Here is a 244311-nt window from a genome sequence, read left to right on the forward strand (position 1 = left end):
GTCAACAGCACCCAGCTCTTCTACGAGGCGCCAAGGGATTTTGAAACAATTTGCAGAAAAGATGGGGAACTGAGGCACAGGGAAACAAAGTGAACTGTTCACTGTCACTTTGCACACCAAGCCCCTTCCTCCCGTACAACCTGACAAGATAAAGCACTGTAACTTCACCTAAACCCCGATCTGTTAAACTACGGAACTGCCTGCGTTACAACTTCTTTGCTCAATACAGTATTTCCGTGAACATCCAAGACCATGCACAGATATAGCAAGTAGTTTTCTGTGAAAGAAAAGGGGAAAAAAAAAATAAAATTAAAAAAAAAAAGACTGCCACATGACACCTAGAAGCGTTTATTTTATGCAACAAACTTAAATATGATCGTGTGTACATAAAAGTGTACACTGTATCTATGCTGAACAATGCCAGGAAACATAATATTGATGCAACAATCTTCTAAAATAAACATTAAAAAATGAGCCTGGACAGGAAGACAAAATGCAAAACAGACTTACTTCCAATCAGCACAATGCTTAAAATTGAGAGCAATCCTAAACATTTCCAACTCTCCTTACAAAGCTGCCAAAGTCCAACTATTTTTAAAAATTGATTTTTTTTTTCTTTACATCAATAATAAAAATCTGGTGACAAACATTATAAAATCAAATGCTGGACTGTCTTTACTCCTTTAAAATTTAGAATATTCCAACAGAACCGCAGGAGTAAAAACACTTAAAAGTGATATATGTTTTTATAAAACAAACATCAATATGTACATTTATTGCAAATTATATTAAACTAAAATGGAGGGAAAATTAAAAAAAATGAAATGTCTACTTGCGAATTAATAATAATTTTAAGTGATTACTTTCCCACTCTGATAAAAATCAGAAAGCAACATTTATAAAATTGCCACCACATGACTTTTCATAGCAGGGAACTGAAATCTGTACATCTTATTTTTGCAGAAAAGTAGGCAGGCAGAAAGAATTATACATAAAACAGTCTCCAAAAGTAAAGCAAAAAAATTTTTTTGTTATTTTTTTTCTCCTCTAGTCTTGTTTAAAATCCATTCAGTAGACTTCTACTTTTTCTGTGAAACATGGGAATACCTGGCTCTAGGATCATGAATTTTCAGTGTCAGTGTAAGGACCTCCTCTGACTTTCTTTAAAAAAAAAAAATGCAGCATGAAAATTAATGGTGTAAATACACTTTTAAACTCCAGAATGCAGGAACTGGAACCAAGTGTTAAGCAATTTGCTTAATTATTGACTTTTCATAAAAAAAGTCTCTGGGGAAATAAGTACAGATGCTTTTAGCCTCTTTCTCAAGAGTTTCTGCTTTACATTTCCATTGAGAAGGATTAATTTCATGTGAAAGGGAAGCATAGTTTTCCTTCTGGTTTCAGAGCTGAAAGCTGTGTGTTTTGAAGTAATTTCAGTTCCTGTACAGGAAATTTCTGAATCCTAGTTTTTGCAGAAGCTTGGAGCATGCCTTTATTTGGCCTTCATTTCCTCCCTTTTCGAGCGAGTTTTCTTTTTACCTTTTCGGGGGGAGAAAAGGAAATAAAAGTTAATCATAAGGACATGGAAATTACAATTGATTCTGAATCAAAATCCAACCTATATCATTTACATTTTAGCTTTTACACTCTTTATACTGTGATACTTGTGATACTTCCAACTCCATCTTGTATCTTCTCTATGATTACATAACTAATTGAATATAACGGAACTCCTTATTGTATAGCACAACTTCCTGATAAACTTGGAAATACACAAGTTGAACAATAATAGTTCCATAACTGGGTAATGTTTTTTCAGCATAAAGAGAAATACATTTATCCATAGCTTTCACTGGAAGCAGAGAATAAGAATGGTGACTTGTTCTAATTAACTGTATTTAATTACCCAGGTTTATAAAAATAGCCTGTCTTACTTAAGAACAAGCACTACTTCAAGCGTTTTTCAAATATTTACAGTAACTTGTACATGTCTACTTAAAAGCAAAAAAACCCCACCAAACCTATCAGACACAGCTATTTTTACATACATTTTTCTAGAAGACAGACAAATTTCTTTGATTCCTTACTGTATAAGCTACAATAAAAAACACAGAGTTGTCCTATATAAGATGCCTGCTACACCTTAAGGAAGCCTCCCTCTGCTATCTCTGTATCCTCAGTATCTTCCTGGCTGCTCCCACAGGCCTTAAAAAGATCCATTGCATTTTGGGAATATTCTGGACTCGAGTCTATCTCCAACAGTGAATCTCCATCACTTCCAAGCACCTGGCTTCTGAAAAATGTTAACAATGTTTTGGTATTTTTTCCAAGAAACATTGAGGTATTACATATTTTAAAGAAGCTGATACAGGTGGCTTAGTAAAGGCTATGGATAGTGCAATTTGTTATGAAGACTAAAGAAATTTGACGTCTAAAGCAAGCATTGCAAGGCAGTACACAAATATTACGAAAGACTGAAATATTTCCTAGTGTATGAACCTCGCTGTAAGAGTAATTCTTTTTGATCGAGGTTCTCTGCAAGATCTTCAATTAACAAAATCTCTAGAAAGAAACCATTCCAATGATTCTTCCTTTAGATTAATTTGTGATTTCTTCCAGCACACTGGTTTGCTGACATTATCTTATTGCTCTACAACTTTAGACAGTTTTGCATTAAAGTTATTACTGTATCAGATTTGGCTAAAAAAATTTCTCAGTGTTTATGTGCATTTGTGGTTTGTTTATATTGAAAAATCAAATCAACATACTTAAACACTAGAGCACAGAAAAATAATTCATCATCCAAGAGCTGTTTTGTAGTTTACACAGTTCAAAATTCTGCTTTTGATTCACTCAAAATAAATACTAAATATTGTTAATATTAAACAAGCCCAAAATATCAGAAAAGCATTACAGTCAGAATAACAATTTGTTGTGTTCATTAAAGATGGTCAGTTTTCAAGCCTTTGTTACCAGTGAAGTAGAACAGAGCACTTCAATTCCTGCGTACCTGGCATTAACGAATGCACTGAAACACCCTCAACCCTTGGGTCTTTTACATAGCAATGCTAGTAAGGGGAACCAGGATGCAACAGACAAAAAATACAATTTGGTGAAAACAGGTTAGATTCTCCTGTTCTAACCAAACAAATTCATTTCTCCAATTCCAGCTGCCCTGGTACATACTTTGAAAAATAGAACACAACACAATGCATGTTGGATCATGGTGTTTATAAGTCATTGTGGTTTAGTGTGCCCTTTAACTATGCTAGATCTGTTTTATAATTGTAAAGTCAGGGTCTATCTTGAGACAGGAAAGGACCACCCCACCCATGTATTTTATTGTTTGTTTGGGTTTGGTTTTTTTTACCTTTGTAGATCAATTTGTCTCTGTGCTGCTGCTGGCTTTTTTGCTGTGTCTTGCTGTTTTGGTGCTTTGGCATTACCTGCCTCTAAATTCCCTGGACTTTCTTGACTGACGGCTGCCCTTTTCCTTCCCCTGACAGGTGGTTTATTTGTTTCCTCATTTTTTGCAGTGGTACCCTGAGGTTCAGGTTTGGGTGGATGCCCTCTCCTGGTTTTTGCTGCGAGTGATGGTCCTGTTTCATCTACATTTTTTTCTTCTGGTTTTTGATGAATATTCTCAGTTCCAGATGCTGTTGCTGTTCTTTTTTTCCCACGTTCAGTACTGTTTCCTTGTGTAGCCTGATCAGAATTAATTTCCTAGAAAATAAAAATCATAAATATGAAGACAAAAAGATTCCCAAAGGCAAACTCAAATTGTTACCTCCCTCTGACAGAAACATGAGTTTATAAAACAGAAAGTAAGTTTTCTTATAAAAACACATAACATGGGCTTAGACTGAGTTAGAAGTTTTACTAAATGGGGTTTCAGACATTAACCTTGCAATAAGATTTTCTACACTGTGTGTAATGTTAATATCTGCGAGCAACGTGCTTGAAAGTGAGATTAGAGTAAGACTAATAACCTCAGCTCCTCCCATAATGGTTTGTCTGGATAAGCTCCTCTTACTGCCTCTTTGCCAACTGACAGGAGGACTGAGGAGCAAGAGTAATGATTCAGTACAGCAAATGATATTTACCTCAATATATGGAAATTTTGAGACCAACCTTTAGCAGAGGTGCAGATTACTAAAACCGTAAATACAAGTAAAAGGAAAAAAAACCAAGGCTTGCTGGGAATAAGAGGGAGCAAGACCCAGCCACAAAAGAAAATTGCTTTGTTGTTCTCTGTCGTGTCTGAATAGGTATGGCCTACATGCATGGTTTTTCTCATTACACTGAGCAAAGTAATGGAAGTGATTATATTTCATGAAGCAGTGTCTGCGTATGTGAAACAGAAAGGGTGGTAGCAATGTTGGTCTCTACACAGAAAAGTATTCATATGGAAACAAAGAGGAAGCAACTGGATGATGGCTCTTCATTTGAACACGGGCTTCCGAAACAGGAAGGAAGGCAGAGAAGTATGGCTGGGATGACTTAGCATTTCAGACACACCAATTAAGGCCACTCTCTATTTTAAGTGCTGTGTCTGAACCAAAGGACTTTTCTGTTCAATATTCTACCATTATTTCTTAAATGTTTAAGTCAGGCAGTCTCCGTAATCTTTTATTACTGTTCCAGCAGCTTCACAGCAGACATTTACAACTCCTGTTTGTAAGAACTTTACGGATAACCACTCTTTGAAAATTTCAACCAAAGTCAGGTTTCAAGAACCTGAAAGCAGGGTCTCAGGGGTTATCCAGGGCCCTTGACAAGCCAAGCCATGAACAGCGACTTTCCACCACTTTTCTGAGCAACCTATTCCAGTGTTTAATTTTCCTTGCAATGTAGATTGTTCTTTTTTTTTTTTTTGCTTCCATCCAGATGGAATTTCCCCTGAAGCAACTTCTGCCTGTAGTCTTTTGTCCTGTCACCAGGCAGTCTTGAGAAGAGAGTACTTCCATCTTCTCCATAAATACCTATTAGACATCAGATCTCCCCCAAGGCTTCTCTTCTCTAGGCTGAACAAACCCAACACTTTCAACCTTTCTTCATATTACAACTTCTCCAAGCCTTTATCATCTTGGTGGCCCTGTGCAAAGCTCTCTCCAGTTTTTCAGTCTTTGTGTTGAACTGGGGAGAACACAGTATTCCAGGTGTGGCCTAATGAACACCAAACAGGGTGGAATAATCCATCACATCCCTCAATCTGTTGACTATACTCTTGCTGATGCAGGCCAGGACCCAGCTTGCCCTCACTGCTGCCAAAGCACACTGCTGACTCATGCTCTGCTGGCTGTCCACTGGGATGGTCCCCCAGGTCCTTCTCAGCCAACCTACACCCCAGTCAGGCAGATCCCAGCACACTGTACTGCTGCTTGAGTTTAATCTATCCCAGATACAAGACTTCACATCTACCTTTGTTAAACTTCATGCAACTGTATGTTTTGTAAGCTAAAAAAATCATTACAATTGTGTTGGTTTTGGCTGGGATAGAGTTAATTTTTGTCATAGTAGCTAGTATGAGGCTGTTTTGGATTTGTGCTGAAAATAGTGTTGATAACACAGGGATGTTTTTGTTACTGCTGAGCAGTGCTTACACAGAGTCAAGGCCTTTTCTGCTTCTCACACAACCCCACCAGCAAGTAGGCTGGGGGTGCTCAAGAAGTTGGGAGGGGACACAGCCAGGACAGCTGACCCCAACTGACCAAAGGGATATTCCATACCATATGACATTATGCTCAGCATATAAAGCTGGGGGAAGAAGAAGGAAGGGGAGGGACATGTGACCAGCAGGTCAAGGGAGGTGATCCTGCCCCTCTACTCCGCTCTTGTGAGACCCCACCTGGAGTACTGCGTCCAGCTCTGGGGGCCCCACTACAGGAGAGACATGGAGCTGTTGGAGGGAGTCCAGAGGAGGGCCACAAAGCTGATCCGAGGGCTGGAGCACCTCTCCTGTGAGGACAGGCTGAGAGAGTTGGGATTGTTCAGCCTGGAGAAGAGAAGGCTCCGGGGAGATCTAATTGCGGCTTACCAGTACCTGAAGGGGCCTACAGGAAAGATGGTGAGGGACTGTTTATCAGGGAGAGTAGTGACAGGACAAGGGGTAATGGGTTTAAGCTGAAGGAGGGTCGATTTAGATTAGGTATTAGGAAGAAATTCTTTACTGTTAGAGTGGTGAGGCACTGGAACAGGTTGCCCAGAGAGGCTGTGGAGGCCCCATCCCTGGAAGTGTTTAAGACCAGGTTGGATGGGGCTTTGGGCAATGTGGTCTAGTGGAGGGTGTCCCTGCCCATGGCAGGGGGGTTGGAACTAGATGATCTTTGAGGTCCCTTCCAACCCAAACCATTCTATGATTCTATGTTTGGAGTAATGGTGTTTGTCTTCCCAAGTAACTGTTATATGTGATAAAGCCCTGCTTTCCTGGAGATGGGTGAACACGTGCCTGCCCATGGGAAGTGGTGAATGAATTTCCTGATCTGCTTTGCTTGCGTGTGTGACTTTTGCTTTATCTATTAAACTGTCTTTATCTCAACCCATGAGTTTTCTCACTTTCACTCTTCTGATTCTCTGCCCCATCCCACCAGGGGGGCGAGGGGGAAGTGAGCGAGCGGCTGTGGTGCTTAGCTGCTGGCTGGGGTTAAACTACAACAATGATTTAAGCATGTTGTTCTCTCTCTAATGGAAGGGAAAAAAAGCATTAAAATCCTCAAAGATTAAATAATATTTTAGTTGTGAGACAATCCAAAAGTTAGATGTTTATTTCATGCTAGAGGACCGCTTGAAATTTTCCTGGCGATATCTTCAGTTAAAGTTACAGTTGTCAACCTGCACTCTGAATCACAGCCTTGCTGTTATTTATACTGGAAAACATAGAACAAAGGTAGGTTAGAAAAAAGAAGGAAGTCCCTTCCATTTGCCTGTGCTATTTTTGAGCACATGAGCTCTATTAATTACTCTTGATAAAATAAATGGTAGTTTTGAAAAAAAGAGGTCTTTTATTGGGCTAGGAAAGTGAATAAACTACATGGAATGAAATCAGACATTACCAGTTCCTCAGAGACCACCTGCAGTGATGTGTACTGAATAAACCTCCAATGCCAAGCTTATTATAGAGATACAGTTCATAAAATCCCCAGACATACCTTGTTTTTCACAGGTTCTGTCTTTGCTGGTGTGACTGAAATAATCCTCACGGGATTTTCATCATTTTCACTGACCCCAGTTTCTGATATATCCGAACTTTGTTCCCTGATAGCATAATTGAAAACAAAATAAAACCAAAATATACAAAACAAAAGAAGAAAAAAGTTTGCAATTATTTTTTAAAATAAAGTAATAAGACAGGCTATTTTAAAGAAAAACAAAACAAAACAAAAAACCACTAGAGTTGAATTTGCTTGAGTCCATGCCTACTTTTTCTTTCCCATAACTGGGAAAGGTCTGAAAGGAATTGGCTAGTCACTGAGCCAAATCCCTTATCGCAGACACAATGCCATATAATTCTTTTTGCAAACTTAAGACCAATGCTCTAAACGAGGCCATATTCTTTTTTCAGATAGAAAAAGCCAATACTGGCAAAGGTAGTCAAGAAAAATAAAGACCAGCAATGCTCAAACTTCAAGTCAATTTACACAAGCATACAATAGTTTTAAAAACAAAATAGTTTAAAAAAGATAAAATCAGGATTATTACAGCATATATCACGCACACTTATAGAACAAATTCTGAACTGACTTTTACTTCCCTTTGGCCTACCTCTGACTTTATATTTACTTTCTTTAACCCTTTATCTTAGCCAGTTAATAAATTCCAAAACAAATTAAACAATCTTAAAATTTGAAAAAGTGTAAACTCTTTCTCCAGATTTATGACATATTTAAAAACTCTGGATCCACAGAAAAATAACAATTACTAGAAGAAAGACTGAATATTACAATCATATGTTGCATCTTTCCACTGACATCCCGGTCCTCTTCAGCAAGCTCTTTTTAATTGTTCTTAATCTTAAATAGGTCAGAATATTTCATCTACATCAAAAATGTTTCTTGTTACCAATCAGGATTAATCCTAATCTATACATCAAAAATGTGTGAGTTGCCAAATCTGGTTTGTATTAATTATTGCTGGTCTCTTCAATTAATATATTTTCTGAACCACCAAAATTTCAGACAGTATAGTGTTGCTTCTGTTCTATTATATGTAATTACAGACAGGCCACACCTAAACACTGTACTGAATTTCTGTCTACTAAAAAAACCCCCAAAACAAAAAGCAGAGATGGGGATTTTACCTGTAGAGATTATATTTTTTTTAAACTGGATAAAATAAAGACACTCTTCAAACACATAGGCACACACCCCAAATCATCTCCTGTTCTAAAACATGCAAGCGCACTGGAGAACATGAAGTAAAAACAGTTAATGAAAGAAGTTTCAAACTCCCGTACCTTGATCTGTTTCCTGCAGGAGAGCTCAGCTCAGAGTTTACACTGATATTGCTTCCAGTCTCTGATCCTGTAGTTCTGATATACGGTCTCCTTCCAGTTGCAGATAATGGTTTGTTTACTGTACCTAATACACCAGTTGGTTTTGGCTAAAAGAAAATTTTTAATCTTAAAAATAGGGACTTTAGATACATATTTAATTTTTAAAATATTTTGAGTATTTTAAAATACTTTTTTCTGGATTAACAGTCTCAATCATGATGCCATCAGTATAGAGCTACAGACCTCATCTTCACTTAAAAAACACTGTCTGTCCTACGTCTATTTCTCATCGTTTAACAGTGCATCAATTTGCCTTGCTTTCTCTCGCACTTTGATAAGATAGCAGGAAGAGGAGTGTCAACAAAGCCCAGAATGTTAGATAATATTAGGGGACTGAAAAGGTGTGTCAACATCCTATATCTGCAAAGCAAAGCACCTCTGGGAAAGGCTTTCCAAAATGTAATGCAGAATTAGGTTCACTACAACAGCAGAAAATGTATACAATTACTATACAGAAAGCCAGTGTAAAAACATTTAACACCACCTATCTATTCTGGTGTTCTCTGATACAGTGATGGTATTTTAGATCTTGTTACAGCTGTTGACTGATTTGGTCAGGCCAGGTAGGCAGTAGAAGGTTTTTATTTTGTGTCTGGAGAAAAGTCAAGGAAGTTTTCCTAACTGGCATGTCACATTCTTCAAGTAATTTTACATTTCCTCAGAGACAAAGTTAATTTATTAAGACATTCTCAGAAGAAAAAATAATTCCTATGTGTTGAGGGAGAAGGCAGAAGAGAGATACCATAGATGCTGGAAAACATTTGGCCAGCAAAAGAGACAACAATCTCTGTAAAAATGGCCTGTGACTGAGCACATGTTCAGTAGATGCACCATCCTAGTGCTAATACTGCACAACATTTACTTATATATGTTATTCTTATAATGTTTTATTTACTCCATTTACTGAGTATTTTATAAAAAGTAGGAAGCATTTGGTGCAACTAATAGGAGAGAGAAAATCTTGAAGGGAGAAAAGAATATGCTTCTGCACAACCAGCAGGTTGCAAATTTCTGACGCTTACTGCCACAAGAGACTGAAGGCAGAGCATCAGGAGGTTCAAAATCAGAACAGACAAATTAGTGAACAAGTCCATAAGCAGACATCAAAACTAATGGGCAGATGCAGAGTCTAGCACCCCATTATAGATATCATGAACACTGGGGGAGTATGAGGTGGGATGTACTGCAGAAAGTGGCTAGACTTGTATGCTCTCCCAAATCATGTTGTTTTGGTCCCTCTGGAAGAACACCACTAGGCCAAAAAAGGACCGTTGGTCTGAGTCAGTGGGATATCCTTATACATTTGTATTTTCCAAAATGGAAGTAGACAGAAGAAGCAGCAAGTGCTTGCACATTCTATTAGAGCATGAAATAAATGTCCATTTTCCCAGAACACAGAAAATTATCTAAACAATACTAGCTGGATACTGGACATTCCCCCCTCCTATATTTTAACAGAATGCATGAGAAAAGGCTGTCTTAAATAAGCAAGATTTTTTAGTTAAGACATAGCTTTTCTCTAAATTGCTGTATGCCTTATCAAAAGAGAGCTGTAGTAAGTTTATACAACCAACTAAACTTGCTTCAAAAGTTACAAATGCTTCACTGATTATATGTGAATGTTATCAAAGGTGAAATGATTACACTCTTCTGAGGATACTTAAAGCACTAGTCTGGTACTGGCTGCTGCTAAAGGACGTGGTCTTCTGCCTGCCTCCTCCCTTCCTCACACAATGCCAACCCAGCTCACTGAGTAGCATCCAGGCTGATGTCACAGAATGAACATGAAGGAAGGAGAGGCAGGATTCTGCCAACTGAGCAAACCTCACCCACATGAACTGCTCTGATAGCAGAAACTTTTTGTATAAATGAGAAAATCAGTGTGAGACAAAGCAATTTTAAATAATAATGGCTATTTACAGAGGGATCATTTGTCTCTACCCTTACAATGAACAATTATCACAATGTTCTGCTCTGAGGACTTTAGAAACTAATTAACTGTTAATTAACTAAAAACTGCTTAACATCTTTGTTGGTGACATAGACAGTGGGACTGAGTGCACCCTCAGCAAGTTTGCCCATGACACCAAGCTGTGTGGTGGTTGGTGGTCGACACGCTGGAGGGAAGTGAGGCCATCCAGACGGACCTTGACAGACTTGAGAGGTGGGCCCATGTGAACAAGGCCAAGTGCAAGGTCCTGAACATGGGTCGGGGAAATCATATCCTGAGCTGCATCAAAAGAATCATGACATGCTGATAAAGGAAGGTGGTTCTCCCCCTCTACTCTACTCTTGTGAGACCTCAGCTGGAGTACTGCGTCCAGCTCTAGGGCCCCTAATATAAGAAGGACATGGAGCTGTTGGAGAGTCCAGAGAAGGGCCACGAAGCTGATCAGAGGGCTGGAGCCCCTCTCCTATGAGGACAGGCTGAGAGAGTTGGGATTGTTCAGCCTGGAGAAGAGAAGGCTCCGGGGAGACCTTATTGCAGCCTTCCAGTACCTGAAGGGGCCTACAAGAAAGCTGCAGAGGGACTGTTTACAAGGGCATGGAGTGATAGGACAAGGGGTAATGGCCTTAAGCTGAAGGAGAGTAGATTTAGATTAGGTATTAGGAAGAAATTCTTTACTGTTAGAGTGGTGAGGCACTGGAACAGGTTGCCCAGAGAGGTTGTGGAGGCCCCATCCCTGCAAGTGTTCAAGGCCAGGTTGGAGGGGACTTTGGGCAATGTGGTCTAGTGGAGGGTGTCCCTGCCCATGGCAGGGGGGTTGGAACTAGGTGATCTTTAAGGTCCCTTCCAACCCAAACCATTCCGTGATTCTAATGCAATAACAGTTCATGGGACACAGAACGTGAAATTAATAAATGCACATGAAATTTATATTAAAAACGTGATTTATACTGTTCTCAGGATTTTTATATTTTATGGGTCAGCCAACATTCTTTCACTAATCTCAAGAAGAAAAAAAAACCCTGCTGATGTTTTGAGCTACACTAAAAAGCATTCCAATATAATTTAACCAGAACCTAGGAACGAGTTTCAGAATCCCAAGAAAGGACAGCTGATGGGGAAAAAGGTATAAAAATAGGTTTTGGCTTTTATGTTTTTTTTGGGTTTTTTTGGCTGTTTTTGTTTGTTTTGTCCCCCACTCCTCTAGTATTTTCTCTCCCCTGTGAAGGTATTAGCCAAATTATGTCTGAAATAAAATGAGATGGTCAAAAGGGTGTAGACATTTGCAGTTAAATTTAACAGCATTAACAGCTATATTAAAAAATATTAAGATTGAAAATTTAAGACCTCCAGTGCTAGTGGTGTCGCAATTAAGTACCTGCATCATAACTTCACACCATGTTTATTTGAATAAAGGAAAAACCTGTAGTTATGTGAAAAACTGTAGTTAATCAAGAACCTATGCCTTGGTGCACAGGTAACAATCTTGGTGTTGTATACTCACCAGGTAGTATGTTAAAGGCATTAATTACACCATCAAATAAAAGAATCCCAGATTATTGTACACAAACTCTTAACATAATTTTAAACTACAGCAGTCCAGGACATTTAAAAAAATTACAAGTAATATTCAAAGAATTGTAACTTGTCAAAATACAATACCTTTCCTGTCAAAAGAAGAACCCTTGTCTCTTCTGAAATGTAATTCCTGTCATTGCAGAAATCCTGTATAAAAAAGAAAATAAAAATCAGTTTGTGTTTGATCTCTCAATCTTGCTGGTGTTTTTTTATATATATATTCATGACTGACTTCTCAAATATCAAGTGCTACAGATATTTCACACCATGCAACCTGCTGACAAATGAATCAATCTAATAAAGACAGGTCAAACTAGTGTCTTGAAGGAGATTTGTAAAAAGCATTACTGAATGACAGTAAGCCATACCTGAAGTTGGGATTAAAATTTTTTCTTCCTGAATGACATAAATCGTTTGAAGTGAAGCAAAACTGCCCTCCCTATTTTTTCACTTGCACCTTTTTAATGGGAAGCCCAAAGAGAGGAAAAGAGGCATCGTTTTCTCTAAACAAGTTGGAAGTTGCTACCTTTGTCACTCTTGAGTGCAGTTTACACAGACCAAAACTCTAACTCTGAATGAATGCAGGTAGCTATCACAGACATCAGCTCCCTGTCACCATGGCATCTGCCATTTCACAGTTAAATAAGCAAACTATTTTGCTTAAACAGGCTCAGGAAAGGCTAATTAACAGTCTAAGACACTGAAAAATGTGAAATGTATTCTTCTGTACAACCAAAACATCAGGTCTGGTCCAGAGAATGACTTTGGTTCCACTTGGTATGCCTCTTAAAGAACAGTAGTGCTATTGCTGAGGGTAGAGCTGTACTCACCAAGGCTATTACTAAGTAGTAAGAGAACCAACCCGCACAGCAAGCAAAATAGCTAAACAGCTACTGACAGATATAAACAGAGCACCGATAAGAAAAAATGCTCCCTTTTTCTTTTTTGTCTGCTTTGCATTCCAATTCAGATATACGGTCAGAATATACACATATTCTCACATATTCAGACAGACTTGTAAAACTGATCTAGCAGTACATGCTAACATATCAATATTTATTCTAATTAGCTCTCTCCTGGTTACAACCATTTCTAGCACATGCTCCTAAGACATAGATGGCATAGGATAGAGCTGATGTTAAAAAATTTAATTGCTGAGGATAAAGTATATGCATTTTTCCACTCATGACATTATGTTATGGAGATAACCAGCTCTCAGTTACAAAAATCAAAAAGTAATTCCCCTTATTACTTTGGAAATTAAATTAACAAATTTACCTTTTCAGGTTGTGTAAAAAATTTGGTTGGCAATACAGGGTCCTTGGGTGAATCTGCATTGCATGAAGCACTTTTGCTGTTGATTACACATAGTGCTACGTCACATACTGTGTAAAGTTTCTGAAGAAAAAAAGGAAAGTAAGCTTTAGAAATTACTTAATCTTTTTAAAGAACTACATTCTCTTTACACTGTAAAAATAGTAATCTATGCATTAATATAACCACCACTAATGACATATTTTGTAATTACATCATTAACCATACTGTTGGCTCTTCAAAAACACATACAGAAGTCCCATTTTTCATACGATACTATTTAATAAAAACTAGTAATACTTTACATGCCTATGCTGTACAATAGAAGCTCTTGCTCAAATCAAATCACCATAAGTGGTTTCTCATCTCTGCTAGAAACCAAAAGGTTTAACAGTAGCCATATAATACAGTATTTCCCCCAGCAGCAGAAGATACTTATGTCCGTAAACTAGGCAGTATGAGTTAAGATAGGGCAGGCAGACAGTAATAGGAATATTTGACAAATTTTGTTTATTAACTTTATTAGCTATTGTGTGCTGGATAAGGTCAGCAAGGTTCTGAAAGAATGAGATTGGCAATATACAGACAATGCTTGCAATTAACACTCTAAAAGACCGTAAAAATGCCTGAGCTAGTGTTTTCAGATTTCCTGCAAATCCTGTTCATCGACTGCTTGTGAAACCCTCAGCCCATCACCCAACACTTATCTGAATTGCATTTCTTACTTCATTGGCCTTTGGCTCATCAGGAGACTGAGCATCTCGGGTAAGCTTGATGTTTTCTGCCATCTTTTTCATGAAGGCATGGCTATTGTTCTCATTCTTTGTCATTAAAACTTCAAGCATGAACCACAGGCACCTAAAAAGCCATAAAACCAGACGCAATTACATTCCAGCTTTTATACTGCTGCTCCCACATATAGCAATGTCTTAAAACTTTTTGTCAGCTGTACTAGCTTTTTAAACCACAATCAATTTGAAGATACCATAAACAGATAACATCACAGAATCATTTACATTGGAAAAGACCTTTAAGATCATCAAGTCCAACCCTTAACATAACACTGCCAAGTCCACCACTAAACCCTAAGCACCACATCTACGTGTCTTTTAAATACCTCCAGGGATGGTGACTCAACCACTTCCCTGGGCAGCCTGTTCCAATGACTGACAACCCTTTTGGTGAAGAATTTTTTGTTAGTATCCAATCTAAACCTCCCCTGGCACAACTTGAGGCCATTTCCTCTTGTCCTGTCACTTGTCACTCAGGAGAGCAGACCGACCCCCACCTGGCTACAGCCTCCTTTCCGGTAGTTGTAGAGAGCAAGGAGGTCTCCCCTCAGCCCCCTTTTCTCCAGGCTGAACAACCCCAGTTCCCTCAGCTGCTCCTCATAAGACTTGTGCTCTAGACCCTTCACCAGCTTCCTTGCCCTTCTCTGGACACGCTCCAGTGCCTCAATGTCTGTCATGTAGTGAGGGGCCCGAAACTGAACACTCAAGGTGCGGCGTTACCAGTGCCAAGTACAGGGGGACATTCACTTCCCTAGTCCTGCTGGCCACACTATTTCTGATACAAGCCAGGATGCTGTTGGCCTTGTTGGCCACCAACACATCATCCGAAGGTGTAAACAGAGTCTAGACCATTCATACAGTCTTAATTGTACTCTTTGGAATAAATCTGACAAATTAGTGTGCTTCTCTGTTATATCTGTAAACACTGACCAACCAATCAGCTTTTTTCTCTTCCAAATCCAAATAGAAGCAAGAATTCTGGTGCTACCATCATCTGGATGAAATTCTGTAATTGCTACCTTGGGCTATATCTATGTTCCTATCAACAATGTACCACGACCACACTGAAAACAGGCTTAAACAAATCATACTGCTGCTAGACAGTTACCCACACTACATGGTTTAAAAATGGACCTGACACGGAAAAGGAGATCCAAAACCGAACAGGTCAGATTCTTGCTAATGCTCCATATGGGAGGAAAAGAAATCCTTACAGATAGACATAATCAAATTAGCTTTCCAAGTTTTCTTTATTTAAATTTGGTTTATTTATAGGGACAACCCATTATATTTTGACTAAAAGTTTGTTTTAAGAATTTTTCAATTATGGTATAAAGCATAGTCTGCCCACGCTATCATTTGCTATCAAGCTTCAGAGCTGCACGTGGGCTAGAGGGTCAACAACAGTCATAATATGATAAAATAATACTTAGCTGGGAAAGACATATGGGTGGGTCTGAGAAATGCAAACTTTGCCAGTAGCTAATTTAATTCTGAAGCTCTGGAAGAGAGATTACCTTGTCGAAAGAGGCTAATAAAAAACTAGAAAAACAGGATGACTAAACATTACAATTCCCTGTCCACAAAAGCCCCAAACTTCTTAACTGATACAAATTAAAGATCGTAATACAAGAGATGAGGGAACATTTCTCTCAGAAGTTCAAAGAGGGTTGTGCTCCATCAAAACACTTACCTGGTGTTCAAATAAAATAAGACATCTATATTCCAACTTGCACCCAAGAGCTACAAAGGCTACAAGTAAATCAATGTGTTAGATACCTTTACATCCATCTATACACTATTGTCAAAAACTTAAATGGGTTGAATACAGGACTGATAACATACCACACTGACCCAGCTTCTCTAAAACTCTCTATCGTCCAAAGATTACTACTGAGGACAAATTTTACCCTGGTAATTCCAGTTAATGCATGTCAACTTCAATAGCTTGATTTCCTCACTAAGTCAACAATAAATAAAACATTATCAACCCTGAACCAGACCCTTCCAGAACAACAGTGGGATTTCATGTAGAAAAATATGCACCCAGAAGAACACAGTCATTTAAAGCAAGTTCATTCTCTGTATCCATTTCAGTATTTTTGGAACACGAATTCAGGAGAAAAAGATACTGTCTCAAGATAAAAACCAAACTCAACTCCAAATATACCTCTGCAGGACAAGCTTAAAAAACTTCATAAGAATAAATATCACAAATTATGGTTAAGGAACTTGCTAAGCATGTATTTACTTTACGTGACTGTATTTAGGCCACGTAAAGTCAAGAAGAACTAGGCAGACAACTACAGAACACACTGCCAGTCTGCTTTTCCAAGTTTGCAAGCATCTATGTTAACACTATGACTCTCAGAACTCTTAAAAGAAACACTATATTACATTATATGAGAAAAATGTTTTGCATTTATCTCAGGAGACTCTTCAGAGAAGTATTCCTGCCAAAATTCCTATACAGAGTATTTCTTTGTTCAGAGCAGTATTCTCTGGCTAGTTCAGCCAGCCTGTGACAAACACGAGGGAGGAAACTTGACAACAAAGGAGAGCTATACAAGGGGTGTCCAAAAAAGCTCTGTGCACTAGAAAGCACTTCTCAGAGAAAGTATTAACTCAACAACTGCAAATCAGAACTTGTTCCATGCATTTTGGATAAAGCACGCACTGGAGAGTGCTTTCAGATGTTGCCAGGAACAGGGAGTCCTGGGACAAAATGTAGACTTGATGATTAGGTAAGAAATCTTCACTGACTCCAGGTTCCGACCAGGTATGAGTCAAGTAACTAATAAATCAGAACAAGTTAAGGTTTTTATTTAAAAGAAGAATTGGACTTGGACACTCACAGGTGAAGGTGCAAAAAGAATTAAGCTGTGAACTGGTCTATTTGTGCCAAGAATGAACTGCTTTTCTGATGAGGTATATTGCAATATGTGGTAATAAATGCCTTTGTAATACCAAAACAACATAGCTTACAGTTCCACCAAAAATAAATACAAGAAAACCCCCCAAAACACTGAAACTAAAGCTGGGGGTGGGGTGGGAAGAGATGCTTTAACAATTTTTTAAAAGTGTTAAAATTAAACTTTTTTTTTTAATTCATTACAAGACACAAAGGAATACAAAAGTTATACTTAGGTATGAAAGTTATTTGAGGAGTACAAGAAGGTCTCAAACTAGAAACAGTACAGAACAAGCTTCTGTATGACAGGCTTGTGTACAATAATCTGTGCTGAAAACTTTAAGAAGCACTAAGCCAGCACTGCAGACATCCAGTGCAAATAAGTCAGCAGCAAATTTAGCATGAATTCTAGTAGGTTTGCATGGAGGGGGGATGAGGGAGAGTTTCCAGTGAAGCAGGACTCTGACAAAGCATCAGTGGCATTACATTTTCAAGTCTTGGAGAAGCTCTGTATTTTATAAGTTCCAAAATATCTGAACTGACATAACCTGGCATCTCTTCAAGCGTGCTGAGAAATCCTACAGATATTGCTAGGCACAAATACAAGAATCTAAAATCATTCACTTTAAAAGAAGCCTGGACAACTCACTAATTTGGTATACTATGGTGCATATAGGCTACCTTTTGTGCTTTTGGTATATACTGCTAAGCAGTTGCTGATGCCTTCTTCCCTCAGTTAAAGTGTTACACATTTCCAAGATTACTGTTTTGCAAAATACTGGAGTTCCTCTTCCTAATCAGTTTTTTTCCAAGTACAGAAAAATTCTCAGCATAACAACTCTACAATCATTTGACACTTACTCTTTGACATCACGAAGCTGATCAACATCCTGAGGTTTTGTGAAATCTGGATCGTGTGCCAGCAAGTGAATCATATATGGTACCACATATTCAGGCAGCAAGGATAGCAATTTTTCTACAGTAACAAAAAAAATCATAAATAACTTCTGTATTACACACATATCACAAGAAACACTTTTTCAAAGTACTACTTTTTATAATACGGAATGTAAAATTTTGACTTCCATTTTCTCCCTACAAATTTTACTTTTAATGAATCATTAAAAAAAAAAAAGAACTAATTTTACTACTACAAAACTACTTGGTGTTACTTCAGGAAGGTCATAAAACCTGAAATATCTAAAAACAAAATTTTATTTTTTGAGCAAAACTACCACGATAACAGCATTGTATTTTACACGTGTAATTCTCAGCAATGTACAGAGAAGTATTTTATGGTTTATGCTAATGCTAAACCAAGTAAATTTATATTTGAATGTATCTAATGTAAAGATGAAGAAACAAATTAAACTTATCTAGTGTTTCTTTAGAAAAGCAATTTGCTTAAGTCTTAATGATTTCTCCTTCCAGTTTAGTATTTGACTATTGTATTCTTAACAATTTTAGTGAAATACTAACCGTTAGCCATAGGATTCTGCTTAATATATTCTCTTCGTATACTGATGTTTTTGAGCAAGCACTGTCTGGCATGTGCTCTTCTCTCTTTCACAGGGTCTTTGGCACACAAAGCAAAGATTGCCATATATTCCAAAGGGAGCAGTAATTTCACAAGTGCCTTATGCAGTTTCTGGGCAAATATCTGCCTCACTTGGTAGCACTCATCCTATAGCAACATAAAACATAAAAGCGCAACCATAAAAATCTTAGTCTTTAAAAAAAAAAAGCAGCATTCAAGGTGGAATTATGAAGAGACATTTTAAAAATGTGCAGCACAATAAACGTTTGATATTTCAGGAACTCTTCTGAAAACTGCAGTGAGGAATAGAAAATACTCAATGTAGCAGCAATAAAACCACAGATGTAAGGACTCTGAACTCAATTAATTACGAGTCACTTCAAATGCAGTTACTTACATTAATGACAAGTGCACAGAGCTGGAACTGTTCTGGGGTAATTATTTCATGGTAACAGGGTTCCTGTGCAAGCTTCATTATTGCACTACCAGCAGCTAATCGCAGTCGAGACATATCTGATTTGCTATACAAACATGAGAGAAAACACAAAAACAAAAAAATCTGAAACACGACTCACCACAACTGTCCTTAAGTTACTTGCATGTCACAATTTCTTCTTCTTACAAGATCAATGAGCAATTAAGGTTTTTCTCTGAGATCAGATCACAGTTCTATAGCAAGCTAAATTAACCCAACCAAATTTGTGAAAGTAAGGTGCTCTGCTTTCCCCACAAAAAACTTAATTCCAGTAAAATTGTGAAATAAGAGGAGTCAAGTTTCTTGTTTTCGTATTACTGTGCAAATGAAAGCAACACTTTTGCCACAGATTTTCTCTTTTCTTTCCTTCACCCTCAGAATGCAGATGAGGTGCAAAGTGACTTCACTGTTGGAATGAAGAAGCTCCACCCAAGCTCAGTCAAATCTTAAGTCTGTTAAACCTCATCACTTAATCGTTTTCAAAGACACTCCTGCAGGTCTTTTACTCTCTAGAATGTCTTTTACTATAAAGATATCTACAGGGTTCTGAGTTAGATTAGTAAATTACAAGAAAGACAGAGTATCAAGCATATTTCTATACTGTGATTCAACTCCTAATATCAAAACTCCAGAATCAAAGGCATTTTCTATCATCCTATTAGCCACCTTAAAATTCTAAGAGTGCTCCAAAGGAATTAATATCCTTTGAAATTCTACAACAAAATTGATGGAAGCTTAAAAGGAACAAAGTCTGACCTGATTCGCTTCTGTTCTGTCAAGTCTCCTTCACTGACGAGCATAGCTGATAATAACCGGAGTGTGGAATTTGCAGATTTCGACTGGTTGTTTTTCATACCCAACAGCCAGCGTACCAAAAGTTTAATTGCTTGCACCTATCCAACACAAACAAGTCAACAATGAACTTACTTCCTAAAGTTGATTAGGTACGAAAACCTACTCCTGTCAAACTGAAATTTCCATAGACTCCTATTTATTAGAGCTGATACATTTTTAAAGGAACAGAATGAAGCAGTAAATATTTACAGAGTGAAGAAGGAAGTAGCAGTCTTTGTGACATCAGGACATTTCAACTATGGTTCAGTGTCTTCTCACAAGTGCATCTAGAGGATGCAGGATACTTGCTATATCATTAAAAATAAGAGCAACTAGATAAACATTTCTAGAATTGGCCATAATTAGATTCACAGTAAACAGCCTATAAAGATGAATGAATGAAATTCATTAGGGTTTCAATTTATTTCAAATCTGTTTACACTCAGTAGGAAGGAAAGCTGAAACTTTTGAATCTCTTAATTTTCTCAACATTCAGCATAATTAGCATTGGTAAGTGAAGACACCAAAATGCATAGTTTCTACCAGTTCTATAACTGTGTATATAATCTACGAAGCTCTAGAACACTGGATATTCTAAGGAGACTAATACAAAAGTACTCAAAAGGATCTATTCTAATACTCTCCATTGCACAACTTGACAAAAAGGAAATTTTTTATCTCAAATATACACATTATTACTGACAGCAGATGATTCACCTTTGCTAGTACTTCTGGAGAAACTTCTTCATCTGGAGACCACAACTTTCCATTTTTCTCACCTGTTGACTACAGACATTCATGTAAGATTACGAACTGGTTCAACCCATACAGAAAATGCAGAAGTAAAAATGGAAAAAAGTAATGGATTAAGCTTTCTTTCACATAAAGTTCTTTTATGATGAAATTATCACTGTGGTAGCCATTTAAAGAAGGTTCTTTTATTGACTCATTTAACAAAAAAGCTCTATTCCCCACAGAGTTAATAATAGGCAAATAGAATAGTTAAGAACTTACCAAAAAAAGAAAATCTTACCCTGTCATTCATTAGGAGATCTTTCACAATGAAATTTGCAACAACAGATTTCATTGGAGAAGCAAACTGGTCTGGTGCCAACATGGAAATATGACCCAATGAGACTAATGGAGTTATAAGTTGTTCTGGTACATCAGCATTCAAACTTCTACTAAGAGGCTGAGGAAGAAAAAAAAAAAAAAGTAAGTTCAAAATTCAACTATAGATAAATAAGCTAGCATGCCTAAAAATTGTTTATTTTACTGCTGGATTGCTGATGAATTTCAGAGTTTTTCCATAAGAATTAATAAAAGTTAGCAAATTAAAATGGAGAAGGAATGTGATTTCCTAATTAACGGAGTAACCAAAAATTTCACATGAGATAAGGGCAAAACAAATTTTATATTCTCTTCCTGTTTTAATGGTGAAACACATTCAAACTTGGGAGACAGGGAAAACTCTGACTCAATTCTATTTAGGAGTTGTGAAAACCTGAATCATAACTGCAAATGGCAGAAAATAATGGCAGGTAAAAAAACCTTGGAAACCACCAGGGACATTTCTATTCAGCAATCAGTATTTCCCTTCCAGGTAACAGTCACCAGGATAATTCCATGCTGCTGTATCACCCAGCACCCTTACACTGTATTCTGGTATTAGGGAGGGAACATGCACTCTCTCACAGAAGTCTAAGCAGAGATCAAAATCTGTAAGCTTAATTTAAGCTTTTCACACTTCTGAATTATGCATAGGTTCAAAGACAGACAAGATTAAGAACCTAAGACGTTTTACAAGTGCAGATTAATAATGTTATTATTTAAGAGATTACAATGAAAAGTAATAACCTCTCTGCTCTGTATAAGGTAGATGACTTTTTGCTTTACAACTTGTCTAAGCAAGCAGTAAGTGAGCAGTAAGCTAATGTCTGAGCTTACAGTCAAGTAGTTATTCTGCACTAACTTCCTCAGTGAGAAGGTGCTGTATGTGCAGAGGCCTTGAAGCATGGCAATGTAATACAGTTTGAAAGGAGAGGATGTTATCTCTCATTTAGTATCTGCTAAATGTGTCCTCATGGGATTTAGTATGGATCGTTCCAGTGTATTTAGCTTATTTTCCCATGTAGAAAAAAAAGGAATACCTCATCTATCAGACATCAGAATATTACAAAATCATGACTGTAAGACACAAACATTAATAATTTGCTATTGTAAAATTAATGACTTATCTCAACTACCATGCATCTGTAGGCTTCCTGACCTCATAAATTGTTATATGTTAATAAGCAGTATGAATTAATGTTAATTACTAGTATCAATTAAGAATAACAGAAACAAATTTTAAAAACAAACCAGCAAGACATACCTCAAAGATCTGTGCAAGTTGCACTTCTTTATTTGAAAATATAGCATGTATACAGTGAACAGCTTGTTTTGCCTGATGAGGAGTGCCTCTTTTTGCTTTCTGATGCAAAATCGGAATTAGTGTTCTGTAAACATTAAACAAAATATTTCAAAATGCAATTTGCAATGTACAAAAAATAAAGCTCTTCACCTATACAAATCTATCCTCATAGCCTTATAAATCAAGCATTCCTTTGAAGTCTGTTCAGGAAAGATCATAACCATAAAGTGAAAAGCAGGATGGAATTGTATTTAGCAATACTTGTTGAACATCTGACTGTACACAGTTAAGCAGAAAAAAGCCCACAGAGAAAAAAAAAAAAAATCAAACATGAAAGAAAATAATGATCAAAACGAGGCTGTTCAGGAAGCCAAATACAAGGTGGGGGGAACCCGACAGGTTCAGCCAGGTTAAACTCCTGGACTTCTCATCCAAGCTTGGAAGTGACAGGGCTGAAGAAAATTTATGAAAGCTAGGAATAACGGTTAAACATCAGTGTGTTCACAGGCCTTTACTGCTTTAACTTTGGTCTTTAATCGCAATGTATACTCAAGTGAACAACTGCTTTGTTCTGAGCTTTTGCCTTTGAATCCCCTGAAATCTATCAGCTGGTCAGAGGCCACTGAAGGAAAGAGCAGGGCAGAAGCCACTGGAGACCAGGTCGAGGTTGGTCAGACTGTTCGGTTCCACTCCCAAGAGTGCGCTGGAAGGTAGGCCTGCCCCTTGCGAGGTCATCGCCTGAAGTTTGCCACACAACTCACCCAGCGACTGACACAAGAAAATAAAATTGCCTAGGAAGCATCTGACACAGAAACATCTAAAAAAAAGTCCTTGCTTTCTCGAAAGGCTCAGTAACAATACAGCATTCAGTACATGGATTATTTAGCACCCAGCCTTCACTGACACATTCTACATAATCAAAATCAGCAGCAAGAGGTGGAAGAAGAGCTTGCAGGGTTGAAAGAATGAAGTCTCAAAAACCACACAAAACCCCAAACCAAACAAAAGATCCCCTAGAAAAACGTTAACAATATCCTAAAGTAGGAGAATATCTCTTCTCAAACCTGCTAAGATTCCACAGGTTGGATTAAATAAGAACCAAAATAGCAAAGAATTCAGTAAAACCTATAGTTAAAATAAGCTTCAATACCTAACCTACAGTTTTCATAGTGTAAGTACGTGCATATTAAAGGGCCCTTGCCAAGTGTTGGTGCATCAGTTACAAACCCTATCTCATCACACCCCAACTGACATAAATCTGCAAAAGGTGAAGCCTGACCTGTTTACATGGACCTTTACATATTTACATCTACAAGTTCACACATAGTCCATAGGCTCTCTTCAAGCATGGCCAATGCTCCCAGACTCTAGAGTCATAGGGCAGTCCTTGTCCATACCCTGGTGCACAAACTTATTCATTTTCCATATGAGGAAGAACTTGGGCTACTGCTGGGGAACACTACTTCAATGGGCAGCAGGCAGCCTGCACACACAAGCAGTTTAAAAAACCAACCAAACAAAAAACCAGGTCACTTGAAACTAACTGTCTTGGTGATTATATAAAATCTTTTTTTTATGATAAAGATTTCTGAATACCTGAAATCTGGAACATCTACTTGTCCTCAGACTTCTGTTTATTTGTGTCAGTGTAAACACTGACCTGGTTTTGGCTTTCAGAATATTAACCTGACTTGCTTGCAAACCTTGCCAAGGGCTAGACCTCCATTTTGCAGTTATATTTTTAAGTTATTTGAGACTGCCCAGACTATACTTCAGCAATACCTGGCTAAGGCACGAAGCCACAAGAAATGTCAGCAATACCAGGTCCTTTGACAGAAGATGATATACCCCAGCAATGCATAGTCTTGACTAAACTCTACTAAGGAACTATAGACAATTTGGACTATACTGGAAGAATGGGGATTGCTAGGCTTTTCCTTCTCTCCACCCCTACAAAGGTGTCTCATATGTCAGCTTGTAACATCTTTCTTTTGCCCCAAATCTGATTCAAATCCATAAGAATCACTGAAGAATCACTGAGAACTTAAGGTATATGTTGCTATGCATTTTAGCCTGGTAATACCCGAAATGCTATTTCAATAGATGAGAACTTGAAAACTGTGCTTTATAATCTGGATTAGTTAGTAACTAACAGGCTAATTTTAAGGTTTTAGATGTTACCCACAAGGTTTTAAATAGTCTGTGAATACCTATTAGATTATGCAGCTTTAATCAGCAGTTAAAGCATGATTGCATAATGACGACTTATAGACAGCCAATTATTCTTTGTTAGAAATTCATGCCTGCTTTTGGATCTTGTTTCCCAACTTGTTTCATAACAAACAGAGCTGTTAACCACCAGAGATTATATTTTCGTTCCTTACAAAGATAGAAAAATTGTGTGAAGGATAGATACGAGTAGAAACCATGCCAAGGAATTACATCTTCGCCATATATTTACTGTTGCTTATTTTGTAACCTGGGAAACATGCTAAATGTTGGTTTTAATGTGTCTATTATAAGAAGATTTTTAAAAAAGCACCCAACATCTTCAATAAATACACAAAAATTGTGAGAATGCAGAATTTAAAAATTAAGAGACAGAGACAGTAAGGTAGTGAAGGAATACAAAATGATGGAAAAGAAGATGTTCATATTTACAAGACTATAAAGTAATTTTAAGGGCAACATATTAAATAAGCTATAAAGAGGCAGAATTCCACTTATGAAAAGCAGCATGTAAAGAAATACACTCACGATCTTATCTGTGGCAGGTCTGTTTCTATTTTGTGACCCGTGTTTCTGAAAATCTGTATGGCTGCCTCAGCTACCTTATCATCTTCCATCCTGAGGCACTGCAGCAGAGACTCATAGGTCTCCGCAGAGTGGAACGAGGTAGGATGTGTAAAGGACAGAACCTGTAGACACACATTAAAACAAAGGTATATTTATCCATGGTAAATGAATCAGCAGAAAAACAAAATTATGGCTGTTTATGAGCATTACCATCAACATAAATAACTATTACATGCTCATATGAGATTATTACATTCAATAACTGCATTTTGGAGAAGCTGATACAGGCATTTTCAAATAAATTAATCTATGCTTTGTTCTTCAGGTCCTCCTCTCCTCCAAATACTTCATAAGATATGACTTTATTTGAATATGTAAATAGATTAAAATGAACACTTATTCAAGAGTATTAATTTATATTCCAATCTACTTAAGAACACTTTTTTCAATTTAATTTAAATGAACTGAAATCTTAATTTCTCTAGAATCTATAGTCCCTGAGCAGAAAAGAAATCAAGAAGGTTAAGATATCTACAAAAAAACCCATAGATTACTGTCCTTTTAATCTACAGCTAATGAAATATAACACATTCTGTTAAATAGGAGAAATGTCAAATAAGAAACTAAGCATGCAGGGATTCAAGGCAGGACAAGAGAGTACAAAAAGTTATCCCAAAGCAAAACTATATTAAGTATAGTAAAGTTCAGATAACATAACATAAGGAGAACAATGAAAAGTTGCATGTATTTTGTGTATTCTTTGGATTTATCTTATCTTGGTTTCTTTGATTAGAGTTCCCTACTCGCATGAGTATCAAAGTGTGAAATAATATTCTCAAAGACATCCATGTCACAGCAACATCATCTTCAACCTTGGCAGATTTCTTTACTGAGCTACATTAAAAAACAGACAGTACTTCCTTGCATACTTCTGTATCAGTATTTCTACAATAGTTGCCATTAACAGATTTAGTGTGATGTCTCCACAAACTCCACCTCATTCATTCACACTTCTGAAAAGTCTCACTTCAATTATGTAACCTTCTTATCTGTTCCCTCCTATATTTTATACTGCCCTTTGTAACATGTTGAAAATAAAGTCTCATTAGTGAGCTGCCAAATCCATCACAGATGTTTTCCAAATACTTCAAATCCTTCTTTCTCCCCCAGCCATTTCTCATCACCACTGAGAGCACAAGTTCCTCCATCCCCTTTTTTCCCCTTTACATATACTTGGCTCTTGAGTTTATTGCTTGCTTTCCTTCCAGTATCACACAGGCCCCAAAGAACATGCCCCTCCCAATCTCCCTATTTCTCTTCCTCTCACTTTACCTCTGCACCTTCTTCTGTATGACTTCCCTAAGCAGAAACCAATTTCTACTTTAATGTGCATATTTCAACTCTTGGCACCCTTTTCAAAGCATACTTCTTCCAAAACCCCATCTCTCTCATTATTCTTTTCCCAAGTGAGTATTAATAACCAAACACTTTCATACATTAAAAAAGTAATTATCTAAATAATAAATATTAAAACCATGCTAATATTAATTCGTTACTCATACCATTTTTGTCCCTTCCATTACAAACTATAGCTGCATTAACGTAGATTACCTTGAGAAGTTCAAGTCCTGCACGAATAGCAGTATCAGGACTTACACCCTCCTCTTCATCATCAGCTGTCCCCTCTATGGATTTATTCATTAGTTTTACTAGTGCACTGAAATAAGAGATACAAAAAGAAAAAAGCAAATAAACATGACAATGTACAATGTTAAAGGCTGGAGATATCAGCAAGATTACTTGCTTTTGACAATAAATAAAGGGAAGGCAATAGTCCATTGAGGGAGGAGGTTTTGTGGTGTTTGGTTTTTGGTTTTTTTGTTTTGCTTTTTAAAATCAAGCTATTCCATTATTCCTTTTCTTTCTGACTTAGCTTTCTGCAAAATTAATTATTTAGGAAAAAAAGAAAAAAAAAATCAAAAAACCCCACCATGTTGGCGGCATTCAGATCAACACATAGCTGCATGAGTTTCAGAATGTAATTAGGTTGCCAGACGAGTCTCAAAAGAAATCCAAACATTCTCTTACACAATCCCACAAAAGCTAATTAATTCAACTGCTATATGGAAGACTGTGTTGCAGTTAACTATGTGAAAATAATGATCATCATTTTCACCCTAAGCCGCACAAACAGCAGTTTCACCAGGAACCACTACTATATTTTTAAAAATCATTTACAGATAGCGCTGCAAAGTAGCAGCAAAAACCAAAAAAAACCAAAACAAAATCAAATCACATTCTCTAGGCTGCTAGAAATGAAGAGATCTACGTAGCTGTTTTTTTTTTTAAAAAGCATGTTTACTGCTAGAATAGATTAATCTAAATTCCAAGAAAATCCCCCCCCCCCTTTTTTTGGTGTCATTTAAATCATGTTTATAATCATTCATGAATTAATATGATCTTTCAAACTTACCTAATGGCTTCTGAGTCAATATGTACAGGGGCAATTCTTTCCAAAAGAAATTTGACCATTTCCAGAAAAGGATTTGTTGGCTGCTTAGGATTTGCAAGTTTCCGGGCTATCTCTCTCTACAAGAAAGTTGGATACAAACAAGAATTATATTCATTTTACTTACTACTTAAGCATGTTGATAGGCTGAATATAGCCTTGTTTTAACCACAGAGGTTGTCTATATAATTAGTGAAATGTATTTTATGGGAGGCTGTTGTTATCTCCAAATCTTTCTTTATCACATTATACTGAAAGCAGACATAACTTTACCAAACTATTTAAATGTAAGATGTATTTAGGTTTCTAGTGAGGGTTCTTCAGATTTTCTTAAGGAATTACAGGCCAGATCCAAAATGGAATCAAAGGAGAGCAAGTGCAATGTAGAGAGAATTTGAATACCTATGTTGACAAGAGTAATCCATAAATCTGTAGGTAACCCTGTTGTATGTGTGAGATTTCATAAGCTCAACAAAAAAAAATTGCACTAAAAGCTACACTACTGCAGGTGTGCAGAAGCACTACATTACCTTGGCTACAACAGATGTTCAGACCCTATGCACTTGCCTATGAATGTTTTGAATCCAAAAATCTGTTTTTCCCCTCTGAATGCCCCAAATGTCAAGAACATGAAATTCAGCTGCGAACCCAGCAGAAGGTGGATAAGAAAACACTTTTCATTTTGAACAGAAGTCTAAAAATCTCTCAAAGAAATGACTTCTTGACTTTCCTTCTCCTAAAGGGTTGGATGCTGCAGATCCTAGAAACTAAGAAATTGTTTTGTTATGCTAAATTATCTTCATGAAGAGGGAGGAAACCTTCCTCTTGAAACTGCATCACTGCATTCCCAAAGTGCAAAATTTACTAGTTTGGAAGGAGATATCAAATGGCTAGGACATAATTCTGAAGGTCATTCTGTTCTCTTCCTTGACAGTTTCAGAGCCATTAGACAAAACCCAAGAAATCTATGTTTGTTTATTGATACTCTCTATTGTGATTTCTGTCAATGAAATTGCTTAATTTATTTTGGGACCATAATGAAAAAAAACAACCCTGTGATTATTAGCACAATCTGTAAATCTCTGGAAAAGTCCGATTTAATATTAAGGTGTGTATTTTCATCAAAGAGGTTAACTAGATGAGAGAGAGAGAGAAAGACTTATCTCAAAATAACCTTCTAGGAAGGAAAATAAATGAATAATATGCAGGTGGTATAATATTTGGCTTGCTGGTACTCAGAACAAGTTTCATCAGTGTCAGAAGACAGTTTAGGAACCTAACCATCAAAGAGACACTTGAGGTAAAATATTAAAAATAATCAAATTAGTCTTTTAGACTTTATGCTTGATGCTGATAATCCCAGGAAGGAATAAAGGAACAAATGTTTTCTTAGGATGCAAGATGATAATCATAAATTATATTTTCCATAGTCTCTATAGGTTAACCAAAAAAGTATTTTATGAAAATTGGAAATATATACAAATCATGTTAAGGTACCAAAAGACACCATTAACTTTGAATAACTGTTTTAAGCACAAATATTTAAAGTATAAAAGTTTGCTTTTCCATTTCCTTACCACACAGACATCTGCCTGTTTACAAGAACACGTAGGGCTAATTAACAGTTCAAGCTGGGACCGAAGTTTCTCATCGTCACCCAGAACCTGGTTGAATTTCTTCACAAAATCTTGTGCTTTTCCAGGATCTGGAAGGTTTTCTGTATGATTAAACACAATTTAACATAAGATAAATTTGCCACTTCAGTATGCCAAGTTTCACAGAAGTACAATTTCCAGAAACTCCGTAATAACAGTTTATAGAACTTATTAGCACTTACTTGCTATGGTCATCAGCTTTCCAAACATGGCAGCGCTGTTTGCTTCTGACTGAGGACAACAGCAAAAACAAACAAACAAATCAGTGATATCTCCTTTATAAAATATACCTTTAAGCTGATCTGTTAGTTCTTTTGCAGCACTTAAAAACATAAGATCCCAGAGTAGAATTAAGAATAAAGACTAGAATAGTATAACAGTATCATTAGCAGCTACTAGACACAGAAAAAGGGGGGAAAAAAATCTTCTTGCAATATCAAAGAACTGGAAAAATTCACTAATTCACACAGTATATCAAAACCAGTTGTTGCAAAAAGACCTCAAAAAGACCCCAAATAAACAATTCCCCTAAGCCCATTTTATGTTATAAAATGTGAAACAAAAAAGGTCTGTCAAAAGCAGACAAAAAACTTGGATTTATATTTTTTTTTACTTTTTCCAAAATTATTGACCAGTAATATAAAATAATGGTAAACATAAGGAGGCCATATACCTTTAAGCATTACTGGAAGCAGCTTTACTTAATGAGAATGTAACATTGTCTACATATGGAAATCAACAGAATAATAAAGTAACATTGAATAACTACTATAGTATTAAAAAAACCCAGTAAATTAGTCTAACAGGTCCACTGAATAAACTATTAATATTTTCAAAACCGTACAGTGGGCTGCTTATGCAAGTCTAGTAATTCTCGTACGTGACTCCTTAGCATGTTCTGACACTTCCACATCTCGTTCAGTGCTCTGCAAAAGTGCAAAACCAGAAAAGAAAAGCTTACCAATTTGTTCACGACGAGAACATGCTGGATGTATTAGTAAACAAGATTGTTCATTTATTTATCTTACAAATGCAACACCTGCTAGGTACAATCAAAACCTAACAAGTATTAAAAATAACCATTCCAAACAAGGTGGAACTGATTTTCTTTTTTTACAGAATATCACATCTCATTATTCTACTTGGAATAATTTCACATATGCAGGACAACCACAGTATGTCTTACAACCACCCAAATTATCTTGAAAAGAACTTTTTCAAAATAAGAAACGGGCCACTATCCACCAGCATTCAGTTATAGGGATCTTCATCATGGACCCTAATATAGGGCAAATCTAGAAGTCATTACTTGTGCATTTGTAACTCTGCATTGTTCTCACTGGATGAAAACAAATGGATAAAACCATTTTTCTCAAATATCAAGGTATCTTTCTGTCTACTGAACACATAGAGTTTGTATACAAAAAGGAAATGTTTGAAATACTACTTGCAAATAACGCTAAGTGTCAATTACTTATATTTTTATGTAAAACCTGATAATACAAGTAAGACAATACAGATGTTGGAAAAGCCTGAGAAAGCAAGTTTTTGCTGAATACAAGCTATACTCACTTGACAGCATTTGGATCCAAGCTAGCATACAAATAGTACAAGCACTTCATTCGCTCTTCTGTTTCCAAATTGTGTGGAACGAGATACTGAGCAAAGATTTTCTCTACCAGTAATCTGCAGGAAAAGAAGAGAGAAAAACTGTGCATTTCCAAAAGTGGTGATACCTTTCGGACAAGCTGAAAGAACATGAAATATCGGAAGTGACTGAAACTAGATTTTTCAACAGAGAAGAAAAAAAGTGGTGGTCTTTTTTTCTCATCTGTAAAGGTCCCTTCAACTGTTAATAGATTAGCAAGAACTGCTTCTTGAGAGCTTTTCCATGTTCTTTCAGTTTCACCTCTAAGAGGGAAAAATTGCTTTACTTGTCACCACCCAAATCCTCCTTTTTCTATAGGCTCTGAGAATTTCCCTTTGTTCACTCTCTTACATAAAAGAAAGGGATACAAACAGTAAAAAGCCCAAATAAAGGAGAAAGAACACAAGAATATAACTCAAGGGGAAGGAAAAGTAAAAATCTGAAGTCTCCTCAAGGGGAAGGTTAAGATAAAACTGTAGTATTTGAGAAAAAGAAAAACATTTGAAAATACTATTTTTTCTAATACAGAAGCTAAAAAGCAGCATTAAAAAGGTGGAGACAAAGGAACCCCAAAACATATACAAGAAAGGAGCAAAAGGGAAACCAAGCGAGAGCAAACCAAACCATCAAAACCATTCTCCAATTATCTTTTTTAAAAACAATAATATATATTTAAGGTTTTAGATAAAATACAAATTCGAACTACAAAATATGACTGTACAATTCATCTAATTATAGCCCCCCAAATGAAAGAACATTCAGACATTTAATCCATAGCAATAAGAGCTGTGCACAATGTTCAGCTATACAATTTGATGTTTATGAAAAAATATTTTGTGTGTTTGAAATTACAAACTTTTTTACTCCGATTCCTAGTAAGTACTGCAGGAATGCCTTGTAAAAAGAGCACAGAAGGCAGTGCACATCAAACACACCGTATTTCTGCTCAAAGAAAATTCCAAGAGGCATGATGGCAAGGCAGAGAAACAAAAGGATGATCATGAATATGAACACTACTATCTCAAAGCACCCTGTTAATATTAAAGAAAACCTGGCTGTCGCCCTTGAAATGTACATTTTACTACTGATGACTCCAAGAACTAAATTATTTGGGGAACAGGATCTTCAGATCTCAGGAGACTTCATCTCTGTTCAACATACTAGGAGACTGGAGGTTATCAGAGTTATCTTACTAATTTGTGAACATTGCTCTTAGTGCGTGTCTGTACAAATACATGTTCTAGAAGCTGTCATTACAAATGGTGAGACTGTATCACATCTGCCCAGGTCCATGTCAGTTAGGGCAAAGATTTACAAATAGGCACTAGGTCTGGGACATACTTTTCTCCTGTCAGGAAAGTCATTAGCTAGCACATCAAGAGCAGGTAGGAGGGCAGTGTTTAAGATGTGATCATTTTACTCCATTCCCTATACATCTGTTGTAAAGCAAAGAAGCTCAGAGTACATGGGTGATAAGCAGTTCTTAACAGTTAGTAGTTCTCAGTCTTGAGAAGACATGCACATCAACAGTCAAGTAACATCAAAAACATTATCAAGTGACTGCGTTAAGGATGTGTAGAGAAAATTTGTTCTATTCCACTTCACGCCTGAGTACTGTGTGATACTGTGCTATTATCTTTTCAAAGAACTAGCGTTATTCCATGCACACAATGGAAAATACTCCAAGGCTCAGACAGCTGTTCACTGTTAGTTTTTATCCTCCTCCCTCATTATGCAAGGAAAACAGGCAGAGTTGGCTAATTCTGACATATGTTTGTGTGTTGAAAGGATTGGATGGACTCTGTCAAAAGATTGTATCATTTCTACAGCTCTTCAGGTGCTAAAAGTACTAACTTTCTAATTCTGACAATGATAATATTGAAATGCATTTAATCCTCCACTATGAGATGGGGAAACCAACCCAATGGTATGACTGAGCAAGAACTTCATTGTCGGCCTTAAAAACTGGAATTGGGATTTAAATTCAGGGTACCAAACTGAACTAGAGGAACACTGAAAAATCAAACCACCGATCTTTCAGTGCGCATACCCAGAAAACAAACAGCATACAATCCATGCACACTCATGAAAAGACCAGTTTCAATGGCTTAATCAGACTTTCAGAAGAAATCACGTCAGAGAAACAAACTCAGCTTTGATGATACAGTCTTTCCTTAAAATTCCTTGCCTCATTTCCCTGACAGTGTTCTGCATTTCCCATGAGCAGGAATATTGAAAACATCTGTCCCATTCATTATGGAACTTTGATTCATTCCCTGCTCACTATCAAACCTGTGTATTGACAGCGAGACATTAACATGCCAGAAAAAACACAAACAAACCTCTCAATGCAAATTAAAGCATATTTGATGCATATATGTATGCAGAATTAGCTTTGTAACTATGTGGAGATTTCCTAATTTTTCACTAGTTGATCCTTCTATCTCAGCAGACTTTCAGTGCAATTTCTCTGTGTACAATCTCATAACCACATATTTCCCTGTGTTTTTTTTTTTAAAAAGGCGGCAACTGACCAAATTGTAACTCTGGCCCACTTATGACCAGCCAGATGAACAAAGTGAGAGCCTTCACCACTGCAGTGGTACGAGTTCACTATCATAACTGGCAACTGAAGGATGCTGTTAGCCCATTCAGACTAGCCACTAAGGGCACGAAATAGAGTGAGGTAGCAGACCGTATAAGCAAGATGCTGAGAAACTCTGCAAAGAAATGGCTGATTTCCAGGTCTGCTGTATTAAAAATCTAGGTTGAAATTGTATCTTTGTGTGATCTCATAGTTTGGCTTTCCTTGTGAAAGACAAGGAATTAATAGTGAGCGCTGAAAACTATCTTCCAAAACCTTGGCCAAAATACTTTTCTCTAAGCCAAAATCGTATTTCAAAAATCAAAGGGACTGAGTGACAAAACAGGGAAGACTAGTCAGCAGTGGAAGCATCCCTGATATTTCTTCAGCTTTTGTTCTACTTAAGGACTCTGTTTCTACATAGCATACCAAAAGGAGATATCTGCGCATGTACTGTGGTGCGTACATGTACGATGCTCACAGATCATGGATTTTAATATGCCAGCCCCCTAGAAAGTAGTAAGGCAAACAAGAACTGGGTATAGTAAATGCAAAATTTGACAATTTTTTTCTGGGCAGTGGTTAGTTAATGACAATCTACTATCATCACAGATCTAGTCCCATCAGTAAATAGAATGAATACATGAACAGATAATGCAACCATCCTCAATATCTTAGTACGTGCCTTAATGATTACTAATTAAATACATCATACTTAAACCCACAAATATAGAATGAGATATAACAGCTTTCTCAGGATAAGCACATATTTTCAGGGTATCTCTTATCACTATACAATTAAAATTAGGAAGGCTTAGGTTGACTCACTTGTCATCAATGCTATTTTGATAATATATGTGCAAAAGTTTATCCTTTATCCAGCTCACTTTCTCTGCAGCATCTTTTCCAGCCTCGGCATGAAGACAATACTTCTTGTATAGCTGGGCAAGACCCATCATAGCTTCTTTTCTTACTCGCCACTTGAGGGGAAAGAAATTAAAAGGAGGTCAGGAAGTGGTTTTGGTAAATAAATATCAAACATATACAAAATACAGTAAAGATGTAGAAGTGTGAAAGACAAAATGGCCACATTCTGACCTCCTACATTTAGACACTTCAAAAGCTGAAAAATGCTGTTTAGAGCCTCTAAATGAGAATCTGTAAAGCCTACATAAGGGGTTTCTTCTGTGTACTATGCAGATTAACTATTGTATGTACAGAGGAATCCAGTACTCCTCTGTGCTGAGCAAAGACAATCTAGAAGCTACTCAGTATAAAAAAAATAAAAAATTAAGTGCAGCTTAACACGTATGCCTGAATAAGTGCCTTCTTGAGCCAAGATTTCAAAGACTTCTCTGTTCGGAGACAAGTATGAATCAGAGGTGGTAGCCTTCTTTCCCCCCATAGTATTACACTGTCTTATAGCACACGTGTCTAGAAATGGGAGATCCAGGCCTAGCTAAACCTGCTATGGCTTGAACTCTTAGGCCACTTTCCAGGACAGTGGGAGAGGTCCTTTTTGCTGAAGCCTCAAAGTAATTGCTGCAAGACTCCAGCAATCCAGGAAAAGCCAGACTAAGTATCCACAGATGGAGTTCCTGGGTTCTCATCCTTGCTTTTGGTGGCCACTACTTTTATCCCCTCATGTAAACAGGAAATGTCCCATTGTTAAACACTTGAACAAACAAGAGCCATAAGCTCTCCTATGCTGCCTTGTGGAAGGATTAATACCAGAACAGACTGAGGATTAATTTAGAGAGAATAGTGTCTCCCACTGAATGATTTACAGGGAAAGCCTCAGAAGAAACTCGTTTTCCCTCACCATTTAAAAGAAATGCATGAAATTCAAACAGAAAGAGAGAATTTCTTGCAGAACACACTAGAGATCAATTCTGGCCTTGAACTCCAAGGACTAACAATGCTCAAACCATTTCACCCTATCAAGTATAAATGTAGACACTATCATTCACACTGTGCATAACTTCTTCAATCTTGTTAAACTGAGGGCTTGTTTTAATAACACTGAGATATTGCACATTTAATTTCTTAATAGTTTTACTGAGTGACTTGCTTTTCTTGAAGGGCAAATAAAAGAAAAATCTTGAAGATAATATGGCTTATGTCAGCACAACAGCCTTAGATACCACTAGCTGTCACCATAAGTTATATCAAGAAGATATAATGGGAAAAAATTGTATTTTGTTACATATTTCTTAAATATTAGAACCACAAGTAACAGGTCAAGGTAGTAATGACTTTGACAGTATATAGTATAATACTTTGATTTCACGAAAGAGAAAAATTTTAGATATAAATAGACATTATCATTTAACTTCTCTGCAGGAATTTGTTCACACCCATTGTGATCTAAAAACATTTTAAAGGAAATAAAGCTCTGAAAGAGAAACATTTTCAGAAAAGTATCAGTATTTTTCTGCATTCAAATAGACTCTTCCAATGCAAGTGATAGCTTCATCAGATCTCCTATATGAAACAGGAAAGACAGCAAAACTATTGTCAGAAAACAGCAGAGAAGGATTGCAAGAAATGATTCTAGAAAATTTAAGCCTCAAATGAAAGCAGAGTACTCAACAAGGGGTTATAAGGAAAGGAGGTTTGGATTGTCAATAGATCTTTGATCACTGAAATTACTGTAGAGAGTGCAAGTCAGAGCATGCAGAAAGGCAGTTTCAGGCAGAAGATGGGAGGCACTGGACAGAATTCCTTAGAGAATGCTTTGAGACAACATGGAAGCAAGACACTGAACAGGACATATGGGGGGGGTGGGGGGGGAAGGGGGGAAGAGTAAGATGCTACTGAGAGTTAAAGCTCAAACAGCATACAGTAGGGTAAAAGATGAAGGCAAGTGAAAATAACGGGTAACGTAATAATCAAAGGGAACAGATCAATGAACACAGCTAACAGAATCAGAATTACTACTCTGTCAAAATTCTTTTGAATTTTGAATCAGTCTTAGCTTCCTTGGTTAACCAGCATAATTAAACTCCTTCACTGAAGACTGCTGTGCTGAGTTAAGAAAAATCTGTTATTGAAAGTTCAAGACAATCCCTTACCTGTTGGAATAGCTAACCTATTGCTTCCATAGAGTTAAGAATATTAAAATCTTAAAATCTTTCTCCTTCATCTGGAAAAAGCCAAAATCTTTTTTAGTACACACAGAGAAGGAGTTAAAACTAACACATGCAGAAAAATGCATAAAGAGAAATAGAAAATGAGAGTGTGTTCCTATGGCTCCTCATTTTATAGCTTTTGACTTCAAGCTGATGATGCGGAAGTCTGTTCTCACAAAGCAACTAAGTCTCTAGACCACAAAGGCTGTTGGGAAAAATGGGAACAGAAGTCAGCTATGAAAACTCTAACTTTTCAGGTTCTTAAGGTTACTCCAGTATTAAGGAAAAGTACCTGAAGCTTTTTAAAAAAAATTTTTTTTTTTTTTAAAAATATCTCCTGAAACTAATGATTCTGAAAAGTGAAGACACTGGAAAGATCCTGGAGACAGTGCTGCAATGGAAAATTCCTTGGAACAATTCATACCAAAGACTGGATTCCAGTTTTTGGGAAGCATCTGTTCCCAGAATTACTTTTCCAACTGGACCAATAAAAATGGATTTGAAAACTATAGGTGGCGGTGGGGTTTGTTGGGGGGGGTATGTGGTTTGTTTTTTAATAGCTGTAATCCTTGGGCAAATGCTCATATAGATCAAGTTGGCTAAGGATATTTTTTTAAAAAATGAAGTGATGTCTTTTAGCCAAAAAACTTTGACCCTAAAAAAGTCATTAGGCTATCTTTACTAATACTGTACCAATTAGAATATGGTCAAGAGAAAAAACAGATCACATTAATGGCATAATAGTTAGCATGATTTAAATTTAAACTTTTCTAGATTCCACATTATTTCATAAAGAAAAAAAGGCAGAATTTAAATGACATATTAATGTGTTTAAACAATCAGCATTTTATGTCAGCCTACTGGACAAGTGTTCTTTTTATAGTAATATCTATACTCTTTTGATAGATGATTGCAAGCCTAAAAAGAATTAGATTAAGTCAAATTGATGAATGATCACTTAGGACTTTGCAATAGATTAGTCCAACAGAAACCTGGTTACAAGGGGTAAATGCAGTCAGCAGAAGATAATCAAGTTCTTTAAAGCAAAAGAATAATTAAAATAGGTATAATGCACTATGTCTGGAACTGAAAAAATCCTACATAGAAAATATAAAGACAGTTACAGGGACACGTCCCTCTCCTGAACTGGAGAAAAATGCTAAAAAAAATGCTGGAAGCTTACAAGTCCTTGATATTCACTTTATAATACTAATTATATTTACAAAGACATGCTACATTGTTAAGGTCTACTTCAAATGCTAAGTATTTGTTGTAATCATTTCTAGTCAATCTTCAATTTTGATTTCTCCTCAGGATGTATTTTCATTAAAGCTCTCTCCAGAGATTTTTACAAGAGAAACACCAGCTAGAGGTGAAGTTATTCTTCACTGATGAATGCCTGAAAAAGCAACTAACCTTGAAATGTAATATATCATCAAACCTATGACTTGTGTGAAATCACCGAGTCAAACATATTAGGAACATTAAGAAGGACCACATTGGGTTTAAGGCTATATGAACTGAAAATCCCTAGCTCTGTAGAAATGAGTAGTACAGCTGCACAACTGCCTGCCTCTTACCGACGGTGACACACTAAAGGAGAACAGAGACGCTATATATTAGACACAGTAACGATCATCCCATTCTGACTAGGTGGAAGCCCCAGTGGGAAGTGGTGGTTGCACTAAAAGTTTTTAGATCTCATAAATGAATTTTTGGGCATGTCTGTTTAATGTCTGAAAAAGAAGAAAGGTGGTCTTAATCACTCCTGAGAAATGTGCAAGGTCAAGCTGCAGGTACATCTAATTGAATGTATTAATATAATATAATGCTTTATTATAGTGAACATACTCAAAATCAGTATTTCTCTTTGTTACTATAATAGATTTTGAGAAAAGGCTATCATCTTGCACAATCTCATTTAAAAAGGGGAACAGAAAAAAGAGAAAATTATTTTAGAATTAAAGTAACCAGCTAGAATGACACCGGTTATGGAAAGGATGCCCCCTATCAAAAAGGAACAACAACAAAAAAATCAACAGGGCTACACAGCACAGTGAAGTCTGCTATTAAAACATCATCCTCCAAAGAGCATGGAGCCACGTCTGAAAGAGTATAAGCTCTGGCAAGTTGAAGGTAAATCCCTGACGAAGCATGGCAAAAGTTTCAGAAGCAAATTATTAAAAGCATATTAATTCAACATCTTCTCCAGAGCCTCCAGAAACAAGAAGCCTTCCAGACCCTTTTGTAGGGCTCAAAGACAAACAAAATTTATTCCAGGAGAGAGGTCTGAAGCGTCATTAGAAGTGTCATTCTTGAAGTGTCATTAGAAGACATTTTTAAACAAATTAATGATTTTGTTACTGCTCCTGTTATTAAGATCAGGTGGTATGCCATCCATGACTTCTACAGGAATTTAGAAACAATATACACTAACTATTCTGTTATTGCAATCTGTCAATGAACAGACTGAATACAGAAAATATGAAAGAAACAAAAGGGTCCCAAGAGGAACAGAGTGCCACTCACCAGAACATCTGATTTTGAACGGGCAAACAGGTTGAAACAAAACAGTAACAACAACAAAGAGCAGATACTGCTGAAAAATGAAGTTATGGGAAGGTGTCATTACACTTTACATAACGGGACATTTTGTCCAAGAAAAAATAGATTCTAGCAGACACACAAGTATATCAGTAAAATGCATAAGGATCCCAAAAAACTTCCAACAAAGTCTCACACCAGAGGATCTTAAAATAAAAACCCTGTTGTGAATTAATTATTAACTAAAACATAAGAGACAATGGGTGGAAATAAATGACTGGTTTTCACATAGAAGGGAAAGAAGGGAACCTATTGATGGTGTCAGAAGGGAATCTGTGACACTTTTCATATGAAAAAGTATTAGAAAATTAACTGAACAGCATGTATAAAATTTACTGAGGTAGTCAGATCTAACATTGTAAGGAAGAACTGCAGAAAAATGACATGCTACTGAATCATTACAATATGAAGTGAAAGAAATTCAGTTTAAGGCTAGGTTTTGCCATCTACATTAACTCTGCATGTATAGTATTGGGCAATGTATCATCTAAAATTATTCAGGAAAGATACTGAAGTCAACATGGATGTTTTCCGAAATTGTCAGCTCAGTGCTCAGAAATAGCATAAAAGACAAACAGAAGGTTAAAGACTAAGAAAAAAAAAATATCAGAAAGTATGTACACAACATGGTGCACACCTTGAATGCCACGGCCAAGTCTGGTCATCTTGGTTCCAATAGGATATAGAACAACCAGACAAGAATGATCAGAAGTATGCAATAATCAGTTTGTGTGGAAGTTAATGAGGTGATTCTTTAGCTTGGAAAGTAGAGAAGAAATGGTATACATATTTATTAATTTTAAGTGGGTTAAAGAATATTTATTATTTTACATAATGCAAGAACTACAAGATATCCAGCAAAATTAAAACAAAACAAGTGAAGTTACTTTTTCCACACATGCATTAAACTTGATGCAGATGCTATAGATGCTTATAGAGTACAAATAAGTTCAAGAAAGAATTTGATAAATTCATGGAATAAAGTTCCATTGAGAGCTATGATGAACATGACCAAGCAGATTTAAGAAATCCTTAAATCACAAATTGCTGGAAGCCAAAACTGACCACTGTGAGAATTAAACTGTGTTATAGGGACCTTTGGCCTAAACATATGTGGCAATTTTTATGTTCTTACAATATGATTGTGTTCCTCACAAGTTAATGATCTTATTTGCTTGACAACACTTGATTGGTGCCTCCATAACACGGAATCTCCATTAAGATGTTCTGGTAAGAAAATTATTTTTTCCCCACAGCATTCTAGTTGACAGTCAACTCTAAGTTTCTCTGTTTCTATGGCCTTGTTTTTTTTGTTTTACTTTTACCAAATTATATTAGAAGCAGATATTCCTGAAAATAAAATATTAACACTTACCCGTTTGTCTAACGTTCTTTCCCTTACGAAACCAAGCAGCTGGTCATTGACTAAAGAAAGATCTCTCTTGCCCGCAGTAATAATTGTAACAATAACATCATGTCGAATGGCTTCTTCTGGGTCATGTGATCTAACCTTCAAATATTCTGTTACAATCAGAAACAATCAATGAAAAGTTTGGCTTTTTTATGTAGATATGATGTATTCCGATGTATTAATAATGTTAAAACAATTAAATGTCAGTCACATATCACAACCATATAATCTATTAAACATATAACTGCCTACAGGAAACATCTGTTCCGTCATTTTCTATGTTAAATACAAAACAATTAGAGAACTGTAAATATCAGAAGAATATAAAAGCTTTTACAATAACCTCATTTGCAACAAGCAATGAAGTGAAATAAAGCTGATTAGAAAATATTGAAAATAAAGGGGGTAGGGGGTGAGAAGAAATAAAAAGAGCAGAGTCTTTCCTTCCCAAAGAGCTAAGAAGGTAAATAATAAATGAAAAATACTGACAATTGCTGAAGGTTAGCTTGCATCAAGAAAGGACAGTATTTTCAGTTAACCCTGAAATTCTGCTCATAGTTAAAACGGTGCTGAAGTGAAGTGAAGAAAGAAACTTCATCGTTTAGATCAGCACAATGGCATTTTTTAAACTCAGTGAAAGAGAGCACTGGGGAACACGCTGACTGTTTTTGAAAATAAATCAAGATGTTGCACCAGAATTTGCTTTGACTTGCCAAAAGTTTCATTAGAATCTGAAATTACTTTAAAACTCATTCTGCAATGGGTAGCTTCTTAAAGACTGACTCTGACAAAGTCCACACATTGTCACACATTCCTCTCTCTCTAATAACTAGCGCTTGCCTTCAGCAGGAAGCAATTACTCAGTAGTTAGCTCTTCCATCCAGCATCAAGCATTGGACTTGATACATTTTAGAACTATACTGCTATGTACAGAAATAATTACATTTTTCCTTGCTCATTTCTTAAATTATTCTAAACCCCTGTATGAGCATCTCACCAGTGAGGTCTTTTGCTAAGTCTGGATGGTTCATTAAACAATGACTGGCGAATTTCACACTCTCTAATCTCACAGGGACATGGATATCATTGAACCTAGAGGGACAGAAGATGATGAATGTTAATTTTTAATTAGCCTTGCAAATCAAGATTATTCTCTATGTAGCAACATGTGTTGATAGTTCCATTAACTATTAGAGTAATTTTATATGGCAAAATAATACAATAGAAATGTTTTGAATTTATCTCCATAATGTACCTCATACAAATTTTTATGTTATTTCTTGTGAAATTAAGTCAGGACTAAAACTAAAGGACGAATACACTACATGCAGATGAAATGCTGACCCAATGAATTTTGCCCATTGACTTTTGAACATAATTCTCCATACACGGTCAATTGTGTGTGTGTGTGTATATATGTATATTCATATATATATATGAAATTATAAAAATATAAATTGCCATATAACATGCACCATTTGAAAATGTTCACTTTTTCAAAAATGATAAATCTGTATATTTACTTAAAAGGAAATATTTCTTCACTCAAAAAGGTAAATGCCAAATAAAACATACAGCTGAACAGGATGAAATTTCAAACAATGCTGGCATATCTATCATGTAATTTCTGCTACACATGTAACGTGCTCTCTATTTAACCTATATTCCCAGACCTGACAGCAATATAGCAGTAGTCCTTCAAGCTTTTTCATTCTAAAATACAACTGTACGCAATTCTCTGCTTCAAAGATTTAACAAAAGAGCTTGTTCAAATACAAACAGTTAGATCCTCTAAAAACAGAATGAAAAATGTAATACTATTAGAAAATTCAAAAATTAAATGAATAGAAATTCAGAATTCTATCCCTGTTTCTCCTACCGCCCAAGAAAGCACTGCCAAAGAGGACGATTCTGTGTGGCCAGATCAGAATCTTTGGAGCCAAAGAGTTTAGCCAGAAGTCGAACAACAGCCAAACGTTCTTCTCCATCATTGCTCTAAAAAAACATGTAAAAGGAACTATAAATCATTATCCATAACATCTTAATAATAATTTCTGGCTTCCTTTTCCTTCCGCTTTTTTAAGTTAGATTAAAAAGTGAGTTTGAAATAATTTCTGATAATCCTCAGCCTCCCTAATTAGAGTATTAGATGAATATGAGTAAAAATATACAAATACCTATTAAGTTAACATATTACAGCCATTGAATAGGTGGCTGTGCTTTGAAAATTCCTTCTCTTTCAGGAATAAAAACCCACACACAGTAGTTTGGAAAAACACATGTCCCTAACAATTTCAACAATAAACATACTTTTAAAACATACTGGTTTAAAACATACTTTAAGACTATTTTATGTGTGTAGAAAAGATGCTAGAAGTAGATGTGCATTAATAAAAGATATATATAATTTCATAAAATACCTATTTCTTGGTTATTTTTGTTTGTTGCCACCATACCCTAATATGTACACATACAAGCATGAAATTATTTCTCTTGTCCACTTACCATCTTATGAAAGACAAATAACTTTTTATTAAAAAAACCTATACCCCCAATCAGGATAAATTAACTATTTCCAAGGATTCAAAAGAAGTCAGGTGACATATTAGCTGATTATGACAAATCAGAGAAAATATTTGGAAACATTTCCTCTGTTATTAAAACATTATTTCACAGAAGAAAATTCTGCAAATCAATACTGAAGCTGATACACTTGCATTTCATGAGATAAGCCAACCACAGCCTGCCTACTTAAAAAATTTCAGGTGAAATTCAAAGATTAAGTACACGTAACTTTTGCATTAGATAATATGAATATATCATTATCATGATTACATATTTTGTGTGCATAATACGTTTGCAAGCACAGAAAGCACACAATTGTATCAACTTTCCAGTGTCCTTCCTTTAATATTACATTTATCTTTAAGATAAAGTGATAAATATCAAATTTTTATCCCTCCAGTAGAACACTTATTAAATCTACAGCTCTGCAATCTTAATATCCACACAAATTTTATTACAATTTTATTACATTGTAACCTACCTTCAGCTTGAATTCAAGCTGCGGCATGACAGACAGCAGTAAGTGAGGATCTATGGCAAAAAGCTCTTGTATCAAGTCAAACACATGTTCTGATAAGTCACTTACTGAAGACTTTCCCAGTACCAGAACCTGGTTAAAAAACTAGAATACAAACAATATTATTTAGCAGATTTTCCTTCATTAATGCAAACACTTTTTCAAAATTATTTTAACGTAGTATCATTAATACTTTAATTCTAATGAAACACACTCAATGCACATTTTTTCATTACATCAAAGCATTTCACCCCGAGTTTTGGCTCAAACAATTCACAAACATCCTTCATAATTCAGTTCTATTACTTCTATCAGGACTGATTAATTCATGGTAATTTGATAATTTAAAATATCAATAACCATCTCCCCAGCAAAATTAACAGCTGATAAAAGAATTGTTAGTTTTAAATGCATATTCATCCAGTAGAAGTTGAGGAAAAAAATTAGTATCTTATTTTTAACTTTCTTATCATTTAAGCCCAATCCAAATTGAAGACCACCGAATGTTGAAAAAGAAACTTATCTACTTTTAATTAATTTTAAAGGATGTCAGATGACTTTATGATATGTCTTGTGATATTTGACAGTAATCTATCAAGGTTGTTAGTGATCTAACAGAAAAAAACAAAGTAGCCAAAACCATGAATGATTTCTTTTGGATTTGTTAAATTTTAATATGCTTGATATACTTCCTCTTAGATACTGTGAGTTAATATTATTTGAGCAGTGCAAATGCTACAAATCTATTACTTGAATAAGAAAGTAAGAAAAATAATATTAAAGCAACTCAAAAGGTCACTCTATGCACTATCCTGTTTCCAGCTACGACTAATTACAAAAGCTTAAAGAAACGGGAATTGGAAAGTGGTACTTGCTAGTGAGACTCCTTGAGCTTTTAAAATACTTACTGATTAATCTTTTATGAATTTAGCTAATTCCCTTTTTAAACTACGCTGACTTTTAGGAATTCTATTGGTTTCAGACCCAAGGAAAGGCAACAGAATGGACCAGACTAAATCCCCCACAAGACTGTAGTAACTCTTTTAATAGGTAGAACATATAACATTGACATTCAATGAAAGGAATTATAGTAGAAGAAAACCTTGTAGAAAACTCAGTTCTTTTAGTCTTCCTGACTAAAACAAATTCAGGATGGAAAAAAAGTTCTAGTAAAGAGCTGGTAGCTTGAAATGCTTCAAGGATTTTTTGGTGGTCACCTGTTTTCACAGCCTAGATTTAGCCTTAACTTTAGACTCAGATGGGTAAAAATTAATTTCCTCTTCACTTATTTGAAACATCTCACATACTTCTTTAACAACCAAGCTAATAATATCCTATTTGGAAAATGGTAATCTTGTACCTCCATTACAAAATGTGACTTTTGTAAACAGTATTTTTAAACAAACAAACAAATCTCCAATAAATCAAGACAGAAGGAAGAACACTTGTTACTTGTAGGTAACGTGGATTAATTAATTAATTTACATACATTGGCAATACACGGTTCAATGGTCTGGACGGTCCTTTTCAACAGGACTTTTGCAAGATCAAATGCTTGTCTATTAAGGTTCTGAAATAAAGAAAAAGTAATAATAAAATTTTAAAGAGACAAACTATTTCAGATTACTTTTTTCTCCCAACCTTGAAAGACCACGACTTTAGAGAGGTATGCTTTACTACCCATCTATTTGGGTAGTAAAAAGCCAAGTTCAGTTATGTTAATTCCACAACTACAGACTTAGAAAAAGCCTAAAACTAGTTTTTCCACACTTAAAAGAAATCTAACCCAAAACCATCATTTCCTGCACATTCTTCTAAGACTCTGTCACTCCAGTTGTTACCTTTAGCATTGCATTCATATCTATTAAGTTTTCACATGCACTCATATTAAAAATTTTGAAGAACTATTACCACACCTCCATACTTTGGTAATTAATGTGCACCAAATTTTGCCACTGAAAAATGAACCACTCTAACTTACTATTTAGATGTGGTTTTGTTCCCCCCCCCCCCACTCATTAAAGGTACACCCTGTAGCAAAGTTCAGCCTTGTCTGGAGGATAAAACTCTGCACTGACTTCTCCATGGGCTGTACTGTATGTTCTGAGACAGCCCACAGAAAGTAACTTGGGCAGAGTTAGCTGCAAACTTTCCAAGTAAACATTTGATTGCAACATAACAAATCTGAACATTGCTTTTATTACTCTCAAGAAGATAAGGAATGTAGCTGCACATCTGAAAAATGTGACTGTCCAAATCTGCACAAAATCCAATATGCAGTATCTCATCTCATCTAGGGATTAATGCAGCTGGGGGGGGTGGGGGGGAGGAAAAAAAAAAGAAAAAAGAAAAAAAAGAAAGAAAAGAAGAAAAAAAGAGAAAAAGGGAGAAGAAGGAAAAAAAGTGGATTAGCTGATTGCCCTGAAAATTACAAATGACTGAACAAAATACAGGTAAAGCCTAAGGATGACTGATTCGTGTAAAGACAGTATTTGTCAAGTCTACACTGAGAATGACTCCCTCATGTTCTTTTAGCTGATGAGATGACAAACCAAAAGACAGTTCATCAACATATAGTAAAGAGAAACAAATAGCCAAAGGCTCAAATATCTCCTCAGTCACCATAGCACTAAACTGATGTCTCATTATAGAAGACAGACAGATATGTATAAACTCTTCTCAAATTCAAAACAAAACAGTTTCTCTCCAAACCAGACCATAATTAATATCTTGTTGGCAGGTATGTCTGTATTAAACTAAAGGACTGCCAACTTCATGCAGAAAATATATTTTATTTGGATCTTCAATAAAGCTTCAAAGATTTCTTGCAATTAAGTTGTGTTGGGGTTTTTTTTCCCCCTAGACAGGCTAACCAGAGCTTAAAAAAATCCTCCCAAAACCACAAAACAAACAAAAATCAAACTAACAACAACTAAAACACAAAAAACCTCCCAAGGAACGAAACACCAGAACAGCCTATAAAAGAAATATATATTGATAAAATAAACGACTATTAATAAATAATAAATAAATAGACAAATAATCAGTCTGTTAGGAGGAGAAAAACAACCTTGAAGGTCTAGATTGGCCATTCTGCAGAGGATGTAGAAGAAAACAGTGATTTTAAATACATGAAATATATGTTTTAAAGGAATAACCTTGATAGTAAGAGTGTGAAGAAAAATATTCCCTAAATAGCACTGGTTTTAAAATTAATAAAAAGAACTACAGTTTGATATCATATGTCTGAGCAAAATGTGATACACCATACTACAACTGAAAACCTGGATTTACTAGAGGACAGCCACATTAGCACACACAGAGAGAACAATGTACAGTAAAGCACTTTACTGAAAATGGAGGTACAAATTAATATAATTTAGATGCTGAGGTAGACTCTACTTCATGTCTAGGTACTGGTATATTTCTCTTTTTTATTGCAGTATTGTCTTAGACAATGTAAGAGAGTTTTAAAAAACAACAAACAAAAAACCCAACAACAATAGAAAAAACCCACAAAAAGAAATAGAATACATAATCCAAAACACATTATTACATCATCTTTACAAAGACAAACTTCCATTAAGTGTAATAGTCTACTCATGCTGATACTTCTATTATGTCATGGCAGGGAATGACTAGTATTCAATTGCTTTGCATGGACATAAAAGTATTGTTATTTTATGTTCCCTAAGAGAAAATAAATTGTGCTTTTCAAGCTATGGTGCTTCTGATTTACATACCTAAGGACAAACAACTAATATAACAGCAGAATTTCCTAGGAAAGCTCTTCATGCAAGGAGAACATAATTACTGCAGTCAAACTCTGCTAGGCAGAGCAGACAAAAGAACTTTCTGGTTTGGTTTTTTTTTTTTTTTTAAAAAAAAACCAAACAAATCTATCATGGTAAAACAGTAGTTTAAGTTCTGTTGTTACAGGAAACAAATGAGTTAAAACAGACCAAAATACTGACCAAAGTATGATACTGAGCATTGACTACAGCATATTATTTGCTCAGTCATGATGGCCAAGAGCCAGTAAGGACTGGCCACCTGTCTAGAGGCCAGTATACTAAATATGTAGTACAACCCAGTATTTGCATCAAGTTTACCTCCCTCTTTATCAGAGCCTTGCTTGAGAATCTCCTTCATTAGGCAAAATTATATGATTAAGCTAACAGTGTTAATACTAAAGGATCATACTCTGACTTTGCCTACACCAAGTAGTCACAAGGTAAACCTTGTTCAGTTGTACAAGGTTTACCAGGTCTTTGCATCCTCAGAACAATATCCACCATTATTAATTACCCTCCTCTATCTCCACTCCTGATCTCTACTGCCTATAATTGATTAGAAACAACTTACAAAGAACAGTGTCTTTTCAAAAGGACTGTCTTTCTGCTGTTATGAATAAGAGGCCTCCCTTCCTGTTAGTAGTTTTAATAAGACATCATCTCGTTGCTGTCAATACAAATGAGTTGATAGAATGATATTCCCATCTCATGGTCACAAGAGAAGGAATGCAAACTGACCTCAGATGACAGATACTGTAAATGACAATGGCCACGTCTCAGTCACTTCTGTGCTATACATTTCTATTAATTCTCCCTCTTTAGGTAACCAAAGGAACAATCCCTGCTTTTATGTGCTAATTTAACTTTAATTATGTAGTCATGGATGGAGCTGCCTTAACTTTGTTCATTTATTAATTTAAATAATGACAAACAGAAACACATACTTGGTAATCAGAGTACAGTTCATTTACTGTAGCTTATAATTGAAACTTACTGTTCTCCATACAATTTTCAGTAAGAAGCACAAGTGTTTCAGCAAGGGAATTTTTTTGGTTAATGCAAGGCAACACCAGCCTGCATTTCAGTTTCCCTGATTTCATGGCTAAGGGAGTTGTGTTTATTCTCCTTTCAACCTTATTTAGCCATTGCGGTAAAGGTACTTGAAAAGCTCACCTACAGACCCAGTGACCAGATAGTAAGTCACACAACGAAACCAGAAGGACAGCATCAGTGACAGTTCATGAAGCTGACTGTAAAGGAGGAGTCTCTGAAAAAGCTGCCAAAGCAGCTGTGTAGATGGGCTAAGACATTGCTGCATGACAGCAGCAATCTGCTAGGAAGGGCTTGTGTAAGACTCCTCTAGGAAGAGAGGGGGGGAGGTGGTCACTTATAGTGAGTTAAAGGGATGCTGAACTCTGCAAGGGGCAGAAAGATTATGGAACTCAAAAGAATATGGAGCACTAAAAGCAACCAACTTAAAAAAAAAGTAATAATTAGGTTTTACTAAAACAACACAAAAGTTTAAGGGGGAAAGATGGGGGGGTGTGTGTATGTAAAAAATAAAAACAAACCAACTTGGGAGGCAGAGGGGAGTCTGACTGGCAAGCTGAGGCAAGCAGCAAGTCACCACAGAAGTCTTGGGGAAATCTTTCCCAACCATCCCACCCCCCCCTTCTATTTTTTTAAATTAAAAAAATATGTCACATCTTTTCAATTAAAAAAAACCCAACAAACCCAAAACAACCAACAACCCACAACCCTTAAGATATAATGTTTTCCTACTACGTATTGCATTTGCTTGAAAATACTTTATTTCTGTTTCACTACAGTGTTTCTGAGGTGGTAAGTAGGCAGAATCTCTTGATACTGAATAATCTAGACACAGCTAACGAACAGCACCAAATAATGCCCAAAGGAAATTTTCAATCCACTGTTACAATGCTGGGGGGAAAAAACACAGTCATGATAGCTAAAGTGTGTGGAGAAATAAACAAGCAAAAGGCAATAAAAATTATTGTTATAACAGTATACTACTATAATATTTTACTTTGCAGACCTTGTGTGCAGGAATGAGGTTAATCAAAATGGAGTCCAGCAGCTCCTGAGTTACTCCATCGCCTTCCATGATGATAGAACTCATCAAATCCAGCATATGCATTTGTACCTTCTGGTTGTGGCTATTACTAAGATGATAAAGAATATTATCAATATTAAATTTTTAGACCCTGACAAATATTAACAGTACTATTAGAAACAATGTCTAACACTGTCCAGCTTGCCCTCCCTTACACGCTAAGCATCTCAAAACTATTTTACGTGTCATTCCTCTCTTGTAGAAATCTTCAAAAATCTAGAACACCCTAGCTTTACTTTAAGAAGTGAAACAAAACAAAAAAGAAGAAAATAACCATGGAAATACAAACGTAGATAAATGAGTCAGAATGAAGCATACGGTTGTCACATGTCTACTTTTAGACACAGTCCCCTCCATATTGTCAGCAATTCACACTCATTTGCTTTCCCTGCATCTCCTCGTTTGGAGGAATAAAGATTTGTTCTATTCAGATACATTTATTTGTAGACTATGCAAGGATTCAGTCTATCCCCGAAATTGATGATGTTTTGACAGTTTAATATAATTGAAACAATTCAACTTACTTGATAACTGAAAAAAGAGTCCTAAAAAGCTGAATAAAAATTTCATTGCAATCTTCCAACTCAAAGCAGATGTTGTAAGATTTAACCCAAGCTAAATTCTAAAACAAAAATAGGATATTCAGGATATTACAACTTCACATTAAGTCACATAAATATAATCATGTTAGTTACATTTTTTCTATTTAAGGAAAAATACTATACAATAGATTGCAAACCCTTTGGGGAAAGGGACTGGATATTTGTTGCTTTTCATATAAAGAGCTCTTAATACCTATATATATCCAGAAAAAATTAAATATAGAATAATCTGATTTCTTATGTGTAAAAGCAGATTGACAGAAATTGTTAAATATAATAAATGCATGTTTCTAGACTTTTTTCTTCATGCTATGAAACACTACAGTTTTAAGCATCATTAAAAAGGTTTACAACAAGATACTGTTCCTAAATGCACACTGATAAACCCCCCATGCTTTTGTCAAGAGTAGGTTTTTCTAATGTTTTTAAACCAAAATCTTATATTCCTTCTCCCACAATCAATATAAGCAGATTTGCATTTTCATCAGCATTTGAAATTCTCTCGATTAAGTAATACAACCTTAAGGGTGCATGATATGAAAAACAATGTATGGAATTACAAGACAAAGGCTAAATGTTGATAAATACCAATTGTTTTAATGTGTCCTCAACTACAGGCTGCATGAACTTATTAAATGCAAACAGAATTATAACTGCTAAAAGAAGCAATTCATTGAACTTTAATGAGTCTGGTGTGATTTAAAGAATAAAAGAAATTTCCCAGGCATATTGGCACATCTGGAGAAAGACTTATTACATTTCTTTGGCTTACAGAGCAAATACCATCTACTGAAAGTTACAATTATTGTGTTACCTCTAACAAGTAAAAGTATCTGTTAAATTGAGGGCTCTTCGTGTCCTCCAAGCCTTTTAATTGTCTTGTAATAAACAAGAATATGTCCTGTCAAAAAATGATAAAGTGTTTACAAGCTTGATTCAGCAGAGAATAAAAATACAACCTTTAGTAGTGACATCTACCCACATTTACAAATAATGAGAACATTAAATTGCCCGTTTTAGGCACTGACAGAAAACTATCATCAACACAGATACTGGTTGTCTAGCATTCCTTTACACGTTTCTGGCCTTTAAAGTACTACACTGACTCACAGGACTAAAACAACATCTCTTTAATAAAACTGAACATCAATATAAATGCAAGTATAAATTTTTTCCATGTTTTTTTTTGTTTGGTTTTGTGGTGGTGTTGGGGTTGGTTTTTTTGTTTTGTGGGTTTTTTTGCAGGGCGGGCAGGGAGCGCTCAGTAAGAGAATGAGGTAGGAAGAAAACCTTTATTTTATAAAGCATTTTTACCTTAAGTTTGTCATGGGAAGTATATGGAGCTTCAGGAGCATAGATACGAAAGATATCAGCCAAGCAACATGCTACAAGGAGGCGCACATCTTTATTGGGATTCCTGAGGAAGAATTCAGATGCAAGGTGCAAGGCTAGTGGGAGATACTGCTGCTTCTCATCCTCTGAGTCCTGGTCCATATCCATGAAGGTTTTTACCACCATCTGAAAGAACACAGAAAAAAAACCCTTAGAGTGCTTTCTGCTTTTATTCCTAATTACTAAACAATACTTTCTAAAAGGATGCATTGCTATCAATACGCATTCCACTGCATAACCACAGTACTACAAGTTTTTTGTTAGGACAAACATCAGAAAAAGAGAAGTCTTACTCTGATACTTAAACACTTATTGAATTTGGTATTTAAAATTAAGACACTGAAAAATGCTTTGCGGCTCTGCTTATTTTGCGAATCTGAACCTGAGGTGCAGAACAGAAACTGCTGCTGCACACTGCTGAGGTTAGAGATGGCAGCACCTCTGCATCAAAGCAGTCCGAGACCACTTCAAAGTGAGGACTTGCCTCAACATGGACAGCATGAGGGGCTGCATGCCGTCTGGCCTAATGTATAGGCCACAGTATATTGCAGCTGCTTTAAGAGCTAGCCAAGACTTGAGAAAAACCCAAGATACCGGGTGTTAGGCTCTGCCTGTATCAAGGCACAGAGCTCGAGAACTATTTTACATATGCACAATCCTTTTATCTGGTTTAAATGAACTAGATACCAGATAAGAATTTAATCCCTCTTGAAAAAATATATCTAAAGCTGCAGATCTATTCTTTCTGCATACTCAAAACTACATCTACAGTCTTATATAGATAATGAAAAACAAAAATCAACTATGTGGTTTCCTTGTTTCTTCTTGCGCAGCTAAGAATTACTAACTCCTATGAAATGTCACCAAAATCATTTATTTTTAATTATTACACAACCTCAGTTAATTGAAATCTCAAGATAACAATTTGGCAAAACTGAAAGTGAAAATTTAGTTTGAAGAAATAAAAAGTTGCAGGCTTAACTTTTGGAATAGGATTTGTTAAAGATGAGGATGACTTCTAGGATGTCGGCACAGAACCAGGAGGTGTGCCACAGATGTATGACCTCAGTAAAATCAATCTTTATGTCCCATTCCTCCATGTCAAATTATGAAGGACAGCTGTACTGTCTATCAGTAGGATTTAGTAGACCCATTACACACACAGTATACACAGTACACACATCAAAGAGATGTAAGAGAAAACAAAGAATGAAAAATCTTAACGGGTCGAATTCGCCTCTAGAATATTAACAGTAAAACACCAGAGGAGATTGAGCTCACACAGCTAATAAAAACATCTCTTACTCTTACCACAATCATAGAATCACAGAATGTCCTGAGTTGGAAGGGACCCATAAGGATCATCGAGTCCAGCTCCTGGCTCCACACAGGACCAGCCGAATCAGAGCATATGACTGAGAGCGTTATCCAGACGCTTCTTGAACTCAGTCAAGCTCGGTGCTGCGACCACTGCCCAGGGGAGCCTCTTCCAGTGCCCGACCACCCTCTCGGTGAAGAACCTTTTCCTAATATCCAACCTAAACCTCCCCTGTTGCAGCTTCATTCTGTTCCCTTGGGTTCTATCACTGGTCACCAGAGGGAGGAGATCAGTGCCTGCCCCTTTGCTCCCCCTCATGAGGAAGCTGTAGGCCACGATGAGGTCTCCCCTCAGTCTCCTCTTCTCTAGGCTGAACAAACCAAGGGACTTCAGCCTCTCCTCATACATCCTCCCCTCTAATACTTTTGTTACCATGTCATTCAAATGATACTGAGGTTGTTCCTCTGTTAGTAAGCATGACCCTGCTTCCAACATGAAAACACTTCCAGCTTTACCTCTTCCCTGAGTTTTGGAATCCAGTAGATCTTATAAATTAAATGTTTGAGAGCAACCTTTCCTACAGTACGTTACTTAAAACGCCTCAATTTCTATAAATGTACAAGTACATTCCCTTGGGAAGCAACTTATAGCAAAACAAAAAAAAAAGTCAAGAAACAGAGAAGGGGGAGAAAAAAAAAAACCAACTATACAAACCCCACAACAGAATAAAAAAAAAAAACTTTACAGCCACAGCCCATAAAAATCCAAATTCTAACTGTATTGGCCTGTTTCCCTAAAAAATATTCTTAAGCTATATTTTGAAGCATTAGCTGAAAGGACAAAACCATCCTTCTATTGACAGTACAGGTCTGTCTGTTACAGTGTCACACATCACCTGTGCTTGCTAGATACCAGAAATAAAAAAAAAAGAATATAGAAAACTTAGTCTTCAAAACCTACCAGATTCTTTCAGTAAGGAAGGTTTTAAAAAATATATAAATAAATTACCCCACCACCACTCCAAAACCCAACATGATGCAAAATCCAAAAAAACCACACCATGCTCTCTCTGCTGGTGGCAGGACAAGGAACAATAGCCTTGACTTGCAGCATGGGATTCAAGTAACTATTACTGAAAGCTTTAAGAACAGGGTAGAGAGGACTGAAAGATCTGTGGATCCTGCCCTAGAGACTGATGATAAACTGTATCTGTACCATAGAAACTTGTCCCACTAAAGTTCCTTCCAGTCTTTTTACTAATTTTATAGATAACCTATATAAGCATATTTTGATCTTTCTCATAAGCTCTATCTCTGTTCTCCCTACGTGTATTGTAAGCTTCATAACCAGAATACCCTCCTAAATTCAGATATCTCTTTGGGTTCTCATATTCATATGACAATACGCAGAAATCTTGCATATATCCCTTCTCCAATATGTCAAAACCAGACAAGGTAAGGCAGTATGGTGCGGTGAAAACTCACACAACTTTCCCATTCGGTAACAACACGTTAGGATATTCTGGTATCAAAGTAGTGAGACTAGTCCTTGGCACTATCTTGCATGTTTGAAAACACACCAGCCTTACGTATTTTCCTATGTTGCTCTGGTATTCAGATGGAACTGCCAGCAAATATCCATAAAACCTCATTCTAGTTCCCTGCAAAGCACTCCTTGGTATTTCTTTTCTATTAGAAAACAACACTTGAGCAGTAATTGGGCCACCGGCAAGCTGCAACTGGTATTTAATGTACTGATCTATGTTTCCCCCATTGTTTCTTTATAGTCCCATATCTGCTTATATTTGTGTGTTGTCTTTTGGTTTATAATAAAGTCTTTGCTGCATGACATTCTGTTTACAGCATGCACAAAAAATGAACAGAATGCTATCTTGGTCTTTATCTAGGATCCCAGATACCAAAGCAATACAAATAATGTATGGGGTACACAAAATATATAGTATAATGCAAATAATGAAAGTAATATATAAACAAACTACAGAGGGCTATACCACAGTTAAAAGCATGATGTAAATTCTTGCTAGTGGCGGGACACTCGCAATGAAGTACAGTCCATAAATTTGTTGGACTCTGTCATTGTAGTTCAACAAAATAATTCTATACATTTCTGGAATATATGCAATTAACTATATCTAAAACCCTACAGCCTGGGAGTAGTCTCTGTAGCCAAGCAACTACTGGCACTGATTAAGGTATTACACAATAGAATTATTTCCAAATGTCTGCTAATCTACATTTGAGATAATTGTTAATGTAGAAGAAGAAGAAGAAAAAAAAAAGTCCAGACATTAAATACAATACATACTTGGCTCTTCGCACTTGCTAGAAAGCCAAGAATGCTCTCAAAATTTCACCTGTTACAGGACTGGTACTCTTGCCCTGTGGCACAACTGAAAAAGCAGTTATCAAGCAATAATCAAGAGAGCAACTTAAGTCTTTAAAAGTACAAGATATTGTATGTTTGATGAAATCGCTTATTTGTAATAGAACAACATATCCTCAAGTACAACAGACTGATCAACAGCTGTTCCATGATTTCCTAGTGTACTCCTGTCCTTCTCTCTGCAGCCATCCATTGTCTTGTTTCCTCTAAGACAGGAACTACCTTCCCTTCCTTCCCCCACGTTCATACTGCATCTAATGCAAAGTCTTGGTCTAGGACTATAGTTCAAATACATCCATAATACAAAGCAACGAAATGACAACCTACTGCAAGTTCTTTTCTGTGTTAAGGTCTGACAAAGCAAACTTACTTCTAATCACCAGGGATTGGTATTACATGGGATACACAGAATAAATAGAAATAGTAACATGTGTAGTTAAACATACTTATACAGTCCTAACCAAAAATTTTTCTTAATTTGTTACAGGAAATATAATGGAGTTATAGGAAATGTACAAGGAGTGGGAACTATGACTACAATACAATTTATGGGCTCTCTCGGAGGAATTTAAGGGGAAAAACAAAAAGCAGTATGCAAGTTGCATGATGACTAATAAATATTGATAGCATCTTATGAAGAACTGCTCATCATTGGTTCACAAATATTTTCATAATTAAAATTTTTAGCCATGCCACTGCAATACTGGTGTTAATTGTGACAGCTAGAAATCAACCTATGAAAAGTATCTGCTAATGAAACCGAAAACCTGAAATAAACTCTACATATACCAAAAACTAAAGGCCCAAATAATTTAAAGTTTTAAATTATTTCTAAACCCAAACTAGAAACCACTCATAACTAGTGATATACATAAGCACAACAATGAGGGACAAAGCAAGCAAGCCCAAAAAAATTTCAAGGCTGTGGTTAATATTTCACTGAACCAGAGGGAAGAAAATACCACTGCAGAGGAGACATGAATTGCTACTGCCAGACAGATTTTTAGTACAATTATTTTTTCCAAGAATCTGCATGTTAAGAAAATTTTCTTTACTAAAGTTATTTATATTATAGGTACTCTTTTAAAGCAAATTACATTCAAGATGTCACCTGATCCATCCTAACTACCCTTGTTCTAATTGCAAAACAAAAAAAAAGCCCAAACCAAACAAAAACTCCACTCCAATTCCTCTTTGTATTAAGGTTTTCATTTTAGATCTAAAAGGAGTCTCAATTTCCCAAAGTTTTGATTCAGTCATTACATAAATATTTCTCTAGCAGAATGAAGTAGTTATTTAAGAGTTAGGTATTAATTATTATCATGATAAGGCAGTTTTTATTCCAGGAAAAAGTTATTAAACCATAACAAGAACTCACTACTTTTTCAAGTTACAGTACTATTGTCTAACTGAAGTCTTGCTGTACAGTCGAAACAACCCTAGCTACAGCACTAATATTCATGTATATAAAACCCTACAGACTTAGTAGCTTCCACTACAGAAAATTCTTACTGTCCTCTGTGCAAAAACCAGGAGACAGAACAGTATTATTTAAACATGTTAACATAACATCATCCATTATTTTCCAAACAATTAAGGACTCAATTTAAACACTAATTGCTAGCAAATGTAAACAAAATACAACTATTCACATTTACAACTAAATTCATCCTGGATTGGTTTTGTTTTAATGCATCTCCATTAAGTTATCACATACTAACAGTTAAACAAAGACTGCTAAGTCACTCTTAGCACACTATGAACATATTGAAAATTGAAAAATTTAAAGCTTTCAGGGAGGTGTTCATCCAACTGCATAAAAACACGCACTGTGCACACCAGCCACTCTGGGCTACCCTTTCACTCATTGGAGAGAAATGCACAGACCACAACTGAATTCACACACAGATCTCTATGATGACATCTACAGACTCAACTCAGTTTTGCCCTGGAATTCTCTGCGCTATGAAAGCAGCTAGATGCCTGAAATGAGTTGAAATGAACTCTACCCTGCAGCTTCTTCCAAGACTGTCAGCCTTTCAATTGCATTGAAACATACACCAGAGGTTGCCAAAGTGGTGTTCACAGTCTGCCCACACCTCATATGCAGTTTACATGCGGCCTGTTTTCAAAGACAGTAAATCAGCATGGTAGCTTGCCCTTACGTGACTCAGCTGCATGCAGCTCTTGAGCAAGACCTATGTCTCATATGGGAATACTATCTTTTGCTGTTCAGATCTTGGTTTGTATTTATTGACCACGTAGATTTAGGTGCAGATTTTGTTGGATCAGGAAGCTCAGGTACTGCTGAAACATACTGAAGATTCCAGTATTATAGGGAGGACAGCTATATAAATAGAAGACAGGGTAATCTGAGAAAAGACTCAAAACAGTGCTTGCAGAGAGGAAGAAGCAGGCAGATCTAGGAAAGCCTTGCTGCAGTTGGCAGGACAAAGGCAAACCTCCAATCTAGTCACAGCATGGGGAAGGTGTGTGCAGCTTGCATTTGTTTTACTGTTCTTAGAACAGCTTATTCATAGTATTCCAAAGAAGTAACATTTAACCACCCTTGGCTTGAAAGAAAACAAACAAAACCCAACCACTAACCAGGGAAAGATACCCAGTATTTAAAAATTCACCTTGCAATCATCGAAAGAAGGAATTTAACAATCGAGAGAATTTGACACAATTTGTTGTTATGGGAATAATATTAGAAGTTAACTTCAGTATTAAGATTAAATACAAAAGATATTTGAAAGTAAAATTTCACCAAACTGATGTGAGCCCAAGCTGACTCTTCAAAAGCTTGGACAGCTCAGGGAGAGATGCCAAGAGAAGGCTGAAATCAAAGTACATCCAAATGCTGCAATTTTCAACTCCGCCATCAGAGTGTTTTTACTTTTTTCCCCCTCACGTGATTTAAGCAGTATTACGGGTGGCCTGTGCCATTAACTATTAACAATAAATGATGTTCTTTGACTAAGACTAATTGTAAAACATAGCAAAAATCCATAGACATGCGTATCTGGGAAAACAATACTTCTATATGATGCAGATTTACGACAAGATGATTGTTATTTCAGAATCTTTAAATACCTGACAAATGAAATCACAAACTTAGCAACACAGGTTTTGTTTGCTTTAAAAAAAAACCAAAACCAAACCCAAAACACACACACACCCCAACAACAACAAAAAATCAAAACTAACACAAACTAACACCCAAACAAGAAGGATATCAACTGGCCAGAAATTAGCAAATGTTAACCTAATAATCAAGAAAGATGATCCTGCCAACACATCCAACAGGCTGACATCAACAGAATTTTATAATACGAACCTAATTTGGAAAGGCTAAATAAACACAAGTTAAGAAAAACAGGGTAACACATAAAAAAGGAATTACTTTGCTAACCCGATAAACTTCCTTTGATAAGCTAATCAACTCTCTAGACAAGGAAGAACATGACAGGCAATTTGTCTGAGTGTCAAGAACAGCATCACGCTAAGCCATGTGGAAATTGAGAATGTTGGAAGAGATGAAGCTTAGCCCCAACACTGTCTCCTTAGCCCCTTCCTAAAGTGTTAAACTGAAAGGACCTTTTGGACCTGAATGAATTTATTGGTGGAGAATAGTGTTATAATTGACCCTATTTGCTATTTCCATAAACAATTGTGGTACAAGAAGTAGGAATGGAGCATAATGACAACAGTTAGGGACTGGCAGTAGAGGACAGGATATATTATGTGAGAAGAACAGAAATACAAAAAAAGAGTCGTTGCTAAATGGTCATGTGTTTAGTGCTTAAAACCAAGAACGTATGCTATTAAGAGCTTATCAGCTGGAAACAACAAGAGAGGAGAAAGATGGATGTTTATTAAGCAATTGTAAAGAGATTATGAGCCAACAACAGGCTATGTGCATGAAAACAATGAAAATGCAACTGCAGGATGTGACAGAAGAAGTATTTCCAGTCAAGGAAAGGAAAAACAGCAATATAACTCATGATATGCTAAAAATACTAAATGCTGATTTGAAACACATCACTTAGGTCTGATTACCCTCACTTATTTAAAAAAAAAAAAAAAAAAAAAAAAAACAAAAAACCCAACAAACCTCAAAATGGGAAAGTTACAGAAGGTGGCTACCAAAGGAGTCTCAAATGCCTTTTCTTGTAAGGAGACATTTATGAGACTGTGGTTTGCTTAATCTACCAAAACAACAGCCAAAGGCCTCTCTTTTAATGTGCCTTAAATACAGGAATGCCATTTATGCACTGGAAAAAGACTGCAAATAGAAGTGGGTAGAAATGGGCCAGCAGCATCTCCAGCCTGAGAACTGAGGCTGCCTTCTGACCGCAGAAGCATACGCTCTGGAGCATCGTCCTCTCGCGGGGTTTCACTTCATGGCAAACAATTCCTTTTCAGGGCCCACACTTACGAGAGTCATGGCTAGACAGAAGTAGATGCACAAACTAAGCAAGTGGCATATGTGAATCACAAAAAAAAAAAAAAATGAACTGGAAAGGAGCCAGTGCATTTTTGTGAAGTTTTGCTGTTGTCATTACTAAAATGAGAAGTAGCACTCTCTTCCTGGTACTGTTAGTGACCCTTGAAAAATAAATTTTATTGCTTGATTTTCACTACAAATTCTATCTTTAATCTATACTCTCTGACAAGACACTTAACTGGCTTGAATAACTTGCGGGGGGGGGGGGGGGGGGGGGATAAAGTTGAACAAAAGATTATACAAAACATATTGTATGCTCTTTGGGGCAAAGACTATTTGCTTCCTTCCTTATACCCTGCTCACCAAACAAAGCCAGGGTTTCTAGATTTGACTGCAGATGTATCAAAAGGAATGTAAAGCTTATGCAGGAACAGCAACGGTAGCCTGTACAGTAATACCCCCCTGACTAGGCAAACAGTTTAACTAGGTATCCTTCCACTGGGGACTAACCTACACCGAGCTTTTCTTTGGAGGTTTGGCCAACTGCCAGATCATGAGCAAAGAAGTCATAGACTTGTAATTCGCCACTGTCTTCACACTGGTAAAACAGCATACTCCGTATTATTTTACTTACATCGAGCAACTCTGAGAATATTTTTCCAGGAGCCCAGATGTTAAATTAATCTGACATATGAAAAAGCAGAAAGATTGACTAGTACTTGTAATAAAAACACGTGTATCAAGAAAGTTACTTCAAATAATTCATGAACTGCTCGGTATAAGTTTAAGTAACTACATAATGAATATAAATTTCGCACACAATACAGCATCATAATCAAAACAGGACGAGTATTGTTACCAGTTTGGGAGAGAGATATACAGTTACCCACATGTTCTATCTCCATAATTAACACACAGCAGAATTCCAGTTCTGCTGTAAATCTAGAAGATTCTTCAAGTAACATAAATGCAACAGATGGGGGAAAAGGCAAATAAAATGAGAAAAATCAGATGCGTTAATCCAAAATGTCTTTCACAGCACAAATTAGAACATGTTATTTAAGATTTAAGTAGTGGTGGAATGTTTTGCCCTGCAAAATCAGCCATGTAACACTAACATCTTGATTACAGTAACCTGCATGGACTGCTGCAAGGAAAGGTTGCAAAAAAGTATGCTTCCCGAGATTACAAGAGCAGAAAAGGAAGTAAAACAGTGTCCTTCCTGCCCAGAGGAAGATAATCCTAATAGTGTTAACCACTGTATGTGATAAACCTTGTACTCTTCGGTCATGAAGAAGCCCATGGGAAAAATCAGATTTATGATGTACAAAGAAAATACTACATGCCTTTCACTACAACTTTGACAAAATACATCTTGCTTAGCACTATTTTAGACAGTATCACTGACTTTAAATTTTTTTTTGTAGTAAGATTTGGAAGATTCAAAACAATTTTTATACAACCCCAGTTCCTTCACTACTATATGTAATGGTGAAGCACTTTTTCCTCCAAGCCAAATGATACTTTAAAGCCAAGTCTATTTCTTTTGTTTTTAAGCAGGTACTATTATGCTTCATATAAGAACATCCTGTAAGTTCATTTTTCATTCACTGTTGTAACAATAGGTGATCTTTTTTATCTCTCCTCTCTTTTGAAATGGGGACTATTTTAAGCTATTAAAATAGTTAAATAGCTGTTAAAATAATAGAAAAACCCACTCCATCAAAACAGGCTGTGCTTTTGTTTGTTCTGAAGATGTTAAAATTTGTTATTAAGGAGAAAGTAGATTACAATCTGCTTTAATGGCCTGGAATTTAACAGAACTTCCCTTGTAACTAACTGACTGGCTGGAGTATTATCTTTCTTAGAGTTCTGTACACACTTACAGGGTAAAAAATACTGGAGGAAGACAAAGCAGAGAGAGAAATTCAGGCCCGTTTGTCAACTGGGAGCCACAGCAGTACACAGTTCAAACCCCTCTCCCAGTAGTTATGGTTTTGGTTCCACGTGACATGGAGATCCAGTTTAACCACCTGCTGCCACCACCTCCTTCTCCCTTTCCCATTACTCAACCTGTCCTGCTTCTGGTCATGCAGTCCTACTGCGTATTTTGCACAGGCCCCAGTGCTTGTTGAATAACTCCATGAGACAATTTTAACTTATTAATCTGGCTGAAAACCTCCTCAGAAAAAGGCCCAGATAGTTTTTGGACAGGCACAATTAGATCACAGACAGATCTGATACATTCCACAGCCAGCAGAAGGGAAGGTATATAGAATTCAATGGCCACGAGGGAGGAAAGAAAAATTTAGCTTTCTGGTACATAAACTCTTAACCGCCAACCTAGTAGTGAGACAAATTCTTCACCTTATTAGTGGCAAGCACATGAAGCCTGAAATGGGCAGCTATATCCAAACCCTACTAGTCCCCCAGAAAATTTACCTTGACTTCTATTCATTAGAAACTGGCATAAGATGTGATCACCGATCATTTTAAAGTCAAGGTCTCAGAACCATTTGTTACAGTGATTTCCAAAACTTGTATCAATTGATTTATTAATTTTAATTTAATGATGTATTTCCTGGTTTTGTTACAAAACCTGGAACAGAAGAGGTTCCCCATTTACCTTTCTAGGGCATCATCCTTACTCAGCATTAAGTTCTATTAGATTTTTGGACAAAAGCTGTTGTTCAGTGAAAGATTTCACCAAGCGGCCTAGACTGATGCATCAGTCTTCCCTGACTTTGTCCTTTACAACTTCATAAAAGTCAGCAAATAATTTTGTTTTCTCCTCACTATTCCTCACCTTCCTTTTATTGACATTAAGCCTAAAAGCTTCCACTGGATTTACTCCGCTCACTGAAATTATTTGACTTAGTAAGAATTCTGTGAAATCCTCCCTGGTTGTGATCAACCAAACCAACTCACCTCATTGTGTTTCTTGTTTCCAAAACAGCAAAAAGGGTTTCAGGTGTGCAGGGTACTATCTAACCTTAGGTCACTGTATGGTTCCTCATCAACCAAAAAAATATTTTTTTAAATCTACTTTTTGTTTAGTCAGCTTTTGATGCATGACAATATTTGGATACTCAACCCAAGATCTTTTAAAGTAACCTTAATGTAAGAAATGTTGAGAAATATTGTCAGTTTGGCCTTACCATATTAAAATCCTTCAAGTATTTTGTTAACCTAGTTTTAAACTGGTTTCACACGTTTTTTCTATGACACAAACTATAACACTGTGGATCAAATCACATTTTTTAACAATGTACGTATATTCTCAAATAATGAGAAGCAAGAGGCAGTGCACATATTTTTCAGGACATTACTCACCGTCTCTTACACATCCACGATTTGAGTGTGGTGCCACAGCACCAATTTTTTTTTTTTTTTTTTTTTAATTTTTTTAAAGGCAATTCAGTCTTCGGCAGTAACTAGTCTTTATTACTGGAAAGATTTGTAATGGGATTCTTTCCAATTTTCCTGCCAAAGTCTAACAATTGTTTAAGTACTTTAAAGAAGATTCATAAATTAGAACACTGAAAGTCTTCTAAGTTCTCAGAAACTTTACTTCCACATATATAGATACATGACAAAAGAGTATTTGCAGAGGGACTAAAAAGAGCCTATTCTTTAAACATTCTAATGATAATTCAAGACATCATCAGTTAGAAGCATTTCATTAAATGGTCCCTTTCCCCTAGGTATACTAGCAAGTGTTATATATGGCTGGGGCAAAACAAAACAAAATAAATTCCTAAAAGCATATTCCCCATAGTGAAGGAGTTTCTATTTCCATATGAAGTTTTCCAACTACTTTGATAATAGCCTCCAGATGTGTGAGAGAGGATTGTTTATAACCAGCTCACTGCTGTATGATAATTCATTTCCTCTTCCAAAGAGAAGGTGGTGCTGGACAAGAAAAACAATGGCATTTTCATTTCTACTCTGAATTGACTGTAAGGATTCATTCTGAAGTGAATATTTAGGCTCAGTTCTCACAACAAAATCATGTGTTAGAGTTTCACATTAAAACACAAGTAGAGGGCTATGCTTCCAGCCATACGGATGTTTTAAAAACTATATCCATGTCTATTTCTACATTACAGTGCAGGTGCATCCCATGGTACATTATACAGTCTTCCTGACTCAGTCATCCAGAAGCAGGGGGTGTATAAAGCACATCATGCTCTCTTTTCTGCTTGTGTTCCAACACAACCAATAAATGAGACCAAAAAAAGAGTATTTTTTCCCTATTTCAGCAATCTTGTAAATTGTGGTGAGTTGAAAACTTGCTATACCTACTGAAGCAGAAAATTATGCAAAATATTTGCACCTTGATCTTTAGCTCTGATTGCACAGTCTGTGACAGGAAGAGAAGAAATAAGTGAAAATTTCTTTCATGGAACTCGTTCAATGACTGGCAATTACACATAATACCATCATACTTAGTAGCACAAGAAGGTATCAAGGTGAATGAGAAAATACTCTTCAGCCATGGCATTAATTTTCTGGTTTCTTTAGAAGACAGATACCACTGAGCCTTAGGAGGCAAATCATGTAAAACCCTAGCGTAAACACACATCTAGTGATAAAACTGCACTGAAGAATTTTGTCTATGTGCCTGTCATCCACTGGAGCTTTAATACAGGACTGTCCTATTAACAATGATTACCTAGAATGCAGATCATGTGGGCTTCCATTCCCATGTGACAGGCTAGACAAAAATCAGAACTGTAAAAAGTTTTGATATTTCACAATCAAAACTAATACTACCAACCAGCAACAACAAAAACCCCCTAACCAACAGCACATCAAACCAGAATCCGCTCCCCAGAAGGCACTGCCTGACAGGGACTTTCCCGTTCATCTCACTGCAGCAAACTTCAGCCAGCAGCTGGGGGTGTACCGCCTACTGTGCCTACCAAACCAGATACACTTCTGCAAAGAAATCCTATTCAGAAAAATTAGCTTTCTCCAATGAAGCAGTGTTTTACCAGAAAAATCTTACTACCTGTTGAGCACTATTATCCGTATTATTAACGCACAAAAAAAGTTTTCCCTTTAGGCAGCTACCAAGCTCAAAAATAGGGCACTCTAGAATGGACAAAGGCAAAATGCAGAAATTTGCTTACTTTGTATGTGGCTGGTGGTTTAATTTTATTTTTAAGTAGCTCCATTAAAAACAAATTTTTTAAAGCACAGGAAAAAATTGGTGTGTGAAAAATTGTACCCAAAACATATCTGGAGTGGTTTCCTGCCTATAAGTCTTATTTAATTCTTTAATAAGGAGGAAGAAAATTGTGTGCATGGAAAAAAAAAAAAATTAGTGCATGGAAAGTACTGTATTAGTAGAATTCATTTAATAAGTTTAAACTATTTTACTCTGAATAATGATAAGTATCCCTAGTAATAAAGACTGATTTCTAATATAAAGGAATAAAAAAATATTTTAAAGAAATTTACCATTTTAAACAGTTTCTTTAAAATGGGGTGGGAGACTAAAGGAAAAGTAAAAGATAACCAATATTGCCGATAAAAGGATATGAAAGTCAAATCCACAGTACTCAGCAACAGGATGATGTTAAAGATGTAACGATTCTGTGTCGGATATTCAGTTTCTGAGAAATAAGCCTGGAAAATGAGTATGACATGCCTATGTATTTTATTATAATGTAGGTAACAAAGAAGAATATGAAAAGTCTTCAATAAATTCAACTTCTAATATTACCATCATAATTGCCAATATTAAAGTGTGGAAATATTTTGAATTTAATATGTTATTTACAGAAAGCATTTTGGAGGACTTTACATGACAGTATTGAAAATACTATTTTTAGTGTTTTTAATGTTAATTTCATGATACAGTATTTCACACAAGAATGTAGACTTTTCCATTTTGGAAAAATGAGTAAGGTGCATTTGTATGTCCAAGGAAAAAATAAAAAAGAAAAGGGAAAAGGCAAAGGCAGGAGACTGAGGGGAAAAAAAAAAGGAAGACAGGAAAAAACCCAGAATTTCTTCCATTCATGTCTGTCTCTCACATGTGGATTTTTTGGGGGTTTTTTGTTGGATCTTGATGTTTACATGCAATCACCAGTCACAGGACTATGTTTTCACTTGGTTCTAACTTCGCTGAACATTTTAATAATATTTTCAAGCCACAGAGCTACATTGAGCTGATTGAAAATTATCCCCCATCCAAAATATGTATTCTATTTCCAAAACCAAGACCTTTTTTTGCCTAATTAAAGAAAGAAAAAAATCAAATGACTGCTTTTACAGAGCTCTACTATACCTTTCTGGATTAGCAATACTACTTTGGAGGGTAATGTGTCACCTCCCAGAGTTGTGGTGGCTTTGTTGACTTTCTCCAGTTATTTTAATGTCAACCTAATAAAGTCTTGTCTGGGAATTCTTCTCTAATATTTTGAGAACTTTAAGTAACTCCTGATTTCCTCCACAAGAGTTCTGCAATTATTTTGCCTATCAATTCCATCAAATTCTTACCCTGTGGATAGCTAGAATATGCCTGTAACTGCTGTACCTGTCCCTCCACATTCCTCATATGTAATCACACAGTTTTACGGCTACTGATTTTGCTAGGATAAGAAGCAGGCAATATATCAGATATTAAGTGTTAATGCAAAGCTTTTTTTTTCTTTTTTTTAAATGTTTTCAAAACATGTCTGACTTTTTTTTTTTTTTTAATAAGTTCCAATAAGGAATGTTCTTGTACTAAAACTTTCTTAGTGAGACATGTAAAGATCACCAATGTCCCAAAAATCATAGATACCACGGCAATCTCCTTTCTTTGCTACAGACTTCAGATGAAGACTTCATGGTATGACCGTTCCCACTATAGACATCAAGTACCCACCATTATACATAGATTCCGCAGGCCATTCTTGGGGAGTTTACTTGCATCATCTGCATTGTGCAACATTTTCCCATTTTAACTTCTACATTCACTTTTGCTTTATTTTGAAGCTCTCCAATTAGTATAACAATTTCATTACCTAAGAAAAAATATGAAATTTTCTGAAAAAAACCCCCATATAACTCAAGAACTCAAATCAGGCACACTTCTCAAAGTGAAAGGCTGAAAAGTCATTGTATACAATTTTTACTTAAAAATACACTATTTGTATATTTAATTTTTATATTTAAATACACTATTTAAATTCAGTCTCAGAATTAACCATACTGAATTTAGATGAAAATAACATTTCACTAGATTACATTGTTGAAATCAGCAACCTGCAAATACTAAATATCATTTAAATAGTTGCCAGCAACATTTTCATAAAGAATGCCTAAAACAGGAATCACAGAAAATTGTTAAAGGTCTGACATAATTAAAAAAAGCACTTGAGGCATAGTAGCTGTGTATTTGCAAAATGCTTTGTCACGTTCATCCAAAAAATCACTTATCCTCTCCATGACAAAATCTGAGAAATTTCAATCCCAGAAGTACAAAACAACACGAGTCAATCTACTTCTTGAGGTTATGCCCCTAAAATTACTTTAACACCTAGTTTAATACTTTATTAGAAATAAAGTATTTTATTATCCACTAAATTTTACAGTTTCTAAGAGTCTCATAGTACAGTTATTTAAACTTATTCAATAAATTCTATCGATACAACAGTACCACTGTCTCAAGACAGTGCATACACTGCAGCAGTGAGAAATAGCTGGAAGATGCAGCTGATTCACTTTATAGGATCAGACACCTGAAACCATACTAACCTGTACCCCAAGCATGAACATAAATTTGGTACCCATTGCCAGAGGATTTGGTCGTTTCACAAATAACTGCATCTGTGACAAAGAGACAGGGCCAAAGAGAAATCTGAGAAGCTCACAGAGAAGGCAACAAGCCTTGGCCTAAAAAATTATGACTGCTCAGAACACATAAGAAAGTGCACACTTCATCAAGTGTACTGCATTGAAGTGGCCTGAAGCCACAAGCAAAAATAACACCTTGTTGTTTACAATTATCTTTGGTTTTGTTTCTCTGACACAAAAATTGAACAGAGACTCAACTTCACTTGCTCAGCTGCAGCGACCTCAGAACAGTAGTCCACATGCATGTGCTGGAGATTTAAAAAGCAGCTAAAACATAAAAAAATATTATTAAAAAACATGATTGTGAAAACCAAAAAAAGGAGGAGAAATGGTACCTATAAAAGGGCACAACAGATCTCTCATGTACAAACTCTGCAGGAGAATGACAACTAGTTGACCAGGTGATTGTCAAAATAAACCACTTGATCTTTCTTAAGCATACATGAGACATTATGTAAGCACAAAATTTAACTTCTCTTATCTAAAAACATTCAGGACCTGAAGGCAATAACTACATAGTCTAGAACCTCATATAAATTTCTTATATTTTTCTTAAGCTTGCATATACAAGACTTAAAATACATGAAGTTTCATTGCTTTTACTCTTCAAAAGCCCAAACAGGATGAAAGTCAATTTCATTTATGTTCTGTAGGTTGTTTTTCTGGTTTTTGTGTATGTTTTGGTTTGGTGGGGTTTTTTTGTTTTTTGTTTTGGTGTTTGGTTCTTTTTAAATCACCCTCATGATCATAGCATGCAGGTCAGTAGCATACTGAAACGGTTTACAAAAAAACCTGGAATGTACCTTGCTACGTTTTTTTTCCCTCGCCTTTCCATACTAAAAAGAAAAATCTAACCGTGCAATATTTTATTCTGGTTGTATTTGTGTTGCTGATTTGGGGGGGGGGGGAAGTTGTTTGGGGGTTTGGTTTTTTTTGGTTGGTTTTGTGGGGGGTTTTTTTGGGTTGGTGGGTTTTGGGTTGGTTTGGGTTTTTTTTTTTTTTTTAATCAAAACATTCCACAATGGATCTTCATAGTGAGAAAGGAAGACTTCAGAAGTGCACTTTGGCCTGCAGATTGTGGAGCCTTGCAACAGCCTTCAATAGCTGCAGGAGTTCATCGAACATTCTAAAAATGCTGTTGGCTACGATTTATGATCAAGAAACAAAAGCTGTCAACCGTAATCTTTAGGGTCTAAAATTCAGGCATTAAGCTGAAGCCATTTAGCACCTTAAAGAAAAGGGCTGAGACCTAGCATTTGACTATGAATCGTATGGGAAATTAGTGTAGGAGGAGCCAACAAGAAGTTGCTGCCCAAGTAACTTATATTGAGGAAAATGCTTCAGCATTTATATTAGATAGTCCCAAAATTCTAATACATTCATGATGAGATTAATCACAGAATTATATTCCAGATGTTGAGAGTAAATAACCATCAATCTGGACCAGGCTAAAATTCCTAGCCAAGTAGAGAGCTAGAAGGTGTTACTCCCAGATGCTACTATTGGCAGTTTCCTCACTAGTGCTAAATACAGCCCTGTACTAAGGGCCAAAAAGAAGTAAGTATTAAAGGGAAACATCCAGCAAAGGAAACTGAAGGATGGAGAAAGATACTTCCTGCTGCCCACCTGAACTGCCTTGCTCAGCTTTAAGCATCTGCCTTTTGCCAGAGCTCCGACTGCTCACACACAGCATTATCTTGATAGTGGTAAAATCATGGGGTAACATACAAATCAGGTAGCGGCCACCTGCAGATGGTTGACACTGTGTCTACAACATTTGTTTTGAATTTGCTTAGGAGCTGCTTTCAGATGTCAGAAGGAGAACTTCAGAAGACAGTTGATTCTTGTGAGAATCAGGTTTTAAGAGGCCAAGTGGTAGAAAAGTAGTTTTCCATCACTCAATATATTGTTCCAACTTAAGCATTTTGTATCCTGTATGCTTATCACTTCTTTTGGGTGAGAAAGCAGTATCTCCTAGTCAGCAATCTCAGAGAAGCCCAGGAAAACCAGAACATCTTCCCTCCTCATTTTCAATATGACACTTCTGCATGCATTCTGGTCTGAATTAAGACAACGCAAAGTCAGTCTATAGTAAAATTGATACTAGCTTCCATCTAAGCTTCCCTTTGCAACATGATTATCTAGAATCAATGTACCCAAGTTTCTTTGTGTTGGTCAAGCCTCTAAACATTTGATCCATTGGTCACGAATGGTATCAGCTACAATTTTTTTTCATATACCATCAAAGATGTGAAAGGTAATTAGAGATTTTGGACCAAGACTCACTTAAGGTCTCCAGAATTTAATTACAAACAGAAAGACCCCCAGGAATCCCAATGTACTACTGACTGGTGAGAGCATATCCACACATTCATTTCTTAAGTATTATTTTGAAGCTTTCTGAATTGAAGACTACATATAAAGATTTGCTTTAACAATAATAGAAAATGAAATAATTAAAAACAACAAGCTACAAACCCACTCAATAACGTGAGATGAAATCAAATTATTTCAAAATGAGAATTTGTATAATCAAAATTATCCAGAAAACTTCATCCAACAGTTTCTGGCAACATTCCCACACAGCTATTTTCATAGAAGTTTCCATATACAAAGAAATTACTACTAGGAAAAACAGGCAAAATTCAGTTCTAAGGTTGGCTGAAGTTTGGCAACTACAGAATTTCAATGCATACACCACCACAAAAATGCAAGCTCCTTGTAAACACTGTCTCTTCAAAGAATAAACAAAATTATGTTCAAACACTTTTCAACAGCAGCCAGATTTCTGGCCTATCAAGGAGTCCTTAACAATATATTCTGCACAACTCGCAGGCTCTAAAGTGTAAGAAATATGAGTTAAATGACTAACAGTTAAAGAAGAAGGGTTTTCACTTTCTATGAATAATTCTGGAAGAGCTTCATGTGCAACAGTAAACTCGTGGTCTTTCCCTGATATGAGCCCTGGGGAGTGTTAATAGTGCTGGCTTTGGGATGACACAAAAAAAGATTCCACTGCTTGCAATTTACCAGTTAATGCTTGGGGGGGGGGGGGGGGGGGGGTTGGTGGGGTGTAGGAGGGCAGAGAAAGCTATTTATGGTACCTATCTGCTGGGTAGTACCATTTTTTTTGAAGGCATGATTATCTGGAAATAAAAGATTCATCTGTATATACATACGTATGCACACACATACTCCCCTACAGACAGATACACATCCTGTAAAGTAGTGCAAGTCTTTGTTTAAAGAACAATCAACTATAGCAGGCATTAGGAGAGGAAAAAAAAATAAGAATGAGAGCTGGCATGAAGACAAATCTGTTTGCAAGCACTGGCCTGTACCGCCTACTCTAGTTCAAGTCACAGCACAAGACTCAGTAGCTTGGATTGCAGAACAGGAAAAGACCAGTCTCAACATCAAAGACCACATCTCATAATCATAATACTGGTACAGAACTGTGAGCCATTGGGCTTAGGGAGGCCTGAAAAACACTGAAACCTCAAATGCTTTCTTTTGTACAAATGGGAAAGACAGTAAGGGGGAAAAAAGAAGAAATCAAACATCTGTAGAGAAAGGAAAAGTGTACATAAGTACCTTTCACTAAATATTACCATGCCGATTCTGAGTTCCAATACAAAACCTATTTATTTTGAAAGCCATTGTGTTAGGATGAATGGTATGATCTATTACAGCAGCCAGTCAGCTAAAACATTAGGAAATTCATCGTGGATTCCACAACATTCACCTTAGTTCAAAATTACTGGCACCAGCACAATCCACACATTTGTGTATAAAAGTGGCACTGATTTCAATTGTTTCTAACCAGAGACCATTCTCCTCTGTATCTTAGCTTCTTTTTCGGATGTGGAAGGATAGCACATCATTCACTGCACTTAGATTTGCAGGTCTCCTAAACATGGGACGCACTTCATTTTGTATATGGATACTGCCTCACCAAATTGAGGGGGTGGGGAATGTTTGTAGAATTTCTTAGGGTGCAGTTTTACAGCAGTGTGAGTCAACTCAAATCTGGCAGACCTGTCCCTCCATTACTCCAGCACGCATGCGACTGTTGAGTGACACTACTGAAAAATCCCTTTTTCTGGCTAGGTTACTTTTCAGATAGATATGCATCTTGAACCAGCTCACTACATGGCTGTAAGAAACGCACAGGGGAGGGTGGGACTACTTCAGCAGAATCTTAGGGTGTAGTTAATGAATCTTTAAGTTGATTTAATAAGGTCAAATCCAATGAACACAGTGTTCCAAATTAAGCTGTCACTGCAAGTAACAGTTTTGCCACCCCAAGATTGTCACACAGCTTCTGCCGGCACAAGGAGGGGGTAGTAGATGACTGCGTAAGTCACGTTGATCTAAATGAAAAATAACCTGGAAAAAAACTAAGTGTTTTCGAATAGGAGCACTTCCACAATGCAGTATCCTGCAGGCCACAGACACACCTGGGTTGGTGTGTAGAAAAGGATGGCCCACAAGCAAGAGTACTTCACTGGCTCAAAGTGCTGTGTAGCAACTCCATCCTTTCCAACTATACTACTTGCCTACAGTCACTATATGCTTCTATTTTTTACTCTTCAAACTTGATTTGTTTCTATGACTTTGAGAACGCTGCTGACTCAAATAAGGCAAATGATTTTGAATCATTATTCTCCCTGAACAGCAATGGCAACAACGGTGAAGATGAGTAACTGTTTCCTTCAGTAGCAACATCAACTTAAGGGTATTCAAGGTAGTCAGGTACAACAGTGTCAGCATGACAAGCTTTCAAAACACAATTCTAGCAGTCTGTAGAGAGGACTTGTTTGTTGTTTTTTTTTTAAATTATTTTTAGATAAACTAACTTGCTTTTGACTATGTTAAAATACCTGCTATGCAGGTCAGCTCAGATTACTAAGCTGACTAACAATACTCTGCAGAACTAACCTGTCATTATTTACCCCTCCAGATTTTCACCTTCGTCATGAAGTGATTTTTGCCCTTAGTTTTGTTTTCAAGCAGAAGGTTGATATCAACAAATCGTTTAAAAATGCTAGAAATTAATATTTTCCTCATTTATAAAATTTTGAGGTGATCAGCTAGTTTTAAAATTAATTTTATGGGGATGTTGCATGATACCAGGCCTTTAAGCAAAGTGTTGACAGACATTAAATCTGATAGCATATAGAAACTTAAACTTATCACAGCCCATATACAGACTGAAGTCAGAGTGACTCTGAAGAGTCTCAAGATAGTGTGAATTAGGGCACAGCTCCACAGTATGATTTCTCAGGAGGCAGAGACAGTGTGAGTGAGTCCCTGAAGATGTCTCAAACCAGCTTCACTGCTAGATAAAACGTAGCAGAGAACTCCATCCTCACAGATGTATATAGGTATTAGAAACCAATGTTAGCATCAGAAATGGTGTGGCACGTAGAGCTGCAACTCTAGGACAAGTATGCTTTCATCTACGTAACAACTCCAACTCAGACTAGAATGCTCCAATTTGCACAAGAACCTAAACTAAGAACAATAGGCAAAGATGTCAAAATTAAACAAAATTAAATGGCAGCCTTTTCACTTTGTAATCTGACTGAAAGTGTTTTAACCTTTAAAGGGAAATAAAGGCCAGGATTGAAAGAGTGTAACTTTGGAAAACATTACATGCCACTCCCACTTTCCCAACCAAAGTTTAGAAACACAGTCTAACTTGGTTTTCACTCCCAGTTCAAAGAGTTTTTATTTTTTAACAACTTACTAGGTTTTCTACTAACCTACTTCCAGTTGTACCAATGCATATATATTCTACAAAGATATAGGTTTAGTACTCAGTGGACCCTCCCATTTCCTAAAGCAAAATTCTCATGATTTTACAGCAGTCTAGACTACCAGTTCCAACTGGAACAAAGCTGAAATCTTATTTCCAGATTTCCCAACTTCTCTTAGGCTGCAGAGTTATACCTACTTTCATATTCTACATATATTTTCTAAGAAAAAATGTCACTAACAGCTCACAAATGTAACTCCTAGACCTTCATTTACTGACTTCACACAAGCAAAAATAGTACTTCTTTTCTTGCTACTGGAATTTTACTGGTGATAGCAGAAGTGGGAGCTTTAGAGAAGAGAGGGATTGTAAGTTTTTCAGAAATAGTGACACACGTCAACTGCATTTACAAAGGATGACTGAATAACATATTGAAATAAACATGTGTTTTCAACAAAAAGCTTTAAAGTTGCCTTGCATTTCTTTGTTTTGCTTTGCAAATGAATGAATGTTAACTCTGCAGCAATTCAATGCTGAGAAAGAACCACCTGTCAAAAACCAAACATATAGGGTAACCTTTTGCACCTCCCTCCAGAACGCTGAATTCTGTTTCTACCATCAAAAGTATTGAGTTTACTTTATTTCATTCTTATTACTGCCACAGTTTAAGAATTAAACTTCCCTTCACTTATCCTACAATACACTGTGCCATTGTGCAAACAAAGGGGCATAATTTCTGAATGATTCCTCTTCACTGCTTCATATAACCAAAGTTTTTAAAGAAAAATTGTATCCTTTCTAACTGACTAGGAGATCAGGACCAAAGCCCACAGAAAGGCACTGCAGTCACTGAGAGTTAAGTGACCCAGTATCAGGTTTTACTCTTTTAAAATCACAAGAAAAGAACATTTTTTATATTCCTCAAAATTTAATTTCAAATAATTTCCTACTAAATTACAACTATTGTTTGATTAAATTTCAATAATGAGTTTATTATTGAGAACCATTACTGCATTTTGGATAATTAAGTACATGCATATATTTTCAAAGAGTAACAGAAGAACACAGTTAAAACACAAAATGATATTAAAATAACAGGATTTACCATACTTTGACTACTCTATCTGAAGGCAGAGTAAAAATGTTAAGGGGCAATATCCAAAAGCATTTTCCTTTCATTAAATTGGTAACACAAGTGAAATCAGTCATTTTGGTTTTTTTTCAAAGGAACAACTTATTTTAACAAACTTCTTTTCACACTATGGCATCATCATAAGGCTCAAACTGCATATTTTCCTTGTGTTAAGCACTTCCTAAGTTCAACTCAACTTTCACTGCACACATTTTGCTTCAGCATTTGCACCACTATGACTCTAAACAGCCAAAATAAAGGGAAAAAACAAATTACATAAGAAAAATACTATAGAAAAAATTAACTAAATAACTTAGTAATCTTATGTTGATATTTTAGCTACTTTTGAGTGGGTTTTTTTTCTTTTTTGATTTACTCTTTCTGTAATAGCATATCACATAAGCAATTTTTATCAAGTCAATCAAGGAATGCAGGTAACATTTTTAATTGTTAAAAACCACCACTTTAAGTTAAAGAATTAGTAACATTCTGTGGCTTAGGAGAGTATTAAAAAGGTTTTGTGCTTTATTTTAGCTGTTTATCTCTTTTACTGCTGCTATATGAAATTAGTTTTATCATAAGCAGCAAAATTAACGATGGCTGGTTTCCAACAGATCTGTTCCCCATCACTCTGCTCCAAAAGGGCTGCCAACTCACTCCCTTCTGCATCTCTCACTCTCGTCTTCCTGCACTACCTGCCTACTCCCCTCTGGATGCCGTGCCTGGAGAGCTGGGGAAGGGACAGCATATCCCCTATGACATTTGAAACACCCATGTGGGAACTAGTTGGACTTATTCCAGCTAGCACAGGGGCTGCTGCCTTTTGAAATGTTTAACAGTGCTGGTCCATTTTCCTTTGTATAAACAGAATTCAGATGTCTCTATTCTGCTCAGCACCAATTAGACATATCTTGCATCTCTGAAACCTTTGCCCAACTGCCAGCAAGTTTTGAACTAATGTAACTTCAGGGAAGATCAGTAACAAAGAAATTAGACTAGCTGATCCGATAAAAACCTTATTTCATTAGAAAAGCAAGCTAAAAACATTTGTCCAGACAAAGCACTAGCACATATACAAAGGGAACTGAAAAACACAAATATGTTTTCTTTCAGTTTTTGAGAGACTAATTCTCAGGCACTCAAAACTATAGTAATAAGATTTTCATAATAAGTACAAGTTTGAAGTTGGTCTTTCAATGGTCTCTCAAGACAGATGCAGTGGTTAAAATAGTTTAAAGATCAGTAGTTAGACAATATGAAAAAAAAATATTCTAAACATGCAGATTTCCTGCAGATCTAAAGCTATTCCCTGATGGTCAATCAGGTTATTTCCATAGAAAGCCATAAGACAGACAGAGGAATTGATTGCAGAGGAAAGGGAATTCTTTAATGACTGCAAACAAGTGCTAATATCATAAACACTAACATCACTACTTTTTTTTTTTTTCAAGCGTGTGCATTTTCCAGGTGCTGTAGCCAGCAATGAAGGGGGTGGGGGAAGACCCAGAAATATTTGATTTCTCCAAACACCTTTCCTCCTCCTTCTCTTTCATCTTCAATGTCTCTATCAGTTAAAATTTTTTTTGTAAATAGTAAAGACATAGATCTCTCTACTGCTTATGAATGTATTTTACCAGTACAAAACTTCTTCTCTGCTTCAACAGTTTGGAAAGTTTTGATAAATCTCCTGGAGATAGATGTCATAATTTCTACCATAAGGTATTAAAACACACCACTAAAAACATAAGGCCTAAAATTGCTAATGACTAGACTAAATAGTGCTTCAGCAAAAGGTGACAGGCTCTATTCATGGAAGACAATAGAGTACCATTAAGATTAGGTAATATTCCTGAACAACTAGGAAGAAACAGGAACTCCCCTGAGAATAACTAAGACATTAAAAAGGCTGACCGGTCTTCACAGTAAATTTGAATGCATTTTTCACCCCACTGTGGCTGCAAAACTGATCCTAACACTGCGAACTCTGACATCTCCGTCAGAGAAGTACCTATCATGTCTCACATAAATAAAACATACTTTTCGGATATCCCATGTTATCTAGGTACCATGAAGTTTTCAACCTTCCTTTCTAAGCAGGAACATACTTTGTGCCAACTTTATCTTTGCTTACCTTTAATAGTACTTCATCATGCTTTGCAACAGCCAAAAATCTGATGTCAACACGGCAGTGGGAATACAGTTCATAAGCTTACTGCAGCTGCAGAACCAGCAAACACACATCGCTTTGAGTGACACCAATAATAAGCATGTGGTTTAGATTTCTAGGTAACAATGGTGATTAAAAAGATATTGCAGTCTGGAAAAATTTCATATACAAAGAATGTTTAAAATAGATCGGGGATTATACAAAAGTTTGGTTTCTTTAACTACCTAAATGGCTATAATACGTACTGTGAACAAATGATCTCCTAATTGTCTGATGTTTTTCTTTTTGGTACCAAAAGATACACATAGGTATTACGCAGACAAAATAATATGAATTGATTCAAGTAGACAAGGAAGAAAAGTAACCTCAGATGATGTTTGATTTCCCTTCCTATCAATCATCTCCATATTACTGTCTGCAAACCAAGGGATAATTTTTCTTTCACTTCATAGCACTGTTGTGAGAGTAACACCTTGTTTATGAGCCTTTGAGCATAGCTAAGGCTCCTGCTGTTTTGCAAACTTATGCATACAAATGCCTCATAAGAATGCAGTGATGTCAAGGATTTTGTATCCAAACTTCATTTAAAATATTTGGATACACAACAAATCTCCCATATTATACCATAAAAATACATATTGACAGACACACCCACCTAAAGCAAGTGATTTATAAGATTAAAGCGTGTCACTTATACTAAATAAAATACCAGTTCAGCTCTGCTCTGCCACAACCTTCCTAACCCTAAGAAATATTTAGCCTTCAACAAACTTTTAAGTTTCAATGAATGCTCTTTCTTCAGGAGAGCAGGGCACAACCAGCAATTCTTAATTTACTATCTGTCATTTGTTATTTTGTATGCTTTTATTACAACTACTCTTATTCATCTCTTTTCCAAGGTAAACAATCCCATGCTTCTCAAACCATAGCCAATCTCCTAAATCCTAATCTTCATACAGTATTTTGCAAGTGATTACATACCTTTAAAAAAAAAAAAAACCAAAACAAACAACCCAAAACACACACCGCCACAAAAACTTGAATCCATTACTTCGTTCAGTCCACAGAAAGGACTTGCTCTGGAGTTAATCAAGGTTGCGTGGTAGAGGAGCATATTGCCCAAAGGCCGCGTTTCTTATTTATTGAAGCTGAAAGACTGTAACTGAAGGAAAACATTGCAAGAAAGGTATATTCTATACCATGTTTTAAAACAGCTAAGCCTTGTGACTTGCACGCTAGCCTCCCACCTATTACAAAGTTTCTATATGATGCCTGTTAAACAGCCTATAACAAAGTTTTCACAGAAAATGTCTGTCATTTTCTGGGTTCTTAAGCAGAGACGACGAGGCCTGGTTTACAGAAGTGCTAGCCACTCAGAAATACAACTGAAATCAAAGGAACTTGTGGTCTGAACATGTAAAGTGCAACAGAATGCACAGTCACTTCAGAACTCACATTTTAGAAATGCCAAATTAGGCGTACGAAGCCAGCTTGTCTGTCTTGTGTTTGGGTTTGTTTTTTTCCCTTTCAGTAGCTCTTCATCTCCCCGTCTTTGAAACGGTGATTAACATCATGTCCTCACCTCACAAAAAAAGCATTAGCACAAGAGTAAAATTAATAATTCTTCAAAGTTTATAATAGAATAAATGAGGGCATAAGGATTTCTCAACTAGTCTGTCCATTTTGGTGGTCAATCATTAGAAGTTATCATTCCTAATTCAGCAACCTCTATTTTTGCCCCTTTAAAATTGGGGCTTCTTTTCTTTCACAATGTATTTATCTTCCTGTTGCCAGGAAACCATTAGAAGAATAATGTACATGTGAAATTGCCATTAATTACTGATGCACTTGTAACAAAAGAAAATTATCAGATACAAAAACAAAGAGTCTCATCATCAATCAATGTGGAATTAAGTAACATCTGGGTGAACTGGGTGAGCCTAGACAGTCTATTTCTCTAAGGATTGATTAAATTGGGACATTTACAAAGCAAACTGCTAATATTCCACTGGAAAAAGAAAATCAGAACAAGATTTCTTCTTCTCTGACTAGTGGCCTGTCCTAGTTAATGAAAAACTTGACTGTTACAAGAGCCAAACTAATTAAAAAGATTAAACTCTGAACAAAATCAAATTAGAAATTTGGCTTTAGGCTTATGTGGCCAGCAATATCTCAAGAACATTGCAAATTGTAGTCTGCAGTTAAATACAATTAATGGAAGTTTTAAAATTGTCAGAATAATTAACTGTGGATCATTTCTATAACCTGGCTATATAACCTCCACAAAACTACTTATAATTCTTAAATGTAAGCATGCAAGTACATGCAAGTCAGAGGTCTAAGCCATGAAAATACCCGTGTCATCTAAGTCTTGCCAGCAAATAGTATTTATTAACTAGTATATATTAATACAATCCAACATACTTAATACGTATACTTTTTCCCCCCAAGCATACCAAATTCTAGCGTGTGACAATATAAAATAGATTTTCTTCTCCCAGGTGATACTCTAATTTATATTTTTTAGTTTCCTACAAAATAACTACTTAGCATAGCCAGGTCAGATCAAAGGTCCATCTAACTACACAGTCTCAGAGAGTGGCCATTAACTTATGTAGAAATATCAGGGTGAGTAAAGAGTAACTTTTTTTTTTCCCTCTCATATACCTCCAATCTACTCCGAAACATTTAAGTAGCAAAAAAACAACCTTTCTCAATTTTAAAATATTGTAACAGATGCCTAAAAAACCACCTGTGCATAATATGATAAATTATTAGCATTAACTATTTCTAGTGATACAAGGATCATCTTCCAGAGATAAAGGCACATCAGGCCCAACTACAAAGAGGCCAACATCTAATAACCAGAGGAACATGCAGAAAGATAATGGGAAGGCGGGAGTGTTTGTTTCACTCTGGCACAAATGCATATCAGATAACTAAGAAATGCCATGGGACAAGATAAGGAAGACTTCAAGGCACACTACGAGTGCTAAGTCCTCCGGGCTATCACAAGCTAGCCCTTCGGGTGGGGTGGCAGGGGGAGAATTGAGGAGAAGGGTGGAAGGGGGGTGGGTGGGTATGGAAAACAAAAGAAACTTTCACAGAAAATGCCTTGCCAGACTGTCACCACGGAAAAAGCAACAAGACTACTGGACTGATTGAAAACAAAAGGAAAAATCACTCCCAAAACAAAATAAATAAAACCCCCCCAGAAAACAGAATACTAACCCCAGCTATGATAAAGAACTACATTGCCCTCAAATTCTCACGTATAAAACTCTGAACTTCACAAGGACAGGTTTTTACGCTGCCTTAAACCTTTATTAAAAATCTCTATGCTGAAACTAAATTATCGCTCCTTTTCCTCTGGAAGGTTTCAGAAACTTCCTTTTTCTTTTTTTTGGTACTTTTGTATCTTTAGTGTCTGATTACATGTGCTTTTTACAGATTTTATGAATCGGTGTTGATTACACTGATATCTATAGGTGAAATAAAACACTGCACAACAAACATTTTCCTTTTTTCTACAGACTTGTCATACACTTTACCAAACTGTATAGTTGGTGGTATAAAGCTGTATCTGAATTCGTGATGATGCGTTATTTCTTTTACTTAAAAATCTAGCAGATGAGGTAGTTTTGCAGAAACAATGCAAAAGTCCCCATCTCTATCTCAAAATACAACATTTGCAAACTTTCACATTCAAATCAGCTCTGAATTTCCTTCAACACTCTAAGGCCGACTGCCACAGAAAGAAGTTGCTTTTCCCCCTATGCCAGCACAATTTGTGAGCTCTCATGATAAATCAGGCAAAAAAATTATTCAGACTAAAATTAACCCAAGTTTGGGGTTTGGTTTGGTGGGGTTCTTTTGGTTTTTTGTTCTTTTTCCTCCTAAGTTTTAACCCAGATCTGTTCACCCATCTGTTTTGGCATGCTGCAAAACAAAATGCTTGTAGAGAAAGTACAGAACAGAGGTTGGGACAAGCAGCAGAGAGATCCACTTCTTTTGGTGGCAGTTCTGGCTTTGCCTACAAAGGCCATTTAAGTCAGTCTCCAAGAAACTCTACGCATTTTGGATTTATGGGGTTATTTTTAGTATATCTGACAATTAAGTAAACTACTATTAATCTTACTCATAATGATGACATGGTTTATATATAATGACATCAAAATATTCTCCTGTGACCAAAGAAAGTTATATCTGAGATTTAATAGTTTACTGACAACAAAGTAAGTCTGGAGTTTGACAAGGCAGTAAAATACAGTCAATTTTGAAAAAAATTCAATAGTCATAGAGGACCTTTGCAGCAAAGCCGATGTTGAATTTCTAAAACTTTTTCAACCTTCAACTATCTTATGAGAAAAATATAATTTTGCTAGTAAAATTGTTCTCAACTTGTATTTAGATGCTGGCTTGATTTTGGAACTGAAGGACTACTTGGGTGCCTAGAATTACTTGTTGTTTTCCACTTCTATTGCTTGGTTAAATAAAAGTTATCACATCTCCCCACAGGCCTTACTAAATTGACACACATTTGACTTACAGTCCTGAAACCAATCACTATATAATTTGAACAGCTGCACTGTAAAGAGAAACATTAGAAAAAAAAAATCATTTTGCAGGCAAAGTACAGTAAGCCTCAACTCTCTGCTAAACACTAGCTGCCTAGTTTGGTTAAACTTAATTGAATCTATTAAATGGACACTTGTCCCCGGCCATAGCACATCACAGTTAAAATCACTTCTTTAATAGCTGAAATTATACATCACATACTGTCCCACGCCAACAAGGCACCAACGCATCAATGTAATCCAACACACCAGAAACCACCTCTGACTCCATCAAGCACCTGAACTGGTGTTTCATTCATCATACATATGCAATCCAGAGGCTGTTCCTTCAGAACATTGCTCAGAAGGTACATGTTGATTTTAAAATTCTCAATACCTCCATTTTCAGGACAGTGCTAATGTTATCATACAGATGTATCAAAACACTGTAAATTAATCTGGCCTACATTTTATTACCCACAACCCCAAGCAGAAGGAGGGAAAGGATAGAAAAACATTCTTTCTAAAAGTCCTTGGCACAAAAGCTGCTGCTCAGGCACTCTGGGACAGGTGCCCAGAACGTCTCAAGTTCCAATAATAAGAAAAGCCTTCATTACGAGAAGAGGTCTGGACACAAAAATACAGAAGTGATATCAGAAAAGTTGCTAATAAGGACACAAATTTGTAACCAATTAAGTTAACCATGACTTCAATAAGCTAAAAGAACAAAAACTTGCAGGAACTGACTCAAAGCCTGCTGGCCAAAACACCAAGTTGCACACACATCTTCTCTAAGAGACACACAGAGCATCCTCAGATCATGCATGGCCAAGGCGGCAGCAAAAAGCTTGCAGTTTCAAGCACCGATTCATGCCTGAATTTGTACATTCTATAAAAGCTGGCTTTTAACATTAAGTCATATTTAAAGTTGTGGAAAGTTATCTTTCAATTGAACTAAACTTCTTCAATCATTTTCATCTCAAGCACTGCATCATCATAATATTCCATATGCCAAAGTGATTTTTTATAAACCTAGTTGATATAAGGATTTGGATTTCATAAATAAAGATTACATATATGTCTATATAAAAACATAAAGAAAAAATACTTGTTTAGTTCTACTTCCAATTTTCTTGATGCTTCAGTAAAGCCAATATCTGACAAAAAAATTTCCTCAAACTCAGATTAAGCAGTACCAATAAAATAAGAAAAATCTTCCTCTGTTGTTTCAGTGATGGTAGGTACACTAGCAAAGTATTTGTTCCCACTTAAACTTAGTCTACCGTCTTGAGGTCATCTGAATTCCTTAACAGTAGTTTATAAAAAAACAACCAAAAAAACCCTGCTCTTAGCCTGAAAATTATGTCCAACACACACATGTGAACTCAGCAAAATAGACATGCATGACTTTGAAATTCTATTATTCCTATTTTCTAAAAAAGGTAAGCTACCATTGCAAGTTCTCCAACTGGGAGAAAACAAAATACCCATTTCAATAGGCACCTCAAAACTGCACTCCTCCCCATTCCACACACTTTGATTCAAAGTCTCTGTCCAAACAATCAAAACTCTAGAATCTTCTCCTGCAACTGGCAATATTCCACTGCAGTTTTGAAAATACTATGCCAGACTTGTCCACTCAATAATTTTCAAAACTGTAATTGGACAACAAGACTCATTGTCAAAGAAACAACTGACATGTGCCTTGCTGCTTTGAAAGCAAAGCACAAAGCCTACATTCTCTTCACATTTATAGGTAAGACATTTTTTCATGTACAAACTGACTAGCCAAGACCACGATTTCTATTTTTCAGTCTTTGTGTAGTCACTGTTGTGATGGGAAACAGATCATCAAATGAGAGAATATTTCTGATCTCTAAAAAATGATTACTACATCTCCACCCTGGGCACAAGACCAAATCCCAGGTTACAGCAATTTTCTGGTCCAAAGACCATGGTGTTAACAAACCAGCTGTGCCAATATTTGATCAATGCTCAACTTTATTCTCCATTTTCAGCACAGAGTTAAGAAATAATACTACTATATCACTGTAACATTTCATGTTTCCAGTTGAAAAAGGTATTAAAAAAATAAAAACAAAGATAAGCCTCACAGTTCCCCAGGATGCTGTCAAGCAAGCAGAAAAGGTGCTTTTCTAACAATCCCTTTTGCTTATGAAAATACAGCCAAGCACTAGTTATACTGAATAGGAAAGAAACGATACGTATTATATCAAATTGCAAAATCTGAGGCAGGTTTTACATATAAAACAATTTCAAAATTCCATCTACAAACTCCACAAATAAAACTTTTTCAGGAACATATCCTGTATTACTTATGATTCCACTTCAGACCTCTCCCCAAAACCGTGGATGTACTTCACATACAAATAAATAGTTCAATGTATCAACTCTGGCTTTGAGAGAACTTGCAAGAGTACAGTCATGAATTACAAATATTACTCCTCTTTTATGGAAGAGCAAGGAAGTGGTATTCCCATAAAGGTCTGCAGGCAAGAAGGAGACATTTCAACTATGACAAGGAAACAGCTTTCTGGCAGTTCTCCTTTCCCGTGACGAAATGTTTACCTTAAGAAGCAAAAGTTGCAGGGAAGGGGATAGTGGTCAGGATTGCTCACCTTTAACCGTTTAACCACCTCATCGTTGGTAATTTTGTCCGTAATCTCCTTCACTCCAGGAGGATAGTAGATGATTTTACCATCGGCAGCAGGTTTTGGTTGGGTAGCAGGGAAGTCCATCCTGGTGCTGCTGGTTATAAACTTTCCTTCTCCACAGTCCTCTACCGGCCTCTATCGGTCAGAAAACAAAAGTTCAGCAGAATGGAAACGACTTTCTAACCCTCTTTTTCCATTTCTCACCCTCAATTTCGCAGAAGGCCCCGGTTATCACCCCGCCGGCTGCGCCCCCCCGCCGCTGCCCCCGCCGCATCCCCCCGCCCCGGGCGGCGCTGGAGCGAGGCCCGGCCCGCCGCCGCTCCCCACAACTCCGGCCCCTCCATTCCCCTCCGGCGCCTCCTTTCATTGCGGGGCTGCTCCAGCCCAACACTGTTAGTTCAGAGCCGACGATTTTACAATGGAATTTCGGGCTCGATCGAAGGATGACCCGGGGCCGAGAGCCCATCACGGCCCGAGGCGGGGGCCGGGGGGTGCAATTCCCGGGCCCGGGGGGAGAGGTTCAGAGCCGGCACACCGGCCCCGGAGCCGGGAGACGAGGCCTAAACAGTTAGGCCTCAAAACTATCAGGAGGCAGAGAAACCAACAGGAGAGGGGGAGGGAGGGAGGCGGCGGCCAGCACAAACAAAACACCCCCACCGGCCACCCCGCCCGGCGCCGAGCCCCTCGCCCGCCCCCCCCGCGGCGGCGGGAGCCCCCCTGGGGAGGGGGCCAGGCCACTCTCCACTTTCCATTTGTTCCCGCAACTTCATGTCCCCTCAGCCCCTCGCGCCGCAGCCCCTCCTCGCCCCGCCGCCCCGCACCCGGCCGGGCCCACAAAGAGCCCCCCCACCCCCCGGCTCGGCGCGCACACACCCCCGCCGGCCGCGGGCGACGGGGAGGGGGGGGGAGCGGGGACGGAGGGAAGCGGGACCCGGAGCCGCCTTTACCTCATGCAGCTCCGGAAGGTGCAGCATTGAGTAGCCTCCGTGCCGGGTGGTCCTCACCGCTCTGCCACCACCCCCGCCGGCCGCTGCCCTGGCTGCTCCCGCCGCCTCCCTGCTCCGCGGTGCGGCGGCGGCTCCTGCTCGGGGAGGGGTGGGGGGAGGGGGAGGCTGCTCGGTGGCGGCAGCGGCGGCGGCGGCTGGGGAGAGGGGGAGGCTCTGGCGGAGCGTGCGCCGCGGGGACACAGTGCCGCTCTCCGTCCGGCCGGGGAAGAACAGCCCGGGAGGAGGCTCCGCGCCGCCCCCCTGCCCGCCCGCCCTCGGGCCCGCAGCGCCGCCCAGCCAGGATCCCCCAGCCCCAGCCCCGGGGCAGGGGCGAGGCCGGCCAGTAAGTCTCGTACCCCACCGAGCCCCGCGCAGGGCGGCGGCGGCGGGCAGTACCGGGCACGGCCGCCGCAGCGCTGCCTCCCGCTTGGCGCCAAAACCCCCGGAGCGGCCGGATCGCGGCCTGAGGGCTGCTCTCCGGCCGGGCCCCGATCCCGCGGGGCTCGCCTCCTGGGCGGTGGGGGGCAACGGCCAGCTCCGAGGGCGAGGCCTGGGCGGCGGGGGGGCCGGCTGCCGGGATTGCTGGGGAGGGGGCCGGCGGGCTCCCGGCTGCAGGGCGGCAGCGCCGTGTGCGGCGGGGGGGGGAGAGACACGTTTGTGCTTCCTCATGGAGCCGGGCTGCTCATGGCTGCGCGGGCTCGTCTGGCCGGTCCCTCAGGCAGCTGGTGCCAGTGGTGAGGCCTGGTCGGCGTGATAAATAAGAAAATGGGGGGAAACGGTATGTGGGGTGGTATGGAGAGTGCGGTGGCAGGTGGGAGTAAATAGCCCTGCTTCAGACAGATCGGGGGGGAAGAACAGTATCCACGCATCGATGTCCAAATTTTTCTTCCTCGTTGTTGGCAGATGAGTTTCTCAGACGTTAATTTAGTTATAAATCTTAAGGAGAAACTTGAACATGCAGACTGAAGGAGCCCTTGCCAGCTAACTCAGGAAATCCTTCCATGTAAAATGTCTTTGTAATTTAATATTCTTTCATATTTCCAAGAGATGGGGTATGTCTGGAAAGTCAGTAGCAAAGTGGGATATATCTGTCTGTTTTGAATCTGCATTATGTGCCCTGCATGTCTTAAGTATATATGGCTAGAAGGTGTTTTCCAGATGCCCGCCCTGCTCAGAGAAGGCACATGACAACTGAATGATGACTTTTAACTGATCAAGACTAATTTAAGGTCTTCAACTGACTATTCTTGGTTACTTGAACCACCTGAAACTATCATTCTTCTCAGTTTTTAAAATTTCTAATGAATTTTCTGTAGAGCAAATGAAAGGCAGGAGGCTAGGACCAGTCTGTGTGGAGGGACGGGTTTCTCCGCAGAGGCTGCACATGTGTCACTGGGGCCTTGCTGGGTGCAGCAGAGGGGCTGGCTTGGCCTGCCAGGCATGCAGGAGGGTGAGGGGATGGGAAAGGTGTAAGTAAGAGAGTGGTGAAGTATGCTTCCAGATTTACAAGGTGTGGGAGGAAAACGTACAAAGGCTGAGGAGCTCTCAGGTACTTATGGTGTAATAGTGTGTGGGTAGGAAATTTCTCTCCTACATCTGTGTTCCTTTTCTCCCTGCCATGTTCCCCTAGGGGAGTTAAAGCCTTGAATGTCCATAGCCTCTATGAAACCAGCTCAGAAGGATTACAGTGAAAATGACTGAGAATTGCAAGGAACGCTTAGGAGATCTCAAACACTGATCTGGAAATCTAGAAGGGTGCCACCAGAAAAGGCGTTTAAATCTGGCTGTGAGTACAGGCTTAGATAAAATGATTCTCTCCAGGCTTAAGGATCGATCGATGCATTGGGGCATTCACAATGGACAGGTGACCGTAAGAGTGGGATACACAATTCAGTTTTAACAAGGTTATGCTGGTTTAATAAAGCCAACACAAAGCGTTTAATCTTTTTCCCATTTCAAACTTTAGCAGCCATTTAGATTTGCATTACAGCTGAAGTACTCAGACTAGCTATCAAATCATATTTGTTGTCAATAAAGTAACGTGTACTCTCAGAACTATTGTACTTTTAATGAATTTGGAGGGGGGGTTTTCCTTACATTTGTTACATTAGGTACTTTGCTTCCCAAATCAAATGACTAATATAAGCAATTAATTTTGTGTAGATACCTTATTTTTAATACACTTGTATTAACACAATAAATCAGAAACAAATCCTGGAAGATTATTCTGTAACTGAAAATAGGAAATATTTATCAAAAACCTGTATGAGCTATCTTCAGTTGAAATAGAAAAAGAGAGAATGTAAGTTAGTAAAAATGATGCAAGAAATAAATTTGAAGTGACCTTTGCTGAGGTTTTTTTATGACCCAAGCATAAAGCTAGGAAGATGTTAGGCAGGCTTCTCTTTGGGCAGAATTGAATTATTATAGGTGTCATATTCTAGAAATTTCACCTAAGTCTCTGAACTTCCTGGTTTTTAATGTTTATTTTCAAGTAGTGTTTTATTGTTATTGAAAAGTGGTGTTTAATGTATATCATTAATATGACCTACAACATCATAATGTTTTCTTGTACCCTTGGGGTTACAAGTTTTTCCACAAACTGACACCACCTTTACCTAGAAATTTGTATACAACAGGTCATGAAGTAGGAATAAGAATGAAAGGTAGAGGGTTACGCTCCCACAACTTTTAGTATAAGTTAAGGAGAAACACAGTGCAGATCCACTAGCATGCACTTCTAGTCACTTTTCCACTGAAGATAAAACTCTTGCGTTCTAAGGCATCTGTACACTGTAACTAACGTGTAGTTAGATGTGGCACTTCAAAGATTTCACTATAAAGTGCCAGGCAAAGTTTGCTTGTTTAATTAAAATTTTATTTCATCTTGAGCAAGTTTTTTGTGAAGCTGTACACTGGAGTACTCTTGGTTGCAGATCAAGATCTCTCTATCTTCTTGCAAACTTCAGTGAAGTTAGCAATTACTGTGGAGTAATGTTTGAAGATTCTTAATTCTCAGGATTTCATATCTGTAGTATAACACAGAAAAAGTCCTGAAATACCTCAGTAGAAAGCTGAGTATCTAGGAGAGGTTCACAGGAGATTTCTGCTTTCACAGGTAAGGATTAGTCTGCAATATGAAAATTTTGACCACTCCTCAGTATGATTGTTGTTGGGAGTCCTTAGCCATTAAATGTAGGTGCAGTTTCTACTGGTAGCCTGTTCCATTCCCGATATAATTTGCTGTCTGACTGCAGGTTCTGGTATCGACACAACCTTGCTGACATACCCTGGGTCCACAGCAGGAGTATTTTGCCAGCATACTAGTATAAAACTAGAAAGTTTCATAAAAAAGTCAGAGTGCTCTTAGGGTAGCCATTAATTTAGATGCTGTTAGTCAGATATATGGTGTTTTGAATGAGTCTTAGATAAATCGTGATCAGCAAAGTGGTTGAAAGAGGAGTATAGGTGCAAATTCTGTAATCACGGGATGATTAGGCAATGGTCCATCTTTTCTCAGAAGAGAAGCAGCAGGATTTCTTCTACTTCTGCACCATTTGAAATTCTAAAGGGCTAAAACAAAGCGTGTGGTTCTGATATCACACCCAATTAGGGGAGGTATGAATGAACACTTAACTGCCAATTAGCTTGAATATATACATGGCATTTTCAGAATGTGCTAACATAAAAGCTTCAGATAATCTGACCTGTCGTGCTCTTAATCTGAATAGTCCTGAAATCTGCTCACAGATATGATTACAGCTGCTGGTGTCTGGTTGATTGCCTTTGCTTGTTTGACCTTCACCCTTCTAATTTCAGCAAGCAGTTGAGATCTGACTTGGACTCTGCTTCTTGTACAGCTGTAGCCAGGTTCACATGATCCCTTGAGTTTTAATGGATGGCTCTGTCTAATAATAAGACCCAGTCCTTTAGTCTTTACCCAGATTTTATTGAGTCCATACCTGGACAACTTTATGTTTGAATTTATTTACTTTTACTCCCATCCCATTATTATTATTAGAATGTATTTATTCCAATCCATTTGTTGTTTGTTTAGTAATATAATTTAGATTACCATTACAAGTGTAATTTTTAAGCAGACTGAAATACAGGGTGCTGAGCACTCCTGTGGGGCAGTCTTGTGGGGTGCTTCTTTCTTTGCATCATGTCAGGAGATGATTAGAGGAAAGTACCAAGAAAAGAAGAATGTGGTGTTTTTACTGCTAAGGGAAATAATGCAGCACGAGATTTTCAGAACAAAACAGCTTTCAGGTGAAACAGAAGAGAGTATGGAGTGATTACTTTAAGCACAGAAAATCCCTTAATTCACATTGATTAAATTAAGCTATGCGCACATCTTTCCAGGAACATCTTAATGGTTGTCCTCAGGTCTTTGTTAGTACGGAAAGCGTGGATAAGCGTAATAACGATCAAGAACTAAACAGTTGTATCAGGACACAACAGTGTGTCATGAACTGCAGAATAAGTCCTATCTGTCAGTCAGCTGGGCAGACAAGTAAGAAATCCTATCTGTTGGGTTAGGAAAACACTTGTCTTCCTAATAATAGCTATGCTCTTGAAAGTTCCTGCTTTGCAGAACCAGGTGGTGGAGCGTAGTCCTTCACTATTAAGTGTTTTAAGTCACAGTCAAATAGGTCAGGAGGGGGGAAAAAAAAGCTTAATTACTTGTTTTCAACTCTATCATTTAGCCAGTTTTTGATATCTAGCAGGTTGCTTTCTGGCAGGCTGCTTCCTAATCATGAATGTTTCCCCCCCCCCCCTTATGAAAGCCTATTTATTTTTTCAATGATACTAATTTTTTTCTTGCAATACACTGGTTCCTCTGAACTCAGTAAAAATCAAACCTTGGAAAATAATTTCTTTTTATTCTCAGTTTTGCACAAAAGCTTTCTCTCTTAGCTTTTTGACTTTGGTGTTAGTCCTTGTTTCCAATCGTCTTTCCTCTTTATTCATCTGTTGATTCTCTCACACATGCAGTTGCACAGAGCTCCTCCAGTTAAAATCATAGCCTCTAAGTTTGCTGCACTGGATTTTCAGAGATATCCTTGAGGTTACTAATTAAACTTTGCAGTGTAACATATCTTTGATAACAGCACCTAATTGTTTTAACTACCTATTTTTATAAAAGAAGTGATGTTTTTTACAGCTGCTGTAAATTGAGAACAGTGGTTACGCTCACCTGAGTCAAAGGTGCGTTTCTTCACAATGTGCATTGCCATAATGAAAGAACTCCGAAAGGTGTCCCATTCCAGACGGTGTTTGCAGTAAAATTGCTCTCATCTAAGAATAGACCAGGCAACATGTTTTGTCCTGAAAACAGGGACTTCCATGTGTTGCGCATGATCTACAATGACAAAACAAAATCCATAAAAGGGTGGAGAAGGACTCGTGTTTATTGTCTCACAGAGACAATCAGCTGGAGACAAAGGGCTTCCTTGGAAAAGAGGAGAGACTCGCTGACTTTTTATGGAGTACTACCAGTTCTGAATAAAGGGAAGGACCTAATACTGCATGGATGATAGACTCCTTTGAAACTGGTTTCTGGCCATAATCTGTCTAAATCTTATTTTGCTCTGGTTTAAGTAAGGAGGGCTTTCTCCTGTGCTGTCTGAAAATGTCCTTATTCTGAGCTATACTTGGAGATAGGGCAGCTATACTTGCCACCGGACTTGTGTGGTATCCAGGCACATTCAGAAATGACAAGGATTGTCATTGTCAATATATTTAAGCCATTGTGAAAAAGTGTATACTTGCGAATACACTTGTAATTTACAAAATACTGTATTGACAGAACAATTGCATGTTTCCTTTGCTTGCAAGTGAAGTAAAATCAATTTATTGGCACCTGCATATTGGTGATTTCATAGGAGAAATTTTAGAAGCCTCCTTGACCGCTGCTAGTTTTGAGCATTCAGAAACTGAAGTCCCAGCAGCCTACTGCATGCCATCTATCCACCTCCTTTCTAGCTGCTATTATGATGACTTGTCACCATTCACTCCATAATTACATTCTCAAGGTTATTTCCATCTCTACTCCTGATGTGTCCAAAGCACATACATTTACACCTATTCATTTCTGACAACCAAGTCTACTTTTCTCCAATAATATATTTAATATGAGCATTTATCATCTTTTCTGCCCAGGATATATGCAAGGGTCTTTGCTTACACCACATCTCAAAAGCTTCAATTTTCTTCCTGTCGCTATTGATAATTTCTTAGAATTCACATTCATAAGTTGCTACAGCAAAACTTAAGCGTTTCACCAGTCAAATCTTTCTACTTTTTGAGGTGATTTTTTTTTTTCAGGCTTTTATAAGGGAAGCCATGGATGAATCAATTATTCTTCAAATTTTCCTGGTTTCTATTGGACAGGTTCTGATTAGATAAATTTGATCCTGGGTAACTGAATTTATGAACAGTCTCTGTAGCTAGACCATTAAGCATGAAGTTAGCTTATATTCTATTTTTATTAATTAAGTAAAGTTATTTTATTTATGGCACATTCAAGAATAGCCTGTAGTTTTCATTAGCCTCTTATTGGCTCTCTATTACTTGCTGCACAGCAGAAGAGGTTGTGACAAAGAGCGTTATGTTGTCAGCCGAAGGTCACTTAAAAGGAGTCCATTTCAAATTCAACTTTTCCATTCTGTGAAGTCCTGCCTGGATTTTTTTTTTTCCCCAGCCAGGCTGCAAGGGAATGTGCAGTTACCTGCAGTTGTAACAATAGCATATGATTCTTAATGTTTGCTTGATATTTTTTCAAATAAGAAGGCAGATTTGGGGGATTTCTGAGTGTATGGGACTGCTTAGAGGAAATATCACCAAGGAAATTGGGAAAGTTTAGTAATATATTTAGCCCATGGCAGCTACCTACTGCAGGGAAGGCAGTATGAGCTGAGTCTCTCCCTCTGCCCCAGTAGATGAGAACTGTCCTACGCTCTGTGAAAAAATGAGGTGATGTGTGGTACTAACAAATTCTGATAAAGAGGCTCCATGAAAAGTATCAATTGTATTTCTGATGCTGCTGTTCCTAATTCTTTCACAGATAAAATGTCTGCTGCTTGCAGCAAAGAAAAGGATGATATGAAACTTTACAAATGAATATGAACTTGGAATTTACCATTATGGTCAAAGACAGACATTTGATGAATGGATATGCAGTCTCAGAGCTGTACTGTAATGATGGGGTCATTTCACGATGATGGATAGGTATGTGGTGTACTATTCAGAGGCTTAAAAAGGGGTTGCATTTATCAAGCTCAGGGAAGCATCAAAGTGTTTGGGTATGACTCTGTGAGCAATAGAATCATTAAAATTTGCCTTTGAACAAAGTCAGGAAATATATTGATTATACAGGTTTATGCTGCTAGGAAAGCAACTAATGATGATTCAATCAATGTGTTTTGTGAACGGCTTGAGGGGATAATCATTAAAATGTTATGCCAGTACACCATTTCAGAACTTGAATATGAAAGTTGGAATTTCAATCCCTTCTAAAGAACAATTTGCATTTGAATTTACAAAATAAAATTATTTCTTTAGATTGTACAGCTCTGGTCACTTTATCGTTACAATTCTTTTTCAGTAAATGCACTGGATGTTTGCATCCATACAGGTCATCAGCCAGCATGACAGAGGAGCCCATTGACAACATAGTGATCCAGCAGCAGGGAGCACTGAGTATCCGCGAAAGATTTTCCTAAATTTGGGATATGTGGCAGTAGAGAAAGTAACTAAGGTCATTTGAACCAGTACTTGAATTGGTACTTAACAAAGTGACAATTAATTGGTGTCTAAAGAGAGGACAGAATATCAGGTATTGAGTAGACAAAGCCAGAAGTAGGTTAGACAAGGCAAGAGCAAATAGAGAAATGAGAAAAGCGTAGTCTTGACAAGCATGAGTGCTTAGTAATACAAAAGCTGTGTTCATAATAGTCAGATTTCTAACCAAAAATTCTCCATGATGGAATATAAAAAAGTCCATGATGGTAGAGCGATGGCTGAAGGTGATGATATTAAATGCCAGCAGAGGGATTACTGGCTGTAAAGTAGACTGATACGTATCCACTTACAATTTCACCAACATCTAATACTACTATTTATATCCTATCTGAATTTGGCAAGGCAGCTCATGTGTACCCTGTGTAATATGCTAAAACTACACTGTATCAAGCACATAAACGCTTGCTTTCTTAAGTATATCTCTGTACTGTGTAGTTGTAGTACTCTGTACTATTCTTTCTATCTTCTAGACACTGCATACTTATACCCAATCATTTATATTTTCAGGAAAGTGCATGCTGAAATTATAAACTTCCTTTATCTGAGACCATTAAAAAGGCAGACAAAGACTTTTAGCCAGTGTATGAACATTTAAATCACTACTTTAGATGTACTCAGTTTATGCTTATAGAATGCCATTGATCTATATTTAATCAATATTTTTTAAACTTCCTTCAAGATCAGCTCAGCAGCCACCTCTAATCCAGCACATGGAGAAGAAAACTTGAGTGAACCAATTTTTTCATCCATTTTCAGTATCATTTAGCTTGACACTGCCTGGATGCACTGTTAGGCTCATATCCTTGCTTCAAAAATTGTAACAATATGTTCTCTCACACAGCTTCACAGTAAAAAAGATGTAAATGAAAAAATAGGTTGATAAGTCTATCAGATTCTGAATATAGTAAGAGAGAACAGAAAAATGTAACTTCTAGGGGAGAAAAACTTTGTCTAGCCATACGTCCTTAAACTCCCTAAAGAAATTGCTTCATACAGCAAGTAAGAAATAACACTAAAGGAAGTACACAAATGCTGACACAATCTATGAATAAAAATCCCCAAGGGCTTTATAGTTTCCTGAATTTAAGCAAATTTGCAGTAATATTTAGTCTGTCTTACCAAACCCTTATTTTGGTGTTTGTCTCTGGGTTCCTTTCTAAAAGGTTTGTCCCTTGGCCCATTGCTGGATATGAGAAACGAGAACATAAGAAAAGGTATGAATGAACAGGAGAAATGAACAGATGAACACGTGGTAGAAAATCTGCAGCTGCCCGAGCATTAGGGAGTTTGAGGTGAGCAAACAAAAAATGGAGAGATAGAAGGTGAAATAAATAGCTCGGAGTTAATTGCAAGTATATTTTAAATATCGTTATTTGTGGTCGGTAAGTACAATTTTGCCAAATTCAAGCTGAACTGGAGAAGCCAAATTCTGAGAACAATATGATTGAATGTTCTGTTATATATCTTAAAACTAGTTACACCTACAGTTCATATTTACTTAATATAAAGTAAATATAAAGGCTCCTTTCGAATTCAGTTTTGGCTTTGCATATTTGGAAGCCACAAAACCAATCTTTTCTAAAACTAGCTGAACAAACTTGCAAGAAGATTTTTAAAAAACAGAGCATACTATTAAAATCCAAAGTTATAAAGGAGATTGTTGTGGATTTCTTTTGCCCCCTTTTTACATATGAAAAGGAGTTCCAGGTCAGCTGGAGAGATACGTCAAAATTTATTGGGAGCTTTTGTTTCTGCGTGTATATGTCCTGCCTGCTGTTTTGATGCTGCAGTGGTTAGTAAATGTCTTCCTGCTGAGCCCAGGGAAGAACATGTATGTGACAGTGGCTGCAGTCGCACTTGGGAGTGACACAACCTGCCATCCACAAAGGAGTGAACCTGATGGTGTAGAGTGTTGACAGGTAAATGAAACAAGCTTAAAGTATGGAAGTGGTATTTGTTTTCCATTTTATTCCTAATAGTAGCTTTAAACATAATCCAGACAGGGGTTTACTTGTATGTGTGTTTGATCACTGCTGAATTTGGGAAGTAGATATATAACCAGCAACAATTAGGACAGTCCCAAAACATATGCCTTTGAGTCAATAGAGTCATAATCTGCATAATGCTGCTGAGGAAAATAATTACCAATATGTGTATGGATGAGGGGAAAACTCACAATTCATTCTCCTGCTGAGTATTTAACCTTTTCACTTTATACTCTTCAGCACTGTGTAGTATATATAATTTATATTTTGTACATAGAAAATAGGCAAGTTCATAACAAACACTGATGGAAAGGTAAAATTCATACGTGCTTTTGAGATAAGCATTGTTTTCTCCTAACTATCACCACTGCACAGAAGAAGAAATCATAGCTCAGAAATTGAGGAACTACATAGAAAATATGAACTGCTCATGTTTCAATGTTCTTTTAAGTTAGTGTGTTCTTTCTTCCAGGTTTTGGGGAATGTAAACAGAGGAATAAAGTAATTGAAAGAGTTTAGTGATTGATCATCTATTTGAAGAAAGCTTAAACGTGTTTTCATGCTGGTTGTATCAACTGTTTTGTTTTGGTTTTTAATAAGTTGTCTATTCCAGATGGGCCCAGATCCAGATTACCTCTCCTCCATCCTGAATTGTGCGTGTGAGCTAAAGCTGGTTACAGATACCAATCTGAATATCATGAGCTAGGGCAGGGTGGAGTGGAGCTTGTCTTAAGATCTGACTCCCTTGTTCTTTGGACTTGGAATTGGCATGAATTTGGCAGGTCTGAGCTAACTAATTTTTACCTAGTCCTCAAGTAAATTGGAAACTGTGGATTGTCCTGTTACAAGGAGTGACTGTTGGTTTATGTCTCTGAAACTGTAAGGTGGTCCTTAGCTGCCTGCAGCTTTCTAAATTTGAGTTTCTTTTGTTGCTGGTGTTATTCACTGGGAAAGAATGTGGCCCCATTTCCAGTGACAGAGGGTGTTAAATGTTAAAAAGTAGAAGTGATAGGTGGATTTTAAAGGGGGAGAAAAAAAAAAAGTCAGAATTTACAGGAAAGCAAAAGAAGGCCTTGTTCCCCATTCAGCTGCGACCGCCATGGAGTCGGTTTCCTATCTAAATAATTAGGTTCTATCACGTGACAGTTGCAAAGAATGACATAGTGAACAAAGGATTTCCTTAAAAAAAAAAGTCTATACAGCTGTTTTTAAATGCACATCACTCTCTGCTCCCTTCCCCCATCTCCTTGGCTTCTTGTTGCAGCATAAGACACGCAGCATACAAGTTATTCAAGTTTAGAAACTAGTCAGTGAAATTTAATTCATAAATGAGTGCTAGTGGGTTTAGACAAGTTTCCTGATTTATTTTTAGAAGCAGTTGGAGTAATTTGCAGACGTTCACGATGGAGGTCAAGCACAAGGATTGCTGTAGCTGACCACTTTTTGTGTAACAAATGGTGAGTGAGGAAAATTGACACTAAGCAGGATATCTGCAAGATATTTGTATATCATAGGATTTTGAAGCCATTGAATTGCGGTATCAGAAAATTTTGTAAAATACGCAGGTCTGGATAGGATCTGTACTTGGAAATAAGGCCTCTATGAAACTCTTTGAGGAAAGAAATGAAATAGATTTTTATATTTTTTAAATCTTCTATTAATTGAAGGTCAGTCACTGGGAGGTAAATGGATTCGTAAATCATTTGTGATTGGCAAGCAATTAACTTCTGGTAAATGAATTCTACAGACAATGGAGTAAAGTCTCTCTTGGCAGGTAAAAGCATTTGTTCATTGAAGTGACATTAACAGATGACTGAAATTTGCCTAAAATTCAGGCTTGTACTTCACATTAGCTAAGAAATTCTATTCCACAGCAAGGTCCAATGTTTTCACATTTAAAAATTTCTGATTTGGAGCAAACAATAGACATCCCAAAACTTCCAGGAGACTGAAAATACTAGGTTTTATTTAGAATTACTGAAAAGTTTTAATGATTTTTTTCCAGAAGTTTAGTAAGGTGAAATGGACTGATAATCTTTAACATCACAAAACACATAAAATATGAAAACATGTAGACTAAAAGAAGCCGAAATTTTAGTTGAAATAATATTACATAGTCAAAAGAAAACAATAACTAATAGATTTTTTTCTTTTCTTTATAATGTCAAATTAACTTTTTCAATAAATGGTTTGTTCTCAAGTATTTAATTCTGCATCTCAGCATGACTTGGTCCCATTAAGTAAACCTGGGAATTCATATATTTGAGGAAAAGCATCTGTTTTTCTCTAAGGAAAAGTTACTTTAGGTGATACAAAATACTTTAATGTGATAAAATCCTTATACTGGTGTTATGGTTCAGCCCCAGCCAGCAGCCAAGTACCACATGGCCGCTCACTCACTCCTCCCGCCCCACCCCAGTGGGATGGGGAGGAGAATCAGAAGAAAAAGGTAAAACTCCTGGGTTGGGATAAGGACAGTTTACTGGGACAGCAAAGAAGAGGAAAGTAACAACAACAATACTAATAAAAGAATATACAAAGCAAGTGATACAGAGTGCAATTTGCTTATCCCAAATGCCCAGCCTGGCCCCAAGCAGCAATCCCTCCTCCCCAGCCAGTCCCCTTTATATACTGAGCATGACATCGTATGGTATGGAATACCCCTTTAGCTAGTTTGGGTCAGCTGTCCTGGCTGTGTCCCCTCACAGCTTCAAGAGGATCATATGTATGAGTAGGCCTTCCACTCTGGAGAACTGCCTGCTGGAAACTGGAGCAGCATTTCTCCTGGGAGAAGCCCTTCTCGAGATTGTTTTTCCTTGCAACTCACGTACTTGTGCCTCTAGGGTTGAGGTCGGTTTTCCATCCCACTTCTTCATGTCCTCTCTGTGGTCACGTAGGTAAAACCACAGGGTGCTTTGTGGTGCACACCCTCCATATCCTCTCTTGAGCAGAGGAAGGCTTGCTCCTAATAGCTGGGATACTGGTCCATACAAGAGGGGAATAGGACATTTTCTCTTCGAGTTGCTGGACCTTCCAGGACAGTTTCTCCACAGGTGAAACGAGGGAGGAAGAGATTTCTTTGTATTGCCAGAGTCGGCCAGCCACTTCATCCACCCTTGGTGCCTCTTCATCTTTCCAGTCCATTACTGCCAATGAGTTGGCATACGACGATGGTGTGCTCCGTACAAACTTCTGTCACATGGGTCATGTGCACTGGACTTCATCTGGATCTGTGGGTAATTGCAAATTGTCTGGGTCATAATAAACCATCTCCTGCACAGCTGATTCCCTCAGGTACTGGATACCTCTCTCTATGGTGGTCCACTTGCCTGGCCGACATACGACATCTTCACTGAAGGGATACCTTTCCCTCACACCTGACAGAAGTTGCCTCCAGAGGCTGAGGGCTTGTGTCTTTTTCCTAATCACCTTGTCAATGCCCCCTTCCCTAGACAGGGATCCCAGCTGCTTGGCCTCCCTACCCTCTAACTCCAGGCTTATCCCAGCATTGCAGCAGCCAGATAACGATGTGCTCACCTAGATGGCAGCTGAAATCTTTTCGCATATCTCGCAGCTCACTCAGGGACAGGGATCAGGTGATTATCTCTGGTTCTGCCTCTCTCCTGTTCTCATGATGGTGCTGGTTCATCGTCATCCCTTACTAAGCGAACTCATTTTTTTTGTGTATTTCTTCTTCTGTATAGGGGCAACTGATATCAGTACAGGTTGTTTTTTTGGTTCAGCTGTGCTGCCTGTCACTGGGAAAGGAGTAGCTGCAGTGCCTGTTGGTCTGTTTTCCTTCTTTTCCCCCTGAGGGTGCTGCCTACTATTGAGCAGTAGATAGTGGCCAGAGCCCAGCACAGTGTGGCGAGCTGTGCCTCTTTGGAATAGCCACAGCATTTTCCTTTCAAATAGTCTATCACTTCATCAGGGTCCTGTAGTTGTTTGGCAGTGAAGTTCCAAACCATTGGAGGTGAGAAGGTCTCTAGATACCTGCCCGTATTCTCCCACATGCCATGCTACCCATCTGGCCTTGGGGAAGATCTCTGGGTGGTATTCTTAAAACAACTGTTCGCAACTCTAAATAAGACCTGAAACACATACAGGTGATATAGCAATAAGAGCATGCTGACTTGAACATCCCAAAGATATTCAAAATTCTCAAAAGCTGCTGTAACCAGCTTGAAGGAAAAAGGGGAGGTGAAAGAGCAGGAGAAAGTATCACCTCCCCCATCTTCACCATAGATCAGGTGCAATTATTAATAAATTCCAAGAGATGTCATTTGAGGTACAGACATGACAGCAATGCCACATACAAATACCAGCTTAACCTCATGACCAGTGATGTTATCATATTGTAAATCGATATTACACGGTTCAGCAAAATGAGAATCCTGACCCCTCTCCCAGAGGTGATAAACATCACTGCAGGGAGTACATATAGCAAGTGAGGGTTTACATAACCCAACCATGTGAACAAACAAAACATCATTGTGAGCAGTGACTGTTTAACTAATATAAATGCATGTAACAACTTTGTTTTTAACATGCTCTGGTCAGATCGGTCGTTATCTCAACCCTTTGAGCCCCACATTGGGTGCCAAAAAGGACTGTCACGGTTTAGCTCCAGCCAGCAGCTGAGCACCATGTGGCTGCTCACTCACCCCTTCCCCTCCAGTGGGAATGGGGAGGAGAATTGGAAGAAAAAGGTAAAAACTTGTGGGTTGGGGTAAGGACAGTTTACTGGGACAGCAAAGGGAGAGGAAAGTAACAACAACACTACTAATAGAAGACTATACAAAGCAGGTGATACACAACGCAATTTGTTCATCCCTGATGCCCATCCCATTCCAAGCAGTGATCCCTCCTCCCCGGCCAGCCCTCTTTATATACTGAACATGATGTCACATGGTGTGGAATACCCCTTTGGCTAGTTTGGGTCAGCTGTCTTGGCTGTGACCCCTCCCAGCTTCTTCTGAAAATTAGCTCTATCCCAGCTGAAAACCAGAAAGACAAGCAAGGTAGTTTGTAATTTTTACATGCTATTGTGGTGAAGGTAAACAGGTAGAAACATAAGATTATTTCAACCCTCTAATATATATAATATGATATTGTTCCAACTAAAAGAAACAAACTTCTTGTCCTTTCTGTCTCTGTCCCATTTTTCTTAGTGAAGACAAAGTCCAGTGTAGGATGATTTGGGTTTGGTAGCTATCATTTATGTTAGGGACTTGACTCTTCATAAGTTATCCCAGGAGAAGCTCAGCTACCCAAGAAAATGCTGAAGTCTCACTGCAAATTCTTGAATGATATTAGTTCTGTCTTAACCTAGAAAATTTTAGCACAGTTCAAAATCAGTGCAATTTCTTCTGCAGCTGTGGCTGTCCTCTTAACAACTTACCTTGCAGATGGGAAACCTGGAGATTTTCTATCCCGGGGCAGTTTTGTTCTTACAGCTCTGGCTTTACCAATGAATGGAGGCCATTAATGATACTGTTTCTTGGAAATGTCCTCTTTGTTGATCAGCATGCAACAATTGTTTTGTAAAAACCTTTAAGTAAACTTCCACAACCAGGTCAAATTCCTGTTCAGATAACAGTACCTTCCTTACAGGGTTCCTACAGTTTCAACTGGATAGTATATTGATGTCTGTTAACCTACTCTGTGGTATTGCATGGTGTAGTTAAACAGCTGTTGCATTTTGATTGAGAGGTGGTCTCAGCTAATTGATGTATTAAGTGAATCCCCCATGGTTTTGGGGATTTTTGACAAGATATTTTGGGGATGGTAAAAGTTACAGAACTGTCAAACATTATTCTTTTTTTTTTTTTCTGTTAAGCTTGGTCTAATTACTGCAGTGATATAAATTAAATCTGATTTTTTAAAATAACACAGATATGCAGTTTTACTGCTAGCCTTGTTCTTAGATCATGTCTTAAATGCACTGATCTCTAAGATCTCTGATATTAAATTTGCTATGGGATAGGATCAATGCAGTTTTTAAAAATAAAGGTAATAAAAACATGACAGTTACAATGAAAGCTTATTAGTTTTTATCATGTGCCAAGGAGGCATATTAAGCAGCATTTGTTTTTTCTTTCTGCAGTTTAGACAGATCAGAATGGATTTTTGATATCCATTAAATTTGACACATCGGATTGATAAAAAAAAAAAGCATAGCAGAGAACGTCCAATACAGGAATCAGATTCACCACAAATCAAAACTGAAGTGTGAGCTTATTCCAAATTCAGAAGGTCCTTGTAGCAGTGTGGCTTCTGTCAGATATGTAAGCATGACCTCATTCTTTGCCTGCAGAGAAGATACAATTAGGGATAATTCTTTACTTCTTGGATTACGGCATTTATTGTTATCATCTCTCTGCATCTGCTTTCCAAAAACCCAAGCATCTTTGTAGTTTGTACATTCTGGTGATGTTTAGTGTATTAGATATAATAAGCAAATTTTATTTCTGTTCTGCAGTATATTTGGAATATCTCATTAAAGTACAATACTTTAAATGAAGACTAGTAATATGCTGCTTTAGAATGCCTTTAAACATGAATTTGAAAATCTACAACTATTAATGTTCAGAAGTAACCTTATAAACTCCTTTGATAGTTTACTGATGACTAGGTGAATCAAAGTACTGATTTGTTAAGTAACTTCTCAATTCATTAGTGATAATGCTGGAATTAGTGTGGCCTGCTGACTTAAAAATGTGATCCTGTTGAAACCAGCAGAATTTTTGCTATTGTCTTCAGTGGAGCAAAAATTACGCCATGATCTAGATTTTTGCTGCTTCTCAATACTATTTTTTTCCATTTAAAATAACACTGAAATAGAACCCTGTGTAAAGGGAATTAATGCATTATTTTAATATAGGTGTAGTAAAAATTTACTATTTGGAATGAAAAAATGTATATGTGAATTAACTAACATTACTGCAGTGATACCAACCTGTTTCTACAATTAACTACAGAATTTATAGCTATATGGAACAGAAGATGAATATACTTCAAGTATAGAAGCCAGATGTGGAGTTCCTTTATGGAGATAAACCACTGCAATTCACTATGCATTTGACTTAAATCTGGAGAGGGGTGGAGGAGAAGAAACAGTTATCTGACTTATTCTGCAAACATTTATTTTTATAAAGCTTCAATCCTCCCCCCATGCTCCCCCCTTTTTTTTTTACTTAAGAAATTAAATTTCTAGTTTGGAAATCAAATTCCGGTTGAGGAAAGAGTTATCTTTTGTAGGAACACAAACTCCAAGATCATGGACAAAGTAATATTAAACTGGAGACACTGACATTCCAAGAAGCCAAGTTAAACATCTTAAATCAGCATTAAGGTAAATCCATTAAAAAAAGGTGGGGAGGGGAAGCTAACACTTTTTATTTCCCCAGTGGTAAATGAAACCTAAAGCTGGCATCAGAATGTGGAAGGCTCCTTAGGAAGAGGAAAGGTTATAGTACGGAAGGACTGAATCAACTTTTATGAAAATGTTTTCTGCAGGAACTGGGTGAGGGCTCTTTTCATCTCTCCTTTCAGAAGGGTGGAAAAACCCATGATAATTTCGGGCTTTGACTGTATATATTAATGGTCCAAAGTAAAATTCTGAATAATGATGAAAACCTTAAGTTCCTGGAATGATAACTTATTTCAGATTTACTGCAGGCAGGCATGAATTTTTAATGCACCCTAATTTCTCAGGCATTTTCCTACAGTATTTATTATTGTATATTCAATATTACTGTAAGTAAAAATAAGTCTTTAAAACTGACAAAGTTAAACATGTCTTTCTTGCCGCACCTGAATGTTTGTCAAAGCAAAAGCTTAGCTGCAAATTATTTTTGCAATTTTTGTAATCTTTTTAAACTATATGCTCTCAAAGACAATTTGAGCGTAGAAGAAAGGAAAGCACAATTTGCTTAGGCTGTATATAATCAGAAACATGAAAAGGGACGGACATTTCCTTGGTTTTATGGCCCAACTCTGGTAATAATACTATTTTAATGTGAGTTATAACATGAGCAAGAACATAGTGAAGTATTTTTACTTTGAGAAGGCAGCATTGTAGAAACTGAAATGGAAAATCTGTTGTTAAAGCATTCAGTGAAGACCAAACACTTGAGCCAAACAGCACAGATTACATGTGGTATGCTCAAGCCACTCCAAGTAAAAACAAGCCAATTGTAGACATAAGGAGAGACAAAGGAATGAAAAAGCCACCTCCAGAACAATAGCAGATAGTAGGTGATTATTGTGTTGTGTTTGAAAAATAAAAAAAAAATACACATACTTGAAAGAACTGCTATTACAGTGATTAGAATTATCTAGATACCAAAATCCTTCCTATTTAAAGTGTTAACTGCAGTAGTGAGAAATCTGCCAGTACCCAAATCAGTCTGGCATTTTCATGGTGTCAAATACTGTAATATGTACAACTGGCAAAGGACAACATAGTTTCATGCATCAAGTGCCAGCAGCAACACCCCACGAGCAATGCAGTTTAATGGAGGCTATCAGACTGGAGCGTACTGAAAACCTCTCTCTTCCTCTTTTTTGGCAACCTTCAAAATATAAAGACACAGTCATTAGACTGGAATTTACATGACCTATTTTTCCAAACGCATGATTAACACATTACCAGCATCACACCCTTAAAGAAAAATGATTTTGTTTCTGATACTTGTCCAGACACCGAACACATGAAGTAAGGAAACAGTTCCTAGTACGTGCATGAAACCATCACTTGACACCACACACACACACACAAATTCTGATCAAGGCTTTTCCTCCAGATTTTTGGACAATATCAGTGTATTGAATAATTTTTTTTTAAATTTACGAGCACATCCTGTGGATGAGTATGTATATGCTTTACATATTGTAGTAGAAATGTAAATGTTTGTCCTCATTTATTTAAATATTGCATGCCATATAACTACAAGATAAGCACTGAAATAGCAAAGTGACAGGCAAATTATCAATGCCTAAATCAGTTTAATTCCTAAAACATTAAATGCTTTGGATGCTAATTTCAAAATTCTAACATTATTGCAAAATATATACAATCCTACATATAAAAACTGTTTGCTTTTCAGTTGCTGTGCTACCAAAATGGCAGCACTTTGGGACTGTGATCTCCGCAAGCTCTAGAGAAATTACTCTGAGCACCCTCCTGCAGTTTTCACAACTGTAGTGAGCTACCCATGCATAATTAGTTCCTCTTAAAACCAGCTATTATTTTTGCAGTTGCTTATTCTTTATTGGCATTAAAACTGAAGTTACATCTCTAATGCAAACAGGTTGGTCCTGGTGGCAGAGGGAGAATCTCCAGGCCCCAGAATGAAGCAGCAGTGGGAGTGAGAGTGACTGAGACACAAAGCTGGCCCGGACTTTGTGGTCTTTCTTGTGAAGCATGGAAGATCAGGTGCTAAATGTGCAGCACTTTAGTAGTCTGCTACAGGTCGCTTCTGCTTTCTTCTTTGAAGGAAAATGAAGGACAAATGAGGCTCAGGGATTACTCCTCCTCCCTGAATGGGATGAATCACAATGTGAGAGACCTTATGGCTGGGAGACCACCTCGCTCCCCTGGGGGGACACACACAATGCTTCTCCCCTTTCACAGGACCATCATTGCTTCTGTTCCGTGGGAAGATCACAGTGGGATACTTCCAGCCAACGTCCTCCTGAGGCATTATGCCCTGATAGGGGGTGGCTGAACACAGATGCTAGGGATGATACCTCAAGACAATGGAGCGTGGGAAGGCACCAATCTCCTCTAGGGAATCAGGTGAACAAGCAGGAAGAAGTGGAGACCCTGCCTGTTGTCTTGCTCAGGCAGGCAGGGAGACAGAGCCGACAAGGATGCCTGTGGCTATGCAATGAAGAAATTCTTAGAAATCGATAATGGGTAAAATTAATCAGTAATTTTCCAATTATATGTTAATACCCACTTGTTGACTGTGAAATTTCTCAGATCAACAAACTTCTATAAAAATGACAGAAAAGTTTCCCAGTAGAACCTCCTCATCTTGTGTGTTTGGGCTTTTTAAATTATTTTTAAGACCTTTGCCCCTTTTCTTGTGTTAATAAATTCAAAACTTATTCAGGTGCCTAGCTCCCATCATGATGGCTTCACAGTAGTTCCAATTTAACAGCTGCTTATCATCATCTCTGTCAGAAGCATGTCTCTCTCCCCTCTCATCTTTCCATGATCTTCCATTGTCCATCTCCATCAAATAGCCATTGCTTGTTGCAGATAACGAAGCCCTCTCCTGATCAGTTGCTCCTCTGTTCTCCTGTTGCAGCTCATAACCTCCACTGCAATCACCGATGCCAGATCCCACCACTCTCCTCATCTTCCTTAAAAACTCTTGGATCTCGTCTGCCTATTATGTACCATTTCTCCTCCAGCATCAGCCCGCAAGATCCACTGCATCGTTCTGGACTTTAGGAGCTTTCTCTTCTGCTGTGACGCTAGAAACTTAGTTAAAACATGGCAGCGGTACCAGAAATTAAACTTTTTGTTGCTGTTGTTGTTACAAATTTGAAACCTGTCACTACATGGCTAATAGATTTCACTATACTCTTCTCGACCTCTCTGATCTCCAAGTGTTTGCTGAACTCACCTACGCCCTGTAACCAGGAGCATGCCCTCTGCAGACGAGGTCTGTCTTTGCACACCAGTTTCCCCATACCGGTGCAGCAGTTACCCTTTCCCAAGGTGAACACGTGAAGCTGTACCGGCGGTCAGGTTTTATCGGTAACCACTGGCAAAGGTGGCGAGGGCCGGCCTTAGCTGGCAGAAGGCAGCACCCACCCTCCCTCCCGCTTCCGAGTTTCTTCCCCTTTCCCTTCTGAAATGAGCCCTTGGCGGGGGGGCGGTGCCGGCGAGCCCCCGGCCGATGCCAGAGACCGGGCCCCGCCGACAGCCTGACCTGGCCGCCCGGGGCACCCAAGGCCGGGAGCGGCCGCCGCCCCCGCCCACCGCGAGCGAGCCCGGCCCCCGAGGCGGCCCCTCGGGACGCGGCGGCGGATGCGGCCGGGCGAGGCGCCCCAGGACGGGAGCCGGGCAGGCAGGGGGAGGAGGGCGGCGCGGTGCGGAGCCTCCTCCCGGGCTGTTCTTCCCCGGCCGGACGGGGAGCGGCACTGTGTCCCCGCGGCGCACGCTCTGCTGCAGCCTCTCCCTCTCCCCGGCCGCCGCCGAACAGTTCCCCAGTCCCTGCGTCCGCCGCCGGCGGAAGCGAGCGAACCGAGCGGCGGGAGGTAAAGGCCGGCGGGGTTTGGCGCGAAGCGGTGGGACCGGGGAGGAGCCTCGCCCTCCCCGCGCTATTCGCTGCGGCCTCCGCCGTCTCGGGGGCGGGGAGGCGGACGGCCCCCCCCCGGCGGCTGCGGTTGGCTTCCCCCCGCCAGCGGCGGGCGTGCGGGGCCCTCTCTCCCCGCGTCCCCGAATCGTGGCGGGACCGGTGGCGCTGAGGGATCCGTCCCCAGGCGTCACTGGAGAGAAGTTGTCTGCGGGTGGGAGGGGAGGGAGGTAGCGGGGCGGGTGCTGTGCGGCGGGCCCGCCCGCCACCCGGGGGCTTGGCAGTGGGTCACGGCCCCCCAGTAGCAGGTCCCCTGCGTGGGGAGGCGGCCGGGGGGAGCGGCATCAGTAGCGGCGGGTGAATCTCTCTCTGCCGCCGGGCTGAGGCCGCCGCTCGGGCCTGCCCTGACCAGGGGCCTTCCTGTGGGCCTTTAAGGCTCGAGCTGCTGCTGGCTTGCCGCTCCCCGCCGTTGGAGTGAACACTACGGGCACTCCTCTGCGGCGGCTGAGGTGCCCGGCCTTCCTCTCAGAAACACCGTCTCCTGCCCCCGGCAGCCCCGGGAAGGGCCCCGACCTGCCCTGCCCGCAGCTGTGGTCTGTGTGGAGGCCGCTGGAGGAAGGGTCAGGGCTGGCAAGTCGGGGGAAACGCTTTGCACAAGCAAACGATGTGGAGTGCCCATGAACTTTAAAAGTATTTCCCAAAGAGTAGAGCCCCGCAACATAAATCCACCCCGTGCAAAATGAAAACAAAAGATTTTTAGTACTTTAAGGATTGTTTGTTTTGAACGGCCGAGAACCGCTGCAATGTATTTATCCTGTGGTTATTTAAGCCGTGTCTTTGGTAGTGTAGTATTCCCACGTGCTTCAGCCGCGGCCTCCAGTTTTGCTGATCCAGTGCCATAAGGTCACTGGCGCTTTGGAGGAGCCTGACTTCAAAGGAGAGGAAAAAAATTACATACTATTACTTTTCTTAGCTCTTGTTCTAAATGACTAAGAACAGTTTGACTCTTAAGAGACACTTAAAATATTTTTATACAGCGTCTTGACAAAGTTCAATATGCATCTCAAGTCTTTCAGTAGGACCTTGCAGTGAAAAGATGAGAATAATATATATAGAACTTAAGCAAAAAATGTCCAAAAGTATTTTGGATATTTCAGGTAAAGCAAAAGAACAGAGAAGGTAATCAGGTTGCTCTTCACCCATTTCACCTTAAGTGGAATAAAAGCTTTACATGCTATGTCTTGGGATGTGATTGGGGAGCCAAAGGTTGAGATATAAACCTGAGACAAATTACAGAAGGGCAGAAAAATTTCGGTATGGCATACATTTGTAAGCATGAGAGTTTTAGCCCTGATTCATTTGGGTACAGTCACCAGGACTAGGGCAGGGCTTGTTTGTGTCGTGTTTGGAGCACTTTCAAGTTGCAATAGTTTGTGTTCCTGTAGAGAACTTCACTCATGTGAAGAGCTTGTGAAGGAAATTTAACCTCATCAAAGCACCTCTTAAAAATCCTTTAATTTCTCATTATAGGCTTTTTCCTGTTGTGTTTTGTTTTTCTTTTGTTTTTAACTGTGGAATTGCCCTGGGGTTTTTTTGTGGTCTTGTTTACACTTTGTTATTTTAAGAACTCGCCCTCCATTTTATTAACATTAATACATTTCATCTGGGGAAGGCACGATGTGGGGGGAAGCGAGGTTCTTAGTGTTACCAATGTGAAAGTGCGATAGTACTTGACAAAAATATTAGCCTATGCATGGTGTTAGGAAACATCCATGGTATACTTACAGCTGTTTCACTTTATCGTGTAGGTGGATCGTTACCTGTGACCTTGTCCATTTTACAAAAGAGAATTATGTTGTCTTGAATTAGTGCATAAATATGTTGTAATAGGGACTTCAGGGGGTTGTAGTTCTGAGGTGTTGCATGGTATCTTGTCTTTCTTTCACTCCTACCTGTGTACTGATCTGTAGTCTATGTTAAATGGCTGACATAATCTGTCTAATTGTTATTTTAAATAGAGTTATTCTGTGTGTGAATTTAGCTCTGGTAAAAGTTCCTGAATTATTAATCCTTGAGTTTTAGGAAGTTGCTGCCTCTGTTTTTCTTACAGAGGCTCTGCTATTATAAAAACATCAGTAGGGCATTAATTAGCTGTCAGTTACGCTGCCTTTCAGAATTAAGTAAGAACGTACATTGATATTTTCTTCTGAATCCAGCTCTGGTTATGGAAGAGGTTAAGTTTTCCAGCTGTTTCTTCTCACGACTCCACTGGGGATTTTTGATCTGCTGGTGGGTTGGTTTATGTAACTGATTTGTGTTCCATCTCAAAAATTGCCTGTGTTAACTCAAACCACCATTTAAAACTATATAAATGGATCTGGCTGACGTTTTTTACAGTCATATAAGGTGAACTCATGTTGAACTGCTTTCTGAAGGTAAAGGACAGTCTCTATCAAGTAAGTAATGACAGTCATTTGGAGGCCTTAAGCTTTTTGTCGATGTACCTAGATCAGGATGAGGTAATCTGCTGGTGGTTGAAAATAGTTTTTATCTTTTTAATAGCTGTGTAATGACTCTGTGTGTGTGTGCTGTGTTCAACTGGTCTAGTGGCTTCAGCAGTGGAAGTGCATTTGAACGTATGAAGTATATATAATTGCCCTGATAGGTCTGTGTAATGTTGTTTCCAGCCTAGGACCTGATACATGATTTTATTTTATTTTTTTTTTACACAGAAAATATTTAGGATGTCTACATGAATAAGCTATTCTCATTCCTATCTTGCATTCTTTACATGATTTGCTTTCTTGCTTTTTTTTTTTAAAGTTGTAATTGTATGATGCAACTTGAATCATTGTGAGTTGGCTGAATGTATTCAGTGTCACTGTAACCGAATGGATAATCATGGCAATGGGAAGGGAACATTCTGAGCAGAACGTTATGGCGATGGTTGGGTGATTGTATTTCATTTGATGTTGCTAACCAATTTGTGGCTGTTAATTATGTCCATTGTATAGTCCTAACCTGATGTGAACGATAGAATAGATAAAGCATGTAGTTGGCAGTGGATGCAAGTAATATTTTATTTTCTGTCAAAATCATGTCCTTTGACTGAACTTTGTTCATTATAATCTAATTATAATGCCAAAACACACCTCCATGCTAAAAGCTACCTGCCTCCGAGGTACGACCACCCCTCACTGGGCATGCTCTTTGAATTTCTCTAAGTCTATAGCTTCAAATCAAAGCGAGAAAGCTCTTTACCAATCACAATAAGGTAACTATGTGATGTAAATGTAATTTTGTAGTGCTGTAAGGGTAATTTTGTAACCTAAGGGTATAAATGTGTGAGGGATTGAAGACTAGGTGTGCATGTTAGGAGAAGACATCCCCTATGCACCCAGCACTGAATAAACCAATGTTGGCTTTCTAAACTGCATTTCTGTTTGGAAAGTTTTTATTGCCGTTTGAGCGGTAACATCACTGTAGTATGTTCCTGTTTGGGAAATCCTGGAGTGGTTCTCATGTTGTTGTTGTATTTGGACCACCAGCAAAGTTCACAAACTGCTTTATGTCTCTTTCCAACCTGACCTCTCAGCTTCTTGGTATGGCTGCTTCTCTTCTGAGGTCATTGGTTAATAGATAACACCTTGGTGAAATATCTGGCTTATGTTCCAGCGTACCTGGTGCTCTGCTGCTCCAGCAGTCATCATCTTCTCATCAGTCTCCTGTTCTTTCAAGTCCTTTCTGCAAACCTGAATGCATCTTCATTTTGTTTCTGTATTTGAGCCCATGCTGAGGTTCAAAAATTTCTTGTGCTTCAGTTCTGTGCCAGTGTGCAACAAACCTTCATGTAGAGTCGCAAAACTGTATGAGGCTGTTTGGTGATTCCCAGCTGCCATTTCTTCCTGAGTGCAGCACTGTATGCATCATGGACTTGAAGGTCTTAAGCAGAAGGTAGGAAGAGATTATACTGCAGAAAGTTAACCAGACAGTGCTGCCTTTGAGTTGTCCTGTGTATCACACACAAGGGAAAGGTGTGGAGCTGAGAAGCCTTTGTATGGGGAAGCACCAGAACCAAGACCTGGTCACATTGCAGAAGTCATGTTAGGTGTCTACATAGGTCTGAAGATCCATGCTCTGGAGTCCGGGTCTTTGACAGCCACTTGCCTTTGTTCCCAGCCGTGTTAGAGTTGCAGCATCATCTATAAGAAGAAAGTAAACCTGTCTTCATTTGCATCAAACAGCTAAAGCAAGCCAAGATTTGAGGAAGTAGAATTTGCATTTATTGCCAGCCCTGACTGCTGCCAGTGCGGAAAACTCTAAATAAGTATTCTTTTAATGTTCTGCTTTTCCTTCCTCCATAATGCCACCTGCATGTATGTGCCCATCTGTGATCTTCAGTAATGCTCCTCTTTTACAGTATCTTCTCATCTTGATGGAACCAGTCCTCACCCTTGCTGCTGCTGTTTTGCTGGCTTTCCAAGCACTAAAATTCTTTGGCCAGGTCTCAGTCACAGAAAAAACCCCCAAACAAACAAAAAAGCAAGCAAGCAAACAAACAAAAACCACTTAAGAAGCAGGAAACAGTAATATAGCAGAATACAACAGTATTAAATTAACCTTATTAAGAGAGTCTTGCTCAGCTTTATAATGTTATATTTTCCTTTTTTTATCAGCCTCAGCTATTTTGTGCATTAGACTATATCGTAGCTTCTTAGCTAGATATTGCCAGAGTTGCAATTTATAAAAGATTACAAGCTATTTCCAGCAACTGAGAGAGGCACCGAGTCTTCTTGAATTACAAGATCCCGGCACTGCTGTCTCTATGAAGGCTTTTCGGAGACAGGTATGAAAGCTCATCTGGAGAGGACGTGTAAGGAAATTCTGTTGTGCTGAGGAACTGTAATTCTGCAGAGACATGTTACTTTTATTCACTGCCCTTCGTCCTGACTTTTGGACAGAGTCTCTGGAACCATGGTGTGGGCAATTTGCAGCTCCATCTGGCAGGAATTCTCCTTTCTCTTTCTGAATACCTTTTTCTCTCTCACTGTTTTAAAATGTGGAGCAGGAATACAATCTTAAGCAGTAGTACTGATTGCAGATGTGAAACTGCAGAAGCACCACCCTAACCACTAGCCTGGTCTCCTTCGTTGTAGCCTGTTATGTTGCTCTGGGAGCCAGACATAGGTCACAGCAAAGCAGCTGAGCTATGTGGAGTTTGCACTGGGGACAGCGCAGGTAGCCTGAGAGCTCTGCCTCCTGGAAGATCTCCCCTCAAAGCTGAGTTCAGCATGGGTAACCCTTACTTCAGCATGCTTGAGCAGAGCTGCGAGCTGTATGGGAGGCTACCAAAGAACGTAGGAGGGAAGTAATAATAGGATCTGATATCTCTGAGCTCTCCTAGGATTGGAAAGACATTTTGCAGATACTCTTATTTTCTGGAAGGAAAAAAAAACAACAAAACAACACCAAAACAACCAAGCAACAACCCTAACAAGGAAAACCTAAACAAGGAAGACAACTGCTTGTTGATTTTTTTTCTACCTTGTCAGGCTGCATATTGCTCCATAATCCCAAGGCCACTTGTTTTTTTGCCACATCCCAAGCTTTGATCTTCAGCACACAGCAAAAGGAAGGTGGGTACAAAAGTAGCTGTTACCAAGCAGACCTGGTGCTGGCGAATGTGCTTACTGGTGGCTCTCCTCCTCCTACCTGTCAAAAAGCCTTTGAGTCATTCCTAGCGAGCAGGGCTCTGCTCTTCCCGAAAGTTGTATTTACTTCCTAAGCATCTGCTTTGGATGAGTTTGTATTCTTGAACTGTGTGTGTAGTTGATGGACAAAGTTTCTGTTTCGTGCTCATACAAGATGTATTTTTTGCAGTTGCCTCAAAATATGTCTCTGGTCCAGGCCATACACAAGGCTTAAAAATCATAAAAGTGGAAAAAACCCTTAGCAGAGCAGATTGCATAAAGCAAGTGTATTGAGACGTCTGTGTCCTTGTCTTTGACAGAATTTGATGTGAAAAAGAGGACCTTAGTTAAAACTGTTGAAATAGACAAAGCCCTTGGAAAAAAACAATGGGAATAACACTGAGCAGGAGAAGGAGAAGAGCAGAGAAGATACTTGAAGTGTTTTTAAAAGGACTTTGTCTCTAGCTGGGTATAGATTTTTACATTAAATAACAACACATTTAGGTGGCCTGTTCTGTCACTGACTGCTGGTAGAAATGGAAGAACGCAAAAGGTTCCCAAACTATCTCCTTTGCTACTCTTATAGAGAAAAATCTGCTGGAAGGCATTTCCTTTTTTTTTTTTCTTACCTTTTTTACCTCCTGGTTTTTAGAGAGGGGACTCAAATGTTGTCCAAAAAGAAAAGCTTGTTTTATAAATGCAACTAGAGAGTACAATGATTTGGTCTCAGTTTGATTTCATTGGCTACTTTTTTCTCTTGTGCTTGTATTTAAATACTTAATTGTTTTGCTCCAGTTATGAGACTTCAAAGTGCAAGTGAACAAATGTGGAAATAACCTTTGTATTTCAATGCATGTGTTAGTAGAGCCTGATTCAGAAAGCAGAAATGTGAGTAATGGAAATACTGTAGCATTCCACTGTTATCAGGTACACTTCAGCCTTTTTGTTCTATTCCAGGCTGAATTTATATTCAGAGGTGAAATGTTCTGTACAATTGCTGAATGGCTTTTCAGCCTTTCCTGGTGTGGCTTTTGTGAAGTCACATGTGTGAGAGAGGGGTGAATAGCATTCTCTGCCTGCAGCCTATCTTTTACTTTGTTAATTTGGATTCTCATCATCAAGTTCTTGCTTATGTGAAGTGCTCTGTATGTTTTGATGGCAGTTCTTAATGCTTTGGAGCAGTAGAATGAGGTTACATGGGAAATGGGTTTCCCCATCTCTTGTGAAGACTGCTACAAAGTAATTGAGCCATCAACCTGCCATGTTAGGAGTGCAACAGAATATTTGTTCCAAATTCTTTATCTGATTAGGTGTGTATGCTCATGGTTTGGTTTTTGCTTTTAATTTATTTTAAATTCCTTGAAAGCACCAGACTGTTGTCAAGAATGTGAGCTTTATGCTGATATGTACACTGGAATGAAGTCAGGCTTTGAGTAGCCACACACAGTGGATTAGGAGTTTGCATCCACTTCTATGAACAGAAGTGCAATATTTTTTTAGTGTCAGCAGTGCATTGCAAGTTAGTGGTGTATCTGTAAGTAACGTATTCTGGTTTTGATGTACCAGGTTTCCTTTGCACATGATGGAACGAGTCTTTTCTTGACCAGTGTGGATATGTAAACCTTTTCAAGATGGTTAAGAACTGTGGTGAAGAACCAAGTGGAATGACAAGTGAGGAAACTTACTTTTATTCGTAACTAATTCTGCTGCTATTATATTATTTCTTTATCTGATGTAAGTCAGCTTTGTTAGATGAGAAATCAGTAACTGAAATCAAGTAGGTGTTCTTGTCCTTAGGAAAACTTACATTTGAGCTCAACTTGGCATGTTGGGTACTTTGTCAGTAAAATGTTAGCTGTGCTTAATCTACTAAAAACAATTATGAGGATTGCTCAGTGTTAAAACTTTGCTTGAAGTTGTATGGTCTGTGAGCAAAGTATCAATTTTAATTTGTGTTCTGATCATTCCTTTGTCAGGAGGGAGCATCCACTTCTGCTGACGTCTAATTTGTATGTTTGAAAGTATGGTTTCCTAACAGAAGAGTGCATTATATCTTTTAACAGCAAATCTTTATTAAATGTGCCAGCAGTAGTGGTTTTGGAAAGATGAGAAGGGACCCACTGCGGGGCAACTCAGTGAAGCTGAAAATGTAAGTTCTATGCCATTACTATTTTATTTGAATTACAAATACAGATTTTTTTTTTCCAGTCTCCAGCATGTCAGTGTATATATATGTGTGTGTTAAAAGCCAGAAGATTCAAATGAACATTACATGAGAAATATTTTATGTAGTTTGAAATTTAAAAATTGTTTAAAACCACCAAAACCAAAAGCAAAGCAAACAAAAAAACCCCCCACAACCCCAAACCCAACCTATTCTATATGTATGGATGTCGTGGTTTAACCCGGCAGGTAGCTAAAACAACCACATAGCCATTCGCTCACTCTGCTGCCCTGGTTCCGCCCCCCCCCCCCCCCCCCCCCCCCCCCGCCCCGACAGTGGGATGGGGGAGAGATTTGAAAAGAAAAAAGGTAAAACTTGTGGGTTGATATAAAGACAGTTTAATAGGACAGAAAAGGAAGATAACAATAATAGAATATACAAAACAAGTGATACACAACACAATTGCTCACCACTCGAAGCTCGGCTAGTTCCTGAGCTGCGCTGCCTCCCGGCTACCCCCCAGTTATATACTGAGTATGATGTCGTATGGTATGGAATATCCCTTTGGCCAGTTTGGGTCAACCATCCTGGCTCTATCCCCTCCTAGTTTCTTGGGTGCTCCCTGCTTCTCGTTGGCAGGGCAGTATGAGAAGCTGAAAAGTCCTTTACTGCTTGGCAACAACTAAAACATTGTTGTGTTGTCAACATTATTCTCATCCTAAATCCATAACAGCACTATACCAGCTGCTAGGAAGAAAATTAACTCCATCCCTGCCAAAACCAGGACAATGGAGTTAATTTCCTTAAATTGATCAGAGAAATGTAAAAATATATACAAATCAGGCAGCTTTGGTCATATTGGTTGAATGTTACATCATGTCAAGGCTGGAGATTTCCTTTGTCCTTAATTAAAAAAGGAAGAGAAGTGACATTGACAACTTATTTGAACTTGATCATAGTTAAACCAGAAATGTTCCACGCTGCTGAATGCTTTTAGTAAACCTTGAATAGTGATTAGAATATTTTTCTGGTCTGTTTGCTTAACAAATATGTTCTTGTAAGGACTTTGAAAAATTATGCTTACTGCTGATTGTTTCCCAGTGCAGTATCTCTGATTGAAAGAGCTTTGTGAATACTTTTGGAATCAACTAACTCACTTAAAAAGTAGTTTAGTATATTTCTTCCCTTATTCTGTGTGTTATGTCTCATCTTGAATACTACCTGTTTCCTTCTCTTACTATACTTGAGATTATATGTGTAATAGGAGTCAGTCCACTTTAGTCAAGAATTTTGACGCATCTTGAAAATGCAAGCTACCATGTGTGATTTCTAAGAAGACATCCCACTGTAAAAGACGTATGAGATGTGTCAGGCCTTCATCAGATCTTTATTCGGAAACTGCATATACACTTTCATATTACATTGAAAATGAAACAATAGTCTCAAGTCTGGGACTATATTACTTCTCCAGAAATTTTAGTACAGTTAGATGGTGCCTAATATTGTTTTACAGTAGCTTTTGCTTGATTTTGTAACAATACAGTTCTTCAACAATATGTAGGAGTTCTCAGAAAGTGGGGGAATTTCTAGCTTTTGCTGTGAAAAATAGAAGATGTTTAGCTGGGCAATTTTAATCTAGCCTCAGTGTATGCATGACTCGTGCCTTTTAGCTTAATTTTAGAAAATGCATTTGTAGCCTGATTTTTTTAGATTTCTTCAAAGTTCTAGGAGAATTCTTCACAGCAAGTTTGCCAATATAACAGTACTGGCTAGCAGTGTGATGGCTTGTGTATGACAAGTCTACGTTAGCAATTATTTTCTAATATAAATGAAATCTTAGATCTTTTAAAAATAATGTATTTGGTTTTGGAGGGTCTTGGGGATCCCGCCACCCCCCCTTAGATTTTGTTTGGATAGTTTAAGTGTGTTGAATGCTTTAGATTAGTGTCTAAGGACAACTTAAAATTAAGTTAAAGCTACAATTTGCTTTATCTATGTTGGAGCCTGGAGGGTGGTTTTTTGTTTGGGGATGGTGGGGTTTTTTTGTTTGGTTTTGTTGGTGGGTTTTTTTTACCTTTTTTTTTTTTCTTCCCTTAATGCGAGGAGTCTCACCAGGATGGCTATTATACTCCCGCTATTTTGGATTAATTTCTTCTATGGACAATTGTGTTAATGAAAATAAAATGCAACCTTTTGGAACATGTGTCTGCAAGGGAATTCCTTTGCAGTAAGTACGGTGATTTAAATTCACTCCGTGCTTTATGAAAGAGTTTTCTTACATATTTTCCTAAGACTATAATGCTTCATGAATTAGTTTATCAATTTAGGTATGAGAGTGCAAAAAATGGAGCGGGGGGAAACTTGAATATTTTTCTTCTTCTGTATAACTGACATACACTTTGTATTTATTTGAAACATTGGTAATCTTCCTTTCCTTCTCCTGAGTAATTATAAACACATTCTTAGAACTAGTTTATGATACAATTGGTTTTCCTTTCACTGGAAAGCAAAGTTGAATGTTAGTAAGATGCTGGGATTGAGACTTGAGATCTTGGTCCGTGCTCTTGCTGTGCCAGGTTGGCCACTTCTCTACACTTCATTGTTCTGTCCGTCAAACAGGAAAGAAAAATGTGTTGTGTTAGGCTGATTATGTCGGTGCCTGCCTGTTTCTGTAGTGGCTGGCTCGCCTGTGATGGATGCTGACCTCTGGCTCCATGTGTCTGTACCTACAGAATGTCTATGATGCATCCAGCCAGTTCCTTAGGGGTAGCAGTACTGGAACAGGCAGCACCTGAGGCTCATAACCTACCAGCAGAAATAAATCCTGGCCAGATAGAAAGATGGTATTAAAGTGCCCTGACCTGACAAGTCTATTTTTTCTCTTCTAGGTCAATAGGGTTTGAAAATTATCTTATTTTGTAGAGAATACTGGTACCCTAATAATCTCTTTATTTGTAAGATTGCTTAATTTGGAAGGTAATTTTCATACGGGCAGGTTTTTGTACATAGGCTTGTTTGTGGTAGTTCAATTACACTGGGAGAGGATCCTTAATGTCAGGAGATGTGTCTTTCTGAAGAACTGTGAGTGAGGAGGTGCTTGTGGGTTTTGTTTTGCTTTGTTTTTAAAGGTGAAGTTGAGACTGCCACAGGAGTATTGTTTTTCATCAGTGCTGAAATGAAACAGCTGTTTGTTCTAATTGAAAGTGTGTCAAACAGTGGTACCCAGAACTGACTAGTGAACCTCTGAGTATACTGCAGCCTCTGGCTAATTGTCTAGAATTCGCTTTCAGTGTGTTCAGCACAGCCCTGCTCTTCTAAATCATTATGTTATTACAACTCCATTTTCATCTTGGAGGGGGGGAACCTCTCATCCACAGCAAACTACAGACTGATTCATATTATGTTATCCAGAACCAAGGAATGTAGCTGACCTGCAAGTCTGGCTACGGGGTTATTCAAAATTATTTCCTCTTTCATAGTAAAATGATTTTCAAAAGAGAAACTTGAATATCTGAAAAGGCAAGCCCCTGGATAAAATCCTCTGTAAAGTTCAGGGCATGGTCTTAAAAGCAAGTAAAAATTATTCCTTTCAGTTGAGCGTGTTAGTATTATTTCTTAGGTAATACAGTACATTGTGCTTTGTATGTGCACAGGCATCTATTTTTATATACTTTTATTGTGCTTGGTAATAGCAACAGAAGGTCTTGCCCAGGAATCTGTCCAGGAATTTCATTGAAAATATTGTGGTAAACAAAGGAGATTCTATCAAAATATCTGTGTGAAATACTTGCCATGGTAAATACCTTATTTAAATGAAATCCTGGGCAATGCTGATCTATCTTTTTGATGAGTGTAACAATTTCTATAATTTTACTAATATTTTAGATGGAGAGATTGTACAAAATGTGGATCTGCGCATTGCTTAGCATGCGTAGATGTAGTGAGAGTCACCAAGGTTTTGACCTGCCTGTAAGTTCTGAGGTGACCAATGTGCCTTTTTTCCCTTCTGTGATTAATTGCAATAAACAGTTTAAGCCTCAATAATCCTGAAGCAATGCACCTTAAATTTGCTGATTGTGGTTCATGCAGACTGAAGTGTGTGGCTGTGTTAGGTCATTAGAGTAAGGCATCCTAATATGTAGTGGGATCCACAGCCTAATGCAAGAAATACATTGGGAAGGGAATATCCTATAGTGAAGAAAGGCAATTGATTGTTGAAAGTCTTAGTTACAGAGCATGTTTTTCAGCAGCAGGTCCTTACAGGATTGTTCATTATAGGAGAGTTGGATTAAAACATTGACAACACTTGGAGTGTTCTGCTTAAAGGTCTCTTGGCGTTCAGTAACGTCAAGGTACATGAATACCTTTCTCCCTTGCAGGATCTTTTCTTTGTCACTGAACCTGTTTCAGCAAGGAACAATCACATCTGGTAGCGCTGACACATTGTGCGAAGTTAGGTCTCAACCTGTTTTACTGGATGGAGGATGAATCAATTAGAAACACAAGTTTGAAAGATGTGACTTGCTATAACTTTTTTTAATTGTTTTGCTTGAATACTTTTTCATGACAGTCAAGAATGGTGTAAGGATGGCTAATCAGAGAGGTGACCAAAAAAAAGCGTAATGAAGAAAAGCAGCTGTGATTGTCCCAGCTCAGTCTGGCTAACTAGCATCTTCCACTGTCATTTCTCATTTATTTTTTGGAAGTCTGCCTCTTCCTGTGTATTGCTTTCCTTGTTGTGCATTTCAGATTTCCTTGACCTCTTCATTGTTTCAGACTTCCATCTCATTTGTCTATCCAAGGTCCATATACATATGGTTGAAACTCCTGGGATCCTGGAGTTGTCTGTTTCTCTTCAGTAAATTTCTGTGACTTGGGAACCTAACGGTCCACCCTCTTCTAAATGATACTTCTCATGATTGCTAGAAGAGATTGCTAGAGAGTAATGGAGAAGCGCTGTCCAAATCTGGCGCTGATTGACATTGTCATTTGTGTGCCAATGATCCAGGGAGGGAGGGAAGGACTAAGTGAACTTGGAAGTGCTGCCATTGATTTATCTGCACATGTTGAATTGGTCATCACCGGCAAAATAAAATTTATATATATGGCCTGCTCGGTAACTGTTATCACTAACTAGTGACTCTTTGCTGTAATTAATCTCAGATTCTCAGCCTTACTAAGGTTTGGTAGCTTTCTGAATAATTATTTGTAAAAATTATAAATTAATTTATTATGAGCATCACTAGAACACAACAGAACTTTGATGTTATTTGATATAAAGAAAAAAGTGAGCTCATGCCATCCTCTGCACTTGTACTTTAATTAATAATCACTTTCCTTTTCTGTACAAGATTAATGCAGTAACTGCAGTTGTTATAGATGCTGTAATGCTTTAACTAGATGTATTCAAAGGTTTTATGGCAGAAGGAGGGGCTGGACAGAAACCTATTCTTGCTTTATGGCTTATAAAGCTGTAAAATGTTTTCAACAATTAAAAAAGTCCCCCCCAGGCTGAGGTTGGAAGGCACTTCTGGATGCCGTCTGGTTCAACCCACCTGCTCAAGCAGGGATACCTGAAGTGAGTCACTCAGGGCCATGTTCAGTCAGGTTTTGAGAATCTGTGTGGTTGGAAACTCTACAATCTCTCTGGGCAACATATGCCAGTGTTTGAACATTGAAGAACCCCAACGGTTTATTCTTAAAAAAAAATCAGGAGGAGAGGAAAGTCTGATATGTTTTCCAGTACTTTTGTAAGAGGAGCAAAATTTCTCAATTTTAACAGAGTATAAGCGTTCCATAATGTTAACTGTACATCAGTAGGTGTTAGCAGAGGAATATTTGTGAACTGGCTGCCTTGCACGGCTTCCTTTAATTTTCTTGATTTTTCTTTTAAACTCCATTTTATTTGTTCTCCCTTCCAGACGCAGATTCAGTATCTAGTTAGTTGGAAAAGAAGGCTGATATTTAGCTGTCAGCCATTTGAAAATAATAAAGGCAGTCTTCTAGAAAATGCTTTCATGGATGCGTTTTTTTGGTGTGGGGTTTTTTTTTTTTTTAGCTATCTAAATAGGAGACATGGAAATGTGACTGTGTATTTTATTAAAATTTCTCTGTTCTCTTTTTTCCAGGTCTGCTATTTCTGTTATGCATATCCCAGTTATGAGAGGCTTTTTGTGATTTCTGAGCTTGGTGCTGTCAGCCTCATGTGAACAAACTAAAACGAAAAGCAAGAAAAACAAAATGCCACGGAGAAGGAAAACTGGTGGGAGTCCTTCTCGGAAGAATGACAATTCTGACAGAACTGCTGTTGCTGTATCCCAAGGGGACCCAAGCCACTCAGTGTCACAAGCAGTGCATAGTATCAATAAGGAAGAGCTCTTCAACAGCATGTCAGAGATGTTTTCTGACCTAGATCCTAGTGTGGTTTATATGGTTCTGTCTGAATGTGATTTTAAAGGTAAATAACATACAGTTGGCATTACAGTTTTATTCCCTACACAGACAGCTCTTAATTAGGGTGACTCCAGAAAAGTTGCCGTGGATGTTGCAACTGTATTTGTGAGTTTAGCTTTTAATGAGTAGGTGAGTCATAATATTTTGAAATTTTATAGCTCCTTCCATGCAAGATTTTCCAAGTTTGACAATGTTTCTGTGAGGCTGGTAATTTGCAGTAGCAGTGGGCTCCATAAATGGAGGTACAGTTTAAGTGGCTTGTTCTGTGACACAGAGCAGGCGGTGGTAGAGTTCTCAGGAGAATCTGTTTTTTTCCAATTAGCTTCTGTGCTGTATCTGCTAGATGCATACGCTGTTTCTGCAGGAGGGGTATTTTATGTTCTAGATCACAATTTTTTAAGACAGTGGTATACAGCGTGTGGTCCTGGCAGCATTTGTTTTTCCTTAAATACTTGAATTGAGATTTTTTTGTTTTACTTTCTATTTTGCACTGTCATGTTGTCATCTCCACCGAGGATTAGTTTTTGCCTGATAAATTCTGTTTGTCATGTGGAATTCTTTGCAGCCTCGCTTGGACTGTGTTTCTCCCTCTGTATTCTGCCAAGCTACATACCCACCTCTCCTGACAGACTATTATCATGTCTGTGCCCAGTCCTTCCCATGCTTTTGTGGTTTTGAAATTCTTCTATATACATGTTAATTCACTTATAATAAAAGTAATGAATGAGATTCTGGATAGCAACATCTAAGGAGTTATTTGGCAGGAAAATAAGTAATATATGGAGCATTTTAATCAATCTGTATTCATATGATTAGATGTGATTGGCTGAGATTTTTCTAAGACTATTTGCAAAGGCGGCAGAGGTTGGCATTTTTTTTATATGTATGAAAGCTAGGTAGCCACTGAAAAGACTGCTTTTATTGCTGTTTTACCTTACCTAAATTGTACGGAGTTTATAACTTAATAGCTCTTGTGTGTTATGATTGTTATACCTTTTAAAATTGTAATTGGTGGAATTACTGATTCATTGAACTCTTAATCAGATTTACCTTTATCAAAATAACAGATTTATCTAGAAGCTTATTGGAGAATTCAGTAAACATGCTGAGTTCATTGTTGTGTTGTGTTATTAACAATAGTTTAAAAATTGAAAGATAAGCATCTTTTCATATGAGTAATAGTAAGTTGCTATCATATAGTAGAGAAGATGGAAGGACAGGATTTTATTTAACGTGTGCAGAAAGAGTTGCACTTCAATGAACTTAGACTTTTTGCTACACTGGCTTTCAGGAAAACAGAAGCTTAGCTTTAGGAGTCAGATAATTCTTATGCCAGGTTTTCATTTTATTCACGTTGATCACAGGCAACCTGTACTCCATTTAATGGCTTTACAAAGAATTAATGCAGATACTGGATTTTTCAGGCTATATTAAATATGACATTTTCAATTGGGTCTAGCCATAATAAGCATACTTTGCATACTTCTATCTCTTTAGTCCTCAGTAGTGTTTTTCAGTTCATTTTACACTATTTCACCTAGATGAGACAGGTTAGAAATAAGTATCCATTCAAATACCCAGTTCTGATTTTTTTTTTCCAGTTAAACTTAATAATTTTTAGACACTATTTCCTTAGTATTTTTATGCTTACTAGGTTATTATTTTGCGATATGTCTGTATTGAGTTCTGCCTTTACCTCTAATGAGAAACAGATCAAGGGAGTTGCAGAAGGTGTGTTAAAAGATGAATTGGTGAACTTTCTTTTGGTTGTCTCTTTAGTTGTGATAAATAGTCCTTCGAGTAAAAAAAAATTGCATTCACATCAGCTTGTGTTTGTTCATTTGACCATGCTTTATCGTCTTTACTGTATTCAACAGTAGAAAACGCTATGGATTATCTGCTAGAGCTGTCCACCCATGCCAAAGGAGTAGCAGCTTCAAAAACCTTGGGTTTTGATTCAGTAGCATCATCACTAGCTCTTGTTAATCAGCAAAGATCTGTTGCAAGTGAAAGAATGGGAGAAGGTACTGCAGAACAAAGTAGCTCTGAAGAAGAAAAAGAAAAGGTCCTATCACCTGATGTGCAGCTGACTGAAGAACTGGATTCCTTAATAGAAAATGTCTTTCAGAGATACAGCTTGAGTGATGAGTTGCCTAATTCTGTGAATGACCAAATAGTACATAAGCACTCTGTGGAACATGATGGCTTTAATGAATTTCCTGAGTGGGAAAAATCTGAGTCAGGTTGTGATGTCCTACTTTTTCCACAGCAAACAGGGACAAATTATGAGGTTTTAGAAAATTTGTGCTGTTCTCAGCCACCAGTGAGTCAGCTGAGTGCCCAGATAAGCTCGGTAGCTGCATCAGACACTTTTGCACAGGTATTGGAAGATTCTGATTTGTCAGAAATATGTGTTCAACATGATGTAGCTTCAGAAGTCTATAAAAAGTCGAATGGAGAAATATCATGTGGAAATTCTGAACAGACACAGGATACTGTTTTGGATCAAAAAAGTGTGACTGCTGCTTCTGGTGAGTCCTCCCAAAGACCTCTGGAACTTGGAGTATCTGTCACTGGAAATCCTAATTCACAGTCCCTGGAACAGCACGAAGAGGTAGTGACTGTCTTTAACAGCCCCCAGGACACTTCTCTTCCAGAGGCGTATGTCTCTCTTGAAACATCCGGTTTCAAAACACCAAAACCTGCAGATTTTCAGCAAACTGAGCAGGATTGTAACTTAAATTTTTCTACAGCATCATGTCAACCTCAACAACACTGGAATCTCATGGCTCCTGTGTTTTATCCATCCAGTGGAAGTCGCAGCTTTGTAACTCCTGTGGCTATCAGTCCAGGGCAGTGGAGACCTGTTTCAGACTATAGGACTTTGGAAAAAGGACTCTTTTTTCCCTCTGCAGTGGTTTCAAATGCCTGGGATGGCAACCCTTCTCTGAAGGTATGGGGAAATCAAGATAGAAACTCAAAATTGAACCTCTCGCAAGCACAGCAGCCACCTGTTTGTCACATGATGAGAAAAAAGATGCACCTTATAGGTGAAGTTCTTGTTCTTCTCAGAGGTGTTCCGGGATCAGGAAAATCATATTTGGCAAGGTAGAACATCTATATTGTGAGTTTTTGAAAGAAATTGCGTAATTGTGTACAGGACTTAGTGCAGGCAGAGACAATTTTCTGACATTTGTAAATAGTTACGCTTATACCTTAATTGCCAGCTACATGGTACATGCAGCATGTTAAGTAATAATTGCAGAGAGCTGAGTTGCTTGCAGCTCCTTGACCTCTAATGGAAGTTTAAATACGAGGTGTTAGCTTTAACTTCTGTCGCTGGCCAAAGGAGTTTGTCAGCAGAGGATCATGGCAGTAGGTCTGCTGTGTTCTTCCAGTCCCTGTTTATTTCAGATGTTTCCTTCCAATAACATGGACGGAAACATGCCAGCTCTTCATAGGCAGTAATTCCTCTTCCACTGTTGGAATTCTTTTGTCTAGGTAGTACGTGTGGAGCTTCTTGGGTTGAATCTTGATTTCTTTCCTAACTCTCCAAAAGCCTAGATTGAGCTTGGACTCCTTTGGCTGGCACCTGAAATATTTGGTGCAATTAAGACTGTATGTGTATTTGTCAGTGTGAAAGTATGTCACTAGGTGTAGATGGAAAAATACCTCCCTTGTTTTGAAACGAACCTTGTAGAGAACCACCGTCAGCTCTTTCCCCTAGATATCCTCAGCCTTTGGAAATGGAGCACAATTACTATAGATCATCTTTGCTTGGAGGGTGATTATTTCCCCCCCCCTAAATTTGATGCTTCCATTCCAAATAATCTTGGTTTTGTGCAAGAGACTAAATACATATGTGTATGGTAGCAGATGTCAGGGCTGGGGAGGAAAAGGGGAAAAGCTATTTACTTCTTGATCTTTCACAGGACTTTGCTTGAGGATAACCCAGGTGGCATCATTCTTAGTACTGATGATTACTTTTATAAACATGGACAATACCATTATGATCCCGATTGCTTAGGAGAAGCGCATGACTGGAACAGGAAACGAGGTGAGAAATAAATAAGAGATTATTAGCTTGCTTTTTTACAGTTCAATGCTTGTGTGCTGTTTAAAAAGCTGCCTGTCTTGTAATGCCTGTGTCACAAGACAAGCATTTATCCCATCATAGAAATATTTTTTAATATGGGTGTGGAGAAAGAATATGAGCACAAACTCAGAAGTCAGCTGTCTATCGTGTGTTTTCCAATTAAAAATCCCAGTGTCTTTGTCAAAAGATTGTTTTGTCCTCAGATTTCATCATGGTATGTATTTTGGGTTGTGTCCCATTTCTGGAGTGTTAATTTGTACCATCTCCCAGAATTATTTCTTCTGAGATGAGCCATTATATATGCATATGCAATAAGTAGTGAGGATGTTGATACAAATAACACACAGATATTTTCCTGCTCTTGATTTTTTTTTTTTCTCTTGAACACTAAATTACTGGCAAATTTAAAACAAAATTATAAGAGCAAGATAGAATAAACGATTTTTTCCCATAATCGGTGTATTTTTTTATAGTGGCTCCCACTAAGCTCAGCATAGAACAACTCTTTTTAAGCTTTTATTTGCTAAATTTGAACCATGATCACTTTTCTGCTGTCAAATTTCTAGCCAGTGGAGAAATGGGTTAATAAGAAATGCGTGTTTCAATGATAACTTTGATTGTTCAGATGCATCGTAACATAGCTACAAAAACATGGTGCTGTATCTCAAAGCTAGTGATTCTAAACATTTCATTACTGTGTATTTAAATTACAATAATTCTTTTGATTTTTCATATTTTATACAGTTTACAGAGTGGACTAATCTTAAGACTGTTATAAAGCCAAGAATTTTGTATGCAACAAAGAAGTCCACTTTAAGGTGATCATGTAGTTTTTTTTTAGTTTAATTTTACTGATTGATTAGTCATCTTGGTGCATTTTACATCTGCATTTTCATTCCTTGATTATCATACATACGTTAATTCAAAAGAATAATGCCGTATCTCAGTAGCTTTACATGTGAGGGGGGGATTTATAAAATAAGAGGGCCTTGAAACAGATCAAACTGTGGCAAGAGTTCTTTACACAGCGGTTAATCATTATGGATTGCCTACTTAAAAAATACTACAAATTTAGAGAATTAATACAAATGTTACATGTCTGCCTTATTATAATGAAATTAACTTTATCACATTCTTTTGTACACATGTGTCTTTCAGCCAAAGAAGCATTTGAAATGAGAATCTCTCCTATAATAATAGACAACACAAACATACAAGCATGGGAGATGAAGCCTTATGTTACTTTGGTAGGTATTACAACTTGATCGATGTGAAGAGGGATTATTGACCAGCATGGCAACAACATATGTTTTAAAATGGGATTGTCTTTCTCAGTCTAGCTGTTATTCTACAAGGAAGTCTGGAGTCAAAAAAAGTGTTACATGGAATCGTATTACCCAGTGTCGTATTCTGTGTGCATCTTGAGTATTGACCTGGCCTAGTTTCCAAGTGACAAAGCCAAATGCTTTGCACTTGGGAGTAAAAATAAATATTGCTGAGGAAACTGAATTCTGTTCCTCTTTTATATGATTGGTAAAATTCTAAGCTACTTTTAAAATATAATCAGCACTAATTAATAAGAGTGATGTTTGATGCTTGACAAAACTTGAAAACTCAGTCTTAGTTTCATCCTAAATATGATCTAGAGGCAGATACCAGCTGAGCAGTTGGAGGGCTAGAGTTATCAAATGTTGCTAGCTTGCTTGAAGTTAGGCAGATTTACTGAATACTTCTCATTGAAGTGATGTAATCAAAATAATGCACCTGCACTGTTTTGTTAGTTGTGTAGTGCTTTTATTTAGTGACTAAAAGTGACCAGTTTAAAGAAGCAGGCTATACATGTTGTGTGCTTTTTCATATAAATAAGAAATGGGTGATATGGCTTGCTCTGTTTTATTTCTGTTTTGTTCAGGCTCAGCAGTTCAAATACAAAGTCATGTTCCGAGAACCAGACACTTGGTGGAAGTTTAAACCAAAAGAACTTGAAAGGTAAGAACGTAAAGAAAAATTCCATGTTAGATTGTATATCTTTCACAGTCTATAAACTGTGATTTTTCAAAAGGTATCGCTTTGTACAGTGGCTGGTGAAGTAGCAAGATATCAGTCAAGATTTTTGCGATAATAAGTAGCTTTTAAATATTTTTTTCTACAATATTAGCTTTTGTGGGATTTTATATGTATTATGAGATCTTTTTCTGTGACTTTGTTCTAATTACATACAAAATATGCCATTAGCAATAGATAGCATGTAATATTTTCATGGTTGCAATTCTTCTGCATTTAAGGTACAGTGACTGCTCCTTTGGATTTCTGAGGTTGCAAAAATTATGTCAGGTTGGGGCTGTGTTTGCATCCAGCTGCTCTGTTGCCTTATTTGAAATGTTTCTGCTGTCACTAAGTTTAAGGCAATCAGCACCTCATGGCCTGAGAGGGACAAACCCCTGTGCATCACCATTGTTGTTTACCTCTTCTTTAGCAGGACCTTCTACACAGTCATAGAGCCATTACTTAGAGCCAAAATAAGCAAGATGTAAACCCTATGTAAGTGAATAATAAGGTAGCTAGAAAATTGGCTGGATGTCAGGTTCAAAGGGTATCAAAGTGGTTCAAAGCCCAAGAGGAGGCTGATGTCCCTTTAGGATGAATACTAGGGCCGCTACTATTCAATGTATTTTTTTATAACTTGGATGTTGGGACAGAGTGCACTCTCAGCAGATTTGCAGATGATAGTGAATTGAGCAAGAGTAGTTTGTTCAGCCTTAAGAGGAGAATGTTAAGGAAGGGATCATATTGTTGTCTATAGCTACCTTTTGAGAGGTTAGAGAGAAGACTAAGATGATCTCTTCTGAGAATTGTGCAGGGATAGGACAAAACAGACATAAGCAAATTGGAACTTCAGAATTTTTGATTACATAAAAGAAAAAAACCCAAAACTGAGGGTGGTCAGGCACTGAAAGAGTTTGCCCAGTTTGAAAGAGTTTGTAACCTTTCAGTTATTTGGGATATTCAAAATTTGACAAGACAAAGCTCTGGGCAACCTGATCTAGCTCTACCTCCTCTGAATAGGAGGTTGGACTATGTGACCTCTAGAGGACCCTTTCAATGTAAGTTATTTTGTGATTTTATAATATCAGTTGTCATCTGAATTTGCATGCCTAGCTTAAGGTTGACCACTTTTCAAGTGAGGTTAAGGAAGATTATTTTCTTTCCTAAAATAGAACTTAAACATTTTCTCCTGTACATTCACTTTCTGTTTCGCCATCCTTGGTGGGATTCACTTGTTCGAGGTGGAGCTGCTGCAGAGCACATTACTAGTTGGTATTTAGCAGTCAGTGAAAATTTCTAGTCAAAGGTTGTCCAAAATAATAGCTGAAGAGGTTTTCCTCAAGGAGTTCTTAGTTTAGCAAAACCAGAGAAGGAAGACTGAATTCAGAAATCTTCCGTAGCTAGTTTGATATCCTGCATCACTGTCAGGATCTGATATGGTGTGTTTCTGATACTTATTTGAAGAAGATGCATTAATGGTACAGTTTTAGATTTTAGTATTTAGGCAAACATCCTATTGCAGAACAGGGCCACCAGGTGGAGTGGAGAAGTCAAGTGGAGCAGCAATATGTCTGAGGTACCCTGTTTGGAATGCCTTAGTGCATGGATACAGAAAGAATTGCTGTTTCACTGCTTTTTCCCTGTCCCCCCCGAATTCCCTGGTTAGTCTTGCTGTAAACTTATTATCATTAAATTATTATTAAATTATTCTCTTCTCTTGTTGTAATATACAAATCTGAAATGTTTCTTTTTCAATTTTTTTTTAATTCATAGGCGAAACATTCATGGTGTATCTAAAGAAAGGATCAAAAGAATGTTGGAACGGTATGAACGCTGCCTTACTGTTAGTTCAATATTGAATTCTTCAGTCCCAGAAAAATCAGAAGCTGCTGGCTGGAGTGAAGATCCTTGTCAGGAGGAAAGCCATAGGTTAGATTCTTTTACTAGCTTTGTAGTCTCAAATAAAAGGCTAAAAATTCAAACTTCATAGCAACAGAACGTGGATAATGCTGCTGAACAGTGAATGCATTAAAAAGACTAGTTAAATAATAAAAAGAAATACAGTACACAATTTTCTTAATTTTTAAGAATGTCAGCATTTCTAGGAATGAGCAGTCAAGAGATCTAGTCAACCCAGTATGGGGGTGTGTTACTTTTCAATAAGCCAGTCTTGATTGACTTTCTCTTATCTTCAAAATGTGCTGTTGTATGTATGTTGTAGATACAAAACACTTAAAATCTATAAAATGCTTTTCAGAAGAATGTATTCACAAATACCAGCAAATTACTGAGTCTGTGTGTTGGTATTAGATGATATCTTTGTGGTAGAAGGTGAATTCTTCGTACAGTAATAATGAGTTATTTACTTGCTCTTGAATATATTTAATTTAGACTTGTCTAGATTTATGTTGGTTGTATACACGACTATTTTGTAGTGGCTAATCTGAATAATGCTGCATGTGCATTATAATAATGCGTAGGAAACCAGATATTATTGTAGTTATTTCATTTAGGTTTTGCGTGCTTAATGCATTTGAAATGAAGTGGGTACTGATAATTAATGGCATGTAGTTGATTGTGAAAAATGGGATGACAAGAAATGGCATGTTCTCTCCTAGTTAACTTCTGGACTTTCTTTAGCATTGAGCCATCAGGAGAGAGTAACAGTCATTAAATAAAAGCGTATTTACCAGGTTTGCTGATCTGAAGGAGGAAATGTCTGGCAGTAGAGTGCTTCAGTACATAACTGAATGCTGGGAATGGGGGAAAATAGACTCCTGAGAAAGTATTCTTAGCCTCCTGCTGAAGTAGAAAAGGGATGCCTACCAAGGAAAGTTCCGCTTTGCTTACCTCCTTCTTTTTCATAAAGGAGTGTTGAGTTTAGGGCTGAGTCATCTTAAATTTGTTTTCCTCTCACTAGAGTTCTCCAGCTGGATGTTTAGTGTCCTAAAAGGTGGTTTCTGGTCTGTAATTTGAAAATAGTAAATAACCAAGCCAAAATTAAAACTGTGCACAAGTGCTTAAGGTTTGAAATGGGTTTATCTTTAATTCCAATTTGTCTTTCAGAAAGAAAGAGGCACATTCTGATGTAAATGAAGAAAAACCTTTTGCTTCTGATGTGGAGCCTCATGAATTAGCTGAAGATGATAAAACTTTTCCCAGTACTTCTCTAACATTAGAAAGTAACTGTGATCCTGAACATTTTCAGAAAGAGGAAAAAGAAATGGAAAATAACTCAGTGGAAGACAATTCTGGGAACAGCACTGTTAAAGATGACTTGGATGTTTGTTTATCAGATTGTGTAGAAAAAGAACTGCCCTTGGAGAAGAAAGAACACAAGGAAGAGAAAATTGAAAAAAAACCTGAAACAGAAATGGATAAGATTGATGTGACCACAACTGAAGAGACTGTGTGCTTGCATACAGGAGGCGTTGAGGAACACAGTGATAATAACATTCTCAAAGTTCAAACTGAAGTTGAACAATCTGGCGAAATACATGCAGAACCAAAATCAACACAAAGTAGTAACATAGTGGAACCAAGCAGTTCAGCTTTTGACACATCAGGAAAACCAGAGCTACTAAACTTTCTGGGTGACTGGCCTATAGAACAAACAATGGGACAGAGAATCAAAAGAGCTAGAAGACTAGAAAAATCTTCTCTGAAGAGTGATAAGGAAGATAAAACTCTCAGTCAGCAGCATCCTGAGTTAGGTAAAGAGCAAGCGGGCCTGCCTGGGACCTGTACTGTTGAAAAAGGACATGAGGAACAAAATCTAGCCTCTAGCTGTTCCTCTGTTAGTTCAGATAAAGTTACACTGGAATTACAAATGATAGGACATTGGCCTGTCTCAGGCTCATTAGAACAGAGACAACAAAGGTCAAGGAGAACAAGAAAGACAAGTCTAAATCAGTCTGATGAAGGTAGAAATACTGAAGGTGATGTTAATAGAAATGCTCTTGAGACTGTAGATGTGCTTCGTGGGACACCTGTGAACACTGCAGAGCAACCGGATGGAAAAGGTTTGCATATGCACCAACCTGAAACAGTAGCTAGTGAAACAGTAGGTGAGAAAAAAACCCAGCAAAATAAGAGAATGAGGAAACATCACAAATTAGCTCTCACTTTTACAAACAACAATTTGCCCCATCCCAAAGAAGAGGAACACTTGTCTATGCTTAACACAGCAGAAGAGAAACATGACACGTGCTTGTGTAGACAAAAAAGTAGCCATTCACAGACTGAATCACAGGACTTTGCTCTCCTGTGGAGATTAGAAAAGAAAATGCTTTTTCCTGTGACTACCAAAGTATTGCATGGCAGACTAGATGGCTTCAAACCCAAAGATGTAGATAATGCCTCAGATTCTCAGCAAAAAATACCCTATCGAGTTACATATGATAAAAGTACATTTGTGGAAGAAAGTGAACTTATCAATGTTGATGAGTCTGAAAAGCTAAATATGCTATGTAAGCTCTTTGAGTCTGTTTCATTTGAAGCTCTGAAAGATCTGTATGAAAGATGTAACAAAGACATAGACTGGACCACAGGCCTACTGTTAGACTCTGATGAAAGGTTATGCCAAGATGTTGATTCTGAATGCTTTCAAGTAAGAGAAGCTGAGCCAGTTGTCGCAGACCTTGATTTCAAGGCAAGTACAAATTACGGTGAGAGTCTCAAAGGCTGCGAACGAACGCCACAAATAATTGGGGCTGGTGATATCTCCGAGCCTTCAGATGACAAGAACTCATCACTCAGCGTTGCAGAAAGTAGGGCTAACAAGGCAATTGTAACAGATGCTGATGTGGCTGGCTTGTTGACTGCTACCTCCTTGAATGATTTGGCACAACTGAAAAAGTCTGGAGATGCAGCCCCTAGAACTGACACAGGCAGCTCAGCCTCAGATATCATTGAGCCATCCATTTCAGGAAACCAGAAGATAGAGTCTGAGAGTCCTGGTGAAGAAACTATAAAGAAGCCATCAGTCTTACAACTTGAGGCAGGTTTATGTATACCCATGACTTTGCCTCACGGTCGTAACACAACTTCTACCAATTTGAAATTGGAATTAAATAATGAAAGTGACAGTAACCCTTCAGAAAGCAATGCGGAGAATTCCAAAGTGACTGCTTTGTTCCTGGAAACAGGTCATGCACCTCTGGTGGGTCCTAGGAGTGATAAAGAACTGGAAACAGATAAAGAAACCCAGGGGAGTTCCAGGGAGATATGTGGTAAAGAAGAAATTGAAACCCCAAGCTGGGATGAAACTACAGGCAAGATACAAAGCCCTATACCAACATCACGTGCAGCCTTCAACATAGATTGCCTAGAACTAACATTACCTCCTGAACTGGCACTCCAATTGAAAGAAATATTTGGGCCTGTTGGCATTGATGCAGGTATGGGCATAGTTCTATCCTTATTTTTATGGAAAAAAACCCCAAAAACCCAACAACTTGGGTAAGAAAACCTTTCTTTGCCTGTGTTTTTTTCCCTTTGTGCTTGATTTTTAGGGAACAGATTTGCACAATTCCTCATGATACTGTTGTTTTCTTTTGTTAATCCAAAAATGGAACTGAGTGGCAAAAAATACAAATGCAGTAGTGCTACCTTCTGCCTTTGTCTTTTTGTATATGTGTTGTACTTTAAAAGCATAAGAAAATATATTGGCTTATTTGCATTTTGAGCAACAGGCCTTTGAGCCTATATTGAAACTCTGAAGGGATATGAAGATGCAAATTATGACTGGGTAGGAAAAACGAAAGAAAAAAGAATGCTTTAGGCATCAGTTAAATTGAGGAAGGAGAAGATGAATGGTTTAGAGAGAATATAAAGTGCGATTATACTTAAAAAGTTAGACTGATAGAAAAAGGAAGAAAACATAAGGAATACATAGCTTGTTTGTTTTCTCTCTTTTCTTTTTCTTTTTCTTTTTTCTCACTTCTCCTGAAGATTACTTGATGTGAAACCCAGATACCTGATTTATTGGTGGGTCTGACTACTGGCCTCTTTGCCATCCATGCCGACCTCCTCCAAAAAAATGGTTTGGATAGTGGGAAGGTGTTTTATTGTGTCTGAAATATGCCCTGCCTTTTTATTTGATACATATGTACTTCTTGCCTTTTTATTTTTGAAGGGGTGAGAAACAGTATCATACAGATCTTTTAGTGAAAAGATGTATCATTATGATACCATGATAATTCCTGCCATTTCCTTTAAAGTTAGAGGGGACACTTGGAGTTTGCCTCTCTGAGTTTGTGTGTTTGAAAAGAGGGATGTGACTGCTGTTGGGCAGTGACAAGTATGTTGTGTTACATAGAAGCAGTTGCCTGTGGATTGTAATAAAATAGAGGGAATCACAGTTTCACAAATGAAACTGTGGTTGGAAATTAACATTGGCTTTGTAAAAGAAGTTTCTGCTAGAAAAATGGAAAAAAGGAGGAAAAAGGTAGTTGTTTGGGTAGTCATATTTCAACAAGATGCAATTAATGTTAACTTTTTTTTTTCCTACCCTTTCTGAGTTTTTGAACATCAGATAATGACTTCTGTATGGAATGCCTTTTTTTTTTTTTAAACTTGGCAGTTGCTGAAGTTTTTTTCAGACATGACAGTTTGTGCAGAATCCCCAGAATTCAAATTAATAAGTCTAGGCAACTGTACTTTTAATTGCTTAGATAAGTTTCTATAAAATGCTTTAATATATATTTTCTTTTTTCCATAAGGATCACTAACTGTTGAGGATTGTGTGGTTCATATTGATCTGAATTTGGCAAGAGTGATTCATGAAAAATGGAAAGAATCTATTCTGGTTAGTAGATTTCTTGCTTATGATAGGGTATGGCATACCTGTGCTTTGTCAGACCATTTGCCGCCTTATGTGTTAGTCTAAATGGGTAAGATATAAGTAACTTTGCAGGAACAATGATAAAATACAATAGTAGTTTGTAAAATATGTGGAGTGTATCAGCATGTCATAATCATCAGAGCTGTTGAAAGACAGTTTAAGGGATGAAGAAATGACATGTCATGGCTACCTTATCACAAAACCAAGATTCTTAAAAAAGAAGGATCATAATGCACAATTTCACTACAAGATTGATCAAAAATTCCACTGGCCAAAAATAATTACTGGCCTTTTGACATGTAAGAAGAGTTCTTTTATGAATAATTATGTATACAAAACATCTCCATCTATGTTAATTGAGAAGAGTTCTCTAATCTCTGTTCCTTCACAGCCTTGTAAAACTTGGAATCCTTTTTGGCAAAATTTTTGTTTGGATTATTTAATTAAGGTTATGAAATCTTAGCAGCAGGGCATGTTCCTCTAGTTTGATGTTATTTTCAGATAGTTCTATCTTTTAAACTTCACTTCTCAATTATTTTTCTTAAATATATTTCTTTTAAAATACCCAATCTTTAAGAAATAGTGTGAGACGTTATTTTGAAGCTGGTTTACTTAGAAGCTAACACTTGCGAAGTCTTACTGTAAAATTTATAGTTTGCTTACAACAGTCATGGTTTTACTGTTTTTATTTAGAAGCGTCAGAGGAGAGATGAATCGTGTAAGTTGTCTGCAGAAGGTATGTTATGTATTTCTCTTCATTGTAAAAATACTTAATTCTCATTATAAAAATATTTAATTCTTTGAAACTTCAGTAAGGTTGCAAATATTGAAAAATCATGGGTTCGTTTATTAAGCTAAGCTTTTATTTGTTGTACTTGGTTTCATTTACTATTCTCTTACGGAGGTGTGTGTGGGAAGAAGTTAATTATAAGCAGAATCACTAGTCTCAGGTAGATGCAAGGAAAAAGCCTATCATTTTGCGTACTTCAGAGAACTTAGAGGAGCTGTGGCTTGATCAGACAGCTGTTTGGTAGGACTTCTGTAATCTCCGTGGCAAGAAAATGTGTGGCCAGAGAATTACTAGCCGAGTAAGATTTCTGTAGATGAGGGAAGGAGGTCAGGAGTACAACATTCACATGTTATTGTCCTTGTCAGAGGAACTGATTGTAGCAGAAAGATGTACATCCCTGTTCAAAAAGTGTTAAAATCTCTGGCAATCTAGTTTTCATTCAGCTTCCAGAAGAAATGTCCCTGTATAGCAGAACCACAGTACTCTTGCATGGGACCTGGGTGAAGACGGATTGCAGTGTGGGTGCAAACTCTCCACCTGAATGACCAAACAGCACTGTTGGCATTAACTCCTAGAAGTGCAAAACGAGATTGTTAAGCATCTGTCCTTAAGTTGTAGAGGAAAGGCATGTAAATGCATGAGTCAATAGTTCTCTTATAAAAGCAAAGAAATCTCCCCACTTCACGTATGTGCAAGGTAGTTTACAGCTGTAAGATATGTCCTGGCACTTGAGAACTTGGTCAGGGAGTCTGATGGTTTTGCTTTTGTTTTACAAAGTAGATAAAGATGATCAAACAATCTTTGGAAAATAAAAGTGAGAAAGGTGAAAACAATGTGTTGTTTTATGTTTTAGCATTAATAATATTGTTTTAACAAAACCCAAACCATCTAGGTTGAAAAACGTAATTATTTTGGCTTTGCTTGTACAAATAAGATAATAATTGCTTTATTTGCCACCTCATTTTTATTGCTTTTGAAGGTCCTACTGTGATTCAGCAAATAGATACAGATGACTCAGAAATGCTGTTATCTCAGAATGCAGACAGTAAAATACAGAAGAAAAAAATGAACTGGATTTCGGGCTCATCTAATGACATGCAGACTAAAAATCCAGCAACATCAGATGTTTTTCCTTTTATGGATCACTGGAATGCTCAGATTCAGAAAGTTTCTCTCAGACAAATAATTTCTGAAGAAATAGCTATGCAGGAGAAACAGGACATGGTATGGATAGCACCAGGTTTTTTATGTACTTTAAATTTGTTACTACTAACGAAGCAAAATATGTCTTATCTGGTGACTCATCTTTGTGCTGCTGATTACAGCCTGAATTCGTGAGACAAATGCATGCCAATTTATATTGTTGATTACTGTGATACAGGAGTCAGCTTGTGGTAGATGTTTCTGTTTCAAAAATATAAATCTCATTTTAAAATGTAATATTTTGATTGTTTCATAAATAGATCATGGTGCATTTCACTCTATAGGTTAGCGTTTGTATTTGGTTGAATTGTTTTTTGATTGCTCACTTTAAAGCAAAGAGAGATGATCAGCGTGATTTCAAACACTTTTTATTGGGAAAGCAATATCGAGAAAAGTTCTTACATAGCTCCATGCCTTGTTTGTTCAGAAGTGGATTGAATTAATTTTAATATTTTTTTGTAAGGAGAACCTACGACATTCCTAACAGATGAGACATTCAAAGTAGTACTTGAGGTTAATGTCAACGTGTTTCTGTACCCACTTGTCAGAAAATAGTATTTTTTTTAAAAGGATTTTTATTAATTCTGTACCTTCCACACAGTTCCCATGGCCTGTGGTTGGCGTGGGCATAACACTGCCCTCTACTGCCCGGCAGTTGTTCAGAACAGACACTTTTTTTGTAATTGTCCCTGATAAGTAGCTGTCCTAAAAAAGAGCAGCTTTGTTTCTACTGGTATGAAAAGTTGGATGGATTAGCCTGTACTTTGAAAGGATGGCTTGGGGATTCTTTCTTTGAACTGCATGTCTGTGGCTTACTGATAATAACAACTGCGAAGTCCACAGCTTTATTTTCAGTTTGGATTCATGGATCTTGGCTTTGTTTTGACTACTTTTTTTTTTTTTAATCTGAGTGTTGGAATGATCAGTCCACTTTATTCTGGGGTTAATTGTTTTCTTCTCAGCATGACTTCACAAATATGAATATTTATTACAGTACAGCTTCAGATACATCAAACCAAAATTGTTCACCCTTTTTAATAATAAAATGTTGTTTCAGTCCCAGACCCTCAATATAGAGTGATGGACTTTGCACAAGCTTAGCATTGGACAGGGAATGCATTCCAAAACTTAAATTCCCCTTAAAAAAATCCTCCTTTTGCTTCGTCCAAATTATGAGGGGACCTCCAGCTGAGTCACTTCAAATGACTGCAGAGCATTGCAGTGGTGTAGAATACAACTCACTTGTCCCTACTTTATTCTCATCAAATCAGTGTGGCAGGCTGATATGATATGTTGTCATTGCTGTGGGTGCACACCTACTGAGTGGATATTTTTTAAATCTTAGCAAATAACAGTAAAGTTGGATTGGCTCTGTTCTTAATATATTTTGTTCTAATTGAGAACTTGTAATATTTTTCCTTTGTCTTCTGAGTAGAATCGTGTTCCTTCTATGGCTAGAAAAGACTGTGCTGCTAAACTAAAGGAGAAGCAACTTTTCGAGATGTTTCCAACTATTAATCAAAATTTCTTAATGGATGTCTTCAAGGACAACAAGTAAGAAATCTTTTAAAGTTCTTTGTAAAAAGGGTACTCGGTAATACTCTATAGTGCACAGTTACTGTCTTAAATATTAAGAGTTAAGGTACTGCTAAAGAACGGCTTTTTCCAAACTAGCATGGGTTTTGTAGATCTAAATAAAGGCAAAGCTAGCTGGTCTTAAAAGCAAAAAGGGCATAAAACCTCGATGTGTTTCTTTTCTTTTCTCTCTCTCTCTTTTCTCTCTCTCTCTTTTCTCTCTCTCTCTTTTCTCTCTCTTTTTTTTTTTTTTTTGAGTAGACAGCTTCTCTCACTGGGAGAAGAATGTCTCTGGCTATTGACCTCTGACTGACTGTCAGTGGAACTGTGTATTTGCTCTAGAGCTGAGGTTTAAATCAAGTGGGAGAAATTAGTGGGGATGGTAACAGTGGGTTCACAGAAAGTGGCAGCCACCCAAGAGGAAAACTACCATTACCTGATGTTAGCTGTGAGTGCTTTCCTGGTTACTACAGCATCTCTGAAGGAATGAGCCATCGCTCCATCTCTTCCTGCTGATATTCTCTTTCTCTTTTCTGCATTATGTTTCTGGGGTATATGGCTACCTTCTTAAATCCGAGTTCCTGAGAACTGAACTTTTTTCAAGAAAAACTTCTTTTTTCATCCTTGGCCAATTGAATGTCTCTACATATGGGTTTGCATGCCTACTTGTCAGTCTTTCTGCTTGTCCAGGTTACAAAAAACTTTCCTTGTGGGATGTTTAAAATACGACCTTCATCCATCTCTATGGCTCAAACATTTCACCATCTCTTATTTTTCACATTCTAAATTCTCTTCATAGTGTTGCTTTTCCCAAAATCTATCTTTACTTTTGATCAGACTTCCTCTTGTCTGCTCACTGAACAGCAAGAAGAATAAAGAAGAAAGAGGGCTTATTTGAAATCTGATGGCAGCTGATGTCCTATTCTTATTTCATTAAATTTAATAACAAAGCTTGACTGGAAACACAAGGATTTTCCTGCATAATGGTTTCAGAAAACTGAGCTAGTTTTAAACTAGTTTGTACTAGCCAACCCTGACTAGAGAAGATTTAAGATGGAAGTAACATCCAGCCCCAAAAGCAGTGTTTACTTCTAAACTAATGTCTGTTTGATTAAGGTAGGATGCAATTTACTGTAGTGTTTCATTGTCCTTTTAATATTCAAGTGCCCCTCAATTACGTTTCAATCAACCAAGACTGCATGTGCGTTGATGCCAGTAATGCAGTATAGTGAGTCTGCAAGCCTTTTGTAATAAGGTGGAAAATTCCATTCCAGTGCTTTATTTCCATTGTCATCTATTTCTGTAACAATATCAAGGTTTGTAATACACATTTTAATAAATGTAGCAGCTATTAATGTATTTCTCAAGTCACAGATTTTACTTATACTTTACAGCTACTCTTTAGAACAAACTGAGCAGTTTCTGAACTGTGTTCTGGAGGCAGATCCTGTAAAAACAGTTATAGCTCAAGAAAGTGTTCAGCAAAATGAAATTGTTTCTTCCTACAGTGCTGCAAAGAACCGGGAGAAGAAGGTATTTTTATTTTTTTGTTAAATAGTAGTTACAAACATATCCAAAGCTATGTTAATGAAAACACCCTACAATGCATACTTAGCTTCAACATTGCAAATTCCTACAGGCAAAAAAAAGTAAGGAAGAGGAGGATCCTTTGAGTGAAATATTTCAAGATTTTGAGTATCCACAATATGATGATTTAAGAGCAGAAGCTTTTTGTCACCAGCAAAAGAGACAGGAATGTTTGAAAAAGGCTGGGGAGGCCTATCGCATGGGTATGAAGCCTGTGGCAGCATTTTATGCACATCAGGTAAATGTAAATATTGTGCTTTTTGCCTGAATTTAGAGAGGTACTTAAATACTGAATTGAGAGTGATAAGAAAAACATTGTGTCTACTAGAGTTGAAAAATTTGTTCAATTATTATTCCTTGTGTAAGTGTTATATGGAGAATCACCTTACAAATAGACTCTCTTTCACTAGTAATGATACTGATACGGGAAGCTAATGTACCTAATTTAGTGTGAGACCTCATGAAAGATAACATTTAGTGTTAGTCACACATGCTCCTTTTCTCATAGCTCTCACTCTCGCATCCATGTACTTGTAAGCACCAAGATTTGTTTCCATGTTGTCTGGCCAGGTTCACTCATGTGTGATGTGGACTGCAACAAGCATCAATTTTCAAATCCTCCGTGTGTCCCTTGGGTTTCTTTTAATTGGTGATGAACTGGTTTTAGACAGATCTTTTGTACTTTTTAGGAGTCAGACACGTATTAAGATGTGATCTTTTGCCTCAGAATCTTGCTTTCTTCATCCTCTATAAATCTTGGGCAAGATTGCTGCCTGCTGTCTTTGCGTCCACATTCTGACTGTCTTTATGGCTACAGTCTGTCTTGGGTTGGGATAAACATGGTGTGGTATGCCATGCTGTTTGCCATCCATCTGGTTTAGGAATGTAGATCTGCTGCTGATCAGTCTTGTGTGCTCTGGCCTTGGAGCTCAGGCTCTTTGGTCTTGATTCAAGCACATTTCTTGGTGTATACCAGTTTGATTACTGTTGATCATTGCTGTTGGTCACATTCTTGATTATAAGTATCAACTGTTCTTGTAACCATTACTGTACATTGGTTTCTTGGTGCCTGCACACAAGACCATTCCATTCACACTTCATTCAGACCACTCTTAAAATTCGGTTACAAATATCTTCAAAGGCTGTAGCTTTTCCCTGATCTAATAGCATACAAAAATTCAGGAAGAATTCATGTTACAGAAGCATTTAATTCTAAACTTTGAATTGCGTTATGGCAGAACAAAAATGTAATAATGAATCACTTGAATTAGCTTATTATCTTAAAAAAAAGCTTTTGTGCAATTGGTATAACATATCACACTAAATGTTTAGATTGTTACTGTGCAGGTAGGAAATACTGGTTGTCATTCTTCGTAATGAACTCTTTATGTTTACAGTTTATATATTGAAGTTTGGAGAGATTCTAAACAAAGGTCTGCATGATTTTAAGTAGAAATGTAATGTCAAGTCCTGTTTTACTTTTGTTCTTAGCCATAATGACAAGTACATTCTGGAAATGTATTATATATTTTCTTTTAGGTAATAAAAAGGCAAACTAAGCTACCTTTATTAATGAAAAATATCTTATGCTTGGTGGCCTTAGCCTACTTGGGAATCCTCTGCAAGTGAGAGTTATGGGGCTGGTGTCTCTGGTCTGACACTAATAACTTTTAAGAAAGTGTAAGACAGACATTCACTTCTGTTCTCTTAAGCCCTTGTCAGTCCAATACCTGGCGTTAAGTCTTCCATTCCTTTTCAGACTGTGCCTGCAGATCTTTGAAGACATAATTGTTGCTTCAGTCTCTCAGTCTCACTGCAAGGTTCATGGGAAATAGTTGGTACTTGTTCACTGTGTAATGTGAATAACCCTGTACTGCTCCTTGCCCCTAATTCCAATGGGGACTGTATTGACTTTGACAGTCATAAAATATCTGTCAAAAATATTAGGAGAGATAATGGGCAATAACTAAAAAAAAAAAAAAGCTAAAAAAAGTGTTTGCCCTTGGCATGTCTGATTTTTAGGGAAGGCCTTCAGAAGAATTAACCTCAACTATAACACACAGTAGATTTTTCCTGGGCTGTTGGACAGTTTCTCTGACATTGTTTCATTAAATTTTTAGCAAAATACTTTAAGAAAGTAAAATTCTATTATTAGGATAATAAATCTGAAAATCGTCACGGAGTGTAACTCTTTAGCTTATGTAAAGACCTTATGGGTTTGTGCCTCTTCTGCTTTGTTTTTTTTCTCTCGCAAGGCTTTTGTTATAATTTCTTCTTTGTGCTAGCTTTGAGTAGTTCCTTAAGAACAGATTTCATGAAATCTCCTTGTGAGTAAGTCTCACTGAGCCTCTTCAGAAGTTCTCTTGTGATTATAAATTTTACTGCTTCAAACTGTGAGCTAAAAGCACCCTGCCAGTGCTGTCATTTTGAACCCAACGATCAGCGTGGAGCTTAGATTATGTCTCGGCATGTAATAGTTGCTGTGCTTATGAATAAAGGGTCGACTTCACGAGCAGAAGATGAAAGAAGCCAACCATGCTGCTGCTGTGCAAATCTTTGAGAAAATAAATACTTCCTTGCTGCCTATGAATGTGTTGGATCTGCATGGTCTCCATGTGGATGAAGCCGTGAATCAGTTGTCCAGGGTGCTGCAGGAAAAAAGTGAAGGTAGGAATAAGCTAATAATTCTTACCCCCTAAAAGTTATTCTCCATATTTTCTACTCAGAAATCACAATATATGGCAATATCAGAGGGAATGAATGTAATTTAATAACATGTAAAAAGAACCGGCTCTTGTGTTGTTTTATTTTCAGAGTTGCCCCTTGGAATGGCAATGATTCTTTTTTGCTCTCTATCTTGCCCCGCCCCAGCCCGTGCTTCTTTGTAAATCTTTCTTCTGTTTTATAATTTTGGGTTTTTATTGAAGACTTGATATATCCTTCCTGGCATTTTTTAGCAGAGGTGGTGATGCAAGGATTTGTGTCATCTTTGCATTGCTTTGTCAGAACGATGTTGCCTTTTTAATCTTTAAAGAAAAATCATTACATTGGAATTCTAACCACAATGATTATATTGTCTTCAACTTTTACATGAAAGTGTGTGATTTGAGCTATCTTTCAGTAACTTCCATATCGATTTGTCAGCAGGATCTCTTGAGATCAGAATACTGCTGCTTCCATAAATGTCACTTTATGCAGTTTTGCTTGAGGGCTTTTCTTTTCTCTCCCAGTGGAGTGTTCAAGTATTCCAGGAGTGTTCTTGCTGTAAAAAAGATACATTTGCTGCATTATTAGTTTACCCTATGAATTTAAGCAGACTGGGAATGCTTTTATAAGAAATATTTCCTATACAAGGTACCACCACTGCACAAACCTGATTTTTTGAAACAGCTACTCCACACAGTAGAAGCAAAAAGTGTTCAGTGGGACCTTTTAAGTAATCCTTTTCTTTCAATATACCTCAGATAATTAAATTGCATTATCTTGTGCTATTCCTAAAATGACATTTGTATACTTTAAGCTGTAACCTAATGCTTTTTAGAGCTAAATTTCCTGAGCTGCACTTACTCCAGGAGTCCTGTAATGATGGTAGGGGTTCTCTGCTCAGTCCAGTCACCTAAATCTAAAAAAAAAAATTCATTTCAGTGTGCATACATGGGAAAAGGATCAATACTGGGCATTTAGTGTTGGCTGAATTAACAGTAAACTAATATAAAACTGAAATAAATTTGAGAGGTTAGTTGAGGAAAGATGTTGTGAACTGATAATCTTGAACTGGCAAATCTTGGCTTGTGAGAATCCAGTTTGATTTATAATTTTTCCTCTTTTTCAAACTTCCTTAATTTAGGTTGCTGTGGTCTCTGGGAGAAGAGCAATTGCTTTTGTTATCAGGGCTAGATGCCCTAATAAAGCTCATGTGATGTGTTGTTCTGTTGATTCACATGCTCCAACGTAGCAGAAGTTAGTCCAAATAAGTGTGCCTTAAGTGCCAAAAACTCTGTGGATTTATATTTTCCTTCTTCCTTTCTTTCTTTATCCAATAAACTGTTATCTCTTTATTCACATTAAGATAAAATAGAGAGAAGTGTCACTTAAAAATCAACTAAATTACACCCACCTCTTAATTTTGCAATTTTAATTCACATCACGGGATGTAAATTCCAAGTGAAGATTAGATGACAGAAGCAGTAAAGCTGCTATGAAAATAGAAGGATTTTTGTGATGATCACAACATGCTTATTGCAAGCAATCTAGATTTAAAAAGTTTGACTATATTTTTTCACAATATCTTTTTCAAAAGAGGGGAAAAAATGGCTATATTTATGTAAAAAAAGCATAGCCAGCATGGGAAAGCAAAGTTCTAAATCAGTAGTGAGGGTTTTCAGAAGAATGGATGGAAAGGTTATACTGAACGCCAAGTCTCTGCTGAGGGAAAATTTTAACCGTTACAATCCCTGCTGTTACAGAGTACCAGCAGACTGGTGGTAAACCATATCTCTGTGTTATCACGGGAAGAGGAAGCCATAGTCAGGGAGGAGTTGCTCGCATCAGACCAGCAGCTATCAGATACCTCACAAGCCACAACTTCAGGTGAGTTTAGATTTTTGTTACTGATACGTTTTTTCTTAACCCACATTTAACTAACTGAAAATTGAAGTTAGTTTTAGAATACTGTTAAACTACTTGAGCAGATTAAGGCAGGTCTGTTGTTTCAGATTAAAGTAGGTCTGCTGTTTCATAAATCCGATGCAATTGTGTGACTCAAAACCATCTTATATGGGGCACCCATTAAGTGTTAGATCCTTTCCTCTGAGATAGGTGAAAACACTATGAATTAGACTTATCTAACACAGTTTAATTACCCATTTCCATTCAAGGTTGCTAGCTTTACTGTGAAAATTTGTTAATCCTGCTTTTTATAGGTCTCCAATACCTGCTTTGGTGCTCAGTTTCTTATGTGGGATGGCAATGTAGCAAGTCTGGGCTGGCATCAGTGTGTTTGCTCCTTTTTCTTTATAGGAGTGTATGAAGGTGACTGTGAAGGTGGGACTCAGAAATAACAGACCTACCTTCCCATTTCCTTCTTACTTTCTACAGAAGACAAGGGAGAAAACCTGTTTTGAAAGAAGAAGGTATGAAAGGGAAGCAGGAAAAGAGAAGCAGAATTAATATAACCAAGAATATTGGGCAGCTTTTTTTTTTTAATCTTCCTCTTCGTTCATGCTGTTTCCAGCTCTTCCCCTCTCCAGACCCTGTAAAATCCTCCTTCACTATCACATCCAGAGGACATGATGCTGATTTCCTGACTCTCACATGTACACATACTTGACTGCAAACCTTATCACTTTCCATATGTTTGATGAGGGCTGAAGGAGATGGCATTGCACGTAGCTTTCATGTTGAAGCTTCATCTTTTCTCTTTTCACAGGTTCACAGAAGAAAAACCAGGCTGCCTGAAAGTCATGCTGAATTGAAGGGTTGTCAAGAAAAGAAGGGAATATAGGAACTGAGATGTCAGATCACAGCTCAAAACTTTTTGAACAACTGCAATAGTATTTTGTACTCTGTTTTAAAGGACGATATTTTATTAGAAGTGGTCTCAATTTACAGCAAGTGGTTTTGTCAGTATGTATCCAAGAAAATGTTTGTGTGGAATGGATCGTTTTTTGAACCTGCAAAAAGAAGACACTTACAGGATTTGAAGTCTCAGAAATGCAGATTAAGAATTCTGCTGAGCATTATATGATATTTTAAAGGGAAGTTAAGGTACAATTTTAAAATATAACTGCCTTCTCAGCACACTCAGTCTGTGTCTTTTGACCCTGACGCATTTTAATTGCTGTGGATTCTGTGCTTTTAAAACGTGGTACCTTGTACAAAGTTATTTTGTGATTCAGAACTTTGTTCCAAACCCCTCAGAAGAGCACAGGGGCAGTGGGAACTTGACAACTACTGATATTTCAAACCCAATTACAGTCAAGTGCTAAAGATTTCCAAGTCTCATCAAAAGTCTGATATAGTCTTTTTTCTTTTCTTTTTTTTTTTAAGTGGTTATTTTGTGGTGGGTTGGCCGGTTCTATTGTCCTTACTCCATTCTAAACTTCTCCTGATATTGATGGAATTTGCATATAAAGGACTGTGCATTAAGACCAACCATGTGTTTGGTAATTTTGCAGACTTACTGTGATCTATTATAGGGAAAAATACAACACTGTAGTTCAGTCTCTACTTACACGTAGCTAATAGTGTAATTCTGCAGGAAATGCCCTTACTTTTTTCAACATCTACTGGATTAAAAGCGTTTCTTCCTTTATGGCTTTTTAAATGGAACAAATTGAGTATTGTTTCACTTTACAGGTGTCTAATGGTGGCGTGTCTTCATTCTGTGTGTATTAAATTTAGTGATTTTCTTGTAGAAAATATGATTGTCTGTGAGACATTTAAAATGTATTTTTAACATCAGAGTGAGTGCTAATACTACAGTAGTAATTGCCTAACTGGAAAGTCTGGGAGTACAAAAGTTACTCTGGTGGTGGTGGTGTTGCATCAGCATCTAGAAATACCTGTGTAAAAAAACCCCCAAAAGAACAACAACAAAACCCCAAACAACCCCCCCACCCCACCCCCCCGGAATTAAAGATAAACATCTGTACTTTGGCAAGTGTTTCTAGTAAGCAGTCAGAACATTTTTTTAATAGAAATATCTTCTAGAATGCATTACTACTTTTATTTACACCTTTGCCTCTTGAAAGGTATACAAATTTTTGTTGTAAGGCTTTTTCAGAACAGGTATGAGTTGTGTATTAGGAATAATACTAATAAGTTAAGGATTAATGGGAAGGTTTTTTTAATTTTAAACCACTTTTGCAGTAAATTTTATCCAGGAACTACATGCACATAGAATTTGTGTATGAATCCATATGTGTGCGCAAGTTCTGCCATTTGTGTGCATGGGTAGTAATAAGCAAGGAACTTCTGTGAGAAAAGCTGTGCACAGGAATAGGTTTCACTTGAAAATGTGTCTGTATGAGTTGCTGACAAACTGAAAGACATGATGTTTCCTGAATATCCATATTTACTGTAATATATACACAGTGAATGCAATGTGCAGTAGACTTAAAAATGAGTTTGTCATGCTTCAACAGATACAATAATCTTTTCATGGTGATTTCAAGAAAAAGAATAGCTTGAATAATATTTAATCAAAGGGACTCTTACTGGAATAATAGACTGTCATAATAAGTCTTATATTTTTTTGTGTGTACTTAGTTCATCTGAATTGTGTCCTTCTCTTTCTCTCTGGGCTGCTCTGGTACCCAGTGGGTGAAATACAAAAGATTTGTGCTTCCCAAACAGCACTAGCAGAGCTGTTTCTGCCACCTCATGATGTCCTATGCAGTGAAGCCCATGCTCCATCCTTTGTGACAGTGACTAAAAGGGACTGAGATGTCATTTAGGCACTTAGACTCGAGACAGCAGTTCAGGCTATCAGCTGTCCAGGGTTGCAGATGCTACAATTGCCTTAGCAGGCCTAGGATCTATCTTTTGGACCAAAGAACTTCCTTCTGCCCCTGAACAGGTTTTTCTTAGTGCTACTGCTTATAACGAACGGAGGTGCAGCTCTCTGGGGCAGCTCTTTAAAGTGTAGTCCCTGTTTGTTGGTCTGGGTGACTGAGTTGCCCAGCAAACGTCCCAGTGTATGCTCAGAAGCATGATGTGTTGAACTGCTGGGTGCCCAAGCCCTACAGTTATGCGCTTGTTAACAGGGAAGTGCTGACACTTCTAGTTGTTTTGAGAGGGGGCCTGATTCACTCAGCATGTTCACACCATGCCCGACATGGACAAAGACAGCTTAGATTTCAGTTCAAAAGACAAGCAGAAAAAGTTGTTGTCTTGCCCATCTGTTCATCATAATCTAGTTGTTGACAAGTTTACCCTGAGGATGGGAAACACAACTTTTTACCTTCTTCTGGCTTAGCAAGGGGATGATGATTGACGCTCACTTCCCCAGAAAATGCTCTAACCAGTGTGCTCAGGGGTATTCTTGAAGTCACCACTTCCTGAGCCTCTTCCAAAATTGCCACTGCAAGCTAAAAATGCAAGATCAAGGGGACAAAAGAGATTAAAGACTAAAAAGTGCATAAATGGTCTTTTGTAAGAGGGCTAGGACTCTTCATAAAAGAAGCTGTTCCCACTGAGCTTCAGTGTCCCTCTATATTATTTTTTTCTTTTAGTCCTATTTGGATAAATGCATTAAAAATGTTCAGGGCAAAACCTCAGCTCCAGTCTTTACTAGGAGAGTTTTTCTCTGGTCTAAGTCAGCAGAGGAGTACATAGTACAATTTGGAGAACTTCTCTCTCCCCCGCTCTCCATTGTCCCTTTGAGTACAGGTTGAGGTTCACTAAGGTATCCGAATACCCTATCTGGTTATGGGTTATGATTCACCTAGTATAAGTCGTTTGATTACAGGCTGAACTTTGATGGAAGACGATGGTTTAAAATCCTAACACAGGCAGAACTCATCCTGCCTTTATTTGAAGTTAATGACAGAGCCTCTGTCAGCTTTAGCAACTCGGGGTGAGGCATTGCAGTTCCAACTCAGAGAAAATATGATGAGCTCAGCCTTTTTCTTCTTTAGGATCTTAAGCCTGTGCTTAGGAGCTGTGCTGAGCTGGATGCAGAATGGAGCAGAAGATCAGTGCACAGAGAGAAAAAAAGTAGACTTTTATTAGTAAGGATCTCCATGCCTTCAACAACTTGCCAAACTGTCCAGAAAAAAACCAACACACTGGACTTCTTGCATTTCTTTGACTGTTTTTATAACGTATAGTGGGATGAATTATATCAAAAATAATTGTTTCAAAATGGTATTTCAAAGTAGGTTAGATTTTAGAACTTCCAGCCTTTCTGATATCTTTTGCAGTTACATCAGTGAGAATCCTGAGGTATTGTGTAAGTTCTGGTGTTATCTTATACTTTTAATTAAAATAACACTTAGCAGTATTGTCACCAGCACTCTGAAATAATGTGCGACTTAAAATACCTATTTTGTGTACCACTTTTTATTCTATTCTTCAACAGCATGTGGTTGTGATGACTGGTAGCCTTTAATATGTGACTTTTGGTTTCCTTTTTTACAAAACATTTTAACATTTATCCCAATTTTTGATTTAGGAAAATCATCTGTCTTTTTTTATACAAAATTTAATGCTTGTGCTAGCATTGATGAGTAATCTTAAAGAAGAAAAAAAAAAAAGGCCCAGAGGTGCAATGAAGAAAGTTGTTCTCCTAAGTGAGTGTTTAAAAAATTCAGTTGATTGTGAAAGTAGTAGGGCAAAAGTGATTTTTTAAAAAAAATATTTTGAGATACCTTGATAATACTTTAATGATTTTGGCTTTTGATAGTATGTGGTACAATTGTATTTAAACTTGATGTTTTTGTAGGCCTGTTAAAGGACACCTCAGGCAAAGTTTAACTGGCATTTTTGGGGGGCTGTTGGAAACCATTGTGACTTGGGAATCCCCATTTAAACAGTGTCCAGATGCTCTAGTCGTAACCTAGAACATCACTAGAACTTGAACATCTGGAACATCACTGTTGTGAATATGTACAATGTCAGGGAAGATCTTTACATGCTTAGCAGAACATGTATTCTAGAAGGTTTTATTTGAGGAGGTGAAATGTAACCAGATTGTTATTTAATCTCACCAGAAAATACGGTGGGTAGACAAAAGAATAATTTCATTGTTGATAAAGGCAAAGAAGGATCAGCATAAATGTAATACGAGAAATTATACATAGATTTTACGTTACTGATGCTTACATCTTCAAATGCAGTTCACATTTCCAGAATAATACTGCTGTCTTTGCAGAGCTGAGAGGATAGAGTATGAACACTGTAACAAAGAAGAGTTCATTGACTTACCACAATTCCCAAGTATCATGTTCTCTTGGAAAAAAAAAACCAACCCACAAAACCCAACCAAAGCCCAACTGTTCATGCTATTTCAGCTAAATAAACTGTGCAGAGGATTGAATGACTGTATGTGAATATGCATGTGAAAAGACCTAGTATTGCAGCTACCAGCTGTAAAAGCTGTTAGGACCAGTACATTGGAAGATAACAATGTCTATTTTTAAATTTAAAAAAAAAAATGATTTTTTTATTTGTATAAAGTTTTAATTTTGCTGTTAACTATAACTTTCATTTTTTACTGAAATACAGTTTTGTAATTTGCATTTAGAATTTCTAATGTGAAAAGGAATTTACAAAATCTAGTTTAATAAAGGAATTTTGCCATGAAGATAGCCTTCTGTCTTTCCTTGGAAGACTACGTTTCAGCTTGTATCAAATTTTGTCAAATAGTAGTCTTGGAGTTCTGCATGAAAGCCACTTGCCTTGACTTCAGGATACCATCTGTAGGGAGATGAAGCAACCATCTGCAGGCGTAAAAAGGAACAGATTTGTGGCCTGACTTTAAGTGTTGCGAGTGGGAGCTGAATGCTCATGTTACTGAAAATGAGGGTCATGGTTTCAGGTTTTTTTGTTTTGTTTTGGGGTTTTTGTTTGTTTGTTTGTTGGGGTTTTTTTTTGGGGGGGGGGTTGGCCTGAAGTAGCTGAAGGGCTGCTGTTCAGGCCTAGCTTATTTTGTGGGAGAGCAAGGGCAGTGGTGTATGTCAAGGGGGAGGCAGGTATGAGCAGTGTAAAGATGACAGTTTGGGGGAGGGAAGTGTTCTGAATAGAGCTCATTTAGCAAGGCCCCTTGGGTCAGGGGCAGTGACAGGTCAGATCCTGAGGAAGCACAATTGCTGTTACTGTTGTGGATTCAGAGCTGGTAAGCCTAGCTTTTCCTAAGCCTGCATGGTGCAGATCAAGTGCAGATATTCCCAGGTCATGTGCCTGGAAGTGTGGAAAGACACCTGGGAGCCAAGTGCTGGCTAAAGTCCAGCCTGTTTTATTAGCTCAGGTTGAGGACAACTGGCTTTGACCTGAGTTAACTCCTGCAGAGTCATTCCTATGACTTCATTGCCTTGTAGCTTGGATAGACTGCAGAAACGAGCCAGGTTTGTGCATTTGCACAGCAAAGCCCTAACTAATGAGCTGTTCAAGAGAGCAGGGAAAACAGGCTTTGGGAACACACGAAAGCTTGGCAGGTGCTGGCTTAGATCTGACACGGCTGATTCGGAGCCACAGCTGCTAGACCACAGAATCGGTGAATGCCTGGTTGGCTGTGTGCCCTTTACTCTCAGGCCTCCCTGCTCTGGCAGTGTGGCTCAAGGTCCAGCTTGGGGGTTAGTCTTTCAAATTGTCATGGTTTGAAGTGGAGGTACTGCTATGGGACTTGCCTTCTCTCTGGAGGCAGGACAGCAGTTCAATGTGGAGACCCAGCTTGACTCCTACCTGTTGCAGAACAGTCCATCCTGATTCACCAGTTTCTGGTTCAGTTCATGCCCATATTTCCTCAGGGCTAGCTCTGAGCTTCTCTCTGCTTGCAGCTGGGAGTTTGCTCCTTGGCGGCACTCCTGGGATTTCTGAGAGTCCTTCTCCCTATTTAAATATGAGAAGTGGAATATTTTAGTCTGTCCTTACTTATGGAAATGATTTGAACTTTTAAGGCTGAAAATTGAAGTGTGGTGAAATAAAAATATTGCTTGAGGCAAACAAATTTTCAGTCCAAATTATTAAAGTATAATTAAATGTTGTGTCTGCTGGTGGATTGCATCGGGTAGCTCGACAATAGGTGGTGCCCTTGCCAATGGCATAGAGTGATGGTGGAAGCAGCTTTCACTGTGCCCTTAGCAGAGCTGCTGTTTCTCTGTACGACATGCACTAGAGGATGTTATTATACATCACGTGCTGTTCATTTCTTCCTCAGTGGGAGAATACTGTATTCAGAGTATTGTTTTGGTGACTTTTTTTTCTTCTTTACAGATGGGTGGGGTACAGTTGGTTTTCAAAATACACTCGCTGCTCTGTGCTAAAGATGGGCAAGACAAGTTCATTTTTTGCACTCAAATTTGAAGATGATAATGTTGGGGTTTCTCCTTTAGCTACCCTGTGTTGTTTTTTGTACGTTAGCTGTCTGGATGCTTGGACAAATCAGTCTGTTTGGACATGGACACAAAGACATTGTGCTGTTTGGTGAAGTCCCATGCCACTGTGGGTGTCGCTGGTGGCACAGAGTCTTCTTGAAAACCCTCGTGGGAAAGGATCCTCTTGATGTTGTTTGACTTTCTGCATCACAGGGCCTGGCTGGGCTAGCAATGGCTTATCATGAGTTGCCATCATTAATTCTGTGGGGCAGGTCAGCAGATAAAGTTCACTTTTTCCTATAGCTTGAGTGGCTTCTACATGGTGTGGAGCTGGAAGGTGCTGTCTTTTGAGGATTAGCTCAGAGAGCCTTTCCCATAAACAGGGGCTGTGTTTGTCCTGAATGACAGGAGTTTCAGAGGATCCAGGAGTCTTTACGACCCCCTGGGCCCATCTGCCCTGTGTCCCTGAGTGCTGGAGAGCCCTCGGGATGCTGAATCAGGTCTGCAGCCTTTCTCTTCCACACCCCAATGGAAAATACATTGGGGAGATGGTGAGGGAACCTCCAGGGCACCAAGGCGCCCTGTGAGCTGTGAGAATCTTGTGGGGAAGATCTGTGGAGGCATGTGGATGGGCCATGTCTGAGGGGGCATGTTGCCAGGTGCAGGCACAGGCCCTGGAGGAGCTGTGGGGAAGGCTGGTTACTGGGTCCAGACCAGTACCAAGAGGCTGCTGTGGTGAAGAAGAAAAGCCTGTCACAGCATGAGGGGCTTTATGCTGGACGATGGATGGTGGCATGGAGTATGGCATGCCAGTGAATTGAGAGGATAGCAAACACTAGAAGGGATCTGCAAAAGCTGACAGGGAAAGGTGGTGGGTGGGCAGTGCAGAGGTGTCTAGAAGACCCTGAGGTGCTGCAGGACCATGGTACCACGCACGGATGGGGCACTACTGCTGGTACAACCCATTTCCTCCAGCTCTAGCAGAGCAGTGCTGATATTTCCAGACCAGCATCTCGAATCAAACTGTCACTGGGATGTGCCATTCAAATGTCTTGCTGAATTAAATGTAGTAGATAGGGCTCAACATCCTGTGAGCGACTTGTTTTGTACTGTATTCAGATTTTGGGTTTTCTTTTAGCTTGCTTTATGTAGCTTTCATATTTTAAGGATGCTACAGATCTTTGTCTTGACTGAGACAAAAACTGCGTTGCAGAATTTGGGGGTGGGCAGGACTTGCAGTTTTGGTAGCTTTTTGGCAAACAAATGAGGTTTTGGCATCCGTTCCACAATGGACAGACATTTAGGCGATCCCTGCCACTTCAGGGTTTGAAAAAGGCAGCCATGTGTCTGCGGTGCCACCAGAGGTCCCCGTGGCCTGAGACCCTTGTGCTGTCGTGCTGGGTGATCTTTAACTGAAGCTGCGGAAACAGACAAGACTGAGGGGGAACACAGGACAAAAGCCACCATCTTGCTTTCCTCTCTATTGTCCTAAGCTGGTTTGTGTCCTCTGTCATGGTGTTGGGTCTAAAATTAGATTTGTGTTCTCCTTGTGAGTTGAGTAGGGAACATTTTATCATATGGCTCAGGAGACACCTTACATGACTTGGGGAGCACTAAAATAATAGTAAACATATTAAATGTTGATGCATTTCCTCTGTGTGATCAGGATGTGATATCTGTGGCTTTCTTTGGGCAGTAGGACATCTGAGTGTGACAGCACTGCTATGAGAATTGCTCTTTCTACAAGCTTGGTAAGCACCTGTATGGATCATTATTATTTTTGTGTTATCTTGAGAAACAGGAACCTCCTCCTCCTTACATATCCATGGCTGGTCGTGCACACTGGACAGGAGAGCAAGCAGTGGAAATCCTCTGCCTGCGCCACAAATTTAATCAATTTGGTCTGTAAATGAAGGAACAGTAGTCCTGTCAAGTCAGGCTGTGGGACCTCTGCATAACAGTGTTTGCTCTGTCGGCTAACTCACGAGGCATTGCCTTGGGTTCCCACCTCTAAAGTCAGGGTAAAAGTAGTCTTCCTCACCTTGTGTCCTTCTTGCCTTTCCAGATCATCGCCTTTTACTGTCTCGCAGTGCCACATAGGCAAGGCACGGGTGACTGGGCGTTTGTCAAGATAGCCATGTAAAGTCTTGATACACTGCAGGAAGAACAGGACGTCCCTGGAGGGATGATGCACCCTGACTGGCAGGGGGGGTTCCCCCAGAAAGCGCTTGGGGAGCGAGTCAGGGCACCTACGTCAGGCTCCTGTTCTGAGCCTTCTTCTGGGGAAACTTCTTCATGTTTGTGGACTAGAAAGGAGAAACTAGCTGGTGAAGTGGGGAGCCTGAGACTGCACAGTATGACAACCTCCATCTCCCTCCTCAAAATAGGAGGAAGTGGGAAAAACACATTCAAAATAAAAACAGCTGCTGCCTTCATCTTGCCGATTTTCCCAAGAGGAACTCCAAAGACTTCTGACTTTGCTGGGGCAGGAGGCCTGGTTTGTGCTGGTGTTTCTTTTCCGGACAGGGCTAATGTATGGACTGCAGAAATAACGAGAAGGTGCACAAGTGGAGCGGGGCTGGGGCAGGAGCACCCACTCCCACTCGGCACGGGCAGGTGCCCAGGGAAGCTGCATGCTTGGTGTTAACGTTGCTGGTGGTTCCCCTGGGGCTGGGGAGCCAAGCTGCTCTGAGCTGCGGTTTGCTGGGGCCCAGTACCGCCGCGGTGGCCGTGCTTGACAGGCTGCTGGGCAGGCAGGGACCAGGGAGCCCCAGGGCAGGCAGGCAGCAGGGCCGGGCCTGGGGCCACCTCACAGCAGGGCTAGTGACAAAAGCTGCTTCCTTCAGCACTTCCCCGCTGTGACAGAGCCCAGCTCTTCGCCCTCCTAGGCAGAATGAAAGGAGGAACCAGCAAAAGGAGGCCTCTGGCCTCGGAAAGCATTTTCTCACCAGGGAAGCAGTGCTGGGGAACACCTTAGCTGCTCTGACCCTTGGGCAAGGCCAGAGGGTGAGTGTGGGAAGCTGACCTGGCCCTGAAGCCATGGAGTAGCCTCAGGTTGGGTGTGATTTCACAGACAAAACCAGTGGAGCCTCCTCCGCGGTTTCAGCAAAGCCACTGGGATTATTTTTACATTGAATCCAGATGGGGGAAGGAGGTGTGAATGTCCCTGGGGAGAGAGAAAATTGCAAAAGTCAGACAATTTGCAGAAACAGATGTGGGCTTGCACGCTATGCATGTGGAAATGTTTGTCAGCAGGAGAGGGCTGTCCCTCAGCGCCCAGGGCTGCTGAGTGGGGCCTGCCGGCCCCTGCCTGGGCTCTGCTCTGTCTGCCCTGCAGCCCTGGCCACCACCTGCCCGGCTGCTCTTGCCCTCTCCCCGCCAGTTCCGGTGCTGCACGGCCACTCTGTGCTCCTCGGGGAGGCAAATATCTCGTAAGAGCTCCAGAAAAAAACCCCAGCAGTGGGCAAATGCGGAAGAAATCTTGTTCCCTCAATAGGGCAGATGCGTATTTTGGGAATTAGTACCGGATTTGGGGGAAGAAGATTGAATTTGTTCTCAGTGATGTGGCTGCTTTTATGCTAGACTGTCTCACAACGAGAGACAAGGGAATTAAGTAACCTTCAGTGCAGTTCCTAAGCACACTTCCCTTTCAAGAAAGGGGAAGTTGGTTTTCACATTGCCCTGGAGGAAAGCACTTCCCATACATTGTCCTGACTGCCAGTTCTGCACTGGCGTCATGGGAGGAATTGTGTTAGGAAGTTATCACACTGGCTTCCATTTATCAGATACCAAGAAAAAAAAAGTGTATAAATGTTAGTTTTGTCACGCAGCATATGTTGCTGACAACCCAGTCTCAAGAGGAATAGCCCAGAGAAATAGCTAATCAGTAACTTGTACACTGTGGGAAAACATATAAAAGTAGTGAAGAGTAGTTTTGTAGTTAAGACAGCAGAAGACTCTGGTCTCAAGAGGTGAGGAAATCTCTGCCTGCCTTGTCTGCACAAGCAGATGGGTTTAATGTATGGAACAGAACTGTAGCAGTCTTGGAAAGAGGCTGGATAAATGTAGATGCCCACACTCAAATGTTAGCGCCAAACCCAAGTTTTCATTCACATCATCATTAGCACAACTCAGGGTTCTCTGTTTTGGGACCGAGAGATCTGTGCTACTCAGGTGTGCCCAGGTCTGAGTCACTCAGCGCCTTGCGCCCATCTCACCACTGTTTGTACCCAGAAACTGGGTGGCCTGGGGCCAAATCCCCTGAGCAGGGGTAGCTGGGGGGCTTCTCTTTGGCCACCTGAAGCAAAGGGCAAGTCTGTCATCGAAGGTAGCTCCATTTCTGTGTTACAGGGAAGACAGATCTGCTTTTGCAGGGCAGATGGAGGTACTCCTTGGCCAACTCTACCTGTTAGATATGCTGGTGGTGCCCAGGCTGTGGCTGCCCCATGCTGCCCCTCTGCCTCCCGATGGCCCTCACATGGCCCTGCCAGGTGTGGGATGGCAACCAGCGGAAAAGGTGGCTGGAGGTGGTACCTAGCTGGCATGGAGCCCATGCCCACAACAGTGGGTGTCTGCAGCTGTGGCCCCAGCTCCCCGCTAGCAGCACACCACCTCTCCCTCTGCGCCAGAGCTGTCTCAGCTCCTTTGGCATGCCTTAGGAAGAGGCAGTGCCTCAGGAAGGAGCTCAAGATCTGAGCTGAGCTGAGTTGAGTTGAGTTGAGCTGAGGGTTGAACTCTGTAACTTGCTCTGTAACTCAGGAGGGAGGCAGGAGGGTCCATGGTGAGGGGGTGGCATGCTTCTGCATTTAGGCTTCTTTATCAGGCATGCTTCAGCCTCAGTATGCTGGAGGGCTTTGACTCACCTTCTGAAGACCTCTAGTCCTCCCCGCATGATGTGTCAGGAACCTGTCTCACACTAGGTTTTGAATTCTGTTTTATCACCACATGCTTCAGTGTGTGCCACTGCAATACCAAAACTGAGGAGTGTCTAACCACTGTGTTAGCTTGCTGAGGAAAAGAGCCTAAATTCATCGAGGTGAAGTAGTTAATAGTGTGAGAGTTTTACCAAAATCCATGCAGGAACTGCTTGTGAAACTGCTTTTTCATTTCCCGTTTCAGATTTAGTTCTCTGACAATGAGTAATGCTGCAGAAGTTGCTGTGCCCGGTCTACTTCAGAGACTTCAGCAATGTTCGTCGCCGCGCTGCGAGGAAGCCTCCCTTTCTCTGAAGTGTCTGTTCCTGGGAAGGGAATGCTTTTACCCCCAGGTTGAAATAGGTCTGGGCAACCTACCTGATTTCCCCTGTCCTGCCCAGGAACCCAAGGGAAAGCAAATAGCCACATCCAGCTTTCCCAACACACAGCTGGCATCTTGACCACATACATTTTTCCTGCCTCCCTTTGAAAATGTTAACAACAAAAAAATTATGTTATTTTTAACCAAATAAGCACACTTCTGGTGTGTTGTTTATATCTCTGGTGCAGTGCCTAGACATAAGCAACAATTAGCTTTATTTTGTATAATATGATGATCATCTAGGACAGGAGAAAGGCTTGTAGGGCTAAATACAATGGGTATCAAGAATGTCACGATTTGCTTCCTGAGCGTTGTACATACCATACTATTTGAGGCAGACCAAAATCAGAGCTGAGCAAATCTGAGAACAAAAAGGAAATCAGGCAGTGGGGACAGGAATAGCTTCCTTCCTTGATCTCAAACTCCTTCCTAACACCAGCAGCCTGCTGGTGTCTCCAAGTGAGACAGAAATCAGGGGATTAAGAGACAAATGTGACCTTTTGTTGTAAACCAGCCCATGTCTTTACATGACAAAACCCTGGATAATGTTATTGTACATAATTAGTCATAAACTCTTAGTTACTTGAGGTTTAAGACTATTTTTTGCTGTCAACTTACTTTTCAATGCAAAAATAATTTGCAACCCTCCACTCCACCCCCATAAATATTTTCCACAACAAAGTGTTTGTTTCTGAAAGTCCCAGATAGTGACTCATACTGCATTTAAAAAAAAGGAGAAGCAACGTATTTTTAATGTATTAACAATATTCTCTCACAGCCAGATGTTCCCCTTCATTGCACAGCATGAAGAGGTGAAAAGGAGCAGAAAAATTGCAGTAAGAAAGACACACAAAAAGCACAATGATCAAGAGAAACATGTCAGGCTGCAATATTACACCTAACTTTGGAATTGCCTATGTGTTGTGCAGAGTGTGGTGCTGAGGGTCTCTGTGGAGCTCCAGGTCACTAGGAAGTGAAGTCATGGAGCAAGTGCATGAAGCATGTGCATCCCTAAGAAAGGTCTCAAATTTTTATTCAAAAAACCCCAAAAGAATGGAAGAAGCAAAAATAAATCTGACATTCAACTATTTTTGGGAAGTTCTTGGGTCAAGATGCTCCAGGAAGCACAGTGGAGGGAAATGGGTGGAAATCAAGACATGTTAGAATGCTTTCCTTATTCTACAATCTTGGTTTTTTGCTGAGCTCACTCAATTCAAAAGTTGTTTATCAAGTATTTTACAGATGGATGCGCTCTTTATCCAAAATGCAAACTGCTTAGCCAGATGGCCTTACATCTGGATTAGTCTGCAGCACAAAAGAGAAGACAGTAGTTGCATTTTGAAGAAGCTATCTGTAGCAGACCTAAAACAGGTGATGATCATGGAAGACATTTATATTAATATTATTTGTGAATGGTATTTATTTCTCTACTTCTGACAAGCCGCGGCTTGGTGGAAACATTTCAGAATGTTTGGGTGTCTGATTTTCTTTATCATGATAACAATGGAAACTTATTGCCTGATTGCATGCACTGGTATTGGGAAGCCCAAACCTGGTTAAAAACGGAAGAATGGGTAACAAAACAAAATTAAGTAACATAAGTTCTCACGCAAACTGATAATGCACTGAAGCCCCTTATCCAAAATCTTTTCTCAAACTAAAAGGAAGATTGAATCTTTTAGGAAGATAGTATTCCAAAAACGCCTTCTGTGAGCCACCCTTCCTTACCTTCATCTCCGTCGATAATTAACTGAATAAATTTCATTTCATAGGGAAAAGAAACAAACTGATTCCCCAGCCTAACTGCACAGCACTGTTCTGTAAGCTTCGTATCAGCACATTTACAGCATGTTTACACAGGTTATATTCTTTCAGCAGCTATTTATATTTTTGGCACCAACTGCCTTTCATCTACACATAAATTATCTTTTTGTTTCCTTTTTGCTTTATCTTGTAATTTATTTTGTTGTTTTTTAATCATTCTTGGAAGTAGTATGACTTTATCTTGGAATGCATTGTACTGTCATAATGTTAATGTGGACAAATTTGTTAGCTGTCTTCAGAGAGTTCCCATCCTTCAGGGAACACGAAATGCATGGCTTTAAGTCTGGATCAGGCAGTCTGTTCCTACTGCTTCATGGCTAGAGATGGTCTGAAATGGCTTCACCAGGCTCAAAATATTTTCTGAAAAGGACTTGGGTTCTATTTTTCACTGATCATCCAAAGTGGATAACCGTGCACTCACAGCTCCTGGAGTATAAACCATAGATCTGGCACTTGAAATCCTGAAACTATCATCAGAGGTTTGCTTTCGGTGTTGTGGTAGGAAAGCTGGAGGTGATGAGAGTCTGGCCAGCTCAAGTTGTCTGTGCTAGGACAGGTGGGATTCTCCACACCTGTGGTCCCTCCTCATGCTCAGCCTCCTTGTGCTGGCAAAAGAGAGGACATGTATGCTGATAAAATGATGCTGGTCAATCCTAACCAATGCTTCTGGGGAATCCTCACTGAATGACGACAAATCCCTGTAAACCAACGTTGAATCAGCCCAAAAGTGCCTGCCTGGGGTTTAGCACAAGGTCAACTAAACAAGTATACTCTCTTTTTTTAATGGCAGGGCCATGTTCCAGCTTGCAAAAGAATATCCCAAGTCTTGTTCATGCTGCTGGAGTGTGAATCGCACGTAGCACTGCCAGGCAGTTGTCGATCTGCTCCTTTTCTCCTAGCACGTATAGGAGTTGCTGGGCTGCGCTAAGCCATTAACCACTGTAGCAGAGAGGAGGCGGCCGTCGGAGCAGCAGAGTGCGAACAGAAAGCTTTCTGCAGCCCCCCCTCCCCCATCCTCAAGGTTTTTACATCTGCTCCCATAGTCACCAAAGAAAGACATAGATACACTCATATACCAACCCACAAGAAAACCCACACAGGCAGAACTGAGGAGCTCTCACCAGGAAGCTGACTTACCCTAAACCACTCCGCTATTTCTCGTCACACTGGGTCTGCTGTCACTCCTGCCGCCGGATGAGCTAGACCCAGTTGCCAGGACCAAGTTGGCCTGGATGTACAGTGGTGTCTGATTACCTCTTGAGGTTTCTCTCAATAATATAATTGTTCTAACCTTCTAAAAAAGAAGTCCATCTGAAAAAGCCAAAAATACAGAACGCCACTCTTCTTTTTTTCTTCCCCTATCTCGTCTAGAATAGTTGACTTCCGTAACGTTTGTTTCCAGCAGCCGCTCTCAGCTTCCTGCGTCTGGTGAGTTCTTCGCATTTTCTTTTTTTTTTTTTTCTAAAAGTCTTAATGTGAATTGATACTCTGAATCAAATTCAGTATCTTTAGTTTTACTTTTATTAATAAGTTTGTGAAATTGATTCACATAATCAGTTTTACTTTTAATACTATCTGTTAAATACTCAGTATTGTGATATCCTGTTAAACAGTGGTCTAATCCTGCCCCAGGTTGTGTATCTTCTGGATTTTCATTTCTTCTACTTCAGCATAAAAAGGCCTTGTATAAAAGTAGAAAGAGGGGTGTGATGGGCTGTGCGATGCCAGTATTTTCCACGTTAACTGATGTAAGAAAAAAGAGAGAAAATGGGAATTACTCTAAAGATGGTCAGTCTGATTCTGATCCTCTTTGCTGTTGTATGAACTATGAACCCAGAAGAGACAGGCATGTGTAAACCTGCAACACCTCAAAGGACATCTTTCTTCCCTATTTGTGAACTACACCATGGCTATGAGGAAACCATTCTGCTTCATCTTAAATGTTCCCAAGCAAATTTAGGTGAAGATTTTATTGTGAGAATTTGAGAAACATGAAATTTGGGTGAAATTCTCAGGACTAAAGTGAGTTTCAAAGTATTTTTAATTTGCCAACATGTCTGTCACTGGCTTTGGTTCCAGCGGCTGCCTGGCCCCGCTGGGTCTAACAAGTGCCTCTGCCACCTTCTGAGATGGAAGGGCTTTGTTTGCTGTCTAAATGGCTGCAGCTGTAACTCTTTGCTTTCATCTCACCCCCACAGCTTCTTCTCCTTGGCTTTCTGGGCCAACTGTGGTGTGCTCACGGTGTGGGATCCCCTTAGAGAGCAGTATGTGTGCATGTGCATGTGCATGTCTGTGCACACCCATTTCTAGATTGTGCTTACACAACCTGCATCTTACAATGCTCCAGCAGCGGTGGGATGGTCTTGTCACATTGCCAATAAGCGGTAGTTAATCTAAAAGGTGAATGAGGAGGGAGCACACAGAGACCGGAACCATCCCTCTGACACAGGTCCCAGCAAAAAAAAATGAATGTGGCTTTAAGATTTTCTAACTTCTTCTTTCAGTTGTGTTTCCACCTGTGGATGGGGCAGGAGTGGGACTGTGGCATCTGGAGGAGGCCAGCTCTAACACGGGATTTATCCTGAAGAAAATACTTGCAGAGGAAGAAGGTAGGAAAAATGAGATTAGTTAGTTGTTAGCAGGCACATCTGTCAGCATTTTTGTGTGTCAGTACATGCCTGTCTGCTGCTGCTGTCAGATTAAGGTGGGATTGTGCATTGTGTTGTGCTGCTTTGTATTCCACATTTCTAAACCCCACCATTTAGATCAGTGCAAGTTTACAAATGTTCCAGTAGAAAAGATGATACATGTATACTTACTTGACTTTAGAATGGGGTTTAATCTCATTTTTCAGTGACAGGTCTGAAGATGTATCGTACAAGTGAAGTCCAATTTACCAGAGAAAAGTGGGTATAGACTTGATGTGAATACAACGTTTGAGACTAGGGCAGCAACCGCAGGGTAGAAAAGCCCCACATGCGCTTGCTCTGTGCTATGTTGAGACAGTAGGCCTTGGTGGGGCATAAGACCAAGTTTTATATTCACTAGATTAGATGCTGCAAACCAGGAAAAATAGTAGGTTTGTATTTATAGAGGATCTACGTTTTTATAAGTAATCTGTACTTTCTAAATTCCAGAGCAAATAATTAGAATTTAAAAAACAGTCTTGATTTTCACGTATAGCAAGACACAAATTCATAGTTCATCAGCAGGGCAAAGTGGCTGTAAACTACTGTCATTTAATCCCATTTTAAGGGAATTTTGCCATGCCAAAGCAGTGTGAGATGGTCTCATGGCAGAAGAGCATCAGGTCTCACATGATTGCCTGTATCAGAGGACAGTGCCTGTAACTACACACAGCACAGTAAAACCATGAAGTTGAAGCTATGCTTCCAGAAAGTTACTAAAAATACTTTTCCAGCCCGGTGACCAGCTTTCTCAAGAAAATATTTATATGTAGAAGCTTAACAGATTCTGGCTCAGCTGCTCCACTGGGAGTGTGAATTTGGGGATGAAATGAAAGCACTATCCCTGCTGCATAAAACAGCAACTGAGAGACTGATGCTAAAGTCGCATCAGCTGGTAACAGCTGCCAGCACCAGTGATATCAAGGAGGCAATCTCTTGTACAGTGAGGGGTGAGCCGTATAAATCCTTAAAGATGTAAGTGGATGCTTTGCAGTATACCCAGAGCACACAGGAAACAAGCAGAAATTGTGGTGGCAGTCTTGCAGAGTGCGCCTCTGGCTTGTCTTGTAGAGCAGCGGGTCTGCACGAGCGGAAGCTCCCGAGGAGCTTTTCTCAGTGACGCTTTCTGATAACCAGCCAGGAGGACACCCAGGCAGGGAGATGAAAATCTGCTGTTTCTCCTCTTGCTTTTGCTGTGCAGCTCTAGATGCATAGCAGCACCTGGGTTAGGAGCTTTAAATGAAAAAGATTTCCAATGAAAAATACCTCTTCTTTCAAAGAAAACACCGGGTTTTGTTTTTTTTTTTTGGTAAAATGTTGGTGCTGTGATTCTGTAATTTTCATTAAGAAGCAGTTGAATGTTACTGAATGCACCGTTCAACTGATTAATTCAATTTGTCATTGACCATGCAACAAAAAATTGCAGAATTTTTTATAATGCTTTTGATTATGGTTCAAAAAGAAATAAAAGAAATAACTGTGAAACTTGCCTTTTTCAAAGTCTTGATGTGACATTTCAGGCATCACGCTGCACAGCTTAACATCATTTCCAAATTAGGTTCTCACTTTTTGGCCGGCGGTGTGTGGTTTTATTAAATCAGTAGTAGACAAATTCCATGCGATGAGCACAGCTTACAGTTGAAAAATGTCTTGGGATAACCCCAGTGTAGTAATTAAGAAAGGAAGTTGGCTGCAGCTGTCTCAAGCCCACTATTAAAGCATTACTGCTTTAAAGTAGTGGACAGGATCACACAAATACAACAAAGCAATGTATCAACAAAATTTGTGGGCTGTAGCTTACCATTAGCTCTTCTCCACAAAACCAAATACAGTTTTATATGCGTGTTGCAGAATTTAGTTGTGCTTCAATTCTTATGTCAGTGAAGAACTGGAAAACCTTCCTAACCCACCAAAAGTGTCAGTCTACAGTGGAAGGGAAGACATTTGGAGCCAGCAAAACCTCCATAATGCAGCAGTAGGCGTGAGCGCTGGAAGTCACGGGTACAAAACCTTGGTGTATCAGATCTAAAACAAGCAAAGCAGCAGGGAGCAATAGTCCCAGCAGTCACGTTCTGCTGTAGGCTGTGCTGGAGTATTGCTGTCACGGCTGTCACGGCAGCTAGAAGGTAGCTAGGAACATGGTCTGAACGCTTACTGCGTGCGCGTGTTCCCTGCAGGGCGGGTACGGGAATAGTTGCTTGTGCCCTGCTCGTGGCAGTGCCCTGTGTTTGTTGCAGATTCTTTGAGCTTTCCCACCCTGCACAATCGCTTGCTGCTGTGTCTGTGTTGTATTTCTTTTGCACAAGGAATTGCATTTGGTCTTTGGTTACAAAAGCCAAGGAGAAGTATAAATTCCTAAGGGATGAGGGTGGGGCTGAAGTTGGCATGCTTGTCTTTACCTGACAAAATGTATGAACATGCTGGAAACCACACGAGGATTCTGGTATGGTTTGGGGGTTTCCCCAATGGGGGGCCATGGTGACCTATCGTATAGGAAAGACCCATCATGTGCCGGAAAGCGAACAAACACCTCTCCTGGCAGAAGCTGACACGGAGGGCTGTGGTTACATACCGTGCACGATGCTGCTTGTCAAAGACAATTGTGAGCACGGAGTACCCGTCTCAATAACTGATACTTGCTTGGTTTGAGGTTGTTGTACCATCTGGTGATATCTCTTTTCCTCATGAGTGACAGTGAGTTGTTTTTGTAGGTTATCCTGGTTTATGTCAAACTACAGATGAGACTGGCTTTCCTAATATAAAAGTGTGAGACCAAGACCCCTACATAGTTAGAGGTCTGTTTTGATCGTCCCCGGTGCACATGGTCATTGAAAAAATATGAAATGTCTCACTCTCGCAAGAGAACTGTTCTTTCCTTTTGTTGATAGGCATGTCAGTGGACACACAGTTTGCAGCTTGCCTTTTTTTTCATTAAATGACTGTGCTTAAAAGCTGGTAAAGTCTTTAGAGTTCAAAATTATTGAATTAATGACATACTGAATTATCTATTAACTTCCTCTCATCATCTGTGTGCTCGTGTTTTTCTCATTAAAAAAATATTATAAAACATCTGTCTTAAAAATCACTCATGTAATATTTTTTTGTTTCCATTGATTTAAATGCAGGTTTTTAAATTCATGTATCTTTTAATGGAGTTTTAATTCTGGATTAAAAGCCATTGGGTAAAATATCTCTGAGTTTGAATCAAGTCCACCAGGATTCAAAAATAAAGCCTGGGAAATGTTCTCATAATGTTCAAATGTAGCTCTCCTAAAATATCTCTCTTTTCATATGTGTGATCGTTTTCACGCAACAAATCTAAAAATCAAGAAAAACTTTCTATGCTTCCCACTGAAAAACAGAAACTCTGCATTAAGATTTACCGTAGCGTGGGGATTTGCATGATCTTTAAACCAACGGAAAGCCAAATAGATGTCAGCTTTAAGTATCTGAAACAGCTTCTCAAAATACTGAGCTGAGGAATGAGTGAGAAGGATTTTATGTATTACTTTTGGTGGTAAAGAGGAGAGGCTTTTCTCCTCTTAACCTATTCCATATGACCCAGTGCTGTCTGCAGTATTATATGTTTTATGTAAAAGTGACAAGAGATTAAGGTTATTCTGGAATCGGAGAAAAGTAAAGGAAAACAGGCCCTGAAATATATATTCTGCTCTGGCATATGGTTAGTGTAAATCAATGTAAAATCTGAACTGCCAGGTATAACCTGCTAATTCCGGGGGAGGGGGGGGGGAGAAATCTTGACAGCGTGTTCATTTGAAATTGGGCTTTAATCATAATTATGCATAGGATGTAGGCAATTTGATGTAAGCAAGTACGCATGCCCATTTATTGTGATTAATTTAATTTACTACAATTAAGGAATTCTAAGGAGGCTACATAGTGAGAAAAAATGTTTTCCTACCTATCCTGTAAATACATATTAACTCTTATTTATCCTTATGCTGGGTACAGTGTATGAATATTGAGTTGTGGGATAGATTGTGGAAGGCAACTCCTTTTTTAATTTATAAAACAAATCAAAAGGATAAAGGCCTTAAATCAACACATACAGGAAAAGTTATGATAATTGTATGGTTTGTATTGCACCTTCTATTTGCAAAGTGAATGAAATTATTTCCAAGCAAGCCCTCAGATTTTTAACATTTTAATGTCCTTGTGTGCACACACAAAATTTAAGAATGAACTTAAAAACATGGCAGTTTCCCTCTGGCTGAAATCTAGACTATGATTTAGCAAGAAATCATTATGGTGAATTGTTTGATCAAGTGAAGCATCATTATTTGCTGCTCAAAACACCTGTACATTCAGCACAGTTTATTCTTATCACAAAATATGCAAAAATAATCTTCCATCAAACATAAGCTAATTCTGTTCTAACTAATATTTTCCTCCTCCACCTTTACCTCCCACTGAAATCAAACTTATGCAAATACATAACTTAATGAACATGGAGAACCTCCTTCTCCTCCCCCTGAGGTTAGAGGGGGGAAGATCTGGGCTTGAGAGTCTCCTTATTTTGTGTTAGGCATTTTATAAAAGCAGAGCAAAGTTTTATAAACCGAATAGACCTCTGTAAGTAACCTCGGAGATCTTGTGAAGGATCCACGGAGGGCAGTGAAGAAATGGTAGGACAATTTTTTTAAGACTTTTTAGCATTGAGGAGTGAGTTATATCACCTGTATCGTTCATATATTAGCTTTTAGCTGTGCTGTTAATATTGATTACCTGGTAGTGTCTAAGGGACCCAGTGAAGAAGATCAGGTACTGTGCAAACAAGGGAGAGGAGTGCAGTCCTACCCCAGGCTAGAGCCGAAACATGCGTTAGTCGGCCCTTGCCACTGCAGTGGACTCTCGACACAGGCCCTGAAAGAGAGGAAGCCCTTTTGCCTGCACATGCAAGTGTATGTGTGGAGTTGCCAGGTTGTTAGTTTTAACGTTTTACCATGTTACACATCTGCGGGATTTAATATAAACCCATGCATCTCCTTCACAAGGAGTCATTGTAACATATTGTAAAGATGTGTCTAAAAAATTTAAGGGCTGCATACACAGTCGAAATGTAATTGTTTACAATGCGTGACTATGTAATTTATTTGTATGTGTAAGACTCTATTATTTATCAGTTATATACTCAGGTTATTGCAAATCCAGGTTTAGCACAGCAGTCATTTCTGATCATGTGTATGCAAATACACATGTGTACCTATATGTAGAATTAAAATAATTTAAAGACCATGGTCATTTCAATAATGCATCCATTCTTTGATGCAAAATATGTATGCAGATTTCAAATGACAGTAAGATATCTTGCCCTGAATATGCATGTTTCATATAGCAATCTGTAGCAAATATTCTGCAAATGAATGAATATCAATATATATACATGTCTATATATGTCTATAGACATACAAACACACAGGCGTGAACACATGGATGTCATATTTTTTGTACATGGATGTATAGATTCAATATTGAAATAGTTGTTTTTAAATATACATTGATTTATTTTCAATATTTTTGTACATATATATGCATATACAATTCTATGGATCCAGTCTAGCAAATAATCCATCATTCTGCAAGCAATTACAAACACTTATTTAAAACTAAAAAAGATTAGTTGTATATGAAAGGGAAATGGATACTTCATGACGATTATGCCTGTATCTGCAGATGGTAAAAAAAAAAAGCCCCAAACAGAAATTTGGAAAGGACTACACTTTCTGGAAAGAAAACGCAATCATTGTTGAAGGTTGTAAATAAAAGAGTACTTCACATTTTGTCACCCAAAAAAGTTTGGGGAGATTTTGAAGAGTTAAACCTGTAAAAAAAAATCTACAAAAATTTAAGTGCCTTTTTGATTTGTCTCAAACTTCAAGAAAGGTGAACTGTGTTAAAAAAGGATGTGGCATGAAAAATTTGAAGTGGTTTGGGGCCCAAAGCTGCAAACATTTCCACATGTGAATAATTCTACACACACAGTAGTTTCATTGAAGTCAATTACTTAAATATCATGTATTTTGTGATATCAGTCCTTCAGTTTGCCTACAATGCAGTTAGACTTGGGTGGAAATTTGCTTTTTAACTGTGAGTCCATTCTGAAAGACAAAGTGACTTTTCATGGGTATGTGTGATAGTGCTATAGTCAGCGCGTAAGCGCTTTATCCATGTTCATCTGCAAGCCTATCTGTATCCCCATCTGGACTCAAAAGTAGTTCTATGACAATGGTGAATATATATATACATATATATGTATCTGTATGTGTGTGTGTACAAAAACAGAGACTATGAGGGAACACAGATGGACAGATGGTTGGCGAACTTCTGTGCTCGAACATACACACGTGTGACATTTGCACACCAGCTGTTCCATGTACGGCTGTATCTGTGGTGAGGCTCAAGAAGAATTTCTTCTCTGTTTAAGAGCAGAAAAGAAAAATTATCACAAGGAAGGGTGGGAAAGGAAGGTGACATACCCAGTATCTTGCAGAAGGGAAATGCTCGGTAAGTGCAAAGGCACGCGCCATGCTTCGGGCATGAAATGCCGCTCCATTTCTGTTGACTTTGGACGATATTGGATCAGACTGAGAACAGCACATGAGCTGGTCCTCTGTGACGAGGTTACTTTCCTACACTTGATTTACTCAAACTTTAGTTTGGAGAGGATGCAACATTTATACTGAGAGTGGGTCACTTTTGAAAATGCCCTATAGTGCCATGAATTCCACATAGTCCGTAATTTACCATGTCATGCCATAAACACGTGGAGAAAAATGACTTCAGACTCATGGCTTGAATTTTGAAGTAGGTACTTAGCACTGCCAAATTTAATTGACTTCTGTTGAGTTTAGGATCTTGGATCAATACATGAGAGTCTTACAGACTTTATGCTAATTTTTGGAGTGGTTCTAATCGTTTGTGTTCATGATTAATTTCTAAGTAGCTGAATCAAGCTGTGATTAGTCACAGATAAAGGGTTCTTGAAGATAAAATAAATATTTATTTTGTCTAATTGGGTAATTAAAATGAGAGTTAATTAGATTTTCCCAGTGACTATAGTAAATCAAATAGATCTTTAGACATGTCATTATCCATTGCATATATATTCATTATAGGTACTATTACTAAAGTAATAAATTAACATTTTTAAATTTAAGATATCTCATTATACAGCTTTATATGTATGTGCAGTGTGTAAGCATGTGTATAAATATGTACATTTTCTTATACGGAAAACTTTCATCCCATTACTAGGACTTCACGTCTCATTTCATCTTGTAAATAACATTGGTCTGTATTTGTTGTTATTTTATAGCAAAATTCCCCAGTCTCAATATGAGTGAATTTCCTTTAAATCTGACGACTTGAGTTCCCTTGCTAATAATAAAGTTGGCAAGATGACTGAATATTTGATCATAAATCCTTATCTTCTATTTCAGTTGTTAAAACTGCCAAAGAAAGAAACAGGTTTAAATTTTCAGGTGTTGTCTTGATCCAGAAGTGATTTTTCGCAAAGGCTCCTAAGAAAGTGGTTGTCCATTTTCTTTAAATTTCATCAAATATAAATTAAAAAAAAATACTTAGTTTTGTATTTTTTCAAAAGAAAACTTGGATATTTGAAAACAGGAACAGGATTTCAGTTTTGTGAATAAGGGAGTGAAAGAAAAATTTCTAAGTTGTTATGTCTGCAATTTTTTTAAATGCTGGAAGAAGATTGTTTTTGAGATGACAAGGTATCCTGGCTTTGAAAATATGGGTTCATTGCGTGTTGCTTGCTCTTCTAACTTTAGGAAGCTATTGCAGGTATGATTGTTAAGGATAAAATATCTGTATAAAGCTCTGATCCAAGCTTCTGGGCATCCTCTCAATTCTTTAAAATATAAAAACACATTGAGAGATAGTCTGGCAGTTAATCCGTCAGTATCATAAATATACCAGACAGCCAAAGCATTCTGCCAGTCAAATAACCTGCCATCTCGCTCTTGGGCCAGAGAATAAAGATGGCCCCTGTGGTAGCCAGCTTGGAAAGTAAATGAGTTGAATGCAGATTTTTTTGTGGAGTAATTTGGGGAAAAGATGCAGCACCTTGCAAAGTACAGGCTGTGAGCCAGTTCTCCTTCATGGCGGTGGTGCCACCACTGAATGTCACTATGGACTGAAACACTGATGCTGTCCAAGACAGTGGGAGGCTGTTTCCTAGACTGGCAAGACAGGGCCATATTATACTATAGATCAAAATAGTCTTAAAATGAGTTTAAAAACCAGGAGGCAGCTAACGCAAATGTCAGAGCATCAGCTTAATGAATGCATGACAGGAAACTTCGCAGCAAGGGGCCATTTGCTTGCAGCGCAGCTGCAGTCTCCAGACGGACTACAGCTGGTGTATTAGTTTCAGTAGCCCTGTGCTGTGGCAGCAAAGCCCACTGCAGCAGTCTGGAGGTTTGTATCTGAATGGAGCAAGTACAACTCACCCATGGAGTTCAAAACAAGGTAGCATGACCTTGGAAACCTGGTGATTTAGCTGAGCATCCAGACTGGATCCACAGTGGCCGCAGTGTCTCTGTCACAGGGGTCAATCGTCTCCCTGCTGCTTCTTCTGGGTGCTGCCCCTAACCAGGCAACGGCATCTCTGCCCTGTCTTGTTTTCCTGCCAGCCTTCCTCCTCCTCCCTCTTCTTCTGCTCACTGGAGTTGTTCTGAGGCCCCATCCGTGCCCTGCAGTTCTCACTGCACCCACGGAGGTGAAGGTGTAAAGCTGGATGCTGTTCTGGTCAGTGAGGGTAGTCTCCATGTCCCCTTCCTCTCCTCAAGACCCTCTAAAAGATGCAAAGACAGTTTTTATGTGTCTGTGGTGCAGTTAGAAGGAGCAGTGATTACAATCAACACGACAGAGAAGAACCGTAGGCACTGTTTTGCAGACCCCACCTCTGCGTGAGGTGGGACTTAGAGGAGTAATGTGGGCAGGCAAAGACAGTATGTGCATTCAGGTATTGCACAGCAAGTGGAAGTCCCTCCAGTGGTTTTCAACTTTTTTTATTAGTATAAATATTTTTATTTCCTTGCAAGGTCAGGTCTCTTCAAGAACTAGTGTACACAGTGCACAAACTGAAAAATTAGCCTGCTTTTATCCTGATATCAACAGGAACTGCACTGAGATGTAATTGTGGTAGGGACCGGATAATGGCAATAATAGTTAGCGTGTTAATTGCTTTAACTTTGTGAAGCATTTTGTGACTGCCTGATCTAAAAAGCCTGTTGTCTTGTCTGCGTGATTTGTTTATGTATGAGCTAATTCCCTCCAAATCCCAGCCTACCCGAGGGTGCACTATCAATATCCAAGATAGGCTTTGAAATTAGGAGTTCCTGACTCTTTTCATTTTCCCCTATCATAAGACACTGTCCATCCCCTGCAGATGTTTAGCCATAGTGGGCCATGCTTACAATGATCTTATACTAGATGCCAGAGGCATTCCTGGCATAAATAAAAATCCCATTTGGTTCAGTTGATAAACTTACCTCTTCTGATACAAGCAGTCCTGCTTTCCTTTGTTGGTAGAATTGTTTCAACTAATAGCAGATTAGATTAGTGCTGCTGTGCTTCTCTTCTCACCACACTGCGTTACCACTGGCCTTCTCTGTATCATATTTAGCAGTGATCAAGTGTGAGGCATCTACTTGCGTGCGATTGCTGAGGTGCAGGACAGGCGGTGCCCAGAGAGCGGGTGTTGTTATGGCTTCTTGTGCTCACGTTGTCAGTGAAGTCCGAGGGCTCTATAACCACACGCCGGTGACAAGGTTCTGTATTCCAAAGACAGAACAAAAATAGAAAGCAAAGAAAATAAATGTTGCATTAGTTATGTAGACAATATGATACAGTTGAAAAAACAGTGCTCTATCTAAAACAGCAAGAATTTTCTTTGAGGTTAATCTCAAAGTTTATTAAAGGTCACTATTCAGAATGACCACATCAGAATTAGACATAAATTCTTATACTTAATAATATTATAAAAGCTCTCAGCTTATTATTCAAATAAAATCTTCTATTGTTATGAGTGATGAAAGCATAAACCAAAGTAGTGTAAAAGAAGATACAGGTTTATATCTGGAATTCCAGATCCAAAATGGACTTGATAAAGTTAGTAAAATTTGGAAAACCAAATGGTTGGGGAAAAAAAAAAAATCCGTCAGCAGCTTAGACTCAACCATCTGTGATCGGAAGATTTTGTGCAGACTTTTAACGGGTGTAGCATGCTGTGCTGTCGGACCAAAACTGTAGTATATAATATGAGAGGAAGGAACCAAAGCTTTTGCAAATATTTCCACAACTGGTTGTGTACTGAGGTGTAGAAGTGCCCAGTTGTGGTCTGTCCTTTAAAGAACATTGTTTTCTGTTGATATTTAATCTACAAGTTTTCCATTAATTGAGGTGAACTTGAGGAATTATTTTAATACACTAATACTACCCTTATCCTGAGGCTGCGTCAAGGATAGGCTATGTGCATAATTAAAAATGTATCTTCAATATGCACATATGTAGTCCCAACTATATACGGAAGCACATGAACTCCAAATGGCTGTGAACAAAAGCAAGATCAGGACACCGATGGCAATCTGTCCACAGGACCAGAATATGAACCTTGCTATATACTGTTCATTTTTATTCATTGATGGATTGTAGAACAGTGTAATTTGCTTTGAAAACAATTCCACATTGTCATGGTGGAATATTTCAGCTTTTGTCATTGTGTTTGTTGACTAGCCATATTCACTAGTCTTTAATATCTTCTTCAGTCTTTAATCATTTATATACTTTCAAACTAGCCAACACAATCAGACCTGGTAATCAACAAGCTGAGTACCAGAACAATTCTTTTTTCTGACTTTCTCTGTTCTGCTATTTATGAAATAGCAAAAATCATGCTTCGGACATTCTTATTTTCCCCCACATTCATATATATACAAAATAATGAGCCTGAAGGCATTAAGGACTGCTTGCACCAAAGAAAAGGAGACTTGGTACATGCTAACTTTCTCCTGGGAGTAGGCAGCTTTGTCTGAATCATACGCTACTGGCTTGTGGTGAATTGTGTTGTTTTCAAACTGTACTGCTGACACAATTTTGAAGTTGAATACCCTGAAGGAAAGATGATGATGCATTTAAGTAATTGGACTGTGTATCCTGCATATACTTGTCAAATTTTTCATAGATGTATTTTGTAAATGTCTTGTTTAATTCCCTTGAGATCTTGTTTGGGGCATGGAGAAGGTGAGACAGTGGAGTTAGACCTACTGAATCTTTAAAAGCAAATTTCCAACTGCTGCCACCAAAACTTAGATTCATGGAGCAGCTTGTTTCCTGGCAGCCAGGAATGCTGTGAAGCGGCCTCAGCCTCCATCCCACTTCCTAGAAGTCAGCTGAGATGGCGAGAGCGCGGTCGTGCTGGCAGACCAGGAAGCGCTGTCTGTTGCAATGACTCCCCTAATTACCGGTAACTGAAGTACGTACGAGGACTGCCCCGCAGGTTTGGTGCTGCCTCTATAAAACAACATGCTCTGGCCAAGCTGCTGAGACATCTTCTTTCGGCCAGTGCACCGGGTAGGAGAGATGCAGGTGTGCCAGCAGCACGAGAGGAGGTAGGGCACTGCCTCACTACAAAATGAAAGCAGAGCACTTGCCAGTAGCAGTCATCAGTGCCTGTAAAATGTTCTCTCTAAGCTCGTCTAGCACTTTTCTCGTCTTTTCCTTTGTTTTTCCCCTTTGTGGAGTAAGCCAAAGCTTTGGGTGTACTAGAAAGGGGCGGGGGGGTGTGTGTGTGTAAGGTAGTAAAACTGGAGAATGTGATGGTAACATAGGGTATACGCTTTTTGTGGCTGTCATTCGGTTCTGTGTGAATAACCTTAAGCCGTGACTTCTCTCTTCATATATGGAGACAGAAGTACATTATTTGTGTAGCATACACAAGACTGAAATTATGCAGTGATACTTTTTTAATTACTTTTGTTGAGCGGAACTCATTTGCCTTCAGTTTTGCAGTTAGTGATTTTCATAGCATCTTGTGTGCCGCCCTGTGTGAGCAGTGAATCTTGCACATAGCTAGTGGGGAAGAGGCAAACACTTTCAAAATAGGAAAATTTGACTGAATGCTGGCAGGAGCTCAAAAGCAATTACATACGCTGAAGAGGTACTCTCAGTTCAGTTTTACCCCAGAGTAAATGTCAGGGCAGCTGTATCCCTTTCAAATGAAATTGTTTGACTGGGGCAAGCGCTGGTGGTGTGGCTTTCTTTGGCTTGTGCTTCTTGTTTGTTGAAAGTGATTTGTAAGAAAAAAAATCAAACTTTTCTGTGTTTTTGCTGTGAATCCTTCTTTGCTTTTGAAACTGTTAAGGTTCATGTTGCTTGTGATTCACACCTGAAGTCTTTGCTTCCTCATTGTCACAAGTGGTTCTGTGTTACTGTTCATTATAAAATTGCTTAAATAGTCACATTGGTTAGTGAAGGGCTTTTTTTCTCTTGACAACCTCTAGAGAGCATGGGAACATTTTCAAGCGAATCTGAACTGATCGGTTGAGAGGGATTCAGGATTCTGTCAGTCTTGGTGAAAGTCAGAGGCAGGAAATGTCTCACTAATGCAGGTTAGTAGCAGTTATAACAAAGTTAAAATTATTTTGTTGGTTTTTTAGGCAATTGGAGGGAAAAAATAGTTGGTGTCAGTGGAGAATGGCAGAGGTGATATGACTGTTAGTCCCCGTGGAGCAGCAAGGAGGTTATTTACATGAATAGCTGTTGCACATGCAGCTGGCTGGGAGGGAACGGCAAAGTTCAGCGTCCTTGATGTGGGGTACTTCCCATGGCAGTCCAAAGACATGTCCAGGCATCTTTATCTTGATGAAGAATGGCCTGTTCTCTGTGGGTTATAAATGTTACATTTTAATTTTACTCTTCCAGAAACATCATTTGACTTACTGAAGAATTAAAACCGACAGCACCACAGAGCCGTGTGGGAGAAAAGGGGATTTTAGACTCAAGTGACACAATCAAGTCTTGAGAAGTAAAGAAATTTGGATGTTTTCTCACCAAATGGAAGTTATCTAGAAAGCCTCTGAGACTACTGCATCCCTCTATCCCACTTCTGCTGCGCAGAGACTGTGCTCTTGGCCCTGGACGTTAATAAAATGCTGGATTCAATCAAGTGTGTCCTGGTGGGAGACTCTGCAGTGGGGAAAACATCTCTCTTGGTACGTTTCACCTCCGAAACTTTTCCAGATGACTACAGACCCACTGTATATGAAAATACTGGAGTGGATGTCTTCATGGATGGTGTACAGATTAGCCTAGGTCTTTGGGACACATCTGGCAGTGATGCCTTCAAAGGCATTCGCCCCCTCTCATACCAACAGGCAGATGTGGTATTAATGTGCTACTCGGTGGCAAACCACAATTCCTTTCTGAACCTGAGGAATAAATGGATCGGCGAGATCCGCAGCCATTTGCCTCGCATCCCTGTTTTGGTAGTGGCTACTCAGACTGACCAGCGCGACACGGGACCTTACCGTTCCTCCTGCATCAGCCCGATAGATGGGAAGCGGCTCGCCCAGGACGTGCGAGCCAAAGGCTATTTGGAGTGCTCTGCCCTCAGCAACCGCGGGGTGCAGCAGGTGTTTGAGTATGCCGTGCGGACAGCAGTCAATCAAGCCAAAAGGCAGAACAGGCGGAAGCTCTTCTCCATTAACGAGTGCAAGATCTTTTGAGGACAGTCAGCAGTGGTTTTGCCCACGTTCATTCTTTCTGTCTTCACACAAAGATACTGCAGCAGAGGGAATGGGAGGTGAATCAAAGGAGGACTCCTGGCAGGACCGCAGTGCAGGTGCCCCTGGTGAGACAGATGTGCACTCTATCTGATCTGCTCCCCCTCAACACACATGGGTCCTATCCTGAAAAACAAAAGGTGCAGGTACATGCCCTTATTCACAAGCCTGTGTTTGGACTTTGCTGGTCTGGGCTGAAGTGGGCCTAGCCTGGAGATCTGCAGATAATAGCTGTGCTGATTTTGTTGTTGTTTCTGTTGATGTTCCCCAGTTGTTGGTTTGTCTGCATTTATTTAATGACTAACTTCTGCCTGGATCAACCCCCATCTCTTCACATATCTGTCCATGTGGAGTTTTTTTACTTTAAGAACTTAGTGTATAAAATCTGACCACTGTGTATTCTATTTAAAAGACTATTGTATATGTTGTTATAAAATCCTGACAGTTTGTTTTCATATTTTGGAGGTTCTTCCTTTAGCCAACCACAGAAGCTAATTGTCCTATCCATATAATAAATGGCCAGCAGGCAAGCCTAGCACTTCTTAGACATGCCCAAGTTGCTGTGTAACAGTAATCAAATCCAGTACATCCAGCATAGGAGTGATCAAAACTTAGTGGCATTGGACAGCTGTCCTGTGGCTTTGTGAGGTTTATTTTGTTATCTTAGTCTTGTTCCTCAGCAATGTGGTCAAAGATGGGATGAACCAGGAAGAAACTAACCTGATTCTTCCTAGACCTCACCTGGTTACAACCCCAGAAGGGCTGCCTTGCAGTTAGGACTGGTTTAGACATGTGGTTGGGGTGGCAGAGATGAATCTGTGCTATCATCACCTCTCTTGTCCCTGCTGTTAATTCTGGAGGAAAAAGATTTCAGTCTCCAGAGATAAAAGGTATTTTTTCATGAGCACTAAAATTCTCACATATTTTTAGTACACTTATTTTCAAAACAGTGGTTTTGGTGAAACCAGTCACCTACTATAGTAAAAAAAAAAAGTACCTGGCAATGTTGAATGTGCGTAGTTAAAATGGCTAAATAACTTTTTTAATTTTTTTTTTTTGAGTTTGCATACTAAGTATAACTGCCTGGGTTGTATCAAAATGAGACTGAAACAGGCTTCGCATCCTGGGCAGCCTGGCAAGACTAAGAGTCAAATCCTAACATACCTACTCGGGCCAAGTTACCCTCCTGCACAGAAAGCCAGACTAAGGAGGTAGAAACTCCAGGCGTATAAAAGAACTCTGCTAGAAGACGGAGTGGGGTCAACACGTAATGCTGTACATTCCTCGTGAGTTGTGGTGTTCCCCTCCTCCTCAAGTTATTTGTCCCCTTTGCCCCACACCATCTCTCAGGTTTTGCAGATCTGTCTCATCCCAAGGTTTCTGCTGCCCATAGAGGGAATCCCCTGGGGGATTTCTTAGTGCAGCAAGATATTTTTTTTCTCCCTTTTCCTGTCCTTCTGCTCACTTAGGACTGACCTCTGAGGGGCGTATAGCATGGTGCCATAAAAGATGATTCTTTCTCCCTGCGGATCCCGAGAGAATGACCTGTGTCTGTTTTGACTGAACCCAGACTCAGGTGTTTCAGCAGGAATGGATGCAGTGGCTTGTCTGATTGAAATCCAAGGTGGGACGTCAGCAGTTACCCTACCAAGCAAATAAGCTATAGCTCAGACCTCATCTATCTATAGTTTGTCCCTGAAAAACTAGTTGGGTGCTGTTCTTCATACTCTGTTCTATCTCTGAGCTTCACTATAAAGACAAATTCCAAATTAAATCATTCCCCTCCTATGAATCCCAGAGTTGATCTCACCTGTGATATAGATGAGCAAGTATTTGCATTGCGGGCACCTTGAATAGCAGTGGTGCACAGGACACTTGAGGTTGTGATGGTCTCACCATCTCCCAGGCTGGTGAATATTTACCACTCATCAACCTGATTGTAAGGGAGGCTTCTGGTCATAAAAACATACTGGTCTCACGTGAGGTTTTCATATCAGCTTTAAATCTTTGCAAGCTTCTGCACCCAAGCACACAAGACAAGGGCTCCCATCAATGCCCATCTTGCCTGTGCTCTTCTTTTTCCTACTTCTCCTTCTCTTCAAATGTTGATTGCAAACCCTTTGCCCCTTGAAACACTAAAACTGACATGTTTGTAAAAGAACCTGAACAGCGTGACCCTTACGCAGAGTTACACAAGTGGCTAGGTATTTGCAGTCCTTGGTTAAAAACCTTTTGGCTTTTAGAAGAAAAGTTTCTACATCTCAACTCTCGCAATGCCTCTTCACTGAAAGTTTTGGGTTTTGTAACCCTAATTTAAAAGTAGCCATTGTTACTGTTTGAACATTAAAGATCACATGCAAAATGTCATGTTGTGAATCTTCAGATCTGTTATAATTGTTATGGTCCCCACAGCACTAACGGATTTAATACCTGATTTCAACTTTTTTTCAGACATATTTTTGCCAGCATGTTCTATTAAATGGTCTTTTTTCTCCGTGGGTTAAGCTTTATTTACAACTGTTCATGCTGCTGTTTTTATGCGTTGAAGAGCAGTAATGGCTAGGCCAGGATGCTGTGTTGTGGTGTCTGCCACGGGATGCTGGATTCAGGGACCAGAAGGCTCCAGAAAGTTGTTGTATCACACAAAGCCAGATGAAGATGTGCTCCAGAATCACACCATAAGTGAAACCCCCATCTCATCCGCATTTGCTTCGCGAGGTGGTGTATTACAAAATGAAGAATTCAAGGTTTGCTTGCAATTCAGTGAAGCAAAGCGGATAGGCTTCCCTGAGCTGCCTGAGCTGACGATATGGGATGGGTGCACAAGGAATTTAGAGATGATTTGACATATTCATGATTGTGCATCCTAGAGCCAGTGCAAAGCATGAGGCCGCCAAAAGCTGGCTGAATTTTAAAATCAAATTGGAGAGAGGACGAAGTAACAGGGGGATTTTGGTTTGGTTCTATGTGAAAAAACCCCCTGTTCCAATTTTCACAGCCTGGTTATTTTCAGACTCTCAAAGCTAAAAGGCACTTTTCACTGGGAACAAACTGTGAAGCACATTATTGTAGTGTCTAATTATGCAGCTTTCCCTGAGCTATAGAACTGATGTGCTGAGAAAGTGTGGCACCTCGAATGCAGAGAGTGAAATCTGGACACAGCAGAACTCGGCAGAAGATTCGGCCGAGTGGTTTATTGGGATGGGGTTTGTACAACTGCAGCCCCGCTGCACATGGTGTGACCAGCGAGGAACTGCTGAGGCCTCCCGTGAAACCCTACTAGGGCGGTTTTGCTGGCGTTACTTGGGCAACAGGGTCCCTGAGTACGGCTCGGTGTTAAAAATCTGGCTCTAATATTCAAAATACATTCAAACAACAGCTGGGCACACACGTTAACTTTCAACTTCTTTGGTCTGAAAAACAGCAGGCGGGGGAGAGACCAAAACAACGTGTAGCTTCGCTTTAGTCGGGTCGAGCTGTTCAGCTAAGGGAAGAGACCTTGCCCAAATATTCCCTTTCTATCTTCTCAAACTGACCCCTTTAAGTTTGTTACTCCATTGCTCATTTTACTTTCACTTGCTATTAAAATGGGTTAAAAGTTTTTTTAAAAAAAAAAGAGAAAGTACTTGGAACTTAAAAGGAGAACAGCAATAGCACTGTTATTTTTGTCAGCGTCTGACTTCTGTTTTTAACAGAAAAAGTCATTTTGGGTCACTAATTGTTTTACTGAATTCTGCAAGCAGGATAAAAAGTTGAGTAGATATGCAATTGTGATTTAAATCAGAAACTATTCTTTTAGCAGAAAAAAAAAAGTATTTTCCTTTGGTAATTTGCAAAATGTGGTGAGTATATGTTACATTATTTAAAATGCAGATTTACCAGCCTTTTTATACTTACTTGCTCTGTAGCACACAATATAAATATATTCTAAGAATAAATAATAAAAATGTTTCTAATCTTCCCCCTCCCCCCCAATTTTTCATATGGGAAGTTACTCAAGCTTGTTAGATATAATCGATACTGTTTTGCCTGATATTTGCAATTAACAGTTTGCAAACATTTGTGTAATTTTTGTGGGTACTCTGGGATTGCTAAGGTGTCTGAACACATACTAGCTAATGCTCGTATTGATAAAGAAAATGCATTTAAAGCAGTCTTTTTATACACGGCACCACAATGAAATAAATCACCACAGGGATCAGACAGGAAGAAAAAAGAAATGTCGGCACTCTGACATCTCAGCCTTTCCTGCATTCGAGTGAATACAGCCATTAAAATAATTTCAAATAAATGGGGCAATTCATGCCTTTTAGTACTTTCTCCTAATGCCTGTGCTACACAGGGCTCAGGTTAATATACAAAGAATAAAAAGCTTCATTTCAGAACATGGTAACGGCTTGTCTGCTCTTGCCTTTGTAAGCAAGTTAACTACCTTGACTTAATTAAAAGTCAGTTCAGCCTCTGAAAAAAGCCAGATATGAGCACAGTCGGGTTAGCCAAACTCCCTTGTTAGAAATAACAGTAATGGATGTGAGGAAACATATTTTATGTCTCGGAGATTTCCTTCACAGCTGTAAGCGCAAAAAATCCTGACCAGTTATTACTGTGTACCTGTCCTAGCTGACCTGCGCACCCTTCACATCATGCTCTGAGCAGCCAGCTGTTGAAAACAAAATTCAGGGAGAAAACAACATCTAGATGTTTCTATTGCTGTAACTGCTTAACTATAGCTATGGTGGCCTTTCCCCTGCCCTGGAACTCCCGCTCCATCACGATGTGACCACACAGCTGCTGTGTGCCAGCGTGGTCTGTGTTGCTGGGGAGGCAGAAGGAGAGCATCACCTCCAGGCAGCACTGGGGAAAAGGGTTTTAAGGAGGACAGGTTTTTAAGCAGTTTTTAAGCTCCTTGGGGCTCTCCCTTACCAAGGCATCACAGGGAATTGCTCTGCTCTGCAAACAGAGCTGGCTCTACCTCAGCCAGACTTCTGTCACCTGCAGGTGCTCTTGCAGTAGCACATTTATTTTGCGTACCATTTCTAAAATCGGTGTTTCTCTAAGTCATTCCCCAGGCCTGGTTTCTGCAGACTCTGTTGTGCTGGTGGCACGGGCCGGAGGGTGCATTTCAGCTTTGCTGGGCTCCAGCTGCTGCACTTCGGGGAAGGGGGGGGTGGGATGTGTGTGTCTCAAAGCACCGAGCCAAAACCTGTGGCACATCCCTTCCTGAGCACGGGGAGCCGGCCTCCAGCCTCGCAGGGATCAGCTGCAAAAGCCCTGAATTAGTTATTGGCAAATGAAATAATAGCTGTTGCTGCCTTTCTGGTTACGAAGAGGTGAATGAGCGATGTGCCTGTCTCAGGTCTTTCAAAACCGCCCTCCACAGGGCTGGCCAGGGGATTTCTGTCATTACTCCTCTCACCTTGGGCAGCCGCCAGTATGATTCATGCAGGGGCGGGGTAGAAGGGCACAGGCCCGTGTATGGTGGTGGTTGTTTCTGTCTCTGGAAAAGAGGAAGGAAACGACGACCGATGCCTCCGCACGGCGTGAGGTGCTCGCTCACCCGCGTCTGCAGCATTTCCAAGAAGCCTCCGGCAGGCGCTGGCTCCTGCGGGCGCCCCAGCAGCGCCCGGCCGTGCCTCGGAGGACACGAGCTGACTCGGGGCAGCTCTCGTGCCGAGACCCTGGTGTCTCCCCCCACCCCCTGGGCTGCCTTCCAAAAATGCTCCTGCTGTTCAGGTGCCACAAAAGGGTGAGATTTTCAAAGGAGCAGGCTTTGCTTTGAAAATCAAGATCCCTTGCAAATGCCAACTATGCCAGATGTGGTTGAGTGTGTCCACTAGCCACAGGCAGGGCTGTGGTGGCCGAAGGCGCACAGCCAGCTCCAGGGCATGAAGGGAGAGAACCAAGACTGATACTCCTCAACTTGGCAGATGAGTTAAATATGTAGAAGCAACTGGAGGGAGACTTACGTGTCTTATATGCCAAACCTCTCGTAACACAGAAGCAACCGCTGAATTTTCTCTTTCTGAGAAAACTCTGTTTTTTTAATGTATAAAATGCTAAGTGACTTTCTGGCTATTCCCTTGACTAAACACTTGCATTCATCTGCCACCGTGACACCAGATCTGCTGTTTAAAAGCCAGTGTCAGCGCCATCCTGCTGTGAATGACACAGTGTTCAACACAGCACGCATCTGAGTAACAGTTAAAGGTCACAGGATTTCATAAGAGGCTAGTTTGGGACTTCTAATGGATCTTGGGCATTAAAATATATACATATATTTTAAATTATCATGTAGTATGTGGAATTTGTGTTGGTATCTCGACCGTCATAGAATTATTGTCCAACTAAACCAGAGCTGCAGGCATGGCTCATGATTAGGGCATTGGCTTAGACAATGAACGCTGCTGTTTTATCCCTCTCCCATCACACAGAGCTTGGCCAAAGCCAGGTCAGGTCAACGGGGAGCTTTTAAATTTAACCAGGCTCCAGACCAGGCCTATGTAAGCCTGCACAAGTAACTTTTCCATACACAACTCCGAAGTGATTGCTGGTGTAACCAAACCGTTCAGGATCAGCTTGACTCAAATGGATTCACCCTGCCTGAGCCTGCTCTCCGTGGCTGGCTGGTGAATGGCAGGAGGATGAACTGCAGACATGAAACACCACTGCTGTCCCCAGCCCCGCTGCCGCAGCTGGGTGACAACGGGGGAGCCGCAGCTCCGCCTGCACCCCACATGAAATGGGAAGATGGCAGTGACCTTTTTTTAAAGTACTTTCGGATCGGTCATGAGACAACTTGGGTGCTGGCTCCTCTTCTGAGAAATGTTTTGGCTCATGGGTTTGACCTGCAAATTTTGCTCTGAATGGATTTGTAACACAACTTTATAGGATTAGGGCTTTCCAGTGTTTCCATTCACTGAAGGCATAGGGAGTAGGTAGACATAAGGAACAGAAAAAGAAGGAACAATATACAGGAATGCATTAATTACTTCATTATTTTAACATTCCTTTGTGATGGGAAAGATTTTTTTTCTGCAGTGGCAACAGTCACGGGTGCCCATATCAGGAGTCTCAGGCTCCTGATGCAGTACAAGACATAACTCAAGGAGATTAACTCAAGGAAAGGAGATTCTGACTCTGCTCCACCCACAACCTTCCAGCTGGCCACCAAGAAAAGTGATGCACTGCCCTTGCTCTGGAGCATCCTCAAGTTTTTGGCTCTCTAATGTCCAGGGCCACAGCTTTGCTATTTTCCCCTGACTACTCAGAGGCATTTAAACAAACTGAGGCATCTTTACGCAAGAAATTCCTCTCCTGCTTTCACAGCTGGAACATGCTTTTGACTCTCTCTACAGAGATGTCACAATTTAACTTTTAATTTCCAGATGAAAGAAATCCTATGAGCCTTGCCTAGCAAAAAGAAGACTATTTGGGAAGTTGCTTTCCCCCCTTGAGAATAGCTAGTTCTGGTGTACTCGATCTTTGCAATAGGTGTCAGCCAATGCTGGTGGAGTTACCTCTCTGTGAAACTGCACAGCAGAGACTGGAGGGATATCACTGCATTGTGTATTAAATACATCAGTGATAATGGCTTTAAGCAGAGAGTACAAATAGCATATGAAAACAGAGATGCGTTCTGGAAAGATCTAAGGCAGAAGGGATTGGTTAACTAGGTTCCTGAAAAAAAGACTAGGTTCTGATTTGGATCTGGGACGAATTGCTCAGGGACCCTGTTGAACTATCCAGAATTAACAAGGCATTCGCCAAGCAGAGGAGCTTAGATGTCTGCAGGGTAGTGCTCTGACGTTGTGCATATGACAGAAGAACCAAAACTGTGGGAAGACTAAAACCCGAGGCAGGATGGCATGAAAACCTCCTACCTCTAACTCCACAAAATCAGTCTGCTGAGCTGCATGTGCTGTGATGAACGAGAGAAGCTATGAGTGTGCTGGGCATGAGGAATGAGAGGCAGAAGCAGCAGTGGACCACATCATGTCACAGAAATCTGCAAGTGCCAGGAGAAGACACCTGAGGTGGGAAGAGGGGAAGACAAAAGCCTGGGAGCTCAGAGGTGCTCTTCACAAGAGCAATGGACAAAGATGCAGCAGGAGATGGGCAGAGTCAGCATGAATGTGAATGGAAATTACATTCATTTCTGTACAGGGCAGAGGTACGTAAGCAACCGTGATGCTAAAGATAATTACATAACATTTAAAAAAATCCCTGGGTTGTGGGAAAAAAGCTGTGCCAGGGCCTCTGAGGACTTGCAGGTATATAAGAAGATAGGGACATAAAAACCTTTAACTGGACCTGGGGTTCCCAGAGCTGCTACAGCTTTGTGAAGGTGATGCTATGCTTTACTGGTGGCATACATGGACAATGGGGACTCTGAAACTCGGCCCCATGCTGGTGTTGCTCTGGCAGGCATGTACTACAGAGAAACAAGCCACATTTTCTCTGAAGCCCAAAGGGAAGGAGGTGATGAATCAGACATTTTGCTGAAAAGGTCTCTGAGAGGCAGCAGCCTGAGAACGCTGAGCCACAACCAAAACAAAAGAGAGGAGCCATGTCGATATCCGGGGTGGCAGTGATGGGTCCGCAAGGCCACATAGACATCCCAGGGGCTGTGGCAGGATGATGTCTGATGACGAGGCTGAGCATAACTCTTACCATTCCCTGGCTGGGCTGGGCTGGGGATGAGAGACATAAAAAATGGGCCTCTGAGGGACATCCGTAGCCCATGCGGGCAGTGGCATGCAGAGGTGCCTGAGCTAAAGCCACTAGTCCTGGAAGCGGGAAGTGTGTGCCTGTGTTGATGTGGCACTAAGAGACAGGTTCACCACAATGCCAGGTCACACTTTGACCTGGGTTTCACAGGGTGCAACAGGCTTCAGGACTGGACTGCAAGACACTGAGAGTGGCTGGAGCACCAGAATCTGCGAGAGAAGCTTGCCAGGATAATGCAGCAATCACAGCAAGAGGTGCGAAAGAAATGGAAGTAAAATAATGACAAGTTCATTGTGTGCCTCCAGTGCGTGCACAGCTTTTACATGACAGCAAGCAGCTGTGAAAGACACTGCGTCCTGCAAGCATTTCGTGATTTGGTGCTCTCACTGGGATGTGGGTGAAGGAGCCACAGCCGGATCAGGCTGTGACTGCAGTGGACTGAGGTCTGCTCGTCCTTGATTTCACAAATGTTGCGCAGGACACACAGGGCAAACGGGAGACAGAATCAGAGTCAAGCAGGGTCAGACTCGAGTCTGCAAAAATAGGTTTTCTATCGGTACTTCTTGTGGACATTCACTGGCCATATAGAAGTAATTGAAGGGATCTGGTAATGGCTTCAAAACATCAGCTAAGGTAGGTAGGACTGACACTTATGGAGGGTGGTGCAGGAGCTCAATTTTTCTCTGCGGATTGAGGATCAGAGGTCGGGGTTGGGGCCAGACCTATTTGAACGAAGAGGCAGGAGATGTGGAAAGTGCAGTTGGCATGTGCCTCATCAGACCAACTGGAAGCATAAAGTATCCATGGTATTTGACAATGCAGTCACATTTCTGCTTCCCCATGAGGAACTAAGTTTGACCAAGGGAGCCAGCCTGTAGGACAATGTTTCCCGTTGACCATGTCAAATGCTTGGGGAGCAAAACTCCCCTGTGAATTCCTCTGTATCCATCTTCTGAAGGCTGTTTGGGACAAGACCTACAGGAATGGAAATGCCACCTCCTGATGTGGTGACCACATTATCAGGTTTGAACCCATTGGCAACACAATGAATTAGGGGCCGCCAGCTGTCAACAGAACAGTACGTCTCTCTTGTTGCTCCCCATCCTGCCAGTTTAGCACAGCAGATTCCCACCTTTTTCAGTCCAGAGGCCTCCACTGTTGATCTTCCCACACACGCAGTACAACCCTTGCAGAATCATTTTCCTTTCATAGGCTGAGTGCATACATGGAACAGAACATTAAGCAGCAGGTCTGCATGTTCTGCCTCCCTCCAATGTGGTCCCAGGTCAATGAAAAAGCTCCCTCTTGATGTAGCAAATGTTGATCAAGCTGCAAAACCACTTGAATGTGACAGAGATGCTGCTTGGACACAGCAAGGTGACTCCCCTAAGACAAATATCAACCCAAACATTTCTAAAGTGCAAAGAAGGTTGGGGTCACAGAATGAAAAATATTGGCAAGCCGAAGGATAGAGATGCTGCAGTCTGCAAGAGCTGACACCAGTTGGATTTTGTGATCACTGCTCCATGCTCTCTGCAGGTAAGTGCGAATGCTGCCAGCTGTGCAGTGCGAATTCCATCACGTACCTGTGCTTCAGTTAGCTCAAGTCTAATTCTATCACTGAACGATCCAATGATGCACAGATTTAGGATTGACGGACACAAAATTAAGCCCACAGTAAATGGCACAAACAGGCATCTTCTTTCTTGCTTGCTTTCTTTCTTTCTTTCTTTCCCTCTCTCTTTCCCCCTTTTTCTTTCTCTCTCTCTTTCCCCCTCTCTCTTTCTCTCTCTCTCTTTCTCTCTTTCTCTGAAGTATCCAGCACTTTGTTTAGCAAACTATTTTTACAGGACCACAAACCTGCACTGAGTTTCAAATTCACAGAGAGCTTGCACTTATTGCAATTAATTCATTTACTGTTTTGAGGTGTATATGGTGTAGTTAAGGCGAACTTAGTTCAAACGTGTAAAAATATCGCTTACAGGGATGGTCTGCACACCTGCAGATGGGAACATCTGAAGAGCAGTTTAAGTTCAGAGCTGCGCTAGACCACTTGATCAAAAAATAGTGAAGAGCCATAACAGCAGCAGTGGTGGAGGCTCTAACAATGAGAGGAACGTAAGGATGTGGTTTGCTCTCAAGAAGGTCTTGAAAGAAGGTAGGAGGGGGAAGGAGGAGAGAGAGGTGGGCTGCTGTAAGCAGAACGGTAGGAGCTAAAGCGTAGTGAAAGGAAATAGCTGAGGCTGTAAAAAGTGAAAAAGGTTACTGAGAACTGAAGAAATCGGAGAAGAGACAATGTGACTGCAGGGAGCTTTTCCTCAGCTCTGTGCTCCCCTTTTCAAAAGCTGGTCACTTGGTGGGGTTTGCAGCACAAGACGGTATTTGGACAATTTACTCTGATTCTTCTGCTGGCAGAAGAGCAACAAACGTGACATCCCAAACTAGGAATTCATTGATCAAAGTGCAACGTGAGGAATGACCCGCATTTGCTGGTCAAATCGAAGGGCTCTCCTGCGAGGTCAGTCTCTGCCACGCAGGAAAGCGTGGAAGCGTGGCTAAGGCCACCCCTGGCCCAACGCTCTCAGGCAGCGTTAAAGGCAAAGTCTAATACGCTCCCTTAAAAAAGCAAATGTGCCTTGTACGCGCACTGCCACAGGCTGTGACACCCATGCAGGGCCCCACGCTCACCTCCTCGGTGCCTGCTCCTCTTCCAACCTTGCCTGGGGCTCAGGGCACGTGTCCCTGGCTCAGGGGACTGTGGCACAGGGGATGGGGAAGCTGCCCTGTGGCCAGCGCGGCTCTGCCCAGGGCCAGGAGCTTGGTCCTGCACCCCCGGGAATAAGTCTGAGCTCAGGAGCAAGCAGGGTGGCTATTTCAGGGCTGCTGGGTCAGGGGGGCCGTGGAGAGAGGACAGAGCACTGTGAATGCCCCGGGGTGCAGGGAGGCACCAGATCTGTGACACCCAGTGACACCAAGTGGTAGCAGCCGGGGTGCAGTAGTGTTGGTGGCAATGAAATTGCTGATATTTTCCTTGGTGCTCTAGAGCCTGCATACTTGCTATAAACGTTATGAAACTGGTAGGGAAACCCAAGGCTTGGTGACCTTGGGTTGCTAAAGAAAAGGTTTCCAAGATACAGCCTCACCCTAAACAAGTTTTGCATCTGACTTAGGAGCTTTTCACTCTGCTGGGACTCAAGCTGTGGCACTGATCCTGCCCGGGTTTGCTGCAGACCGCTGGGGAGCAGCTTGCCAACCATCCAGCAGTTTGCACAGTCTCGTTTGCCAGTTGAGTGATCAAGGTAAAAATCACCTTGTGCCTAAGATGAAGTGGCACAGAAAGCCTTCAGAGCATGTGCTGTGGGACTGGCGCTCTGCTGGCTAGATGCATCTGCAGATGCTAGAGAGACCGGGTGGTTTGTGATGACACATGGTCCCCTTGGGATATGAGCTCTACATACTGGTGGGCTTTGGCAGGGTTTGCTTTTGGAACAACGGAACTACTCTGAGCATAGCTTAGAGCAGAGCTGCTGGCCCAACAGCTGGTATTTCAAAGTGTTTCAGATCCACATGCCCATCTGCACGGCACTTCAGAAGAATTGTTAAGGAAGAAGCATTTACAGAATTGAACAGAGACAAAAGATTAGCAGTCAGCAGCTGTAGGTAACGCGGTCGTGGGCTGCTCCTTGCCTGCTGACAAGCTCCATCAGCACCAGCCATTTGCAAATGTGCAATGGTGTGGGCAGGGGTCTGCTTCTGCCTCCCACTCACTCTCCCAAAAAGCAAGCCCAGAAGCACAGAAGACATAAATAGGTGCTTCTGACATACGATTCTTTTAGTCTATTCCAGACATTGGTAAGGTGAATCGTGCCCCAGAAAACCATGTTTCTCGCTCTCAGCTGTAAAAGGAGTCAAGACAACTCACTCAGACATAGGTGTCCATACTGCGACGATGCAGAGATTCATCCCACCCTTGTCTACAAACACTGTGCACAGACCACAGTTAGCACAGCTCCTCGGACACTTCTTCGCCCTTTCTGATTGTGGTGGGTTGACCCTGGCTGGAGGCCAGGTGCCCACCAGAGCCGCTCTATCACTCCCCTCATTCACCAGACATTCACCAGGGGAGAAAAGGCATAACGAAATGCTTGTGGGTCGAGATAAGGACAGGGAGAGATCACTCACTAATTGTCATCACGAGCAAAACAGACTGAACTTAGGGAATTCATCTAATTTATTATCAAGCAAAACAGAGTAAAGGAATGAGAAATAAAATCAAATCTTAAAACACCTCCCCCCACCCCTCCCATCTTCCCGGGCTCAACTTCACTCCCGGCTTCAACCTTCCCCCCCCTCAGCAGCACAGGGGGACGGGGAATGGGGGTTACGGTCAGTTCATCTCACGGTGTTTCTGCTGCTTCTTCATCCTCAGGGGGAGGACTCCTCTCACCATTCCCCTGCTCCAGCATGGAGTCCCTCTCACGGGAGAAAGTCCTTCATGAACTTCTCCAATGTAGTCTCTCACACGGGCTACAGCCCTTCACGAACTGCTCCAGCGTGGGCCTCTCCCATGGGGTGCAGACCTTCAGGAGCAAACTGCTCCAGCGTGGGGTCCCCCACGGGGTCACAAGTCCTGCCAGCAAACCTGCTCTGGCGTGGGCTCCTCTCTCCACGGGTCCACAGGTCCTGCCAGGAACTTGCTCCAGCATGGGCTTCCCACGGGGCCACAGCCTCCTTCAGGTGCCTCCACCTGCTCCGGCGTGGGGTCCTCCACGGGCTGCAGGTGGAATCTCTACGCCCCTTCATCCTTCCTCCATGGGCTGCAGGGGGACAGCCTGCTTCACCATGGCCTTCACCACAGGCTGCAGGGGGATCTCTGCTCCGGCGCCTGGAGCTCCTCCTCCCCCTCCATCTGCACTGACCTTGGTGTCTGCAGAGTTTCTTACATCTTCTCATTCCTCTCTCCGGCTGCAAAAGCTCTCTCTAACTTCTTTTTTCCCTTCTTAAATATGTTATCACAGAGGCGCTGATTGGCTTGGCCTTGGCCAGCGGCGGGTCCATCTTGGAGCTGGCTGGCATTGGCTCTATCAGACACAGGGGAAGCTTCTAGCAGCTTCTTGCAGAAGCCACCCCTGTAGCCCCCCCGGCTACCAAAACCTTGCCACGCAAACCCAACACACTGATACTGGTCTGGTGAGTCCTGCCACTGCAGTGCCTGTATGTCGTAGCAGAAGGGATGAAGCTGTCTTTCTCAGGGAACTGTGTCTCAAAGGTGGATGAGTTCAGCTCAGCTCACAGCATTTTCACTTCAGTTGTTTGCATATTTCCATGACATTCTTAAGAAGTGAGTATGTCTGAGGTTTTTGCTCTTCCATTGTATGTAATTGAAATTTGTCAATGCATGAACAAGTTGTTGGAGAGGAGAGAGACATGCAGAGAGCAATCACAAAATCTTTGTTTTCTTAGGAATTCAGGCAACTAGAGTGATCACCTTATTTCTGTGGTTAGCCTGATCCCTGGGGAAAAATCTCTCCAAACAAACAGCGTGTTCTGCTACATAATGCATATGATCGAGACGCTGCTGTTGAAACTGGGGGCGGAGATACAACAAAACAGATTTCTACTTGCATTTAAACCTTATTTTATATTACAATGCCATTGAGAGGGATGGAGGCACTTGTCACAGCTATTTTTTTGTCTTTCTGAAGTTAATTGCACTTTAAAAGTGTTTTTTTCCCCACCTGTCATACCAGAGGCAGAACTAGAAACTGCTAGGAATTACTTTGTGCAACAAAGCGGCATAAAGATATGATCATCTGTATTTGATGTAGAATCAAATAGAACTCAGAGGATTTAGAGACAAAGGTAAGCTTGCGGGCCGAAATGTTTGAAGTTCAACTTCTGCCTCACAAAGAAGACAGGCTTATTCTACCCTGGAGATTTAAGGCATTTAAACTCACGCTAGCCACTTCAGAGGCTTCCCGTTGGACAGGGTATAAAGTCGGCTGTGACGAGTTGATGTCAGACTTATGATTTATTGAGACACTGGGATGGACACTGCTGGGGTGTGAAGGATGTGCAGCATGAACGCATGGCCTGATGCTAATGCAATGGCTAGAGCCTCCTCTTTAGCCACTCTCATAAAATAGTCCCTATCAATTTTGCAGCTGGAACTAAATCCAGAGGGGAATGCAGAGTTCATTTTGACACTGGATTAACAGTGAAACTTATCTGTTCTTGGATTTTTAGCCATAAGGTTTTCTGCCAAAGCAGTTGTGTCTAACAATTTAAATGAAGTATTGTTCATCAATTACTCATCAAGCTTAAGACCTTAAAATCTTTCACTACATGGTGCAGAGTGTTTGGGTGATGAACGTGGTGGCCCTCTCTCCTGAAGGGAATGGAAATTATTAAACTCAGTGCAGGTTTAGCGAGCTGCAGCATGGAAAGAGAGAGGTTCTGACTCATCTACTCTGCAAACAACCGCATGAGACTGCAGTTTCACTTTTTGATGTGGTCTCATTACAGAAGTGTATGCCAGCTGAATTATCACGATGAAATACTATTCCTTCCACCTGGCTAAGCATTTGGTAATTTTACTTGAGGTTCTGGGGCAGGAGAGCTGAAGCTGCTTCAGTGGGCGGCGTACCCACAGTTCAAGTGATAATTCAGCCCTTGGTGCCTTCAGGGAGGAGCTGAGCTCTCCGCTCTCCCACCCACTCTTTATCCCCTTCATTGAGGAGAAAAGAGAGGTGCATGCAGGAAGGGCTAGGTCTTGTCCTCTGAGGTCCACACTTATAAGAAAGTGTTCAAGGAGACTGAAGTGAAATAAGGAGTGCCAGGCAATGTTTGTTATAAAAAATGTTTGGTGAGATTAGGGCACACTCCTGTGTTTTGTCAGGATGATGCAATGAGAGAAGAGGCAGAAGCTCTGAGATGCATAGCCCTTCCTTCGGTATCAGATGAACCTCCGTCTCCCTTACTGCATGCATCGAATTTGGGAATGCTTTTAATTATAAAGTATGTCCAGTATGCAGTTACAAATGATATTAATTTTGGCATCTTTGTTAGCTATACCAAGAAGCAACTAATGACAGTCACTGGCCTCTGCCTACTGGACACCTCCCCTGTTCTGTGGTCTCCAATCCTGTCGGGAGGGGATGGAGCATATCCTCGTACAGCAAACAGCATTCTCTCCCTTTAGCATTCACTACTCCTTCAGTAAAACTTCTCCTGGAGTATTCCTTGGACGGTGATTTCAGGACAAGAAATATTTCAGTGAAAAGTTTGTCATCGGCATTCCCAGCATTTGTCACCTTCCTTTAGAGATAAAGGCAATCAGGGAGCTGGTGAGATGCCATTGGGCTCAAGGTGACCAAAAATTGGCTGTTTCACATAAATTAAAGTGACCGTGAAGTTTTCGACTCAGCCTGATCAATTGCAAGTGTACAACTCCAAGTCTGCAGATGAGAGCTCTTGCCCATGTAATCTCACTCCTCTTCTGAATTTTAAATGCTGGTTCCTACCTATGATGGGGAGAAACACCATCATATAAATAAAACCACTAGATAACTCTGTGGAAGTCTGAGTCCTTCACTAACAACCATTTGGCTACTGGGTCCTTTTATCTCCCACTTAATGGGAGATAACAGGTCCTATTCAACGGGAGCCTGACCGTGCTCCCATTTAAAAGGAGTTAAGGTCTTCCTTATCCTATACTGCACAACACAAATATGACACCCCAAAATAGGGACAGATCATTTGATTAAATGACATGTAAAAGCTTTATCTTTGCCAGGGAGCTAATTGCCTGAAACAAAGAGACACGGTCTGGACTGGATTAGGCCAGAAGTAAGGCAAAGTTTACTGTGGAGTAAAGTGCTTCGTTAAAATACCTCTGGGTGAATGTTCTTGCATTTACACCTTTTTACCTTGTGTTTTGCTGACTAGGAGTGTGTAGGCATGGGTAGTTACCATGGAATAAATGACATGCTGTAAATTCACACCATCAATTAATTTCTTCATGTGCCCGTGCTTTCAGACAGAGGAACACCCTGTTTCTGGATGGTGGGTGAGGAGAGGTGTGAGGAAGATACTCTGTCAAAACAAAGCTGCTTCTGTGTGTATGTAGCAGGAAAATCAAGTGGCTGAGAAACATTACAGCCACAAACCGTGTGCCTGCAGGCTTCCCTGCGGTCCTGGCCATCTCAGGCTGACTCAATGGCAGCACACTGGGTCTGCCCTGGGGACCGCAAGGGGAAGGGACCACTGGCTGGAGCGTTCAAGGTGGCATCTTCAACTTAGGTGCCAACACGCCCATTAAATTGAATATGCACCCAAACCCCTTCTTCAGGATTTTGTGGCCACAAAGAGAAGAACAAGAAAAAAGATTATTGCTTGCTTCTGCGGGACCAGGTGGGGAAATTTTGTGAAAGAAGAAAACAGCTAAATTTGTTTCAATGTTTACTGTATGATTGGAGGTGTACAGATAGGCATGCCCCCACATCTTTGGCCCAGGAAACTTTGCTTCCTGCACTCACCTTGGGCTTGGCTGTACTCGGCCCATGGGGGTATTACCACGTATTCCATCACTGGATTTTTCAGCTTAATTTTGCTGCTTAATTTTCCTTCAGGAGCCTGCAGAGGTCTTTATTTTTCCTCAGTCTCCTCAGTGGAAAGAAGGAGGGTAGCTGTACTTCCACTCATTCAGGTCAGGGTGAGCACATCCGGTGACGGGGGTGTGCGCAAGGGGCCGGGGGAAGCTGCGAAGCTTCTCCTGGGCACGGGAGCTGCTGGCAGCACCCACCGCACCGCTGGCCTGACCCAGCTTTTGCAGCTACGGTCACAGAAAACAAAGTAAAAAGAGATTTTTTAAAAAATTTTTTTTAAGTTTCCTTCTCTAGGTAACATTAAGTACTGAGGTTACTGCTGGGTGTTAAAATACTCTCCTGGTTCTGGAGTTTTTTCGCAGGGGCTCAGATAAGGTGGGGGAGCCGCTTGCGCTCGGCACCGATTGGCGAGTGAGCTGAAGTAAACTACACGGCTTAACCACAGGGGCCTGTTTTCTTTCTGCACCGGAAACACCTGCCAAAAAGGCTGTGTTCACTTGGGCTGTACGAAGAAAAGCCCCAAATGAAGCTTCCAGCCATATAACAACAGGTCAGGAGGTGATACTTGGTATGCTGGTTTAAATTCAAGGCAGTTCACTGGGTCGTTTCACCAGGTGCACGGCAAAGATAGGGGTGCGGGGCAGCAGCCTTCTCTGAAATGCATTTTTCGCAACGGGCTGCATGCTGCCAGCTCACTGGGAAGTGCGTTTCGACTACTGGCTGAAAAGGATTTGGAAAAAATAAATGACAATGGAACGACTGTGTGTGATTTGTACCCCATACTGCAAGGCACTGGCGGTGCAGCCGCGGGCCCCGGCGTGGTGGCACGGCGCTGTGGTCCAACCGGCCTGTGACACGATGCAGTCAGCAGCTCTCCCCCGAGCACTGCCACCATGGAGGGGCGGTGTGGGCTGGGTCTGCACCCATCCCAGTCCTCCAGCAATAGAGGTGCTGCAGCCCTGCTCTGGGTGGCCTGGACCCTCTGTGTCCCGAAAAGGGGTACCCCAAAAAGGGGTACTGCGTCCTCAGCCGAAATGATGACCTTGCATTTCCGTAATCTTGAAGGGATAGCGTGGTGGTGCTTCATGAGGAGGAGCAGTTGGCTGCTTTTGTCCCCTCTGAACTCTTTGACACATGGTTTGCATGACAAAAGCCCGGGGCAGGTCACAGCCCGAGTGCAGGAACGTGCAAGCCGTGCACCCATGCCTAGCAAAGCGCAGCCGGCAGAGGAGGGGCAGCCTGTAACGCCTGAGCGGACAAGCAGTTTAAACGTTTTTGCCACCTCCTCCTTTTGGCGGCTACCCACTGTGCACGATTCACTGCTTGTGCCCCACTCGTCAGCACTTCTCCTCCAACAAAATGAAGGCTTGCTAAGCTGGGGCACATTAAGATCTCGGAAAAAGTCATCCTGCCTCTTTTAAACTTTGCTAAAATGGGCCCAGTAAAAGCACAGGCAGCTTTTGGCAAGCTGCCTCAATCTGGTACATTTTCCACGCATACTGTTTGCCCAATAAGCAGGTCTAAGTTCTAGCACTAGGGACCCCGGTGGGGACAAAACCTGCGGCCCATGAAAGCCATCCCTTGAGTCTTGTAAACCCAGCTGGGTCTGCCAGCTCTTAACCCTCCAAACGTCATCTTCTACCCACACCTCTGGGCGGATGCATGGATGCGTGGCTGAATGAATGCGTGGATGAACACATGCATGAATGCATGTATGGATGCACGGATGGATAATGGTCTGCAGTGCACTGAGCTCAACGGTTCCTTCCCGACCATGAAAGCAGGAGGTCATCTGCGTGGCTGCAGCAGGGTCTGGAGCGCTACGCACTATCGCTGTCTCACCCCTTGTTCCCTTCAGGTGTCTGCACGGGTGACTGCAGTTAGCAAATCTTGCAGAAAACAATGGCTCTGGGGGCTGAGCACGCTTGAGGCAGGAGGATGGCATGGGCTTACAAGGTACCGTATCCTGAACAGCTCACGCTGCCGCTTGTTGTGAGCACCACCCAGTGCAGAGCAGCTCTCAGGACACGGTGGATGTGTCTCCTGAACGTCTTCTAGCATTTTGGTTTGTAGTATGCAGGCCTTTGTGAAGCTGCCAAAGTAGGGCAAAAGGGTGCAGCCCGGGCACTTGCAGAACCCACAGAAACGCTTGTGGAAGAACTAGCCTTTGGCAATCATCTCTGTCCAGGCATGAAAAGACCAGGAATCAGCTGAGAGTTAAATATCCATTGAATGAAGAATGTCTTTATTAAAAAAGAAAAAAAAAAGAAGAAAAGCCAATAGAAAATGCCCTGACGCTAACATGACCTAAGTGGCAGAAAGATAGCTACGTCCGTATAGTCAGAGTTGGAGGAGGTACTATAACAGGAACAAGATGCTGGAGCGGGTTGCTGGGGCTCTACAGATGACATGCATTGCCTGTGTTCCTCCCATGCTTGTGGAAGTTCACCTTATTGTTAAATTTCCCTCAGACATTGCACACAGGCTATACCGGTCACTAATATTACATGGGCTGGTTTATTCTATTCCATGACCAACAACAGTCCATTTTCAGTAAAATCCTCTATGATTTTTACTGTTTAATGCCCTACAGGCTTTCATTCCAAAGGGTAGTAGCAAACAAACTGTACGTGCCTGCAGTGTGGGGACGTGAGAGCTCACGTTGCTGAGCAATGGGGGCGAGAGGACGGGGTGTGCCGCGAAGCAACCAGGCAGCTAATGCTACAGAGTGCTGTTGTGAAAGCCAAGCTGAGATGCAAGACCTGGTTCCAAATTGATCTAGCCTTAAAGTAAACCTGAGTTTCTGAAGGAATGAGGGCAACGTGCCAGGAAGTAAAGAGCTGAGTAAATCTAAACGAGTGGCTTGTACTGAATATTGGGGTCAAGCCTACATAACGCTGTTGGAATTTGTGGCTAAAGAGTATTAGATATCTTTATAAATAATGCAGAATGCATGTGTGAAATAACACAAAAGACAAAAGGCTTTAATAATTTTGTCTGAGCTCTCCAAGTCCAAACTTGTAGGATATGGTGTCTAAGGCTTGATCTCTGTAAGGAGTTTGTGTGCTGCCTCCAGTCTTTGCATTAGTTTACCGTGACCTTTTGAGGATCACGTTTATGTATGATTTTGCCCCACTCTGCTACAGACTGAGTTTGGAAAGAAGAAACACGTATCTGTAAGTAAAGTATCTATCTGGTCACATTGCTAGGGTAAAACAAGGTTAAATTTGTCTAAGTTGTCAACCGATTCCGCTTCATTAGGAAGCAGCTGCATTTCAGTGCCCAATGGATTTTTTACACTGTGATGCAAAGCTTCACCCCTGTGATGTGCACAACGCTTAGCAACCTGGCAGGGAAAGCTCCTTGGAAGTTTTAACAACACATCAGTTAAATTGCTGTAATTTCCTTTCCCTTGCCTGGCTTTGTTTTCCAGGAGTTGTTGCTGCAGTAACTTAGCCTCAGGATACGCAGCAATTAAAACTATGGGTGGTTGCACTGTGGGAAGATAGTGCCCCAGGAAGACTACCTCACAGAGGTGTTTTTAGGACATAATTTGATGAAAACTTTTTGGCAGGAGAACCAACCTATGTCATTTTCTTACTTGGCCTCAGCTGGGTCAGTACAGCTTTTTGCAGATCTACATGATAAAGTTAATCTGATTATTTTTAATCTACATTTGTTTCTATATTTGCTTCAGGTTTAGCCAAGCAAAGTGTACTAGCTGAGGGAGATGGCACAGAGAGGGAATCAACAGTGGTGGATGAGAAATGGCTTATTGTAGGCTGGTATTGCTGCCGAGAAAACACTTGTGAACCTGTAGGTGCAGCACAGCCCTAAGCATTTGTTCAGGAGCTCTTTTCCCTGTTGGGAGAAAAGTAACCATGGCCATGTAGAACTGCTTACAGAGCTGCCGAGGAACCATTGTGGGACAGCTGCTCTGCACAGTGGCATTCAGCTGATTTTTGTGAGTTCCTCCTCCAATGCCATTCTTCCCTGCTTGCTTGGTGTCATGGAGATTGTCACTTGGGACACCCAGAGAGGCTTTTCTGATTTTGAGTCAGCTATAGCGAGCTCTACATCCTTTCTCGTCCCATCTCTTGGATGAACTGTAATTATACCAATATGGAGAAATAGCACATTTCTATCTTTTGAGATTCTTAGTGTGAAGCCGTCACTGTTACTACCATGAATATCCTGGTTTCTGTCTGAGACAGACCAGCATCCCCCTCCCTCTCAGAAAATTAAAGAGCAGTAAAACAAGAGCATTTACCATCATTGCAGCTGAAAGCACTCTTCTCATGGCCTTGAAAAGATTATCAATTCCCACTTGGATTTTAACAGAGACCTGCTGGTAGGGATGGAATGAACTTTGAACTGCACACCCAAGGACAGCCTCAAGGTTGCTGTTCCCCATGCTATCTTGGTTATTGCAGCCTACTACACTCCTGTGATGTACATCAGCGCTTTTCTGGTAGCACATGGGACAGGAAACTGTGTCCTCCAGCCACCTTCCTCCAACCAGTCATTGCCACGTGCCAGCCCCCAAGTTTCAGGATGGAAGAGCAGTGCAGGACTCCATGTGTGATCACGCAGCACAAGGCTGTGCAGTCATGCCCACAAACCCTTGGGCCTGTGCAGTCAGTTCCATCCCCACCATCATGCATAAAGCAGAATCGTGCTTCTCCTTCCTAACAAATCCCTTTTGCCTCAAGTAAACCATCTGTGACCCAGAGAAGCCCCTTGCATTCTCACAATAAACCAAAGTCCTCCCCCCTCACTCCTGAAGCAAGCCTTTTCCCTGCTCCCCCTCAATAACCAAAGCTGGTGAGCCAAACTATTCCCTCTCTCTGACCCAGCCTCAGACCTGCTTCCTCTGGCACACTTTTCATGGGGATGTTTTAACTAAATTTATTACCTTGCAGTCAGAGAGAGTTCTAGCCACTCTGACATACCACCTCACATTCATGAATATGAGCAAGATGACTGGGAGTCAGTGTCAGCACCACAGTGTGCTAATTCTGCAACAGCTTGTAGTAAAGCTGTAGAAGGGGAACTACCAAATTTATGCCAGGGAATTAACAGATTGTTGTCTACTACCACAGCTCTGTCTTTGTAGTATGCCCTGCATAGTGAGCAGAGCAAGAACTTTCAGTAACTAAAGATCCTCTTGGAAACTAGACTGGGTATTGAAAAAGTGCAGTATGATGCTGGCTGTTTTCTGTATACCTAGGTGTCTCCTAGGTAGCTCCTGAACACACTGATGTGATGCACTACAGGGGATGCCATTACTTCAGACACCTTTGTTATCTGCTTCTCAGATACTAGTTAGTTAATCTGTATTAAGAGTCTTTCTTTAACAAGTGCTCCAATTACAGAATGAGGGTTACTTGTGCTAGCTATCTTTTAACTTATGTTCTCTGCTACAAAGGATCCTTTGAACTGAGCAGGGTTCAACATTTTAATTAAAAGCTACTGTTGGTCAGTGTCTGGGTTTGATACATCCTTTGAAGAAGGATCAGCAAAGGATCCCAAGAATCCTTAAGGGGAAGGCTTCTTCAATGGTTGGACTTGATCTTAGAGGTCTTTTCCAACCTTAAGATTCTATGATGATTCTCTAGGTAAGAAGACAGACTGCAGCAGCAACAGCTGACGTTGAATACAGCTGCAGTGGAACTGCAACTTGGACAACAGGGTCAACTTCCCTGCTGGTGTCACATTCAGTTAGCAGCTAAATTCCCTCACACTCACAGCCTCCAATCACCATCAGCTAGCTTTACTTCTCATTACATCAGACAGTAAAAAGGATGCATGCTTGTATCAAGTTCTTGTCACCACTGCAATGACTAGCCTTTGACCAGGGCATAACAAAGACTAGAGAAGTTCTTGAAAGAAATTGCACTTTAATGTAAGATTATGCAAGGTCAAAATACAGTTAGGACAAACACGCTGAACAGCACGCACACTGACTCACATGTCACAGCAGTTTTAAGAGTGACACTCCATTCTCAAAACCATCCCAGGTGGGAAAAGTCACCTTGTACTAGTTGGTCCCCTTCTCTGTAACTTTACAGAGCACCAAAAGTTTAGTCTGTATAAAGTACAAAATTTCTGCATTGCAGAAGATAGCCCTTACTATGGAAGCCCAAACAGATGGAACTATGTCTTCTTCAGAATCTTCACTGCCACCTTGCTATTCTGTTAATAGCTTCATCAGAATACCCATGAGATGCTGCTGTTACAACAGTCCCCAGCCAGAAGGAATGCACACCATACTGGTTTGGAGGAAGTCCAGCAAGCCCAAGAGCATGGCGGAAGACAGTTAGGAACTCCCTCTTTGTCACAGCCATACTGTCTGAGCGCACAAAGAGAGGGCCCTCTCCTTGAGGCCGTGCTGCCACGTAGATGCGGAGAGCCTCAACAGGACATACCCACATCTCTTTAGATAATCTCAGTTGGATCAAATACCTCTCTTGGCCCATATGAGACGTACGCAAACAAAGGTTTGCACTTCTTTCAGTCAGCTGGAGGTCACTCAAGTACAGGAGCTCTGGCTGTACTATATTTTGGTGATTTGTCACCATCTCTTCTATACGGAGTGCACCAAAAAAAGCTACAGTAAACATGGCACGGAACAATACACAGTCATAAGGAGAGCAACACACAGATTCCAGAGTCCCCAGGAGAGATCTTAACACTTCAACAGTTACAGGAGTGTATTTATCATTTGAAGGGCCAGTCCTACATTTCAACCTTGATATCATGTTACAGATAACAGGATCTTGAAGAGGATCAGAATGATCTACCATTCTGGAGATGAAGGACAGTCCTTCCATATACATTATTATTTTTGCAGGAGGCAGATCCTGAGATGCCATGACAACCAAAAACTCTCTCACTTGATCCACTGGAATTGGCCAGACTGCAGACAGAGCCATGCCTTCTCTAAAGGCAAGGAAATTCTTTAGGCCCTCATAGTAGGCCTGCCATAAGTGGCTGTCTCCTGAGTCCTCCAGCAGGAGCAGAGCCTTCAGGGGCCAAGGGCCCAAATGATGCTTCTCAGGAACCTGGCTGAGTTCACCTGCTGAAAGAAATCCACATTAGCAATGGCAAACAAGGTAGTCTCACAGACAGTAAGCAGTAAGAACTTTCCTCCCTTTCAATACACTCCAGCTTTTGCTTGAACGTCTATGAAAAAAGGCTGTCCCTTGTATTCTTACAACTCTCACTTGCACAGCTTTCAACAACCAGAGCACAGGAAAATAATTAAAATCCTAAAAAACATACCCCCCACCATGTTTTTTCTCTTTAAAGCAACACCTCAAAGCCTAGCGACAGATGTAGCAGACTACTACAAGATTTCTGCAATCTTAGGCCTTCATCAAGAGGTACAAAGGACTGAGAGTAACAAAGCTACACAATTGCAATAGATTCAGCAGTGCACGCAGGTCCCAGAAGCCTTCCAGCTCTGAGGTCAGATTCCACAGAAGACCCTACCAAGCCTCTGCCAACCTCCCCCAACATGCAGCTGACCCACCAGGGCCACACTCACCAGCTCTTCCCTGACTGCCAGCCTCCACTCCACCGGGACCCCACGATCTGGCACAGGCACCCAGACCACACGATAGCCATCCCATACCTGGCTCCTGCCGCAGTAGTGCCAGCAGCGCCCAGAAGGGTGAAGGGGCATTGAACGGCTCGATCTCACTGCTCTGCATCACCAACAAAACGGCACCTACACAACCAGCAGCTCGAAACACCAGCACCCTAGATGTGCCTCTGTGCTGCCTTTTATAGCCTGGCCCTTACTTCTAACCAATCGGAGCGTCTCCCGCTCGCCCTCGCCCCTCTCTTACCCAATCGTGGAGCGAGCCCGCGCGGCGACGGAGCCTGTAGCTGAGGGACGGAGCGGGGGCGGCGGGGCCGCCTCAGCGGGGTCACCTCGTCCTGCCTTCTACGCCGGGGCCGCCCATCGGCCCAGGCGGGAATCGTCGGGAGGATGGGATTTCACTGCCTGGAGCTAAACAGCTCGTTATCGCCTTCATTGTGCTGCAGTTGGGGGCTAAGGAAGGAGCCGGTGGTGGCAGAGGGTGTGCCGCGGGTGCGTGACTTGAACCTCCTCGGCCCTGGTGCTGTTCTTTGTCCCCCGCCTCAAGCCCGCGCTATTTTGTTATTAAAATGAGATAACCTGCAGCAGGCGGAGGTACAGACACGGTATCTGGCCGGATGAGTGCTAGGAGTAACAGTCAAATCTTGAGGGAGAGGAAGGTCCTGGGGCCGGCAGTTGCCGGGGTCCCTGCACAGCTTTGTTCCAAGGGAGACCAGGCTGGGTCTCAAGCATTGGTGCCCTGTGCAGCCGGGAGCCCTCGGGGTGCGGGGCTACCCTCTCCGCAGAGCAAGTGTGTTCTGTGAAGGCACCCCAAAGGAGATGAGGGTGCGCAGGAAAATACCAAGCTAAAAGCTCAAGATGTAGCTATCAAGGGTAGCTATCTCATTAAATTGTGCATGAAGCATCTAGGCGTATTGTTTATAACTAACAGCAAAGGATGAGTAATTCAGAATGGAGTCAGCTGCCCTAAGCTATTCTCTGTAGGAAGCTTGCTGGAAACCACATCTTGGAGAGCCCAGGAGAACAGTGGGTAGGGAACACAAGCACTTCTTTCTCCTTCTAACTTTATCAGTAAATCCATTCATACTTGTGAGAAACGCCTGTGAGTTTCACGCCCCGCAGTTCGCAGGCCAGGCCCCGCTCCTTGCCCTCTTCCCGCGGTGCCGCGCCCCGCTAACAGCCACTTCACACCCACCGCACACCCCGCTCCCCGCCCGCCGCCACGCTCGGAGGGGCCCCGTCAGGCCAGGGCGAGCGCGGGACGGCGTCGGGCGGACAGCCAATGGCAGCGCTCCAACCCGCCGGGCCGCTCCGAGTACCCAATCAGAGGAGGCGTTGCGAGCGGCTCGGCGGCTATAAAAGGGCCTGGGGGGGGGCCGTAATAGTCTTCGTGCTGGAAGGGGTCAGGGTGCTTCTTGTGTTCTCGCCATGTCCTGCTCTGCCCGCGCCCCGGCTGGGCCTGTCGCCGCGCCCTTTTGGGAGATGCTGGCGCTGCTGGCCAGAGAGCCAGGCATGGAGTGGCTGGACCTGGGCCTTACTGGGCAAGAGGTTGTCTTCTCGTCGCGCAACCGAAGAGCTGTGTGTCGGACCGAAGCGGTGGTGCACTCCGGCGGCTCCCGGTGGTGTGAGGAGCGCGGTGCGGCGGCGGCGGTGACTGGTAAGTGCGGGCCGTGCTCTGGCGGGGCTGTCAGCACGTGTGGCGGCTCGGCGCCTGCCTCTCCGGGGGTTGGCCTCTGCCTCTAGGCGGGGGGCGAGCGGGTCGGTGGCCGCTGCTGGGCAGCGTTTCCTTCGTTTTGCTCGAGTTCTAGTGTGAGGCTTTTGGAGGGAGGCCTCGAGGGAGTTCCCCTTTCTGGGCTGGGAAATACGCTGCCTTCTGGTGGGAATGTGCTCTGTGCCCTTTGCAGTTGTAACTTCTGTAAGCCGTGCCAGGAAGGCTTGGTTTTAAACTTGCTTTTTGCTTGTCTTCTCTGTTACTATTCCATGAATTTGTAAATTCCCAGAGTGTTAACAGATCTTGTGTCTGAAATGGGCCTAGTATGTTGCTTGTAGTTTCCCATTTCAAAAATATCTGATCTCTTTAATAGCTCAGAGCTAGCTGTGTGTGTTATCTTTAATCAGATAAACTAGCAGAGCATTGTTTAGGGGTGTATTGCACTGAAGAATGTTGTCTTTATTGCTGCTTGTGGCATGCTTCTTCCTGTTGTCAGCATGTGCTAATGTGGATCTTCTCTTGTAGGAAGGGTGTTTAGTTGTCCTCGGAAACATTCCTTGGGACCTCGGCCTCTGAAGACTCTGTCGTTATTGGAGTGCTCAGGGGATAGTAGGCTTTGGCAAGCCTACCTTGAAGGACTGAAGAAATTCCTTGTCTTTAGGAAAAGTGTGGGAATGCCTGCAGCCTGGCCAATTCCAAAGGAGCAAGTTAGAGGGTTTTTGGCTGTTGAATCTCTTTATTCATCCTCAAAGACACTGATGTATGTGGCGGCACTGTCTTATTTATCAAAACTGACTGGTAACCCTGATCCTCTGGAAGATCCTATAACCCACTGCATGGTGATAGGGTTGAAACGTCAAGTGGGCATCCTGAGAGATAAATACTTGCCTATAACAATTGAGGTGTTGCGATCTCTCTTAGGAGCTCTGGAGTCTGTATGCATAACTCATTATGAATGCTTACTATTTCGTGCATTATTTACTATAGCTTTTTTTGGGGCACTTAGAATAGGAGAGATGGTGGCAAAGCACCATGATGTACTGCAGCCTGAGCTGCTGTACCTGAGTGACCTCCAGCTGATGGAGGGGAGAGTGGTGGTTTGTCTGCATACCTCTTCTGTGGGTCGAGAGAGACATGTCATTAGCCTTAGGCTGTCTGGAGAGCCATGGGTGTGCCCTGTTCTGGCCCTCCGGAGTTATGTGGCAGTTCGTTCACAGCTGGAAGGGCCACTATTTATGCATTCAGATAATACAACTGTAACAAAGAGGGAGTTCCTGTCTGTTCTCCGATGGGCCCTGCGGCTGCTGGGGCTGTGCCCGGAGCAGTATGGTGTGCATTCCTTCTGGCTGGGGACTGCTGTCACTGCTGCACGCTGCGGGTATCCTGGGGAAGACATCACTCGCCTGGCAAGATGGCCCTGTATGATCCCAGAGAGATCATAGCCATGGAGATCAATGGGAAAATAGAAGCTAATCAATTACTTTCTGTAGTGTTGGCTTTTATCTGTACAGTTTCTAGTCTTTGGCAGTAATTTAGTATTAAGACCTGTAATGAATTTTCTACCTCATAGTGGAGTGATCTCTCAAGTTCACTCACAGTTGCTGCTTGTGCTGAGGGTGGGGGAGTGTCAAACCTGCTGTGTGTGGACTTTGCCTATCTCCAGAACAAGTCTGCAGACAGTTTTGTCTTGTATAGTGTGCATTAATAAATGTTTCATTTTTAAAAACAGTCTTTGCCTACTAGTGATATTGTTGCTTTTTACCCAGAAGAAATTGTAGTCTTGGTGTGGAGAGGGATGAATGACAGGCAGACTGAGGTTTTGAAGGAAAACTCTTGAGATTTTAAGGTAATCATTGTAAAACAGGCGGTAGTTAAATTGTAATATCTTTTGGTGTAGCTGTACACTATTTAACACTGACATGTCACTAAGGTCAAAAGGGAAAAATAAGCTATGTGATTAGCCCAGTAACAGACACCAAAGGATGAGCTTTTTAAAATATTGATAGTCATAAGATGCTCAAAGTGATATCTTGCACTGTTTAAATGGGACACAGCAGCTTTTTTATTCAGCAAACTCTGCCTCTGAAAATATTTCATTTAATCCTCTAGACCCAATTCCCTCTGAGCATAATTAGCCTAATCAGTATTTTAAATAACAAAAATAGCACACGGTTCACTTAACAGTAAATGATTTCCTTATGATGTGATACTTGCTGTCCTTAATTCAACCTGCTCTTTTTTGATCAAATTTTAAGTTACTCCTTAAAATTAAGGAGTTTTCAACCATAATCATAAAGTACAAAGGCTCAAGTACTTCCAATTTTGTAATTATAGCATTGTGGTACTTTGTTAGCATGCAGTGGAATATATTTTTCACCATATGGCTTGATTGGGAAGGGAGTTGGTGAGTCAGACAGTCCCCTGGCTGAGAACTGTAGTGAGCAAGCCTTTTGATCACCCTTATTACCATCACTACTCCAAACCTGGACCATCATTATTGCTAAACATGCTACTTTTGTATCTTACTTTGGCCTAAGCCCTTTTCTAACAAAATTATGGGTTACAGTAGTATGGGAGCTAGCTGAAATTTGATGCTGGCTTGATCTCTGTGGATAATTATCCATAATTTCTGGGATTTTGATTAGTAGAAATTAACACTGTCTATGGAGGGCAGCACCAGTCTGCTACTCTTTATTACAAGAGTGGCATTGTGTTCACTGTGGGAATTAACTACAGTGCAGCAAGACTTCTGTGGTTATAACCATATCTGAGATCTTTGTTTTAACTGCAATTCAGCTAAAAGCTGTCTTTTTTCATTGTGTGGTTTTGTTCACTAAAAATGCTTGTTTGTATAGTAATTTCTGTTTCTGTGCATGAAATCTAAGTGTAAATATAACTAAGGTGATGCAAATATAGCATCTGCCCAGGAACGTATCCTGAGGTGCCCACCAGCTGCTGCTGGTTAGGCTGAGCAGATACTTGGAACATACTTGTGTAAGGAACTGTTTTGTGCTCTGTGGAAGTGATGTGTCACTGGCTTGTGCTGTATCCAGGCATGCCAGCTTCTAGTACTGTCTTGCCTTGCTGTGAAAGGCCTATGTATTGGCTATGTGTGGCATGGGTTTGGTACTGGGGGAAAGGACAACTACAGGGGTGGCCTCTGTAGGAAGAGGTAAGGGGCTGCCCAGTTCATATTTTTGTTTCCCAGTACTCAAATATTTTAATTGGCAATAAATTACTTTTTCCAAGTTGAGTCTGTTTTACTTGTGACAGTAAGTGAGCTCCCTCTCTTGAGCCCTCTATACAAGTAGATCCAAATAGCTGCACCAGTGTTACTGTTGTGGTTTAGCCCTGGCCAGCTGCTGAGCACCACACAGCTGGTCACTCACTACTTCCCCCTGCTGCCTGCCCCCCCCCCCCCCCAAGATGGGGGAGAGAATAGGAAAAGTGAAAGTGAGAACTTGTGGGTTGAGATAAAGACAGTTTAGTAGGTAAAGCAAAAGCCCTGTGCACAAGCAAAGCAAGGAATTCATTCCCTACTTCCCATGGGCAGGCAGGTGTTCAGCCATCTCCAGGAAAGCAGGGCTCCATCACAGGTAATGGGTACTTGGGATCCCAGCATTAAGAAGGGAAACTTGTTTTTAAGGAACAGTCATCAGAGGTAATTAGTTTTTTAAAAAGCCCTGTTTTGATAGGCTGGCATATCTTCAGGTAAGGTTATAAATGCAGTGCTCAATCTAGAATTGCTTGCTGGAGCTATAGGTCTCCTTTTATGTGGCAAATAAAACTGAGACAGTTGGTAAGTGAGACCAGTTTTCTCCTGAATGTTAGGAGTTTTGCATCTCATCAGCTCAGAATCCTAAAATGGTTATCTCTACAACAAATTATTTGCAAGATGCTTGCATTTAGCTGTTTTAAAGATCCTGAATAAAGGCAGAAAGGGATATAAGAAATTTATTAATTTTAAAAAGTGAAATGAGGAATTATTTCAACTCACAGTTCTTTCTTACAATGCTAATTAATGATTTCACATGTTTTTAATGTGTTAAGGGTGAAAGGCTAAGCATACTGACTCCAAAAAGAGCCAAATTACTCTTGTACTACTGATCACTGTCTGCTGTGGGAATTCAGTGTTATGTGAGGATGCTGGTGTATCATTATTCATGTGGAAGCTTGAACTCTTACAATTTCTGCAATTTATAATTGTTGAATTCAAGTAATCAGACTCTTTTCAAGAATAAAGGGAAAGTGATTACTTGTAGTTTTAATTAAAAAAACCACCAAAACTTCTTTGTACACCTGTTTTGTATGCATTTGATTCTATTCTGATTGTGATGCTTATATCAAATACATATTCCTTAGAATGACAGAAATAATATTACTTATTAATTACTCCAGTACTAGTTAATCAAGTATAAAGTGTATGTCCTTCCGTAGCTAAAATTTTCATTATTGGAATTGTACCTCAGAGTTCCTGTTCCTGAAATGGATGAAATTTGTAAGAAATGGCTTCTTTCCATATCTACTGAAAACGATTAGGTAACTAAATCAAGTATTTGTCATGTTTTACACCAGGATCCATGAGTACTTCTGGCTTGTAGAATGAAAGTATTTGCTGCTAGTCTGACTAAGCAGCATTCAGTGTCCTTTTGATAGCAAAGACCCAGGTCCAGAAAGCTAAGGATAAATAGGCAAACGCCTTTAAACATCGTAGTGTTTTCTTTCCAGTGATTATATAGAGAATTATTTGTGCTATAAAAAGTGGTGAGGGGACTTTTTGAGACAATCTGTAAATACAAACAATTGCATCTCCCATACTTTTCTCTCTTGTTTGTAACCAAGAATGAGAAGCAGCTAGCAAAAGATGAGCTTAAAGATTGAGCGGTTCCATTGAGTTGTTACTTGAAACATCCCCAAAGTGTCTTTTGGGTATCTAGAAGTCTTTTTCTGTCACCTTACTTTGAGAGATATATATATTCATCAGTTGCGATGTTGTGGTTTAACCCTAGCCAGTAACTAAGCATCATGCAGCTACTCACTCACCCCTCCCTGCAAGAGTATGGGGAGGAGAACAGAAAAAAAAACCTTGTGGGTTGAGTTTAAGACAGTTTAATAGGATAACAAAGGAAGAGAATAATAATATACATAGAACAAGTGATGCACAAAGGCAATTGCTCACCACATGCGGAAGAAAACAACCTGATGCTCGGTCTGTTTCTGAGCAGTGGTTCTGCCTCCCGGCTAGCTTCCTCAGTTATATCCAGAGCATGATGTTATATATTGTATGGAGTACCCCTTTGGCCAGTCTGGGTCAGCTGTCCTGGCTGTGCTCTCCAAGCTTGTTGTGCACCTGGCAGGGCGTGGGAAGCTGAAAAGTCCTTGACTTAGTTGTTGCTAGGTAGGTCTAGTGCTTACACTAAAAATATCAGTGTGTATCAATGTTATTCTCATACTAAATTCAAAACACAGCGCTATACTGGCTACTAGAAAGAAAATTAACTCTCAGCTGAAACCATGACATGTTTACTTGTACACAGGAGAAACTTGAACAGTCTACTCCATAGCAAGGAGGACACTGATGTTATGCAGTGGCTCTGGTAGCAGCATGCTGGCCACAACATGCTGGCACTCTGTTTACCCTACTCTGGCTTTCTGTTGAAGATGTTTGATTTCGTTTTCTAAGTTAGACCTCCTCAGGAGGTTTGTTGCAAACTTGAAAGCTGTATAGGCATTAAAAGTACATTTATTGTAAGATATCTAAAGGAAAAACAATGTTTTTCAATCAAGATAGGTGAAGAAGGCTCCGTTTTGCATTTGTGGTTCAAGTTTGGCTAAAGCATTAGTACGGTGCTGAATACACCAGTTGCTACTGGCTCATTGAATCATCTCTTCCAATGGGATGTCATAATGTGTTGCCATGTCATTCTGGGGCTGGCTGTGTATTCACTGCAACATGTTGCTTAATCATACCAGTGTCTTACTTGCTACTTATATTGCCTTGAGGTACTGGCAGAAGGGAAAGAACAATGTGTACCACAAATCCCATGCTCTTTTCTTTATGTATAGCTTCCCACCAAGAGCAAATCAATTCTCTATCAGAGTCCAGACCTGACTGTACCTCAGTTGTTAATACCATTGGATTAGGAGCAGCTCTGAAATAGCAGTTTAATAGGCTGCTTTTGCTAGAGCCCAGGAGTAAAGCCAATATGGAATTCATTGCTAAAATTGTTCTAAGTTCTAGCAATGTTCTTATACTAGCTCTTTTAGACTACTTTGAGGAACTGGCTTTTGCACATTTATATACATTTCCTAAAAGCTATAACTGTAGGATGATTGTAGGATAGTATGTCTTCTCATAGCTCTGCTATAGCTATAAGCTCTGTGCTAATCCCTCTTTGCTTTTTCCCCATCATCTTGGTTTCGTTTCAGAATAAAATGCCCTTTGTGCCCTTCTTAAGCTAAAGGCAGCTGAGCACTTGGCAAAGATGATTCACAGTGCCCTGCCAGTTGTTGGCAGGCAAGCAGCAAACGTTTTCCAAAGCACACAAACCAACCAGGGATAATATGTGGTTGTAGTAGCATTTTAATGTTAAAGAACATTTTTTTTTTTGCCTTAACAGCTTTTATACCTTATATCACCTTCCACAGAACTTGGAAAATAGCAGTTATTAAGCCTGTAAGATGCAGATCAGTGTTGTAGGCTAACACTTCTAGATGGCAAATCCTTTGTCTTTATGGGCAAAATAATTTTTTTCAGTCCAGTTAACCAAAGAAAAGGATGTTCCTTGGTGGTGACTCCCTATATTAACACCTGAGCTTTTTTCCTGTGGAAGTGCTACGTCTTTATTTCAATGCATTTGTTGTGGGTTGAAAAGAAGGGACTAACATCTTGGCATTGGACAAATCTTAGAATTTTGCAGATGAGAACCAACAGTATGAATACAGCCTCCCTTAACTGATCCGCAGCCACTGTACTCTGATGCTTAAGGGATCCTGTCTTCAGGTGAGGTGGTGGTGCTTTGTCCCAAGAGCTAAACAGTTCTATTGTGCCAGAATGAGTGTAGTTGCGGAGTTTGAATAAACTGCAGATTTACTACCATATTTTGCTCAAGAGGAAATTTTTTTGCTTAGGCTGTAGCATAACGTAGCTGTGTTTCTGTTAGGACATTCTAAAGAATATCAGTACTCACGTACCATAAGATGTTGCAGTAGCTAAAACCACGATTTATCAAAAGTTCTTTTCACGCAGAGATGAGTAGCTGCTGCTTGTCTTATGCTACAAGGAGGTTTGTTCAGGCATAAATGCACTCTGATAATTGAGAGTTGTGTCCTCCTGCATGTAGTTGCTCTGATTTTTTTAAAGTGGGCAGCTCTGCAATATTTGTAAGGTTGGAAACCAGTTTATTTTGTTTAGAAAAAACTTGCTCTTGGAGTGGCTTGATAAGGTGGGTATTTTGTACTCTGAGAGTAAAGTAGTATTTTTGTTTTCTTTCTGTAAATTCTGGGGACATGGAGAAATCCTGTGGGTAGATTGTGATTAGATGGAGTGGAAATTATTAGATGGAGCAGAAAAAATGAGATAATGCAAAATTTTGGAATATAAATGTTTGCTTAGTGTCTTTTTACAAGAGTACAATGTATTTACTTACAATGTAAGTAAAATAGTATGCAACACTGGTCAAGTAGCATGTATGGATACTGTTTTAGCAATCATCTTGCAATTGAGTTCTCTGAACTCCTTGAAAACACAGTTAAACTTTAGGTTGATACATTATGGTCTGCATTTTTTTCTTGTCTTCATCATCTTTTGGCATCCTGCCTTTTCAGCCAGCTGCACTGTATTAGTGCACGGCCTGAGTCTTAGCTCTTTGTAGGGAACTCATGGCATTATCTGAGTTCCTCAGAGTTTAAGAGTTTACATGTACCATATTCTGTGTTGCAAGGTGGATGTGAGCTTATCAGGGGATGCTAGACCCTCTGTGCAGATACCCTTGTGAACATGATGAGTTTCAGTAGTGTTTTAAAGGGATGTTCCCCCCTCCTTTGAATTTTGGAGAGAGTGAAACTTTAGTTTTGAGATAGTATCTAAAATGTTGCCCTTCTGTCTTGCTTCCTCAGATATCAGTTTATAATCTGTTTCTTGTGATGTGCACACAAGCTGAAGGAATTGCTTTCTGGGAAACCTAAAGTTGTCTTCAGCCTGCAGTGGTAGCAGGGGGACTTCCCTCTACTTCCAAAAGCTGAGGTAGTGTGCTGTCTTCCATGGGTCAAAGGTGGTCATGCAGAGGAAGATGCTTGAGTTGGTCTGCACCCTTGTAACAGAGCAGAAATATTTCTCTAATTGAGTTTGTTTTGGAGCATCAGGCTGCCTGTTAGAGCAAACCTGTGATCTGGAACAGTGTGTAGGCCCTGGCGGTTGTCTTTGTGTAGAGCAGAGATCCTGTAATCAGCCATTCAAAGGCATGGTACAAAGCTGGAAATGATCCCAGTGAGAAAGAGCTGTATATGAAATAGCTTTCTGATAGCTAAAATCATAAAATAGCTTTGTTCTTAACCCTGCCAGATAGTGAATGCTTCTTAAGGATGGACAAAATACCAGTCAGCTTGCAAGCATCCTGGTGAAAGTGAACATGCTGCATTTTAAATCACATTAATACAAGGCTTCTAGGAGCAAAAGGTTTCTCTACTTCAGGTGCTGGGAGGTTGTCAGCCTGGGTAAGTAGACCCAAATAAAACTTATACTTGTAAGAACTCACAACTGTAACATGTAAATTAGGATTTCCCATCTCTGGAAAATGTGGCTAATATTCTACATTATCTCATGACCTGACATTGTGAATGCTTCCTAATGTATTTCCTACCTTCCATGTGTACAACAGAGTGGAAGAAAATATGAATGAGCATGCAGGTTTCAGGTGGTAGGGGATTTTTAGAGAGAAGGAAGGAGGAGGCAGTAGGTGGGTGTGAAAAAAAAAAAATGAGGTGGAGAGAAACACGCTGCATTTAAATGAAGTGCTGTATTTTCCTTCTTCAGAGACTGGGCACAGTGAGGCTATTCTGGCAAGAAGAGCTGTTATTACCCGTGCTGTTAAGACTTCAGTTAGTCTAAGGAGAGAAGCCTGACTCTGAAGAGTTAGTGTGCTGCTTGACCCCATCACAAGATAGTATTCTGTAGTAAATGCTGCGAAGAATGTGAACGCCACAGCTCCTGGGGAGAAAAATTGGCAGGAAGACAAGTAGAAGCAGACTGTGAGACACTTCTTACAAACTGTGCTTAGAAAACCAATCTGTTCTTCTTTATTGTTCTCTGATGAAGGGATGGATTATAAATGGTACAGACAGCCTTGAGGCCTGTGATAATACAGTATCTGTAGCTTTTCCAGTTGGAGACTTAAAAATTCTTAAAGCTTTTTATGCAAAAACGGGTAAGAAGCCATTAAAAAATTCTGAAAATGTACATGTCAAAACCTCAGCCTCAGGAGCAAATTATTATTTTAGGCAGGAGAGGAAAGATTTAATTGAAGGAATAAAATTTTAAATGTTTTTTACAATTTACTACTTATAGTTTGGCTAAGATAATTATCTAAAGTTGGAAGTTTTAATATGAAAGAGATCCATCCCATGTCACCTTCACTTCAGTCAGTCTGTCCTTAAAGTGCATGCAGTGAAACTTCCCTTACATGGCAGTGCACTGAATGCAGATTTTTTTAGTGTTGTCTTGCTAACAGCATGTGTGTTTGTCTAGAACCATAAGAAGTTACATGTCATGTGTGTACACAAGCTCAGTGCACTGATGAATGGTATGTTCTTGTCCTGCTGAATGTAAGCACAAACACAATGTTGTGCTCCATTAATAGCCCATACGCATTCTCACAAAGTCAAATGTTTGAACAAAATATGTGGAAGCGGGGCTGGATATTGTGCCATGGGCCTCAACTGCTCTGTGCATCAGCAGAAGCAGCCTGTGCTCTAAATATAGTTTTGTATCGTACAGTTGTTGACAATGATATATATGTGCTTGCCCTGAAACCCTCTCATGACTGGTCTCACGTATGGTAGGCAGACTTGACAGCCAGATTCAGCCACGAAGCGGTTTTGTTCCTTCTGCTTATCTTTTTTTCTTTAAAAGAACATCTTGTCTCTGCTTGTGTTATATCAAATGTAAGACAAATAATCAGTGAAATTAATCAAAGTAGATTAAAATGCAATGTGATTTTTGTGTGAGAAACAAAAATTGTCTTCACTGTCTGGTTGGATCAGTAGGCTGGCTAACAGGGCCATCTGCTGGCAAGCATACTCCAACAAGATAACTTTGAATTTTGCTGGGAATGAGTCTAGTTCTGGGAGAGGTTAATGGCTTGATTCTAACTTCCAAACACTCATGACTCTTCTTCAGTTATCTCTGTAAGCTGCTTTGTACTTTATATTAATTCCTGACTTCATAGCAGAAGTTCTTACTGTAAAAATAGAGAACTGCTTAACTATAAATTTAAGCTCCATTCAAATGTTAAATGGGATGTTTGATCTGGGAGCAGTATTGCCATAGATTATGCCACAATTTAAAACTAGATTCTGAGGAAGCATGGGTTTGTAGATGAACCTCTCAGATCAATGAATAGTGATTAATGTTAATACTTGCTCTTCATACAAAATGTCTACAATAGGGACATTTTGATTCAAATTACAGATCAGATTTCTTGTGAACAAATGTAAAGAAGCCAAATGGCCTAGCATACTGAGATTGTTAAATATCTAGTATCTTTAATTTTGAAAAGGCTTTTGGATGTATCTTAGTTTTATTTTTGTAAACACACTGTAATCAATGTAGCATCTCAAACATACCAAGTGTGTTCTTGTACTTGTGCTCATGTTTGCATGTCTGTATGTCCAAGCATGCTTCTTGTTTTTGTCTTCTGAGAACCTGCAGTTTCCCTTCAAGATGATGGCATTGCCATAAAGGTGTAGGGTTCTTTAAAATATGTGATCTTATGCAAGTTAAAGTACATCAGGTTGCACTGCTTGGCAGACATATTACTGGTGTAACAGGTCACAAGATTGTCTCAAGCCTGTGGCAAAGCAAGCTTAGTTTTGGTTCCAGTAGTGTTTATAGCAGCACACTTAAAGCAGTACCCCGGTCACTCTTGTAATTACAGTAAGAGAAATGAAGCAGTAACTACTTGCTGACATAATGGCAATATACTGTAGACTAAAGGTATCCCCTGAGAGTGCACTGATCTGACTGTATCCAAAAATCTTTCATCTCTGATTTTTGTTGTCTCTGACAGCATATACCTTCTTCCCACAGAAAAAGGTTATTAAATACTGCCTATGGGCTGCTCTGACCTTTTTGACTTCTAAACTGTTTTCCACTTTTTTCCCCTTTGACAATTCGGCAAATGAAGTGACGGAGATGGATTTCATTACAGGCGCTTTGACTGAAATTATTTATTGCTTACCTATTAAACCTGGCCATAAATGTCATTGATTTATAGACCCCTGCGAAAGCACAAACATTAGCCAGTGAGTGCCGGGAGTGCTACTGTATAGAAATTGTGTATGGAGGGATCAGCTTTCTTATAGCCAAAAGACTACACAAGAGTAAAGCAACAGTAATTTATATTTTGTGTGGATCAGAACTATTCTGGACCAATTCTTTTGACTGGTAGTTCATTCTATATTTTAACCTTGCTATTTTAATGACTGTGTTGTTACCTGTTCTAAAAGGATGGCAAAATGGACTGCAGTGTATCAGAAAGGATGATTTGGACTATGGAAACGAAGAAGTCATTTCCTCTTGTCTGTGAGAAACTTGTAAGAAAATACCTGCAGTACTATGAAACTAACTTGGCAATATGAATAAGACCTAATGAAGTTCTGTCAGGGTAGATGGGAGGCCAGGTGTGGTATTGTTTCATAGTCATATTTCTCTTCTGTAAGTCTTGGCTAAATGGAAGAGCTGTTCAGTAACTGTAATTCTTTGTAAAGTCTTGTCAAGTTCACCTGGGAAAAATTGTACTGTATTGGGAAATGACGTTTTATCTGCAGAGTCCAGTTTTGCTCCTGATTTACTGTGCTGAGTACTGGTCTCAGTTGTCTAAACCAGTGGAAGTTCTCGTTTGCACAGCAGTATTGGACTACTGCAGATGTTGCCTGTGTTGTCTGACTTTGGTGTAGCTGCATCTCTTCTGTGTGGCACCACTTTGGTAGGTGAAAACATTGTTTTGTCAGCATGGGAGTAGGTAGGCTGTGGGGGTTTTAGTGTGTGATGTACAGTGTGACTATACCTACTAAAGTACTGAGGCAGACTGCTTTTTTGTGAGGGTCCACAGGTTCCACAGAGCTTGTTCTGAGCAAGGTATTGCTGAACATAGGGCAGTATAACGTGGCCCACCAAAGAAATGTTGAAAGGGTTCTTCATAAATTTCTCAAAATCTTACATTTGTAGTAAAAAAAATGCAATGGAATATAGTTTTCCTACTGATACCCTATCTGTTTGTCTTCTCCCTCAGCATTAGCTTCAGAGCAGACAGCTCTCAGGTTACAGGGAGAGGGAGGGTTTGTCAGAGCCCCAGGCGGTGGCAGGGACAAAGACCATTGATCGCTCCAGGACTGACAGCTGCTGAGGGAGGACCAAGTGCTTCTAGCAGCTCATCAGTGCCTCAGCATCTTTATGTTGCTGTGCAACTTGATTTTTTGTTTGTTTGCTAGGTTTGGATGGTGATGAACGTTTTTGTGCCCTTGAGTGAACAGCTTTATTTAAGGTCCAGAAATGAAGAGAAATAGCCTGTCCTCCCTTTCCATCTCCCTCTGGTTGATGTTTACAGCAGTGATGCTTCAAGGTGAGAATACTGCTTGGTAGCTAAATGTTGCATTGAGGGTTATTTTACTCAAACAGGAGCTGGTGTCCTGATGTGTCTTACACAGTTGAGCTCCACAAGTCTTTCATCTGTTTCGTTTTACTGTCTTACTGCTGAATAGACAAAATGAATGATTGTGTACAGCCAGAACTTAAATGCTCTTTGTGAAGCTTTGATTTGTTAGGATTTCTTTTTAATCAGGAAGGTTTGCTTTGAATTCTTATTAGTCCAGGAAGTCACCATGAGTCACCAGAGTGATGTACTCCAAAGCACTTGGCTTCCTACATAGTGCCAGCTGGCATTTGTGCAAGTCTTGTGAGTGTTACTGTCCTTGCCCTTTGCTTGCAGAAACATGTGAATCTATCTAAAGGTAATGCACAGACTGCCTACAGAAACTGTGATGCACAAAACAGTGTGGAACAGCAAAAGCAAAAGTGTTGTTTAAAACCTAAATTTTGGTGAATTATCCTTAGTGACTAAGTCTGGATAGCAAGAAGCATCTCTAAATACATGGTTTGGAAAAGGTTTTAGTGCAAGGATGTGTTCGTACATCATGCAATTGCTAATTTGTGAAGAAAAGCAGCTCAGACTTTTTCCAGGTGGTAGTTAAAAATTAAAGTAAATTCTGAAAGTAGCATGAATCTATTAGTGCTGCATTTAGGGGTATATCACAAGTCATTAGCCTGGGAGCAGATTTGACTTCAGACTTTGCTTCTAATTTTAGCTTGGCAGATGTGTGACTGTAAGTTAATCTCTATGCCTATGAAAGACATCAGTAAAATAAAGGTAATGATATTTACCTTCAAAAAAGGCAGGAATCTCTGGATGCAGAGGCTTTTTTTCAGTGGGTATGAAAAGCTAGAGTTAGCTATTCATTTACTACGGGTGAATGCTGTCCTTATTTGAATAGCTTCATCAGGCATAGTTCTGTTTCTGCACTAAATTATATATTCTACAGTATATGAATGATAAATATAGCAAATACTACTTGAAGCTGTAGAAAGAGAGTATTTTCCGATATTGCTCAGTGCCTTATCTGATGTACTGAACAAATCTGTTATCTAGCTGTAGAATCAGCCAAAGGAAAATATGCTCACATGCTGTTTAATGAACTGTTTGAAGACTACTCAAATGCTCTAAGACCAGTGGAAGACACAGATAAAGTGCTGAATGTCACCCTTCAGATCACGTTGTCCCAAATTAAAGACATGGTAAGAGTACAGTTCTGTTTTTCTGAAGATGTGCTGCAATGTACTAGCTGTAAACCTTTTGCTTGGAGTAGGAAAAGCAACTTGTGTTTTGTTGTGACAACTTCAGTAATGCTTCCTCACAAGGATCATGTTCTCCAGTTCTTTGTAGATTCTCATCTGATTGCAACACTAAAACTTCCATTATAAGTCTGCAAACTTACAGCTGCTGAATTGTTAAGACTTCTTTTGTAGTTAGGTGTTGGTATTGCACCCTCCAGGCAACTTCTGCTGCATTTTAAATAGAGCAAAAGTTTTTTTCTAAGATGCAATTAATTTCTACATAAACTTTCTATTTTAGCCTTCAGTAACTTTTTTTTATAAATTTGATTCAGCCAGATATACTTTTAAGGCAAAAAAAATGTCTGGAAGGAGAACAGAATCACTTTGACTTCTGAATTACAACTTCAAGGCCTTCACCAAGCTTTGAGAGAATTGTTAGGCTGAATCTGTTAGCTGTTTGGTATTCTGAAGCTTGCAAAAGGAAACTCTTAAGATACTAGGAGCCTTAGACGCCTATCATTAAAGCTAGGGAGGGTGCAGGGGGAAGAAGGTTTGGACAAGAGAAAGTCCAAGTAAGTAAGCTTCCCATGCAGTTTATGGGCATATGTACCTGTCTGAGAAGTACTCTTGTGGCCTGTCAGCATTCTGGCTTGTTTTGGGCAGTACTTTAAAGCTACACAACAAATGCTGTCTGCATCTAAGATGTGATTTTATCACCTTCAGCTAGAAATATTTCTACATTTTCATGCAGGATGAAAGGAACCAAATTTTGTCAGCTTACTTATGGATTCGACAAAGCTGGTATGATGCATACCTCAAATGGGACAAAGATAAATATGATGGGTTGGATTCTATCAGGATTCCAAGCAATTTGGTTTGGAGACCAGATATTGTCCTATATAACAAGTGAGTGTCACTGGAGGAAAAACAGCTTGAATACTTGTCTGAGGGAGGGAGGGGGTTGAAGGAGGAATTGACCCACAGACCCTGAACTTTCATCACTTCACCTTACTTTAGCAAGGAGTTTGTTGTCTTAACACTTGTTGTTGATCATCTAAATATTTTGCAATAAAACCATAGACAGCATTTGTCAATTGATTATGCTGCACAGCAAAGCTGTTCTCAATTTCTCTGCACTGGGAATTGAATACTGTGGCAGTCTGAAGCACTTTCTGCTGCTGCTGCTGCTGAAGAGCTCTGGAAGAGTGTGTATCCACAGAAAGGCAGTACACAAAGGCTGCACTCCTTGTCTGCCCTCCCAGGCCAGTAGTGACCCAGCAGATCATTTTAATCTTTGAATGGATTCTTATCCCACTGTACCCTGTTTGAGGTCAAGTTTGAAGAATCTATGGCCAAGAAAACCAACATAATTTAGCAGCAATGATGTTTGGCATTAATGGGCACTGGTACCTGTTAGTTAATAGTAAGTTCCTAATTAGATTCAGTATAAATAAATAATATGATTTTGGAAGCATGCTTTTAATGGTGTGAAGTGAGGGTCTTCCCAGCCCACACATTAAGTTGTTGTCTGTTGATCTTGACTGTCACTTTTTTGTCTTTTAGGGCTGATGATGACTTTTCAGAACCAGTGAATACTAATGTTGTGTTGAGATATGATGGAAAAATCACTTGGGATGCACCCGCTATCACAAAGAGCTCATGTGTAGTGGATGTATCTTATTTTCCTTTTGACAGCCAGCAGTGCAACCTTACATTTGGTTCCTGGACCTATAATGGTAATCAGGTAGACATCAACTCTCTTGATAGTGGTGACCTCTCTGATTTTGTAGAAGATGTAGAATGGGAGATTCATGGTATGCCAGCAGTTAAGAATGTCATCACATATGGCTGCTGCTCTGAGCCTTATCCAGATGTGACCTTCACACTGATTTTGAAAAGGAAGTCTTCATTCTACATATTTAATCTGTTACTGCCTTGCATTTTGATCTCTTTCCTGGCCCCACTGGGATTCTATCTCCCTGCAGACTCAGGGGAAAAAGTGTCTCTGGGTGTTACGGTTCTGCTTGCTCTGACCGTGTTCCAGCTGATGGTTGCAGAGATCATGCCTCCTTCTGAAAATGTACCTTTGATAGGTGAGCTTTATGCACTTTGTCTTTAAATATGGCTTATTAATAGCAGGGTTTTATGTCAGGGAGACCATATGCAATCTGAGGCTTCTGGGAAAATAAAGATGTTGCATCTTTAAAACATAGTGGAATACTTAAAATGTGTGGAATTTGTACAGGTATGCTGAAGCTCTTCAAAGTTATTTTGTGTTTATTTTAAATTCTATATTAGCTAGCTATTTTGTATTTATTAAATATAATTAGACAGAATTATTTTATCACATATTGTAATAAAGCTAGTAATGGAAAACAATTTTAGAACCAGTGTACAAAGTGTAAGCAAGAGCTGTACACACAAGGCTAGACTGTTTCAAGATCTGTTTCTGTCAGATCCAGATGGTTGCATGGTTTGGCTGGGACACTCAGGGTTGACTTAATATCTGACAATTGTTATATTGAATTGTAACGCCTGGCAATCCATTGTGCTGAATTTTAATTTGTCTGAGAGTTCCAAAGAGGTGATGTCTGGTGACAAGGGTGGTGTTCAGTGCTGTCTGGTCTGCCTTCTGCCAGGACCCTCCTGCCACTGGCTGATCCACCCCCTGGGTCAGGAGGCTGCCCAGCTGCCCTGGTGGGATTTCTGGAGGGCTAGGAACGCAGTTGCTTCCACACTGGCTTCCAGCTTCATTAAGATAATTCAGATCTCATTATTTTTATTCTTGTTGTTACTGTTTATATGAAAAACTGCATGGCTTAACTGAGACAAAACACTGGTCAATGATTAGGAAAGTTGAATGCATTTCCTGCACCAGCAGCAACTAGTCCTGCCTAGAATATGGGCTTGCTGTACCGGAGAACCTTTCCTACCCTCCTGTCATGCTGTGTAAATTAAGGAGCCAGGACCTAACCTCAGTCTGCTTTCTCTTCTCTCCCTCACCATGCTTTCCAACCCCTTTGAAAACCTGGGATCACATCATGCTTGTCCGTGGTACATCCTGTGTCATCAATGCAAGCCCTTACTTTTCCTGCAGAGGCTGCACAGCAGCAGGGCTGGCAGGTGCCTCCTGGCATAGGCACAAGCCACACTAGGTTAGCTGGTCAGCTGCACACTTCGGTTGTGAAAAGCACTGGCTGAGGGGCTCAGTGTGCATTTACTGTATTTGCTGTCCCTGGCCAGAATGAGCTTTGTCCCTGTTTGGACTAGCTATGCTAAAATTTGTACAGTCTGAAGAAAATCCAGACAGCAAATCTCAACAGGCAACGGAGCCACCCTTCAGCTCTGTGCCTGGCCTCTTAGCTGTCAGTATGCTAGTTGTGGACATCAGCAAGGTCTGAATGCAAAGGCATCTGTCTGCTGGTGTGGGGTGTGTCAATAGCTCCAACAAAATGTTATCACCACTTCTGTTAGTACATCAGGCAATGGGATTTCTTATGTGCCACATGAAGCCATCAGCACTGGGATTTCACAGGCACCAGCAAAAGAGTAAGGGTCCTGATAAACATTTTTAAGCTGTTTTCTGAATGGATGTATTTTGAGAAATCAGGGGGTTTGGCTTGCAGATATTTACCATACTAATACAATAGTCACTCATTACTGTCATGCCTTTATCAGATGAGTATGTGGTTTTGCTTTAATCCTTGTTTTTAATTGGCAAATTAAGTGTGATCTAAGTGTAGAGAATCAGGGTGATTGAAAACTTGTTTCACTTGCACTTATGGTTAGCACTATGTTGTCATATTGTTAATTCTACATTGAATTTTTTATTAGAGTAGCATCTTTAATATGATTTTATTTTGTATTCCAGGGAAGTATTACATAGCAACTATGACCATGATCACAGCTTCCACTGCATTGACGATCATTATAATGAATCTCCATCACTGTGGCTCAGAAGCAAAGCCTGTTCCACAATGGGCCAGGGTGGTTATTTTGGACTACATGTCAAAAATCTTTTTTGTTTATGACGTGGGTGAAAATTGCACAAGTCCAAAAAGAGAGAAGGAAGAACAACGTAAGTTAGAGGGGTATGATGGGTGTCAGAGAAGGCACAAAGAGGTAAGGGGTCACCTTTCCAATACGAATGATGACTGTGATCTTGATGAGAAGCTCAATGGAAACTTGAATAAAAGCTATGGGGTTCATGGTGAAAATGTTAGGGAGACTGTTAATTGCTGTTCCTGTTATAAAATGCTGATTAAAAATATTGAGTATATTGCTAATTGTGTTCGAGACCATAAAGCAAACCGGGCCAAAGGAATTGAGTGGAAAAAAGTCGCAAAAGTGATGGACAGGTTTTTCATGTGGATTTTCTTTATCATGGTGTTTTTTATGAGTGTGCTGATCATTGGGAAAGCAGCTTAACTGAAAATGAACACATTTCTTTTGTAAATCTGAACATACTGGGTTAACCTGTTTTGATGGAGCTCTGCGACTAGGGTGCTTTTGAGATCTTTGTCTTGCATTCTGTAACAATAAATTGATTCTGTAGACTGTGACAGCGCGTTGAGACATTGCTCACCTGAGGGCTTTGTTAATGAACGTCCTTGCCTTTTAGTAGGGGACTGCAGCCCTGATGAGGTTGCTGGGTAAGCACTCTGTGCTCCATCTTGAGGGGTGGTGGCCATGGTTTCAAGCTGAATGGGCTGGAGTGTTGCAGTGAGGGAGCAGGCAGCCTAGCAGGCAGCACTCTATTCACAGGGCTGCATCTCTGCACCTTGTAACTTGACCAGCCCTTTCTCTCCCCCAGAAATAGAATGTGTTTGACATGGTGGCAGTTCCTGGAAATCATCCCTTCATGCATGGCATTGCCTTTTTCCCTTTTTTTAGCTTGTCCTGTTAAATTTTTGTTATGGCTCTTTCTGATCACTGTTTCTATCATTTCATAGGCTCTACATGTCTATCTGCTGTGCCTTTCACTTCTAATACCATTGAGCTCACTGAATATTGATGGTTACCTTGATCTTCCTCTTTATCATTCCCTGTTGTTACTATGGCTCCAGTAAGCCAGATTCCCAGGAGTTCTTCCTCATTGAGTTGGAGGACCTTTCTTCCATTCTTTCTTTTGAGTCTAATAATGGGAAGGACTTCTGTCCTCCCTAGATGTCTCATTCCCCTGGCCATTTGTGCAAGATGGGCCTTTAAATGCTATTTGACACTGCTAAAATGGGAGGCTGTGACTTTCATCTCTGCTCATTTTATTGATGTTCACCCCATGTGTCCCTCTTCCACTCTTAGATCCTCTTTAATACTTAAATTTTGAACTATTTACAGGAATGCCAAGGTTGCTCTGTGCATTACTTAGCACAAAAGCATGATTTTACTAGCTCACTAAAATAGTGTCATCAACACTCCTTGCTCAAACACCTTAGTACTTGTATGTGAATGTGTTTGTCACTGAGAACATCAAAAACCCCTCTTCTGTGTGTTAATTTCTGTTAACTCTGACTGATAGATTTCTGGAACATGTCTCACATAGTAAAGTGAGAAGCTAGTACCCCGGGCATACCCATGGCAGATAAAATGCTTTTACAAAGCACCCTGAATTCTGAAACCATGTTATTCTAGATGCAGTGAGAGGGGCAGAATGACACTGTAACGGATCCCAGTCAAAAGTTCATGTGATAAAACTCATTTTTGTAATTGTTGCAGTTAATAGGAGCATACCTGTGAAGCTGTAACTTAAGAGCAAGGAATCAAAATGGCAAAATGATGCAGTTGTTATGCCCAAATTTATTGGAAGAAAGGGAATTGTAATTACTATTATGATGTAAATGATACATTGAATTGCTAATGGTGGGTTCTCTTATGTGTGGAATAATTAATGCTGTAAGTTTATCTGGATTCTCATACATAATGCAAGCCTTGAAGTCCAGGTTCTAATGTAAAGCTAAACTGGTGGCTAGCCAAGAATAAACTCAGTATGTGGAAAAAGTCTCAAGTGTGTTCCCTGTATATTATCAGTTCCCAGTCAACCAGGGTAACTTAAAGTTCCTTGAGAAGAGAAGCTGTTCACTTCCACTGTGCAGAAAAGTGGTTGCACCCATTTGCCATGGAATTCTGGGTTTGGCACTAACGCTGCCTGTCTGAGGAAACCAATTTCGTCTTTGTTGTGGAAAATAATATTGTCCCAAAAGCTGAAGGAGCAAAGTATTTAGAGATAAAGGTAAAATATTCAGAACATGAGTCCTCAGCATGGAAAACAGATTACCAAGGGTTTGTCCAAGGTGGCATAAAGGAGAGAGTTACTGTTCACTGTCTCTTCCAATATAGGAACTGGATACATTAAATATACACAGTGTGTAACAGTGGAGGAGTCTGTACAATGTGTGAGAAGACTGAGGAACTCGTTGCAACAGGATTTGTGGATGCTGAAAGATTATGTGGATTTGAAGATTTGGGGAAAAATATAGAAGAAAAATCTACTGGCATAATACTAAATACAGTCATAAAGTGTTGAAAGGTGGAGCAATATTTCAGGGGATTTGTGACTACGTTCTTCTGTGCTCTTCATCCCATCAGTGGCATCATTGGAGACAGCTTCCAGGTTTAGACAGACCTTTAGTCTGACTCAGTATCTCTCTTGGAAATTCAGATTGTGCCCATGCCATTCTGTTCAAACAGCAGCATGTGTGCATACAGTTGTGGGCTTCCCATGTGTAAGGGAAAGTTTGCCGTCACAGATGGATCGTGGGCCTTATCATGCCGGTGCTCCTTAGTATGCTGCATGCTTGGATGCTGCTGCTGAAATCATACTTTGCACTTCCCTAACATGGTTTATGTGAAGATGTGATAGTGCTAAAGAATTGTCTTCCTTACGACACTATATTTGAAAATTATTCCTAGCTATTTGAATTTATTAACTATTACATTTGCTTTTTTATTATTTTTGTTATCCTTTTCTTTGCATCATCAAGCACTCACAAGTGTTTCTCTTCCTTTATTTACATATGCTTGTTCTTCTAACAAACACTTTTTTGTTTTTAGTTCATAAGAGCCAGATCCAATAAAGAATGTGAGAAGCAGATGATGGGAACTAGTAGAAGTTGGTACCTGAATTGTTATTGTGAAGTATTGTGCTAAGACCCTCAGACTGACATCTTCGGACTTGGTAATTTCCCAGGGTAAAAACACAATGTGATGCGTCTGGTGACAAGGCTGACCATGCTACTGCAGCCATACAAGCACTAGCTGGTTTAAACCTAGCTCAGGAGTTTCTAACCTGTCCCTGCAAGGTCTTATGTTCAGTTTGTATATCTCTGTATTTAGCAATTTCAATAAGAAAACCTGCTCTAAATCAACCAAGTGTTAGCAGTCAGAGCTGTACATGGCAACTCCAGTGCTGAGTGGAGACAGGGATGTTTAATTTTGTCTGTCCTGGTCTCTTCGTCTTTCCTTTATATGTCTCATGCTTAGATCCAGTAATCTTTGAGGAAGATTAAATCCAGAGATGACGAATGACTATGATTATAGCAACAGAAAAATAATGATTTATGCACTTGTCTGAGTAACTCTGCAGGCTTTAAATTAAGGCAGTGGGGTCACTTTATTTACTGAGGAGGACAATGATGCTTTAAAAATGCAGTTTGAGATCTGTGTGCTGCAGAGGAATGAGCTGACAGATTTTTTTGTTGTACTATCTCTTGGCAGAAAAATCACCTCTCCCCTCTTCTATTGAGTCATTGGAGTGTTAGCTTATTTCTCCTCGTTTTATCTCCTGTGATGCCTTCACTGTGCTCTCTTCCGCGAGCAGGATTACAGAACTGAAGATGAAGTGTGATGGGATGTTGGGGTGTTGACTTTCTAACTGTGCAGAAAGGTAGGAGATGCCCTTAGCTATTCCAGGAAATCTGTTTCTGTTTGTGGAAACTGCAGTCCGAGGATTTAGGCTAAACCCAAAAGGGTCATCCTGGACAGTAAATGACACCTTGAAATAGAGAAGTGGATTTCACCATGTTTCAGGAATTCAGATGTTACATTGTAAGCTATCTGCATGTTTCATCCTGTGGTTAGCAAAGCTTGGTTCTCTGACTCTGCCAGAAGTATGGGAAGTGTCTGAGTTCTTTTTTTTTTTTTTTTAAGAAGTGCAGGAGTGAAGCAAGAACTCTTGTGTGTCTCTATCCCAGTTTGAGAAACTGAACACCTACAATGTGATTGTTTAGGAGCTCAGAAAAGGAGAGCATGGGGTGAGAGGGAATTCCTTTCATTCTGTTTATAAAACTGGGAAGAATCCATCTTTTCTTCTTACAGACTTCTGTTAGTTGTTGAAGAAAAGAATATGTTGACTCCTGCTTTCATTATTAAAGCCTTTGCATCAGCAACAGGATATAGGACCAAAGGTGGCCTCTGGAGTTTGTGTGCAACCATCTCCTTTGTCCTTGCAGGCAGAGTAACCTAGAGCTCAATTAAAGGAGGAGAGCAAGAGCTGAACCTCTTTTCTCATTGTTTCTGAAGTCCACTAAAAAGGAATCTTTCTTTTTTGTTAGACAAGTCCAACTGTGTGGAAAGGACAAGAGGTAGCAGAGGATTAGAACTTCATTGTCTCTAGACACCTTTTAAGAACTCCATTCTGCAAGGTGGCAGTGAACAATACTGTTTTTACATAGCATGCAGTAAGGAATAACTGGGATTACAAGTACTCGGCTCAGGTTTATTCTTCTCTCTAAATACTTTTGTGCATTTGATTCTAGACTGTAGCCTACAGACCACTGAAGGTCTGCAAGACCACCAGGAATACACTGCAATTGTTCCATGAAGCTATACTGGTTTAACCCATCCTTCCATGTGGCTACATGTGGGAATTTGTGAGATTGAGCTCCAAAAGTTGTCTGCTTCAGCCACTGGGGTGGACAACAAGAGCAGTGCATTTATCAAAGCATTTGTTGTGCTAGTATTCCTTTGGGTCTTAGAGGCCACATAACTTTTGGGAGCTGTCAGGAGCATAGAGTGTTCTTAGGTCTGCCTGTCTACCACAAAGGCGAGTCTTGCAGTGCAGCCTGCCTTCTGGTTACTTGGGGTGCAGGGACTGACCTTGCAGCAGGCTAGTGGTGAACGAAGTTATGTCTGTTCTTGGTCATGTGGGGTCCTGTGTTGCTTTGGCCATGCCACTGCTGCGTCTCCAGGTGTAGTTCTAGTCATTGTGTTTGAGAAGGCCATCCAGGAGTGGATTGCGACGGGGGGACCTGTGCAAAGGGTAATCCACATATAACTGTTGAGGGAGGGATGTCAGTTGATGGGGAGCATAGCAGGGTGGAGAATGTGGCCTGTGCTTAGTTCCAGATGCAGTTTTTGCACAGAACTGTTATGCTTTGGTCTGCACTTGGGCACTCCTGCTTCAGAGTAGATGTCAATCTAGTGAACATCCAGAAGACACAAATCAAGATTAAAAAATGACAGCTACAGTTTTAAAGTGGATTTTGTTATTCTAGTTCCTGAAAACATTTATTTAAAAAGTGAGTCAGTGTTACCTTCTAAGTAACCCTCCTAGAATTATGGATTTTTCTGGAGAGCAGGTATTGCTGTTTCCTCTGCCATTCTGAGCATTTCTTTTCCACATTCTGTGCCTTATGACAGTCACACAGCTACTTGCAATAAATTTTCACCTCTGTTGCAAAAGAACATGAAACAGATTTTTATATGCCATTATTTTTATCCATACCAGTCTTCATTGAATAGGATTTTATCTATGGTGTTGCGAGTTGCTGGTGACTGCACTCCACAAAGTCTGTCCTGCATTCCCCTTTGGTTTGAAGAATCACTGGTTTTAGTGACTCTGAATGCAAAGCTGGCAAAGGAAGACTGTTGGAGCGAAAAATAACATGGTTTTTAAAATTGTTTAAACCCAACCCAGATTATTGAAGGCATAGTGTTTCAGTGAATAAAATGAGTAAATTGAGATCCATTGGATATTAGCGTGCTGTGTGTCACCACTAACAGATAACTTTGATTAACGGTGGTCTCATGTATAATAACATATTCTGGTTTTGTTTGCTTGTGAATTCTCTATTAGCATGCTTAAGAACATTCTAGCAGGAAATTATTGAGCCAATATAATATGAACAAATAAAGAATGATACTGTGATTAGTACATGCAGCTGTATAGTTCTGTTGTCAGTATGCCAGAGAGAAGTAATAGATCTGGCTTCAATTCTAGCTGAATGCTACCAAGCTGTTCACTACACTTCAGTGGCAAGAGTGCTTCTTGTTAGTGTTTCTCTGTAGCACAAATGGAGTCAACCATAAAGTTAAATAAATGGTAAAGTCATCTGGAGTAGCCTCTGGAAGTTAGAGGTTAGTTAGCCCTTCACAGATAAAGCATTTGGCTAGAATGTGGAGTCCATGTTTAGTGGTGATGAAAGTGATGTTGTGACTTCTACAGGGCCAAAGTTGGTTAGAGGATGGCAGCAGACACATCTGTGTTGCAAAATAATGCCACATGGTCTTTGCAGAATGAGGACGAGGAAAGAGATGGGAAAAACTAACTAAAAATGGTGAAAGATGTAAAATTACTGAGACTGTTCAGCACCTGTGAGTTCATTAGAGCATGTTCTCACTGTGGTATAGCTACTTCCATTTCGCATCCCATTCACTGGCCAGCCTGTGTCCAGGGGTGGACTGCTAGCAAGTTAAATGCAGCTCCTACCCTGGGGCTGTATCACAGCAGCGGGTCTGTTCTGGGGTGGGGGTTAGTGGCTCAGTCAGGGACAAGGGTGCCAGCTTACCTTGAGTCATGGTGATGTGTCCAAGCCTGCACCAGCTTGATGGAAACATGGGACCCTGAGGACTCACTGTTGTCGTCTGCTGGTAAACTAGTCCCACTTCATCCCTCTGCTTGGTTCCCATAGATAGTATCTGGTGGCCCTCAGTATTAAGATTAGCACTTACATGGTCTGGAAGGTTGGCTTCCTCTGGGCTACTTCATAGCCCTAAGTTCCTTCTGGCACTCATGCATATTCACATCATTTTCTGTCCAGCTCACCCACTTTCTCACAGAAAGTTGATAGATGGGCTTCTTCCACCGTAGGCCTGACATGGTTCAGAGCTGTTCAAATGTATTGTTGTATCCTGCAGGTTGTGCCCACTTTTGTTTACTGTGTTAATGTTGTAGGTGACTGCCAATAAGATACCTGTGGCGTGAATAAAACTTGTGTTGCTTTTATCTAATGTTTTTAGCATAGCTGGAAACAGAATGGTGATCATGAGACAATCTCTTTCCTCATAGCTAAAGGACATGAATTTTTCATAAAGACTGAGCACTAACATCACAAACCCAAGGGTAAACTGGCCCCTTACCCCCTTTCACTGAATAAGTAGTGTAGTGCAAGTGAGCTCAGGGGTATGATGTTCAGATATGGGCAAAACGTACTTCAGGTATGTTGCCTTGGTTCTGCTTTTGAATGCCACATTTGCTACCATGCAGAGGTTTTTTGAACTATAACCAAGAGCATTTCTCAACACCACAGTTCAAAGTGGAGTGGGCTGGACAAGTGCTTATTTGGCACAGCACCTTTAAGCTGTATTATTTCTCAGCAGTGCTTCATGCCAGTGAGTCTTGTGTCACTAGGAGCATTACACTCAGCAAACCAGCCTGGGGGTCCTGCTCCCAGAGGAGGAGAGGTGAAGGGTGGTGGTGAGAATGAGTCTGGGCCCAGGTGTGTCTGCTGTGAAAGTCAGCACCTTGCAAAAGCTTCTCCTGTGGAGATAGTTCCTCACCTAAATCCTGAGACCTCTAGGGGTCGTACAAGTGCTGTTCTAGTTGCTGGAGTGCTTCAAGGTAGTGCTTATGGGCAACTTTTTAATGATAAAAAAGAAAAAGTTGCTCTTAACCCTAAATGTTGTGTTTTCTCCAAGATGCAACAAGTAATGTAGGCTTGGTGCCCTGTTAGTGTGGTTGTTCCTGCTAACTTTTTATTAATGTCTAAGTAAATGAACAATTGTATCCCATGGACAAGAGCAGAGACTGCTGTTCTGAAAGGCCATTTCATGGTTCCCTCAGAAGCCATGCTTTAATTTATAGTGTGATCCAGGGGCTGATAGTCTTGTGAACAGAACTGATTTGAGGAAGTGTATTAGTCCTCAAAGTACTGCAGATTGAAGGCTTCATGAGTAGTGGAGACTGGTCAGGATGGTCTGGCATATTGCTGAGACCAAGAGAAATGCCTGCTGAAGGCATTGAGTGCTGCAGCAAGAGGAACCTGAGCCCTCAGCCAGGTCAGCAGGGATGTGGCTATTTAGGTTTTCTGACCAACTTCAAGCAGCTTGGAAAAAGAGAGGCTTCATGCAAATAGCTTTCTTCCATTCATCTTGCTCCTCTCTGAGTTGTTCTTCAGCCCTTTTACTCGTCTAGTCCTTATATTCTCTTCTAAGAGTTGAAAGAACCCTGTTATGCCATAGACTATGACCATAGCCACTGTAAGAAACAACTTTAGCATCATGGTACTGTTCCCTGTGCCTCACAAATGTGTCTCCCTGAGTTCAGTAGCCACAGGTGTTGCCTGGATAGGGCAACATCCCTGACATGGAAGAAAGAGGGATCATTTGCTCTATTACTTTACAACTAATCTCATACCCTGCTCATTGCAAACACATATTATTAGTGTGAAAGAGGGTCCTCTCTATGTATGAGAGTCCCTACAGCCAGCAAGACTGAGGAGGGGGAAATCATTGAGGCAGTTCCATAGATGGCTTTCACTTCAAAAGATGGACACATTGGTAAATGCAATTTGTAGCACTCCTGAAGAAGGCAGAAGAAACAGTGTTCTGGCTGGTTCATTGTTGTAATCCAAGCCTGCACTTGTTCCTGGAGGTGATGGTTCTTCTCAAAATGCCAACTTAAACTTCCACTGTCACATCAGATTGCAAACCTCTGGAGGATTCCTGGAGGCTGTGCAACTCATATGAGGTAACAGATGTAATATGACTGTGCTGGAGGTGATTTGGTCCAGTTAAAGTGACCCACAGCACTTAAATTGCAGCCTGGTCCCTGCCTGTCTTCTAACCTTCCCCCAGGACACTGTTTCCAGTGCATCTGCTTCTCCTTGGAGGTGGTCCTCTTGAGTGCAGCTAGGCAGGTGTCTCCTTCCCTCTCCATCCCAGAGGGACTTGCACTTGAAGCTCCCTGCTCCCAGTGGAGGGGAGGAGACAGAATGGCTGCAGGCACTACCAGATTCTGTCACCAGTCTGGGTGTATTTGCTTGAACGGTGATACTGTCAGCTTGGGGAGCAGGACTTCATCTTTGTGTGCCAGCAAAACATGTCATTGTTCATTTCCATTGTGCTGCAGCTGTGACTGTTACATTGCTGTTTTGTAGCATGTATTTTCTTTTAAAAAAAACCCCAGCAAACCCAAACACAAAACCCAGCCAGAACAAGAAGGTAATTAACCAGATTTGTGTGAGTATTGGCCTAAATCCATTAAATACATCAAGCCCTGCCTATAGTGAAGGAGCGTGGGATAATTACTGATTTCAGAAATTCCTATCCATACAGGACATCTGAAAAGTTAGAGGTGAACTCAAAAGAAAGAAGCCTTGCAGGGATGCAGTAGGACCTAGAACTGCAGGTTTTGCACATGGATGATGGGGCTTTATCACAGACTGGAGAGAGCCAATGGCAGATTTGCAATAGTTTGCCATCTAGTTTTGATGAGATGCTTTAGAGTGTTAAAAATGAGGCACCAAAATATCATTACAGCTCTGGGCCAAGGTTCTGATGATGATGCTTTTGCTGGGACGGAGGCCTACTGTTGTGGCTTGTCTAGCAGCAAGCACCCTATGGTTTTCTTGCAGGATGTGTTCATAAATTGCTCTAGATGGGGGTGAATACAAGGCAGAACAGAGTGATACTGGTGGGTTTTTTTTCATTGCCTGATAGGTTTAGTGGGGATGCTTCGCTAGGACAGTGTGTGTCGGTAGTGATTTAGCTATGCCTTCTACTTTACGACTGTAGGGTTTTTTTCCAAATTAAGCATTTCTTGACAAGTTTAGCAATGGCACTTGTAGAAATAGGGCATAGTGTGAGAATAGCTGCTTTCATTAAGCTCTGGATCCCACCTAGGCTGCTATCACCTTTGGGTGCTTCGTGCCCAAAGGACCACTGCTTTGGCGATGTCCCAAATGTGTATTGGGCTTACCTACAGCTTTGCAGTTCTCATGTGTTGACCCTTCAGGTGGACCCAGGTGTTATTGCTGAATAAACAAACACAGGCAATTTGTATTACAGAGATAAAGACTTCTCTTCAAATGGATTAAATCTGCAGGAAAACCTGCAGTAGTAGAGAACTGCTTTAATCCAGGGAGGGCTCTGTGTGTGTGCCACACAAAATTCAGCTTTGTTAGAATTTTGTTACTCTTGGTACATGAGCTTTCCTCTTTTTATCACTCCTATGGATTATGCTGTCTCAATGTAAGTAATATCTCTGCAAAGAGCAACTTTATCTATACCAAGTAATTCACCTAATTACATGCTATTGAGAGAAGGGTACTCTGGTACTGAGCTAGAAGTTCCAAGGTTCACTGCAAAACTGGGTGAAAAAGAATCTTATCAGGGATCTATACAATCACTTGCAGTTTGCTCTTGTTACCTTAAATACTGTCCAGCTCTAGATTCCGTGTGAAATAAGTGGGTTCACTTTTATGACCTCAGTATATAACAGTATATATGTGATGTTTTGCAAACCTCCTCCTGTGAGAAGATCAATGCCAAATCCATTTGCTGCAGTCAGTGGCTGTAGCACAGCCTATCTTCTGTCTTGGCTTTTCTGCTTCAACCTTGCTGAGTTAAATGCCAGAGGTTTATTACATGCTTTCTATCTGGGTTAATTTTTTCGGCCTCTGAATCTACTAATTGCCATTTGTAAATTTTCCTGGTGGTAAAGGTCACAAAGATAACTTGGCCCCTATAGCTTAAGCTCTTGGTTCATCTTGGGTTATGAAAGGCGGTGTTGAAGTCTACTGATTAAATTAATTACTCTTCTGAAGTTTCATCATAAAGAAAGACTTTTTTTGTCTTTAGTTCATTTCCATCCAATTTTTGCATAACATCTCAAAGTTGGGTTAGGAACCTCTAATTTTACTGGGGCACAATCAGATGGTAGAAACAGCTTTGTCAGACAGAAACCTGATCCTGAACTGTCTGTTGCATAGGCACCTTCCCCTACTTCATGAGACTGAAAACTGTGCTGTTGCTTTTGTTTTCCCTCTAACTTTCTGCCTTTGCTAGGAACACTTCCAGGCTGATGAAATTGGAGCAAAGCCTGAGAATAAGACAACAGTGTTTTGGTGCCTAAAGCTGCACTAGCCAGCGTTCAGTGTTCACTTTAGTCCCTGCAGGAAAACTCATTAAAGTGGGTATTCGTGAGGGTCAGATTTGCTTTCCAAAGCCCCACCTGTGTACAAATAGGGGATCAATTGCCCCAAACCAACCTGTTCCTGTCTGGGGGAACCAGGAGCAGTTGGCACCAGGGTGTCTTCATAGAAACCTGAGGTTGCCCTGCTCCTTCCATCCAGTACTCTTGGTTAGCCTTTGCTCCCTTGCACTGAAATGCATGGGGCTGTCTCCACTGCTCTTCCTGGTAGTCACACCAGCAGAGTCCAGCAGGGCAGGTAGGTAGAGCTGAGTTAATCCCAAATCCTGGAGAACGGCCCTGTATGTGAGCTCTTGGGAGCACGTGGTGGGGAGGATGTGCAGAAGCAGATGCCCCTGTCCTTTCTGCATGTGTTCCCTTCAGCTCATCTTTACCAAGGTGGTCCTACTGTGTTTTATCATTGGGGACAGCATTGCAAAGGTGGCTTTGCAGCTTTTCTGGAGCTCTTGCAGGATAGCTGGTCATGATGGTGTGCTAGAGACTTGCTGAAGTTTAGAAAGCTCTCCAGAGCAGCTGTAGCAGAGATCTGCAGAGGTAGTCAGCCCAGAGATGTGCACAAGTCTCAGCTATCTCCTCTTTATACACTCCGGGGTCCCTATGGACTAGTGTCACAGCCTTGCCTTTCCTGCCAGGAGCATCTCCCAGGCAGCTGCAGCAAAGCCACTGTGCTACTCATAAAATGTAGCTTATGAGTTTAAAACTAGGCAGTAAAGTACATTTATGGCTATATGAATGGTGAGGCAAGATGCAATGCATTACCTTAAAACTTTGCAGGTACTTATGTACTTGCACTAGTGAATCAGCTAGATGCTGACCCATATCCTGGTACCATACCCCATCTCAGGCAGCCTCTGGTTGTGCTGGGAGTGCTCTGCCAGGGTGCTGTGGCTGCAGCCCAGGACCTGACCCCCCTGGCCACTCTCCTCTCTGCAAGTCCAGGCCTGCAGGGGTTACGTGCAGAGTGTATGGAGGAAGGAACGTACACTGTAACATCTGTGTCCTGTTATACTGGGGAAAAGCTGATTTCAGCTGTCTCCAGCCCCTTTGCTGGATCACGTTTTAGCACAGAATATGAATGCAATGATCAAATGTGCCTTAAAGCACCTTTTCAGGCAGCGTGTGGTGGGAGCTAGGGCAGCTTTAGGAAAAAAAGGGTCTCCAAACAAGATCTAAAGGCAGCATTCAAAATTATTCTTAAAAAAATGCATTTGCTTACCTTCCCAGAACATCCAGTCCTCATGTGGTCTTTTTTTACTCACTACATATCATTTTTACAAAGCCCAACTTCACAACTCCTTTGGTCCATCATTTCCTAACTTGGAAATCATTTGCAGCATGTCTTTGGTACTTGATCTCAGATAGATGAGATTCCCAATGAAGCCAGCCTTTGTTACATCTTGCGCACAGGACATACTGGATACATGAGCAGTACTATGCCCAGTATGTCCATTACATCTGCTCTGTTTCTGCCAGCTGTCAGGCTATGTTCCTAACCAGTACATTGTTCAGGCATGATCCGAATAGCCTGAACACCTATGGTAACCACTCGCACTGAAGATACCATCTACCTGCCAATACAAATCCTTTTTCTGCAATAGTTGTATGTTGTAAGCTTTAAGTGTTCCTGTGGGTAGAGTGTGGCTGCTATTTCTCCATATGCTAATATTGAATTGCCTTGTGGAAAGTAGCGCTTTCATAACTCCTTCCTTAAAATCAATGGCAACAAATACCAACATTTTCAAAAAGGATTAGGATGAGATTTTCAAGGGCACATTGCTCTAAACTGAGTTTAGCGTCTCAAAAAAATGTTTTTGCTTAAGCACCAGAATGAAGGCTAAATCTTCAGAATTGCAGAGTGGCCGCTTTGCATTTGCAGCATGTCAGACTGAAACACTGATCGTCTACCACACTGTCTCCAAAGGTGAATGCTCCGTCCTACCTTCCTCACAATGAGACATTGCTCTCCTCCTACGTTTCAGGCCTAGGAAGTCATAGAGTTTAAATGGAAGCAACTGTGTGACAAAGTAAGGGGAACGTGCAAACTACCTATGCAAAATAAAAAGGAAGGATGGCTAATTGAGATGCCTTCAGTTTGATTAGAGAGAGTGCTTGGCAGAGATGTCTGTTGACAGTTACTAAATAAACAGAAAATATGTTCATGTGCAGAAACACCCTGAGCTGGAAGTGGCTGGAGGAGTGCTTGGGCACAGTAGGTAAACTTGTCCTGTTCTTTTAGTCTCCAGCAATGGCAGGGAAGAAAATCTTGGGCTAAATGCATCAGACTCAGCACAGCTGCCCATAAGGTCTGACTGTGCAGCTGCTAAAGAGACTGAAGGATCTTCCTGGGGAATTCACAAATTCTCTGTTAGGCTGTAAATGGTGTGGAAGCAAATAGATAACCATCACTCTGCTGCCTCTACTCCATTCATCTTGGGCTACTTTGAAACACTATCTTCTCTCTTAGCGTTCCTTATAGTAGCAAGCAAGTTAGGTTAATTCAAGCTGCTTTGCAGTGTGGGCTGAGCAAGTGTAGAAAGGAAAGAGTTTAAAGTAGGCATAGTTGTCTCTTCTGGAAAAAAAAGCCACATGCTATGTTGGACCAGAACAGCCATCGCATGAGGCTCCTTATAGTGGGAATGTCCAACCAAAAATCAAAATTTTATGCGAGCCGTCGCTTTGGCAACAGACCGCTAGCAAGCTGTCATCCAGCAAGCTGCCAGGGTAAGTCTTCCTACCAAGTGGGGAGGTGTTGGCAGCTCAAACTTGCAAGACCTATCCTGCAGGAGCAGAAGTGAGGGGCCAGGGCTGCAGTACGGGGGTTGATGCTATAGCTGCCCAATGCTGTGCTGCTCCCTCAATGCGTGTGTGCTTGTCTTGTTTGGGATGCAGCTCAAGTGGATGCCTCTGAACAGCTTTTTGGCAGAAATCTTATAATGATTTGCCCAGCTTTATCATTTGCTAGTTCCTGTATCACTTCATCCTTGCCACTGATCCTTTTAAGTCTATTTAAACATATCTATTTCTAGCTTTCATCAGTTTGAGCCTCATGTTTCTGGGGGGGGGGGGGGGGAGTGCCTTATGCCAGTCACTAGTTGTCCAAAAGTTGCTTTCTTACTAGAAAGTTGTAGTCTGCTTTATTTACCTTTCATTTAGAAATATTAACTCATTTGGACCTGGCTCTCCTTTTTGATCAATGTATCCTGTAACAGTCACCAAAAGCTTTTGTTCTGTCTGATCAAAGCGGAAAAGTAAAATGTAGAGAATCTCTTCTATTTTCCTTAGCTTTTTGAGAAAGACGAGCCCTGTTCCTTGTCTGTTCTCTCTTCTCCACCCTCCCAAGCCTCATCTACTATTAAATCTTATGTTTTGGGTTGCCATTATCTTCTTGGTACAAGTAAAGCCCTAAATACACTGAATTACTCTATTAAAAACACCAGGCAGCAGTGTCTTAGCCAGCCCTGCCATTTCTGGAGTGAAATAGCTGCTTGCATAAAGGTGCCCTTTGTCTCCCTTGTTTTGACCTCTTGCAGGTTTTTCCACTCTACCTTCACTTTTTTTCTTCCTCCTTCTGGTTTCATTAAAAGAGTAGCTTTCATCTTTTGTTTCAGGAGGTGTGTGTTCCTGTACGCACTCATGTGCTGGCCCTTTTGTACTGCTATCACATCAAACTTGACAGAAGTGGAAAACTTGCAGGAAATAAGACCTGAGATCTCTAAGCCCTGTCCGAACCCATGACGTTGTCCTGCCCATCACACTGGGGTTGTAACAGCAGACTCCAAGGAAAAACATTCTACAAGTGCACATAGATACAATTTTGTCAGATAATGAGTATATTCCCATACTCACTATGGGATTTAAACCTTTTGGGACTTATGAATTGACCCAATTAATAAGCAGACAGGTAACAATTAAAAAAAAAAAAGATAAAAGGCTGTTCTGGTAAGACTGGAATCAACAATAGGAAAATACAGAGGGGCTCTGGGAAAGCTTGCCAAGCATAATTTATAATAGTGCATTTAAGTTTGTAATGAGCTATCAGAAGGCTATTGTGAAATATCTTTCTGGCAGGCATGTTCTCTTTTTTTTCTGCCAGCATAATGTGTGGTGTCAGGATGTTTTAGTAGTCTCTTCTCAAAGACTCGTCTTGAAATATCTGAAGTCATTGAGTTATGAGTATTTAAGATTATTATATGCAATCGCTTATCTTGGGCCATTTCAGGCTGTTCCTAAGTTTTGTCAAAGTCGAAATTTTAAATGCTGCTTGCAGCATTGCTAGGAATTTTCCATGGTCGTGGCAAGATGAGACCTCTGTGCAGGTGAAGTCTGAGCTATGGTAGTCAATTCAGACCTGGATTTGAGAGAGACAGAGGAGGGATGCCACAGGAAACTTGTGCACTTTTTGGGTTTCATTAAGTTTCTTCTGTTCTGCAGTGTAACCTCTGTGGTTCACAACAGCCAGGTCAACTCTCCCTGCAGCATTCCTCATTTGCAAACCTGACAACACTATTTCTTGAGTTAACTGGGGTCAAACCTCTTGAAGGGTGAGGGGGTGATCGCAGTGTTTGTGGGAGTGCTGCCATGGGTAGGATCCTGAGATGACGGCAGGAGAAAGCCGGTGGGAGCAGCAGCAGGGGCAGTGTTGGAGCTTTTCCAGGAAGGGAAAGGGGCAGAACAATTTTATTTGCTGCCCTGACGTGAGAAAGAGCTATCGGTGCTTGATCCTCCTCTCGCTAATGACGCTGCCGGCCCCATGGCCCTTCCTAAGCCTTGAGGAGATGCGTAACGCCATTACGCAAGCAGCAGGAGAGAGTCAGGAGAGCAGATGAGCAGAGGCTGGTGGAGCAAGGAAACACAGCTGGGCTGTTGGCAGGGAGCATGGGGCCACACTGGCCCAGGAATTATCTTTGGAAAAAAACTACTGACAAGAATAAATGGGAGTAGGAGAGCTGCCAGTTAGTAAAAATGGTTCATAGCAGGAAATATTGGGGCTGAGCATCAACAGCCTCACAGGAAGATTCACAGTGCAGTTATAAGAAGTGGCATTGCTGAATTTCACATACAAGATTATTTCTGTTCCGCAGGTAGGGCTTTAGCATTGCTCAGCTGCACTCACCTGCCCAGGGCATGGCTACTTGTGTGTTTTCAGTGCGTTTTTGCCACTGTGCCCTTGCCATCGCTCCGTGGAGGGAGGCAAGCTGAGACAGGAGCAGATGTCGGGCTGCTCCTGGGGAGCTCCCTTGGGCTGCATGGGCTCTGCCCTCTGCCTCCTCCCTGTGCCAGTGAAATGGTTCATGTGGGGACATGGCAGACTGCATCAGGAAGCTGAGCCTGGTTAAACACAAGCCCTTGCTCCTCCCCTTCGGCCCAGCACCAGGGTTGGCAGCAGCGGTTCTGAGGATGGTCATGGTGGTGTGCATCCATGGGTGCTTGGGGTGCTGGGTTTGCCTGCTCTTGCTCTGGTCTAGTCAAAGCTGAGCCAGCTCTGCTCTGGAAACACAGGCATCAAGCTGTCATAGCGCCTGAGACAGGAAACCCTGCTCAGCCGGCACATCGCGGGGTAGAAGCCGTACCTTCACAAAGGTATTTTCAGGTTTAGCTGTTACCTTGCTTAGGTCAATGTTTCTTTGGAGCCTGAATCGAGCAGACTGTAGCAAAAAGCTGTTTAAATAGTCACATTAATGTTACCTGTGTCAGCACGTGGGAGTGCAGCCAAACAGAAAAAAGAAAAGCAGAAAGCCGCAGTTCTCAGAAATCAGCGAGCAGGCCATCCTTAGCGCTGGAGACGACAAGCTCCAGTGACTGGCACTCTGACAACTGCTGTCGCACCTGTCAGTTGTTTGCAGGGCAGTTCTCTGTGCTAACCGGAAAATGGCGGTGTGTACCCTCGTGGGCAGGATTGACCACGCCGGGGGCAACTCATAGGTACGGCCTGCAAAGTTTCATGCACGTCTTGTGTTTCCACTAACGTTTTCCCAGCCTGTGTCCTCATCTCAGCTGGCAACGCTAACTGACCGTTACCTCACCAAAGATGCTCCTGTGCCCATGACCTGGTGTGCTGAAGAGGTGTGGGCTGGCCTTGTCACTGCGGGGGCTGCACGCCGGTCCCCGGGGCACTGAGCTCACCCCAGCCTCTCCGCACCAGGGCTGGGATTCACCCTCCCTGTAAAACAGTGGGAGCATGTTCCCAGTCTGGGGTGATGGTGGCCCGGTGCCCCCGGTTGGGCTGAACTGGCTTTCCCTATCCCGGCTCGCTAGGCACCCAGGTTTCATTTCAAAAGTTGATGGTATTTTGGAGGTGAAGCAAAAATTGTAAAGCTTGCTGCTTTCCACAGTGTTCTGGTGTTAAATAACTTCCTAGTGGCTTACATGCGAGTAGTTGCTGCTGCTTTAGCTCAAAAAGCAGTTGGCTTTTGGAAAGTTGTTATTCGTACTCTGGTTGCAAATGCAAATGGTGGCAATCCTCACCATGTTGTCATGTCCCTAAATGCCACAGCCAGGGAGAAACAGTGAAGCTCACTGAGAGTTTTCAAGCTCCCCTCTCCCTGCCTTCGCTATCTTAAACCACTCTTTTTTTTTTCTTTTTTTTTTCTTCTTTTCTTGTGGGCAAATCATTTACTGTAATTTAATGATCACAACTACATAAAATTCACTTCCTTGTGGTAAAAAAAAAAGAAAAGAAAAAGGATTAAATATCTCAGTTTATCTTTCCACATAGGTCACATGGCCAGAGCTGGTTGTAAAATGTTGAAAAACGAGTTTGAGGTGTACCCAGTGCCAAGTGCTGTACGTTTCTGTATTCTCCTTCCCCTCCTATCGCTCGCATAGATGCCACAGAAAGACAAGGAAGTTTGCTTTCTCAGGGAGTGGATTTTTTTTTTTAAATAAATTTAAAGCACCATTTATTATTCTTAAATCTAATCCTTTAAGGCCTTGGTCCTGTCCTAGTCCCAACCCCAAAAGGAACAGCCTGAGAAGAACTCAAATGAAAGCCAAAATGTGATACAAAGTCCCTTAAACAGAGTGTCTCAAAACCCCACATGTGCTGCAAGGGATGGTGTCCAGGTCTCTGTCACCCCGGTGAAATTAAGAAACACTAGGTGAGCTTGGAAGGAGACCCTCATGCAGCACCTAACCTCTTGTGCAGATAGCAGTGCTTGTGATGCTGAAGGCATGCTGACGCCTCGCTCAACTCAAGTCTTTGTTACTGGTAAAACTTCAGCTGAAGCACTTATTTGTGGGTGAAACTCAGCCCTGTTGTGGGACCCAGCCTGAGGACTGTGCTCTGCTGAAATCCTCTTCTGCTCATGTGAGAAAAGAATGAAACTATGGGAAAAACACATAGAATCATAGAATGGTTTGGGTTGGAAGGGACCTCAAAGATCATCTAGTTCCAACCCCCCTGCTGTGGGCAGGGACACCCTCCACTAGACCACGTTGCCCAAAGCCTCATCTAACCTGGTCTTAAACACTTCCAGGGATGGGGCATCCACAACCTCTCTGGGCAACCTGTTCCAGTGCCTCACCACCCTCACAGTAAAGAATTTCTTTCTAACATCTAATCTAAATCGACCCTCCTTCAGCTTGAACCCATTACCCCTTGTCCTGTCGCTACTCTCCCTGATAAACAGTCCCTCTCCAGCTTTCCTGTAGGCCCCTTCAGGTACTGGTAAGCCGCAATTAGATCTCCCCGGAGCCTTCTCTTCTCCAGGCTGAACAACCCCAACTCTCTCAGCCTGTCCTCACAGGAGAGGTGCTCCAGCCCTCGGATCAGCTTCGTGGCCCTCCTCTGGACTTGCTCCAACAGCTCAATGTCTCTCCTGTACTGGGGCCCCCAGAGCTGGATGCTCCTCCAGGTGGGGTCTCACAAGAGTGGAGTAGAGGGGCAGGATCACCTCGCTCGACCTGCTGGTCACGCCTCTTTTGATGCAGCCCAGGACACGGTTGGCTTTCTGGGCTGCAAGCACACACTGCCAGCTCATGTTGATCTTCTCATCAATCAATACCCCCAAGTCCTTCTCCTCGGGGCTGCTTTCAATCCATTCCTCGCCCAGCCTATAGTCGTGCTTGGGATTGCGCCGACCTACATGCAGGACCTTGCACTTGGCCTTGTTGAACTTCATGCGGTTTGCACGGTTTCTACCTTTCCAGCCCCAAAACACATTGCTAATTAGAGTGTAACTACTTTATTTAAAAGTACAATTGACAACACCTTTGTCAGACAGAGTATGGATGCTGTCTGGTTTTACGGAAAGTGACAGGTTCTGAATGAGCTTCCAGTAGTGCCTGTGGGGAAGACAGAACCTTTTTTCCTAAGCTGAGATGCACTTAATATTGCACCTTTGATACCTACCATAATGATGTCTGTAATCTTAACTGGTGTTGATGATAGAGGTCACCTTGCTGGTACAGGACTGCTCAGTATCAGAACTGTTGAAAAAGCATCCTTCTTTCTTCGATATTGAATGCAAAACCATAATTTGATTTTCAGTCACTTTGCATATGTGCATTTGAGTATTGTCTCTTGGAGAGAATCAGCTTTTTTTGCTGTATGTCATATTCAGTATATTCCCCGGAAAAAGAGAAATAAGCTGTTGGACCCAAACAGGCTGACAGAATTATTTCTTCCATTTACTTCTGTTTTACAGAACCCTGAGAAAAAAATCCCGATTGGGATGGAGTGGGAGGTCTCAGCCAGGTCAGCTCTGCTTACCGTCCTCACCATCTGTGTGACAGCAGGCACAGGGCCTGGCGAATCAGTTCTGGTTCTTTCCATTTCCAGCCCACTCTTCTCCCATGCATACTCTGGGGAAGGCTGGCTTGAAGGTGAGTGCAGTATCTGTCAGCAGAAGCAAGATCAGCCTCTCTGTGCGTGTCCCTTAGAGGTGCTAGCAGGAGAGAATTGCATGTTATAGGAATTAGTGTAGCAGGAACCACCTGAACCAATGGAGAACAAACCTTACAAGAAGCAGCGCAAGTGCAGCAGTGGACCTGACCTGAGCTGGCTTTGGTGCCCAGTAATTCCACACATCACACCACCTCTCCTGTCCTGAGTGACCACCATAACAGGTGGAGCCCGAGGTCACGGGCTGAGTGAACTCAGTGGATGTTTATGGACATTTTACAAGGGTGGTCCATGGACTGAGGGAATATCAGCATATTATATTATATCAAAGGATGAGAAGGGGTGTGGTGGTTAATGAGGATGTATTGGATTGTGTGAGACCTGGGCACGACGTAAATGGTATGGAGTAAGGGATGGATAATATCCTGGTTTCAGCTGAGATAATTTTCTTTATAGTAGCTAGTATGAGGCTATGTTTTGGATTTGTGCTGGAAACAGTATTAATAATATAGAGATGTTTTTGTTGTTGTTGAGCAGTGCTTACACAGAGCCAAGGCCTCTTCTGCTTCTCACACCACCCCACCAGTGGGCTGGCTGGGGGTGCACAAAAAGTTGACAGGGCAGCTGACCCCAACTGACTAAAGGGATATCCCATACCATATGACATCATGCTCAGCATATAAAGGGCTTGGGGAAGATGGAAGACTGGGAGAGTGAGGTGGGGGGGTGGTGGCGTTTGGAATGATGGTGTTTATCTTCCCAAGTACCCATTACCTGTGATGGAGCCCTGCTTTCCTGGAGATGGCTGAACACCTGCCTGCCCATGGGAAGCGGTGAATGAATTCCTTGGTTTGCTTTGCTTGTGCACAGGGCTTTTGCTTTACCTACTAAACTGTCTTTATCTCAACCAATGAGTTTTCTCACTTTCACTTTTCCTATTGTCTCCCCCATCCCACCTGGGGGGTAGTGAATGACCCGCTGTGTGGTGCTTAGCTGCTGGCTAGGGTAAAACCACGACAGCCAAAGCACTCATGTCACTGCCCTTCTTGGCGCACAGAAGAGAAAAGCAGACAAGACAGATACAGGTATTTTTTCTGCCTTTTGAGGGTGTTGCCTAACTTACCCGGCCAACGTCCCCAGCTTGACAAGCTGATAGCGGGGAAAAACCCTGAACACGGCCAAGTGCATCAGTGGAGGAGACCTGCTCTGCACACCTCCATGGGGGTAACTCCAGTGAGAGATGTGTGTCCACATTAAGGACACAAAACAATTTCTTCCCTGCCACAGGCTGACACCTGTCCTCTCTGACCAGCTTTCCCACAGCCCAGGGCCTCAGGATGCCACCCCATCATCTCAGTTTCCCAGTCTGTCTGGATGACGACTGCAGTGCTTTCTCCAGGCACATCTCCACTCGTACGTCATCAAACACCTCATGACTCAGGCCACAAGTCCAAGTCAGACATAATACTCTTCCCCATCTTTCATTTTTGACATGTATGCCAAACCTAGTGTACTTAACCTCATGCTTCTTGGGGCTTATCTACAACATGAGAGCCTTTGGGTGTGCTCCAGGGCCTGCTGCAGCACTGCAAGGCCAGGGGATGGCCAACAGCATTGCCAGGACACCGCAGGAGGAGGTATGTCTGCATGGAGTGTGGGGCGTGCCACAGCCCTCTCAGGCTGTAGCACTGCACCGTGTGGATACAGGGGTGGAATGTCTTTCTTTTGGAAGAGTTTACTGGAGCGCTTTGGGTGGTAGCAAGAAACTACTCAGCTGGGGGTAGTGGAGGGTTAGTGGAGGGTAAGCCTGGACTACTTACATGATGCTAAAGGGCAAGGCTATTGAGCGTTTTCTTGCTTGGATATGTCCTTGGTGCCCTGATTGTTGATTTGGTGCTGGTGCTCCCCAACATTTTGTCTGCCAGAGCCCTCCTGAGTGCTCTGCCAAGCTCTTGGCAGCTGCACCATTGCTGCTTGGAGGACTGCACGATGACAAGTGCCTCCAGGATGCTGCTTGGATGCCAGCGTTGCAGCTGCTGACTAGGATTGTATCCCTCTGCATCTTGCACAAAGGCTGGTGAGCCAAGGGATCTGTCCGCCTGGAGTGAAGCCAAGCCTTGAGGGAATCCTTAGCTTATCCATGTGGCCAAAAAGCCCTCCTGCAAGGGACAGCAGCTGAAAAGTCAAAGACTAGAGAAACTAAGGATGCTCTGTGTACAGCCAGTGCATGCATAACAAGTTTAGTAAGTAATCCCTTGTCATTGCACACCCTGTTGAGTGACTGCAAGACACCCTGGTCCATATCCTACAGATTTGTTAGAGTGACAATTGCTCATTGTAGTTATTGTTTCCAAGCTTTGGAACAAAGGAACTGCTCTAAGTGTAGACTGGTTTGTCTCTGACTGATTTAAATGCGCCTCTCCGGTTAGCTTGAGGTCACTCCTGTGGCTTGTGTAGGCTGTTTGGAGGGGTTTTTCTTCGTGCTTCAGGAAGATCATCTGGCTTACCTGTGGCTTCCTGCTTCCCACCAGCGTGCAGATCAGAGGCAGTGGCCGAGCTAATGCTGAAATTCAGTCACATTGCAAAACCGCACAAGGACGGGCTCAAAGTGCAGCCTGCTGGCAAAAATTATATCTGTGTGTTTGGAAAGAGGTAAAAAAAAAAATGAACAAAAGCGTATCTTTTGTAAGTAAAACTACAACTATGGGCAACCAGACCATGAAGTGACATAACTTCCTTCAGCATGGTGACCACCCTACAAACCAGCTGCATGCAGAAGCACAGGAACAGTCAGGGTGGGCACAAACCCACAATCCAAGTTTGTGATCTTGCCTCTCCAAATGCCCTGGGGAAAGGTGGCTGTGGGGGAACCCTGGGCGGATGGAGGTGAAGCCTCGGGGCTGGCTGTGGGGCAGAGCATCAACTGGCACAGCCTGTTTAGATGGAGACGTCTGTCACTGTGTTGGGAAGACACGGCTGTTCGGTGTGGGACAAACCCAAGCACCTCTGAGCTTTTTTCCTCATAAAGTTTTCTGGTGAAGACTTAGGCCTTGACTGCTCACCTCCCACATGGAGGATCTGCAGTTTTGCCTAAGTGAGGACTGCGAGGCAGAGCTTCTGTCTTCTTTGATTAGGAAACCAGTGAACTCCAGTCCTCGTCTTCTGACTGGAGGAAAAAAATATCTAATTCATCATCTTGACAGGAAATACTTTGTATGGAGGTACTTCTACAATACCAAATTTTTAAAACTTTCCATAGTCTTTTTGCTCTTTGGCATCGTGAACAACCATAATTGCATGGCACAGCCTTTTTTTATTCCCTAACTTGTGGCTTCTCCCCACAACACCCCTCTGACCATTTTGTTGCTAGGTAGGACTTGGCCCTGAAACTCAGTCAAGTGTGATTCAGCATTTAATTGACACATGGGAGCATAAAACCTCACTTTGCTGGCTTTTAGATGTACGTAGAGGAAGCTTCTCTTGTTATGAGGTAGGTCTGGGTTTTATTTATTTTACAGGTCAGCATGATGGGCCCGTTTTGTGGCTGAGAGGCATACAGGCAGCAGAGGACTCACTCAGTAGGTGCTCAGGACCCAGCCAGACCAGAGACATTAGGGGTGTAACACCAGGCACAGAAAAGGAGATGGGGTACCACATATACCTTTTCAGACTTACCAAAAATGCATTTTGCATATACTTTGAGCTCTTGTGCTTATATAAATGAGATGTTGCAATATCAGAGTGGTGTTAATCCACTTGAATTTCTTGTCGATCTGTTTATATAGTAGCTGTAACACAGTTGTGTTAATGGGTGGTGTTTCCTGAAGAAAGTCAAAGCTGGTTTTTAGTGATATAGGTCGATACCAGCCCGGGAAGTGCATGTCTGCTCTTCAAGCCGTTCAGAAAGGGAACGGGATCGATTTGGCAGTATGTTGAGTTGTCACGGTGCCCAAGGCCTCATCAGAGCTCCTGACATTCCCAAGGCAGCAAGGTCATCTTGAAAGCACAATTGCCTTTCTCTGGCGTTGTTTATGTTAATATCCTGAGAATGACTTGCATATTTCAACCTCACGATGGTTTAATCATTAATTAAGATCTTACAAAACTGAAGTCAGAAACCAGCGGTCTAGGAAAATAATAAAAAAAATTATCTTGTAAAGTGTCTGTTTAGAAAAAGCTGCGTAGATTCATTTTAATCTTGGGTAGCTTGGATAAAGGGAAAGAGGAAAGAGTCACAAACATGTTTCAGTGTGGCACGGTTCTTCACCTCACTTGGAAAACGTTGCTTTTTGTGCAGGGCATGCCTCATGTCTGAATGCCTGTAAAGGGCTGTGGTTTGCTGGTGGTTTCTTTCTCATCCAAGTGAACATAGGTGGACATCTCTTGAGTGGAAAGGTCAGCAATGAATTGCGGGGAAGACGTTAGTCTTCTTGTGTGACTTGATGATTTGTCTGACAGGTAAAGTCCTAATGTGTCTGTATCTTTGAAAGTTGTTTTTAGCATCGTGTTGATTACCCGCTCCCTGAGCAAGATAGATTGATCTGGTAGTGGAAATGATTTCTGGGACACACAGACTCCTAAACCAAACCTGCAATGTTTATTCAGGGAAAACAGGCAAAATTATCTCTATCCCCATCCCAAATCCTACAAAAAAAAATTTTAAAATGTATTTTCTTTCCATTTCCTTGCACAGAAAAAGACTAGGGAAGCCCCTCATGTTTAGTATCCTTTGGGAAAGCTAAGGCATGTTGGCATAAATTACCTTGTCCTAATTGCATTAGGAGAAATGATGCTAGAGGTAGGAAGTTACAGATACTTTTGCTTTCTTATGAGGGACGTAGAAGCTCATGCAGTATTTATTCTGGTGTCTTTTGGATTATTCACTAGCACTAGTCCCTGCCTTGGTGGCCAACACCTCTCCTATCTCTCTGCTCCACCTCAGTTTACCTCTGCTCCCTCTCCCTGCTCTTCTCCCCAGACTTGGTATTTGCAGCAAATTTTCTCTGGGTAGACTTACACCAAGGAAACAGCCAGGGATTCTGGAAGACTGCAAATACTGCCAAGATGTGCG

At 40.3% G+C, this 244311-nt stretch overlaps 5 protein-coding genes and 2 long non-coding RNA genes across 22 annotated transcripts; 4 read left to right on the top strand and 3 right to left on the bottom strand.

The window, feature by feature from the left end:
• Positions 1 to 332: 332 nt before the first annotated feature.
• Positions 333 to 85192, bottom strand: PDS5A (PDS5 cohesin associated factor A). 3 transcript variants are annotated; one of them, XM_054825607.1, is made up of 33 exons: positions 84955 to 85192; positions 83972 to 84142; positions 51617 to 51820; positions 51117 to 51203; positions 50225 to 50322; positions 49623 to 49749; positions 45262 to 45342; positions 43737 to 43877; positions 42570 to 42685; positions 41688 to 41782; positions 40655 to 40800; positions 34373 to 34524; positions 30885 to 30998; positions 30157 to 30238; positions 29495 to 29543; positions 29235 to 29374; positions 27622 to 27737; positions 26760 to 26865; positions 25110 to 25270; positions 22314 to 22437; positions 20973 to 21131; positions 20657 to 20725; positions 19862 to 19998; positions 19028 to 19151; positions 18573 to 18777; positions 17955 to 18069; positions 14117 to 14249; positions 13356 to 13475; positions 12162 to 12224; positions 8453 to 8598; positions 7149 to 7254; positions 3371 to 3723; positions 333 to 1539 (listed from the first exon to the last, which is right to left on the bottom strand). In XM_054825607.1, the coding sequence occupies exons 1-33, from the start codon at positions 84979 to 84981 to the stop codon at positions 1536 to 1538; spliced, it is 4071 nt and encodes a 1356-aa protein (XP_054681582.1). In that variant the 5' UTR covers positions 84982 to 85192; the 3' UTR covers positions 333 to 1535. The 3 variants fall into 3 exon arrangements, with proteins under 3 accessions (XP_054681582.1, XP_054681583.1, XP_054681584.1); XM_054825608.1 differs by lacking the exon at positions 84955 to 85192 and adding an exon at positions 60500 to 60549 and having other exon boundaries at positions 83972 to 84096; XM_054825609.1 differs by lacking the exon at positions 333 to 1539 and adding an exon at positions 1551 to 2293.
• A 22-nt stretch (positions 85193 to 85214) lies between these two features.
• LOC129206456 (uncharacterized) lies at positions 85215 to 105407 on the top strand. 6 transcript variants are annotated; one of them, XR_008577143.1, is made up of 6 exons: positions 85215 to 85336; positions 86624 to 92226; positions 93963 to 94091; positions 102194 to 102309; positions 104099 to 104223; positions 105104 to 105407. It is a non-coding gene; the product is annotated as an uncharacterized LOC129206456 (long non-coding RNA). The 6 variants fall into 6 exon arrangements; XR_008577147.1 differs by having other exon boundaries at positions 85222 to 85336; positions 92063 to 92226; XR_008577144.1 differs by lacking the exon at positions 85215 to 85336 and having other exon boundaries at positions 85725 to 86779; positions 92063 to 92226.
• A 462-nt stretch (positions 105408 to 105869) lies between these two features.
• N4BP2 (NEDD4 binding protein 2) lies at positions 105870 to 148842 on the top strand. Of its 4 annotated transcripts, none has more exons than XM_054825611.1 (19): positions 105871 to 106061; positions 113356 to 113460; positions 113766 to 113938; positions 120082 to 120410; positions 122284 to 123514; positions 124339 to 124463; positions 125661 to 125749; positions 126415 to 126491; positions 128322 to 128477; positions 129615 to 131947; positions 133271 to 133356; positions 134086 to 134128; positions 135162 to 135406; positions 136821 to 136939; positions 138355 to 138493; positions 138600 to 138785; positions 141046 to 141214; positions 143014 to 143137; positions 143976 to 148842. In XM_054825611.1, exons 4-19 carry the CDS (start codon positions 120194 to 120196, stop codon positions 144019 to 144021), a joined length of 5385 nt encoding a protein of 1794 aa, XP_054681586.1. In that variant the 5' UTR covers positions 105871 to 106061; positions 113356 to 113460; positions 113766 to 113938; positions 120082 to 120193; the 3' UTR covers positions 144022 to 148842. The 4 variants fall into 4 exon arrangements, with proteins under 4 accessions (XP_054681589.1, XP_054681586.1, XP_054681587.1 ...); XM_054825612.1 differs by having other exon boundaries at positions 113853 to 113938; XM_054825613.1 differs by lacking the exons at positions 105871 to 106061; positions 113356 to 113460; positions 113766 to 113938 and adding an exon at positions 116078 to 116180.
• An 870-nt stretch (positions 148843 to 149712) lies between these two features.
• Positions 149713 to 158970, bottom strand: LOC129205819 (uncharacterized). Its single transcript, XR_008576868.1, has 3 exons — positions 158839 to 158970; positions 153608 to 153748; positions 149713 to 150097 (listed from the first exon to the last, which is right to left on the bottom strand). It is a non-coding gene; the product is annotated as an uncharacterized LOC129205819 (long non-coding RNA).
• A 1231-nt stretch (positions 158971 to 160201) lies between these two features.
• RHOH (ras homolog family member H) lies at positions 160202 to 176726 on the top strand. 4 transcript variants are annotated; one of them, XM_054824113.1, is made up of 3 exons: positions 160202 to 160310; positions 172934 to 173041; positions 173355 to 176726. In XM_054824113.1, exon 3 carries the CDS (start codon positions 173582 to 173584, stop codon positions 174155 to 174157), a length of 576 nt encoding a protein of 191 aa, XP_054680088.1. In that variant the 5' UTR covers positions 160202 to 160310; positions 172934 to 173041; positions 173355 to 173581; the 3' UTR covers positions 174158 to 176726. The 4 variants fall into 4 exon arrangements, with proteins under 4 accessions (XP_054680088.1, XP_054680087.1, XP_054680090.1 ...); XM_054824112.1 differs by lacking the exon at positions 172934 to 173041 and having other exon boundaries at positions 160207 to 160310; XM_054824115.1 differs by lacking the exons at positions 160202 to 160310; positions 172934 to 173041 and adding an exon at positions 164895 to 165034.
• Positions 160237 to 220865, top strand: CHRNA9 (cholinergic receptor nicotinic alpha 9 subunit). The gene is made up of 6 exons (XM_054824116.1): positions 160237 to 160310; positions 213573 to 213703; positions 214787 to 214932; positions 215723 to 215877; positions 216535 to 217064; positions 218843 to 220865. The coding sequence occupies exons 2-6, from the start codon at positions 213634 to 213636 to the stop codon at positions 219397 to 219399; spliced, it is 1458 nt and encodes a 485-aa protein (XP_054680091.1). The 5' UTR covers positions 160237 to 160310; positions 213573 to 213633; the 3' UTR covers positions 219400 to 220865.
• On the bottom strand, positions 197469 to 199289 carry LOC129205816 (uncharacterized). Of its 3 annotated transcripts, none has more exons than XM_054824111.1 (2): positions 199184 to 199289; positions 197469 to 198625 (listed from the first exon to the last, which is right to left on the bottom strand). In XM_054824111.1, exons 1-2 carry the CDS (start codon positions 199260 to 199262, stop codon positions 197724 to 197726), a joined length of 981 nt encoding a protein of 326 aa, XP_054680086.1. In that variant the 5' UTR covers positions 199263 to 199289; the 3' UTR covers positions 197469 to 197723. The 3 variants fall into 3 exon arrangements, with proteins under 3 accessions (XP_054680086.1, XP_054680085.1, XP_054680084.1); XM_054824110.1 differs by having other exon boundaries at positions 197469 to 198628; positions 199184 to 199274; XM_054824109.1 differs by having other exon boundaries at positions 199097 to 199236.
• Positions 220866 to 244311: the final 23446 nt, after the last annotated feature.

The sequence above is a fragment of the Grus americana genome, chromosome 4, assembly GCF_028858705.1.
Source record: "Grus americana isolate bGruAme1 chromosome 4, bGruAme1.mat, whole genome shotgun sequence".
Lineage (NCBI taxonomy): Eukaryota > Metazoa > Chordata > Aves > Gruiformes > Gruidae > Grus > Grus americana.

Coding starts and splice junctions, on each gene's coding strand:
- PDS5A (XM_054825609.1), bottom strand. CDS start 84,981: ATGCTGCACCTTCCGGAGCTGCATGAG. Junction 19,999..20,656: donor CTCCAGAAGTACTAGCAAAG/GTGAATCATCTG, acceptor TGTGTTGGATAG/GTGCAAGCAATTAAACTTTT. Junction 18,778..19,027: donor TCTGTGCACTTGTCATTAAT/GTAAGTAACTGC, acceptor ATGTTGCTATAG/GATGAGTGCTACCAAGTGAG.
- N4BP2 (XM_054825611.1), top strand. CDS start 120,194: ATGCCACGGAGAAGGAAAACTGGTGGGAGTCCTTCTCGGAAGAATGAC. Junction 120,411..122,283: donor GTCTGAATGTGATTTTAAAG/GTAAATAACATA, acceptor TGTATTCAACAG/TAGAAAACGCTATGGATTAT. Junction 126,492..128,321: donor AAACCAAAAGAACTTGAAAG/GTAAGAACGTAA, acceptor TTTAATTCATAG/GCGAAACATTCATGGTGTAT.
- RHOH (XM_054824113.1), top strand. CDS start 173,582: ATGCTGGATTCAATCAAGTGTGTCCTGGTGGGAGACTCTGCAGTGGGG.
- LOC129205816 (XM_054824109.1), bottom strand. CDS start 199,181: ATGGGATGGCTATCGTGTGGTCTGGGTGCCTGTGCCAGATCGTGGGGT. Junction 198,626..199,096: donor TGGCAGTCAGGGAAGAGCTG/GTGAGTGTGGCC, acceptor TTCTTTCAGCAG/GTGAACTCAGCCAGGTTCCT.
- CHRNA9 (XM_054824116.1), top strand. CDS start 213,634: ATGAAGAGAAATAGCCTGTCCTCCCTTTCCATCTCCCTCTGGTTGATG. Junction 213,704..214,786: donor TACAGCAGTGATGCTTCAAG/GTGAGAATACTG, acceptor TCTGTTATCTAG/CTGTAGAATCAGCCAAAGGA. Junction 214,933..215,722: donor TGTCCCAAATTAAAGACATG/GTAAGAGTACAG, acceptor ATTTTCATGCAG/GATGAAAGGAACCAAATTTT.